The sequence below is a fragment of the Micromys minutus genome (assembly GCF_963924665.1).
Source record: "Micromys minutus genome assembly, chromosome: 2".
NCBI classification, from domain to species: Eukaryota; Metazoa; Chordata; class Mammalia; order Rodentia; family Muridae; genus Micromys; species Micromys minutus.
The window spans coordinates 86,140,002-86,378,451 of NC_137971.1; the positions used below are offsets into that span (position 1 = coordinate 86,140,002).

At 42.5% G+C, this 238,450-nt stretch overlaps 4 protein-coding genes and 3 pseudogenes across 9 annotated transcripts; 2 read left to right on the top strand and 5 right to left on the bottom strand.

Annotated features, from left to right (window-relative positions):
• Positions 1 to 6,952: 6,952 nt before the first annotated feature.
• SWAP70 (switching B cell complex subunit SWAP70) lies at positions 6,953 to 63,159 on the bottom strand. The gene is made up of 12 exons (XM_080912018.1): positions 63,035 to 63,159; positions 43,524 to 43,664; positions 33,948 to 34,121; positions 26,692 to 26,919; positions 25,197 to 25,343; positions 23,257 to 23,365; positions 19,736 to 19,917; positions 16,896 to 17,003; positions 15,601 to 15,767; positions 10,782 to 10,980; positions 9,542 to 9,638; positions 6,953 to 9,025 (listed from the first exon to the last, which is right to left on the bottom strand). Exons 1-12 carry the CDS (start codon positions 63,131 to 63,133, stop codon positions 8,919 to 8,921), a joined length of 1,758 nt encoding a protein of 585 aa, XP_080768144.1. The 5' UTR covers positions 63,134 to 63,159; the 3' UTR covers positions 6,953 to 8,918.
• Positions 63,160 to 66,570: 3,411 nt separating this feature from the next.
• LOC308416900 (large ribosomal subunit protein eL30-like) lies at positions 66,571 to 66,908 on the bottom strand (annotated as a pseudogene). Its single transcript has one exon. The product of its transcript is annotated as a large ribosomal subunit protein eL30-like (transcript).
• A 32,735-nt stretch (positions 66,909 to 99,643) lies between these two features.
• LOC308416727 (selenoprotein K-like) lies at positions 99,644 to 99,925 on the top strand (annotated as a pseudogene). The gene has a single exon. The product of its transcript is annotated as a selenoprotein K-like (transcript).
• A 20,882-nt stretch (positions 99,926 to 120,807) lies between these two features.
• On the bottom strand, positions 120,808 to 139,053 carry WEE1 (WEE1 G2 checkpoint kinase). Its single transcript, XM_080910868.1, has 11 exons — positions 137,972 to 139,053; positions 136,043 to 136,248; positions 135,078 to 135,138; positions 134,798 to 134,970; positions 133,963 to 134,084; positions 130,446 to 130,592; positions 128,528 to 128,623; positions 127,640 to 127,725; positions 123,917 to 124,087; positions 123,569 to 123,714; positions 120,808 to 122,103 (listed from the first exon to the last, which is right to left on the bottom strand). Exons 1-11 carry the CDS (start codon positions 138,536 to 138,538, stop codon positions 121,947 to 121,949), a joined length of 1,932 nt encoding a protein of 643 aa, XP_080766994.1. The 5' UTR covers positions 138,539 to 139,053; the 3' UTR covers positions 120,808 to 121,946.
• A 16,331-nt stretch (positions 139,054 to 155,384) lies between these two features.
• LOC308416702 (ribosomal protein eL22-like 1) lies at positions 155,385 to 155,728 on the top strand (annotated as a pseudogene). The gene has a single exon. The product of its transcript is annotated as a ribosomal protein eL22-like 1 (transcript).
• A 6,468-nt stretch (positions 155,729 to 162,196) lies between these two features.
• ZNF143 (zinc finger protein 143) lies at positions 162,197 to 191,882 on the bottom strand. 3 transcript variants are annotated; one of them, XM_080912831.1, is made up of 16 exons: positions 191,806 to 191,882; positions 186,348 to 186,467; positions 185,962 to 186,054; positions 185,081 to 185,164; positions 184,428 to 184,508; positions 182,633 to 182,829; positions 181,202 to 181,276; positions 179,777 to 179,896; positions 177,207 to 177,282; positions 176,334 to 176,459; positions 174,502 to 174,681; positions 171,472 to 171,699; positions 168,590 to 168,738; positions 165,257 to 165,418; positions 164,056 to 164,202; positions 162,197 to 163,197 (listed from the first exon to the last, which is right to left on the bottom strand). In XM_080912831.1, the coding sequence occupies exons 2-16, from the start codon at positions 186,457 to 186,459 to the stop codon at positions 163,114 to 163,116; spliced, it is 1,914 nt and encodes a 637-aa protein (XP_080768957.1). In that variant the 5' UTR covers positions 186,460 to 186,467; positions 191,806 to 191,882; the 3' UTR covers positions 162,197 to 163,113. The 3 variants fall into 3 exon arrangements, with proteins under 3 accessions (XP_080768957.1, XP_080768956.1, XP_080768958.1); XM_080912830.1 differs by having other exon boundaries at positions 184,428 to 184,511; XM_080912832.1 differs by lacking the exon at positions 174,502 to 174,681 and having other exon boundaries at positions 184,428 to 184,511.
• Positions 191,883 to 197,013: 5,131 nt separating this feature from the next.
• On the bottom strand, positions 197,014 to 234,264 carry IPO7 (importin 7). Its single transcript, XM_080911148.1, has 25 exons — positions 233,898 to 234,264; positions 225,508 to 225,589; positions 223,460 to 223,613; positions 221,987 to 222,145; positions 217,228 to 217,384; positions 215,315 to 215,404; positions 214,280 to 214,374; positions 214,082 to 214,166; positions 211,656 to 211,790; positions 210,885 to 210,984; positions 209,513 to 209,589; positions 209,242 to 209,358; positions 208,158 to 208,247; positions 207,534 to 207,699; positions 207,207 to 207,367; positions 206,266 to 206,394; positions 205,572 to 205,638; positions 205,368 to 205,493; positions 204,797 to 204,894; positions 203,825 to 203,920; positions 203,229 to 203,449; positions 202,931 to 203,136; positions 201,421 to 201,627; positions 199,422 to 199,538; positions 197,014 to 198,881 (listed from the first exon to the last, which is right to left on the bottom strand). The coding sequence occupies exons 1-25, from the start codon at positions 233,979 to 233,981 to the stop codon at positions 198,784 to 198,786; spliced, it is 3,117 nt and encodes a 1,038-aa protein (XP_080767274.1). The 5' UTR covers positions 233,982 to 234,264; the 3' UTR covers positions 197,014 to 198,783.
• Between the last annotated feature and the right edge of the window lie 4,186 nt (positions 234,265 to 238,450).

A 238,450-nucleotide genomic window follows, 5' to 3' on the forward strand; every position in this document is an offset into this window, starting at 1 on the left:
GAAAGAAAAAGAAAAGAAAGGAAGGAAAGAAAGAAAAGGAAGACAGAAGCCTGCTTCTAGTACCCAGGCATGGCGGTACTGCCTGTCAGCCCAGCATGTGGGGAGGCTGAGACAAAGGATTGGCCACGGCCAGCTTGAGCTACACAGAGAGACACTGTATCTCAAAAATAAATCTCTTTTTAAAAGAAAGACAGTTTACTGTGCCTTTCGTAGAGTACGGGAACTTTATGGCCTGGCATGGTAGGGCAGGGTGGTTCCAGTACTTGCAAGGTAGAGACTGAAGGGTTAAGAGTTCAAAGCCAGCCTTGGCTACATAAAACCTTGTCTGAAGGAAGTGGGGGTGAGCCGTGTATAGGTACAAACAGATACACAAACACACTGGGTATAAGCCCTCTGGGAGGGGTGACCGAGAGTGTCTGAGATGCTGGTGCCATGCCAAGGACACATGGGAGAGGAGAGCACAAAGCTGAGGGCTCAAAGCTCCCGACTTCCCTTGTCTTCATCTCCACCAGGCAAGCCTGCCATTGGCAGACTAGCCCTCATGTTCCCGGCTGTCCCCTTTCCCTCCTGGTCCTTTGATTCCTTGCACTGAAAACAGTCTTGACTTAAACAGCTTCCTTCTACCTTTCTGCCTACCCATCTCTCTATCTCTCTCTTAATCCGGTCTTGTTTGAAATCAGATGGCTCGTTAGTCCACCCATAAGAGCTGGCCCGTCATCCTCGGTACCCATCCCAGTTGGGGTTTCTATTGCTGTGATGAAACACCATTACCATAACAACGTGGAAAGGAAAGGGTTTACTTGGCTTACACTTCCACATCCCTGTTCATCATCAAAGGAAGTAAAACAGAAAGTCAGACAGAGCAGGAACCTGGAGGCAGGAGCTGATGCAGAGGCCATGGTACAGTGCTGCTCACTGGCTTGTTCCCACCTGTTTCCTTAGATCCAAGACCATAAACCCAGGGATGGCACCGCCCACAATGGGCGGGGCCCTCTCCCATCAATCACTAATTAAGAAAATGCCCCACAGGCTTGCCTACAGCCTGCTCTTATGGAGGCGTTGTCTCAACTGAGGCTCCCTCCTCTCTGATGACTAAGCTAGTGTCGACTTGACATAAAATTAGGCAGCACCTTGTCCATAGGGACAGCCTTTCGAAACACCCAGGTAGGGTGGACCCAGGAAAGATGGTTTGAGCACCAGGGGAGGCATCTAAACTGCTTGCTCACCACTGGGAAGCCGCAGGAAGCTTTTCCAACAGAAAAGGCTGAATCAGATCTTTATCTTAGAAAAAATGCCTCACAGCTGTGGGCAGAGACCAGAAGGAACAGGTCTAAAGACAGGAAGGCCAACTCCAGTAATAATACTGCAACTGCCCAATTGAGTCAAGGCATTGGGGTAGGGGGTGGGGGGAACATCAAAGACAGAGGTTTCTACCCAGTCCCAGTAGGTGCATCTTTAAAACATGCCACACCTAAGGCCCAGAGAACAGAAAGATTGTAGGAGCCAGAGGACCAGAGTTTGCTGTGAGATCCTGTTTCCTAATCATGTCGCATGCTACACCCATAAAGTCTCACAAACGTGGCTACCTAAACATAAGCTGAATGAGGGCATCTACCATAGACATGTCAAAGTGGGCGGAGGAACCCTCCATAGAGAACTACAGGCAACTAAGGAATGCTAAAAGTCTTCCTCTAACACCAAACCGTCGGGCCTGAAAACACACATACAAGTAACATACAGACTGAGCGGGTTACACACACACACACACACACACACACACACACACACACACGTAATAACAATTAATGGTGAAAAAAGGAAGCCATGAATTGAAAGAGAGCAGAAGGGTTATTTGGGAGTGTTTTCAGGGAGGAAAGAGAAGGGGGAAATGATGTAATTACATTATAATCTCAAAAATAAAAGAAATAATAAAAAAAGAAAGATTCCAGAAACAAAGGAGTGGCCCTGGGAGCAAGCCCAGGCCAGAGGGCTGTCCCTGCCAGATGATGGACAGCCCAGCAGGGGGTCTGGGTTATGCAATCAGCAGGCAGGCCCCTCCCTGCCCCAAGGAGTGCCAGCCCAGAAGCTCTTTGTACCTATCTGCTTCACCCCTGTCCCACAGTGCCAGGTGCCAAGCTAGTGGCAGTGACAGCCCCAGCCCCACAGCTCAAGCCTGGCTAAGGGAACCTGGGCCTCTGTTCATTTTCTCCAAGTCCGCAGAGGCTGGGCCTTGGGCCCAGTGAAGTCACTGCCTGGGAAACATCCCTGGCTCCCTGCCCACCCATGAAAGCTATATTTGGAACAAGACAACTCCCTGCAAGACACAGAGCATTGGACCCACCCTGAGGAGCTGCCCTGACCAATTTTACCAAGCAGGGGGGTTGTCACCAGTCTCTTCACTTGCCTGTCCGAACGGCAAATGAATTCTGCTCACCCGTTCGTTCAACAAGTATTTTTGACACCACCCCTCCCCCACCAGTACAAAGAAGCTGGTACTTTACTCACATCCATACATAGGCAGATCAGACTCTCAGAGTTGGCTGGCACTGGTGACTCACAGTCAGGTGCACCCTGTCTCCACATACCTGTGTACACATGCGAGCCAGCACGTGCTCCCCAAGGAGTGACAGTGACTCAGCTGCAGAAGGCATCTGGGTACCTGTGTGGATGTGTCTATGGGCACAGCCCTGAGTACAGGCTCTTGTTCCCCGGGGGTTGTGACTCAAACTACACATGATGACCCCGGAGCCCACAGGCCAGCTGTGTCTTTTCAGCTTCCACCAACTTGCCAAGCTAAATAGACCGTGTTGGGTGCAAATATTCCCTCAGTGTGTGCCTGGAATACTGTGAGGCCAAGTGACCTTGGGAGGCCAGAAGGAGGTAGAAGTTCTTATCCAACGACAGTAGCCATGAATCCCTACCTCGGCCCGGCTCCTAATGCCCTCAACCTCTTTGCTGAAGCTTCCGGAAACCTCAGAGGTAACACTGTACTGACCAGCCTCGAGAGTCACACACACTGGGACCCAGGCACTAGAGATGTGCCCTACAAGTTGGCAGTAGCAATGTTCCTGCCCTATCCACCCAGTCTCTCTGCTGCAGACTTTCAGCAAGCCGAGACTGAGACCCTGGGGCTGACCTCTGGGCTTCTCCACAGGCAGCTGCCCCATCTTCACCTCTTTGCTCCATCTGTCCCTGGCTGTCTCTGTCCTTATCTGTCCCCAGTCTATCTTTGTCTCTTCTCCCCGTCAGGCTGTCTACCACAGAGGCCTCACTAGAGCCGAGGTGCTGACAGAGAGGGGGTGTGGGGTGGACACTCAGTGTCCCTTTTCCAGCCTTATCAAGAAAACTGAAGCCATTGCTCAGGGGGCTCAGGCTGGAATTTCGCCCTAGATGACCTTCCTGGGTTTGGGACCTCCACAGAGACAGCCCGGGTCAGGGAGTCAGGAAACAGGCCCCTTCTCACTGGCTGCTGACCCTCCACCCTTCACCCTCCCCCATCCCCAAGGCGCCTCCAGCCAGAACTCCAAGCTTGCTGGCTTGCTCCCAGAAGGCATTGTAAAGAACGGCTAAACCAAAAGCTGTGGTGACCACACTGGACAAGGATGCAATTCAGGGTCTCCTCAGCTCCCCAGGGAAAGTATGAGGAGCCCCAGGGACAGAGAGGCCATACAACCCCCACCCTATAGGACTGCCTGCATCATGGGAGTGGTGGGGACCCTCTGGCATAGAGGACCCCTCATTTGGGCTTTCTGGCCCCTGACTCCTTGGGGTGACTGCCTACCTTCCTGAGCCCAACTTTTCACATCTCTAAAATAGGTAAATCGTGTCAACGCTATGGGTTGGGAAGACTTGGTGAAATTAAGTGGGGGTCTGGCTCCCGGCAGTGCTCAGAGTTGGGGTTGTCACTGATGGGATCCTGGGCAGCAGATCACAGGCATCGGTCTTAACCCGCGGACGCGGTGCATGGCTGCCCCCTGGCGGCCGTCCGTCCAGAAGCACAAGCGCAGCATCCGTTTTGAGGTTCCAGATCCAACAGGCCTCCCTCCTAAATCCTTACTGACTGTCGCAGAAGGTGTCACACCCGCTTTTCCATTTCCCACGCTGGGTATCGCATCTCCTTGTGATAGTAAAAAGCTACAGAACTGTTTGTTAGGAGAAAGAGTTCAAACGAGCCTGCCCATCAAAAGAGTCCGGGAAGTCTCAAAGGCATGTGGGGTGCTTTCCACTTAGTATCTGCTTTCATGAGGATTCCGGGGAGAAATGGAGACTAGACGCTAGGCTTGGCTTTCTCCGACATCGGGGCAGAATGGGGTAGATGCCGTTTCCACAGCCAGAGCTAAGGTTTGGCCCCCACTCCGGGGTCTACTCAAGCTCAGACGGCGCCTGCAAACATCCAGGGCATGTTTGTGGACCAGGCATTTATACGCTATGCTGGAAAAGCTGCCTGCTTCTGGCTCACCTTTGGGGGCTTCTCAGCTTGGTTCTGAGGGTCTTGGTGACACAGTTGCTGAAACAATGTCGGGGTGCCACTCAGCAGCAGGAGCTAGTCAACCCCGAAGACAGAGCATCTCTGACCATGGCATAAAACTCAGTGGCCACCCAAGAAGTCACAGGTGCAGGAGCAGAGATGTGGATTTTTGGGGACCTGCTAGGATATAGCAATCCCAGCCCCTAGAGATCCCCCTTGAACACCCTCAATTAGCGGGTAAGGAGGTAGATGACAGGAACTAGGTATTTCTGGGACTGTTTGGTTCATTCCTCCTTGGACACCCAAGAAGTTGCACACCTGTCTGTGGAGACACAAAAAGCATCTAAGATGTTTCCCCAATTCTCCAGAAGCCTTGCATGAGCAACTTAGTACAGACACCTGCCAGACAGTCAGCAGAAATTCCCACCACGTGGCCTGGCCTCGCTCAGATGGAAAGTCCCTCTCCACATGACTTCCCCTTACAGCATTATGGGATGTGGCGAGTGTCTCCACCAGCCTTTAGGGGGCAGATGGCCATCTTGTGTTCCAGGGGTGACACGCTGGGGACATCATCTGCACAATGTCATTCTGAGGGTAGACAGCCTGAGTCTAACCCTTTTAGTTGACACAGTGAGCTGGAACTGTCACCAGCAGATCCAGGCAACCCCCTTAGAGCCTTGGGAGTTGGGGGCTCAGCTTGATTGCAGGTGGGTTTTGATGTAACTGCAGAAAAGAACGTTGCCCATTAGCTACTCCAGCCCACGGTGATGAGTGGAGCCCATGGCCATCTGAGAATGTCCCCTGTCAAGTTGGGGCAGCTGTGCCAGCAGTTGCCCAGAGTAGCTTCTCTGCAGTGAATTAAGTAAGAGTGCTTCTCTTAGTAGCAGCTAAGGCAGAGACTCCTAACTCCTCAGAGTGCTGAGAGCAAGATCAGCCCTAACTGGAACATCTGTATCAAGCCCGTCCCATAGCCCAGGGAACATCAAGGCAGAACAAATGCAGGAGTTGAGGATAGGGAGGTTCACCATGGAATGCTGCGCTCTTGACCAGACACAACCACTGTGCTCAGGAAATCTCGGTGGCCATTACCTGAGCATGATCAAACCAACAAGGTCAGTCAACATTCCAAAAGGCAGCGCCCACTGGACTCGGCTACAAAAATTAAAGAAAAAAGGCTTCCACGTCTCGGGTAGTGGGCATGTTTGTGGTGGACACTCTATTCCAACCCTGGAATGTTCTCCCTGGTACAAAACGTGATCTGGGAGCTCAGGACAGCCTAACTTCCACTGGACAGACTTTGAAGGTGAACAGAGGGGGCAGCTGGCCTGAAACCAGTCTGTGATAGACCCTGTCCCTGGGGTGCCCCTGGCTGAAGAGCAGAGGGGAAACACAGTGAGGCCCACTGATGCCACCTTCAGAAACCTGGTGTGTTTGGGGGAGAACTGGGGTGAAATGGGATTTCAAGTGGGGAGGTGGGATCTGGCAGGATGAGGGTAGCTACTCTAAATCTCTCTGGCCCTCTCAACTGCCACACAGGAGGCAGACATAAAGAGAAAGGCCCGCATTCCTGTGGGTGCACAGCCTAACAGACTGTTTCTGCTGTAGACAAAACTGGACAGGGAGGCTGAGTCTAGACTAGGGTTGGAATTGAGTGTCCACCACAAATGCACCCACTACCCAAGACCAGTGACTCGGAAACCGCAGAAGGGTCAATGGGGCCTAACAGGAATTAACAGCACTCCCCTCCAAGCAGGGGTGATTCGAGGCACCCACTACAGCCAAAACACTACTTCCAGTTATGAGAACCACAAACGTTTCCAGACACTACCAAGCATCCCCTCAGGAACAAGTGTCGTTATTTGAGAGCATTGCAAAAAGACTAGCTTGACAAATACCCACCTCTCCCTGCCCTCCTCCATGAGGGAAGACCGGCCTGCCAATAGTCAGGCCAGAACAAGGGACTACTTCGTCCACTGTAAGAGTTTTAATCTTGGTAACCATGTAAAGCCAAATAGAAAACCACAATGTTTATTCTAGTGAAAAAAAAATTGAGAAAACAGACAAGAGGTAACAGCAACGGTGAAAAGAAGTGGGTTCTGTAGGTTCCTGAGCTGACACATCCACCAAGGCTTCCCACAGCTGTGACTCACACACCCAACATGAGGTCACAGCTAACTTCTCGAGGTCTTAACTCCCAAAACCAGTGTTTTCAGGAGTGTCCCTAAACCATGTCCTCATGACTGTATGAAAATGAAAATTAGCAAACACACGCAGGCACGTACACACACGCGCACACACACACACATTTTACTCCATTTTATTAAACCAGTTTAAAATGTATGATATTCTGGTATGTTTGTTACTGAGTCTATTGTACTAAAAAATAGAAACCAAAATTCCCATAGAAAACATTTTAATATCTTAGAAAAATTAGCAAAAAAAATAAGAAAGTAGAACATATTACATTCTACGTGTAGATAAGAATACTTTAAAATTATAAATATTTTGTTCATTCTCAATATAGTAGATCCCAAGACATTTTCAAATGCTTTTCATTCATAATTCCTGAAAATAATCTCATCTCTAGTTGGAGGAAAGGGCTGATTACAATGAACACACAGACAGACACTCTTCAAGCTTCCTGTAGTCATTAGAGATGAGGCAGGGGTCTATAGGCACTTAGCTGAAACCACCTTGAGGACCAGGAGACCCACAAGCATCATCAGAGCATCCGCCCAAACGGGAGTCCCACAGTTCACATCTGTGCAGTCTTCTTGTCCGCTGTGTGAAAAGGACTTTCACTTCCCAGCCACAGTGCTACTGAAGCCGGTGTGGCAGCCGTAACAAGCACTAGACTGCAGACGCCTCCTGCAGAGTCGACACAGTACCACAGGAGGGGGTGTGCGGTTTCCAGGCTCGCAGGCCAGACAAGGGGGGCATGGCAGCTGCGGGCCCTGCTTCTGGCTGTGCTTTAAGATGGTCCAGGTTTAAGGAGGGGTGCCCTGCCAGCCCGCACCCGGCAGTCCCTTTACCCCGGTCTCCCCTGAACCCCAAGGCCCCTGCTTCTGTACATTTCATACTGGTCAGTACTCTTGCAGTTTTTTTCCTCTTCTCTCCAGGGACACTGAGGTCCCTAGGAGACATCATCAAGCCGCAGGAGAGACCCTGATCCCCTTGGTCTGATCCCCAACAGCACTGACAAGGAAACGTGGTGAGAATGGACAGGCCCAAGCCTACACCCAAGTTATCTGCTAACTCAGAAGGTTCATGACGGTGACACTGTGCCTACAAAGCTAAATGTGTGAAGGCGGCTATAAATGTCAAATAAAATTACTTTTACTAAGCACCCAAAAATCTTAAGAAAAATTGATAAGACTTCCATTGGCAAATGTTTTCCAGTCATAAAAGGTGGAGATGAATGGAGTCCTAGCCAGTCCTTATGTAGATGCCAGGAACACTGGAATCTATCTCTAGACCTGCACATGTCTAGAATGGCCCCCCTTCTGTTCTGAGGCAACGCTGGACCAGGGCCCTTGGGGTTTCCTGCTACTAAATCCCACCTTTTCTTAACACATAGCTCAGCTTCCTGTCTGTAATGTAAAGCATCTTAGCTGTCTATGGAGTTACTGCTGGTTATAGATTCCAACTAGTGTGGTAAGGCTTACTTTCATAAACTACTCTGTCTCAGACCAGATTATAGCTAAAAACATTCCTCAAAAAAGACCATAGAAACCATGACCTGTGTCGCCCTTGGAGGAGGGAAAAGCAGAGACACAGTCCTAGAGAAAACCGGGAGGCTTGCCATCATCCTATGACACTTTACATCTAGCCAGCCCACATTCTGTCCACTTCCACTGTGCCCATGTAACCTCCCAAACTATCCTGTCACCACTGAGGTCGACAGACAGAACACCCAAGGAACTGAGTCGAGACACTGGGCCAGGATCTGTTTTGCTTTGAGCTGAGGGAAAGAAAATGCAATGAAGCATGCCAAGGGTGTGATGGTCAGGGAGGGAAGTATCTTAGCTGATGCTGGAAGGCATCACCAACCAGATCCCACCCACAAGGGCAGTGACGGGTGACGTGTCCATCAGAGCACCACCAGCAAAGGCTTGCCATGTCACCTGACAAGAAAAGGCAAGCAGACAGCCAATCAGCAGAGGGAATGTGCTGCCTGAGGAGACAGCTGACCTCCAAGGAGGGGCTGAGACCAGGGGCTGCAAGGGCTGCAGAAGGCAACAGTGAAGGTGGCCCCAGCTACACCCATGCCTACGATCTTGCCCAGGAGAGCGGAGACATCACTAGAAGGTAAATATGGCGTCCTCAGAACATGGACCCTTCTGGAGTCCCGAGGAAAGACTAGAAGCAGCAAAGCCAGTGTTCTTGTCCCAGACACAAAGCTCTTGACTCCTCACTGATGTGACTGACTGGGTAGCTGCTGGGACTGTTGTCACTCTGTGGTTTTCTTCTCTTTCCAGCTCTTCTCTCTCTCCTCAAGTTCTGCCTGTGTGAATGCTGCAGGTCCCCAGTTGGTGATCAGGTGAGGGTTCTTGGAACCTAAGCGACAAACATGCTTTCAGTGCAGGCAAGCTGGTTCCCTCCACACCTGTTAGCCCATCAGAGAAAACCAGTGCACCCAGGGACCATGCACTCAGGGACGATGTACGCTGGGACAATGCATGCAGGGAGGTCACTTGGGGTCACGACTAAAGAGGACAAGCTTCTTAAAAGACATTCACAGAAGCATCTTGGCTTCATTCAGAATGACTCTCCTCCCAGCTCCCTGTAGGAGCCCTGGGATTGCAAATGTACATTTCTCCATCTAGGTATTGCTAAGGGTTCCGAGGACTTGAACTTAAGCAGTCAGGCCAACATAGTGCTTTAACCCTTGAGCCATCTCAAGGATGAGCTCTTTGCAGTACAGGTGGCTGCCCCTACCCCCAGTTTTATGTGGTGCTATGTATAGAAGCAAGGGCTTTGTGCCCCTGAGAAAGTTACTGCTATTTGTCTGTCTAAATAAATTCAATCACATAAATACAAAAAAAAGGGTAATTTTATATATAAAACTGTTACCTGGTTCTATCAATCGTATTAATCCCTCATGATGGGCCACTTTGTCCTTCCAGCTCTTGGTCATATTTGTTGCCATCTCTAGCTTCTTTTTGACTCCCTAGGACAAAAGTGGCAGTTTAAGAACCAAACACCATGGACTGGCACCTACCGTATACCCGTGGATTCCCTCATGGAATGACCAGAAGCACTGTAAGGAGGAGGAGCTATCATTACCCACTGCACATTAGCAGAAACTCAGGCTCGGAGAGCTAAGGCACCTGCCCGAGGTGAAGGAAGCTGGAGGCCGAGCCATCTGACCCCAGGTTCTTCTCAGGCCCACATGTCAGCTTTCTGCCTCTGCCCCAACCTGTCTTGTTGCTAGCTCAGGTCTCTCACGACAGCTGCCAGTCCTAGTTTCAGTATTAACAGGTTTTGAAGGACAGGAGAAGGAAGGGCTGTTCTCTCTGCTGACACACACTAGGACAGCCACAGCCACAGTGGCTTGAACGAGTGCCCCTAGAGGCTCATATATTTGAATGCTTGGCCCTCAGTTGGTGGAGTTATTTGGGAAGAATTAGCTCCTCCTTGTTGGAGGAGCTGTGTCACTGAGGGTGGACTCTGAGGTTCCAAAAGACTGAAGCCATTCCAGTGTTTCTCTCCCTGTGCTCTCAGATGTGGGTGCTCAGCTGTCCCTGCCTCTGCCTTCACTCCCCCAACATGGACTCTAACCACAGAAACTATAAGTCCACTTGAACACTTTTTTTTATATATGTTGCTTTGGTCACAGTGTTTTGTCACAGCAACAGAACCTCACTGGTTTTGAGGAAGTAGCTTCTCGGTGACTTCCTCTGGTCTCAAATGTCAGCCACCTCTCTGCCACCATGGGCCCCTCCAATGAGGTCTGAGTGAGAGGCTGGGAGCAAGTGACCTCCCTGGGTGCCCTGCCATAGGGCGGGGCAATGGGTACTGCCTACACTTGCTATCCCTATGTTCTCGGCGTCCATTCTGCAGCGTGGGGACCCTGTCACAGGGTGTAACTGTATGTCCCCACTCAGACTCCTGCATGCTCCCTGAGTGGACAGACACCTCATTCTCTGTAGAAAGCAAAATAAAGCTTCTTCTCTTTTCTAAGCAAGATTCTGCCAAGTGAATGCTGGAGTTGGTATACGCTGGTTTCTGCAGGGTTAGGTACAGAGCCCCACCCCTACCCCAGCTGATCTAAGGTGCCAGTTACTGGTGTGTCAGGGCTAAGTCCAGCCACCTCATACTGCTCCAGGGCCTGCTTCCGCTCCAACTCCAGCTGTTCCAGCTGTGCCATGGCTTCCTGCAGAGCCTGCTCCTTCATGACACGCTGTTGTTCCAGCTCTTGCTTCTCTGCCTCTGTTGTCTGAATGGCCTGCTGCTGTGCCAGGTGCCACTTTTCCAGCTCTGCCCTCTTAGAAGACTCTTCCTCCAGTAACCTATGACACAGAGGACACTTGGGGTCACACACTGCCGGGGACCCTCACCAAGATAGGCAAGCATTTCAGAGAGGACAACTTCTCAGTCATCTAAGGCCACCCATCTTTAAAGGAAACTGGGAGCCAAGCAGTGTCTCTATCACAAAGCCTGCGAGCAGCCCCCATGTCCTGCTCTAAGTGTCCTCAGTCTTACATGAAGGAAAAGAAACTGCCTAGCATTTAGGCAATGGCAAGTGTATACCAAGAACTGAGTGAGCCAAGTGTGCTTTCTCCACTGTTTCTCAGAGTGCACCTGAGTGAAATCAGTCGTCACATCTGATGAAGTAAGGCCCATAGCTTAAGTCATCCACCTGCCAAGTGGCAGAGCCAAGCTCTACAACCTGCCCGTTGCTACAGCATTAAAACACTTATTCTATTACCAACAACCTGGGAGATACCAGTTCCTCGGCACAGATGAAGTAATGTGTCCACAAGTGTGGACTTCAGAGGTCACAATGGACTTCAATGCAGTTGTGTGATGCCAAAGTGTTAGCCACAATAACAAGCCGGCTTGGATTAGCCAACAGCACTTGTGTTTAAATAAATAAATCAATATACAGCTCAAGCCTGCACTCAGATGCAGACAGTGTGGTCAAATGCCAACCATGGTCAAGGCACAAGTCTAACAAAGCCACACAAAGACGTATGGCAGAGCAGCCACTGCCACCTGCAGCATCTGCTCTCTCCGGCAGCAGTGAGGAAAGAGGCAAGGACCACACCATCCCTTCCAGACTCCAAATCCCGCTGGAGACACACTGAGCCCAGCGCCGCAGGCAGGCCCGACATGACTCCCCATTCCATTGTGCGTCTATGTTCTTCCCCAGTGCTCTTCACAGACAGTGCGTGAGAGTGCTGAAGAACAGCGAGGGTAGGCCTTCGGGGGTCTTGTTGGAGGTGGAGCCCCATCTCCTTATAGACTCTACCATAAGGAATTGGCCACCTACCCTTGGCAGCAGAGCACAGTGGAACAAAAACTGAGCTTGGCAAAGCAATTGTCCCCCTGAACTCTGCCTCAAGAGCAGCTGGCACAGAACCAGAGACAATGGGTAATTTCTCTTACTGGTGGCAGGGGCAATGGTAGTGCTGACACTCAGTACCTGCGTCTGTGGCATCCTCCAGGCCCACCCCTCTTGGTTCCTGCCACTGTTCAAGGCTAGGCCACCTGCCCTCCACGGAACTGGAGAACTATTTAAGAACCTTCCCATAAATCATCTTTGCCTTCCCTCATCCAAGTTGGTTTCTGTGGTTTGCAAACTGACCTCTGACTAAAGACTTCAGCACTTCCACCCTTCCTGTGCCTAGGCTTCCTCCTTTATAGAGAAAAATAAGCCAAATACAAGCACAAGCCTGTCATCCAAGCCACCCAGGAGGCTGAGGCAAGAGAGTCAGTCATGGCCTGGACCCTAGCCCTCCGCAAGAGCAGCAAGTGCTCCTGGAGGTTGAGCCATCCCTGGTCCCTCTACTTGTTTTTCTGATGTTCTCTTGGCCTAGTTATCATTCAACATCTTTCTTCATTCTGTACATGGTGTATCTTCCCCATCAATGAATGAGATAAAAAAAAAACAGAAAGCTACATGTGGATATGTGAAACACCATATCTGCTACACCTAACTTCATCCTCACAGTCCTGAAACCAGCAATTATGGATAAAAAGCTAAAAGTTTAACATAATGAAATACTACTTTAAATTCAAGTACCATGGGAATGAAGTACCCGCACCTCATGTAAGAACCCAGGCCCTGGCCGCCTTCAAACACATGAAAAGCATCCCGGCAGCTGGCAGAGAGGCAGCAGCGCGCACGACCATATAAGGTACAACGTGGACCCTTTCCCTGGGCCTGGGATGTAGCTCAGGTGGGAGAGTACTTGTCCATCTTGTACAAAGCTCTGGGTTCAATAGGCAGTGACAGCTGTGGTACACATCTGTAACCAGCACTCTGGAGCTGGAGGCATGAAGATCAGGAGTTCAAGGTCATCCTCGGCTATGAAGGATTTTCCTCCTGAGGATAGCCGTTCTCAAAAGTGATAATAAGCTGGGCAGTAGTGGTACATGCCTTTACCCCATCAGATCGGGTGGACCTGGTCTACACAGCAAGTTCCAGGACAGTCAAGACAACACAGAAAAACCGTGTCTTGAAAAGCCAAAAATAAAAAAAGCAATAACTATCCTGACACTTACCGACTCAGCATGAGCTGGGAAAGCAGACACAAGTAAAACTTAAAACTTGGTTGTCTGGTTGCACTTCTGAGATGGGTCTTATGTTGGCCTCAAACTTGCAGTAATCCTCCTGCCTCTGTCTCCTGAATGCTGAAATTATAGACATGCACTATATCTGACTCAAATCTAAACCTCGAAGTTATAATGAGCTAGCTCATGAGTTAGTTTCCAGAACTTTCCAATAAAATGCTAAAAGTTTTCTCTGAATCTCCTATCAGAAAATCTTCAAAATTATACATCAATAGCCAAACTTCGAGCTCGACATGACAGTGCATGCCTTTAGTCCTAGCACTGAGGAGGCAGAAGCAGGTGGATCTCTGAATTTGGACCTGCCTGGTCTACGGAACAAGTTCCAGGCCATCTGGGGCCAAATGGTGAGATTCTGTCTTAAAAATAAAAATCAACTTTAGTTTGGTGACATGCAAATTTACAGCTCTATAAGGCCTTCAGCCGACCCTTCTTCTAGCCCATTTCCATTCCTTTGTGTCACAGAGTGCAGGCTCTGTAAGCCTCACCTTATTTCCTGTTCCTTTCGAGGAGACTGCTCCTTTCACATGCCCTGCCTTCCCAGCCTACAGACTCAGAAGTAAACCCCTTTCCCTGAGTTGCTTTTATGATTATAAAGGCAAAAGAAGTCACCATTGCAGAAAGCATCACTTACCCTACACATAAACTTGAGTTACCTGGTCTTCTGAGACTTAAAATCTCTGCTTGGTTACATCCACTTTCCCTCAAGACTGCTGAAACACAGCACGCCTTTCCTACAGACTCTGTGCATGAGACTAATCTATAAACTCCCAGCAAGAATAAATCTGTGGCTCAAAACATGTCTAGTGTCACTCTGAGTGCCACTCTCTGGAAGTGACATGGGATTTGCACCTTCTCCTGAATGACCTGCTAAAGCCACTGTCAACAGCACCATTGGCAGCTCCAAGTAGCTGGCTAGGGCAGAGGGTACCCTGTGCAGTGGCTTCTTTCCTCCCACCTCATGTGGACTCCATGCATTGGACCTAAGCTGCCAGGTTATGCAGCAAGCAGCTTTACCCCGAGTCATTGTAATGGCCCCAAATTGGTTTTTTAAATGATACATTTGATGTCTTTGGGTGTGGCTGCGGTGTACCTGTGGAGATCAGACAGGCTGGTTCTCTCCTTCTACCATGTGGATCTCGGGGATCAAACTCGGGTCATGAAGCTTGCTTGACCTTTGCCCGCTGAGCCACCTCACCAGTCCCTCCACTTTTGGCAAAGTATACAACTACAGGAGACCCCATTTCCAGTTTGTTTTTCATTTTTAATATTTTACAATTATCGTCATGGCAATGATGTGATGTGTGCTATGGCATGTGGAGGTCAGAGGGCAACCCTGTGAGTCAGTTCCCTCCTTCCGCCTCTTCCAGGGGCATCAGGCTTGCACGGTGTCAAGGATCTTTCACCTGCTAAGCCATCAGGTCCTTTCCTTTTGTTCCCAGGTTCACACAGCATCCTTTGCTTCTCTACATGAGGACTAGCAGCTACACAAATTCTACCAGCTCACCTCACATGGGGCGGGTGCTACAGTTCAAGGCCCAGGTACATCTGCACTGCCTCCCACAAGGCATCAGGAAGAAGTAAACGGGACAATGAGTGAAACCAGGACAGCTCCCCGTCCCTCTGTCATCCTCCCTAATGTTACAAAGACCCAAAGCAGGGGCTGGAGAGATGGCTCAGTGGTTAGCACAGGCTGCTCTTCCAGGGGACCTGGGTTCAATTCCCAGCACCCATATGGCAGCTCACACCTGCCTGTAACACTAGTTCCTTCTAATACCTTCACACGGATGTACATGCACTAAAAAAAAAAAAAAGAAAACATTTCAAACAGAAACTTTTCTCTGAGAATCTAAGTATCATGAATTGTAAACTGAAGTTTAAAAGTTTGGGGGTGGGGGAGATCTAGCTTCAAAACTTTAAAAACTTGGATTACATGTAATAGCTATTGAAGAAAAAATGCCAATCCCACACTACCAAACAGAGAGTACATATTCCCTTCCAATCTACCAAAGCTCTGCTGCAGCCTGGCCCAAGGTAGTCCAGCCTCTGCAGCAAGGACCACTCAGGCCAGACTCAAATTTCCACCAAAGCTGATCTGGCTGATAGACATTCTGGAATAGAAGGAAAGGCATCCCAGCTAACGTGGCCACCAGGCTGTTCGCAGTACAAGGCCCTAACACTCCCAAGCAAACGTTTCTGTACCCCAGGATCAGAAGAAACAGCCCTGCCAGCCCAGTGTTCAGGGTCTCCCAGGCTAGACAACACATGGGCTCAGGTTCCCTTTCTAATAGGGCTGAGCAAGCAAAGCCCACAGGGAGCTGCGAACCGATCTGCACCTGGCCTGAAGCTTGCGCACAGTCTCCTCGTCCTGCCGGGCCTGCCTCTCGTCCTCAAGTGCCTCCTGTAGCTTTAGGTACATGTCTTCCAGCTCCCGGACTCGCTGCAGATACTGCTCCAGTTCCGAGGACTTCTGGGCAACCTGCTCCTCCATCTGCTGTCTGATCTAGAGATGAGAGGTGTTGCTTAAATCGGGGTGACTTCAGCCACGCGCAAGGCTCCCGCCGCACCTCTGCCTTTCAGCTAAGCAGACACAGCATCGCACAAAAGTCCAAGAACATATACTGCAACCCCAACGCTGCACTCCACTGTGTGTGCTGTCCTTTCTACTCGACATTTTTATTCAAGTCAAGACAAAAGTGTAATTTCTCTTTAAACTGTTTTTTATTTTAAAGCCAAAAACCTTCTCAAATCTTAAGAAAGAGCGAGCCTTTGCCCAGGCAGTGCAGCTGGTGAGCTGCAGGTCCTATTGCCTCTGCTTCCTTCCCCATCCCTGGGACACCAGTATACTTACCATGGCGTCCCCCTGGATTTAATCCCTGTTTTAGAAATGTAAAGACAGGACTGGGGTACAGCTTACTGGCAGAGTGTTTACTTCACATGTGTGAGTCGAGGGTTCAATGCCCAGTACCCTGACACACATACTGTCACACGCTAGTGTATTTCTCTGCAGTTTATGAATTATGTCACTAGCATTAGCTCCCTGTATTCTTGCGAAGGTCCTAAGAGCTCAGAGTGACTGTGCAGGGAGCATACACCAATCACAACCACACAAGTGCTCAGAGAGAGAGGGAGGGCAGCTGGGCATCAGATCCGTCAATGCGCCTTCCTGAACACACACAGGAATCTTGCCTCTAAGCAGCAAGTGACTAGTGGCAACAGCAGACGGCGCTCAGGCACAGGGCTCAGCACAGCAACAGTCCGCGAGAGAGGGGTGCTTCAGTAACCAGCAGCTCCAAAGCAACCGGAGCTCACTTTGCTCATTATGGAGGAGAAATGCTGTGGGTTGGGGCGTACTCTCTCACAGCTACTCACTGTCCATACCACAAACCTTTTGAGAATGAAAAGGATCCTGGCTGCCCCAGGATGACAGGGACACCTCAAAGCAAACGAGGACATGTAACCATACTAAGTGCTTATCACCCCACTGCATACAACTCTGCTTTAGTGGTGTAGAAAACAAGGATAATTCACAAACAAGCGCACAGCTCCCGAATAGCCTCCAGAAGGCACAGCAAAGCCAGGATGAGGTGGCAGCCGGGCCTTCCTGAGCTGATGCAGGTCTCAGACTTACCAGCTTCTCCCTCTCCAGCTCTGTGCTGAACCTGGTCTGTAGCTCGACCTGAGTCTGCAGGCGTTTCTTTTCCTCATCTGCGGCACGAGATGCTGCTTCCTCCAGTTTCTAATCAATAATCAATCAATCAATCGATCGATCAGAAACCCATGCCCAGAAAATCAAAATTGTTACAGTGGAAGAGAAAGTTAAGCATATAACAAAACTATACACTCATAAAATAAAAGCTGTGAGACACACTGGAATTCCATCCAGTCTGCCCAGTCAGCATATAAAACAAATCAGGCATGAATGACTTGATTCTAACACTGTACACAGATACTCTGAGGCCATTGAATCTAACCATTTACAACTATGTATAGCTCACACAGTCTAACCTAGTTCAGTGCTGTCTCCTACCACACTACCCCTTATATCTGTTACCAGAGCTCAGCTTCCAGGTAGGTGGCACAGGGGGCTTCCTCCACCTCCACCCATCCTCAACCTTCTCCAAGAACAACTGGTTTAAGCTTGCAGACTATCCTAGCGTATGTCCATCTAGGAAAACTTTGGAGCTGGGGCAGTAGCTGTGCAGTAGAATGTGTACCAGCATGCACAAGGCCCCAAAGTTGATCCCATCCACCCTCAAAGAACAAAAAGCAAAACACAAACAAACAGCAAAACAGCAACAAAAGAGAAATCAACTGGATCTTAGAACACAAAAAGACTGAGGCATCTCAGGCACTCCCTCCCCTCCTCCAAGAAGAAAGTGCCACTCCTGGCAGAAGAAAGCAGGGACAAGGGCGCCCCTGTCCTTTGCTCACAGCCCAGGACACAGTAAGGGAGGAGCAGTTGCAGCTTTCATGAAGCTTCGCAGTGTGGGGTCAAGGGGCCCTGGCAGGCAGAGAAGACAGGTCTGATCACCCTGGTTTCAACTCACAGGGGGAGAAGGGAAGAGAGGTGACAGCAAGCTGTGCCCTTTGCTTGGTAGCAGAAGCTCGAAAAGCAGGACTGTGGATGGCTCTAAGTCTGCACTGCTATCTTCACGAAAGCTCATGAAACTTGCAATCCTCCTGCTTCAGCCTCCATCATACAACCAGCCTTCCAGGTAAGTTTTGCTCAAGGAGAAAAACAGGCTCCACAGCCCTTACCAAACAGAACTTTGTTATGTGAGGTGTACAAACAAGATCTGGGCAGTGATTAGGAGTAGCCCCACTAAGAAGCAAGCCAACCAGATTAGTTGAGCCTGACAGAAGCAGGAAGGTATGGCTAGTCAGAGCCCTCTTTAAGACTGGCCTTGAGAGAACATGGGCTTGCTGTCCTGAGGAGCAGACTGAAGGCCTCACAGGTCCAGGAAATGGTCCAGCCAAGTCACTAAATAAATAACCACACAATGACAAGCTTCGGGTAGGAGTGTCAGGATCAGAATCCATAATTCCCACACCACCTTATCTTCTAAAAACATCCAGTTTTCAACTAAAAAAAAACTATGAGAAACAGGAAAGTGTATCCCCTACGTGGGAAAACAGTCAACAAGCACTTCCTTTGAAGCAGCCCAGGAGGCGCATCTAACAAAGCCATTAAAGTAAAATATACTATAAAGAAGGAAAGGAAGTCATATTAACGACATAATGGAAGGAATAGCAACATCTCATCAAATGGAGAAAGCATATCAATAAAGAGGCTAATTTAAAAGAATCAAATGGGAGACTGCTGAACTCTAATGTTCAAGAACTGACTGAAAAGTCCTCTAGAGGGCTGGGTAGAGCAAGAGAGGACAGTAGGCACAGCTTCAGGAGACCAGGCGAGGTACATGCCTATATTCCTGAACTTGGAAGCTGGAAACAGGAAGATCAAGACGTTCAAGGCCTAAGTAGAGAGCTGAAGGCCAGCCTGGGCTACAAGATCTTATTTCAAAAAATAATCAACTAGAGGGGCTCAACCATCTACTTGGACTACGAAAAGACTTGCGGTAAAGAGATACACAGAATTACATAGTGAGAAGGACAGAAAGACAAGAAAACAAACAGCTTCAGAGAATCCGGGCACTCTTACACAGAATATTCTGTTCAACAACATATGCAACAGGTAAGAGGGGAAGAAAAATATTTAAAGGGATACATTGAAAAATTTCCCGACATGATGGAAAACCTTGGTCCACATTCTATACATACTAAACAGGTAAAAATCAAAGGCAGTGCCAAACATGGTGGCCTCACCCTTAATCCCAGGCAGAGGACAAGCAGATCTCTGAGTTAGAGGCCAACCTGGTCTATGCGGCAAGGTTTGGGCCAGCCAGACCGCATATTGAGGGCCTGCCTTAAAAACAAGGACAGCGGCAGTAAAACCACAAAAAGACGGCAAAACATAAGGACCCCCAGCAAACACCACAGCGAGTTAGTTCCCTCAGAAACACTGGACTAGCGATAGACAAATACAGTTCATGAGCTGAAATACGCCATGCCTGGCTGCAGCAGGTACCTACCGAGCCGCCTGCAGCCAAGTGAGCCCAGGAGAGTGGCTCTTCCATCAGCCCAGCCTTCCTACCTACAGATTTGGCTCGGCATCTACTTCTCAGTCCTACTTCTTTGTGTGTCAGAGCTATCAGAGCACGTGTGAACGCATAACCATGGTTCAAGTCCAAGCCCTTTAGCACCAACTCTACGAGGGACAGCTCAGAGCTTTACCCTTAGAAACACAGCTTGCTAGACCCGGGGCTGAACGCTTCCTGAAACCTCAGCTCACCAAACTGCTCCTGACGTAATGTGCAGGGAGCAAAGCTCCTGGAGCTGTGTGTGCAGCGTGGGTGCTGATCGGACAGTGTTTCTCTTGCTGCTTCCCTTGCTCTGTCCTACGCCTACCTTCCTCACACTCTCCAGCTCCTGCTGCTTGTTTTCATTGGCAGCCTGCAGTTCCTTCATCTGCCGCTCCAGCTCCTCCTGCTCTGCCAGCAGCTTCCTTCGGAGCTCTTTCCGACGCTGGCGGGCTTCCTTGTGTGGTGGGGGGCTGCCCAGCTTCAACAGATGGATGGTAGAATGGATGGCTACAAGGAAAAGGAGAAAGCAGAGCAGTTAGTCTGTATATCTAAACGTGGATAATATATAACACCAGATGGGTGGGGAGGCTGCCAGTGAGCAATGGCTCAGCCTGAGTGACACATGAGAAAGATGTGCATTAAAGCGTTTCTAAGTCCATGTCCACAGCCGTACACCTGTGCTTACAGACACTTCACTGGAAACACACTACAGGGTGGGCAGGCAGGCACTCGTGCACTTGCGCACTCATGGTCTCTCTCTCTCACGCTCCCCCCCCCCCCCACACACACTTTTTTTTTTTTTTTTTAAGACAGAGCTTCACTAGATATCCCTGTTTGGTCTGTCCTCAAACTCACAGCAACCCTGATGTCTTTGGTTACCACGTGCTGATACCACACACCTGACCCTTTCCTACACCCCAAAAAGCTAAATAAGACAGGCAAGATGACTCCACATGTAAAGACACTATCTGTGTGAGCCTGGATCAGTTAAATCCTTGGGAACTGTACATGAGACATGGAATGTATGCCCATACATACACATCATGAGTATACATACACATAACTAATTTTTTAAGTTTATTTGTTTATTATATATAAGTACACTGTTATCTGTCTTCAGACACGCCAGAAGAGGGCATCAGATCCCATTACAGATGGTTGTGAGCCACCATATAGTTGCTGGGAATTGAACTCAGGACCTCTGGAAGTACAGTCAGTGCTCTTAACCTCTGAGCCATCTCTCTAGCCCAACAACAGTTTTTAAAAGCCAAATAAAATTAAGACACACTAAGGGCAGAGAATCAAAGTTCTTAGCACCTGATGGGCAGTTTATTACACTGATTCTACCCTCAGCTAAGTCTATGAAACCACTTCCCTCCCTATATGAAAATACATTATCAGGGTAGTCACCATTTACTGAAAAATCTACATACAGCATAGCACACAAAGGACTTTATAAGACATTACATTTCATATAAAATCTCATTTCTGTTTTTTTTTATTTATCTTATGTATATGAGATTTGCCTGCATGTATGTATGTGTGCCATATGTGTATCTGATCCTTGAGAAGGTCGAGCGAGAGAGGTTGTCAGATTCCCTGAATCCGGAGTTAAGAATAGTTGTGAACCATCAAGTAGGTACGGAACATCGAACCCTGGTCCTTTAGAGGAGCAGTCGGTGCTCTTAATCACTAAACTATCTCTCTAGCCCCTTTTCTGATTTGTCAAAACAGGATTTGACTCTAACTGAAATCGACCTGAAACCTATTATGTAGTACAGACTGGCTTTGAACCAACAGCTGCCTCCTGGGTGGTGGGGTCACAGGCATGATCTACCGCACCTGGCTCTTGGTATTTTCAACCACTTAAATTTAATTTCTTGGTTAACTAATACCTATTGTTCAAATTCAAGAAGCATGAACGGACATTCAGGAAAAGTTTCTGCCCACTCTTATCCACCAAGCTCTGGGGTTCCGTCCATTAGCAACCGAAGCTAACAGGTTCTTGTGTTCCTTCTGAGAGACTTTAAGAAAATAAATAAGGTTACACCATCCACTTCCTTTAAAATGCTAACACCATGCTCTCTCAAGTTATTAGTGTCTTGAGTTACAAAACCACTCCAGAAATTCCTTTTAGTCTTGTGCATGACCAAAACCTCAACATTCGTAACACTTTTCATTTGCTTAAAGGAAAATTTCACTCTTTCAAGAGTTAGGGCTGTAAGACCTAAAATAGAGTTTTATCCCCACAAAGTCAGAATGCAAACAAATTGGCCAAATTGTTTTTTTTTTTTAATTTTTAAAAAGGGAACTTTGGCTTATTTTGTTTTCTTTCACATGTGGCAATAGCCACGACATAAGGAAGCAAACTGTGCCATTGTCTTGGGCAAGGTGTGAAAACACAAAGTTGGAGCACTCACAGTGTGGTGTGGAGTGGTGTGGAGTGGTGTGGTGTGGTGTGGTGTGGAGTGGTGTGGAGTGGTGTGGAGTGGAGTGGAGTGGTGTGGAGTGGTGTGGTGTGGTGTGGAGTGGTGTGGAGTGGTGTGGTGTGGAGTGGTGTGGTGTGGAGTGGTGTGGTGTGGAGTGGTGTGGTGTGGTGTGGAGTGGTGTGGAGTGGAGTGGTGTGGAGTGGAGTGGAGTGGAGTGGTGTGGTGTGGAGTGGTGTGGTGTGGTGTGGAGTGGTGTGGAGTGGTGTGAAGTGGTGTGGAGCGGAGTGGTGTGGTGTGGTGTGGAGTGGTGTGGAGTGGTGTGGAGTGGTGTGGAGTGGAGTGGTGTGGTGTGGTGTGGAGTGGTGTGGAGTGGAGTGGTGTGGTATGGAGTGGTGTGGAGTGGTGTGGAGTGGTGTGGAGTGGAGTGGTGTGGAGTGGAGTGGAGTGGTGTGGTATGGAGTGGTGTGGAGTGGAGTGGTGTGGAGTGGAGTGGTGTGGAGTGGAGTGGTGTGGTGTGGTGTGGAGTGGTGTGGAGTGGAGTGGAGTGGTGTGGTGTGGAGTGGTGTGGAGTGGTGTGGAGTGGTGTGGAGTGGTGTGGAGTGGAGTGGTGTGGTGTGGAGTGGAGTGGTGTGGAGTGGTGTGGAGTGGTGTGGAGTGGAGTGGTGTGGTGTGGAGTGGTGTGGAGTGGTGTGAAGTGGTGTGGAGCGGAGTGGTGTGGTGTGGAGTGGTGTGGTGTGGAGTGGTGTGGAGTGGTGTGGAGTGGTGTGGAGTGGTGTGGTGTGGTGTGGAGTGGTGTGGAGTGGAGTGGTGTGGTATGGAGTGGTGTGGAGTGGTGTGGAGTGGTGTGGAGTGGAGTGGTGTGGTGTGGAGTGGAGTGGAGTGGTGTGGAGTGGTGTGGAGTGGAGTGGTGTGGAGTGGAGTGGTGTGGTGTGGTGTGGTGTGGAGTGGTGTGGAGTGGAGTGGAGTGGTGTGGTGTGGAGTGGTGTGGAGTGGTGTGGAGTGGTGTGGAGTGGTGTGGAGTGGAGTGGAGTGGTGTGGTACTGTGTGGAGTGGTGTGGAGTGGTGTGGTGTGGTGTGGTGTGGAGTGGTGTGGTGTGGAGTGGAGTGGTGTGGTGTGGTACTGTGTGGAGTGGTGTGGAGTGGTGTGGAGTGGTGTGGTGTGGAGTGGTGTGGTGTGGAGTGGAGTGGTGTGGAGTGGAGTGGTGTGGAGTGGTGTGGAGTGGTGTGGAGTGGTGTGGTGTGGTGTGGAGTGGAGTGGAGTGGTGTGGCAGGGTCTGAAGGAGCACAGGCTGGCTTGGTACTCCATGTAGAGAGCTCCTGCTCCCCCTGTGTCTTCCTACCAGGTGCTGGGATTAGAAGCCTATACCCATGACCATCTTCTGCTCCTTGCTGTGGAAAATAATAAAAAATGTCCTACCCTGAATCCATTCTTGTTTCTTCTTCTTATCCGAGGCACTGATTTCAAAGGTCTTATCAAAGCATTTTATTAGAAAAAGACATTTCTTTCCATCTTTGTCAGGCAGAGACTAAAACAGAAACCACGATTAGTTCTTTAAAATTTTATTCTTTTTTTGTTTGTTTGTTTGTGTTAGAGTATTTAAAAAGCAGGTGAAGGGAGAGAAAAGGAAGAAAGAGATTTGGTCTGACCTTAGGTGGGACCGTGTTTATTCACGGCAAGGTGGCATCTTTGTCACCCACATATGTGGATGCCAAAATGTCCAGAGAAAGATGGGATGTAGCCTCATAAATGGGTGAAAACGGCTTCCATAGTCCTCAAGGAAGCCTGAAGGTGTAGTTCATCAGCAAGAAACTACCATTTTGTTTATGGAGACAGAGTCTCACAGCGTAGACTAGGAGGATCTTGATCTAACAGCCCCTCAGCCCCAGCCTCCTAAATACCGAGATTACAGGTATGTGTCACACCACACCTGACTGAGATGGCACATCTACACAAGACAAACCACAACACCCAGTGAGGTCAAGAGGACCCCAAGCTCTTGCATTCTAGCAATTGAGTGTGCCCCCTGTGAACCCTAGAAGGAACACCCACATAACTGTTACAGGAGTCCACTGACTGCTATGGCTTTTCTTACCCTGAGGTGTTACTGCTGGTGCCCTGTAGTTCTTGACCTCTATCTTTATGAGTAAAATGGCATAGCTTATGGAAATCCTGTAGATCTCAGTTTACCTGAGCATGAGCAAACCACAAAGTACTAATATAGCTTTATACCATTTCTATAGTTTGAGTGCAAATTCCCATCCAACAATACTGAGACACTAGTGGTGGCTAAGATACAAATCAAATCTAAAAAACAAAAAGTAAATATTTTCAGGCAACGCCTTGCCATATAGCCCTGGTTCAGCAGAGCAGACAATCCTCCAGCCTCCTGATTACTGAATCGTGTCACCCTGCCCCTAAATTGTATGCTCTTGAGGACTTTATATCCTTCCAGAATTAACAACTATAAAATGCATCACTCAAGGCAGGTGTGGAGGCTCACACCTGTAATCTTAGTACTGTGTAGAAAGAGTTCAAGGCTATAGCAAGTTTAAAGCCACTCAGACTAGATGAGAGCCCATCCTCATAAATAACCAATCCTGTCTTTAAAAAATGAAGTGTGGTAGCACGTGCCTGTAATCCCTAGACCAGGGGTAGAAGAGGAACAAGGTAAGGAATTCAAGGCCGTCCTTGACTACATAGTGATTTCAAGCTACACGAGACCCTATCTAACCAAAATGATCAATTTTCTTCTATTTGTTTTATTTAAAAAGCTCCAGATCTTTAGTCTATTAATAATTTCTAATATCATCTCACAGCATTCTTTTGCCTTTTTATTGACTTGATTTTACTCAGTAATTCCATAAACACAAATCTCTCAGATTTAATCCTTATACTTTATTCACAAGCATAAGACAGAATTTATATCAGCCACACATTTTGTCAGCTGTCTTTAATTTTGGTTTTAGGAGACTATATTTTGAAAATGTTCACTTTGGGGATTATCTGAAGGTTTAGTCTGTAAGAGTAGAGCTGGGAAAAACCATGAACAGCATGGGGCAGCAGAGGGCAGCCTAGGGCAGCCTGGGGCAGCATGGGGCAGCATGGGGCAGCCTGGGGCAGCAGAGGGCAGTAGAGGGCAGCAGAGGGCAGCAGAGGGCAGCAGAGGGCAGCCTGGGGCAGCAGAGGGCAACTGGGGCAGCATGGGGCAGCCTGGGGCAGCATGGGGCAGCATGGGGCAGCAGAGGGCAGTAGAGGGCAGCAGAGGGCAGCCTGGGGCAGCCTGGGGCAGCAGAGGGCAGCATGGGGCAGCAGAGGGCAGCAGAGGACAAGCATGCAGAGAGGCCACACCCACTCACCTCCACACAGCAGTTCTCATCCAACAGGATGTCTCCTTTCTTATCTTTCAGATCCTCGCTCACATAGTAGGTAATTATGTTGGGCTTTAATACAAACCAGCGCTCAGTCCAGTTTTTCCGTTTGTGCCCTTTCTTCATCATGTAACCCTATGACAGATTAAACCAAATGGAACATGTGTGTTTTATGTGTAACAGCTGGCAATCCTTTGTCTTATTTACTCGATTATCTGACACCTGGTTCAAAATATACAAATGTCAATGGTTCTCACCTGTGTGGACAATGGACCGCAGTCTCTGAGAATCTGTGATCCAGAGACATGATCCCCAGTGAAATCCACACGACCACACACAAAGGTTTACATGTAAAGTTAGACATTTCAGAGTCTCTGCAAGTAACATACAGATAACAGAACCTTTGGTATTAATAAATAGTGAATTTCCCTACATTGCCTTACCTTTTAAGACATTTATTGAAATATTTATAGGTAAAGAGAAATGTTTGGGATGCACAGCAAAAGGACATAAAGGTAAGTGATATAAGTTAAGCCTTAACTAATGCTTACTGTCGGAAAAAAGAACAAGGACATTAATAGTCACCTACTGAACAAAGAAAGGGCTAAGTATGGAAAACTGAAAGCAGGTTGTTTAATATAATAGTGCAAGATGTTTGAAAGGCCAGCCTCGTCTATACAGTGAGTTCCAGGCCAGCAAGAGCTAGGATGAGATCTTGCCTCAAGTCAGACAGATGTTCTATTTAGTAAGTGTTTAGTTTCCTATATGTATACCAGACACTGTTGGGTGCTGAGGGAAAAAATAGTTGTTAAGATAAATACAACTTGACTATATGAAAGTACCACTTTCTAAGTTCTAGTTCTATAAAAATATGGGAAAATCATGAAGTATTTCTTTTTAAATATAGAAAAATTTTAAGTAAAGCTCACCAAAATCATACACTCCGGACATAATCACTGAATACACGCTGGTGAGCATGCTTCTAGACATGTCTACACATGTGTCATGTTACAAGAGCAGGAGTTACACAAGAGCGCACTGTCCTATGGCCTGTTGTTTCTACTGAACAATAAATACACCATGGGCATCTTTCCACAATTGTGGGTAGAGGATTACATGTGTCATAAGGGTACTTTTTAAAAATCATTTGGAAACTTGATTGAACAGTCCCTTCAAAACTCGTAACTTCTCAATTCTTAACTGTACTTCAAAACTGTGACAGTAAATCTTTAAAACAAGAGCCTAGACTAGAGATATAGCTCAACTGTGAAGCACTTGTCTAGAATAGATAATACCTTGGTTTTAATCCTCAATATCCTAGCAGGGTGGAGAAAATCCTGAAAGTCTAATAAACAAAATAGACAACTTTACTTCTGTTGTAAATCATTAAAGAGCATACATGACTTGTGGAGAGGGAAGGAAGCTATTTGGTTTCTAACATCAGATTCTAAAGATGAGGGAGAGAGTGTCAGGGCCCTCTTACCTGTTTCAATACGTCTAAAATAAGCTCATTGAAGACCTCATTAATGGCCATAGACACTGTCTGGCGATCCATGCCCTTGCTAAACTGTCCGTTTCCAATTAGCTCAATAAGTTCCCAGGCAGAAAGGCCGTCCTTACTGTCATCAAAGTTTATTTTGTAATGTTCAAATTGTTCTTGTTGCCAACCTCCTCCCATAGCTTCTGTAAGTTTCTTAAGCAGGTATTCAATCTGTACAGAAAAAAAAAATTAATTATTTCCTTTTAAAATTTGTCTTTTTTTTTTTTTTTTTCGAGGAAATTGTGTTGGGGTTTTAGTAATTTCTCTAAGTAGCCCTGGCTATCCTAGAACTTGCTGTGTAGACCAGGCTGGCCTTGAACACAGAGGTCCCCACCCTTGACTCCTAAGTGCTGGGATTAAAGGCATTCTCCACCATCACCTAGCTAATTCTTTCCTATTCTTAACACGGGTATTCATTTTTGTTATTCACACTACTGGGTTTAATTCACAACATAGTCTCTATTCTTCCAAAAATTACTTCTTTTAAAAAAAGAAAAGAAACCTCTCTTTGCTAGGGAGAGATGTACCCATGAAAAACACCAATGGTTGCTCTCTGCTGGCGTAGTATGTGAATCAAACTCAACAGCCCACACTTGTATGTATATGCAGCTAAGGGAAGCTACAAATACACCACACACAAACAAATTACTGTCACCTAATTACTCTCTTTGGGTAAATACTTTAATATACCAAGAATATTATCATTTCTTCCTTCTGTTTTGATTTGTTTGTTTATACTGAGACAAGGTCTCATATCGTCCAAACTGAACCAAACTTACTATATGTCACCACCCAGCTCTGCACACGAATCTCACTAAACATTAATGTTAAATCAAATAAACATCTCAAATGCACAACTTATCTCCTTATTCACAGATTCGTGTGTAAACCAGTTACCTCTTTCCTGTTGTCTCCATCCACCAAAACATTGACAGTGTTGTAAATATGACTAGACTCCCAGTCTGAACCAGAAAGCCAGTATTTTTGTAATGGAATGAAAATATTCTAGTTCAATCACAATAGCACCAGATACAGTTTTATAAGGTTTCTGAGTACATATATTTGTTTGTGCTGAGTCAGGTTATAAAATGCTTATCTTCCTATAATGTTGAAATGGGAAAAATAAATATTTAGCTGGGTGTCATGACATACTTAATCACAGCATTGGGAGACTAAGGTTATGTCAGGCCAGTCGGGGCTACATAGTGAAACTGTGTCTCAAAAAAAATTTTTTTTAATTAAAATAAAAAAAGAAAGAATAATAATAAATACAAATTAAAAACCACAGGAAAAAGAAAGACTGTTGTTCCAGATGGTTCACAAATGTGAACCTCCTCCACCCACTTGCTTCAAGCCTCACACGTGACATTTCACCCTCTCTGCAGGCCACACTGTGTTCCCTCACACCGCTCCAGCCAACCCTACAACAGGCGCTGCATTCCCTACATCCTCTCCTGTGCCACTGCACTCAGTATACTGTGTTCCCTTTTCTAATGCCCATTTGCTTCTCCACCCTTTCCTGGATTCTTCACAGGTTCTCCATCTATCTTTGAATTCCCAGAGCTCAGCAGGAGGACCTCAAGTACAGCAGGACTCAGCTGACACCTAAAATGAACAAGCTAGGATCCAATCTCACCGTCTGTGAAATGGGGATAATAACACACATCACAGAGAGGAAAGAAGACATAAGAAAACAGTCGGTACAAAGCCACCCAGCAGCCACATATTGATGTCACTTCCCCTCCATACTGGGTGACATATTACACAATCACTTAAAATTACACTTGAGAAAACATTCACCAAGTATGAAGGCAAAGTTAAGCTGACCCATGGTTTTACCTGCATAAACAGAAAATGCAGACCTTTTGGCAAACGTTTGTCAAAAACACAGAAAACACTTAGCTACAAATAAGACTTGGGGACTAGAGAGATGGCTCAGCAGTTAAGAGCACCAACTGCTCTTCCAGAGGTCCTGAGTTCAAATCCCAGCAACCACATGGTGGCTCACAGCCATCTGTAATGGGATCTGATGCCCTCTTCTGGTGTGTCTGAAGACCACTACAGTGTACTCATATACATTTAATAAATAAATCTTTTTAAAAAAACAGATAAGACGGGGTTCATCTTTCTTTTTTATTCTTTGTATTCCCATTAATGTAATTATAATGCTGTTTGGGAAATAATAAAGTGCAATAAGAAATGAAAAGAAATTCCATTTACTAAGTACCACAAGTTCAAAACCATCACAAGTTTAGCGACAGAAGCTCCTTTGGGATGAACATTAACTGAGGCCTTGAAGCAGCAGCATGAGCAGTGACAGCAAATGCTCTGCATAGAAGAGAAGCACACTCGGGCCCTTCTCTCCTCTTGAAGAGGTGTCGCTTACTGCCTAGCCTCTCTTACTTTTAAGAGGGTGAAGGGCAGTAACAGATGATGGGAAAGAGAAAAAAAAAAATAAAGGGAAAGATGATTAAAGTCAAGATGAGACTAAAAACAAAACATGTATTTGTATACAAATATATGAACACAAAAACCTTTTGATCTTGATGGCAGGAAGATCAAAACCATCCTCAGCTAAATAAGAGAATTCAAGGCCAGCCTGAGCTACATGAGTATTTACCCTGCATTCAGGTAATAAAAGATAGATAAGCAGCTGTCCAAAATGGTATTAACATACATAGACATTCTAATTCTCTAAGGGTGCCCAAAACAAGGCACTGGGCTGCTGATTGTGACTTAGCTCATCAAGGAAATACTACGAGGAAGCACACGTGTGTGGCCATGTATGTGCATAGGATGAAGGACTACAGTGGGTTTTATAGGATGCTGTTGCCATGACATCTGCACAAGTCAGAAGACAGCCTTTGCTTACCCACCACGGTGAGGCCAAGCCCCTTCTAGCTCCAGGTGACCTTTGGTTTGCAACTCAGATTCTCAATTCAATTCTCAAAGCAGCTTCCCAAGTTCTTCTGGAACCTTCCTATAATGGTATCTCTCAAGCCCTGGGAGGCTGACTTTCAGCCCCAGCACCAACAAGCTATTGCTCCCAGTGACTGTGTCTTTCCTGTTGACTTGGGACACATTCATATACACTATAACCAAGGAGCAGAGGACCTTTTAACTGTGCTGGCCAAATAGACACATTCTCACTCTACTATTCAAGTAAAGTAAACAATGAGTCCCGTGTGTGCCAGGGTTGCTTTACAGAGGAGCCTGTACCAACTCTAAGGCTCACTCAGTTCAGGAAGCAGCCTGCTTCCTCCTTCCCAGCAGATTTCACTAAAAATAACAAAGAAGAAACTTCAAGCTGAATGTGATTTTTCTAGGTCTTTGGCTTGAATTTTTATTCTGTCCAATGTTTTCTCTGTCATTAAAGGAGAAACCTACAATTTGCCTCACCTAAGATCTCTTTAAAACTATTTCAAGTTTGAGTTTTCACTGTAGCAAGGCAGTTCTTCCAAGTAAGTGTGTGGCAGACACATCCTGTTTTGTTCTTGGTTCTATGGAAAATGACACTAGTAAAAACTATACTTTATGCTTTACAGGCTTACAGTTCCAGGAATATCACCAGAAAAAAAATGTGGAACCAACTCAAAGGGGTTCACCATCTCTCTACATATGTGCCTACAGAAACACCTTGACTTTACCATATAATTTAAACATTTATTTAACATTTTTGACATTCATTCTGGGTGATGGAAAACATAGTCAAATGAATACTGTAGATGCATTATTCACACAACTGCTGCTGTTGGACAATACTGGCTGAAGCAGAGGAAAAAAAACTTAAATTCTTTGTGTATGATACAGCATATGTCTGATCTCATTGCTTAGGGTTGGAAACAGAAGAAAAGCCACAAGTTTGAGGCCAACCTGGGCTTCACTGTGAAACCATGTCTCAAAAAACAAAATGAGTAACAACAAAAACTGTAAACTTAAAACACAAGTGACCATTATGATAGATGAATTACTAGAAATATAAAAATTATATAGGAGTGGCAGATCAGGAGCACACCTTTAACCCAACCCTCAGGAGGCAGAGGTAGGTGGATCTCTATGAGTTCAAGGCCAGCCAGGAAGAGAGGTCCTGTCTCAAACAAACAAAAGATAAATACATTCTATTTAGGCTTTATGTGATGAGCAGTAAGCTTCTCATAGGTCCATAAGACACTCTGAACTTGTAACACTTTAAAATTCCCAACAAACAAGTAAAACCCACAAAGACATTGCATTTAAGATTTCTTTAAATGTGTGTTTTTATGTTACATTTTCTAAAACTGTATTTCAAAAACAGTTCAAATATATTAGTTTTTATGTTGTTAAATATTTAGAAAGGCAACAAAATTTAATAGGCTCTAATTTCCACAACCTAGTGTGACCCTGAGGTTGCAGTGCTTGGTCAAAGGGCGGATGACTTGCTGAAGTTCATCGTGCCAAGGCCATGGTTAAACCTCAAGAGGCTGACTCAGCAACTGAAGCAATTTCATATTAATCTGCTCCAGTGAGCTCTTATCCACCTCACAGGAATGCTCCTGCCCACAGAAGGATAATCTATAAGGCTAACTCTATTTCTACTTGTTACTAGAAACAGACTTTATCATGTAACTCAGGCAGGCCTCAATCTCTGATCCTCCCACCTCAACCCTCCCTGGTGCTGGAACTACAGCACATGTTCCTAATTCTGAGAAGAATTCTCCATCTCACGAGAAGGCACTCAAGGATGCAAAGCACAGAGTAAGACTACACAAGACATGACAAGGAACACTGTACCAAAGAGTAAGTGACATGTTTGGAGGAGGCCAGAGTGCTCATGTCAGTCTGCAATGATAACGGTAAACATTCAGAAGTCCAGGCTGGGTTCTGGGCTGCAACAAAGACAGCATCAGGCCCATCAAGGCCCACGTGGATCCTGTTGTTCCTCTGGATTATCAAAAAGCTGACCAAAGTAGTGACTCGGTGATAACAAAGCCCCCAAATCAAGAAAGCACTTCTAGTGTCTACAATAAAGTAAGCACGAATCCTTGCTGCTTAATTGTTAATTCTGGAAGGAAGACAAAGTGGCTTTGCAGGTCCACCATGGATAGTAACAGAAGAATCTAAAATGTCAAGGATAAGAGACCCATCCACTTCTAGTTCCAACATACATAGAAACTTGGAATTCTGAGTGTGGCTGCAAAATATCTTCAAAGACCATACTGAAGGCCAGGCATGGTGGCATGCACCTTTAGACCCAGCACTCAGGAAGGCAGAGGCAGGCAGATCTCTGTGAGTTTGAGCCAGCCTGGTCTACACAGTCAGTTCCAAAATAGCCAGGGCTCTGTAGAGAGACCCTGTCTCCAGAAGAGCCCATGTTAGAAACCTTACATGAAGCTGGAGAGATGGTCAGAAACTAAGACCACTGCCCACACCCACCTGGTGGCACACAACTTTCCATAACTCCAGTCCAAGGAAATCCAATACCCTCTTCTGACCTTTAAGGCCACCAGCACATATGGCGCACAGACATATATGCGAACAAAACACCGATACACATTAATAGTAGTAGTAGTAGAAGCAGCAGCAACAGCAGCAGCTGGAGGAGGAATAAATTCTTTTCTAAGGAAAACAGTATGTGCATAGCCCTGAGCAAAGCCATGTCTGTTAAAGGCCTTTCAGGCCACCATTACCCATTCTGGATTATGCTGGGCAGTGCTCTAGAATGTTGCCTTTCATGTCCCCTTTAACTGTCATATACACTTAACACTTAGACATGGTCATATTTAACATCAAGACAGTGTTCCCACTACCATAGAGAAACTTGCCTTTCCCTTGCTCCCAAGGGCTATTGTTAATCCAGAGGCCCCTTCTTACCACTATCTGATTTTTCTGCAATTATATTCTCATAATGCCGCCTCTTATCTCACAGCTTACTCAGTCGGTTCTGCTTCCTTTACCAAATCTACTTCCTCCCGCTGCTATAGAAACAGCCCCAAGGTTTTCCTTGGCCCTTACAACTCCTACTATGGTCACTTCCTCCCTGCCCTAACCCACTCCTGTGGTTTCCCCATGTCTCCCTCTAGCCCTGGCTTCTCACAAGCTCTAGCAGTGTATTTCCACAAGGACATTCTACCTACAACACTAAACTTGCCACACCCATTATCACAACCCATTTGGTGCATGTATCACATGTTCAGGCACTGCATCAAGTGTCTCACATACATCAACTTTTTTAGCCTCACAGGGTACATTGTAGAAAACAGCTGCTATCTCCATTCTAAAGGTGGGGAGACATGGATTGGAAGGTTACTTCATTACTCTGTGAAGTGGTAAAGTAGGGTTTCAAAGACTGCACTTTATAGAAAACACAGTGCTACCTCTAGATGCCCAGGATTGAAATGTGCCTGTACTCCCAATCACCAGGCACTATCAACATGAGTAGACAGGGAACAAGAGGATGGAAATTTTATCTGCTAGTTATGATCTTATCTAGTGCAGACCAGTTAACTGTGTTCTACAGGACTCAGACCCAAAAGTTCAGCCACAGGACTCAATAACATCATAATCACAATTTCATGAATGTAGCTGCCTCATATAGGAAATTGTCATCTTGGCTCAGAAAGACCTATGTCTGGTCAAACCTCTCCTGCATGTCTGGTTTCCAGAAAACTGCATAGGAACCTTACTCCTAATCCCCGAGGACCTCACCAGGGACATTCAGGGACAATAACACAGAACAAAATTACCAGAGGTGCTCTCCTTTGCTTTGAGCAGTCTAGAAAAAGGCATCATCATAGACTTTGAAACTTGAAACTAGAAAATCAGTACCTACTCCTAACACAGCAAGAGAACAGTACTCTGTATCCCACATATTTCCCACAAAGCATCAGCCAGTTCTTCCACAAGTAGACAATTATGTTGTCCCTTGTCCTGAACAAATATTCTTTAGATACCAAGAGGATAGATTTATCTGCAACTACAGCAGTTCCAAGAGGAAGGCTCTCACTGTCCCTGCAAATCTCCAAAGGAAATTTTTTAAAATGTCCCCCAAATCCCTAAGTTGAGCTTTTCTGGATTCAACCTGTTTACCTCTGATCAAAAATCAAAGCAACAAAAAAAAAAAAAAAAGCAAAAACAAATATCAACACTGAATCAACACAAATTTTGCAGGCCAGGTCCTCTAGTGCTCAGACATCTAAAAAGTACCCAAGGCCACACCTTACCTCTTCTGGAACAATTATTAATGGATACTTGTCCTCTGACAAAAAGTTGAAAACGACCCACACTTTAAATGCATCATCTTCTGTAATGAGTAGTGGACTCTTTGTGAGGTTTTTCTTGACACAGAGTGTCCAACACATTCTATTGAATTCAATCTTGTCAAAGTTGTCTTGAACCTAAAAAGGAAAGAGGAAAACTCACAAGCCAGTCCAAAATAAAGCCCCCCCCTCTTTCACTCACTCACTCACTCTCTTTCTCTTTCTCTTTCTCTCTCTCTCTCTCTCTCTCTCTCTCTCTCTCTCTCTCTCTCTCTCTCTCTCACACACACACACACACACACGTAATAAAACAAGACAGGCCTCACTCAAGCGCTCTACTAACCAACAGTCACACCCCACGTGTCTGCTCCTGATACCAACGCTGTCAGTAGCTCAGCTAATAATTGTACTCTGCCTCCGTCCTTGACACTAACCAAGCACAGATTTCTGCCAGAGCTGAGAAAGAAGCACTGTAGGTCACATTCTGATATCTTTTTTACCCCATTTTTATTTATACTGGCAAAGATGAAACCTTGATACAGGAAAACTGCTTAACTGCAATTCTGAGACAGCTGGACCCTCACTCCTGACCCTAACACTCTAAGAGTCAAGTACTGTGCTAGGAAATAAAAGGTGAAGTTGAAGAACTTGATCTATGCGCTTACATAGCTTATCAGAGAAGACATATGAAAGTGGACAGTTGTAATATTAGTATGTAATCAATAGCTTCTCATTCCTCAACAAGAAAAATACATACCATAAGTATTACTTTCCAGAGACAGATACCCACTCAATACTAGCCTGTCTCTCCAAGGAACATAAATACAATTATAATATGGTGTGACAATTATTGTAACCAGAAGTCCACAGGAATGTTGAGTAGCTAATCCAATCTGAATGTGGAGCTATTGATATTTGAGCTGAGGTGTGGCTCAGTGGTGGAATGCTTATGTAACATGTTCAAGGCCTGGGTTTGATCCCCCTACTAAAAAAAAAAAAGTCAAACCAATCTACAATGGGATAAAGCTTGTTCCAGACTGTAGAATAAAATGTCAGAACATCCAGAGATGGCAGCATTCATGGCCAGTTGAAAATATACATGGGTGGATAAATGTAAATGGGAGACTACATGCTGGAAGGTGGTCTTAGAATCCACCTTGTATTCATTTAAACAAAAAGGAAGTTTATTAGGAAAACAATGAATTAACCTCACAGATCCAACATAAGTGAGAAAAAAGAGGCAATGCACCTGTGCCAGTACCAAAGTACAGTAGGAGTCAGAACTTCAGTCCAAGTCAGTCAGAGGAATAGACTAGTGGGGACCCCACAGCCAGTGCAACATGAGACAGCTCCACTGCTGTCCTGGGGCCTCTATGCCACTCATGACAGTGGGTCCCCCCTGAGCCTGGGGCACATTTTCATGTTTTCATGTTCAGGTGTCATGGAGCAGGAAAAATAGTCACCTATACTTTTCTGTATCTCCACTGAGACAGGTCTTGCTCCCCACCAAGAACCTGGGAAATGTCTCACATTGCAGTTCAAAGCCAGCTGACCAAACCTGGCAAATGTGCACGGAAGGAGAGTTCATGGTAAGGAGTCGGGACTTTATCTGTACTGACAGCTGAAGGCTCAGTGGTCTTCATTTTTAAAGTCATAGTCTGTGACAATATGGAAGAGCTAGAGAGCAGGACGACAAGAGCAAAGCATGTTTTATTCATCTTTGGAGAAGCGCTCTGTGTTGTGTCTAATGTGAAGACCCTGCTGGCCTCATGGAGATGCTTCCCTTGATCTTTAACCAGAGTCTGTGGTTGGCAAGCCGGCCTTTGAGAAGCAGAGACGTTCTCTGTATTGTCTTTACCCCACCACTTCCCATGTTCACCACGTAATCAAGTGCCCCTGCTTGACTTGTTTATTTATTTAGCCCACATACCACTTACTGAAGACTTACTTATATGTGAAGGTCAGGAGATATCTTTCAGGAGTCAGTTTTTTCTTTCTACCACATGGATCCTGAGAACAAACTCAGGTTGCCAGACTTGGTGGCACAAGTCATCGACATCCCCAAAGGAACAAAACCCTGAGCACTGTGAACATTAGACAGGCATTTGAACTTATAAAACCAATACATCACCTCTAGCCCTCACTTAGACTAACTTCATATTAATTTTAAGATTTGAACAACATCCCTGCTTTATAGATCAGGAAATAGATTCAGAAAACAGTGAGGTGCTTTTACTCAAGCTTACATGATTGGTTCACATCAGAACTAAGGCTTAAAGGCCAACTCTTTCCACTCTGTCAGAGATAAAGTCCCTGTGTGACACAGGTTATCTGTGCAGAACTACTTCTAACAGCCAGCACCGGGAAACAAAGCACTAAGTGATAGGCCACATGGAAAGGACATGTGTACAAAAGCGTGAATTCCTGCTTTGAGGAACAAAAAGTGATTCCCTGTGTGTGATAACTCACAGGATTCCCCCAGGGAGTGGCTTGATAATGTAAGTGAACAGAGGTCAAATCACAAAGGGCTTTCGATTTTAATAAATAGTACACGGGCTAGTTTAGTACTTTGTAGAAAAGAGAGCATTTGAAGTAGACTTTAAAGTACGTTGAAGGCCAGCTAGATTTCTCAGTGGGTAGGCACGTGCTGCTAAGCCTCACGATGTGAGTTTGGTACCAGGATGCCACTCAGTGGAAACAGAGAACTGACCACTGAGTGGTCCTCAGTCTGTCTGTCACAGATACATTATGGCAAGTGATGTGCACACACACTAAATAAATGTTTTGTCTATTTTTTAAAATCAGGGGCATTGATGAAGACAAGGAAAGGCATCCAAGAGCAGGAGAGGAAATGGCTGGAGCAAAGGTACAGGGGCACTTGGGCTGATCAGCATGAAGATGGCAGCTCAAACACCACCAGAGTAAGCAGAAGTCAAATTTATGCTATGTCCAAGCACAAGAAAAAACAAAGTTTTTTAAAGATAGGACAAGGCTCTGTTTGTGGAGAGCACACTAAACACATTGACATGTTGTGTAGGGGTTTTCAGGAGGTAGAAGGAAGGTGCACAAAACAAGGGAGAAGGGAGGTATTCTGCTGTGGGTATCTTTGAGTTGATATTCTAGAAATACAAATATCCAAAAACAAAGAAGGGGAAAGCAAGCCACAAGAGGTAAACTGGTGAGACAGCAGACAATGGTCCCATGATGGCCACAGACAGAGGATGAAAAGCAAAGATAAGTGGAACCAGAGAAAGAACTTCAAGTTGGGCACAACACACCTGTAATCGCAGCACTTGGGAGGTAGAGGCAGGAGGATCAACAGGTCAATATCATCCTCTACTTGGTGAGTTCAAGACCATCCTGGGTTAAGAACAAAACCATACTGGAAGCGAGATGAGTGTAGTGATATACACCTGCAATCCCAGCAGCTGGGAGGCTTATGCAGAAGAAAAAGAATGAATTTGAGGCCCACATGGAATGCAGGGTGAAGCTGCAGGAAAAATAAGAATAGTGCCATCACATCCAATAGTGTAAACTGAAAGCCTTTCCTCTAAGAGGAGGAATAAGGCAAGGGCATCCACCTGGTTACTTCTTGACATAACATTAGATGTACTAGCCAAAGCAGTAGGGCAAGGAAAACGAGTAAAAAGCACAGAGACTGGAAAGGAACAAGCCAAGGAAGTCTCTGAGTGTGGACGGTGTCCCCTTTTGTGCTGTTGCTAAAACTGAGAAATGGCACAGCTACTGAGAAAAGTGGTACAGACGTTCCTCAAAAATTAAAAACGAAACTACCACATGATCCAGCAATCTCATTATTGGGTAAATATCCAAAAGAACTGGAAACAGGACCTTGAACAGATTCTGTACCTGCACATCCACTGCAGCACTGTTAAACAACAGTCAAGAAGAAATATTCAGAATAGGCAAACCCATGAAGCAGAAAGTAGGTTACTAGTTCACTGGGGACTGGGAAAAGGGAGAACTGAGAATGATATAAACTAGAGGATTCCTCTGAGGGATGATGGGACAGTGACTGTCCTGACAACTACTACGTTGTATACTTTAAGATGGTAAATGTGAGCTAAGCACAGTGGTGCAGAGTAGCACTCACAGGCTAAAGCAAGCAGACGGCTGCAAGTTAAAGGCCAACGTGGGCTGCATGGCAGATACACAGAGCCCAGCCAGAGCTACATGGCAAGATATTATCTCAGAAAAACAAAAGCAAAACTGGGTATCACGGCACATGTCTTTTATCAGAACATTTGTGAAGCAGGGACAGGCTGATTTGTGTGAGTTCACAGACAGCCTGGACTATATAACAAGGTCTGGGCTAACCAGTAAAATCTTGTTTTTTTAAAAACAACAACAACAAAGGTAGGGAGTAGGGACTGAGAAGATGGTTCAGTGGGTGGAGTGTCACACAAGCATAAGGCCCAGAGTTCGAGTCCCCTGAAATTAGCATAAAGCTGGGCGTAGTCATGTGACTATAAATCACAGCACCCTTATATACAGAGAGATGAGAGGCAAAGACATTCATAAGGGAGTTAGCCTAGCAGTGGATAAAGAACAAAGAGATCCTTACTCAAGAAAAGTGGAAAGCAAGAACCCATAGCCCTTCACTCACTCACACACACACACACACACACACACACACACACACACACACACACACACACACACTCAAGAGATCAGTTTGAGCTGTGATGATGTCCAGCATGTCAGAACAACAGAACATGTTTTATATGGTGTGAATTATAACATAATGAAAAAAAATCATATAATGAACCATAAAACCAGAGCAAAGGTGTGAAGCTAGGAAAACACAGAAGGATAAGGGAAGGCTCTGACTGGTCACACACATTTCTACCTGCAAATTCCTCCCTGAATCCAAGCTCTTCATTATTCTAGCCCAGTGGCTCTCGACCTTCCAAATGCAGTGACCCTTCAATGCAGCTCCTCATGTTGTGCTGGCCCCAACCTTACAATTGTTTTGTTGCTACTTTATAACTATAATTTCGCTGTTATAAGTTGTATGTAAACATCTGATATGCAGGATATCTGATGTGGGACCCCAAATGGGTCACAGCCCACAGGTTGAGAACTGCTGCTCTAGTTCAAACCAAAACAAACAACAAACAAACCTCAAATCCTTTCCAATATAGGGCCATGTTGTATTCACATCTGAGTCCCCAGTGTCTAGTACACAGGGTTCATTTGAAGTATGGTGCTTCATGCCTGTAATACCAGAACAGCACTCGTAAGACTGATGCAGGAGGACTGCCATGAATTCAACTTCAGTGTCAACCTAGGCTACAGGATGAGTCAGGCCTGCCTGGGCTCCAGGTTTTTTGTTTTCTTGTTTTTAGAGGTAAGCGTTTACCAGGTGTCAGTCCCTGTACTCAAACTGGACAGCGGTGAGTGTACATTCCAGAGGCTGAGCCAGATCCCAACACCACTGTCAAACAGAGAAGCGGAGAATGCTGTGAACTTCCAGTTCACTCGGAAAGGATCACTACCTAGGAAGTGAGGAGAGGATGAACAAGACTGGCTGTATTCTGAAGTGAAAGCCTGACGAGGGAAGCAGCAAGAGCCTCAGCAATTAAGAGGAACAGAGAAAAGGCCGGAACAGTCACATTGAAGCACAGACCAAAGGTCCACCAATTGATGAAGGTGTGAGCAAACCATGGTATGACTGAGAGGATGAGGAGAGGGAACTGAAGGGAGGAATCTTTCTTTTAAGAACGCTTGCTGCTCTTGCTTCTTGCTAGGAACCCAAATTTAGTCCCCAGTACCCACGTCAGGTGGCTCATTGTTGGTAACACCAAGGCTAAGGTTAGTCTGATCCCTCTGCTGGACTACAAGGGCACTGAAAGCACATGCACGTAGAAATACAGGCACATGTGTGAATGCACACACACACACACAGCTTTTTTAATTTTAAGAATATGTTTCTGACATAAGAATGGAAACAAGAGAAGCAAGCAAGGCAACAGATACAAAAGCTGGACATGGAGAGATTCATTCATAATGAATGGCAAAAACAGGAAATGCAGAGTATAGACTAGTGCTTGCCTAGAACTGTGGGGGGAGATATTATGAATGCTAGTTAAATGAGATTTTTTTTTGGAAGACAATAACCAAAATGTTCTAAAATTGATTATAGTGGTGGTTATACAAAACCAGCCATACTAAAAACCACCAAACTGTAAGGTTAAATAGGAAAACTGCATGGAATGTGAATTTTCTGCCAACAACTTTGCTATATTTAAACATATCATTTCTTTAAACCACACTGCTTTTGCATTTACTAACCACAGTATTTAGAAGCATAAAGTCACTGGTGGCTCTCATCATGAAATGCCTTTTTCACTCAAAAGGGCACCGCCTTCAGTGAGGCACGGTGATGAGTGCCTATGACCACAACCCTAGAGGTGCAGGACAATCAGGAGTGTAGGGTCATCCTGGACAACTGAGTAAGTCTGAGGTCAGACTGGGCTACACAAACTGTTTCAAACTACTTCCTCTCCCTCCAAAAAGAAAGGATTTATAAATATGATGAAAGGTAATTTAGTCATTGTGGTAAATTAAAACTACTTAATTTTCAGGCTGGAGAAATGCCTAAGCAGGAAGTAGAAGCAGGTGGATCTCTGTGAATTTTAGGCCAGCCTGGTCTACAGAGCAAGTTCCAGGACAGTCAGGGCTACACAGAGAAATCTTGTCTCCGAAAATAATAATAACTGATCAATGTCTTTAATTATTCACCATCAAGTAATCCAAGTATAATGTTTTCAAAGAGAAGGAAGATGAGGAAGAGTAGGAAAGGAAAAAGAAGACCTAAAAAACTAACAAAACAAAAAAAAAAAAAAATACAAAGTTAATACCCAGGCAAAATATTTGGTATATAACAAAGAACCAGCTAACCATCCGAAGTCTCAGAAAAACAAAGTAGATTCTGTCAGTGTGACTAACGTCAGGAATGTCTATCTGGCAGTAAATGCAGTTGTCAAATACGAAAGCTCCTTTTCAGAAAGCAGGTTTCAATGTAATGCATTCCAGGGCCAGATTATTCAGAATAAAACTCCCGGGCAATAGCAGAAAATGTAGAGAAAATGACCTATAGACAGAAAGAAACAGTAAGAGAATCTACCTAAAGCACCTGAGACAACTGGATGGGAGCAGAGGTAGTCTGAGATTATTAGAAAGGTTTCAAAGTAACACCACCCCTGCCTTCAATCATCATGGCCCCTATGAAGAAAATAATAATAGCAGTAGTAGTAATAATAATTCTAAAATAATTGAAAAAGAGGATTTAGTCTTTAAAAGTACAGTTAAAAGAACACTACTGGGAGGAGTTAAATGATTTAGGTTCAAATTCTGTTTACAGGCCAGCAAACAAGCCTGAAAACTGAATTCAATCACTGGAGCCCACACAGTGGAAGAAGCTGACTTCTACAAGCTGACCTCTAACCTCCACAAGTATACCCTCTTTGACTTCAGACAGACAATAAAAAATAAATGTAAATTTAAAAGTTGTTATAATCTATTTGCCGCTTATTGACTAAGCTACTTCTGCTCACAGGGTTACCACTGAGATCCAGCAAAGTCACATGAACTAGAATGTACATCTGGTATGGTCAACAGTTCCCAGTTTCACTGCATAAGGAACAGCAATCCTCCTATCATTCCTCACTACTGGCTTTTTTTCTCCTCAAACCATATTTCAAAACAAGATGCTAATCTTTGCTGACTTGCCCCCACTGCATGGAAATCCTGCCGCTTTCCTCGGATGGCAGGGTGGTGTGTCAGCTTCCACTCCAGGTGGCCAGGCATCGAGGAACAGGGCACACTATTCTATGACATCCTCACTGGCCACATGACAAAGCTCTGCTCCAAATGTTGGGGTTTCTCAATTCTGCTATCTGTTGGAGAGTGTTTACTCCTCAGTTGTAGGACTTTAAAGTACCAGACTATGAGAGTGTTTCAGAACTTAAAATGCAAATCTAAAAATATACTACACCAAGGGGAACAAAATACAGTATTAGAGCACAGAATGTCAGAAGATGAGGCCAGTGGACCATGCCTCTGCCACTGACTCAGCCCACGCTAATCCTGGTGCTGGAAAACAAAGCAATTTCCAGACTTCTGAGAATTCCATGGTATGTCTCATAACATCTTAATAACACAAATAATTTCCTTACTGCCTATAATTTCTGTTCATTTTGATTTTAGAAATAGGGCCTCTGTAGTCCAGGCTGGCTTTGAAATTACCCTGTAGCTGAGGGTGACCTTGAATTCCTCATCTTCCTACATCTACCTCACAAATAATAGAATTATAGGCATTTTACAGCCACACAGAAGTACTATCTATAATTTTTAAGATTATGTCTGGACATGGTGGTACATATATATCTTTAATGCCAGCACTCTAAGAGGCAGAGACAGGTGGATGACTGTGAGTTTGAGACCAGCCTGATCTACCTACATAGCAAGTTTTAGGACAGCTAAGCTACATAGAGGGACCTTGTCTCAAAAAAAAAGCTTTTGCTATAGAGAGTTGTTCAAACATACCTTAGGGCATGCAACCCTTTAATACAGATAGTTCCACACACTATAGTGACCCCACACATACACCATAAAATTCTTTGTTGCTACTTTATATCTATAATTCTGCTACTCTTATGAATCATAATGTAAATATATGATATGCAGGATACCTATTATGGGACCTCTAAGGGATCATGACCCGCAGGTTGAAAACCACTGCCTTAGGGTGTGGCTGTGACACCACTCCCATAGAGGATTAATTTAGGAGAGATGGTCCATCCTGATGTAGGTGGTACCATTCCTCTGGCTTTAGAATTAGGCTTAGTAAAAAGGGAAAAAAGAGGAGAAAATGGCCCTCTAATCTGCTTCCCAGTCTGGTCTGCCCAGATGTGAGTGAGCAGCTTCCTCCCACTACTGCCACAGCCACTAGCCCCTCCTACTGCTAACCTTCCCCATCAGGTCGTGATGAACTATGCCACATTAAACCAGGAGCCACCTTAGAATAAGTCTACGATGCAGTTGGCTGTGTGGTATCTACCCAGTAACAATAATCACCCCCTCAACTAATCCCGTCTGACTCCACACACTCATTCTCTGACAACCACTGCCAGCACCGAAGAGCCCTGGTTTCCGGGATACATAAAGCACCCTGAGAGAAGATGGACACAGAGTAACACAAACACATTTTTAATTTCAAAGAAGGAACCAACCTGGTGATATCAGATGGAAAGAAGCCTCAGCCTTCTTCCTATCTCCTGAGGCCTCAGCACTCAGCTTCTGTTTTGTTTTTCGAGACAGGGTTTCTCTGTGTAGTGTCTGGCTGTTCTGAAATCCAGAGATACACCTACCTCTGCCAGAGTTCTGGCACTACCATCGTGTCTGGCTTCATATCTAGCTTCTTAATGTGCTCACCAATAAGGGCTGCCTTGACCCACTTGATTCACAAAAGCAAAAAAAGGGGGGGGGGGTTGTAGGTGAGAAGGGTTAGCATCATACCTTTTCCAAAATGAACTTGTTTAAATACGGCATGTATCCCTGATTGGAGACAGGCCCCTCATCGTCATCCCTAAAGTGCTCCTCAAGGGCAACAGGGTCGTGTGGAACCTTCAGCACCGTGCACAGGTTATGGGAAAGGACCTAAGGAAGGAAAAATAATAATGTAAAGACACCCTCTTACTACCATGTAACACTTAGCCATGTGAGCACAACATACTGTAAAAGTGAAAGAAGACGGTAAGATCTACCAAACACAGGGTGTGACTAAGGGTTTTCCATTCCTCTTTTCCAAGATGCGCTTCACTTTAATCAAGCTTCTATACTACCTGCTCACTATGAACCAGGCTGCACGATGGTCTGAGGACAAATACTCCCTGTCGATTTTTATTAATTAGTCCACATTAAGGAGGAAAGGGGAGCAGGCACAATAAAATACATTCAAAATTAAACTCTCCACTTGTCAAGCAGCTCGGGCATGAGAATTTGTTTACAAAAACTAGCAAATGTTGTAAAGCCTTTTAGAGAAGGTACTTGACCTAGACAAGACAGCTGCTCTGGACTCAGCATTTCCCATTTATTAGAAAGAACCATAGTAATATATAAATACATCAAATATTAATTTTTAATCTTTAAGTGTACTAATATGTCTAAATTGACTTTAGGTAAGTTTGGCATCAGCATAAAGACACAAGACAGTCATAGCACATCTATAATCCCAGCACTTAGCCCTTGAGAAGTTCCAACAGAAGAGTGTGAGTTCGTAGTCAGACAGGGCAACAAGTTTCAGGCCAGACTGGCACATACATCTCTAGTCTCAAAACCAAAAAGGATAGTTATTCACAGATACACAAGAAAAGAAAGGCTAGGAGCTGGAGATACACCACAGTGATAGAATGCTTGCCTAGTGTGAGGAGGCCCTGGATTACATCCGAGGGGGAGGGGGAGGGGGGAAAGGGAGGAGAACTATTATGCCAGAGCACACACAGGAAGGACTGTTGCTGTGGTACAGTAACCCAAGTGCACACTTAAGCACTCAATCAGTAAACTCAGCTGTTCAAGGTTTAAATTAAATTAAAACTGAGCAACTCCCATTTCTCGTAAACACTCTGAACAGGTCACATTACAAAGACAAGGCTGTGGTAGCTACTCTTCCACATTCTATGAACATGGTTGTGCACTTCAGTCCTTTAGTACCAGAGAAAGGTGGATTTTGAGTTCAAGGTCACCCAGGACTATGCAAGGGAGGGAGCCACATTCATCTACATAGGCATCTTCAATTTCATTAAGGAAGTCAACTTCTGTATTCACCTATTTCAGTTAGGATTTTTTTTTAAGATAAAAAGTTTTAATCTATAAAAAGAATATTTGCATATCTCCTTTCTATACTGGTTTTGTTTCTCAAAGCTTCATCTGTGTGGAGATCCTCTGTACACGCTCTATCAATTTTAAGGAAGTCAATTTACTAATCATAAGTGCAGAATGCAGACTTTTACCAGCCTCACAAAGCAGGCTGTGTGGCTGTGCTCCTCAGACCCTATACTTGGCCAGTGGAGCCTCTAAGAACACGGTAGAAATGTCATGAAACCTTGCACACCATAGTCAGCAAAATCCTAAATATATTATTTCTTCAATCTACCAAGAATATCCTAAATTACCCCAAAGAGGTTTTGTAAGGATTGATTTCAAGGCTGTAAAGTGCTTAAAAATGACAAACAAAAGTTCTCATATCAGGCTCAAAGGCCATCCAAACATAAAAGTCATTAGGGACTTTACCAAGTAAAAATCCCCAATCACTGGTTAAATTATAGCATGTCTATAAAAGTTTAAAATCATGATGAAGCTCTCTGTGTACTGATAGGGAAATAACTCCAGGATAAACTACATTTTTAAAGGGTATATGATATTCAAGTGTCACAAGATAAATGAAAAGGGAAGAAAAATAAATTCCTAAGGAATACACAAGAAACAATTAACAGTGAGGGAAAGGATTTGGTTGATGGGAGGCCAGGGACAGAAGACAGGACTCACACAGCTCCTTAAAAAAAAAGTCATTTGCTTTTGTTATCTGGTTTATTGTTTCCTGTTCTTCGACTTGAACCCAAGGCTTTATACATGGTTAGGCAAGCACTCTACCTCTAACTACACCCTACTCTACACCTCTCCTTTTGCAAAGTGCAAAAAAAAAGAAGAAGGGGATGGGGGAGAAAGAGAGAGAAAGATCATGCATGGCCTTGGAGATGGTGCTCCATTGGCCTCCACATCTGCGCGCGTGCGCACACATGCACGCACACACACACACAAAAGCACATATACACTTTATCTAAAATTTCTTTTCAAAAGAAAAATTTCTGATGCCCAAAATATAAGCTGGTAAAGCCAGTTGGCAGCACTCACTTTTAATCCCAGAACTCAGGAGGCAGAGAAGGACTTAAGAATCTCCATAAGTTCCAGGCCAGCCTGGTCAACAGAATAAATTCCAAGACAGTCAGGGATACACAGAGAAACCATGTCTTGATTAAAAAGGGGCTGGGGAGAAGGAGATGGGTAAGTTTCATAAACCTCCACAGCAACCTAGGCCTTTTAGAGCAGATCCACATCATTCACTTTAGATCCTGCAAGGAAAGTAGCTACCTTTACAGATGAAGATGCTCATGTGCAGGTTAGAAAATATGCCCCAAAATCAATCTTTCATGTCAGGAACTGGAATTAGAACCCAAGCTGCACTCTCGGGATTCTTTCGTTGTTGTACCACCTTCCCTCGGCTGGTAGACTGACTGCCTTGCCTAGGAAATGGTCACCAAAGACACGTGTGCAGGCTGTGTCTAGGCTGCAAGGATGGGTAGTGCTCCCTTAGTCGTTCTCAGAACCAGTCTTGTGTAGAAACCCTCTTCTCTCAGCACAGGCCTATGAGGAAACCACTACCAGAAGCATTAGCCCTTTCTCCACATGAGAAAGCAGAAAAACAGATCAAACAAAAGCAATCAAAAGCAAAAAAGACTACAAGTCCCTAATTTGTAAAAGGATTGCCATGAGCTGCTCCTATTAGAGTCTTTACAAGTTGCTTGAAAAGCTGAACTTGTCCCTACTTCAAATGCCTGCTCCCCCAAAGGCCATTCTTTTAGCACCCACATGATTGCTAAGCAACTCTGCTCCCAGTCCTCTGGTCTAAAGAATAAATCATTGTTACACAAGAAAATATCCACATCCATGCCAGAAACTCATCTCTCTACGCCCTTCATGGCAGCCTGCTGCTGGCCCGTAGGGACTCTCTGCTCTGACACTGATTCCCTGTTCGGGTGGCTGCTGTGCGCGCGCGCGCGCGCGCACACACACACACACACACACACAGGAGGGAGGACTACTGAATGTTCACCCTCCCAAAGATGTAGAGATTCTAAAGGGTTCTTTGAAATGTGCCCGAGTCACACTCCGCTTCCCTTTACAGGATGTACGCAATAGGCAAGATTCAACACTGAGAAAAGGGGGTGGAGACCTCTATTCCAAACACTTGCCCGAAATGGCACAATTACAGAACTGTAATTCATGAGGGATCTTTTTTAAAACATGAAAATTCCTGTCTGACTTATAAAGTTTCAAGCTAATGGCAAGTTACCAAAAAATTCTTCCTAACAAAGAGTCAGAATGACCAATTTCCTACCTCGACTATGCCCTGCCTTAAAGGCATTGTCTACTAAAAGTTCTGTCCACTTTCCACATGGAGTCATTTTCCTTTCTGCCAACAGTCTTTCCTCCTGCTTTTACCTGCTGTGTCTTACCCGCTTCTTTTAAATTATCTTCATTCTACTTAGCCTCAAAAAAACAAACAAACAAACAAAAAAAAAAAAACCCCAAAAAACAAAAAAACCACCTTAGTCCAATCCAAGTATAAACAATTACCATCCTAGATACCTTTGCCAAATAAATTTCCAGGGGCTACTTACATTGTCTGAAGGTCACTAACAGCTTACAGAATTAGAAGCCAGTGAAACACCCGAACTACACACACAAGTCTTCCCACAGGCCATCTCACTTTACCTTTCCTGCCTCGGTTTCTCCTGTGACTTTGCACAAACACCACAAACCCAGCCAAGCAAGTTCACTCACCAGATCTCAGGCAAACCCTGCAGCTCCCCTTCCCTGAGTGAGGTTCCTAAATCCCCAAACAAAAGTCTCTCCTCAAGCTGGGTGCCCCAAGACACCTATAATTCTTGCACTACACTGCTCCATAAGCTCTGGTCACACAAACTCAGATATTCTGAGAGCAGAGCCACCATCTTACCTCACTGCGAACCCACAGTACATGCTGACCAATATCCACAAAGCTTTCAGTAGCAGAGTAAGTTCTTTCTAAAATGCGTCTTAATAGTAAAGCTCTTAATATTTTAATAATATAATCATTTTAAAGTCCACTCTTTCTGTTTTGGTTTGATTTGTGTTTGAGTCTGGGTCTTGCTGTGCAGACCTTGAACTCCTGGCAATCCTGCTGCCTCGTCTCTTAAGTGCTGGTATTAAGAGGTGTAAGCCACCTCATTCAGCTTTCTAATTCTTTATATCATAGACAAGAAAGACTACGGCCCAAGACTTGACCTAAGTCACCCAGTGATGAGCAACAAAGAAGGGAGTAGAACCCAAGTCTCCCAACTGTCCCTCAGTGATGACCTAGACTAGAAACAGGCCTTCAACCCACCGCCCCCTTCAGCACAGGTCATTCATTCTTCATAAGTTTGAGGAAATAATTCACCAGCACCCTGCTTACCAGGGCACTACACAGCAGTTATTCCACCCCCAGTGCCAGTGGGATCTCAGACCCCTACCTGAGGTTGAGGAAGAAAGCTCTGCTTGCTACTGTCTTCTCTGTGCTGGAGAATGACAAGGATGGAGCTAAGGGAGGACCCTAACCCAGAGAGACAGAGTAAGGCAAGGTGTAAACTATGAATGTACCACAGGATCTCACAGTAAACTAAAAAAGCCTTTCATTTTTTGGTAAATTAATCAACTTCCCCCAGGAACTTACCAGAAAACACTAGTAAATTTCATCTCGTAAGTTTTAAAATTTCCCTTCCAGAAAAAAAGATACCCAAGCAAACAAAAAGGTCAATGCCACAACATCCAAACCACTCTTAGAAATAAAAAATAGAAATAGAAACATATAATAGGAAAATGAGCAAAAAAACATGGATAGAAGGCTGATAAAGAAGACTAAAATATAAGAAGTTCAGTTCAACAGGACAACTGAAGCCTAAAGTATGTGGGATTTTTGGTATGTCTTACCATCTCTCCACATTTTAAATTTTTTATTACATTATTTAATGTATGTGTTGGGGTGGAGACAGGGGCAGAGGGTATGCATGTCACAGCACACATGGAAGTTTCACCATGTGGGTCCCAGAGATCGAACCAGATGTCAGGCTTGACCGCATCCTCACTGTCTCATCGTATTCCTCTCTGCATTTTACCATTTACTGAGGGAAGGGGAAGCACATGTGTACCACGGTGGAAGTATAGGGGTCAGAAGTTCTCTCCTTTCCATCCTGTGTTTTCCAGGGAGCATTCCAAGGACTGAAACAAAGTCATCAGTACTGGCAGCAAGCGTCTCCCTCCGCCCACCGCGTATTTCACCAGCCCTCATCTGTCTGCATTTAAGAGAATTTTTAAACATGGTGTGTTTGGCTAGCAGTTTTACAAGGAAACTCCACTGACAGAGTTGTAGCTGAGTGTGGTGTGGCATGCCGCTTTAACCCCAGCACTCAGAAGACAGAGGCCCTGCATGTCTGAGCTCCAGGCCACCCAGGGCCACCTGGCGAGACCCTGACTCAAAAAGAAGCCCTAAACTATAAACTATATATAATACGTAGAGATCATCCTCTGAATTGCTTCTTGTTTTGTTGTTTGTTGTTTTTGGACAGGTTATTGTTGCTGTTCTTATTCTTGTTGGGTTTTTGGACAGTTGGTTTGTTTTTTCTTTTGTTTTTGAGACAAGGTCTTTTTTTAAAGCCCAGGCTTGCCAAGGATGAGTATGAACTCCTGATCCTTCTACCTCTACCACCAAATACTGTGATTACAGGACTGTGCTTGCCACCATACCCAGCCACGTTCCTTAGTTCTGTATGTTCTACAAAGATTAACTTCTACCCTATTCTTTACTTGAAAAAATTGAATCAGTAACAAAAAAATGATAGGAAAAGATACCTAACCTTACTAATATAAATAAATAAGCTGCCTTTTTACTGAGTAACACTGATACTTGAGCAACTACCATAGCATCTACTGCTTATAGACTCAGTGCTGGAGAAAGCAGAGCCACTCTCCTGACTACAGCATGACCGACAGGTGGGAATAGACGATTATTTGAACAGGGACAACATAGAAGTGACCTATGCACTGTAGCATGTTTGGCAATGTGTTTGAAGGAAAACAAAAACATCTAAAAATTCTATGAATGAAAAACAGTAATATAAAACATAACACATTAACACTATGAAACAGTTCAAAAGTGTTACTGAAAGGTAATCCCAACACAACGCTATAAAGGGAGATCACAAAAGCACATGAAATATGATCCTACTCACATCAAAGCATATACGTTTGTCTCAAATTACACACACACACATACACTCATGCACACACACCTGCATATCAGCACACACATATGTATTCAAGAATAGGAGTATTAAGAAAGATAATCACTGAAGCCAGACACGGCAGTGTACACCTGTAATCTGGCACTGAGGAGGCTGAAAAAGAAGGACTGCCAAGAGTTTAAGATCAGTCTTGATCCCATAATGAACTCCAGGTTAAAGAGTGACTTCCTGTTTCAAAGAAAGAATCATCAGTGAAAACAAAATTCCAATAAGCTTCTTGTCTGTCTGTGATTTGCACCCCTGTACACACTCCTTATGTGCAAATCCCCCCCCCCCCAAAAATAAAGTCCTTCACGAGAGATGTAGCCAACAAACATTGGTAAATCAAGAACACTTGACATTTTTCAGATTTTTTTTCTTTTCTTCTCCACCATCCTTACACATCTGTGCACCTTCTATCGTACTATCCTTCCAGAAAGAACTTTAAGTGCAACCTCTCCTGCAGATAGTGTCTGGGGTTTTTAGTTACTGACGGTGCTGGAGCTAAGAGATAGTGTCTGCCTTGCATGCTTGATGCCCAGGGTTGACCTGCATGGGAGTGAGAGAGACCTCAGATAGAGACTTCTAATGAAAGGACAAACTGAGGACTGAGCATGGAAAGGTCTGTTGTAGGCAAGAGTTGTGTAGTGCCCTCTTCTCCAAGAAATATAAGTATCTAAAACCATACTGTCCAGTCAACCAATGACCAAGATCTCAAGTCTAAGGTTTACTCTGCTGTCTTCTGTCCTGGCCTCCTGCCTCCGTGTGGTGCCTACAATACGACTTTTGTCCCTACCAGCCTCCCAGCTAATCTATGCAGAGACACATTCCAACAGCTCCCAAAAATGCATGAAACTGCAAACAGTATCAGATCCCAAAAATACCGTATTTTCCTCATATATCAATGATAAAATTCAATTTACGAATTAAACGAAGCAAAATATTAACAATGACTTAGATGGTGATGATGGTGATGATGGTGGTGATGATGGTGATGATGATGATGATGATGATGATGATAAAATGAACAACTAGAGCAACACTATAATAACCTATTTAAAAATCGTAAACTGTTTATTTCTCGAATTTCCCACTTGATATTTTGGGCTCACAAGTAACAGAAGCAATAGAAAGAAAAAAGCAATGATAAGGGACAGGAAAGGGAGAAGCAGAGATGAAGAGATGGCTCAGTGGTTAAGAGCACTGACTGCTCTTCCAGAGATCCTAAGTTCAATTCCCAGCAACCACATGGTGGTTCACAACCATCTGTAATGGGATCTGATGCCCTCTTCTGGTGTGTCTGAAGACAGCTACAATGTACTCACACACGTAACATAAATAAATAAATCTTGGGAGGAAAAAAAAAAGGAAAGGGAAAAGTATCCTGTGTCTTAATCTTCCCATTTAACAGAAAATACAGAAGTAGAGGGCTGGAGAGATGGCTCCCTGGCTAAGACCCTTGATGCCAAGCTTCACAACCTTAGTTCCATCCCAGAACCCACACGGTGGAAAAACCACCTCCTGCAACTTGTGCTCCAACCTCCACATGCATGCCAATACATGCACATATCATATCCCCTCCACTCACAAAATAAATAAATGAAAATGAAACGAACGGAAATTTTCCCAAAGTTGCCTACGTAAAAAGAACCTTAGAATTTTAATTCAGTCCAATCTACCAAAGTCTATCGCCGAAATTCACGACAGATGCCAACTGCTGTCTCTCAACTCTAGTATAAGAGCTATCTCACTGAGCACGTATCTTCCTATGGTTAGAAAGAACTGCTGGGGCTGTACTCCTTGAGGGTAGACTGTAGCCCTCCTTTTACAATTCAGTGAAATAAAATCTCTACAATCAATGAGAACTGTCTTGGTTTGATTAGTGGTGGTGTTTTGATTTTTTGCATAGTGGGGGTGGGGGATAGGAGGTCTAGAACCAAGAGCCTCCTGTATACCAGACAAATACTCTACCACTAGGCCATACTTGCTCTAGCTCCAGAATAGCTTTTTTTTTCTATCTAGTGTCATTTCTGGCTGGTCCACTATCCACACATTTATCAGTCTTCTAATTCAAAGCAAAGGTGACAAAGCTAATTATTCCTAAAAAGACAAAAGATACAGAAGGCCTAGAAATGTTGCATCTTTCTTCTTCCTGAGAGAAAGGTGGCATATGTGAAGTTCCTAACCAATGCTTTCTCTCTCAGCTGCTGAGAGCTGCAGTATCAAGCAGACTTGTAATACAGAAAGGACTGAAAAAGTGACAGAACTCAGCCCAGTGAGAGCATCCTGTGAACCCCGAGTTTGAGGTGAGGCTGGGCAAAACAGTGAGAACCCCATTTCAGGAAGAAAAAAATTAGGCAGGATGGCTTAATACTATAATCCCAATACTGGGAGGCTGAAGAAAGGGGGTCACCTTGAGTTTTAAGCCAGTGTGAGGTACACAGTAAGCTCCAGGCCACTGTGGACTCTGTCCAGACAAAGAGATGTATGTATGCTAAGACACAGGTTGCATTTCTGTTGTGAGAGGGAGATATGAAAGAGAGAGATCGGCTGCTCTGATCTACGACTTACCACTGACAGGGGGAAGGTTCTGCACACCCTCAGCTGAACAGGAATGGGAAACACCTATCCAGAGGAAGGAAACGTAGAAAGCAGGTGATTCTAGCTTTGTTACTGTGTCCCTGTAAAACTGTGGTGAGACTCAAAAGAAACAGGAAGTGAAGTTCAAGAAGGTTGTAAACTCCAAGGGTTTTGTGTTGTTGTGGAACTCTGTAGACTAGGCTGGCCTTGAACTCACAGAGACCCACCTGCCTCTGCCTCCAAAGTGCTGTGATTAAAGGCATGTGCCACCAACTGCCCTGTAAACTCTTGAGTTTTAAGGCCAGAAATGTTGGGTTAAAGTGGACAGACAACACCAAAAATAGTGCCCTGAAATCCAAGTACCATCTTTAGTAAGACAAGAGTTTACTTTTTTAAGATTTATTTTTGGTCTACAGATCAAGTTCCAGGACAGCCAGGGCTACAAAGAGAAATCCTGTCTCAAAACAGAACAAAAAATAGAAACAAAGATTTATTGTACGTGCATCAGGGTTTTACACCATGTATGTGCCTGGTGCCCATAGAGACAAAGGGAGCATCAGATCCTCCCTCTTTCACCCCCCAATGTATTTTTTAAGCACCAAATTTCCAAGTTATCATACTGAAAATTTTCTAGCAAAGAATGGAAAATAGAAATAACTCATAATTCACTCCTACCTACTTTAAAACTTGGAAATATCTGATGCTCTTTTTACATAAAAGCTATCCTTACTCTTCTGTTTTGGTAAAATATTAAAACCATTTTCAGAGACTGTTTTCTCTGAGGCATCGTCTCACTGTGTAATCCACAGCAGGCTGTCTCATGTTCAGGCCTGTCTCAAGCCTGTGGAGTCCTGCAGTTACAAGCAGGGACCTCCACCATGCTGCCTCACGATTCCAATCCCCCAACCTTGCTTCTTAAAATTAGAATGTCTGGTTGCCAACATAAAGAGACTTTACCTCCATGGCTAGCAGAGACAGCCAACAGTTTAGAGACTCAGTGCTATTCGTGTCAAGAACATGAGCAGTAATCACGGCTCTGGGTGCTAAGTGTCACACAAAGTAAGGCCTTTACTGCCATTTCCTCCCTTCGTGTTTTCAACTGATTACTCTTGCCTGCCTCAATTACTTTAACAATCCATGTTAAAACTTCGCTAGATGCCTGCATGAGAACAGAACACAAGGTATTACATGCAAACCAGTACCATGGTTTAGAATTAAAAAAATTGATTAAAAAAAATTCTTTAAGCCTAATGGTTCAGTTAACCTCTTGGAAGGGCTAACAAGATGCGTTTATTTGAGTTTGAGGCCAGCCTGAGCTACAGAATGAGAATCTATTGGGGAGAATATAAATGAGTATCTATCATTGAGAAATAAGATGCAAACTTCCCATACTGACCCTCTAAACATGATTTGTATTTAAATCTTCACTATAGTTATAAGCTCCTCAACTTCAAAAACGTACCAAAAGAAAGTTTCTAAAAACAACAGGATCTGAACAGGGCCAGAACACTTATTTTAAGACCCTTCCAGCACTAATGTGTAATTCACACTGAAGCCATAATTACAAACTCAACTTTATAATAGAGGTTGCAAAAATATCACTAGAGTTTGCTATATTTAAGAGAAAAACACTCACTGTATAACGGTAAGAGTATTAAATTAAAGTACATCGTGCTCTGGAAGGAGCATATCGGCAGAGAACTAGTGTGGGCTGGGAGAGACTTTTCATGCCATAAATGCCATCTTTTTAGTCTTATGAATTTAATACCATGAGTATATATGAACTATAACAGTTCCTCTTAAATAGTTAATAACCTAATTTATTATGTTGACATTACATATAAAATCCTTAGCAAGAAACAGCCAATGAAATGCTAAATAATGTGATGATAATTTTTAAATAACCACAAAATAAAGGACAATCAAAGCCCAAAAAATGGCATTTGCTGCCAATCCTGACTAGTTGAGTTTGATCCCTGAGACCCACATCTAAAAGGAAAGAGCCATGTCTCCCAAGTTGGCCTCTGACCTGTGTGTGCACACTGTGACATGCTTACACCTCACCTAAATGGACAAACAAAATGTAATAGAATAATCATTTCCTCTATTTCAAATAATACACCCAAACTTACTTCCAGTATGACTGCTGCAAACTTACACATGACCTAAAAGTAAAGTCTGTTTCAAGTGGCAGAATACTAAGGTCTCCTAAACTATGAAATATACATGCAATTGTCTCTCATTTAAAATAATAATAATAATAATGGTACTGGGAGGCAGAGGCAGGTAAGCTACAGGCCAGCCAAAGCTATATACTGAGACCCTGTGTCAAAAACTAAAACATGAGCCCCACAGTACTCAGTAGTAGGAGGCAAGCCTGCTCTACAGAGTGAGTCCAAAGACAGCCAAAAAATACAGAGAAACTATGTCTCAAAAACAAAAGGCAAAACAAACAAATAAACAAAAACCATGAAATAAATAGAAACAATAATAAAAGCTGGGCATGGTGATGGGTGCTCATAATCCCAGGGCTGGGAAGCTGACACAAGTGGGCCCTAGCTCCAGCCAGTCCATCCTGGGGATCCCCAGAGCAGCAAGGGATTGTGTCTGAAAAAACAAGTAGATCTCACTAAGAAATAAAAGCCAAGTCCTCTGGCCTTCACATGAAGGCACCCATGTACAACTGCACATATTCTCTCTCTCTCTCTCTCTCTCTCTCTCTCTCTCTCTCTCTCTCTCTCTCTCACACACACACACACACACACACACACACACACACACACACACACACACGCTCATTCTCTTTGTTCCTCACATACACACCCATAAATACATACATATATACATAGATATATACATAAATACATAGATAAGAAATAAAATTAGACAAGAGACTAAGAAGTTGGCTCAGGGAGTAAAGGATTTGCTGGCTAACTATGAGAACCAAAGTTCAGATTTCCAGACCCGAATAAGAGCCTGATGCAGTAACTTGTGCACTCTAACCCCAGCACCCCGACAGGAGATGGAATGTAGCTGGTCTTTTCTACTTTGTGGGTTCTTCTTTTTCCCACCCTTCAACCTCCCAGTTTCACTCCATCACTAAATAGAAGAGAAAGAAGGAGGGAAGGGAAGGAGGGAGGCAGAGAGGGAGGGAGAGAGAGAGAGAGAGAGAGAGGGAGAGGGAGAGGGAGAGGAAGAGAGAGAGACAGAGACAGAGACAGAGAGACAGAGAGAAGAAAGGAACGAGAGAGCAGACAACCAACCTCCCTAAACAACCAACAACCCACTCCAACTCTCAGAACCCTAGCATCTATGTACCCTCTGAAAAGTTCCCAGAATTCCAAGTGCAATTCACAGCATCACAGAAACTATCTGCAGCTGACAAAACCACACTTCTGCTAAGGAATAGGGCAAATCATAGTAAGATGCTGTGACACTTCGAAGCAGCCTCACTTCCTATATCTGGGGTTAAAATGAAAACATAATATTCTGTGTTTTTTAAAGAGAGCAAAATTCCAAAATTCTCAAAAAAATGTCACAATGGAAGGCAGGACTGCAGTGTCCAGGCCGACTACTTTGCTATATGTCACAATGAGCAAGACTGTTCCCAACAAGGTGGAAGGCTAAGTCTGACCCCAGAAATAAGAACAAAAAAACCGAAATCAAACCAAACTAAGAGAAAACATTATTAAAAAAGATATCCAAACTTCAATTCTACCATATTTATTCAGAGTCTTATAAAGTCCTTTCCTACAAGAAAAAGTGCCAGTCTTCTAAAAGTGACAATCTTCTAATGGTGCTCAGAAAACACAAGAGCATTGCATCCAAGATGAATGATGTAATCAATTTGTTCTAAGAAAGGAGTATTCTTGAAAACAAGCTTGAAAGTTTCTTTCCTGTTAGTTTAATGGGATCTACTCCCACTGGTGAGCACATCTACCCAATTAGAAAAGGCTGAATTTAGTAGCCAGGAGTGGTAATGCTTTCCTGTAATCCCAGCCTTTGGGATGTGGAGGTAGCAGGATCTGGTCAAGGGTAACCTTGGCTACATGAGTCCTTATCAGAAAAATAAAACAGAGGTGAGAAGTAGACTAGAGAGATATCTCAGTGGCTGAGATTGAAACTCCTCGGGCTGGAGAGATGGCTCCGTGGTTAAGAGCACTGTCTGCCCTTCCAGAGGTCCTGAGTTCAAATCCCAGAAACCACATGGTGGCTCACAACCATCTGTAATGAGATCTGATGCCCTCTTCTGGTGTGTCTGAGCTACAGTGTACTCATATAATAAAATAAATCTTTTTAAAAAAATTAAAAAAAAGATTGAAACTGCTCTTGCAGAGAACCCAAGTTCAGTTCCCAGCAGACACATCAGGTGACTTGAAACCAGCTGTACTCCAGCACTGTGGGATCTGATGCCTCATGTCTCCATGGGAACCTAAACTCCTGTGCACATAACTCTCTCTCACACATACCACATACCTAAAAATCTTTTTTAAATTTCACAATTTAAAAATATTTTTTTATTTTATGTATATGAACATTTTTGCCTGATGTATGTTTGTATAGCAAGTGCCTGTCTGGTACCGAAAAGGACGTCAGAAACCCTGGAACTGGAATTAAAAATGGCTGTGAGCCACATACCAGAGTATAAGCTGGTGCTGTACAAGAACAAGTGTAGTCAGGTGTCGAGGGATGCACACCTTTAACCCAGCCCTCAAGAGGCAAAGGCAGGCAAATCTCTTTGAGTCTGAGGACAGTGTAGTCTACACAGTGAGTCCTAGGACAACCAGAGCCACATAGGTTGAGGTTCAGGGGACTGGGGGCAGGGGGACGACACACAAGGAACAACAAGTGCTCTTACAGAGCTATTTCTACAGCAATGTGATCTAAATTTTTTTAAAAGAAACTGAACATAATCTCTTAAGTGTCCCTGTGTATTCTAACCTATGAAACAGAGTAACACCAAGTCTATATTAGAATAAAAGAATGAGTTGCCTTTTAACAATATATTATAAATTGGGCTAATGGAGCTAACGGTTTCTACAGAGGGCAGAAATGGTTCCCTTCTTTGTGAGGAGGAGGGGACTTTTGAAAACTTTCAGGAAAACCACTGACCAGCAGTGACCTTATACCCACTTGTTTTAACAAGGAAGCATCCCTGTGACAATGCTGAACTGCCCCTATCAAAACTCTGCAAGTCATGCATGGTTTATACAACATGTTCCATGTCTTAATATTTATTTGCTTGTTTTCACGTGTAGATGTGTGTGCCTGAATGCATGTATGTGTGCCGTGTATATGCAGAAACCCCTGAGATCAAAAGAAAGTACTGGATCCCTAGAGCTGGAATTGCAAATGGCTGAGCAGCAGTGCCTGCTCTTTAACCACTGAGCCATCTCTCTACCCCCATATATTTTTATTTTACTGACAAGTCCAGTGAAAGTCTGTATTTGTAACACTGAGTTACATCATTAATTTTTTTCTTTGGATTTTAAGTTTCAAACTGAGTATCTTCTGTTCAGTATTTCTACTGTCTTTGTGGTTCCGTCTTTACCACAATACATGATGTCATGTACGCCCACCACTGCATGTATGTAGATTGTCAGCGGGCTTTGCAGGAATCAATTCTCTCCTTCCACCACAGGGGTCCCAGGAAGCAAGTGCCCTTACCAGCTCACAGGCCCTTCTGAGTTTTAAACAGTCTGCTCTGTAGCTTTGGTACACTTTACAACCAAGATTATCTCGTACTTGTACTAATCCTACTGCCTCAGATTCTCAAGTGTTGGGATTACAAGTGTAAACTCCCATTTCGTGCTAGACTTTTCAAGACAGGGCAATTATCTGAACAATATAGTCTATATGAGCAGGAGGCAGAGAGAAGGAGCAAACAGGCATTTTCTAATAATGTCATCCTCTTAATTACATTTTATTTTAAAAAATAAATTTTAAATAAATTCAAACTCTTTGAAAGCAAAGACTTGTATTTCTTTTTCTCCCAATCTCAAAGCTCTATCTCCTGCACTGGGCACCATGCCCAACACATAAAGCATCCATTCTGTATTTACCAAATGTATCCATCTGTGCCAAAGGTATAAAGGTAGGCCCGATGGTTCAGCAGTATGACCTGAAGACATGAGCTCTATCCCCACCGTGAACTGAGAGAACAGACTCCTGAAAGTTATTCTCTGAACACTACAGACATACCAGGGCCTGCATACTTCTGATTTCACATACAACCATACACACACACACACAATAATAATAAGTTTTAAAAAGTTTTAGTTATGAAGGTGAGCTGGAGAGATGGCTCGGCAGTTAAGAGCATATACTAATCTTGCAATAGACCAGGGTTTGGTTCCCAGCACCCACTTACGACATCACCCCAATTCCAGGGGATTCGATGTCTCTGGCCTTCTTAGACATATGCACATACCCACACAAAGACATAAACATACACATAATTAAAAAAAAAAAAAAAATAGGGGCTGGTGTTTCGGTAAATAAAGAGCACTGGCTTCCAGAGGTCCTGGGTTCAATTCCCAGCAACCACATGGTGGCTCACAACCATCTGTAATGGGATCTGATGCCCTCTTCTGGTGTGTCTGAGGACAGCGACAGTGTACTCATATACATAACTTTAAAAATAGCCCATCAAAATGGCTCAGTGGGTAAAGGCATTTGTACCAAGTCTGACCTAAGTTCAATCTCCTGAGTCCACAGGGTAAAAGGAGGAAACTGACTCACTTCCACATGCATGTCACAGCACACACATGCTCATATGATTGTGCACACACAAAAATATACACTATAAATAAAATAATTAATGAATATAAACAAATAAAAAGCCAAGCCAAGCATTTGAGGCCATTCTACAGAGTGAGTTCCAGAACAACCAGGGCTACACAAAGAAACCCTGTCTCAGGAAAATAAATAAATAAACTAAATGTAGTTTCCATCTGCAATCTCAGCACCTGAAAGGGAAAGACAGAAAGACTGCTTAAGTTTAAAGCCTACCTGATCTACACAGCAAGTTCTAACCCATGCAGGGATACACAGAAAGATTCTGTCTGTAAAATATATATGGAAGTATATCTCAGTGGTAAAGAGCTTACTTAGAATGTTGCAAGTCCTGGGTTCAATTTCCAATTTTCAATGGGGGTGGCTGGGTGTAAAGTGTTTGGGGACCTGAATTCAATCCCTAGATCTCTGTGAAAATACCCAACATGGTGGTGTGTGCTAATAATTTGAACACTGGGAAGGTGAAGCCAGGAAGATTTCCTGGGGCTCAGCAGCCAACCAGTCAGCTAATTGGTAAGCTCAAGCCAATGAAAGACCTTGTCTGGGGGAGGTACATGGTATTCCTCAGAATGGCAACTGAGGTTATTCTCTGTCTCATGAACCCATGTGCATCCACACATACAAGAACACATGCATACACAGATACTTATACTTCTTTTAAGTAAAAATAGGACTAGAGGTATAGCTTAGGAAGATTGTTCGCCTAGTATGCTGGGTTCCATCCCCAATATAGTCAAGAAAAAAACAGCCTAAAACTACTAACCTTTTATTAAATTAGCATGGTGCAAGGTACCCTATACACAAATCAATATATAAGTTCCAAAACACTACTTTCCCCAATGAAATGGAGTCAGACACCAAGAAAAATTTAAATTTAAATATTTTCAGTTCCAAAAACACTGTCAAGATGTACACACTGAATTAATCCAGTCTATCATGTTGGCCCAGGAGAGATCAGATTCAACTTCCCAGATATGCTACCAACATGTGGTTGAAAACTATGAGCTGAGAGTTTACACTTCCAGTCTAGCTTGCTGCCAATAATGCTCTAAGGAGGCCAGCAAGATGGCTCAGCCGCTAAAAGGTGCTTGCTGCCAAGTCTGATGACTTGAGTTTGACCTGGGAATCCATACAATGAAAGGACAAAACTGACTCTTGAATGTTATCTTCCGGTCTCCATATCTACACTGAGACAGGGCAACCACAGATGTATCTCTCTCTCTCTCTCTCTCTCTCTCTCTCTCTCACACACACACACACACACACACACTCACACACACACACACACACACACGTTCTCTAAGACTAACAGAGGTTTAAAAAAAAAATCCCCCAGGTTCTTTCCCTCAAATTTTTAATGGAGTGCAATGAAAGTAACAGAATGCTATGTCACCAATTTGAAGGGGTAGGGGGACAAAGATTAAAAAACACTGGCTTTAAAATGTGAAAATCTTGCTAAACATGGTGTCACAGTCTTTCATCCCAGAACTAGGGAGGCAAAAAGAAGTGTATTTCTGTGAGTTCTAGGCTAGCCTGGTCTACATAGTGAGGTCCAAGACAGCCAGGGCTATAGATAGAGATCCTGTCTCAAAATAAATGAGTAGAGAGAGTTGGGGGGGGGGGCACAGCCAGGCATTATCTTGGTTCTAAACTAGCTACTGCTTACACGGTAACTTGAGACAAATCACATCTCTGAAACTTAAACAAAATTATTGAAATAATACATATTTTGTAAGTATTAACAAATTTTTAAATAATACATATTTGTAAAATAGTAACAAAATTGAGGGGTACCCTGGGACTATCTGGAGGAAAGATGAGCTATTTCCTAAAGTTCTTTAAAAGTTAGAATTGAATGGATGATGTTTTTCAGTGTATGTAGAGTAATAAGCATGATAATTACAACATAAAGCAGGGAAGATAATAGATCTTACATAGCATAAGGTTTCTACATTCCCCTTAAAGTGGCAAAATAGTAATTCTAAGTACACAGAGGAAAAAAAGAAAGAAAGAAAACATAAGTCAATCATAAAATGGTAACCCAAAAGCTATCAGTATCAATCATTGCATTAAACGTAAATGGCCTAAATACTGGAAGACACGTCAGAATGGTTAAAAGAAAACCTGGCTACACACTATCTAAAACGTATAAGAGGTAAAAGTAAAAGCAAAATCGCACAGCTCTATTCAGAATCACAAATAAACTAGAAATAGCAAATCTTCAGGAGTGAAGGATTAACTGTGGCACACCTGTGAGATGCAATAGCCTGGCGATTGATAACAATGCACACAGGATAGGTTAATGTCTAAGGCATTCATCTGAGTAAAGGAAGCCAGTTTCAGAAGATCCCATTCCTATCACACTAGAAAAAGGAAGACTAGAACAGATCAGTGGTCACCACCTATTGGAGATGGGGCAGTATGACAAAGCTCTGTGGGACGGAACTGATGAAATCCTAGTTAGTGATAGTGACTTCCTACATGCGCTAAAGCTCACTGAACTGTACACCAGAAAAACCTATGATTAACTTTAAAACATATTTTTAAATTAGGAGCGTCCGTGTGAAAATGTGTGTGCTGCTGCTCACAGATGCGAGGCATCCCCTGGAGCTGGAGTTAGAGGCTACCCTGTAGCATGTGAGCTAACCCCACGTGGGTGCTGGGAACGGAACTCTGGACTTCTGGAAGAGCAGTCGCCCTTAACCACTGAGCATCCATCTCTCCAAAACCCCATACATTACTTTTTTTTTTTTAAGTAAAAGTATCTGGCTAATTTCCATCGGTCCTTCCAGACTATGATTTAATGAATAAGGTCAAAAGGAAAACAAGTGAGAACGCCAGATCCTGCTAGCATAAAAGTCACTACTGAAAAGAACTTCCTCATTTACTGCACAAAATATACAAAGCAAACCCAAACTTCGGAAATTTCTTCTCAGAAGAGGCTAAGCAAACCAGTGATTCAGATCCAAAATCTGTATGTTTTTAAACATGCCTGTTGAATGGCTCCTCTTGTCTGTTTCTATATTTCAGGCTTTTCAAGACGCTGCCAATTTCTCCTGGCTGAGTGCCACTTTGGGGTTTACTCAACTTACAAGTATCCCTTTATGCGTACCTCATACTCTCGGGTCTTTGGGCAGCCCTAAGGAGGACTCTGCATAAGCAATGGCCTTTGCAAGGAGCCGGCAAGACGCGGGGCCGCTCCGCACGCGCTCTCACTAGCCCCAAAGTCTACCGACGCGGAGGTGAGGAGGCTCTGCTCGGCGTCCGGGAGGCGAGCCTGGGGCTCCCGGGCCCCCCTACATCCCGTCGCCCGGAGACGCTCCGCAGGTCCCGCGGCGCCTCTTGGAGCGCACCTCGGCCGTCGCGGGGGCCGCTGGAGCGCGCCCGCCCCCGCGCACCCCCGGGAGGCCTGAAGGAAGAGTGAGGACCGCCGCCCCGCCGCATTCCCAACCAGCCCTCCCGGCGGACACCGCCGCGGGTCCAGTGCCCTACGGGAAGCGCCGGCAGGGGGCTCACCTTGAGTTGAGACTTGGAGACCTTGCCGCTGCGGTCCAGGTCGAGCGCGGTGAAGGCGTGCCAGATGGCTTTGAGCAGATCGTCTTTCAAGCCCCCCATGGCCGCGGCCGCGCTGCCCCAGCGGACCTCGTCAGTCCGGTCGGCCCCTCCGCGCCTCTGCCTCCAGCAGTAGCTCCACAGACGACGCTGCCCGCCGTGCGGTCACCTGACCGCTGCAGACCCCGCCCTCCAGAGGACACGCCCCCTCTGGTCCCGCCTCCTCCATCTCACCAGCCAGCGCCTGGAATACCCTCAATCCACTAACCCGTAGGTAAACACCAAGCTAAGTGCTTGTGGTGGGTTTCCGCACCAACTCGGGTCATTTTCCAAGCTCGCATGCGCTTCCAAAGAAAAGTCCACCATCCCGAAGAACAGGCAAGATTGAAGTGATCAGCCTCTGCGGCCTCAGCAGGAGTCTCGCTGTTATTAAAGAAGCCTTGGTTGAGTCCTGGGATGGAGTCACCGTCTCAAGAGGCCAGACAAGACGCCGAAAAATGACCAGGCAGAGCCTAGAATGCTCGGTCCCAAATCAGGAAGGATGAAGGAGACAGAAACAAAAATGAAAACTGAGAAGGCGATTCGTGCACTTTGCAAATGTGCAGTGATGGTCCTTTGCAGTGGCCTCTGGGGGCACAGCAACAAGTTTTAAGAAGAGTTAAGAAGTCAATGATGGGCTGATAAGATAGCTCCACAGATAAAAGCCCTTGATGCCAAACCTAACGACTTTAGGTTCCATCTCCTAAACCCACATAGTGGAATGAGAACTGCAAGTCGTCTCCCGACTTGGACTGCATGCCCACACACCCACACGGAGTAAATAAATGTGTAAGAAGAAGTTGATACACCCAACAACATTTTCTTTCTAACCCCAGTCCTTGAGAATGAGTTCACATCTTAGGAAGAGCTTCACGGAGGTGAGGTTGTTGTCGCTGGTGGATTGTGCCAGCATGAATAGAAATCATGCAAATCACTCCATCTATTTTACTAATGGGAATGGTTGGCCCACTTAAAAGAACCAATCTAGACCGAGAGAATGGCTAAAAGAAAAAGGAATGGGGATTTTAGGTTGGATAGATGGTTGTTTAGTTTATTTGCTAATATTACAAATAAGAACCACCACACCCTGTTCCTAAATTTTTAAATCCAGCCCTGAGTGTCATTCACTGTCACTTACTCAATGTCTTACTAATTTCTCGAGTCCATCCTATGTCCATCCTATGTAACTGGGAATGAAGCCATTAAATGAAGATCAATAGGCATGAGTCATTTTGGGATCAGTTGGGAAGACGTCTGGTTACTACACAGGTGAGGGCAGAATCTTGGTTTTCCCATTCATTCATCTATGAATAAATATGAAGTTTCATTTCCTTGCCTGTAAAATGGAATGGAGTACTATTATTCTTCTGGAGTACTATTAGATAACATGATATTTTAAGGATTAACATGATAAAATAACACGAGGCTTAAATGAAAAGCCAAGGTGGCACACACTGTCACAATATGGGCTCCTATAAAGGGATTTGTCCTATGGCAATTTAGCCAAACTATAATTTAGTTCCCTAAAATTCCACAAGCCCCTTCCCCTTTTTGACACAGTATTTCACTGTGTAGCTTAGCTAGGGGCGGAACTTCCTGTATGGACAAGGACCTGGCTGGTCTCCTACTCATCACCCTTTTGCCTGCCTCTGGAGTGGTAAAATTAAAAGTATACACCACCCCACCGGAAATTTTTTTTCTTTGTGTGCGTGTGCTTTGTGTGTACAGGTGTCTGAGGAGGCCGTAAGAGGGTATCATATATCCCGGAAGCTGCAGCTATAGGCAGTTGTGAGCTGTCATCATGGTACTGGGAACCGAACTCAGATCAACTACAAGAACAGTACACGCTCTTAACCACTGAGCCACCTGACCAGGCCTCGCATGGAGCACATTTTAAGTTCTAGCACTCAGGAGACTGAAACAAGATCATCATCAAATTCAGGGATAGCTGGAGCGACATCGTGAGTTCAGGGGCTGTCTGAGCTGTACAGAAAGACCCTACCTCAGTCAAGCCTCTTGAGTGCATTGGGGTCCTTGAACTTCTTTTTGGTCTCCCCTTTGGTGGGGATGTAGGTTTTCATTTCTCTTTCATAACAAACCTTGTCAGCCTTTGCCCTATCTTCAAATTCCCCCTTTTCTTTAGCAGACATGGTCTTCCACCTCTCTGAGCACTTCTTGGAGAACTCCGAGAAGTTGACAGAAGCATCTGGGTTCTTCTTGTGCTCCTCCCGGCAGGTTTGCATGAAGAATGAATATGAGGACATTTTGCTTCCCGGCTTCTTAGGATCTCCTTTGCCCGTATTTAGCTGATTTTCCTCCTCGAGGCACAGAGTCGCCCAGTGCCTGTCTGGCTCTGGATTTTCCCAGTGCCATCTCTATGGAGCTCAATAAACTGCCTATGCCACTTATTTTAATCTACTTTCTGCCATGTGGCTAGTTACCTGTGCTCAGGTACCAAGCACTAGACTACTCACATCTTCCCAGGGAATGCCTGACTCTACCCCAGAATTCTTTCTACCTCCCAGAGGTCCCACCTTCTTTTCTACCCTTTCCTACAGGCTGTAGGTTTCTTAATTGACAGGTTATGTGTCCATACAACACACAAGACAGTCTCTCTACAGGGTTGAAAGAAGAAAGTAAGGAAAAGAAAGAATAAAGCTGGTATTAGTGTCAGCCCCAAAATTCACATACTGAAGTCCTAACCCCCAATACTTCAGAATAAGATCACATTTGTGAGATAGGGTCCTTTGAGAGATAATTCCGATCCAATATGATTGGTGTCCTCATAAAAAAGCCAAATTTGAGCACAAACATGCACATGGGGAGAGCACGGTGCCAACAAGAAGGCAGGCATCAGAGTCCTGCATGCTAAGGGATGCTTAGGAGTACGAGCAAACAGCCAGCAGCTGATAGAAGACATGGAACAGTCTTCCTCTCAGTCTTTAGATAGAGCCAAGCCTGCCAACAACTTCCCATCACCCACACCCACCATCACTACCCATTCCATTCCCCCCCAGGCCCCACCTTTTTCTTCCAACACCCAAATATAAATCCCTCTTGCTTAATGCTGCCACTGTGGCTTAAAGTACTCATCCTGGGATATTTTGTTACAATGCTTCTAGAAGCAAACTAATACAGTTGTATTAAAGATGACTCCTGTTACATAGTGACAGAAAGCTCAGCAGCACTGTTGCCTGAAGTTACAAAAGTTAAAATGGAGGCTGTCCAGATGGCTCCGTGGGTAAAAGCATTTGCCATCAAGGGTTTAATCAGAGTTTGAATCACATGCTGAAAGGAAAGAATCAACTCCAGAAAGTTGTCCTCTGTTGGTCCAAATATTTACCATGGTATATGTGTGCCCACACACACACATACTAGTGTACACACATGCACCAAATAAATAAATGTAATTTTTTTTCCAAAAGGAGCTCTGGCAAAGTTTTATTAAAGGAAAACTTTGTTTACTTCTCAGCAGTCTGCTCTGGCTTCTAATATCAGAGTCACCTGGGGCGATGACAGCCAGAGTGCACACTGTAGTATTTCCCACACGTTGTGCCCAATTCAGTATTATTGTCACTGTAGTGATGACACCTGTTTTAGCCAACATGGCATAGTATTCTATCTCAGATTTCCTCAAAGCTGGGCAGTTGTTGACGAGGACAACCAACTTCACTTTGCCTCGTCTGATCATCTTCAGAGTCTGTTTGTACCCCAGCACATACTTTCCACTTTTCATAACAAGCTGGAGCCTGGAGTTGATCGACTCCAGAGACATTTTCATCCTCTTTGCGGCCACCATCTTCTTGCCTTATGTGAGGGACAACCCCCAACCAAGATCGGCTGCCAAAATGGGTGCCTACAAAAAGGCATAAATGTAATTTTTTAAAGTTTAAAAATAGAAAGGAAACTGGAAAGTGTTGTCACACACCTTTAACCTGGGCATTGGGGAGAAAGATCCCTGTGAGTTTGGGCCAACCTGGGCTACAAAGCTAGTTCCAAGATAACCAAGACTACCCAAAGAAATTCTATCTTGAAAAAACTAATTTAATTAATTAAATAATTAATTAATTCGATAATTATTAAGGTTAATTTTAATTAATTAAGTTTATTGGTTTGTGTATGGTTTATAATAACTTAGTTTATTATATAATTAAGTAATATTCAATGGGTGGTTGATTGAATAATTAATAAAATTAATTATTTAATTGATTGATTAGATCAAACAGAATATGCTAATTTAAAAATATTTTCAGAGGATTTGAACACAGACATGTACCCTGTATGAATGGACAGTGCTAGGCATAGACTATATCCCTGTGACTTATTGACCAGGAAGACCCAGTGTACCTTCTCCACAAACAAAATAGACTATGACTATTACTCTTGGTTGCCCACTAGAAGTCGACTGCAAAATCCTATTACTGTAGCTCTGTTGCTGCAGAACAGAAATCAAGCTGGAACTAATCTGAAAGTTTCCTCCCTGTTCATTGACTTCATAGTGCCAGCAGGTATGCAGGCTTCTGGGGAACAAAGCCACCGGGATAGTACTTAGCAGCAAACCTTGCATCTTAGTTTTATTGCTTTGAAAAGACACCATGACCAAGACAACTTATAGAAGAAAGAACTTTACTCAAGGCTTGCTTGCAGTTTGTAAGGGTTAGTTCATGATCTTCACAGCAGGAAACATGGTGGCAAACAGTCAGGCATGGCTTTGGAGGAGCAGCTGAGAGCTCACATCTGATCTGTAAGTTGCAGACAAAGATGGAGCCTGGTATGGGTTTTGAAATCTCCAAGCTCACCTCCAGTGACACACCTCCTCCAACAAGATCACACCTCCTAATCCTTCCCAAACAGTTCCACTAACAAGGGGCCAAACATTTGAACATATGAACCTATGAGGGCCATTCTTATTCAGAACACCACACCCTGTATTCTCCAATACTGACCTGTCAGGTAAGAGAATGGTCTTGTAGGTTCAGTGAGAGGCCTTGCCTCAGTACACAAAGTGGAGAATGATCACAAAAGGCAGCTGACATCAACTTCTGGCCTTCACGTGTGTGCAAACACACACACACACACACACACACACACACACACACCCCACATACACATGAAAAAGAAGAAGCCAAGAACTTGCCAGTTCAGAAACAAAGCTGCCTCTAATCCTTAGTCTTTGCCAGCAAAAGACAAAAGCCTCCCCAAGGAGGAAATGGTCAAATACTAAAGACTAGATGTGCTGGCACATTTCACAGAAAGCACAGCCTCTGGGTAAAAATAGTCTGATTTTTCTCAACACAGGGAACAGCTCTAAGACTAAAGAGCACCCTCCTAATTAGAAAACAAAGCTCCGAGGAACCTGAAGTTTCATCTCAGAACTCCAACTCCAAATCCAAGAAAGAGAAAAGAATGTGTTTTTAGAGACTTTATGGTGTGGCTTCTTGTCTGATAGAGTGAACCTCGACACTATTACTTGAAAACTCACTGAGGAACTTTTGGTTTTGTGTTTGTCTTAAAGTTTATTAATTTCATTTTATGTGCAAGGGTGTTTTGTGGGCATGTATGTATGTCCATCACGTGCCCAAAGATATCAGAATAGGGTGTTGAATCCTGTAGCAGTAATGGGCTAAACAGCTTTATGCTCCGTGGGTCGCACTCCCAGCCACCTGCCAGAGCCCTCTGGATTCACAAATGAAAGGCACATACACAAACACACACGTGCGCGTCAGTTAATTTTTGACATGCTGTAACTGGCTCAAAGGTTGGATGCTCCTAAACCTTCCCCTGCTAGCGAACGCTGCCTTCCTGTACTCCTGAGACTCCCAAACCTTCCCCTGCTACCCCAATTGGGGAAGTGGCTAACGACCACTTATCCAAATTCTTACATGGCTGGTTAGCTTTCTCTCCTGCAGCTCTTACGTCCCATTCTTCTCCCCCAATCATAGTGATCTCCTCTCTTCCTTTCTCCTAGTGCTAGCCCTCGAAAATCTAAAAGTCCATCTTAGTCTACCTGCCCAGCCATTGGCTCCTTATTGACCAATCAAAAAACATCTGGACCTTCAGCATTTGGATAGCAGATTCCCGATGTTGGGGGCTGGATTAATTCAAAGCATTGGAACCAATCCCCAACAGAACCCTCTGGAACTGGAGTTATAGTTGGTTAACACCATGTGGAGGCTTGGAACCGAACCTAGTTCCTCTAGCTACTAAAGCAGCAAACTCTCTTAACCACTGAGCCATCTCTCCAGCCCCTTTCATTGTGCTTTTAAGTTACTTTTATTGGTAAAAGCACCATCAGTTTGGACTGAAAACAACAGGGATTTTACTCAAAAAAAAAAAAAAAAGTCCCAGGGTACCCATACCCAGTATACAATGAGGAGGGTGGGCAGGCTGAGAAAGCAACAGGTTTGCAAACACAGACTATCTCCTCAGAAAATATCTTCTTAGCTATTCTTCATGTCTAAAGGTGGTGTCAACGGACCAAAGAACATAACCAAGAATCTCCTGTAACAAGACTGGGCATTAATCAAAGACCTAGAGTCTGGACGAGTTTCAGAATATGTACGGACAAATGACTACTGTATGTCTCATGTCCTTTTCTTCTCCTTCCTGTTTTGAATGGAATTGTTTAATGTTATTTGGTTCTTATATCACCACTGCATATCTGTCAGTGTTCAAAAACAGGCTTTGCTGCTTATCCTTAGAAAAATCTACTTTTTAATATTTGTAATTATGTTATGTGGGGAGGGGGCTCATGCACGTATGTGCAAGTGACCGTGGAAGCCAGCGGTCTGGATTCCTTAGAGCTAGAGTTGCAGGCAGTGTGAGCCACTCCAGTGTGAGCTCTTTACAGCTGAACCACTCTCCAGCCCCTAGAAAGACCTGTTAATGGGGCTAGTGAGATGTCTCAACAGGTAAAAGCTTGACACCTGAGCTCCATTCCAGGATCCGTATGGTGGAAGGAGAGAACCAAGCCCTGGAGGTTATCCTCCAACCTCCACGTGGTGCTGTGGCCCACTTGTGACCACCAACATAAATGGTCAAGTGCACACACTAAATAAACACAATACAAGGTCTATTTAAAACAATAGCCTTTGGCTAGCAACCGAGAACTTTGATTTGTCGACTGCATTAGTGATTTTTCTCCTTGTTGCTTCCAACACCAGTCTGCCTTTTTTGCTTCCTGGTAAATGTTCCCTCCTGCTCCTGCTGCTGCTTCTGCTGCTGCTGCTGCTGCTGCTGCTGCTGCTGCTGCTGCTGCTCCTGCTCCTGCTGCTCCTGCTGCTGCTGCTCCTGATGCTCCTGCTGCTGCTGCTGCTGCTGCTGCTGCTGCTGCTGCTGCTGCTGCTGCTGCTGCTGCTCCTGCTGCTCCTGCTGCTGCTGCTCCTGCTGCTCCTGCTGCTCCTGCTGCTCCTGCTGCTGCTGCTCCTGCTGCTCCTGCTGCTGCTGTTGCTGCTGCTGCTCCTTCCCCTTCCTGCCATAATAGACTATAAACCACAAACCAACATAAATCCTTCCTGCATTAAGTTACTTCTTGTTGGTTATTTGGCTTCAGCAATCAACATATCCATATCTCTCAGAACTCTCACTCTGGGCTGTTCCTCTCAGGATCATGTTGCCATGATATAAGAAGCTAAGTCATATAGAAAGGCTCTGTGGAGGGAAGGGATAGAAGCCTATCCCCATGTTTCAGCCACACTAGCCCAGACATCACGTGTGTGAAGATGTCTAGGAAGCCCCAGACACAACAACTGCTGGTAGGCAAGCTCTCCCTGCCATCTCTGGCTCTCTGAGCCAACCCAGGTAATCCTCAGACTCTGGGAAGCAAAGACAGTCACCGCATGCTACTGTGCCCAGTCCTCTGAGTTGCTGGATGATGACTGGGTTTTGCCACTGTTTGGGGTTGGGTGATTAAATTGCATTAGATAAAACTTCTAGGTCATAAAACTAATCTTTGTGAGAGAGGTCATTTGTGCTTTTACAACAGACCAGTTGGTATACACACACACACACACACACACACACACACACACACACTGTCGCTGTCCTCAGACACACCAGAAGAAGGTGTCAGATCCCATTACAGATAGTTGTGAGCCACCGTGTGGTTGCTGGGATTTGAACTCAGAACCTCTGGAAGAGCAGTCAGTGCTCCTAACCACTGAGCCATCTCTCCAGCCTCCCACACCCCCCCCCCCATTGATTTCTATGTTATCTTAGGGCCAGGCCAATCCTGACTCCCAAGGCATTATGTCTACCCCAGGTATTCTCCCTAGACCCCTGTCTTGAGCATTGCTTCTAAGTCAACAAGATCCCATCTGACAAATGAAGCCACGTGAACTTTGTAAAGAGCTTCAGTGTAAGCACATCTTAACCTTTGTTGTACTCACAGGGCTGAGTTGTAACCTGAAAACTTTTTTCCAAAATTGTGGTCTGCTTAAATATGTCAAAAATACACAAGCTGATGTCAGACTCTCAAAGTATTGGCCCAACGCTCGGTACCAAAAAATTGTGTGGAACTGGGTTTTGTTCTTGTCCTTTTGAGGAAAAGGAACTTGAGTCCTCTGAAGAGCAGCCAGTGCCCTTAACCACTGAGATATCTTTCCAGCACCACACCTGGTCTTTATCTTTGAGGTAAGGCATCCCTCTGTCCCCAAACTTACAGGTTCAAATGACCCTTCTCCTTCAGCCTCTAAAGTAATGAATCCACAAACACCTTCCATTGCACCTAACTTTGAATTTTGGTAGCAATAAGAAGGTGAAGATAAGATCTCATTAACCCAGACTGACGTAAAGCTTCCTATGTAGCCAAAGATGACCCCAAACTCTTGATCTAACTGCCTTCATCTCCCAAGAATTAGGATCACAAGCATGGGACACCAAGCTGCAAGTGAAATATTTCTAAGTTAGCTTTTAGGTTTCGCTCTTGGTTTCATTTGTTTGTTTGTTTTGTTTTGTTTTTAGGGTTCTTGAGTATCCAAGGCTGACCTCAAACTCACTTTGTATAAGAGGATGACCTTCTGCTTCCACTTGTGTGAACACTGGGGTTATAGTCATCACCATGCAGGGCTCAAGCACCGCTGAGGATGGAGCCCAGCGCTTACTGCATGATAGGCGATCATTCTACCAACTGAGCGACATCCTTGGCCTGAGTTAGTTTTGTCTGCACGGTCTTTGGTCTTGTACTCAGGACTAGCTTAGTTTTTTTAAGTGTCACAGATAAGTAGTATTCCCCCTCCTAGGTCCCCATTCCCTGTAATTCTGTCTTTCCTGTTACCTGCTAGAGTGTCAGGGTTGATAAGACAGTCTACACATGAGCACGGTGGTCTATTGGAGACAAGGAATCGATCATGAGTTTGAATAGCAAAGAATGAGCCACAGTTACCTGGGCCATAGACGGGAGCCGAGACTTCTAAGCAGAAAAGCCATCTGAAAAGAGGAGAGGCAGTGTGACCAGACAGGGAAGATGAGCACAAGGGAGGTGGGGATAAAATGGGGGGACTGACATCAAATCTTAATAAGCTAGGAGCACCAGGCCCCTTGTTAGTATTATAGAATGCTTGTCTCCCCCTAAAGGCCTGAAATACCCTGTAATCAGTGGCCACAATCTGGCAACCGGAAACAGAAATGCTGAGTGTCTATGACAGGAGTTGGCAGGTGTCGACTGACACCCTGTCCCTGACACTGGGAACCTCAACTGATAACACCCTCATCCTGCCATGAACCGGAAACTTTCCCGGGGAGGCCAGGAGACTTCTGGTCCTAGAGGAAGGTTCACAGCCCTTCTCAGGATTTAGAATAAGCCTCAAGAAACTCTGCCAGCCCCCATGCTCAACTGGTGGGATATCCTCTCTGCCTTGTAGGGTTATTTTATGGTGATGGATGAATAAGATAGTAACGGCTGGGCCATTGAGATGGCTCAGTGGGTAAAGAGCCTGCTCCCAAGCCTGATGACCAGAGTTCAACTCCTGAATCTCGAGTGGTAGAAGGGGACACACAACTCCCAAAGATGTTCTCTGACCTGCAAATGCAGCCACAGCACAAACACATTTAAAATATAATTTTTTCATAAAGGTAACAGCTGCCATCCAGATGGTGGAGTATATCTGTAATCCCAGCACTCAGGAAGCCAAAGCAAGGGGATTGAGCCTCCAAGGCCAATGTGGGCGATCTAGATATAGATAGTCCTTTCCTCAAAACTAACAGCTGTGAAAGCAAAGGCACTGTCTATGTGGAAGGGGCCAGACTGAGAGGAGAGAGAAGGCACTAAGATAGAGGGGTCTGTTCTCTTCGGTTTGTAGGTTGTAGATTTTTGTTGCTGTGATTGTTTTTGTTTGCTGTTGTTGTTGCTGCTGTTGTTTGCTCATTTGGTATTTTGAAACAGGGTCTTTGATAACCCTGACTAGCTATTACTCATAGCCCAGGGTGACCTCAGGCTTTTAGTGATCCTCCTGCCTCAGTCTCCCAAGTCTGGAGTATACTCCCAAGTTCTGATAGCAAATACACAGCTCCTATAGCAAGTACACAAGTTTCTACAACAAGAACTCATGCCTTGGGGTTGGCTGTTTCATTCAAGATGGAGAAGTGTCTAAATCACGCCTATAAATAACGGGAAAGTGAAAGTGAAGCAGGACAGACCACCAAAGACCTGGGAGTCACCTGGTGCTGTATGCTAAGTTCCAGTGTAACGGCCTTCCCGAAACCAAGGTCAGGTGTGCATTGCCAGAAGGAAGAAAACGCACGCCAGCTCAGTTCCCTGAGGACAGAAGGAAGGACAGTCAGCAAAAGCTTATCAGAGGTGAGGGCTGAGCTTTGAGAGTTTGTAAAAGGTCACGTATGGCCGCAGAGAAGAAGGAAGGACATTCAGTATGAGGGACCAAGTTGCGTGTGCAGAGGTATGGGAGAAGAAACTGCAACAAAAAGTGTGAAAGCTGAAAGAGAGGGATGCAGAACAGAACAGTATTCAGACTGAGGGGTGTTTGGTTGGTTGGTTGGCTGGCTGTTTTTGGTTTTGCAGGCAGAATGACATTTTCAGCAGATGCTCAGTCTATACCCAGGCAAACCTACAACAAACATCTTACCTAATGGTGTAAAAATGAAAACTTTTTCTGTAAGGTCAGGGCCAAGGCAAGGTTACCTGCTGCCTTAGTTAGGGTTTTACTGCTGTGAACAGACACCATGACCAAAGCAACTCTTATAAGGATAATATTTAATTGAGGCTACTTACAGGTTCAGAGATTTGGTCCATTGTCATCAAGGTAGAAACATGGCAGCATCCAGGCAGGCATGGTGCAGGACGAGCTGAGAGTTCTACATCTTCATCTGAAGGCTGCTAGCAAAATACTGACCTCCAGGCAGCTAGGATGATGTTCTTAGAGCCCACACCCACAGTGACACACCTACTCCAACAAGACCACACCTCCCAACAGTGCCACTCCCTGAGCCAAGCATATTCAAACCATAACATCTGCCACTGTCACTTCTACTCTGGATAGTAGTAGACAACAATAATGCAGTCAAAACTTACTTAGAGGGACTGAAGAAATATCTTAGTGGTTAAGAAAACTTGTTGCCAAGTACCCAGGTTCAGGTCCCAGCACCCACATAGTGGCTTATAATCATAAGGAACTCCAATTTCAAGAGAACTGATACCCTCTTCTGACATCCATGGGCACCAGGAATGTATGTGGGATTCATAACATATATGAAGACAAAGCATTCATAGACATAAAAAAATAACTCAGAGAGGGTGAGGAAGTAGCTCAGTAGGTAGAGTAGCATGCAGAAAGCCCTGGGTTTCAACCCATCACTGCCCTAACCCAGCAAGGTGAAATATGCCTGTAATGCTGGTCTCTTCACATAGGGAAGCAGAAAGATCCAAAATTTGAGGTCCTACTCAGATACTCAGTGAGTTTGAGGTCAACCTGGGATACATGAGACCCTGTCTCAAGAAAAAACAAAAGCAAAGGAGAAAAAAAAAAAAAACTAATGTATGCCAAGGACGAGCCTTGTCTTAGTCTGGGGTGGGGAAGTACTAAGGAAGGGGTATTTGGCAGCAGCAGAAGAAGTTACAAGTCAGTGATGGGGTGCAAGCTGACAGCTCTGTAGTCTGCTTAAGATGGCCCTCTAGACAACTCTCTGATGGTGATAGCTCTTGCTTGAGACAGCTCTGTGCTCTTGATAGATTTCTAGATAACTCTTGGGTTTTCCCACCGAAGTCAGAAAACCTACTAGAAAAAAAATCTTGGGTCTTCTAATCAAAGTCAGAAAACTCACCAGACAAATCCCAAAAGAACTGCAATAGCTCTCTAGACAGCTCATCTCTTGAAAAACAAAGTTCAGTCTTTTATTTACATTTCAATTCAATTATTTACACAAATTCCCTTTTGATTATCCCACAAATCAGCTTTTTCTGACCTAAGCCCCTTAATTAAAGACAGGAAAGTACATTTTTTAACATAGCAAATTAGTTCAGATATCTGCCTGCCTTTGTAAGCACAAACAATAAACTAGCTGAGTGGGATCCCATCCTGATACCACCACTCCCTAAATCTTTTTATCTCCTTCCCTAATATCTTTCTGACATGCTGGCTCATTAGTGCAGCTGCCCCTGTTCCTTTAGGTCTGTGAAGCCCTTCACAAATTTATATCATATCCATATATGTTCCACAGTTGAAATTTTCTGTTTATATATTCTTGAACTCTTGTGTTCAGAGTTCTTTCCCATAGCCCTAAGGACCATCCTGAAGGTCACAGCATTACTATTTTGCTGAGGAACACTTTCTTGCCTCCCAGACTCATGCTATTTCTAATTATCATGGAGTCATTAACATGGAGTCATTGACAGGGAGGACATTACCCCAAAGGAGGAACATAAAGTAAAATATATACATTTTTACACAAACAAGCCTTCTGCCTATAACAAGCATCAACACTTATGAAGGCTCATGCTCTGATGGGATGGGAACTATGACACACTGTTCCTTCTGCAGCGATGCAGGATCCAGACTCAGCAAATTTAGAAGCTAAGCAATGAATGGTAGCACATGTCTTAAATCCCAGCATTCAGGAAATAGAGGCAGAAGATCTCTGTGAGCTCAAGGTCAGTGTGGTTTACAGAACTAGTTCCAGGACAGCCAGGGCTACACAAAGAAATCCTGTCTTTAATAACCCAAAAAAATTAATTTAGAAATATGTTTGGTGGCACATGCCTGTCATCCCAGTACTTGGGAGGTGGAGGCAGGAATCTCACACATACACACACACACACACAATGGAAATAAATTACAGAAATCTAATTTTAAAAAATTTTGTATCATGCAGGCAATGTGGGCACAAACATTTAATCCTAGCACTGGGGAGACAGAAATAGGTGGATCTTTAGGGGTTCAAGGCTAGCCTGGTCTACAGAGTAAGTTCCAAGACAACCAAGGGTACATAGTGAAACCCTATCTCAAAAACAAAACAAACATTTTATCAAAACAAAGCATCAGGACCAGTAAAATTTAAGGGTACAGCTCAGGAAGCCTGAGGAACCCAAGTTCAGTCTTACTATAGACATGGCCAAAGGAGAGAATTGACTCCTGCAAATTGTGTTTGGGTACTTACACTGTGGCACGCACAACCTACATACAAAATAAATCAATGAATATTTTTTAAAGTCAGCATCAGGCCTGGAAAGTTGGCTCTGTGGCTAAGAGTACTTCCTGCTCTTGCTGAGGACCTGAATTCAGTTCCCAGCACAGAGCTCACAGCTGCTCCTGATTCTGGGCCCAGCGGTTCTAATGCCCTCTTCTGGCCTCCACAGGTTCCCTTCCTTACACAGATGTACACACAGAGAGAAATAAAATCAACTGATTTTTTTTTAAGGCAACATCAGCTGGATGTGGTCTACAAAGCAAGTTTAGTTAGTGATACCCTATGACAAAAACAAACAGAAGGTCCACATCAACATAAGTCTGTAAGTTTCACATCGCTGATAATATTCACAATATGTTTTTACATTCCATAAATCTCAAGAACAGAAAAACTAAACAGCTCAATTCAAAGATCCAAAGGGCACAGGTAGGGATTTCTCCATTAACATGCAAAATCATACTAATTCTTAGGAAATGACTTTTGGAAACTGGGTCACATCCCTTATACCATTAGGTTGCTAACTAGCAGAAGAGGGAAAGAAAACAGAAAGTAAAAATGCTTCAGGAGAAACTTTTGTTAAGAGTATAAAATGGTACAGACACTTTGGAGAACTGTATGCTGGTTCCTCAAAAAGTTAAAAATAGACTGCCATCACCTAGCAAGTCTACTTCTGTAGACAAGCCCAAAAGAATTGAAAATAGGGCCATTTACACACACACACACATTAGAAAAAAAATTAAATGAATTAAAAGCAAGATATAGTTTTGTAAACTCATATTTTTTATTCTATTTTAATCATGTTGGCATATACTCAGGTGAGTTTAGGTGCCTGAGCAGTCAGAGGTATCCGGGTCCCCTGGAGCCGTGGTGACAAAGTGACTCAAAGCTGCCCAACATGAAAGCTAAAAACTGAACTTGGACTCTCTGCAAGAGCAGTGTATGTTCTTAACCACTGAACCACGTCTCAAGCCCTTTATTTGTTTATTGGAGACAGAATCTCATTATATAACCAAGGCTAGTCTTGAACTCACTTTGTGGCCCAGGTTGGCCTGGAATTCACGACATTCCTCCTGCCTCTGGATTCCTGGGATGATAAGCATATGCTAACACACCCATTTCTTTGTTATTCGCAGAAATCGAGAGAAAAAAGCAGCCTAAGTTTACATCAGTTCATGAATGGAAAAGTACAGTTTGATCTATGCACACCCTGGAGTACATTCAGTGAGTCAAGTGCAGTGATCGAAGAGGGTAAACTGTATCCATTTTACTACAGAAAGTGATACCGGGAGTAAAGGAAGCCATGAAGGCCTCAAATGGAGTACCAGACATGAGGAAGGGAGTAGAGTATAAACCAGAGGTACAGAAATCAGGAGAGCAGACCACATACCGCAGAGGGTGGAGGCAGAGCCTGAGGAAGCACCTGTGGTCAGAGGCAAGGGTGTGGCATGAGGGCTTATGGGTAAGGCCAGCTCAGGTATGACGTTCATGTGGATGAGTGAGTGAGATCAGCCAGAGAAAGTGGACAGATGAGACAAGAGTTGTAGGGAAGAATCACAGGAAACACCAGATCACAAGGTATGGCTTAAAGAACCCCAGCAGATTTTAGAGAGTTCCAGGCCAGCCTGGTCTACATAGTGACTTCCAAGCAGCCAGGGATATGTAGTCTCAAAAGAAAAAAATTTTTAAAGAAAGGACAAATCAAAAACCATGAAAGAGACTAAGAAAAGGTAGCCAAAAAAAATCCAAAGTTTTCCTAACCACTAGCACCCTGACCCCACACTCCCTTCAAACTGTCAGGTTGTTTGCTTGCTATTGTTGTTGGCTTGGGTTTTCGATTGTTTTTTTTCTTTTCCTTTGAGACAGGGTCTGTTATGTAGCCCTTTTTATCTTTTAATCTATTGGAAGAGCCACACCAGGAAGCAGGCTGTGCAGTCAGCCTTCTGTGTGCAGGGCATCTAACTGACTTGTCACTGTTACCACACCCTCTTTCTGCTGTTCTTTATGTGGCCATCAGGATTATTCAGTGTTTCCTGTCTTTGCTTCAGCTCCTGGGTTTTGTTTGTTTGTTTGTTGTTATTGTTTGTTTTTGTTTTTGTTGGTTTTCTTGTTTTGTTTTGTTTTGTTTTTGAGATAGCTCTCCAGCTTAGTCCCAGGCTTCATAAAACACTCTCTTCTCTAAGAAGTTGAATGTGCCCTTCAGAACTCATTCTAAAGAGTGGGGATGTCATATAGCTGGTATAGTGCTCAGCTAGAGTTAGAAAAAGCCTGGGTTTGACTCCCCAGTGCCATTTACACCAGGTATGGTGGGACATGCCTGTTGTCCTGATACCCTGGAGGTGAAGGTAGGGGGCCACTCTGAACTGTAAGTTTGAGGCCAGCCTGGGCAACATAAGAACCTGTCCCCAAAACAAAACAAAACCATGCTGTGTTGAAATGTTCCCAATCAGACTGCCAGTGAGGTTTGTAGAGGCTAGACCGTACTTTGTGCCAAAGCAGCAGACCTTTGCTGTCTGTTCAGCCCTGTCCAGTCTGTGGAGAGGGGAGGGTTGGAAGATATTGGTTATGAAGTTAAAAGGGCTAGGAAAGCTCAGGAACTTGAGTAACAGGGCAATAGTCAACCTCAATTCCTTTGTTCCTGTTGCTATTGCTTTTTGATTTGTGGTTTTCCTAAATACTATGTAACCCAGGCACCAGCCTTGAAGACCTCACTGTGTAGCCCAGGCTTGTCTCAAAACTGCATCCTCTTGTGTCTGTCTTCCAAGCGGGTATTGGAGCATGCCACTGCGCCTCTCTTTGATTTATTTTGTTTAATTCTTGGTTTGAGTTTTTCCCCCCAAAGATTAATTGATTGATTGGTCGGTTGATTGATTGATTGATTTAATATATGTGAGTCCATTGTCAATGTCTTCAGACACACCAGAAGAAGGTATCAGATCCTATTACAGATGGTTGTGAGCTACCATATGGTTACTGGGATTTGGATTCAAGACTTCTGGAAGAACAATCAGTGCTCTTAACCACTGAGCCATCTCTCCAGCCCCTGGATTGGGGGGGTTTGTGTTGTTCTTTTGTTGGCTTGTTTGTTAGACAGGCTCTTGCTGTGTTGCTCTGGCTGATCTAGAACTCATTATAAACCAGGGTAGCCTCAAATTTACCGCAATCCTTTTTCTCTGCCTTCTGTAATACTGGTTACAGGTGTGACCCACCGCACCCTGCTTAGATAATTTTTTTCTTAGCACCCTTTTCACAGTTCACTAGCCCTACCTGACTTTCCCTTCCTCCAGTCTATGCCTCAAACAGCCTTCATTTCTTTCTTTTCTCCTCTCTGCCCCATGGGTTATTTTGTCGTTTTTGTTTGTGGGGTTTGGTGCTGTTGAGGTCAAGTCTTCCTAGCTTCAGACCTTCGGTCTTCCTTTCTCAGCATTCCAAGTGCTGGGGTTTTTGGTGTGAACCACCACAGCTGGCTTCAAAGCCCTTGGTATTCCACCACTGCTTGCTTCTTTCAAGGTAGCGTGTGAAATCCAGCTGGTGGGTGGTCAAGTCAACTTAGGGGTAAGGGCTAGCAGTAGAATTCGGTGTCTGGTAATGCGTACTTTTTCTTCTTTTATTTTAAAGATTTTTTATTGTTTTTAATTACATGTATGTATGTGTTCACATGAGTGTGTATACACAAGTACAGGTGTCTGCAGCAGCCAGAATCATTGGTTCTCCTGGAGCTTGTTTTACTTACAAGAGGCTGTGAGTCTTCCAATGTGGGTGCCCAGCATGGTTGCTGGGAATGAACTCAGGTCCTCTGGAAGAGCAGTGTGTGCTATTAGCCACTGAACCATCTCTCCTGCCCCTACTTTTTCTTTTAAAGCTACTGGTTTGCATTAAAAGTTCATTTTTACCTAGTTCTATTATTTTGGGTCTAATATAAAATTGTAATTTCTACTGAATGCTTCCTTAGCTTTAACCCTTCCTCAAATCTATTATGGTGACCTCTTCTTCTTCAGTGTTCGGATTTGAGTCACAAGTGACATTCAAGAACAACCTCACTGATGCAAATTTGTTTGCATTCATTTTTGGTCCAAAATAAACTGAGTCTTCAACTGTAAGACTCATTTTCCATCTGCTGCACCTGTCTATACCCTGACTATTTATTAATGATCTGTGTTATACACCAATGTAAAGTCTTTTTTGGAAGGCCCTATTTAAGTATGAAATAAATGAACAGCTTAATATTCAAATCAGACTTGATCAAGAAACTGATAAAGCACACATTCATCTTGAATTATTATTGTGTCAAGACTATTAAGTATGAACATATATAAGAGTCTGCCAAGTGACTGGGGGGACCTCTCGTACCAGCCAAGAAGCTACACTAATAGATTTGAGGAAGGGTTAAAACTAAAAAGGCATACTGTGAGATTGCTTACAGTTTTATATTAGAACTGAAATAATAGAGTTGGACAAAAATGAAGTTTTAATGCAAATCAGTGGCTTTGAAAGAAAGTGCACAAAGCCCTAAATGTGGGCTTCAAGGCTGTGCACAACCCAAGCAAGGTTCACACTGAGAGACTGAGGCAAGAGAATTTAAAAAAAAAAAAAAAAAAAAAACGTAGCCATGGAAAGCTAGAGAGATGGCTCAGTGGCAAAGAGCTCTGGCTCACACAGAAGACCTAGCTTGAACTCCCAGCTCCCATATGGAACTCATAACCCTCTGTGATGTCATTTCCAGGAGACCCAGGACCTTCTCTGACCTCCTCAGGTACCAGGCACATACATAGTACACATACATGCAGGCCAAACACTTATACACATACAAATAACATAAATAGGTCTTGTAAAAACATTTTTAAGCCTGCCATGCATTTAGGCAGCGTCCAGAAATGCACTAATACAGAAGACGAGAAAGCCAGATATGGTTGAGCAAGCTTATAATTCCAGCATACTGGAGGCCATGCAAAAGTGTGAAACTGAAGCCAGCCTGGCCTTACAGTACAGACCCTTTCCAGAGAGAGAGAGAGAGAGAGAGAGAGAGAGAGAGAGAGAGAGAGAGAGAGAATGGGAGGAAGAGAAAAAGAAAAAAGCCAACCTAATTAGGGAGTTAAATGGAATTAAAAACAGAGAGGGAAACTGGCCAGGTAATGTAGTGACAATTTTGAAATTAAAAAAAAATAAAATAAAATAAAAATACTATAAGATCATGTTTTTATTTCAATCCCTGATGTGAGGATATGAGGCCACTTTGAACTAACCATAGCAGCTGACTATGATTTGCCTCGTGCTCTAGGAGAGGCACGGTTTTGCCAGCCACAGATAGTTTCTGCAATTGTGTGACATTTGGAATTCTGGGAACTTTTCAGAGGGTATTGTAATACTAGGGCCCCAAGAGGCAGTTTGTGAGTTGTTAGTGGGTTGTTGGGAGGTTGTTGGTAGTTGGCTGGTAGTTGGTTGGTTGTGGTTTGTTAAGTAGTTGTGCACAAAGAAGAAACAACAAGAAGAGATTAGATATTCTGACTTCAAAGATCAACTTGCCCCAAAGAACTCAATGTCCATAATCAGCAGGAAGTAGTCTAACTATAATGTTGCTCCTTTCCAGCTCCTGACTTCATTCAGGGAATGCTTTCCTTTCCCCTCTATCCCTTTTTCTCTTCTCTAGTGATACAAGGTGAATGGGGGGGGGGGGGGAATAAAGGCAGGAAAAAGAAGAACCCATAAAGACCGATGACAAGGTAAGGCGTACAGATCAGGTAAAACTAAAGGATTATTTGGAGTGATAGAAAAGGGGGAATTTTTCAATTAAAAATAGAGAAAAATGCTAGGTGGTTGTGATACACACCTTGTACACCTGTAACCCCAACACTCTGGAGGCAGAGGCAGGTGGATCTCTGTTTGAGGCAGGCTGGTCCACAGAGTAAGTTCCATAACAGTCAGGGCTACACACAGAGAAACTCTATCTAAAAAACAAATACATGATTAAGGGCCTGGAGAGATGATGCAGTGGTTAAGAGCACAGATTGCTCTTCTTGAGGACCCAGGTTCAATCCCAGTACCCACATGGCAATTTGCCTGTCTGTAACTCCAGTCCTTGGGCATCCAACACCCTCATGCAAACATATACGCACCAAAACACTAGTGCACATGAGATAAAAATAAATACAAATGTAAAAATTTTTTAAATAATTAGTAAAACATACATGTTTAGGAGACTCTTAAAGCAGCACAGCCTAACACTGCTGGCAGGTCAGGCAAAGTGAATGTAAGGGGGCCTAGCCTTCACAGGGCATATGACTCCATTGTGTGAAATGCCTAGAGTCAGATCCACACAGACAGAAAACACACTAGTTGTTACCTGGGGGGAGGGAAACATGGAGAGTGACAGCCAACATGGGCTATGGGTTGATGAAAACATTCTAAAACTGTGGAGGAGGAGGAGCCCACGTTGCTTTTCCAGAGAACTCCAATGCAACTTCCAACACCCATATCAGGTGACTCACAACTACCAACTACTGCAGTGCAGTTCCAAGATAGCTGGTGCCTGTGGTCTCCCAGATCACCGTGAACACAGACATACACACATATACACATAAATAAAATCTTTAAAAACATACGATAATGAACCCACTCAACAAGAAGGTCTTGGAAACCTAGATAACTACTCAGTACCAGTGACATCATGGTTATTGGAGGAGGACCTACAGCCAATGCTTTACTAAACCAGCATCATCCCTAACAACAATCTAAGCATTTATCCTTATACCAACAGAAGAGTGTAGTATCCGCCCCTCACCAAGGAAACTTCTCTTTGTAACAGACCAAAATCAATACAGAAAAAGCACAACCAATCAAAATGCAGAGTTGTGGAGTCCAGTCCCAATAGATGCATCTACAAAACATTCCCACCCTAAAGGCATGGGGAACACTTCAGAAGAGAGATCAGAATGATCGTAAGAGCCAGAGGAGCCAAGATTTTGTTATGAGATTGTGTTCCTAATAATATCAGATGCCACACCCATTAACTGAACAAGGACACCATCAATGGACATGCCAACATGGGTAAGGACAATCCCATGTGTAGGCCTCAACCCTACACAAAAAACTATAGGCAAGTGAATAAAGCCGGGAGCAGGAGAGGTGGTCCTCTCCAGGAAAAAGCACTCAGATGGTTTTTCAGTGTCAAATGGTCAGCCCTGAAAACATACATATAAGTAACATAATACTGAGCAGGTCATATTTAGAAATATGTATGTATCATATATATATATATATATATATATATATATATATATATATATATATACATTCAATTAATGAGAAAAGAGGTCATAAAATTGAAAGAGTAAAAAAAGCTATATGAGAGAGTTTGGAGGGAGAAAGGAGAAGACAATTAAATTAGTCTCAAAAATAATTTTTTTTAATGTAGAAAAAACTGTTGGGCAGCAGTAGCATATGCCTTTAATCCCAGTACTGGGGAGCAAAGGCAGGCATATCTCTGAGTTTGGAGCCAGCTTGGTCTATAGAGCAAGTTCCAGGACAGTCAGGGCTATAAAGAGAAACAGTTTCTTGGGGCGGGGGGGGGGGGGATAGATAGCAGGAGGAACTTGTCAGAATTCAGAGCTCCCTCCTCACCTTGCGGATTGTGAAACTATAGAGCAGGTTGCAGATGAGGAAATGGAGGTCATAGTCACACAGGACTTTTGGCAGGAAGGCAGATGTCTGGAGCGATGGTCAGATGTTATCACTATAAGGCAGGGGGAGGCAAGCACGTGCTGTGTCTGCTCCAGTCTGCCCATCACCTCCACTCATAACCTGCTCCCCATCTAAGTCCCTCACATTATAGGACTTTCAAATCCGAGAGGCAGGGCCCTGAATTCATCGTCTGAATGGCTGTGAGCCCATAAGATCAAAGCTCTACACCTATTCACATGGAAGACTGAAATGGATTTGGTTAATAATCTGGTAATCTTTGCTTTTCTGTACGACCCAGCCTCACCAGAATCTCCTTATCCTGAGCTTTCTCAGTCAGTAGAACCCATCCTCATCAAAGGCTCTCCACGGACTTTGCAAACGTTTTTGCTATTTTGCTTATTACAAACCCTTCCTCCTATTCATGTGGAAGAGACTACAGGTGCTTCTTGAAGGAGTTCATTGTAGTCATGTCTCAGGCTTTGTTGTGATAGTTGTCAAAAAAGAAATATTTTTTTCCAAAGTTTTACTGTTTAAATATGTTTTTTTTTAAAAGTCCAAGTGGTGGCGACACATGGCTTTAGTCCCAGCACTTCAGATCTAAGCAGGTTTGAGACCAGCCTAGACTACAGAGTGAATTCCAGGACACCTAGGGCTGTTACACAGAGAAAACAAAGTGCTCCAAGAAGCTTGACCCAGCACTAGCTAACTAAGTCACACTGAACTGAGTTTTCCTTCTTGCCTCTCAGTTCGTTGCTTGGCCATCAGTAGAACTTGCTGGGAGAAACCCCACAAGATGGTCTCACTGTGTAGCCCGGACTAAATTGAAACTCGCTTATAGAGATCCTACGAGCCTTGAGCTAATGGCAATCCTCCTGTCTCTGCCTCCTAAGTACTGGAAATAACAGATGCCTATCTTTCCATGTTCGTATGGAGATTTATTTGAGAAACATAAAGAACAGACCATTGCATGGGTTATTTTACACATTAAAAGGAGCAATAATTGCTGGGTGGTGGTGGCTCATACCTTTAATCCCGACCTCTGAGAGGCAGAGACAGACAAATCTCTGTGAGTTCAAGATCATCCTAGTCTACAGAGCTAGTTCTAGAACAGCCAAGACTACACAAAAAAGTCCTGTCTAGAAAACAAACAAAAAATTGGAGATAGTAATATGTGTACTTTTGCCAACATAAACACCTGGATTTACAATGACTACACAGGTAATTTGATTACAAGCAAATTATGTTCCTAGAAAAATAGATCAAAACTTGAAATGCAGGCCAGGCATGGTGACAAATGCCTTTAATCCCAACACTAGGGAGGCAGGCAGAGACAGGTAGATTTCTGTGAGTTCAAAGCCAACCTGATCTACATAGGGAGTTCCAGGATAGCCAGGGCTTTTTTGAGACACTATCTCAAAACACAAGTATTTTAAAAATACAATGCCTACTGTGATAAGTTATTTCTCCAATGGTGAAATGAGCCAATTCAAGCCCGATTCAATCATATTAAACGCAGATTTATTGGAAAGCTGTTCTTGGGTGAGTTCACTGGCCCCAAGGATGGAAAGAGGCAGGGGAGGAGGAAGAGAAAGAGAGAAAGGGTACACACAAAGAGAGAGAGAAAAGGAGTAGAAAAGAAAAAGAGGAGACACCAAAATGAATGGATTATATAGGGAGGAGCCTCTGACAGAAAGGTAGCTCAACCCCAGGGTTGGAAAGTTCTAGGTTGGGGGCAGGGTGTGGAACACAGGGACTGAGGGATGCTGGGAGAACCTGGAGGCCAGGTCAGCTTTGATAAGTAAGATGCACCTCAGTCCCTAGTTCTGGGGTCTGAAACTAAACATAATGCATATCTCTAAAGCTGGAAAGTATGTGGTACACAAATGAAACCCTGTGACAAACACCCAAGTCTGTAGACAAGATGGATAATGAAAACAGGTGGGTAGCCATCCAAAGTCTTTCACAAACAGATATGCAGAAAGGACATTGTTCGCTTACTGAGGAAGGGTGGACATTTTTGCGCATATGCACACAATGCTCACAAACAAATGCAGCATTCTGAGAACATGCCTTCACTGAATCAAAACTGTGCGCGGTGTGTTAGAACACTCTCAAGTCTTCACACGACCTGTGTCTAAGCTTGGTGCCCTTAGAGGCCAGGAGATCCCCCAAAGATTAGATTTACGAAATTATAGACTGTTTGAACGGCCATGTGGGTGCTATGAAGAGCAGCCTGTGCTGTGAACTGAGTCATCTCTCCAGCCCCCCCGCAGGCAGGTCTTGCCTTCCACCTTGAGGTCTCTTACTGCTTCTGCTGAAGAACAGGGTTCCAGGCTGGTTGGCCTATAGCTTCCAGCCAGTTCTCTGGTCTTAGTCTTCCATCTTGCCAGGGGAGCACTGGGGTTATCGATCTATGCCACTGCATCTGGTTTTTTACCTGAGTTCTGGGACTGAGCAGCTTTGTCCTGGTGAAGCATCTTGCCAGCCTAACATAACCATTTGTAATTGTTGGCTCGTAGAATTTTATCATTCTGCATATCAGGATTTTAACCATTTGAGATTTTCAGACTTTAAAGATTTTGATCTTTGGGAATTTCAACATTTGGGAAATCCTCACAGAAACACAGTACAATCAATTACTTATCCCCATTTTACAATGACTGGAATTGAACTTTCACTCAATTTTCAAGTTCAGCTTGAAGTACACTCTGTTCACAGAAGGAAGAGCTAGGATTCGAACCCATGTCTGACCCCTCCACAGGCCAGGGCTCATAAGAAGGTTGTGGCACAGAGCCTCTGTATCTTCCAGGGGGAAGCATGACTCAGAGAGGTTTTGAGGGTTCCAAGAAGCCAGTAATGGGATGGAGTGCCCTTGGGGAATTGCAAGCTGGGCAGAACCTTCCAGAAATGAGTGTGGAATGAGGCTGAGACAGCAGGGAACAGGAAATACCTTTAAAGCAACACCCAGAGCTGCCAAGAGTCAGACCTGAGCTGCTGTATACCCAGCTCAGATTTTCCTCTGGTGGCCCAGGGCCTGCTCACAATGGTGTGGGTCACTCTCATTTCCCTCCCCCACCCTAGCAACTGTCTGTGTTGTACAGGAGCTGAAGCATTGTTTCCAACAAACTCTGCAGTTTAATTAGATGCTTATGTCCTTCCTCAGGATACCAGCATCATGAAACTTCCTTCTACTTAGAAGAAAGAAAGAAAAAAGGAAGGAAGGAAGAAGAGAAAGACAGAAACAGAGAGAGACAGAGGGGGGAAGTGAGTGTTTTCGTGGCAGCTCACACCTTTAATTCTAGCACTTGAAGGCAGAGACAAACAGATCTGTTTGAGTTTGAGGCCAGCCTGGTCTACAAATGGAGTTCTATAATAGCCAAGGCCACAAAGAAACCCCATTTCAAATACACACATACACGTGCACACCAAAACTGACAACCTGACTTCAGTTCCTGGTACCCACATGGCAGAGAGAACTGACTCCCCACAGATTGTTCTCTGACTTCTACACATGTAATGTGTGTGGCCTTCCATGCCCACATACACACATGGACATACATATATGTAAGGAAGTAAAATAGAAAGATAATTTCTATTTTAAAAATAGATTTTTTAAAAGTATTATTTAAGGCCGATCATGGTGGCACATACTTTAATCCCAAAGATTAAAATTCCCAAAGATCAATTTGGGAAGCAGAGTCAGGTAGATATCTGATTTTAAGGCTATCCTGATCTACATAGTGAGTTCCAAGCCCACAGGAGCTACGCGGTGAGATTCTATACTTTTAAATATACTTTTTTAAAAGACTACATAAATATAATCAACACTAACAGACCTGACAGATTATATTTATATATTTTTGCATATTCCTATCATAATAATAATTAAAGAAAAAGAGATTGTGAGTCTTAGAGGGAATGGGGAAAGAATGGAAGGAAGAAAGGCAAAGGAGAAACAATGTAATTATATTTCAATTTAAAATAAAATGAAGCCAGCATGGTGGCCCAGGCCTTTAGTCTCAGCTCTCCAGAGACAGAGGCAGGCAGATCTCTCTTAATTCAAATCCAACCTGGTTTACCTAATGAGTTCCAGGCCAGCCAGGGCTACATAGCAAGACCCTATCTCAAACAAACAAATAAACCCCATGAGGCTAGCCTGAGCTATACTGACAGTCAGGGCTACAAAGAGAAACCCTGTCTCTGAAAATAAATAAATAAATAAATAAATAAATAAGTAAAATTTAAAAATAAATGTTGCTATATTTAAAATATATATTTAAAAATAAAAGTCAGAAGCATAAGCCAATGTGTCCCCACCAGTAGATGGGTGTCAGAGAATTCACAAGATCTGGTGGTCCAGCTGGCTTAGTGGCTGCAACAGACACTGTCTCAAACAAGATGGAACCAACACTTGAGATTATCCTCTGACTCTACATTCAGGTCAAGGATCAGGAGCCTGTCTTCCCTCTCTCCATCTTACACATAGATACACATATCATACTCACACACACAAACACACAAGTATATATATCATACACACAGACACACACACAGGCATACATTACACATAGACACACAAGTTAGGGAGCATTGAGAAAGACCCACATGCACATGCATAAAACAAAAGGTAACTTGAAACCTAGTGGGTTGACATAGTATAAATTAAGTCACATGACTTGCCTTCCTCCCTCCCTGCCCCCTTTTTCTTCTTTTCAGGCCTGGGATCCCAGACCATAGAACTTGCTAGGTATAGGCAAGGGCACTACCACAAAGCCACATCCCCAGCCTTTCTACCTAACACTTAAATAAGCAAAAAAAAAAAAAAAAAAAAAAAAAAAAAAAAAATTCCATAAACCAAAATTAACCAGACCTCTAAGGGATAGGGACTATTTTAAAATGATCTGAGCTTTTTACTATTATCAGAGAACTTAATTCACAAACTCCAGTGATTGCAGTTCTTGCAGCCTTCATGATGTTCAGTTAGAGAGGAGGACAACAGAAACAAGGCTGAGCCAGCCATGGTGACACTTGCCTCTTATCCCAGGCCCTGGGAAGGCTTAGGCATGGGGATTGTACATTTGAGACCAACCTGAGCTACACGGCAAGATCCTTTCTTAAAAAACAAAGCCGCAGAAATCCGAGGCTGGGCTTGACAAGTTTCATTAAGACAGATCTGATTCCCTTAAGCTTAAAACTCTCTGGAAAGTTGACCTCTAACAGGAGGGGAAGCCACAGACCTGTGCTGCTGGGCGAATAACAAAGGAAATTAAGTCATTCAGGCTGTGCCTTAAACGGCCAGGAAGAGGAAAATAAACTAAAGAGCAAATAAACAAACAACCCAAAAGTCTTTTCAGCCCGATGGCACCCTTAGGAAATGTTAAAGTTTAACCGACTTTCTGAGACTTTGGCCTCCGGATTAACAGAACTCTGGGGGAATATTTACATGTGAAATCATTGGGCACCTTCTATTTTCTAGGGGCGGAGTTAGAAGTGGTGGTAGCATCCAAAAGGTGACTTGGTATAGAACCTGCTCTCTAGCTGCTTGGGGTGATGTAGGGGACACAAGACACACAAATGACATGACTCTGTAGAAGAGGGAGAGGTATACAGGCTGGAGCTGCTGTCCCTTAAGAAAAAGCTACGACTTCCTAACCAAGAGAACTGTATCTACCTCTGGGTGGAGTCTGGATTTTACCCATTCAGCTACACTGGCTGGCCAGTGAGTTCTAGGGGTCTCCCTGTCTCTGCCACCACCCAGGCTTTTAAGTGCTTTGCTGGGGTTCCCATGTGAGGTCCTGGGCACATTTCCAGGTACACCATCTTCCCCAGCCCCAGAGTAAGACCGCCCGAAGTCAGTCTTCTTGACAACTCTCACTGAAGAAACTCCATCTGAGGCAGGATAGGAAGAAAAGCAAGGAAAAGTCTGGGAGGCAAAAAGGCCCTTCATCTAGGGATCTAGTTTCTCTTTCCTCTAGCAGAATCTGGATATTTCACCACTGACAAAGGCCTACGAAAACCATGTGCATTTTCCTAGAGACACCTATAATAGAGAGATCAAAGAGAATGAATAAGCCGTGATCACTTAGGCCCAACGATCTAGAAACAATTTTTATTCGTTTTCTCTTTCTTAAATTTTACGCCCCCCCCCCCCTACAACGTTGTATATCAAAAGAAATTGTTAACCTTTTAAACCTTGATGGAAGTTATTGTGACCATGGGGTTGAAATACAGCCACTATGAAGATATCTACAGGTTTAAAAAGCCCCGTCCCACACCTGGGTGTTTCTCATCTTTCCTGGGTGCCTCTTTTCTTTAATGCCTCAAATCTAAACCATAAGGTCTTTAGATAGAAATTGTTGCCAAGCAGTTGTGGCACATGCTTAATCCCAGCACTTGGGAGGCAGAGGCAGGTGGATCTCTGAGTTTGAGGTCAGCCTGGTCTACAGAGTGAGTTCCAGGACAGCCAGGGCTACACAGAGAAACCCTGTCTTGAAAAGGGGGTAGGGGGAAGAAAGCCAGAGATGAGAAACAGGGCCTACCAAACAGAAAGCTCAGGTCTACATGAATTTGAACGTGTAATGTGTCTGCAGAATAGGCAAGAAAAAAAAAACTGAGTACAGTCAGGTGTGGCGGGCCACACCGTAAACCCAGCCTCAGATACATGGCAAGTTTAAGGCCAGCCTAGGGTAGGGTGTATGGGACACTGACTCAAACAGGGCCAGCCAGATACCTCAGCTGGTAAAGTTCTTGCCACTCCAGCCTGATGACCTGAGTTCCGTCCCTGACCCCATGTAAATGTGGAAGGAAAGAATCAACTCCACAAAGTTGTCCTAGGAGATCCACACTCTATCCACAGTGCATGGGCACACACACACACACACACACACACACACACACACACACTTTACTAATTAAAAAACAGCCAGAAAACAGAAAGTCCAGAAGAAACTCAGATACATGATTGCTAAAACATTATTTATGATACTATCAAGGTAGCTCCATAGATAAGGGTACCTTGTGCTTCCAAGTCTGCCGACCCACATAGCAGAAGCACAATAAATAGATAGATAGATAATTAAATGTAAAAGCTTATTTATGCTAGAGAACAGAAGGACTCAGGAGACAGAGGCAGGTAGAACTCTTTAAGGACAGCCTGGTCTACAGAGCTAGTTTTAGGACAGCCAGGGCTACACAAAGAAAGCCTGTCTCAGAAAACAAAACTAAGATTGATAATACTCATCCATGCATACACATGAAATAAAAATTAAAATAACTAGACATGGTTAAACATACCATAATCTCAGCTTTCGAGAGATGAAGGGCATAGTATCAGAGGTGGGAAGTCATCCTCAGCTGACAGTGAGGTAGGTCAAGGCTATTTTCAAAAAGCAAAAGAATTAATAAATCAAGTAAATTAAAAATAATAGCAGAAAAGTCAGGTGTGTCAAAAGCCAAGAATAAATCAAGTGAGATTAGGAGGAAGAGCAGTCCGGACCCCTTGGATTGGCAGCCATCAGATCATCAATGAACTTGCCTTTGGTGGTTTCAACAGCACGTGGAGGAAAGAGGTCAGGTGCGAGCGGTTGACCTCAGTACAAGGAAGTGAGCTTAGGAATCTTTAAAGAAAACCTTGCGTATACACCTAGCCATGACATTTAAAATACAAAGATGACTTTTTAAAAAAGACATCACCAATCTGACAAATCCCCAGGAACCAGACATATATAGAAGGCTTGTGTGGGGGAAGGTGAAGCTGATGTCTCAAGCTTGAAGATCTCCAAGGATGAGATGTGGTCGCTAGTGAGAGCACTTGGAAGATGGAGATAGGGGATCAGGATTCAAGGTCAGCCCTGCCCTGACAGTATGAGGCCAGCCTACTCGGCATGAAACCATCTTGAAAAATAGACAGGCAGGTCAACAGGCTGGAGAGATGAGATGGTTGTGTAGTTAACAGTACTTTCTGCTCTTCCAGAGCAAGAGAACCCAGCACCCACATCAGGAGGCTCACCGCCTCCTCAGGTACCCACCCACGCACATGAATAAAGAAACAGGAGGGGGCTGGATAGATGGCTCAATGTATGTACAACTCATTAAGAGGTCTGGAGTTCCATCTGGTGTCCTCTTCTGGTGTGTTTGAAGACAGCGACAGTGTACTCATATAAATAAAACAAATGCATCTTTTTTTAAAGATTTATTTTATTTATATGAGTACACTGTCGCTGTCTTCAGATATAGAAAAGGGTACCTGATCCCATTACAGATGGTTGAGAGCCACCACGTGGTTGCTGGGAATTGAACTCAGGACCTCTGGGAGAGCGGTCAGTGCTCTTAACCACTGAACCATCCCTCCAGCCCCTAATGCTCTTTTCTATACTCCACTAGCATTTACACTTACATGTACACACACCCACATGTATACTTAAAAACAAGCTCAAAATTAATTAAATAAGAAAATGGTAAAATAAGGATTTTTAAGTGGGGATAAATGGCCGCCAGGCTGCAGACTGTGGCTCAATCAGCTCTAAAGAGGTGAGATTCCACACACCGAGCTGTCTGCTGCTCCCAGACTAGATCCACCATCTGGCACACATATCCTTGATGTGAAGCCAGGGGGCCTGTCGAACAACAGCAAGGAAAGCTGGGCCCAAATCAGACAACACAGAAAGGTCCTTAGCAGTGAGAAAGATTTGACCTTCACATCAGATGGGAAATTTTCCCAAGTTTCCTCGGGAAGTTTGTAAAAGGGTATGGAAAGCTTTAAATTGAGTGATGCTGCAGACACTCCGAAATGAATGCACACTTTCCACATCAGAATGAAATTATCAAGCAAAAATAAGCAGAAATGAAACAAGATGAGGAAGAACCAATTAGAAATCCTTGAAGTAGAAAAATAACCTAGCTGAAACTCAACTTACCGCGGAAACACTCTAGACCGAACACAGTAAATAGGTTCTCCAGCGAAAACCACCGGGGCTGGAGTCTAACAGTAATACAAGGAAAGCTGGTCTGGGGTGACAACTCAGCGGGGAAAGGGCTCGCCGTATAAGCATGAGGATGCCGAGTTCGGATCCAGAGCATCCTCGTAAAGGGCTGGACAAGACGCATGTTTATAAACGCAGGGTTAGAAACAAGAGGATCCCTAGGGCTTCGTGGCCCGCTAGTCTCTCTGAACTGGGCGATAAGACGCCCTCTCTCAATAAGAAGCACTAAGGAGGGCTTTGGAAGATGGCCCAGCAGGTAAAGGGGCTTGCGGGGGAGGGGGGCCTGGCCACACCGGAAGTCAAGTCTTAATGTAAAAGTCTGGATGTGGGGGCATGTATCTGTAATCCCAGCATTCCTGGTGTGGCAGGTGAATCAGGCCAAGCTTGTGGATCACCTGGGGTACAGTGAAGCAAAAAAAAGAGTCCCTCACACCCAGACAGTGGTGCACACCTTTATCCCAGCACTTACGAGGCAGAGGCAGAGGGTTTGAGGACAGCCAGGGCTACACAGAGAAACCCTGTCTCAAATAAATAAATAAATAAATAAATAAATAAATAAGACGCTGCTTCAACAAGGTAGAAGAGGAGAACCATTCACAAAGGTTGTCCTCTGGTCTCTATTCAAGTACACCTACATTTATACTCAGCACAAAAAGTAACTTAATTTTGTATATAGCCCTAGCTGTCCTGAAACTCTAGATCAGGCTGGCTTCAAACTCACAGAGATCTGCCTGATTCTGCCTCCTAGGTGTTGGGATTAAAGGTATGTGCCACCACCAGGCCAAAAAGAATATTTTTTAAGGTGGTGGGCAGGTAAGATGGCTCAGCAGATCAAGGAGCTTTGCCTCCAAGGTGGATCACTTGTATGCTGAGAACCCACAAAGCAGGAGAAAGTGACTCTTACAGGTTGTGCCCTGACATTCATATTTGTGCTGTGGCACAGACATACACATGCTAATTAATTAGTTAGTTAATTAATTCATGTACAAAATATGTTAAGGCAGACAGACATGTTTTAAATATGTTAAATATGCCAGAGGAAGACATCTGACATTGAGCTCTGGTCTTCACACAGAAGCACACATGTATATATGAACATGCACATACACAAATACCACACACATATACACAAAGTATCAAAATAAAAACATAATTAGGTTGGAATGGAGGATGGGTCTGAAAAGAGTTGGGAGAGCATCGTGGAGTAAATACAATAAAAATACATTCTATGCATGTATGAAATTATCAATAAACTAATAAAGGTGCCTTTTTTTTTTTTTTTAATTTAAAGATAGGGTCTAACTATACAGTCCTGGGTAGCCAGAAACTCATGTGTTAACCAGTCTGGTCTGGAACTTACAGAGATCCTCCTGACTCTGCCTCCCAAGTGCAGGAATTAAAGACATGAGCCACAATGCCTGACCAATATATTATTTATAATATATAATTATATGTATATACATATATATCATTTTAATTCTAGGGCTGGAGAGGCGGCTCAGAGTAAAAGGGTGAGTTTACATACACAAGTTTGCTACAGCATTATAAGGCCCAAACAACGGTAATTCCAGCCTCAAGGGACCCAGTGCCTCCTCCAGGGACCTTGAGCACACAGGTGAGCACAGTCTGGGACACACAGGCACTCGTGCAGACACATAACATACAAATAAATAAAAACAAAAACAATCTTAGGCTGGTGAAACGTCACTAAGCTTGACAACCTAATTTTAATCCCCAGGACCAACCCTCACATGCAGGCCTTGAAGAATACATATTCGGAGGGCGTACACACACACATATACACACACACACACACACACACACACACACACACACACACGCACGCAAATCAATTATATTAATAAATTTCTTAAAGATTTATTTATTTCTTTTCTGTATGTGAGTACACTGTAGTTGTCTTCAGACACACCAGAAGAGGGCGTCAGATCCCATTACAGATGGCTGTGAGCCAAGGCTGGCCCTGAAGTCCTGCCTCCATCTCTGAGCCGCCACACCTGACTCTTCCTTATGCATTCTGCACACTGTTGGCTACGTAGCATGTATCACTAGCTGTTCTTGTCATATTTAAGACTGGGGGGCACTGGGGGGGAGTGCACAAGGTGGTGTGGTGCAGTCCCAGTGGAAGTTCAGGGTCATAGGGAGCTCAGGGCTAGACCTGGAGATATGAAACTATGTTTAAAAACAAAAGCAAAAAGTGCCCCGCAGCGTTGGTACACTCCTTTAAGCTCAGCACTAGGGAGGCAGAGGGTGGTGAGTTTGAGGTCAGCCTGGTCTACAGAGTGAGATTCAGGACAGCTAGGGCTACACACACAGAAACCCTGTCTCAGAAGAAGGAAAAAAAAAAAAAAAAAAAAACAGGGAGGCTAGAGAAATGGCTCAGCAGTTAAAAGTAATGGCTGCTTGTGCAGGAACTGGGGGTCAGTTCCCTACACCCACACCAAAGCCCTCTGCCCTCCTCTGCCCTCCCAGGCACTGCATGCTTACATAAGCAAAACACTCATACACACAACAAAATAAAATCAGAGGAAGGGGTGTGGGGGCTAAGGGTGTGTGGCCTAGCTGTTAAGAGCACTTCCATGCTCCCAGAAGACCGGCATTCAGTTCCCAGCATGTACACGTCAGGTGACTCACAAGTGTCTGGGACTCCAGCTTCAGGAAATCTGACCCACTCTTGCGCATGAAATTAAAAATAACAACAAAGAACAAGAGTTTTTGTCCACAAACTTCATTTAAGGAGAGACCTCAGGACACTATTCAACAAACAGCAAGAATCTGACTTCGAGTTCTAGCGATCCCGCCTCTGTCTCCTCAGCATTAAGGGAAAGGCATTTACTACTATACCCTGGGACAGTGGCTCTCAACCTTCCTACTGCTTTGACCCTTTAACACGATTCCTCATGTCATGGTGACCCTCAACCATAAATTATTTCCCTGTTGCTACTTCACAACTATAATTTTGCTACTGTCATGAATCATAATGTAAATATCTGTGTTTTCCCATGGTTTTAGGTGACCCACAAAGGGATGGAAACACAGGTTGAGAACCATTGCCCCGGGGACTTGGTTTTTTATTAAGTTTATTGACTTTTTTTTTTTTTTTTACTATGTATAAGTACACTGTGTAGCTGTCTTCAGACACACCAGAAGAAGGCATCAGGTCTCATTACAGATGGTTGTGAGCCACCATGTAGTTGCTGGGAATTGAACTCAGGACCTCTAGAAGAGCAGTCATTGCTCTTAACCACTGAGCCATCTCTCCAGCCCAGGGGCTTGTTTAATATACCAGATTGTTGTGGGACTCACTCAGCAGCCCAGGCTAGCCCTGAACTTCAGGCCCTTGCTTTGCAGGAGCATGCCTTTGTTAGTTTTTGACTAACAAAGTGTCTTAGTCTACGTAGGCTGACCTCAACCTCCCAAATGCTAGGATTACAGGAGTGAGCCACCAAGCCCCAAGGCACACTTTACTTAGAAGAGAAATAAAGATCTAGAAACATAGCAAATGGAAAGCGAGCCGTGAATGGGAGACGGAATGGTGTCTGGGAGAGCGTTTAGTGCTAGGTGAAGGCCAAAGTTCCAGGTCTAGAGAACCCCCAGGTCAGCCCGGGGACTAGGAAGGGATCGAAGGGGCCTAAAAGGTGAGAGAACAGTAGGATGCTGAGCACAGTTGGGAAGTAGTGCTGGCCGGAGAGGTCTGCCATTCCTGTTAGAGGGAAGAGCAGCAGGCAGCAGGACAAAGAGGGGGCACCAGTCTCCTGGCCTCTAGCTCCCCCTGAAGTGTAGGAGGTGAGGTTATCTACTCAGACGGGCTGGATGACAGGAGAAGAGGGGACAAATGGAGTTAACTATAACAATGAGGAAGAATTTCATCATGGCTCCCTTAGGTTGAAAATGAAAGACTCGGCTGGGTTTCCCTCCAGCAGCACTCAAAGTCACAGTCAAAGATGCCTGAGGACCAGAGTGACTTTAATGCCTGTTTTGTTTGTTTGTTGAGATAAGGTCTCACTATGATGGCCAGGTTGAAATGACCTTGAACTCACCATGTCATGGATTTCAGGCCTACACCATCCCACCCAGCTTGGCATTTTGTTTTCAAAAAAATTATACTGTAAGAGGCTGAAGATATGGCCCAGTGAATAACACCTACTTGCAATACAAATGTGAGGACCAAGAGTTCAGATCCCCAAACAGCGCTTATGTAAGAATCAAGCTGGGGCTGGAGAGATGGCTCAGTGGTTAAGAGCACTGACTGCTCTTCCAGAGGTCTTGAGTTCAATTCCCAGCAACCACATGGTGGCTCACAACCATCTCTAATGGGATCTGATGCCCTCTTCTGGTGTGTCTGAGGACAGTGACAGTGTACTCACATACATAAAATAAATATTTAAAAAAAGAGTCAAGCTGGTGCAGCTGGCCTGAAATCTCATCACTCCAGTGTAAGCTAGCTAGACTAAACAAATCTGCATACTCCTGGTTCAGAAAGAGACCTTGCCTCAAAATATAAGGTGGAGCTGGGTATGATGGCATATGCCTTTAGTGACGGAACTCAGGAGGCAGATGAATGTGCATCTTTGTGAGTTCAAGGCCAGTCTAGACTACAGAGTGAGTTTCAAGCCAACCATTTTTCTTATGTTCTCAATTCTTCTTGAGTATATCGGAATAGAGAAAATACCTTTAAATTAGCGTTGGCTAGTCCACATTAGCCTCGGTACTAGATGGGTGAAGGAGTTTAAATGAGTAAAAATTAAATTTTCAAGAAAATAACCCTCAAAACTAGATTGTTACCTGATAAATTTGTTTTGAGACAAGGTCTCACTCTAGTGTTAACTGGCCTGGAACTTGATATTTAGACCAGGCTAGCCTCAGGCTTATAGAGTTCTACCGGCCCTTTCCTCTTGAGTGCTGGGATGAAAAGTATATGAAACCACACTAAGTAAGCTAATGAATTATTAAAATAAATTATTAAAAAAATAATTGCAGTGTTTTGTTGTTTGTTTTACTGTACTGGGAATTAAGCCCAGGGCCATGACCAGGCACAGTGGCATGTGCATATAATCCTAGCACCTGACAGAAACAGAGGGCTCAGGGACAGCCTGAGCTACATATCAAATCTGAGGCCAGTTTGGGCTTCACAGAAAGACCCAGTCTGCATACACCTGTAATTTGAACACTGAGGAAGCTGATGGGGGCAGATGGGGAGTTTCATGCTGACCTGAGCTACACAGTGAGTTCATACCTAGCCTGTACATTTTATTAAGACCATGTCTCCAAAAACAGATTCTGAAGTAGCCAGAGTTGGGGCCTAAGGTCACAGGATACGTGAGCCTGCTTCTAGGCCCAGCCTGTAAGCCTAAGCAATGTGATGACTCCACATACCCACACTCAGCCCCACCCTAGAGTTTCCTCTAAGGCCTGGAGGCCAGTGAAGTCTGTGCAGGCCAGACAGGGCTTCTGGGTCTCTGCCCTTAATTCATTTGCTGTCTTAGTCCATTTTCTGTCCCTGCAATGCAATATTTAGGATCAGATAAATTATAGAGATGAGAGAATCACTTGGCTCAGTTTTAGAGATTGGGAAGTGCCTGAGCATGAGGCCAACATCTGCTTGGCATCTGGTGAGGGCCATCTTGCCGAACCAACACGGTGGAAAGCATCACATGACACTGTGAGAAAGAGCAAACATCCTAGCTCAGTCACCACGTACAAACCCACTGACAGCTGAACAGTGGTGGCACATGCTTTTAATCCCAGGACAGCCAAGGCTATGCAGAGAAACCCTGTCACACACACACACACACACACACACACACACACACACATGAGCACACACACACACACACACACACACACACACACACACATGAGCACACACATCATGTGGATCGAGCTACCACTGCTGATTCCTGTAAACTAAACTACTAATTTCTTGACAACACAGATTGGATTTGCTCCAAAGAATAATTTCTAAACAGGTCCACTTCCCCCCATATCTTAATAACCTTTTCTCCCCACTACCTCTGGTAGGTGGTGCCTAAAAGAGAGGTTAAAACATTTAAAAACCATATTTTTTTTAAAAAGCTATAAAAAATGTAAAACAAAATTGTCTTTGAACAGGTGAGTGGAACATCAAGCAGGAGGCTGGATAAAGAGTGGGAGAGAGAGGCGAGGTACAGCAACAACAGGGGGTCTGTTCTTCTCTGTCCCCAGGAAGCCGGCAACTGGAGAGAAGATGGTTTGCATCTCGAGTGGTCAAGGGTTGGACAGCCAGAATCTGTTCCCATGGAGATTGTCTTTCATAACAGATTTCTTCTGGGGAAGAGTAGAATTTGTGGTTTTTCTTTTTCTTTTTCAAAACTCCACTTCAACAAGATGTGAGGAAAAGAAGAGGCTACAGGAGCCCCTCTGATTCCAGATATGATGATGAAAGAGGGCCACCAGGAAACCCTCCAGGAAGAAGGGGTCAATCAGTCACCTTCATGGCCCCAGTCCTCCTCCAATGGCTGGTGGATGAGGAAGGTAAATGTCTGCTCTGAGAAGCAGACTAGACATACACACAAATAGAAGGAAGCCATCAAGAGGTGGAGAGCGGCTCATGCAGGGAAGGTGTTGTGTGCCCAAACAAGGATGGCTCTGTGTCCTCACAGATGAATGAGGTCATGCTGGGAACTCCCTCTGCAGGATCTGGCCTGACTGACATGCAGTTCTATAAAGGTGCATGTTTGTCTCCTTATCTTCTTTGTATAGTTTACTAAAATATTAACGTAGATTTAAGATGTAAATGTTTTTCAGTTGTAAAACTTGGTTCTTCATCTTTATATGATTATATCCAAAATCTTTGATCTGGAAGAAATAAAGGCCATGTATAAAGGAAACCAAAAAAGAGTGTGGTAAGAGGCCTGGTTAGGCCCCTGACATCGCAGGCTTTAAAATAGCCATCTTTTTCATGGATATCTCTGAAGTCTATGAGTATTCATGGCTTCTGTGCCCCAGTAACCAAACAACCAGCCGGAGACAAAGTGCTCAGATCTTGGCTCTATGGGGGACGTTTCAGATCCAAACTATAACAGCACCTCCCTTTAAACTACAGACACTGAAATCCAAACACCTGCTTGACTGAGCCGTCCAACAGCTATCCTCAGTGTACCTGTCTAAAACTGAACTTATATAACTCCCCATCTCTCTCCACAAAACACAATATACCAAAAATCACAACTCTAAACAAATAAACGCAACAGTAATTCCACAATAACCAAATTGATTCTGGTTTTGGTTTAATTTTGTTTGTTGAAGACAGGATTTCTCTATGAGTCCTTGCTGTCCTGGAACTTACTCTGATTCTTCTTTTTTCTTTTTTTTTAAAATTTTTTTAAGATTTTTAAATTTTATTTTTATTTAATTGTTTTTTTTTTTTTTTTTCAAGACTGGGTTTCTCTGTGTAGCCTTGGCAGTGTAGACTGGCCTTGAACTCAGAGATCCTCCTGCCTCTGGCTCCCAAGTGCTGAAATTAAAAGCCTGGGCCATCACCACTCTGCAAAATTTTATTTTTAATTGTGTGTGTGTGTTTGCACGCATGTGCATGCATGAGTACAGATGCCTATAGGGGCTAGAAGGGGGCACTGAATCCTGGTGTTAGAGTCTGGGTGAGTTTAAGCCACCCAACATGGTTACTAGAAACCAAACTTGGGTCCTCAACAAGAACATTGTGTGCTCTTATCTCCTGAGCCATCACTGAAGGAAGGCTCCCCCGTTACCTAAACTGACTCCTTTAAGAGTATAGTATAAAATATATTAAATCAGGGTCTTGTGTAGCCCAGGCTAGCTACAAAATTACTATATAACAGAAGGAGGTTAGCCTTGAACTTCTCATCTGAATTTGCCTCCATTTCCCAAGAGCTGAGATCATAGGCCTGTACTAGACACCATGACACCAGCTGCTGCAAATCCTTTCCTGGCCCCTGGCTACCAAAGGCCTCATCTCTCTCTGCTCAGATCCTTTTCTCCTGCTCTGGTCCACTTCACTCCTGTCACACTGATCTCTTCCGTCTGTTCAATTCCTGCCACAGGGCCTTTTCCTTGTCGAGAAGGCACTTTCTGGGATTTTAAAAGCGTTACTCTTACACTTCCTGTCTTCATTCCAATGTCACTTTATCAAACAGCCTTCTCAACTATTGTGCACACTGAGTAAGTCCAATCACCATCCCGCAGTCCCCACAGTAACTAAGACTCTGTCTTATCCGAGTCAATACTCTTGAAGCAATTACTGGCACGTAGCTGATGTTCGTTAGATAGCTGCTAAAGGGATGAATGCAACAATGTGGCTTCTGTAGCAAAGTCATCGCATCACCAGAAAATAAATGGCCTAAGAAAAGAAGAGGTCACTGTGTAAAACTTCTGAACATAATTTCATGACAAACACACACACAATGTACATCGAAAGGAAATGATGAAGTATGCTACACGGTGGAACAGTACACAGCTATTTAAAACACTAATTCTGAGGCTGGAGTGGGGCTGGGTGAGAGAGGAGCTGGAAGGTCTAGGCTCAAGTGCAAGCACACGTAAACCGCATGCAATGGCTTCACCCCTGCAATCCTGGCACTGAGGGAAGGCGGGAGGATCAGAAGACATTTGAAGTCATTTGTCTGTTCAGAGTTTGAGGCCATCAGGGGATGAGACTCAGTCTTAAAATAAATAAGTAGCTAGAGATGGTGCCACAAGCCTTTGGTTCCAGCACTAGGGAGGCAGAAGCCGGTGGATCTCTGCAAATGTGAAGCCAGGGAGATTTTGTTTCAAAAACAAGTAAACCAACCCAGTGATTACAGAGACAGAGAAAATGGAGACTGTGATGGCGGCTCAGTGGGTAGGGTGCTTACTGTGCAGACGTGAGGATTCCAGTTCAGATCCCCAGGGACTCACAGAAAAAGCTGGGTATGGGAACAGGCTTGTAACCCCAGGACTAGGGGAGCTCAGAGAGGGGTAGGTGCTGGGGACTCCCTGGCCAGCCAGTCTAGCCAAAACTGCAAGCTCCAGATCCAGTAAGAGACTTTGTCTTTAAATAAATAAATAAATAAATAAATAAATAAACAAATAAACAAATTTTAAAAAGGTAGAGACTGTAAAAATGTCTGTTATGTCCCACTATAATATAGCAGTGCAAGGTATGCATTCATAGGAAAACCTATGTTAGAAACAAGGCTGTTGGGGCTGGAGACACGGCTCCGTGATTCAGAGCGTTTGCTGAGCTTGCAGAGGACCCAGGTTCCATACCCAGCAACTCCGTGGTTGCTCACACTCATCTGTAACTCCAATTCCAGAGCATCCCACGCTCTCTTCTGGTCTCCATGGGCACCATGCATACAGGCGGCGGTGCACTTACATACATGAAGGCAAAACATAAAATAAAAATCAACAAAACCTAAAGTAAAAAAAGAAACAAAGTGATTGGTGGTAAACTTATAAAAGGAACCCAGTACCTCTTTTCTTCATGATTAGAACAACCCGTGCTCTCTCTTTCTTTTTCGGTACCAAACAAATGACACATTTCAATCCCCCAGGTACTCTGAGGAAAATCCCAGCCCGTTGAAGTCAGCACCCAAGTTTCCCCAGGGACTCCCATGTGAGGAGGTGAGGAAGGGTAGTGAGCAGAACATGTGCAAAAGAACTGTCCGCGCACTCGAGACTGCGTGAGTGAGTGAGGCATGGCGCCTTCGCATGACTAACGCAGGGGAAAACCCACCAGAGGGTCATTTCTATTTAAATGCTAAAAATGCAGAAGTACATCTACTCGGGCCTAACATAGCTTTAAAAGGAAACAACTGAGCCCCTGGAGTTTTCCTGGTGCAGATGGGGGCCCTCTGTAAGGGAAAAGAGTGAAGCCCAGGTTTTAGAGACTTTGCATGACTCCGTGTGGAGTGACCCGGCAACATTCCAGGCCTGGGGCAGGGGCTCCTTCTCTGCAGAGTTCTGAATGTATAACATTGATTTTTATTTCCTTTCATTTGCTATTTATTTGTTTGGAAGCAAGGTCTCAAAGTGGCTGTGTAACCAAAGAAGACCTTGAATTTTGGATCTTTCTGTATCTCTCTCTCCCTTATAGACATGAGCCACTATACTTGGGTCGTGTATTATGGCCATACGTTCCTAGGCCAGCACTGATTCAAGACTCTTTTTCTTCAGAGTCTTACTCTGTAGCTCTGTCTGGCCTGGAACCCACGGGGATCCATTTGCTGGCCTCTGCCTCCATAGTGCTGGGGTTAAAGGAAGGGTTTTGTCCAGCCTTCATTTCTTTCTTCTAAGATTTATTTTTATGTTTAACCTATGTGTGTCTACCCTAAGACTGGAAGAAAGCCTTGAATCCTATGGAGCTGGATTTACAGACAGTTGTGAAGTGGGTGCTAGGAACGAAACTCAGGTCCTCTGGAAGAACAGTAAATACTCTTAATCACTCAACCATTTGTCCAAGCCCTATACTCACAAACTAAACTTACGAACTCTTTGGGAATCAGAAAAACTACCGGACGTCTTTCCAAAAATACTGGGCATGTGCCGAAAAAGTTGAAACAGCTCTCCCAGTTTCATGAGCAACCCTGGATCCTAAGCATTCTACCTGAGTCAACCGCCAGGCTAAGGACCCCTCGAAGGCTTGAATGAATATAACATCTTACAACGCATGCTGTTTTTCAAGCCTGTTTACAGACGGTGATAAATAAACAAACAATCAAATCAAATAGGACTTCATTGGAAAGAAATACTGCCTTCAAAGACTAGTTGCCTGTGTTTACTACAGAGATAATGTACCTGGACAGGGGTAAGAAAGGTGATTAGTGAGTCCTTTAGTCCAACAAGGTCCTGGAGTTCTAAGGCTTCAGGGCCAGAGGGACAGACATCGGTACTATGAGGGGGTTGTTCTGAAACAGGATCTACTGTTTCGCTATGTAGCAGAGGCTGGTCTTGACCGCTTATTTCGTTTTTCCCAAACGCTGCAGGCACAGCAAAGCTTACCTGTCTCTAAATTGTGGTCTTGGATGGATTATGACTGGGTTTTCCCGACGTGGGTTGTCAGGGCATGATCAAACAAACCCAAGCCACAGGTGCAGCCCCTGGAGCCTCAGGGGCGAGCCTGCGTAATGTCCTGTCCGTGAGCGCCCTCGGCTGGGAACGCTTGGTCCCGCTACAGGACTGCGGCTGCGCACCACCGGGTGCCCCAGACCCCTGGGGAGTGCAGATTGCCTAATCTCAGCTTCTACGCACTGAGCTCTCCAAAGTTGTTCTCCGTGCCTTCCCTTTCCTGACACCCTCTGCATCACATTGTGACTTTGACCGCCAAACCGTACTCTAGGTTCCCAAGGCTAGTGCTTGTACGACTGGTAGAAACATCGGCTCACCAGTTGAATGTGTGAAGCACTGTTTCTCACCGCGGAACTGAGTGTTTTCATTATAATTCCTGGGCAGGAAAGGATGCGGGCACGTCCGGGCAAAGAGAAAATGGGGACCCGGGTGGCGGGGAAAGGGGCAGCGCCCACAGTTTAGCTCCACACGGCGATTACGCAGCGTTCTGTGCCGGGTACTCGATTTAGCAGGGCCAGCCCATCCTGCAACAAGACAAAGCCAAGTCCATTCCGTGCTGGGGAGACCTGGCAGCAGGGAAGCTAGACTTGAGCAAAAGGGCGCGTGGTAAAGTGTTGGTTAGGGGTGGGGCCCTGGCCTAGCGAGCCTGAGGCTCTCTCTGGGTTCCAGAACATACCAGAACAGGATATGAGAGCCACGTGGTGGCTTTTGTTCCGTCTTTCCAGTACCACGGACGGGCGCCAGCAGGGGGCGAGATGGTCCTTTTAAACACGCTCGACTGGGGTTAAAAATAGAAGCTGAGTTCAACTGAAAAGCATGAGACCGAGCAAACGTAGAGAAACTTGATCAGGCCGATATGAAGTAACATTTCCAAATACGGCAGTAAGGAGGGTTGGCTCTCCTAGAAGCGCTGCTCCAGGAAGTGAATGAAAACTTTCGGGGAGTGGGGGGTGGGAGGGTGTTTCGTTCCATATCATACATCAAATGAACTCTCAGGGGTTAAAATGGTAAACAGTTTAAAAAGACAAAGGTACACAATATCAGAGTAAAAGTTGTATCTGCGGATAAATATTGGAATTCTCCAGCTTTGAACTAACAAAACACTACAAAGAAATTCAAAACAATGCACACTAAACAGAGCTTTAAAAAGTGATAATAATAGCTTGAGAAAAGTGTCTCCACCAGAATTCAAGCCAGCCGTCTTGAGCGGCACAGGAAATTGCCTAAGGGGATGGGCGATAATGCTTATCTGGTGTAGGTCCGCAGCACACCGAACAAACAAAACCCTACTGCCATTCATCGTCTGTGGACACTTTCTTTATGTGAAACAGCGTTTCACTATGTAGCCCTGGCTGGCCTGGAACTTACCATGGAGACCAGATGGCCTAGAACTCAGGCGACCCCACCGTCTGTAATATAGAGGGCTGAGAGGAAAGTCAGAGGCTGTGAGATGAGACATGCTACCAGAATCTGCTTAGGCGGGATGCAGGGGTGATTGGTTAGATGCTATCTGAGCTAAGAGACAGGAAATGAGCCACAGGTCTACTTCAGCCTGAGGGAAGAGTAGAGACAGAAAGAGCTATATATTATATAGTTATGTATAATAATATTCCTGAGGTGAGAGCATCCATGGATTCTATCTGAACTGAGCATACAAAAATACTTTGAAAAACAATCATAAGAACATTAGGCTAAATTGACCTAGTCAACTATCTAATTTTATCTTAATGAACCTAATATAAACAACCTCAGAAGCAGGTGAATTTGCACAAATATCACTTCACCCAATCCTCTTCCGAGAGCTAGAGTCAGCCAGACACAACATATTAAGATTGCACCCTTTTTTCAAAAAGATTTACTTATTATATATAAGTGCACTGTAGCTGTCTTCAGACACACCAGAAGAGGCCATCAGATCTCATTACAGACCATGTGGTTGCTGGGATTTGAACTCAGGACCTCTGGAAGAGCAATCAGTGCTCTTAACCACTGAGTCTTCTTCTCTCCAGCCTAAGATTTCACCCTTAACAAGGGCAGTAATGGCACATGCCTTTTATCTTAGCACTTAGAAGGTAGAGGCAGACAGATCTCTAAATTCAAGGCCAGTCTGGTCTTGTCTCAAAAAAAAACAAGATTTCATATTTGATATGCTCAAATATTTTCTAGATATGAATTAAAATACTATCATAGTTCAGGGGGAAAAGGAGTCATTAAAACAAGAGTCATAAAGCATTGAGTGATTTTAATTATTTGTATATGTGTTTGCACGAGCTTGCATGCATGTGAGTATAATATCTAAAGAGGCCAGAAGAGGGCTCCATATATCCTGGAGCTGGAATTCCAAGCAGTTCGGAGCTGCCCAACAACCTAAATCCAATCCCCATGAGACCCACTTCAACAAGTTGTCCTCTGACCTCCAAACACATGCCGTGGCACAGATGACACATGCCATGGCACACATGACACATGCCATGGCACACATGACACATGCCATGGCACACATGACACATGCCATTGCAATGCACCCTTCACTGCACTCCACATCTCTCACACAAGAAAAAGATAGATGGAAGGAATTGGAAACATTTAAATGTCTAAAAAACTCACCACTGTTCTCCAGTTGCTGTTCCTGAAACACATACATACAAGGACATACATGCATATATACATGGGGGTGTGTCTGACAGCAAATCAATCATTTTCTCCAGTTATTTTAACACTTCTCTTCTTAAAATGGAAAGCACAAAGCCCACACCTGTAGCCATAGCATAGGGAAAGTGGTGAGGTGGAGACAGGCAGAAGGATTAGGAGTTCAAGGCCAGCCTGAGCTACATGAGACTGTCTCAACTCTCTCTCTCTCTCTCTCTCTCTCTCTCTCTCTCTCTCATGAAAACATGCTCACAAACACATTCACATGTCACATATGCATACATACATGCTCACACACCACACACATACACTAAGCAAAAATGTTGAGACAAACTGTGTATCTGCTGCATGTTCTGTTTCTCAGAAGAACTCTAATCCAGGCTGTGTCTTCTCATGGACAGAAGTGGGTTTGTTTTTTCAGGCCATGTGTCCTCTCTCTGTGGGTGCTTTTTCTCACCACACACTCCCTTTCCCCTATCAACGCTCTGAACATTGCCATTCTCAGGACTCTGTCTTGGATGTATTTGTCATGTTAAAAATCCCTCTCAGATCATATTGCACCCAACAATTCCCCAAATGCCTGTGATACCCAAATCCAAGGCCTTACAAGGCTGATTTTCCCAAAATCCCTAGTGAACTTAAACTTGAAATGAACAAACCTGAATTTTCTAAAATGGAGATATAGCTCAGCCTCAGAGAGCTTGCCTGGACCACCCAAAGCCATGAATTTCATCTGTAGCATTGGGAGAAAGACAAACAGAGCTAGGGGCTTGGGATGTAACTCTGGGTGGAGTGCTAGCCTAGCATCAAAGCTCTGGGTTTGGTCCCCAGCACTGCATAAAGGAAAAGATGTCACCTGCCTGCAAATGGTACTTTAATAAAGTTTTTTAAAATGAAGTTCTCAATCTCACCCTTGGCTGCATAATCAAGTGCAAATCCAGCCTCAGCTTTGACTTCAGAGACAGATTAGCAAAATGGAGCTTCCTGTCCTCTAACCCAAATTCTCCTTTCTCTTCGTTCAGACAGGCTGTCACTTGTCACATAGCAAGGTATAATTAAGACCAACAGATGTTTCCTCTCCTGGGTGGAAGAGGAAGCGTGAACAGCGTTCATTAGGAACAGTTTTAGGTGTGGTGATCGGTCGCGAATGTCCGTTTTGTCAGCAAGCTGCCGAATGTAAGAACACTTTCCTGTTTTCCCTTTAAAGTCCTAAGGTGCTCAAGTACTGTGAACTGTGGATGACTTCAGCAGGAAGTGCTGGACCTCCTCCAGCTGCCTGCCTCGGGCTGACAGGAGTCACTGAGGTCACATGTTTAGAAATGGGTATTGCCTTGCTATACTACTGAGCTGTCTGGTAAGACAGTCTGAGTCATGTGTGAAGTTCAGGACAGATGTCTGTCCTCTAAAGACACTCCAGGAATTTCCTTGGTGGGCTTCCCTCTCCCCGGTGGTCTATCTCAGACAGACACCAGTTCTTACATAAATGGATTGTGAGTGTCCAGGGAAGGAAGGTGCTGACAAAGAAATTTCAAAGTTGAATAGTAAGACAATAGTCCCCACCACCAAAGCTCCTCACGGGCCTGATGACAGGGAGGGATACAGAATAATCTGACTCTTGGAATGGATGAAGCTCCGGCAACCTTAACAGAAACCACTTGATTGACATTTGTACTAAAGGAATGAGAGACAGCCCCTAAGTGTGGGCTGTGGACAGATACTGGATGGAGTGTCTGATTCTCTAGTTCTCTCTGCAGGAACCCTCAGGGCTGCCAAGAGGCAGCAGCACCCCCCCCCCACCCTTCTGGACCCCACCTTTATTTGCAGAAAGGGATCTTCTCTGGCCTGGTCTGTTTCGGGAGCAGAGATTCCATGCCACCTGTCATGAGTTCTGAGGAGTCTTCTTGGTCAAGTGCCTGCCATTGGCCCTGGACTAGTCAGTTATGCTATGGGGACATGGTCACATGAAGGGGTGGGGGAGAAGGGGGAGAGAGACAGAGTCAGAGAGACGAGGAGAGAGATAGACAGAGACAGGGATGGAGAGATGTCTCAGAGGTTAAGAGCACTGACTGCTCTTCCAGAGGTCCTGAGTTCAAATCCTAGCAACACATGATGGCTCACAACCATCTTTAATGGGATCTGATGCCCTCTTCTGGTGTGTCTGAAAACAGATACAGTGCACTCATATATAATAAATAAATAAATCTTTAAAAAAAAGACAGAGACAGACTCACAGATAGGAGGGAGGGGGAGGGAGAAAGAAAAAGAGGGAGGGAGGGAAGAATGGAGAGAGAGAGAGAGAGAGAGAGAGAGAGAGAGAGAGAGAGGGAGGGAGGGAGGGAGGGAGAAAGAGAGAGAGAGAGACTTTACTAATACATATTTAGTCCCCTTGAAAGCCACTCATTGGGCTGGAGATATGGCTCAGTGGTTGAGAGCACTAACTGTTCTTCCAGAGGTCCTGAGTTCAATTCCCAGTAACCACATGGTGGCTCACAACCATCTGTAATGAGATCTGATGTCCTCTTCTAGTGTGTCTGAAGACAGATACAATGTACTCATATACATAAAATAAATAAATAAATCTCAAAATAATTAAAAAGGAAGAAAGCCATTCATTGTCTGCCCCTAAGTCTGACCCAATCGTGTGACTATTCGAATCTTAAAAATGTATTCTCAGCTACACACTGGCTTCCACCAGTTCAAAAGCTAAGAATGGCACCACAGATTCCTGCCTAATGTTTCCACCACTGCAGTGTGTGTGCGTGTGCATGCTTGTGCGTGTGTGTGCATTTGTGTGTGTGTGTGTATGTGCATGTGGGTGTTTTACTCAAATGTATATCTTGGAGCCCAGAAGAAGGCATTAGATCCCCTGAATCTAGAGTTACAGAGGATGCTGAGCTTCCATGTGAGTGCTAGGAATTAAATCTGGACCTCGGAGGAGGCCAGTGTTTTTAACTGCCAAGGAACCTCTCCAGTGCCTCCACCAATATACTTTAATGCTGTCTTAACTTAGGGCTGGGGCTATAACTCAGTTGGCAGAGTGCTTGACCCTGCGGTCAATCTTAACCACTACATAGATGGGGAATGGTTTTATATACCTATAACCCCATGTCTCAGAAAACCAACTCCTACAAAATGACCTTTGAATCCCACGTGTGTTCTGTGGCATGTACTTGAACATACAAATTAAATAAATAAAATGTAAAGCGTTTTTATCGTTGAGATATTTTTATTGTGACTCTGGTCACTCTGGAACTCACTATATAAACCAGGCTGGCCTCAAATTCACAGAGGTCTGCCTGCCTCGGCCTCCCCAGTGCTGTGGTTAAAGTCTGCCACCATGCCCAGTGAATTAGGACAAAAGAGATGGTTCAGTGGTTAAGAGCATTTGTTGTTCTTGCAGAAGACCCTGGTCTGAGTCCCAGCATCCACAAGGTGACTCACAGCACTCTGCACAGGGGATGTGAACTCTACTTCTGGCCTCCAAAACCACTGCATGCACTTGCACACATAGGCACGCACATACACACATACACATAAAATAAAAATACGCAATCTTTTGTTGATGTTGTTTTTGAGGCAGGGTTTTTCTGGGTTGCCCTGGCTGTCTTGTAACTCACTCTGTAGACCATGCTGACCTCAAACTCAGAGATCTGTCTGCCTCTGCTTCCAGAATGCTGAAATTAAAAGCATCCCCTGCCACCACCATGATCTAGCAAGTAAATCTTCAAAAGAATAAAACAACTATAAACAGATCTACCATATGGCCTGCTGTGCCACAGTTTTCAAACTCTGTGCTGACAGAGCACAGAGGCTTGCTGGTTGTGTTTGCAGCAACAATGTTAAGAGCTAAGCCATCAGCATGCCACCAGCATAGGCATCCAGTAACAGAGGAACAGATGAAGAAAATGGTACACAGACACAAAGGAATTTTTAAAAATGTTACTGAAAAAAAAAGATTATGTCATTTCAGGGGAAATAAATGCAAGAAGCAATATGAAGTAAATTAATATACTTTATGCAGTTTCTACATTTTTTTATTTTAAAGATTAAAGGGACTTTTGAGGGAAGAGGTGGCAAGGGGACTGGCAGCCATGTGTTCAGTGTACAGAATATATGAATGAATCTGTCCTTATGCACTGGAGTACCATGTGCAATAAGCATACACTAGATTTTTCTTTAATTTTTTTAGACAAGGTCTCATGTAGCAGAGGCTATTCTAGAATGACCTTGAACACCCTGTATTTCTGCCTCCACTTCCCAAATTCTGGGATTATAGATGTGGGACGTCATAGGAAATGACAATCTAAAAATAAAATGGCTGGGTGTAGTAGCAGACAACTTTAGTCTGAGCACTCAGGAGGCAGAGGCAGGAGGATCTCTGTTAGTTCTAAGCCACCCTTGTCTACATACAAAACTCTAGGGCAGTCAGGGTACATAGAGAGATCTTGTATCCACCCACTCTATCACGCACACAGACACACACACAGACACACACACAGACACACAGACACAGACACACGAGAGAGAGAGAGAGAGAGAGAGAGAGAGAGAGAGAGAGAGAGAGATGGAGAGGGAAAGGAGAGAGGGGGAGAGGGAGAGGAGGAGAGGGGGTTGGGAGGGAGCAAAGGGAAGGAGGGGGAGGAGGGAGGGGAGAGAAGGCAGAGGCCCAATGTTGTACTGGGAGCACATGCCTCTCTGTGGAGCTCTGAGGACTTCACAGTGAATCAGCTAATCTCTAGGCCGAAGGCTGGTATGTGATTCAGCTGCAGTGAGCTCCCTGGAAATGAATGTGGGGTTGACAGGTCACCTTCTGGGCTGCCTTTGTTCTCCACCCCAAATGCCATTGCTTTTGTGCCCTCAAGGGGGTCTGAGTAGAGGCCAAAGAAGGCAAATAAAAGTCAAGAGCAACATAAGGTCTGGAAAACAAGCATCTTGCCTCCTCCAAACAGTGAAGGAAGGAGTCACCGTGGGGTACTGGTTAGTCATCAGTTGGTCCTACAGGGCAGAGGACTGAGATAACTGGTTCCCTAGCACTAGCAGTGTGTGAACACTTTGTCAAAGGCTTTGTAAATGTTATATTTAATTCTTTTTTTAATAGCCTCAGCTTGTCTCTTCTTTCTTTCTTTCTTTTCTTCCTTTTTTTCTTTCAAAACAAAGACTTTCCTCGTGCTGTCCAAGAACTCAACAAATAGACCAGGCTGCCCTCAAACTCCTAAAGAGCCACCTGATCAGATCTGCCTCCAGAGTGCTAGGATTACAGATGTGTACCATCAGGCTGGAGAGGTGGCTCAGTGGTTAAGAGCACTGACTGCCCTTCCATAGGTCCCAAGTTCAATTCCCAGCAACTGCATGGTGGCTCACAACCATCTGCAGTGGGGACCCAATGCCCTCTTCTGGTGTGTCTGAAGATAGCAACAGTATATTCATATACATAAAATAAATAAATCATTTAAAAATATTTATTTTATGTATGTGAGTACTCTGTAGCTGTCTTCAGAAACACCACAAGGCATAGAATCCCAATACAATTTATTTATTGCAGAGTTGAAAGCCCAGAATGGAAAACGCGAGGCCAGCAGAGTGAGTGAAAGTGTCCTTAGCAATAATGGTGACTTGTACATTAATGGGTTTGTTTATTCCACACATGCTGAACTCTCACCCCTAAAGTCCTAAGGCTCACTCACCCTGACACTCGTAGAAAGCCGATCCTCTTGGCAAGGCCCTTCCTCACCTTTCAAGACTGAGAGGGAATGTCAGGCACATTCACCTCAGTGTGTGTACTTGCTGAGCACACAGGGAACGTGGAGGAGATACCTTGTTCATATTATTCTTATTTTGCAGTGTTTTTGAGACAGGAGCTGATGTATCCTAGGCTGGCCTTGAACCCACTCTCCTGCCTATCTTTAAGATCTAGGATTCAGTGTGCCGCAGTAAAATCATATGTAAGTTTGCTTGCTGGTTTTTTTTCTGATCAATTATATACTGATTGGGCCCCAGTCCTTAGTAGGCCTTGAGACCTTGACACAACCAAATCCATGATGGAAGTGCCGTCCATCCAGAGTAAAACTTAGCAAGTAGACAGCACCACCTGCCGAAAGCAAAACAAACACCTAGTCCATCAAAGTCCATAGTTCTGAGGAAATCTCAACATGTACTAACCTTGTTTTTTGGCTTCTGCTTCTAGCTAATTCTAGTTCCTGTTAATTGAAGTATATCAACCCAGAATGTGGTTTTTGTTGTTGTTGCTGTTGTTGGTTTGGTTTGTTGGTTTTGTGTGTGTGTGTGTGTGTGTGTGTGCTTAAATAAAGCTCACCTTGAGAAAGGTTCAGTGCTACACTGGGATCCAAAACACTCAGTATAGTTGTTTACCAGCCTGCTAATAATGACTTTCTATTGGTTTAAACCCATGTATGAGCAGCCTTTTCTGGTTGAATACCTCACAACAGTGTGAATTTTCCTAAGTTATAAAAGCTCCTTTAAGGGTAGGGGTAGAGAAATGGTCCAGCAGACACATCCTGATCTTATAAAGGGCTTGAGTTCAGTTCCCAGCCCCTATGGAGGGCATTTCACACACTCAAGTACAGATACCCAAATGCACACACACACACACACACACACACACACACACATTTAAAAAATTTTAAATATCTCTGTACTCAGAAACTAATGCAGATCTCAGTCCTCATCACAAAAGCATCTTTGTGCAGTAGACAGTATACACACAGAGCTCATAACTGGTCAAAGTGCAGTTGTTCTGTGGAGGTGCCCAGCCAAAAGTGGAAGATCCATGTTAGGCTCAGAAAATGTCAGAAAGAAGTGGGTGCAGAAAAAATTTAAGAGCTAGAGGCCAAAGAGAACTGGGACAAAACAGTGTCTTCTGACTGACAGGACCATTGCCCACTCGGTTAAATTCACAGAAGCTTCAGGTGCCTGCAAGACATCAAGCCAGCCAACATTCCGGCACGGATGGGAGGGGGTACATGAGGCCTCACTACTAGCTGAAGATCTTTGGGAGTGGGGTTGTTGAAGCAGGGTTTTCTCTATGCATCCCTGGCTGTCCTGGAATTTGCTCTGTAAAGCAGGCTGGCTTTGAACTAAGATCTGCCTGCCTTTGTCTCCAGAGTGCTGGGACTAAATGCATGTACCACCATGTCTATCTCGAAGCTGAAGAGCTATTGACAGGTGATAACTTCTCAATCAGAGTCAGTTTTCTTCAACAGTGTGGCAATTGATACATTGGCTACATGAGATGACACCACACCCGTGTTCATATGGTTAGAACTAATTGAACCCAATGGATTAAAAGAGAGAGAAAGAAAAAGAGAATATGAAGTTGGAGAGGAACATGGCAGGGTAGATCCAGGAAGATCTGGAGGTAGATGCGGGAGTAAACTAAAAAAAAAAAAAAAAAAAAAAATGTCGGGGGATAGAGAGAGATGGTTCACAGGTTAAGAGCACTGACTGCTCTTCCAGAGGTCCTGAGTTCAATTCCCAGCAACCACATGGTGACTCACAGCCATATGTAAAGGGATCTGATGCCTTCTACTGGTGTGTCTGAAGACAGCTACAGTGTACTTATATACCTAAAATAAATAATTCTTTTTTAAAAAGTCATATACATGTATGAAATATTCAAAAAAGAACATCAAAGACCTTTGGAAAAGTCATATGAAACTCTACTGTAAAAGCTTCCAAACATACACATACAAACACACACACATTTTGGTGGGATTGGAGGAGAAGAATAATATTCCTAGACACAAAAGAATATCAAATAATGACTTTGTACCAAACCAGCTGGTCAGTGCCAGGAATGTATTAACTGAGTTGTTGGCTAATGAGATCCCACAGACCTCCAAACATTATAGGCTACTGCCGTTGTTTTTGGTTACCCTCCAGAATGTGATGACAAGACCCTATTGCTGAAGACAGCATAGTTAGTCATAGAACATGGAGAAATCAGGCTGGTTCTGACCTGGAAACTCCATCACTACTGATCAGCTTTCATAGTGCTGTGTGTGTTACTAGAGAAGACAAGTGAGCATCAGTCTTACCCAGTTGTGAATATTGTGAGTCACAATCATGTCTGTCCTACGATGTATGGACTGGTGCAATAATGACACGAATGTTATGCGACTAACCAGTCACTTTCTAATTGAATTTAAGGCCTGCTCGAAAGACAGAACCCATGTCTGATACCATTATCAGGGTCAAGAACACATGACTACATAAGTCAGAGGACTTGAGGAAAATGAGCTATTATTCTGCTAAATGTACATAATAGTAAACCAGCTCCTTAAGACTTATCATTACATTCTCAGCCTTCATCAGAAAAGCTTGTTTTTTGCAGTAGATGGTAACCATCACAGAGACCCACAACTGGTCATTGTGAACAGGCTAAGAGACTGCAGAGTGCTCATCACTAAATGGGACATCTATATCTCATCCTTCCCTCCAAGGCTCCGGGATCATTTAGGAAGAATGTGGGGGAGGAGACTGTAAGAGCCAGAAACAGTAGATGACCACAACAAGATGACCAAACATAACCAGACAGCTGCAAATATGAACTCACAGTGGTTATAACAATATACAGAATCCCCATCCAGACAAAACCCCAGCATGGAGAATGTGCATGCTCAGCCTCACTTTCAACTGAGGAACTGTTGGCAATAAATAGATGTTGGGAGAGTTGGTTTTAATGTAAAAAATTTATTGTATGTGTATGTGTGTCTCTATTTGAGTATGAACATAAGTACAGATGAATCCTCTTAGAGCTGTACAGTCCATGAGCCACCAAACATGGGTGCGGGGAAATGAACTCAGATCCTCTAGTGAGTGCTTTTAATTACTGAGTCATCTTTTCAGCCCTGACTCAGTCCGTTTTCTTTAAGAGTGTGGCCGCCGGTATATTGACCATGCCCTAGTGGATGGGTCTACAACCAGGAGTTATGTGAGACAAAAATTGGTCATAATGGGTTTTTTTTAAAAAAAAAAAAAAAAAACAAAAACAAAAAAAAAACAAAAACACAAACAAAAACAACCCAGGTAGTGGTGGTGGTACACACCTTTAATCTCAGCAGTCAGGGCAATGGTGAGATGGTTCAATGGTTAAGACAGTTGACTATTCTTCCTAGAGGTCCTGAATTCAATTCCAGCAACCACATGGTGGCTCACAACCATCTGTAATGGAATCTGATGCCCTCTTTAGTTTAAAATAAATAAATCTTTTTTTTAAAAAAAATGATCAAGATGCATTGTGGAATTCTTAGAGTTACAATTTAAAAACAAACAAACAAAAAAACAAACAAAAAACTCCTTTAAAGAGATGAGATGGGTGTATCCAGGGAAATTTCCACACCCTGTCCCCCCCCCCCCCCCCCGTTGAGAAAGGTGGCAGAGGAACTGTGCAGCATCCCTTCCTACAGCGTTGCTTCCAGGAGCACCTTCCTCTGTCCCTGTGGTGGCTTCTTCCGTTGATGGCACAATTCCAGCTGCAGAGAGGGCTTCGAGTTGGGATTCCTCTCTGACTTCCCAGTTCGTTTTCCACAGGGATTCCCCGTTCTGGTCATGCTCACAGGACTTGCTTTGACTTGTGCTGAGTGCTTCAACCCAACAGTCTGTCTGAACCCTGACACTACAGCTGTGTAACTTAGACATCCATCTTATCTCTTGTGGATCAGAGCGTGACTTTTGTCTAGGATGGTGACTTGTCATTGAGTTCTTATGAGGAAGGCACTTGTCAAACACTACATGGTAGCGTTGAGGGTCACACTAGATCCCCCTCTAGGTCCTCTCCTTAGCTATGCTTCTTGAAGATGTGGACCTGCCTCTATATTGCTAGCTTCTCTTTACACACAGCCTACTGCCCGCAGTGTTGGCTCATCAAAGATCTAATAAACTTTAGATACTTTCGTGGACCTTTGGGTCATTTTGAATCCTCTTTATATTAATCAATTTCTCCAACTTTTGTGGTCTGCAATGCTAATGGGAAGAATTCCCAAATTGTTCCTTCATTATTAACATCCACACATCCAGAGAAAGCACAGCGATATCGAAGTTGAAATTCTCTCTACTTATTTAGTTTCTATTCCTAATTGGTTTGAACCTCCATGTTTATTTTTTAAATGTATATGTGTGTGTGTTTTCCTGCTTGTCTATGTATATGTGCCCAATGAGGCCAATAGGGGGCATCAGAGGCCCTGGAGCGCTACTTAACAGGTTATCAGCTACCCAATGTTGCGCTGGGAACCAAACTTGAGTCCCCTTAACTGCTGAGCCATCTCTCCAGCCTTTTTGCCTTCACAAAAGTGACCCCTTCGTGGAAATCATCCAGTTATTGTACCCTGAACCCATTTCATGCCATAAGAATGTCAGCAGTCAAATACTTGGTCTTTGAAATATTTATTAGCTATACAAAACTAAACAATATGAATTCTGCTTCTTCAAGGTAATTTTCTTTGTAGGCTGGAATGGCTGAGGTCTCCCAGACTTTTAGCTTAATGAAGTTTTGACAGATCATGTCATCTTTTCCTGGTAAATCTTCCTAGAGCATATACAGTCATTTCTCCTTACTCCACAGACCTTTGAACTGCATTGAAAATTAGGAACATCTGCCACAAAAAAAAAAAAAAAAAAAAAAAAAAAAGAAAAGAAAAAAAGAAAAGAAAAAAAAAAAAGAAAAGAAAAGAAAGAAAAGAATAAAAGAAGTTCAAAGATGTTCAGATGAGTACTTCTCCAAAGTTTCTTCAAAACGTTAAATGTTGGAAGAGGGACAGTTCCAATTATGTCCTCATCTTCCATTTATTTGTTTTTAAAATAGAAATGGGCTGTTTTTAAGAAACTTCTAACAATTCTACTAGGTTCGAGAGGAAAGACCCACTCTGTAAATCATTTCAATGGTGCTAGTCCCAGGCTTCACTTAAGATCATCACAACATCCAAAACCTTTCTCATGACTCCTCTTCCGAAATGGCTTTTAACTATGTCACAAATTGCTTGAAAACGTCTCACACAGGCCAGGTGAAGATGGCAGCACACACCTTTGATCCCAGCACTTGGGAGGCAGAGGCAGTTGAGAGGCAGTCTAGTTTACAGAGTGAGTTCCAGGACAGCCAGGGCTACAGGGAAACCCTGTCTGAGAAAAAAAAGAAAAAAGAAAAAGCAAGTTCACAAGTAGGTTAGAGATTAAGAACACATGTTGTGTTTAGAGGACTCAAATTCGGTTCCCAACACTACACCCACATAAGGTGTCTCATCTGTAACCCCAGTGCCCAGATATCTTATACCCTTGTTGCTACCTCAGATCCTTCACTTATTTATGCAGACACAAGCACATTAAAACTGTTAATTAATTTTAGTTTTAGTTTAGGGTGGGTTTGGTTGGTTTTTTTTTTTTGTTTGTTTTGTTTTGTTTTTTCTTTTAAGGATATAATGTATTTCTGTTGCACAGAAGCAAGAAGAAAGTCAGATCCCTGGGCACTAGAGTTAGAGGCAGTTGTGAGCTGATATGAATTAAACTCAGGTCCTCTGCAAATGCAGTAAAAGATCTTAACCACTGGGACATCTCCTGATACCCCTGATAGTTAGGTCCACACCGTGTGTGTGTGTGTGTGTGTGTGTGTCTGAGTGTAGGTGTTTTTGCTCACACACATGTTGCAATGAGACAACTTGAGCTGTCATTTCTTTGGTAACATTGACCATGATTTTGAAGATGGAAGTTTCTCACTGGCCAGCAAGCCCCAAGAACACATCACTATGCTTGGCTTTTTTGAGAGTTCTGGGATTGAACTCAGGTTTTTGATCCAGCCTGGACACTGTTAATTCCATAATTTTTTTACCTCTGGAACAAAGTATATTAAAAAAAAAATCAAAGCTTGAAAATTGTTCTTGGGGCTTGTTTGGTGGTTAAGAGTGCTCACTGCCAAGTCTGGAGACCTGAGAACAATTTCCAGGACCCACATGATGGAGGAAGCATGCTGACTTCTGCAGGCAGCACTCTGACCTACACAGGCACAAACATCATAGTACCTGAGCACCTCCCCCATCCCACAAAATAAATGTATCAAAAAGTTTAAAGACATTAGTTCAAAACTAAAGGGGTACAGTTAATAACTTAGCATCATTTTTTTTCTGGTACGCATTTTATCCCTAGTCCCTAGTAAACAAATATTATTTTCCCCCAAGTCAGGGTTTCTCTGTCACCATGGCCATCCTGGATCTTGCTTGCTCTGTAGACCAGGCTGGTGTCGAACTCACATAGATCCACCTGCCTCTGCCTCCCCAGTGCTGTACTTAAAGGCATGCACCACCACTCCTCCTGGCTAACAAAATTAAAAAAAAAAAATAATAATTCCCCCAATTTTTAGGGGGCTGGAAACATGAGTCACTAGTTAAGAATATTTATTGCTCATGCAAAGGGCTTGGGTTTGATTCCCAGCACTACCCACGGTAGTTCACAACCATCTGTAACAAATTCCACAGTATCTGATACCCTCTTCTAGTTTCCACAGTAATCAAGCATTCACATGATACAAATATATACATGCAATCAAACTAATCATACAAATTTATCAATGAGTGTTTTGCTTCCCCATATCTACACGATGTGTGCACATGGTGGCCAGAGATCAGAAGAGGGCATTAGATGTCATGGATCTGGAGTTACAGAAAACTGTGAGCTGCCATGTGGGTTCAAAGAAATGAACCCCAGTTCTCTGCAAGAGCAAAAGTGCTCCTAACTGCTGAGTAATCTCTCCTAGCACTTAATCATTTTTAAAATTACATTTATCTATTTATTTGTGTGTATGCCTGTGATGGTTTGTATATGCTTGGCTCAGGGAGAAGCACTGTTGGGAGGTGTGACCTTGTTGGAGCAGGTGTGTCACCGTGGGTGTGGGCTCTAAGACCCTCATCCTAGCTGCCTGAAAGTCAGCATTCTGCTAGCAGCCTTCAGATGAAGATGCAGAACTCTCCGCTCCTCCTGCACCATGCCTGCCTGGACGTTGCCATGTTCCTGCTTTGATGATAATGGACTGAACCTCTGAACCCATAAGCCAGCCCCAATTAAATGTTGTCATTTGTAAGAGTTGCCTTGGTCATGGGGTCTGTTCACAGCAGTAAAACCCTAAGACGTATTTAAAAGTAAATTGGGTTGGATGTTTAGAGGAGTGCTTGGCCCTGGGTTGTGTTTTGCACAAACAAATGTACACACAAGTCAGTCTCTTAACACTATAATAAGCTTTTCTGTGACTCAAACTAGTTAGAAAGCTATGAGTTGCATATTTTATCCACTTAACCTGAACCTTTAAATTTACACCTCATTTCTAGTGTCATGTGTATGATCATGTGATATGCTTAAAAATTATTTGTATTGATAAAAACAAAACTTTCATGAGATCAAGCTATAACGTGTACTAAAGCACATCATTAAAGTTCCATATTGCATCAGACTAGGTACTGGAGTTCTAAGTCCAGCACTGGGATTTAGAGGAGGCAGCCAGGTTTCAGGCCACCCCAGACTATAAGGTGAGAACCTATGTCAAAGAGCCAGCAACCAAGAGGAAGTGCACTCTGCCCCTAGCAAGTTATATACACTAATCCACATTCTATAATGAGCAGTGAGGTGATATAAAGTAGAAAACAGGCACAGTGAAGATTTAGACAATTAAGGTAAGCACAGAATGACTTTTAATACACCAGTCAATGTTAAGACACAAGTCAAACAGACAAGTGCAAATGTGTTTCAGACCGAAGTTAATAGGAAAACAAATGAGACATTCCCCCCCACTTTTGGAGGGCAAAATCGACTAGCCAAACATTGTTAGTCAAATGGCTAATCACAGGTAAATTGTATTTTGTGAAAAACTTGAAATAGTCAGAAGTCATTCTGGTATTTTAAACAGCTATGTACAGTATTACCAAGATCAGTTTATATACACACATATTGAAGAGAAACTGGGCAAAACATTTAAAAATAGGCTAACCATACAACCAAGTACAAGACTTGACAGGAGGAAGGAAACATGTTTTTAAAGTCAGAGGACATTATAAGAAAAATGTACAAAACCAGTAATAATTATACTACATTAATACAGCATTCAAACAGGGAGGGGCAGGTGCACATTTTAATGCACTAGCTTCGAAGTCCAAAGAAGAGGCAAAGCTGCTTTTCATGAAGAGCAGCCACATATTTCACATAATTGTTTTGAAAGAAAGCCTATTAACAACAATGATTGTTTAATGCTAGTTTTACAGCAAGAGGAAACTAAAATAGCAGCAAATTCACAAGGCAAGGCTTCCACAGAATGACCATCCCATGGCGCACATGATGCCTAAAGTGCTCCCAGTTGGATATACAAGTATAATTCACAATAGAAAAAGGAACGTAAGAGTGACACAGGTACATTGGAGGCTGAGTGGTACTGAGTCTCTGAGCATCTCCCTTTTGAAGAGAATGTTTGCAGTAAAGCCCTTTGAGTCCTTTCTGCAGTCCTAACAAGGACAGACACCTTCCATCACTCGGCAACAGTGAATGAGAAGCAGCACACCACCTCAGTGGCTCACCCACAGAGGCTGGAGCAGCCAACAGTGACTGACATCCCACAAGAGACAGACGGGAAGATGAGACAAAAGCCCGATAGAGCCAAGTCAGAAAATAGCTCTCAACTGTAATTCACAAGTATAAAAGGCATTTTAGGAAAAGTGATACCAATGGGCAAAGTAACTGCAAAGTGGATTCTAGCAGTGATTTCAACCTAGCTTCCTCTTGTCAGTTTTTTTTTGTTTTCGAGTGGGAAGGGGCTGGGAAATGTGAGCAGTTCAGTATATAGTAAGGCTGACAGAACGGTTCATTTTCTTTCCAATAAGTCGAGAAGTTCTATTACTCTGGGTGGTGGATCTAGTGGCCATCCGATCTGTGAAGAGCGCCCGTTCCTCAGCTGCAACTTTGGCTGCCATTTGGGCTTTCTTGAGTTCTCTACAAAAATAAAAAGAGGAAGTAAGACTTTAATTTACCCACTGCATTAATTCTATGGAAAGAGTCTAAGAGGCCAAATACAAACTGAAATGTTGTACTGGCTAGTTTTATATCAATTTGACACAAACTAGAGTCAGAGAGGAGGAAGCCTCAATTGAGAAAATGCCTCTACAAGGTCAGGCTGCAGGGAAACCTATTTCTTAACTAGTGATTGGAGTAGGAAGAGCCAACCCATTGGGACTGACGATTATGGGATACACGGTAAGGTATATGACTGACACACCTGGGGATGGTAAGATTCATCAGTGAGAACACCTGCCATCCAGCCTGATAATCTGAGTGTGGTGGCCAGAATTCATACCATAAGATCAAAACATGGCATGTGCACAAACACACACAAAAATAAATGAAGTGTAATTAAAAAAAATAAAAATAGGAATGAGAAGATAGCTTAGTGGGTAAAAAAGTGCATGTTGCACAAGTATGAGGACCCCCCTCCAAACACCCATGAAGAAAGCAGGGTGGGGTTGAGGACTTAGCTCAGTAGTAGAGCCATACATATGGTCTTCAGCTATGAGGGTGAGATGCAGTATGGGTGTAGCAGCACATGCCTGTAATCTTGGAGTTGGGAAGCAGACAGGAAATCCTGAGGGCTTTCTCAGACAGCCAATCTAGCTGAACTGGCAAGCTCCAGGCTCAATGAGAGACCCTATCTAGAAAATTAAGATTGGTATTGTGGTGCACACGTTTGACCACAGAACCAAAGGAGGCAGATCTCTGAGGCCAGCCTACAGAGAATCCTTGTCTTGAAGAAAAACAAAACAAAAAAAAAAAAAAAAAAAAAAAAAAAAAAAATACAAAAAAAACAATTTTTTTGAATTCTGTATAGATGTATACACATGCATACCACACATACAAATAAACGTTTTTGATCAACTTTATCTTTGTAACCAGCTTTCGGAAACTGCCAAGTCCCTCAGATCAAATATAAGAATCCTTTGAGATAGTAAGCAAGGATACTTGTCACACAAGTCTACAGACTAAATTTAATCCCTAGAGAAGCCGAGGTGAAAGTAGAAGGAGAAAATAGGCTTCTAAACGTTGTAGTCTGACCTCCCACAATAAATACACGCTATAGGGAAACAATTTTGGTGAGACTCTTGAGAGAAATGTTACAGACTGATTTAGGTTCTACCATGATTTAGAGCTTAGAAATAATGACAACATGTAAGCAAACACATTTTTAAATATTCTTATCAAGTCTCCATGCCCAGTGTTTTACAAGTGGGCTGGGGAATCCAGTCTCAGGTCCTAATGTGATAAACCTTACCTGAGTCACTACCTCACTTGGCTCTCACACAAAATTACAAAGTTTGACAAAACCCTAAATGATCTCTAAAAATCTGAGAATCAATGAAAAGGGTAGAGTAAAAACAACAATAACAATAATAATGACCCTCCTTACTTCTGCAAAAGAGAATTTTTGAATTTTTCAGCATTCAATTCTATTCGTAACTGCTCTGCGCTCTTTCTAGATGCAGACAGCAACACTGAATGCTTCACCAGCACCATTGCTGAAGGCCTTCTCTCTGGATCAGGATGAATCATAACCTAAAAAAACAAAAGCAAAATACTTAGAGTCACCACATGTGATGGGACACACCTTTAATCCCGGCACTCTGGAGTTCCCAGAAAATCCAGAGCTACTTAGAGAACCTGTCTCAAAAAAACCAACAACAACAACAAAACAAACAAAACCTACTTAGTAAAATGCCGAGGTGTTAATAAAGCACTTCCCAAGTGTAGCACTCACTTTGAGCAAGTCTGTCAACTCCTGGGAAAGCACTTGTGGAATCCGAGGTAACCGACCCTGCCTGATTTCATGCCACTGGTCTCCATTTCTGGGAAGGGGTTCAGCACCAGCAGCACATATGACTGTGAGAGCAAGAGCAAAAATATCTGCTTTCGGTAGATGGTTATAGTTCTGTAAAATTTAAAGAGAAAAAAAAAGTTAAGGTAATAACCAAAATAATAGACTGCACACCATGATGATCTCTTAAAAAAAAAAATCAAACTTTTGAATGCCATATTTAACATCTATTCAGAAAATAAGCTGCTAAATGTAGAAAGATGATGAAACTACAAATAGTATACGGGGGTGGGGGTGGGGGGTCTGGGTTACGACATTTACTAGTTCTATCCATCTGCCTGCAATGTGGAGCACTTTTGGTGCTGCTTCAAGGATATTGGCAAGAATTTGACATTGGGCTAGGACCAGAGTAAGCTTAAGATCTTGGTCATCTTGATCATGGGACCTTTGTTTGTGCTTTGACTTAGGACTGATCTTACTCTTTGCATGTACCTATAATGGTATAAAAGCAGACTGAAAAAAAGGTAAAAACCCTCCTTAACACATGCTGGGGGTCATACTATATTGTCTTTAATCCTCCCTCAAAAACCAACTGAGTTTGAATTGGCTTGGTCCCTGCAAAATTCATGATATCCTCATTTTTTAATAGTGAAGAGTATTCTACTGTGCAAATGAACCACATTTTCTATATCCATCCTTTGCTTGAGGAACATCTGGGTTGTTTCTAGCTTCTGGCTATTACAAATAAGCATGCTATGTTCATACTGGAGTGCTATGAGCACGTGTCCTTGTGGTGTTGTGGACATCTTTTGGGTATTTGCCCAGGAGTACTATAGCTGTCTTCAATTTTCTGAGGAACCACCAGTGATTTCCAGAGTGATTGCACCAGTATGCAATCCACCAGCAATGGAGGGTGAGTGTTCCTCTTTCTCCACATCCTCGCCAGCATGTATTGTCACTTTAGTTTTTGATCTTAACAATTCTGATTGGTATAAGGTGGAATCTCAGGGTCGCTTTCATTTCCATTTCCCTGATTACTAAGGATGTTGAACATTTAAGTGTTTCTCTACCATTTGAGATTTCTCTGTTGAGAATTCTGTTTAGCTATGTACCCATTTTATAATTGGGTTATTTTGGTTTTTGGAGTCTAACTTGAGTATATTTTGTATATTTTGGATAGTATTAGTCCTCTAATGGATGTAAGGTTGTCTTAGTGTTTTACTGCTTGCTGTAAAGGCAACTTGTTTAATTGGGGCTAGCTTACAGATTCATAGGTTCAGTCCATTATGATCAGGGTGGAAGTAGCTATGGTAAAGGCAGAGCTGAGAGTTCTACATCTTCATCTGAAGGCTGCTAGGAGAAGACATGGTTAGGAGGGGCTTAAAGCCCATGACCACAGTGACACTCTTCCTCCAACAAGGACACACATTCAAATAATGCCACTCCCTAGGCCAACCATATTCAAACTACCACATTCTACTCCCTGGCCCCATAGGCTTGTTCAAACACGTAAGTCTATGTGGGCCATACCTAGACATAGCACAATAAAAAATACATTTAGATCAACTTCCAAAGTCCCCATAATCTAAAGCAGTCTCAACAATGTTAAAAGTCCAAAGTTCAAAGTCTCTTCTAAGATCCAATCACTTAATTGTAATCCCCAAAGCAAAACAGGAAACCAGATGGGCAAACTCCAAACTCTGCATTGTCATGTCTGATATCAAGTAGTCTTCAGATCACTCCTTTCTCATCTTTGTTAATTGCAACAAAGTTCTTTCTCCTGGGTTGGTCCCATTCCCTCTTAGCAGCTTTCATCAGCAGGTATCCAACAGCTCTGGCATCTTGAACATCTTGGAGTCGTCAAGGCAACTTCAACATTACAACTTTTTGTTCCAGTGTCTGAGATCCACACATGATCTTCTGGGCTCCAAAAGCCTTGCATCACTTCTCCAGCTCTGCCCTTTGTCGAACTCTGATCGACACACTCCACTACTGCTGGTGGTGGTTAGCCCATGGTTCAGGCATCTACAATATATGCTGGAGTCTTCAACTGCAGCTAGGCTTCACCAATAGCGTCTCATAGGCTCTCTTCCTGGTGCCAAGCCTCAAATCCTTTGTATGATCCCTTCCATCCTGGGCCATCAACTATAATTGAGGCTGCACCTTCATCAATGGTCTTGCATGGCTTCTCAGCGGCTCTTCATACCTTCAAAACCAGTACTACCTGGGTGACTCTTACACATTACTAAGTACAGCTGCAGCATGAGGTACAACCTTGGCTGTCTCTGGAACGCAGCTTCTTTGTGTTCTCAGAAAATACTTCCCAAAAGATTTCACCTCAGTAATGCTGGTCTCTCCTTAATCACCAACAAATTCTTAGCTCCAGTTAACCAGCTTTAATTGCACGCCTGGACCTATACTTAGCTGGGTGGGATCTTGCCTCAAAGTCCCACTTCCTTAATCTGCTATCTTCTAGAACATAGGATTCAGCTCTTTTCCTCTTCCTGGTGCCCCTTTAATACTTAAACCATCTATTTTCTATTTTTCCTTTCTCAACTTGCTTCTTTTCATTAAAGACTCTTTACAAGAGTGAGTGCAACCACACAACAGAATTTATACCAGGCTGTTTTGAGACCTTCCTTTTCAAAGAAATTTAAGTCTTTTCACCTTAGCCTTAGGCAGATCTTTTGGACAATGAAAAGAAACAGCCACATACTTCACCAAAACACCACAAAAACAGTTTCTATGCCACATACTGAAATTCTTCTCCACTGAAACCTCTTGGGCCAGGTCTGTACAGTTCAAATCACTCTCAGCAACAAGGTCTTCCATATTACTACTAGCATAGCCCATTAGGCCCTACTTAAAGCATTCCATATGAAGAACTTGGAAGGGGAAACTGTAAAAGAGGGCAACATTTGGAAATGTAAATAAAATAATCCAATAATAAAAAATGGATCTACAAATAGATGCTGTTTATCAGTTGCCTATGACATATACTCAGGAGCAAGTTTCAAGGCTTTGGAGATGCATACGCAAACAATATAACTGCAGAAGTAACAAGCATCACACATGCATGCATTCAATAAGGCAGACCAGTGTGCATGGACATAAGAGCAAGGAGCCTACATTAGACTTTATGTGATAAACATTATAATTACCTTTAATTTCCATAGTAAGTACAGCATTTCCCATTGTTCCCTATGTCTACATGATTATTCTTATAAGAAAAAACTTCTGGAACTAAAAATTCTAGGTCAATGGAAATGTGATTTACTTCTTTATGTGCACTGGTTCTGTACAAGAGTGCAAGATCCTCTGGAACTAAAGCTACAGTCAATTGTGAGTTGCCACGTGGATGCTGGGAATTGAACTGGGGTTCTCTGGAAGAGCAGCCAGTACTCTTAACTACTGAACCATCTCTCCAGCTAAAAATGTGATTTTGAAATATCAATATAGTGACAATTTGGTCTCTAGAAAGGCTAGAAGTTCTTTGAAGTTCCACTGGTAGTGAAAGGAACAACTTGCAATGCCATGAGAATCCCTCACAGATAGTTTAGATTTTCTATTTTTAGTATACTACTTACTTAATTTTCAACATATTAGAATCTAGCCTTCTGTCAACTGTACAAGGCAAATACTATAATCCAAGGAGGAAGAAATTACCTCTTGTAAAACTTCATTTGCTAGAAAACGACTATCACCTTCTTCAACTTGTGGACTAGAGATTCTTGTTACGTGCCCAAGATCACCTGGCGGTATTAGAAAAGTACAGTAGCTCAGTTAGTAGACAGCTTAACTAACATGCACAAAGCCCTGACTTTATATCTATTATAAGCATATGTAAACTAACCTTGGCAATACATGCCTATAATCCTAGGATTCAAGGTAGAGACAGAATTCTCAGCTTTTTGGGCTACACAACAAGCTCAAGGAAGCAGAGCTGGAATACTTGTATACCTAGGATATAAACAGGGTCTACAGAGATGATAGCTCACAGACAAAAGCACTTGATGTTCTTGCTAAGGACCAAAGCTCCATTCCCAGCATCCACACAGTAGCTCACAACTACTTGTTACTTAGTGCCTGGGGATCTGATGCTTCTCCTGGCCTCTTTGGGCACCAAGTATCCAGTGGTGCACTCACATGAGACTAACACTCAAAAGGTATTATGAAAATGTCTCAATGGATAAAATGTTTGCCTCACAAAAAAAGGACCAAAGTTCATATGCCCAGATCCAATGTAAAAATCAAGACAGGAACACATGTCTGCAAACCCAGAATATCATCAAGATGGGAGCTATAGACAAAAAAAAAAAAAAAAAAAGATCCCAGGGGTCCACAGGCTGTCTACCCTGGTATAGCAGTGCACAGCAAACAAAAGACCCCACCTTGAAACAAGCATATGAGAACACTTAAGCCTGTCCCTAACATCCACACATGCTGTGGCAATCTTTCCCACCGTGCCCACACTACACCTATGTACATGCCCACCCCTCATCAACAACCCTTCTTAATTTTAAGTTATCATAATAGTTAACAAAATAATTTTACCTATTTTAAACATAACTTTGTTGGATATCCAGTCATCTTCATCTCCTTCCTCGGAGACAGCATTTGGGATTAAGGTTCGAGATATAAAAATATTACCTGTTGAATAAATAAATATATTTAACAAACAAAGCAGAAGTGGAAATTTCAAGTTCTTTGAAAAGTTATGTCAAATGGTGTTTTGCTGGAGCACACAAGTAAACGGATGTCTTGCTAAAGAAAACACGTGAGAGAATGTTTTCCTGAAGTAGACACACTTAGAAGAACTTGTGATGAAGGAGCATAAATATGACTCCTCAGACAGCGGGAGACTTTGACCCTGATAACACCTGTGTATTGGTTTGTTGTTGAACTCAACTTGTGGTAACATTGCCATTGAGAGAAACACCTTTAATTCCAAGCATGAAGGTAAAGTTACTTTGTAGAAGGAAACACCCATGTTTGAAAGTGATGTTTAATTGTGTGGCAGACAGAGTGTCAAATCAGAGAAAGATTCGAACAGAATAGGATCTGTTCAAATCTCCAAAAAGCTATTTAGGAGAACAGTGCAGAGAGGAGCGAGAGAGAAAGCAGTTTTACTGGGACAGTCTTACTGAGACAGTTTGCAGAAAAACAAGCTAGACACAAATGAACACAGAATAAGCCAGAGAATGAGTACAAGACAGAAGATTGCCAAAGTTAGTATGAGGCGAAGCAGAGCAATTCAGGAGATGCCAAGAGAGACGCAAGCTTGAATCAGTCAGCTTAGAGAAGAGTTTGAGTCAGAACAGCTGAGTTGAACAAACTAACCAGATAACAAAAAGAACTAGGAGGCCTGGAAAGATGGCTTAGCAGTTAAGAGCACTAACTGCTCTTCCAGAGGTCCTGAGTTCAATTCCCAGCAACCACATGGTGGCTCACAACCATCTGTAATGGGATCTGATGCTCTTTTCTGGTGTGTCTGAAAGAGAGCTACACAGTGTACTCATATAAATAAATCTTACCCCCCCCCCAAAAAAAAACAAAAACAAAAAAACCCAACTAGGAAGGGGTGAGCTTATTCAGCATCAAGTGTCAAGTCTCAGAGGCCAAAACATTCTAAGCCAGATAAGATTGTACAGAGGCTAGAAGCTTCCAGGACTAGACCTAGGATAGCAGACAGAAGCAGTAAAATAAGTTACTTTTAAGGTTGTACTAGAACATACTTTGCTGCTCTGTAGACCAGGCTGGCCTCATATTTACAGATTCACCTGCTTCTGCCTCCTGAGCGCTAGAATTAAGAGAGTGTACCACCACACCCAGGTAGTTAGCTTTGTTATGTTGGTGGTTGGTTTTGTTTTTAAATAAGAAATGCACCTCGCCTGCTATTATTAGTCTGAATTCATTAACCTTTCTAACTTTAGGAAGCATAAGGAAGGCAGAAACTAAAAATACAAGAAAGCAATCAGTTAAACACAGAAGCTTATCTATAGGATTAAATCTACCATTTTTAAGAAGTAGAGGGGCTGGAGAAATGGCTCAGCAGTTAAGAGCACTCACTGGCTGTTCTTGCAGAGGACCAGAATTCAATTCCCATGACCCATATGGTAGCTCAGACCTGCCTGTAACTCCAGTTTCAGGGCTTCTGACATCCTCACACAGCCATATATGCAAGCAAAACACCAGTGAACATAAAATATTAAAGAAAAAGTAGCAAGAGAAAACCTGTGCTATAACCAGATGTACAGCATGATCCTGAAACAGATGCCAATGTAAACAGACCAACTATGAAAGACTTGGGCCAGTGTTGGGGTTGTTTAGTACTCCCGTCATAAAACACTAATAAGTAATCAATGAAAAGCAGTACTACTCTTTCACGATGCTTTCACATTGTTAAAATCAAGTACTTCATTTCCTATATCCAGGTCCCAAACAACACGGCTAAAGCACCTGTAATACTTACTAGGTTTTATATCCATGTGAACCAAAGACATTGAATGTATGTATCTTAAGCCCCGGCCAACTTGCAAAAGGAGATCCTTCAGCTCTACTTCAGTGAAGTAGCTCATGACTCTGTAGTTCTCACTTATAGCATCAGCTAAACTCCCACCTAATAGAGACAGAAAAATTAAACATTTCAGTTTTTCTTCTTTCTATACTGAACTGCAATTCTGAACCCAGACAATGATATTTAATAGAATCTCTCGCTTCAACTTTTATTTATTGTTTTAGTATGAAATATATGTGCAATTATAGAGAATACAATTTAAATGCTAGGCCTGGTGATAAAGTACATACTCCCAGCTTTTGGGAGACTAAGTTAGGAAGACCACAAGTTTAAGCCCAGCTTAGGTTACAAAATAAGTTTAAGGTTAGCTAGCCCAGACAACTTACTAAGTAAGACAGTCTCAAAATTTAAGGGCAGGATGCAATGCTGGCTGAGCATGTATAGATCCTAGGTTCAATTCTCAGCACTGGGGGAAAACACAATTTAAATTTTCTTTTAACTCAACCTCAGCAACCAACTTTTGTTCATTTTCTCAGAATTGTCAGTTTCTTTTTCTGAGGGGGTAGGGCCGGGTAGGCTTGAATGTACATTTCTTAAGTGAAATGGGGGAACTCCTAAGAGTGGATCAAGAGCCAAGTCATTTTACACAAATTTTAATCCCAGCACTTTGGAGGGAGAGACTAGCAGTTCGTTATCTGTGAGTTCAAGGCCAGCCCAGTCTACATAGCAAGTTATAGACCAGATAGAGCTACAAAGCACAATCCAGTCTCTAGATAAGAAACTGATTTAAACCACAAAAGGGTGAAAGTTTTTAATCACCCACATCACTTATTGATCTACAACTATTAGATTGTTATTTGTGAAACAAACAAACAAAAAAAACCCCTTACATTTCTTTTTTCTGGAAATAGGGTCTCTATGTAGCCCTGGTTGGTTACAAACTCAAGAGTACTGAAATTAAAGAGTATACCCCATCTGTCTCTTTTTAAAAGATAGATTTATACTTTTATAAGTATTGATGACTTATGTTCATGTTCAGGTGAACGCTCATTATGTGTGCACATCTGGAAGTAGAAAAGGATGTGGGTGTCTCTCCACCCATTTCTTTGTCTCTCCTAAAACCCAGGATTCATTCATATTTTCTCTGCTTTGCTGCAAACCAGAAGCCCAGGCATATTCAGGAAGTCCACCTTATTGTAGAGATCTGAAATGTGTACTCTAGTGCCTGTTATTGCCAGCAAGCACTCTTAACTACTGAGCCATCTCCATGGCCTCCTAAACCATACATTTCTCTAATCTTTATGGAAACAATTTAAAAATAAAAACAATCTGTTATGTATTAAAAAGGTACATTTAGTCAGAATGTAGTGGTATGTGCCTTTAATCCTAGTGATTAGAAGGTAGAACAAGTGGATCTCTGTAGCTGTCTACAGAGAAAGTTCCAGGGCTACCACAGAGAAACCCTGTCTTGAAAAACAAAAAACAAAAGAGTAGCTTGTAATTCTAGCAGATTCCTATACAAATCAGGATTCAGATCTTCTGGTAAAGGTTTAATAAAAAAGGAAGGTGAAAGACTTGTGAAAAGCTATACAAAGCTGACCTTTATTTTCCTGTTTTGTTTAAATTGAGGTAAGGGAGCATATAGACAATTTGAAAAAAACATAACTTACTGCAAGTGGTTAGAATAGATTTGGCCCTCATAAGACTCATGTGTTTGAATGCTTGGCCCACTGGAAGTGACACTATTAGGAGGTGTCCTTGTTGAAGGAAATGTGTAACTGTGGGGGTGGGCTTTGAGGTCCTATGCTCAAGCTCTGCCCAATTCGAGAGACCCTCCTCCTGGCTGCCAGTAGAAGACAGTCTCCTGCTGCCACCTTTGGATCAAGATGTAGAATTCTTGGCTCTTCCAGCACCAAGTCTGCCTGGATGTTGCCATGCTTCCAACCAAGATGATAATAGACTGAACCTCTGAAACTGTAAGCCAGGCCCAATGAACTGTTTTCTTTCACCATCACTTGGTCATGGTGTCCCTTCACAGCAAAAACCTTAAGGCACTTACTTAATGTAAGTATTAATGAATTATAGCAGTAAATTAGACTGGACAGATGGTGAGAATGAAGCAAGAGTTCAGAATATCTTCAAGAAATGGCTAAATTTAGATGGACTCTGTACTTTTTTATGAGCAGCTAACATCAATGTCAGAAGCACACCAAATGAGAAACCTAAATACAAGTAAGTATTCATTGAAAACATCATCATTATGATTTAAATGTGTTTCCCAAAGTCAATTGCTAAAAACTGGGTCCAAATAAAAGATAAACAGGGCTGTACCTTCAAGAATGGTTTATGTTAAATTAAATCTGGTCTAGTGGCACAAACCTGGAAAATTTGAGATAAAATATAAGATCAAGTCTTAGAGCTGGAGAGATGGCTTAGTGGGTTAAGAGCACTGACTACTCTTCCAGAGGTCCTGGGTTCAATTCCCAGCAACCACATCATAGTGACTCACAACTATCTTGTAATGAGATCTGGTGTTCTCTGCTGTAGTGCCTGAAGACAGCAACAGTGTACTCATAAACATCAACAAAAAAAAAAAAAAAAAAAAAAAAAAAAAAAAAAAAAATCAAGTCTTGCCAACCCTGGGTAACTGCTTAGTAAAAGCAATCACAAAACAAAATATTACACACACACACAAACACACCCGTGGTAGGGCACTTGAGAGCATTCAAAAGGCTCTCAGTCCAATTCCTAGTACCACAAAGGAAAAGATTATTAACATGAGATTTGCCATGGAAACTATAGAGTTCCATCCAGGACCACACAGTAAAACCTACACTCCACATGGAAAAATACAGCATGACTGACCATCTCAGATGCTGATACCACGTTCTTAGACTTTCTAACCTCCAAAACAGATCAAATGAATTTATTATAATTGCCAATCTCTTGGCATCCTTGTACAACTAAAGGTAAAAATAAGACAATCGTTCTTGTGTGCCCACCCATAAACTATTCTATGTGCTAGGGAATACCAAAGTATACACAGCAAGGCAACCAGTATACAGTCTTCTCAAGAAGCTCAGTATTGAATGAAAGGCATATAAACAAAATAACAGGTTCTACTACTGAGGCATGAAGATGTCACAGAAGGAACAAAGCTTCCAACTCAAAATTCATGTTGCCAGGGCTATCTAGTAAATCTCTATCTTAAGAACACCGGTTCAATTCCCAGCCATCTTAAAAATGTATGCAACTCCAATTTCAGAGAATCAGACATCCTCAAACACCAGTGCACATAATTTTTTTTTTTTTAATTTTAAAAGCACATGCGCACACACATGCAAAGAGGGAGCCAGGGATGTATCCTAACACATGAGGAAATGCCCCTCTCCCCGGGGTTGGGGGGAAAGAACCTAAGACTGTAATAAATATTCCCGTGGTGCTTATTATGAATGATGATGAGATCACTTACCATTACAGTATTCGTTCTGTATAAGCATATGGTCATCTTCTGCCCAGGCAGAGAAATAGCGAACCACATGGGGATGCTGTCCAAGCACAGCATGAGCATATACTTCTCTCAAAGCATTCTGCCTAGAAGAACCATGTGAATAAGATGCTAAGTCATTTCTACTCAGGAGTAACCAATTTATCTGAAGCACCATAAAGTAAACCCAGCCTTTTAAAACTATCACTATGCTAAAAGGTGACTACTTAAAAGAACTAAGAATTATACACAAACTGGCATGGTGGCACACACTTTAACCCTAACAAGAGAATGGGGATTCAAAATCATCAGTACACAGTGAGCTCACCCAGGCTAGTCTGAGCTACATAAAACCATTAGGGTACTGGAGAGTTAGTTGGCTTACAAGTTAAGAGCAATGGACTTCCAGAGGTCCTGAGTTCAACTCCCATCAACTACATGGTGGCTCACAACCATCTGTAATGGGATCTGATGCCCTGTTCTGGTGTGTCTGAAGACAGCTACAGTGTACTTATATACATAAAATAAACCTTTAACAAAAATAAATAGGGGCTGGAGAGATGACTCAGTGGTTAAGAGCACTAACTGTACTTTCAAAGGTCCTAAGTTCAATTCCCAGCAACCACGTGGTGGCTCAAAACCATCTGTAATGGTGTCCTCTTCTGGTGTGTCTGAAGATAGTAACAGTGTACTCAAATAAATGAAAATTTTAAAAAGCTTAAAACAAAATAAAAGCATTAGGAGTTTGGTTACCTAAAACTATACTATTTATTAATAACAAAGGGGATAGAAAACAAAAGAAAAAATGTTTAATACATACTCATCAACAGAGCCAGCCAATGGCTTTTTTGACCGTTTAATGGCATAAATGCATCCATCTAGCCTCTTCACACATTTAAATACAGAACCAAATTCTCCAGAACCAATTTTCTCCAGCTCATGAAATTCAGTTGTATATCGTGACTTCATATTGCTTTCAGTAATTGTAATTCTCTGTAAAAGGATATTCATGTATAATACAAAGATATGAAACTTGAAAATATCATTCTACCTTAGCATGCAGACATATAATGACTTTTTTAAATAATAAAGTTATTTACTTTGGCAGGTCTTGTTTCATCTTCAAACTCATAATCACTGGCTTCCATGTCTTCAGAGGAACTGGAAAAAAAAAAAATGTGGGTTTTACCAAAACATCAACTTGAGACTAAAAACCTTACCTACTAACTATAGAGTGAAACACATTTTTGATGGGTACAAACAAAAGAGAAAGCATTTCATTTTGTAACCCTAAAATTTGACTCAAATGATGAAAAACAAAAAAAGTCCCTACTGAGATAAGCTCACTAAGTAGATTGCCGTCACACAGACAGAAATTAAAGCATTAGACATGAAATCTCTGGACATCGAGACAACAGTGGCTCTCAATATCATATACGCACATCACAATGCTTAACAGTAACACAATTAGTTATGAAATAACGAAATAACTATGGTTGAGGGGTCACCATAACAAGAGAACTGTATTAAAGGGTCAAATCATTAGGAAGGTTGAGAAACACTGGTGCAGAAGATAAAGGCTCTAGCTACTGCTTGACACCTGAACACAGTGAAAGGAGAACCAAACTCCTAAAAGTTAACCCCCACATGTGTGAACCTCGGACACAAAATAAATGTAGTAACCACTCTCACATTAGTTGACACCATAAATATGGCAAGAAATCTAAACTTTAAAAAAAATTGTATATAAGCGTTTTGTGGACACGAAAGTCATACGCATGCCTTGTGCCTGAAGAGGTCAGAAGGGTCAATGGATCCCCTGGATGGAACTAGAGTTACAGCCATTTATGAGTTGCTACATGAGTGCTGAGAACTAAACCCCAAGAACAGCAAGAGCTCAACACCTAAGCCACCTCTTCAGTCATAGAAATCACGGTTTCCTATTCTTTTCCCATCTCAGACCACTTCTTTCCCACCGCTGATTATTGTCTCCTGAGAGCTAAATGCTAGTTAATACAAGGAAAACCTACACCTTAGGTGTACAGAGAAACGGAATTATACTTACTCATTAAAATATGCTCTCTTCCTCCCACGACACTGTTCTGAGGAATGAAGCAATACAGGATCCGGAGTAAAGGGGTTAATATTCACTTGAGGAGTTTGCCGTGTGTCAAATTCTCTTTTTCCTGATTCTTCTGTGTCCATGAATAGAGAACAACCCCGGAGTTTAACAGAACTAGAATTGATAACTCGAGCTTTGGAAAGCAAACTCTAGGAAAGGGAAATACAATTCTTAGGATCTAGTCTTCTGGATAGTCTTCTCAATATAACCTCCAACTTGCCTTTTTTTTTTTTTTTTTAAGATTTATTTATTTATTATATGTAGGTACACTGTAGCTGTCCTCAGACACACCAGAAGAGGGCATTAGATCTTATTACAGATGGCTGTGAGCCACCATGTGGTTGCTGGGATTTTGAACTCAGGACCTCTGGAAGAGCAGTCATTGCTCTAACCACTGAGCCATCTCTCCAGCCCCCAACTTGCCTTTCTAAGTGGCTAAATGTGTGGATGAAACTCTGTACTAGAACCCATGCAGGGAGAGGTTCTGTTACCCGACTTCGGAAAAGAACAGGGGAGGGAGCAACACACACGCCTTAGTCATACTCCAAGTAAAATAAACAGTGGCTGACTTAGGGGTCAGGTTGAATACAAACTACTTAGGTGTAAAAGAAAGTAAAAACCGGTACTTAATCCTAAAAAGGAAGTGACTTAACTACAAAAAAGTTCCTATCAGTGGCTAGAAATTAAGAGGCTCTTTTAACATTCTAAAAATAAAAACAATCTCTCATTTAAAAAAAAAAAAAATTCCCTTGCCCACCTCTAGTAGGCTTTTGAAGGCTACTTCGTTGGACTCCTCCCCTTACTAAGGGGGATGGTGCCTTGGGCCTGTCAGCCTATAAAATAGCAAAGCACAAAAACACCTGTATACTCGAGATTTATGACTAAGGTTGAATGGAAATCAATGACTAGACTCCCTTTAAAAGGTTTATTTCGAGGGGCATGGTAGCGTGCCCTCAGTTCCAGCACTTGGTAGGCAGAAGCAGGAGGATCTCGAGTTCCAGGCCTGCCTAATCTACAAAGTGGGTTCCAGAACAACCAAGGTTGTTACAGAGAAACCTTGTCTCAAAAAAGAGGAGCTTATTTCAAGTGTTAAACTTACAGGTGTCTTTATTTGGGGAATTGTCTACTTTTAATTTTTTTGTGACTTCTCAAGCATTATCAATGACAGTATGCATTTCACGGGCTATTCCGGGCGGGTTCCGAATACACACTTCTTTAAGACTTACTAGTTTTGACACATAAGCCAACAAAACCACAGGGGAAACCTCAGAATAAACACAAAGCTTCCCTAACTAAATACCGAAAGCCAATCAAAAGCCACCTGGAATGTTTATGATGAGTTCACGACTGTAAACGCAGAGACAACTCCCAAAACGAAGCGCAGAATCTCTAATGCCATATAACACGGAACCAGAAGGAGTTGGAATAAAACCTTTAATAAACCTAACTCCTTCTATCCGTGCCCCCAAAATTACAGGCCCGAACACCGGGTTTAACAGGCAGCATATGGCTCCGAGTGTCAGGTGGCCAGCAGCGATCCGGCATCCCAGCACACCGCGCCACCGGGGCCAAACACACAACCACCTGGACAGAGGGAACCAGGCCCTTTGTAAAGCGGCGGAGTTACAGACCAGGCCCATTGTTCAGTTACATAATCTCAACCGACAACTTCTGGGCAGAGCCAGAATAAGGGGGCTGCCAACTTTTTTTTTTCCCCTGAATGGCAGCGCAGGGCAGCGAGCGGGGTGCGGCGGGGCGGTTATGTAACCGAACCCCGGCAGTGGCGCGCAAGGCTGCAGCGCGGCGGCCTTTTTTTTTTTTTTTTTTTTTTTTTAAAGGCCCCGGAGCGGGCTTCTCCGCCCCCTCCATTACCTTGGGAGTGTGCGGCGTGTCGAATAGGCGCAGCTTACGGAAGGTCTTATGCGGAGGGGTGCTCGGGTAGTCGGGCTGCGGCGAACAGGGGTCCTCCATGGCCTGCGGAGCCCCGCAGTCCCGCGGGGAGGCATCCCCGGGGCCGCCGCAGCGCACGGGCGAGAACGAGCTGCCCAGAAAGTAGGCGGTCGCTGGTGACTTGACGGGCGACGACGAGCCGAAACCCTCTTCTTCCCAAGAGTCGCCCTCGGCGCCTCCACCCGCCGCTTGCGCGCCCCCGCCGCCCCGCAGCAGCAAGTCCTCCTCCAACTCTCCCGGGCTGCTGGGCTCCGCGCCGGGCGAGCGGCGGCGGCGCTCGGCCTCGGCTGGGCTGCGTGCAGAGGGCAGCGGCGAATCGGGCTCCTGGAAGGCCGAGTCCTCCCCGGTACTGTGGCCACTGCCTTCCTCCTCCTCCTCCTCTTCCTCCTCACAGTCGCTGCCTGGAGAGAAGATAAGCTTCTGCCGCAAGCTGCAGGCGGCTGCGGCGCGGCGGGTGGGCGGCGGCTGCTGTCGGCTCAGGAAGCTCATTTCCCGGCTGCAGTCACGGCGGAGCACCGGAGAACAGAGGACGGGCGAGCACAGGCTGGCGGTGTCCAGGTCGCCGCTGGCCCAGGGGGCGGGTCCGCCACGTGCGATCGGGAGCGCCGGGCTGAGGCTGCAGCGGGCGGCAGTGGCGGCAGCGGCGGCGACTCCGAGGCCCGCCAAGCTCCCGACGCGGCGACGGTGACGGCCACGGCGCGATATGTCCAGCGGAGACTGGTTTGTCCAGCGCTGGCCCAAGTCTCCGCAAGTTCGCGTTCCTCCGCTTCCCGCGACCGTTAACCACGTGAGGGCCCAGCCCACCAATCCCCGCCCAGCCCCGGTTTGAAAAAACAGGGAGAGCGCGACGTAGCCCTCGGGGGAGGAACGGGCTACGCGATTTTGGCGGGAACTCGCTGGCTCCGCCCCACAGCCTAGGCGCGCCGCCAGTCCTGGGCGGGTCGCGGCGTCGAGAGCCAATCAGTAGGACTCGATGGCACAGAACCCCGCCCAGAGTCTCGGTGTAGCCCACCGGAGCCTGACGGGAGCCGCCCTTCAAGGAGGGGTGTGAGGAGCGCGTCTACTGCCGAGTGCTGGGCGTGGGTCAGCCTCCCTGTCGCCGAGTTCCGAGGCATCCGGGCACCGTGAAGCCTTTGGGGATGCCTAGAAGCCTGGCCCAGCCCCACGTTCTGATGCCCGACCCCTGGGGCGTTCTGGGCGTGGCTGCGGTCAGTCACGTTCCAGAGTGGCGGTCTGTGCCGGAAACAGTGACCCAGCTCTGGACCTTGCGGTGCGCGGAACTAAGATAACGAGCTGCTGGACTAGGACGCTGGCTAAAGGAGTGTCCTCTGAGGTGTCCTCTCCAGTCCTGTGTCCCTCACAGCCAGACTCACCCGTGGTAATTGGTCCTGCCACGAGCCCGAATGCCCACCCTCGTAGTGTTTATGTTTATTTTCTTAACACGTGAGAATGTGGTGACCAAACTGATTGGTCCCAGGGAAAAAAACAAACAAAACCGAAGTGTTACAGGTGAGTGCTGGCGCGCACACCTGTGATCGCAACAGTCTGGAAACGAAGGCAGGAGGAACAGAAGTTGTTCGAAACCCCTTTGCTGTGTAATGGTCCTGTCTCATAATATCCAGGAAAAATAGTTTCCACAACCTTACGAACTGTAATTTAATCTGTTTACATTACGAGTGTGTTCCTATTTTGTATGCTATGACCAATCAATTCTTGTTATTTTGGAGCTCTTGGTTTTTTAGCATTCTTTGCTGGAGTGGGAATTGCTGAGGCCAGTCTGTCATACAAAAATGTAATTTTCTTTTTCACTAGGAAATTAGAACCTACTTTTGGGGAACTGAAACTATCCGTAGAAAACTGGATATTTCTTAATGTAGATTCACATCATCTGGGTAATAGCTGTTTATAACTTTTCTGTTTTATTTGTTGTAGTTAAGAGTATTAATGTGTATGTGTTTATAACCTTATATGCATTTTTTTAACACTTCAGAAGCTTAAAAGTCAAACTGATTTTTGTTTTTGAGACCTGGCTTTGCAATGAAGCACAGATTATTTGAACCACCTCCAGAGTGATGGGACTATAGATCTGTCACCTGCCAGGCCAGGCTGATTGGCCACTAATGGAGATCCATCTAACTTGGAAGTTCTGACATTACTATTAGATTGGGATTGATCAGGGTGACCTGAAAATAAGAAAGATTGAGCTCAACAGAAGCAAATTGTCCTTTAGTTAGAACAATAAGACCAGCAGTCTCTCCAGTAGAGAGACAGGAAACTTCTGGGGGTGGAAGTTTCCATATGCAAATCTGTTCTACTTAAATTGTCTCAAAAGTGTAAATAAACAAGGTTGCTATGGAGATCTTCTTGTGGGCAAATTTTATCAGCTTGTCAACTCTTCTATCTGGAGTTTTTCAGTTTATCTGAGGCTTTTTTTTTTAAAGCCCTTCAATTACAAGTGTGAGTCACAGGTCCAGCTTGCTAGCTAAATTAAAATTATTGTTATTGCCAGGCTGGGCAGCACACACTTTTAATCCCAGCACTCAGGAGATGAGGCAAGCAGAAACTACCAAGTCCAGCTGAAACTACCAAGTAAGACCCTATCTCAAAAATAAATGATTGTTAGTATTTATGTATATGCTACCATGCAAGTGTGCTATGTTATATATGTGAAGGTCATTAACCTTTACTTGAATCCCATTAATCAAACTCAGGTTGCGGGCTTGCAAAGGCCTTCACTTTCTGAGCCATCTGCCAGCCTGGTCAAGCTGAATTTTTAATCAAAGTCTATTTTAGTACCTAAAAACATGATGTGAAGGATTAACTGAGATTCCAGTTGGTCCTTCCAAGTAACCACAACTGTCTAAATGTGTCTTTTCATATGCTAACCCAAACTGTAATTAAGTTGAGTTGGTTGTGATAGTAGATGTTTATCAGTGGATTACAGTTTACATCACACCTGGCTCACACACTTGCTTTTAATTTTGTGTAGGATAAGAGCTTTACACTTGTCTATTTCCCAGAAAGGTGTTGTCTGAAATACCATGGCCAGAGCCCTGGAGGGCTATCTATCACCTTTTCATACCTCCTTTCTCCACCCTTGTTTATGGACAGTTGACATTTTATTTTACAGGACATATAAATAAAAGTAAGTTTAGAAAACTTCTTTAATTTATCTATAATATGAGGTAAATCTTAAATTGTGCTTTTTAGGTAAAGGGGAACATTCAAACCTCTTTAGGTACCTGTCCCCAATTAAATGTTTCTGAGCCCCTCCTTTGTAGGAATTCCCTTTACAGCCAGCAAGATGGCTCAGATGGTAAATACAGGACAAAAGCACCTGCCACGAAGCCTGACAGCCTGAGTTGTTTGATCCCCAGGATCCATGTACTGAGAGAGAACCAGCTCCCACAAGATGTCCTTATCTCCCAACACATAAGTTATGTGAGATTTTCTCTCTCACTCACTCACTCACACACACACAGAGCCCTTAATTAAGTTAGTGTCTGATGGTTTGTTTTCTTGTTCCGGGTAAATTCGCCTATTTAAGATTTTGAACAGAAGGTTACTGCTGTGCTCAATGAAAGCTTCTAAACGGATATAATACTTTTTTCCCTGCATGGTCTTTTTCCTCCTTCTCTAAAATAATAAAATTTTAAATGGTTCAGAAGTCTCCCAAATCTACCTTTCATTCCCAGCCCAATTTTCTGGAGCTGAACAGTGTTGATAGTGTTTGTTTTGATTTTTATCTCATACTTTGCCACCTGCCTACCTCCCTAGACTGGGAGGTCTTCAAAGTAAGGCTGGGGGGACCAAAGGACAGTGGAAGAACTCTTAGTCTATAGACCTATGAATCTGAAATCCTGCCACCTAGGTAGTCAGGAAGAATGGGAGCGGTCAGTTCCCAAACCTTGTGTAGTATTGTAGTATAAAAGTTAAAAAAAAAAAAAAAAAAAAAAAAAAAAAAGACCTGCTGGCCTGCATAAAGGTATGTGCAGCCAGGCCTGATGATCTGAGTTCTCTTCCCAGAGCCCACAAGATGGAAGGAAAAAACCAACTTCCAGAACATGTCCTCTTTGCTCACAAGACTCAGCTGGGCCATGGTGGTGCATGCCTTTAGTCCCAGCATTCTGGAGGCTCTGAGTTTGAGAACATCTTGGTCTACAGAAAGAGTTTTAGGACAGCCAGGGCTACACAGAGAAACCCTGTCACAAAACAACTCAGTGGCTCCTACCTATCTATAATTTTAGCACCTTGCAGACTGACACAGGAGAAGATCCTTGAACATGCAATGGCATCCTGGGCTAAGAGGGAGAACCTGTGCAAAGAAGCCAAACCTTAGAATAGGGATGTTGCTCAGTTGGTAGAACTCTGGCTTAACCTGTGTGAAGCTTTGGGTTCAATCCCTGAATCAGAGAAATTGAGAGCACATCAAGAATGGGAGACCATGGGCTGGACAGATGGCTCAGTGGTTAAGAGCACTGACTGCTCTTCCAGAGGTCCTGAGTTCAATTCCCAGCAACCACACGGAGGCTCACAACCATCTGTAATGGGGATCTGATGCCCTCTTCTGGTGTGTCTGAAGACAGCTACAGTGTACTCACATACACAAAATAAATCTTGAAAAAAAAATTGTCGAAACAGTGCCCAGCAGCAGTTAAACTGACATATAATGTGTTCTTATATAGATTATAAAATGCTCTTATCAGCAGGGATACTGCTCAGTGGTAGAACACTCACCTAGCATCATTTGTGATTGTGAGGTGACCTCCAATCTCTCTCTCTCTCTCTCTCTCACACACACACACACACAGAGAGAGAGAGAGAGAGAGAGAGAGAGAGAGAGAGAGAGAGAGAGAGAGAGAGTCTGTTAAAACCTGTGTGTGACTTCCTGATGGACTGCTGAGTGTTTATTTTGATCACTATCTGTTCTCTCCCACCCTGGGGGGGGGAACCAAGTTCTGTATCTACAGTTCCATTGACTTTAATCCTGGGAACGTTTTAAAGGAAAACCTAGTAGTGATCTTTGTGACTAAGATACCCAGGCTCTACTCCCTCCAGCTAAGCACAGGGCATGTTTTGCTTTAATTTCAGCAACATCCTAACTGAAACAATCCTGATTTTTTAAATTTCATGCTCCTCCAAGTACAGCACAAAATGTACTAAACAGAAAGGTTCCACCCACTTGCCCCAGGCTAGAGAAGTCAAATCTCTAGTTCTTTCCCCACCCGTTTGTTCCTGACTGTATTGTTGCTTGGCAACTTCTGCAGACTCACACTCTGGGTACTGTTAGCTAAGGGACCAAGAAGAAAAAAAGAATTTAACAGTAGAGAAGAATGACTTAGCAAATAAAAGCCTTGAATGCTCCTACTGGCTCATTCACCTTCCTAGTCAGCAAAAGAGGACCCTCTGCAGTACTTTAAACACACAACAGCTCCAGTGCTGCCTCTGTTCTCATTAACACGAGCTCTGCCATCCAAAGTTCTTCACAACTAGGAACTGTTATTTTCTCCGTGATGTAATCAGAAGAATGTTTCATGAGAGGGGCTTTCCAAAAAGGCAGTCTTTTCTAGTTTGTGTTTAAGCCCTGGAGAAAAAGTTCACCTCTGATAGATTTCTGGGGTTTTTTGTTCCTCTTTTAAAGCTTCCCTTAGGGGGTTGGAGAGATGGCTCAGTGTGCAAAAAAGAAAAAAACAAACAAACAAACAAACAAAAAAAAAAAAACATGAAGAAGAATCTATCAGTATAGGGCCAGCAAGATAACTAGTGAAGGTGCTTACTACCAAACCTGGTGATGTGAGTTCAATTCCTAGTACCTACTGGATGGAAGGAGAGAACTAATTCCTACAAGTTGTCATCTGACCTCTACACATGCACCTTGGCTTGTGCACTCCCACACACATACAAATAAATAATAACAAAAACTTTAATAAGATTTTTAAAACTTCATTAGTCAAAACTCAGAATTACAGAGACAAATGTGCTAGAGCTAAAGAGATGGGTCAGTGGTCAAGAACACTGGCTGCTTTTCCAAAGGGTCTGGTATTTCCTAGTACCCACAAGGAAGCTCACAACTCTTCATAACTCCAGTTTCTGGGGATATGACACCCTATCTGGCCTCCATGGATACCAGGTGTGCATGTGGTTTACAGACATATGTACAGGCAAAACAAAGCAAAAAACCCACCCATACTCATAAAGTAAGATAATAATTTTAAAAAGATAAAGTTGGGGTTAGAGAGAGCTCAGTAGCTAAGAGCACTGGCTGCTCTTTCGGAGGTTGAGTTCCATTCCCAGCACCCAGAGTGTCTCACAAAAGTCTGTAATGGGAACTGATGCCCTCTTATGTCATGCAGGCACCCATGCAGACAGAGCACTCATATGTATAAATATTCTTTTAAAAACGTGCTAAATAACTTGGCTCTCAACGTCCACTTTCTTATCATCTCTGTACCTTTCGTCTTCTGCCATTGTTCCCTCTACCCCAAGGAAACTTTCATCACATCAGCTCTAACTGCTACCAACTGCCACAGGCAGGGCCAAGAATCCAAACCTCGGGCTAGAACAAGGCCAACCCTAGAGAGCTCCTGGTTGATTTTTCAGGTAACAGGAGATTTTTCTCACTTGTCACTGCCCTCACACTCCCTGCTGAGTGTGGTTAGCAGCTCACAGTGCACTGAAACTAATTCTTCTAAGGCTATTCAACAGGTGAAATGTGACACTAGCAATTATCCTCTGCAAGAGACATTCCAAAAGTGCTATGTGTGCTTTGACTAGAGCAATGGCAATGGCGCTTGAGAACAATGACTTAAAGTCACTCAGATAGAGCATGTGACTCCTGATGTCCTCCCACCAAGAGTTACTTAACATTCACAGGCAGTTGAGTTGTGTAGGCACAGCCAGTTGAGAACTGAAGTAGCATGCTTATAATATGAACCGGAAAAGTCTGAGGAAAAGGGGGAAGCTTGAAATTTAATATGAATTAGTATTTCTTGTCATGTCTAGGAAGTTTGTAGAGAGTATTGATGTCCGCTTAATCTGTCTAATGTTTGAATAAGGTAGGCCAAGGGCAGATATCAATATATCCTTTAGATATAAATATATTACTTGTCTATGGATTCTATACAAAAGGTTTCAGGATCTAAGAGTCTCCTTCAGTAATTGCTTAGGGTCTGAAAGCAGGAGAGAGACAGCAGGAGAGTATGACAAGGGGTATATACAAAACCGTGGAAGTAGAGGTCAGTGAGATGACTCAGTGGGTAAAGGTACTTGTCCCACAACCCTAGTGGGCTGGGTGTGAGCCTATGAACCCAGATAAAAGTGGAAAGGGAGAACTGACTCTACAGAATTATTGTTTGATCTATATACACCCACATGCGCACAAACAACATCTTAGGGTTTCCATTGCTGTGAAGAGACACCATGACTAAGGCAACTCTTAGAAGGGACAACATTTAACTGGGGCTGGCTTCTAGTTTCAGAGGTTTAGTCTGTTCTCACCATAGCAGGAAGTATGGCAGCGTGCAGAAAGCTGGAGAAGGAGCTGAGAGTTCTGCATCTTGGTCAGAAGGGAGCCAGGAGAAGACTATCTTCAGGCAGCTAGGAGGCTGGTCCCTTCCCCCACGCATCGAAGCCAGAAGCACTGCTCTGGCTGCCTCACCTGCTTGGGTCCTAGCCGGTCTACAAAACCATGCGTGCGCCTGGCCCTAGCTCTGCAGACTAGCCATTCCTCAGGCTTGCCTGCGTGCTCAGTGTCACGGGCCTGGTCTCTAGCATAACACAAGTTACTTAAGATTTTCATTCCTATCCTGTCTTGATAATGATTTCTTGCTACTATCATTAAACTGTGGTGTGCTCTATTCAGATATAACCAATCGATATAGCCCTCACTCTTGTGAGAAGTGTGGTAATTACTAATATATTAATATATTTAAGTTTATGAAAGACAAAAATCTCCTAAAGCCTTTAACAGTTGACCCCACACGGTCTCTGAAGACATGAACACAGCTTCAAGAAGCTGCCTGGATTGTGACATGATAACCACCGAGAAATACAGTGGACGAAACTGGATATCCTCAGAGTCAAACGATTCATCTAAACCAAGGTAAGTCATTTCTCATGTCACACGGATCCATTCCACAGAAAAAAGTCAGACTGACTCTGCCCCAAGTTTCCATGAGGACCAACCACAAAGACCACAGGGAACTGTTGGCTAGTAGACTGTCACTGCTAGATTATAATTTACTCCCCAGATTTTCTGACGACATTGACAGATAAGGTAATTCTCCCAACTAGTTCAGATGTAAGCTTTCATAGATGTAATCAGTTACTTTCCTTCCTAAACTGGATTTTCATTGATTAAATGCCTCATATTTCCTCTTCTCACTAAACATTCCGCTATGCAATCCAACTATATAATCACAAATTCTTGTTCTTTCTGCTCCACAAAAAGCTTATTTTTTTTTAAAAAAAGAACTTTATATTACTAACTCCTGTTACTTCTTTTGTAAACTTATAATCTACAGAAAACCCACTCAGATCTACCTCTTATAGAATAAGTAGACTCCACCCAGATATGTACATCTGCCTAAAGTTCCCACTTCCTATTATAGACAGTGGGATTCTTCTGGGTTTCAAATGTACACCTAAGAAATCTTTTTTCTTCCAAACATATTTAATCTCTGCCTAAAATAAATAAATGTGTGTGTTTTATATGGGGTGTGTGTGTGTGTTTCAACATCTTTTCAAGTCCAGGCACTTACTGCATCTAGGACAGCTCCAGAGACGTGACCTCCTTTCGCAGACACTTCACTGCACCTGTTCCTTCTGACCTACCCTCAGATGGTTCCACAGACCCTGAACAAGGAAACAGCCAACTGGACAAACAAACCCATCCCCACTTTTCTAGGTTCCCTAGAGACATGTGGCCCAAAGCACGCATGAAGTAGTCAGAGATCACAACGACCCTATTCCTGCTCCAGCATCGCCTCTACTTTTCCTTTTTTCATTAAACCAAAATGGGGAAATGTTAGCATTCTGTCTAAGCTCTGCCCCAGTTACCTAACAACAGCCAGGTCAGCCTGACACTATAAAATGAGCTGTTAGTCTCCTCCTCTCTCTCTTGCTTTTGCCTTTTGCTCCCACTCTCTCCCCATGCTCATAGCCGGCCTCTACTCCTCTACTTCTCTATCTCTCTCTGTCTTAGGGTTTTATTGCTGTGAACAGATACCATGACCAAGGCAAGTCTCATAAGGACAACATTTAATTGGGGATGGCTTACAGGTTCAGAGGTTCAGTCTAGTGTCATCAAGGTGAGAACATGGCAGCATCCAGGCAGGCATGGTGCAGGAGAAGCTAAGAGTTGTACATCCTCAGCCATCGGAAGCCAGGAACAGACTGAGCATCCTCAGGCTGCTAGGAGGAGTGTCTCTAAGCCCATCCCCAGAGTGACACACTTCCTCCAACAAGGCCACACCTTCTACTAGTGCCACTCCCTGGGCCAAGCATATGCAAACCATCACACATACACACACTCTCTCTCTGTCCCTACTATCCTCTTAATTCCCCTTTCCATGCCCTGAATTAACTCTATTCTAATATCATCGTCATCATGTAGCTGGTCCCTGGGGCAGGGGGGGAGGATGCTTCAACATGGGTCTGCCAGAGGCACTCCCTTCCCCCATACCTCAGCACACCTATAGAACATATTCCTCCTCTCTTTATCTTTTTATAAACACATCAGTAATACCATTTGTACTGCCTGAAGTTCTGCCCACTGTGAGGATTTCCCCTCACCAGTATCTTTCAGATTGTTCCATAAAGAGGTTATGATGTTATAGCTGTCTACTTCTGGATGGTGCCTGCATAAAGTGCAGAACCATCAGCAAACCAGGTCCTAGTCTTCTCTTCCCGAGTCAACCAATCATAGGAAACACCCCGTGAGGCTACAGGGCCATGCTTGGCAGCAAACAGCATTGTAACAGGAGTAGAAACCATAGGCATTTGAGCAACTTCTTCATGTAACCTGCTTATGCTTTTAGGACCTGCTCCACAAGCATTCATGTATACTACACATAGACAGACATATACAAAATATATACATTTGGTGGATGGGGCTGAGCCTCAAATGACATATGTATTCATTTGGATGGATAAACAGGACAGAGCCTCCCCCCAAACCAAACCACCACCTTATTTCTTTTTCTTGTGAGATGTAAAACCATGCCAGGAAGTTTGGTAAGGTAGAGCAGGTCGAGACCCAGAGAAGCTGTGGGCACACACCTGAGGCTTAGGTGACTCTAAGCTCCTTGCCAGACTCATGACTTGGAACATGTACCCTGCTTCATATAAAAGAAACCTGTCCTATGATCATGTAGGCCAAAAACAGAGTTTTCCATGGTATTAAGGTACCTAGAGGCTCAGAGAGCTTAACCAGTAAGATTCCCTTCCCAGACATTCCTTCCTGCAAGAGTTATTTCATCTCAGGCCCACCCTGAGAAGTGGGGTATGGTTTTACACATTCATTTTCTGCCATGACAATAAACTGTTTAGAACCACAGACTATTTCTTTTCATCAAGATCTACCACAGGGAACAATGAAGAAGGACTTTACTTACATTGCAACAGCCTAACCTCCTATAGAAGTCCTCTCTGTGCTCCCAGCCACAACTGCCATCAAACCTGCATGTATTCATCCTCGCTGGGACAAGCCAGAGCTCCCCTTCCCTACATCCTCCCTTCCCCCGCCCCTGACTGTTTTCTGCTCTTCTGTGACTCCCAGGGGTGCCTGTATGTCCAAGAGTCAGAGAACCCCACAACTTGGCCTCATTGCAGGCCCAGGAACCCCCCCCCCCCAAACCAGCTCCAGCTTTTCCACACCCAAGACTGAGCTCTCAGGTGCTTCTGGACAGCCCAGCACCGCTCTGTAACTCCCCGTGTTCTGCCTCTCCAGGCAGCCCTGCCCTGTGACAGGGCAGATGGACCTGCACTTTCTCTGGCCTTTTGATAGACAAAAGTTCACAGACAATTACCTCATATATAGAATGTTACACGAAAGGGGAATTTCAGGAAGGTATTAACAAACTCAAAGCAGTGTTTCATACTGGAAGCTCGTTTTTAAGTTCAAAGCAATAGTTTTTACATGCCCTTGCCTTATCATACTGCACAACCTGTGGCATTTCCTTGGACCTGAATGTTTTTGCTTGAAAATAAATATGTCCCAAGCCTGTAACTCTTTTTCAGTGTAATTTAAAAAGCTCATAGTATTTCTTTCTGGTTTTTAAAGATCTATTTATTCCTTATATATAAGTATACCATAGCTGTCTTCAGACATATCAGATCTCATTACAGATGGTTGTGAGCCACCATGTGGTTGCTGGGATTTGAACTCAGGACCTCTGGAAGATCAGTCAGTGTTTTTAACCACTGAGCCATCTCTCCAGCCCTGCTCATAGTATTTCTTATTATGCAGCCATTACTTACTTTTTATGAGAAGTGGGCACATTCTATTGCTTCTAATTTTATTACAACTAAAATCATTTCTTAAAACTTTCTTTTTAATCAAATCAGGAATTCTATAAAATCATTAACATTAATTTATCCAAATAGCACTAATTTATGAAAGTTCATCTTCCTGTTGATCTACAAGACATTTGCCCAATAGGGTGGGCTGATGCTCAGGAATTGTTAAGACTATGGAATAGTGATAAAAGACACATATCATTAGCATTAAGGAATCCTGGAATGAGGTTTCTTGGGGCTTTTCAGAACTCAACCATCAAAGACCACACAAAAAAATGGTGGGGAATTATTAGCCCTAGCCTTTCCTAGATGATTCCTGACACCACACCACAGGACTTCTAAGAATTTCACTGAGGTAGACTGTATTAGTCAGGGTTTTCTAGAGTCACAGGATATGGGTAGTATCTATATAGTAAGGTATTTGTTGATGACTTACTTACTGTCTGTAGTCCAACTCCCCAACAATGGTCGGCAGCAGCTGTGAGTGGCAGTCCAAGGATCTAAGAGTGGCTCAGTCCCACAAGGCAAGCAGGAGAATCTTTCTTCTTCCAATGTGCTTACATAGGTCTTCAGCAGAAGGGGTGTCCCAGATTAAAGGTGTGTGCCACCACGCCTGGATCTAGGACTTGCTTTGTCCCAGATGACCTTGAACTCAGAGATCTCCTAGCCCAAGTCTCCTGGGAATCGTAGCCTCTATGTCTCAAGAGCTCTATGCCAAGAGACAGAGAATCAAGATCCTTTCTAACTACATTATGACACAGAGCAAAAGAATTGAGGGAAAACTGTAAGTGTATACTGCTGGCCTTGTCAACTAAAAGCAAATTGCTTCTGGTAGTCCTTAGGGACAGGTACTGAGCAAAAGGCATTTGTTAGATCAATAGCTGTATACCAGGTACCAGGAGATGTGTTACTTTGCTCAAGTAAGAAAACTCCGTCTGTTACATCAGCTGCAATGGGATTTACTACCTGATTTAGTTTTCGATAGTCAACTGTCATTTTCCATGACCCGTCTGTCTTCTGAACTCACTGGCCAGATAGGAGAGTTAGCAGGAGGTGTGGTGTGAACCACCACCCATGCACCTTTTTCTTTTTAAAATTTATTTATTTACTTTATGTATAGAAGCACACTGTAGCTGTCTTCAGACACACCAGAAGAAGGCATTAGATCTCAAGTGCTCTACACTTCTAGGCTCATGGTAGCAATTTTGTAACACCCCCTGACCCCCACCGACCCCCACCCCCACCCTGCTCCTTGAGCTGGGAATGTATAGTGCAGTGAAGAGTGTGTGGCTGGTCTGTACAAAACTCAGGATTCGAACATTCTTCACAGAGACATAAAGGCCTGCTTTTTTTATTTTTAAGTAAAAAGATCACAGAAATGTCCTAAACAAAGAATCCTGAGCCCCAAACAGAAGAGCAGCCAGTAGAAAAGCAGATGATTGAGTAATTGCCTGTTCTTGGGATTTGTGACACATACAGGAAATGATCTGGGTGACCACCAGGAGTGACAAGGACAACTTGTGTTGGCTGGTCACACTGTAATGAACTAATCAGGCTTTGTTGAAGCTGGAGCAGTTCATAAGTAGTGACTTCTTCAGTGAGTCAGAAACCTTGTTAGGTAGGGGGAGGGGAGGGGAAGCTGCCTCCAGGCCTCCCCTCATCCCATGCTGGTTTCTAGCAGCAACTGAACAGTGTTTGGCTTTTGTTATTGGGGCCTGGTGAGTCAGCTTTAAAGTTCTGTAAAGGGCCCTGCTTCAGCTCAGCGAGGATCAAGATGAGCTCTCGCTGCAGCTAGCAGGGAAAGAGAACACAGCTCGGTGACATGATCAGGCAGTTGAAGTCTAGATGCCTACACAGAGGAAAACAAATGCCACTTCCCAAGTGCAACAAACAAGTCCCCTTCTGACTGCGTGTCATGTTTAAACATCGTGGGTAGCCTACCAAACTCCAGGCTGCCTTGACACAGGCCAGAACAGGAGACACATCCCACATGCTACAGGAAGTGTTGCTTTGGAGAAGCCGGGGGCAGAACAGTCTAGGGGCAGCTACAGGAAAAGCTGTCTTCGGATCACCTTACATATGTGTGCTTTAGCATGATGTTCCCACACATGCAAAAATAAATAAATAAAAGTAAACTTAGTATTAAAATGTTTTATTGAAAAATATTTTTGTACAATAGTTTTGTTTGTTTGTTTGCTAGACAGGGTTATACTGTGTAACCCTGACCATCCTGGAACTCCCTCTGTAGACCAGGCTAATCTTGAAATCACAGGGATCTACCTGCCTCTGCCTCCCAAGTGCTAGGATCAAAGGCGTGCCCCACCGCTGCCACCACCAGGGCCACCTAGCATAATTTGTTAAAAATGTTTTTAAAGATTGTTTTAGTGATTTCTGAGATAATGTATTATTTGAACAAGAGCCCTTATTGAAACATTTCTGGAGATTTGCAAAACACAAACAGTACATACAAAAGTATGTCTACTGGTGCCTTATTAGTTCCTTTAGTAAACCCATACTAAGATTCCTCCACAGGCCAGACAGCCTTTGGATATTGGGAACACTGAAGCAACCCACTACTAAGTCCTTTCGTGACTTTTTTTTTTTTTTCTTTTTTGAGAGAAAGGTTTGTGACAGGGTCTGCCTATTTAGCCCAGGCTGGCCTCTTGCCTCTCAGCCTTCTGAGTACTGGGATTGCAGGTGTGTATCTTAAGGCATCTGACTCCAGCTTCTGCCTCTGCTAGCAAAGCATTTCCTGCTGTCTCCTTTAAGGACTGTGTGCTAACATGCACCTACCTGGAAAGCCCGGCGCCACCTCCCTGTCTCCCAGTTACATCTTCAAAGGCTTTTTTTGCCATATAAAAGAAGAATAAAAGCTCTGGGAGTTATGCCCGGACAGCACTGAGAGCATACCTCTAGTCAAGTCTTATAGGTAGCATTTCCGGGCTTCACTGAGAGCATACCTCTAGTCAAGTCTTATAGGTAGCATTTCCGGGCTTTCCAGAGCCACCAGTCCTGGACCATTCCACACTGTCCTGCTGGAGCACTGGGCAGCTGGGTTCACACAGTTTATGTGCACAGCTCTCTTTTAAGCTGTTTCCAAATTATCTTTGCATGATGATTTTTCTCTTGGTGAGGTGTCCTATATCCATAGGACACATAGTAGGAACACAGTTTGGTCAAAGGCCTGTGTACTCAAAACTCATTTACACACACACACTCCAGCCCACGCTACAGTGTAAGAGTCTATATCAAAACAAACAAACATCCAAACAAACGAACAAGCAAAAGATCCAAAAGGGCTACAGAGATGGCTTATCAGGACCACTGACTGCACTTCCAGAGGACATTAGTTTGGTTCCCAGCACATGACAGCTGACAACCATCTTTAAACACTTCCAGGGATCTGACATCTTCTTCTGGCTTCTATAGGTCCAAGACACATACATGGTGCACAGAGATACATGCAGAACACTCGGACACCTAAGAGAATGTTAAATAACCCCCCCAGACAAAAACACCAAAAGACAAACAAAAACACACCATTTTTATTTATTTTTCTATCATGTATTGGCCTCTCATGCATAAGACTCTTATTTGATAACCTAGGCAGCAGGGGCAATGGATGAAGCTGAAGAGAAGGCTCAATGGTTAGAGTGCATGTTCCTCCTGCAGGGAACCTGAGTTCCTGACTCCTGACTCACAAGCATCTACAGACCCAGCTCTAACGTATCTAACACCTCCTTCTGGCCTCCACAAACACTAACCCACACAGGACATTTAGTCACCCCGACAAACACACACACACACACACACACACACACACACACACACACACAATGTTAAAAAATAAATCTGTAAGGAGAGCAATATAAAAAAAGTAGAGATGACTCAGTGGTTAAGAGCACTGACTGCTCTTCCAGAGGTTCTGAGTTCAAATCTCAGCAACCACATGGTAGCTCACAACCATTTGTAATAAGATCTGATGCCCTCTTCTGGTGTGTCTGAGGACAGCTACAATGTACTAACATAAATAAATAAATAAATCTTTTTTTTTTTTTTTTTTTTTAAAGTAGCAACTAGTATCATAGTATTAAAATCTTCTGAAGGTATCCAGGCTTGGTACCACACTTGAGAGGTAGAGGCAGATAATCTCTGTGTCTTTGAGGTCAGCCAGAGAGACAAAGTAAGACCCTGTTTCAAAAACAAAACAAAAATTTTGAAAGCTGTTATAGGGATGGAGAATTCAGGGATCAACAAAAGAAAGATAAATCTGTAGGTCTAAGATACCAGCTACCAGGCTGAGCTTTAATAACAGCAGAAAGAATTCGTTCTTTTTGGGATTCTACCAGGATAACCTTAGACACATTTTAGCAAACTGAGGTCCAGGGGAGGTGATCAAGGGCAAAATCCATCTTTAGGAACTAGGCCATAGCCCACTAATAGATCCAAGGGCAAGGCAGCAAAGAGGACATTTATTTCAAAGATTCCTGTCCATGAATATGGAATAAAGACATTTTTATATAGTGTCATTCATCTGTAGTCCCTGAACTCAAAAAGCTGAGGCAGGAGGATCCAAAATTTGAGGCAGCTGAGGCTATCTAGCTCTCGAGACGACCTGGTGGTAATGTGTCTGCTTCCAAGCCTGAGGACTTGAATCTGATCCCTAGGACCCCCCGGACCAATGGCTGCAAGTTGGCTGAAGTGCACCACCATGGGGCTGTGTCCTACATTCATTTTCACCCAGCTTAATGAAAATTAAAATGCAATGAGGCTGGAGAAGTGACCCCGCAGTTAAGAGCACTGGGCTGCTCTTACAGAGAACACAGCTTGGACTCCTAGCTTTCACATGGTGGACGACAACTGCCCATAACTCCAGACCTCTGCAGGCACCAGGCTTACAAGAGCTGCGCAGACATACGTATAACCGAAACACTCATACACCTAAAAATAAAATAAATCTGAAAAAATACTTGAAGCAAATGAAAATGTAAACATAAGAGAATTATGACTTATTAAAACAAACAAACAAATAAACAAACACCCAGCCAGGCCTGTGGAAATGGTCTGGTAAGGACACTTTCTGCACAAAGCATTAATTAGGACTTCAGTTTAGATAACACGTAAAAGGGAAAAACAACTGGGTGGGTGTGGCCATAATTCCAGCATTACGGAAATTTGGAGAGAGTGGTTGAAGAGACCGAGGGGTTTGTTGGCCTGGTGTCCTAAGTTTGATTCCCCAGGAAGTCCTATAAAGACAGAAATAATTCTCTTTTGTTTTTTGTTTTTGAGACTGGGGTTTCTTTGTGTGGCCCTGGCTGTCCTGCGCACCAAGTTGACCAGGCTGGCCTCCAACCCTGGGTGGTTTTGTGCTCTGTGTATTCAAATGCTGATTACTGTGCCAAGAGATCTGATTGCTTTGTCAAACACCTTCCTGTCTCAAGGTTGTGTAAAAATCGTTTTCCAAAGTCACTGGATGTTTACTAAAGAGCTCATCAGCCAGTGGCAGAAGAGGAGGAGGCGGGCCTTCTAATCTCAAAAAAAAAAAAAAAAAAAAAAAAAAAGGATCTCTGGTCGACTTGGGGGGGGCAGGAAAGAGGAGGGGCCGAGGGAGAGGGAGGGGCAGAGGGAGAGGGAGGGCCGAGGGAGAGGGAGGGGCCGAGGGAGAGGGAGGGGCCGAGGGAGAGGGAGGGGCCGAGGGAGAGGGAGGGGCCGAGGGAGAGGGAGGGGCAGAGGGAGAGGGAGGGGCCGAGGGAGAGCAGAGAGACGCACCATGAGAGTCATTGTGACTGATGGGCTCTTCCCCTGACTGCTGCTCAACATGGCGCCACAGAAAAACAAGAAGCCTAAGAAGTCAACCTGGAGGCTTCATATGGATCTTACTCATCCTGTAGAAGATGGAATTTTTGATTCTGGAAATTTTGAACAGTTTCTACGGGAGAAGGTTAAAGTCAACGGAAAAACTGGAAATCTTGGGAATGTTGTTCACATTGAACACCCGAAGAATAAAATCACAGTTGTTTCTGAGAAGCGGATCTCAAGAAGGTATTTGAAATATCTTACCAAGAAGTACCTTGGGAAGAATAATCTCCGTGATTGGAGACTTACGAGCTTCGCTATTTCCAGATTAGTCAAGATGAAGATGGTTCAGAGTCTGAGGACTGATTGGCCTTTGCTTTTAATAAAATGGAAGTATGCTAAAGAAACCTAAAATTGGACTTTATGAGTAAATAAAAGTCATTTTACTCTACAAAGAAACAAACGAAGAAGACCGATGGGGCTAACTAGAGCCAGCCAGAAGGACTAACATGGCAGGTAACGGGGCTCTCGGCTGGGTTGTAGGCCACTTATCGATTAGAATAGATGAGAACTCTGCCCAGCTATAGTGCAAGAAGCTCTTTAATAAACATACCAGGTCTTCAGGTCATTATTTCAGAGCAAGGACGGGTGTAGAAAAAGGCCCGCACTTTTACAGACGCTCAATCTACTGGCTTATCTGCACATTCATAGATGTGGCACAGGCACACACATATACACCGCGCCCGCGTGCACGCATGCGCACACACGCAAACATCTTAAAAGAACGTGTAGACTGCGCAGGGCGTGTCTTTGATCCCAGCTTTCAGGAAGTAGCGGCAGGCAGGTTTCTGTGAGTTCAAGGCCAGCCTGGTCTACATAGCCAGCATAGACATATTCATGTCTACATACAGAGACACTGTCTAAAAATAAAAAATAAAAAACATTGATTCCTATTGCTGCAACAGAATAGTACAGAGCAGACCACTTATAGAGTCGGACATTGTAACAAACACTTATAATCTTATGTTTGAAGGCAAGTAGGAGGGTGGGTGCCAGCCTTAGCTAAAGGAGGCTATTTTTTAACAAATTATTGAGCACAGCCTGGTTTCTATAACCAGTTTTAGGCCAGCAAGAGCTATATAGTGAGATACTGTTTCAAAGAAAAGTCTCAGTCTTAGAGACTAGGATGTGCAGTTACTTTCTAAAGATCTCATCTCTTTTACTTTAAAACCAGCAAACAAAACCAGAAAAGAAAATCCAAACACGACCCTCTTACTCTGTAGTCCAGGCTGGCCTCAAAGTCGTTAGCTATCATTAGCTATCTTCCTGCCTCGGCTTCCTGAGCGCTGGGATTACCAGAATGAGCTGTCACTGCCCGTCTATCCTTTAGTTTTATCAGACCACAGTTTCCCAAAAAAGATACTTTTTTTTTTGTTGTTATTTTTAATTGTCTAGATGCCTGAAGTGCGGGGGAGGTGGGTGGGGGTGGTGGGGTCTTGGGAAGCCCTGGAGCTGGAGTCTGTGAGCCACCTGACCAGTGGTAGGAACCGAACCCAGATCCTGTGAAAGAGCCGCTTGTGTTCTGAACCGCAGAACAGTATCTTCAGGCCCCAGATTCAGTGCTTGAACCTTCAGAGGGCAGAAGGGAAGTTTCTTTGGCTCTTACAAAGGTTAGACAGACTCTGTGCCTGCCATGGGCAAGCCAGAAAATGCCGTGTTCAGCAGAGGGGCTGTAGAGGACTGTGCGCCTCCAGCATCACAAGAGCAAAGCCCATCTATCCAGGAGGAAAAAGTCCTGTGTGTGTGTGTGTGTCCCCGCCCCCCCCCCCCCCCCCCCCCCCCCCCCCCCCCGTTGCTGTTGATGCTTTCTGATTAAAGAACGACCCAAGTTTCAGGATGTTAGAAAAGTCTCAAGGAAGAGGGAAACCTGTTTGGGCAGTTTTTCCCGTTGAGCTCAGCCCTCCAAGGGCCCTAAGGGCACAAAAGTTTTTTTTTTCAAGGACAAAAGTTTTCTATTTTAAAAGACAGGCAACCCCCAGGGCACTGAGATTTTAACTCGCTCCTTTTCCCCTAAAAACTGTCTGCAACCCCACTTCGACCACTTCCGGCGTCCTTCTTTAGTGCATTGGGGCTCTGGATGCCGTGTTGTGAGTGTCTGGGAGTCCTGGGTTCCTGAAGTAAACCTCTAAGAGGTGAGACCAACCAGGGACAAATGCGGAGATTGAATCTAGGGCAGTGGTTCTCAAGTTTTGCACTGCTGCGACCCTTTGATTACAGTTCCTCTTATTCTTGTGACCTCTCCCAGTTACAGAATTATTTTTGTTGCTATTCCATAGATGTGATCTTTCCACCGTTATGAACGGAAACATACATACTTTTGGAGATGGGCGGTTGTTAGGGGTCGCGACCCGTAGGTTGAGAACTACGGATCGGAGTCTTCATTCCTGGTAGTTCCCGTAGGCAAGCGCCTCCACTGTGCCACTGAAGTCTATAGCCAGCTTTGAGATGACTTTCCAGACAGGTCTTATGTTGGTTTCTTTTTTGTTTTTGTTTTCTTCACTTGAAAGCAGAAACTAATTTAGCAAGGCTTCTGTTCTCATTACGAGGTTAGAGTAGAGGTGACCAACTGGAGGTCAACTGTACAATCTCTAAGGAAGTCCACTGAGATGGCTCAGTGTGCAAAGGCATCTGAAGAGAACCAACACCTGCAGATTACCTTCTTCTGACTCCCACATGAATGCACACAATTGTGTACACACACACAGACCCCATGACAAAAAGGTTTAAAAAGGGGGGGAGTTAAAAAAACAAATAAAGATGAATAGGTACGTTAAACGAGAGAAGACACAAGGAGGAACATACATTTCCAAAACACAGGTTCACATCTATAGCAGGAAGAGAAGAGCTAAGACAAGATTGTCCTAGAAAGGCATCATCAGTGTGGCTGAGGCCAGGATAAAAACACGAGTCCCCTTTGTCAAAAAAGAAGATTAAAAAAAAAAAAAAAGCAAACAAGTGTGGTATGATTTATCTACAGGAGTCAGATTCATAAAAACAGAGTATGGTTGCCAAGTACCAGTGGCTGGGAAGTGGGGGATGGGAATGTGGAAGAGCCCTAAACTTCAGTCTGCTGTGGCAGAGGCACACACGGAAGGAAAGAAGGTACTTAATCCCAGCTAGAGAGATGGCTCAGGGGAAGAGGAAGAGGGGATCCTGCTTTTGCAGACAATCTGAGTTGGATTCCCAGTACTCACATCAGATGGCTAACAACTGCCTGAGTAATTTCAGCTCCAAGGAATCTGACGAATCTCACTCCTAGGAGGCCTGCATTATGTATGCACATAACATATACAAACAAGTTTTTAAAGATAATTTATATAGATCATAATATATATTTAAAGATTTTATATATTTTTTATTATATATATATATATATATATAGAGAGAGAGAGAGAGAGAGAGAGAGAGGGAGAGAGAGAGCTTCTTCGTTGTAGTTGTAGTCCTGGCTGTCCTGGAACTCTGTAGACCATACTAGTTCTGAACTTGAAGATCTACCTAGCTCTACCTCCCCTTTTCACGGTGGCTAGTGGGGACTTTGACATGCTTTGACCGTGTCTAACCTGTCCCTAATACAAATGTATACCGGTTTCCTGTTCAGCCTAAACTACTAGACATATCAAGCTCTATTTCCCTTAGTCCTCCAGGAAATAAGAATAGCCTTTTATTATCTTCCTTAGTGTTTCAGGAAAACAAATGCCTTTGTATTCCAAACTTAAATTGCAAGGTTAGCATAGAAAGGCTCTTGGCTGTTTCCTTTGCCTTTGTTCATAATAGACAGCTCATTATTCAGGGTCACTTGGTATCTTCCCCACATCTGGCAGGACTGTATGATGTAACTCTTAGGAGACAAACAAAAAGATGTGTAAGCGAACCTCTAACAGATCCAAGTAGAATAAAGTATGCCTGAGACCTACCACAGACCGAACTTTATAGCTTAATCACATTAACAGGCAATTCGGTTTGGTACATTCTGTCATGATTTTAATTTAGATTCAACTCTTTAAGAAAATTGGTAAATTGGTTGTGTTGCTTTATGATAGGACTTACAGGAAAAGGAACCAATAATTAAAAAAACAAAAAACCGTAATGGCACTGTAGGCAGTCCATGCCTTTAATCCAAAGGAGGCAGAGTAAGGGACCTCTTTGGGTCTGAAGGCCAGCTTAAAAGCCAGCCAGGGCTACATAGTGAAACCCATCTCAAAAAAAAAAAAAAAAAGTAGGAGAAAGGAAGGAGAGTGTGGGCTGGATGCTCACTGGTTAAGAAAATGCTCTTCTGCCTATTCTTTCAGAGGCCCTTGTTCAGTTCCCAGCAACACTCTAGTGCCTCAAAACCCTCGGTAACTCTCCCAAACCCAGTGTCTTCTCCTGGTACCAGGCACATGTTTCTTACCCACTGAGCCATTTCTAGAGCCCACCGTGTTCCTTAGCAGCAACTAAAAGAGAATCCAATCATTTCGAACCATTTACCTACCCTAGGCCTGGTCTCCAGGGAGGCTCCTTAAACCATCCCTAGACTGAGGCCTTTAAGATTCCCGTGGTATCGTTACAGGTTTGTCTACATCACCTTTGACATGTATGCCTGCCTCCCACCACTGAGGACCTTCCGATGAACCTACAACTGACATTTCCTCACTTCTGACCCAGAGGGAGGGATCCTCCCTCCTCCAACACTCTTACTCAGCACTGACCTAGCTCTACAAAATGACCTTTGTCCTCTGCAGTGATGTGACCTTGCTAATCTGTGTGGAGAGGGTAGGTGCCGCTCTGTGGTGATAGAAATAAGCTAAGTGCTAAACTAATCTCAACAAGACTGCTTGGCCTCTGCTCAAGAGTAAGGCCCTTGCTGCCTCCAACCAGGATCAAAAGGAGTTACTCTTTAACAAGGCGTGGCTGCAGTCTGTCCCTAGGGCATCCTGACACTACTGGAGAAGAAGCCACTCTTGAATGAGCAGGCTCAGAGTATCTGGAGTTTGACCCCTCATGACCTTTGCTGCAATGCACGGTTTGGCCGTCTCCCGGAAGAAACAATTCATACTGCAAATCTCATGCATCAGCAAAATAATGAGATTCTGCCCAGTCATCCATCTCAAAGAACTGAACAACTCTGAGCCCCATGACTTGGAAACACTGCCTGACTTGCCACATGGACATCCATCCCCTCCCAGCCATAAGGGAAAAAAGAAAAAGATGTAAGAACTCCAAAAGGTGGGGTAAAGAGATGGCTCAGTTATTAGTATGTTCTAGAAGACCCGAGGTCAGTTCCTAACACCAGGCAACCCACAATTGTAGCTGCAGGGGATCCAATTTCTCCTAGGGCAAACATTATACTCATGTGCACAAACTCACACTCAGGCACACACATAATGCTTTTTTTCTTGAGGCAGGGTTACCCTTGGCTGTCCTGGACTTTCTTTGTAGACCTAGCCCTCTGAGCTTTGAGGCTTGTGGAAATCATGTGGAGCACAAACTGTAGCCAACGGTTCCTCCTCTTTGTAAATTAACTAACGAGGGGATGGAGAGATGGCTCAGCAAGAACACTGGCTGCTCTTTGGGAGAACCTGGGTTCAATTCCCAGCACCCACATGGTGAACTCCAGTTGAAGGAAAAGAATGCCATCTTCTGGCCTCCATGGGCACCAGGCACATCTACAGTACATAGACACACGTGCAGGCAACACATACATTAAAAAAAAATCACAAAATTGTGTGCGTATGTGCTTGTGTCTTTGTCCGTTTGGGTGACTGGGGTCAGGTTATGGGTTTCATAGCAAGCACTTTTACCCTCTGGGTTGGGTTGTAACAAGTTTGTTGGAGGCCTCAGCCCTGCCTGGATCTTACCACACAGGCATCAGGCTGTGTCATTTGTCACCATGTACCTTCGGAGGGTTTATTCTTGGGTGAACTGCTTCCTGCTGCTTCTGTCAGACACACAGCACTTTGAAGGAACATGCTACCTTGTTAGTAAACACTAGATGGCTTGGGAACAAAGGACAGCAACCCACGTCCCATTCTCTCTGGTGTAAGTAGGTCTTTTTATCTTTATTAAATCTGGATAACAGGGCTTATCAGCACTGTTCAGTGCAGCCGGCAGAAGGCTTACCAGGGAGTGAAGTGCCCCGGAATCCGACTATAGGTGGATATAAAGGCTCAGAGAGGCCTGCAGTTTGGGTTTCTGCACTGGGAGGTATAAATTCATGTGTGCCTGTAGCAGCGGCTCTGCCAGAGATCTCTGCCTGCCTGCCTCCCACGTGCTGAAATCAACAGCGTCAGCCACCATTGCCCAGATAAATCTTTTTAAAAAGCCTTTGGACTCTTGCTATTAGCAAACGGAAGCTATCAAACAAGTCATGGTGATATCCTCTGCTCCAGGATGCTGAGGTATAGTATAAAACCCACACCGGACATGGAGACAAACACCTTAGCTGTCCAATCTTGGCCTCCTTGCCTTTTATACCTGCCAAGCCGGGGTAAGTAGGAGACAATAAACCTTACATTTTCACGAGACTGTTGAATACACAGTGATATATAATAATAGAGCAGTGCTTGTTCTGTGCCTACATAGGACATACTCTTGGCCCATGTGTACAGGGTTATGTTGTTACATTGTGGATCCCTGTGCAACATTCCCCAACACCAGATCAATTTAATGAAACAAACAAAAAGTATTGTTTTAAAAACTGCTGTATTCAAAGTCAATAATAAACTTTAAGGTAAATAAGCTTTAAAACAAAAGCTCAGGAGCAAAATAAATAATTTACACAACTCACTAACCCAGTTTTTTGGAGTAAATCCATTCTCAGCCATAGAACTATAAGCCTAGGCCAGACCCGTGGGAAACTCATAGTTGATTATCATAAAAAACAGTAGCAAAAAATCAGAAGGCTGAAGAGAATCTTTAACAACCCAAACAATGGATATTCTTTGTTTTTGATAAAGTATTTACTCGGTAGCTCAGATTAGCCTGGAATTCATTACATAGCCCAGGCCAGACTCAAATTTATGTCCTCCTGCCTCAGGTCTTCAATGCTGGGATTACAGGCACAAGCTATCATTCCCAGCTTCAAACACTGGATTAAATGTTTTAATTTAAAATAACCAAACTTCGTAATTTTATACATAATCCAATGTAATGCTAAGATAGTCAGCGTTTTAGCTTGAAGTTCTATGACAGGGATGGGACACTATAAATGAAGTCTTTGAACCCTGAAATACAAATAAAAATGGGTGTGTAGGACAAAAAATCCAGACATTAACTGGAGGGACATCTGAAGGCTTGCATCCTTTATTTTCTGTGATGGCTTTGGAGTTATGATTGTTTCACATGTTGAACCTTCAGCACATTAGATACAGCTGTTTTTTTTCACAGTAAGTTAAAAGCTCATCTTGACTGTGTTAAGACCTCGACGGTCTTACGGGTGGATCTCACACGTCTGTCATGTGATCAAGAGTAGCATGAAGAACTGCCGCAGGGCCCTCATTTCATTCTTCCTTGTACACAATGAATCACGTTGGAAATTTATTCCAGGGGCTATGTACACAAAAGTGTCAAGAAGAAAATGTTCTCTACTCTTGCATAAAAATGTGTCCAGTGCTTCAGGAAGGGAACTGCTCTGCCAGGCCGGGCTTCAGGGATTCTGCCGCCAGAGATGAAAGGCTCCTTCCTCCTGTTTTATTGCTCTGTGGTTCTGAGTATTAATCATCCAACCCTGGCGTCTCTCCTTGTTGGATCCTAGATGCTATTCTGATAGCTTCTTCTAGAGATGGCTGCTCTCCAAGCTGAAACCAGAACACGCACATCAAACATTAATAATATATTCTCTACTGGGAATTAGGGTCTTCCCCAGCAAATTTTCTTTGTTTTTTTAACACGCCTCCTTTTTAGTGAGGCTATGTGGGTACTCTGTTTACAGAAGGTTCCTCCAAGGAGTAGTAGCTTCCTTGTGCTCCAAAGAAACCTGTCTCATTAGACTCCAACTTGACAGTGAGAATGGCTGTCTGGGTATAGAAAAAGACACATGTCTAACAATTTTTTTAAAAGATTTATATTTTTTTTATTATAAGTACACTGTGAGCCACCATGTGGTTACTGGGATTTGAACTCAGGACCTTTCAGTGCTCTTAACCACTGAGCCATCTCTCCAGCCCAATTTTTTTTTCTTTTGCTATAAATTCTCCAAGAATATGCAAAGCAAAAGTGGTAAAGAACAATGTTAATTTATGTTTTGAGTAAGGTCTCGTACAACTTAGGCAAATGACCTTCAACTTCTGGTCTTTCTGCCTTCACTTCTTGAGTGTTCAGATTACAGGCCTGATTCACCAGACCTGGCTTCTGTGGTGCTGGGGGTAGAGCTACACCCCAGCCCAGGTTGGTGGTTTGTTTTGTCTGAGGAAGGGCCTCTCTACGTAGCCCTGTCATCCTGGAACTCACTGAGATCACCCTGCCTCTGCATCCTGAGTGGGGGTTAAAGGTGCATGCCACTCCGACCCTGCTTCTGGTCCTTTTGAGATCACCTCTGTTATAGCAATTGTCTTACATTTACTACACTAAGTTAAGCACACGGTATAAATACAGAGCAGCTACAGGTAAGACCCAGAGTGGTCAGCACTGCTGCTGCTCACCTGGTCTGTACTCACCTGAACTGCAATCTGGGTGCCATTGGATGTTGCCACTAAGGTCAGAGGTCTGGTCTCTGTAGTTACTAGATGATGGCCGTGTTGTTGGTGCCCCATTTCTGAAGAGGCCGTATGGAATGCTGCCAGGTCTTGAGCTACAATTGCAACCTTAAGTGAAGCAAAATGAACAAAACACACAGGAATAACTGTATCTGTAACTCAGAGGTTAAAGTGTTGCAAAGGGCATATGCACTGTCTGGGTTGTACTCTCATCTGGGGAAGTTAAGGCTCAGAGAGAAGGGACTTAACTACAATCACAAAGCCAATGGCAAAACAGTTACAAGATAGATCTGCTGTGTCTAACTCTAGGAGACGAGGCCCTCTCTAAGTAGATGCTGAGGAAGTTACAGTCCCCACCTTAGACTCATGGGTCTCTGTAGTATCTCCTGAAACCTGCAACTACACAGGTTAACGCAGCTGCAATTACAGCCTGTGCACTACTTGTGTACCAGGTGGTAAAGGGGCCCGAAGAGGGCATCAGAACCCTGGAACCCAAGTTACAGATGGTTATTAGTTGTCGTGGTTGCTGGGACTTGAACCAGGTCCCTTGGAACAACAGGCAGTGTTCTTAACCACTGAGCCATCTCTCCAGCCCCCTCCCCCCATGGTGGTTTTGTTTATTTGCTTGTTTGCTTTTTAAACAAGAACTCACTGTGTATCCCTGGCTGGCCTGGAAAATTTCTTTGTACACCAGGTTAGTCTCAAACTCAAGAGATCTGCTTCCCTCTGCCTCCCAAGTGCTAGGACTAAAGGCATAACACCTGTATGCCTAGCTATATGTGTGTGTGTTGAATTTATTTTTAATATGTTTGTGTGGTTCGCTTGGAGGCCTCCTGGATCACAGGCAATAAGTAGTAAGTTGCCTAATGTAAGTGCTAGGGACTAAATTTGGGTCCTCTGGAACAGGGCAAGCACTCCCAACCACTAAGCTGCCTCTCCTGGTCCTCATTTCATCCTACTGTGAACTTTATGGTGCTGATGTAACTATAACTCTTACTTACGGATGGAGAAAAAATAACACCAAGGACTAATTAGCTAAAGAAGTTATAAAACTGGAGGTCAGCCTGAAGTTCACATGTCTAAATAAGAATGTACAGCCTAGCTTCTGAGCAAGTCTTGACATCGATAAATGTGTTGACTAACAGCAAACAAAAGCAATTACCTGCTGCCCTTCTGTGCCCTCGGCGGTGACCATAGCAACAGAGTGTGTTCCTGCTGAGGAGATGACTGCATCATGAGTGGGGACTGTGATGGGTGTGCCATCCTGTGTTACCATGGTGATAGTGTTGCCAATGGCCTGCATGTCAGCTTGAGAGATGTTGACCTGCAAATACAGTGCATTTTACAAACCAGTCAATACGTTTTGTTACATTTGTCAATCCTAACTAAGGACGGAGCCTAATCCTCAGATAAGCTTCCTCTGTTGGAACAAATAAATTTGCAATGGAATATAATCTTTTATTCATCAGACAAGTCTACATTTAGTTGGTTGTTGTATTTGTGTTTTAGAAAAGGTCTGTTTCCCATACTGGCCTGGAACAGTGTAGTAATCCTCCTGCCTCAGTTTCCTGCTTACTCAGGATACAGCTGTCAGCCACTAATCCCCCACTTCTGCTGTAATCTTGTATCTTCACTGGTGTACTGGCTGGTTTTGTGTGTCAACTTGACACAAGCTGGAGTTATCACAGAGAAAGGAGCCTCCCTTGAGGAAATGCCTCCATGAGATCCAGTCGTAAGGCATTTTCTCAACTAGGGGAGGGCCCAGCCCATTGTGGGTGGTGCCATCCCTGGGCTGGTAGACCTGGGTTCTGTAAGAAAGCAAGCTGAGCAAGCCAGGGGAAGCAAGCCAGTAAGTGACATCCCTCCATGGCCTCTGCATCAGCTCCTGCTTCCTGACTTCCTCTGGTGATGAACATGGATATGGAAGTGTAAGCTGAGTAAACCCTTCCCCAGCTCCCTTCTCGGTCATGATGCTTGTGCAGGAAGAAGCCTAAGTCTTCCCCAGCCTTCTCTACCTTGGCACCTCGCACTCTCCCCTTGCTAAAATCTGTTCCCCATGTTCCAGATTTCCTATGTGTACATCACCTTTCAACTTATTTGCACACTTTTAAAACCTACCTTCTATAATACTATCACCTCAACTCTGCAGCTGACATGCCACCCACTACTGTCTCAAAAAACTGAGGGGGGTGGGTGAGAATTCCAGGCCAGCCTGAACTGCATGAAGTCCTGTTTTAAAAAGAAAAGTTGGGCTGGAGAGATGGCTCACTGAATGATCTTCCAGGTCCTGAGTTTAAATCCCAGCAACCACATGGTGGTTCACAAACATCTGTAATAGTATCTGATGCCCTCTTCTGGTGTGTCTGAAGACAGCTACTGTGTACTCATATACATAAAATAAATAAATCTAAAAATTTTTTTCTTTTTAAAGAAAAATTATGAAAAAAAAGGTAGAGTGTGGTCACACACCTGCAACCTCAGATCCTGTGAAGTGACACAGGAGGATTTCTGTAAGTTCAAGTCCTGGTTTACACATTAGTCTAGGCCTGAATGGTTACATAGAGACCTTGTGTCCAAACCACCAAACCAAACCAAACCAAATTCCAATATAAAATAAAAAGCAAAAAGTACACAGACTCTAGGGGGTAGGAAGACGGTCCCCAGGGAAGACAGAAAACAGGAGGCTGGAGACACTCCCATAGCCCACGTGCCTCTTTTTGCCTTTTCACCAAAACTAAAACAACTAGCAAATGCTCCAAAATCACATGGACCTTGAGGTCTTTGCTCTCAGAGAACAGCCATTCCACTGCTCTTCCTCAGAGAAAACCAAGATTCTTATCGAATCAACTGGACTCGAAGCCAGCTAAACACCTATGGTTTCTAGTAAGGAGGACTGCCCCCATGTGTGAATTTTATAGACGTTCCCATAGCTTATTTCCCAGGACGATGTCATCATGCCCTCATTACCTCAGGCACGGCTCTGCTGATTTCTCATCCTCACTTCTGGACTTATCAGCTGCCAAGTCCCAGCCCTTTCCTGCTTCAGCTGGACCATTACCTGTTTGTTTGAGACAAGGTCTCACCTTATAGACCAGGCTGGACCGGAACTCACTGAGATTTGCCTGCCTCAGGAGTGCTGGGACTAAAATCACTCAGCACCACACCAAGCCAGACCCATTACTTAAGAATATTTGTTTTATTTATGTATTTGAGCATTTTGTCTATACATACATGTCTGCACATCAGAAGAGGACATCACATTCTATCATAGGCTGTTATAAGCCACCATGTGAGTTCGGGAATTGAACTTAGGATCCTGTTAGAGCAGCCAGTGCTTTAACTACTGTGCTTTCTCTCCAGCCTAGATACAGTTCACAATCTCCTAGGGGTTGTTCTTTGTCACTTCACCTTTGCGCCACAGCAGCTAACACCATTTGGATTCTATAGATGTATGGGATGTAAAACCATGCCAGGAAGTTTGGTAAGGTAGAGCAGGTGTCCAGAGACTCAGTGGCCACATACCTGAGACTTAGGTGACTCCCAGTTCCCTGTCACACTCCTGACTTGAAACACGTGCTATGCTTCTCACATAAGAGAGGTGTGACCTGTAGTCATGTAGGCCCAAAGCAGAGTTCTCCAAGCTAATGAGGTACCTACAGGCCTGGAGGGTTTAGCCAGTAAGCTTCCCTTCCCAGACATTCCCCCTGCAAAAGGTATTTAATCTCAGACCCACTCTGAGAAGGGTGTGTGTGTGTGTGTGTGTGTGTGTGTGTGTGTGTGTGTGTGTGTGTTTGTGTGGTTTTATGCATTTATTTTCCACCATGACAATAAACTGTTTAGAACCATGATCTGCTTTGGGAAGCCATAAAGAAGGCCTTCTACAGAGCTGCAGCCTAATAATCTATAGAAGGTCTCTGCCCTCACAACCACAACTACCACCAAACCAGCAGCTGCCGAGCCCAGAACTATCCGTGGCATGGGATAGGCACAGTCAAACTCCACAAGTTCCGCATTCCCAAGGGGCCAAGCCTCATGGCAGAGCAGATGAGGAACTACAACTCTACATGGATGGAATTATCCTCTACTATTGCTACTTCAGACAGTTCTTTCAGCAGACCATGGGAGATCTGTGGGAGATCTACTCGGCTGAGAGCAGCAGTTTTCAACCTGTGGGTTGTGACCCACAGGGGCCGAGTGACTTCATAGGGGTCGCCTAAGACTATTAGAAAACACAGATATTTATATTACAATTTAAAACAGTAGAAAATTTCACTTGTGAAGTAGTGATGAAAATAACATTATGCTTGGGGTCACCACAGCATGAGGACCTGGATTAAAGGGTGGCAGCATTTGGAAGGTGAGAGGCACTGGCTGGAGGCTTGAGTCAGACATCATGCTTTGCTGCTCAAAGGTTTTCTCCACGAGGACCCAGCCTGTATCTCAATCCCAGGTGCAGAAAAATAGTTCATTTCCTTGGCCGTTGTAAGATACTTACATGTTGAGTTCCATCCTGTGATATGAGTGTAACTTGTTGACTCAACCCAGACTGGGTGACTGTGGCTACTTGTGTAGAAACAATGTCCTCTCCTTCTACACCTGTCACATATGTGATCTGGGACCCTTTAAGGACATCATCACCTTGACCTGTTTAAAATAAATGAATGTTTTACTTGACCAACCAACCAACCAACCTATTGAGACAACATTGGAGATTTTAAATATTAAACAGAAAACAGGACTGAGAGCTGGGCATGGTAGTGGGTGCCTGTCATTCTAGCAGGTGGGAAGTGGAAGTAGTTCAAAGGCAGCCTTGCTACACAGGGAGTCCAATCAAGGCCTATCCAGGTTGTACAAAACCTTGTCTCAAAAAACAAAACCAAACGAAAGAAAGCAAAACCCTGTTTCTATATTCTATATTTCTATATTCTATATTTCTATATTCTGAAAATAGTTCCAGAACTTTTTAAAATCTGCCAAAACAAATCAAACCCAGCCCTATCCATCAACTGAGATGTGATGCCATGCATCACATACAGGGGCACAGAGGAAAGACATACACAGAAAGAGTTGCCCTCATGGCAGGGCAGGTCTATGTCAAGCTCCTGAAGTCACTTGAGACTCAGGAAAGTAATAAAAGAGTCTATAAACATTAACCACAAAACCAGAATGGCTTGTATACACAATCTACCAACCTACTCAATCACACACGTGACTGACAGCAATCTTAGTTCACAATGGCATCACTGTGTAAAGACTATGCAATGGCTATGCAATGCAAAGGCTACCGGGCTGCGGTTAATCATCTACTGAGCGAGCAGGAACTCCATCCAGTGCAGGTTTCAGCAGCAGAACTATTAGAGCGGGTGACTGACCGGGAAGATCACTTGACCTCTCTTCTCTCAACCTGGCCAGCTCCTGTGGCACAAGGACGAAAGGGAAACTTCCCCTCTTCAAAGAAAACCTTAATACTGTATGTACTAAATCTAAGAATTAGTATATGAAGGATTTCAGTGTCATATCTGGCAACAACCACTGAGATGTAATGTTCTTACCTTTTCTTTTTACCGTTTAGTTTTTTAAAAAGATTTATTTAGGGGGCTGAAGAGATGGCTCAGAGGTTAAGAGTACTGACTGCTCTTCCAGAGGTCCTGAGTTCAAGTCCCAGCAACCACATGGTGGCTCACAACCATCTGTAATGAGATCCATTGTTCTCTTATGGTGTGTCTGAAGACAGCTACAGTGTACTCACATACATAAAATAAATATTTTTATAAAAAAAAAAGAAAAGAAAATATTTATTTTTATTATTTATATTAGTACTCTGTTGCTGTCTTCAGACACACCAGAAGGCATTGGGCTCCCATTACAGATGGTTGTGTGCGCCACCATGTGGTTGCTGGGAATTGAACTCAGGTTCTTTGGTGGCACAGTCAGTGCTCTTAACCTCTGAGCCATCTCTCCAGCCCTTTTTACAGTTTTTTATACACCATTATGCTCAAAAGTTACAAACCCAGGGATCACATCAGAGAAAGCACAAATCTGTATTATTTTTTTGAAAAGTAATCATAGTTGGGTTTTTTATTTTGTTTGTTTTTTTCCAGAGTTTCTCATTGTAGCCTTGGCTGTCCTGCTTCTGCCTCATAAATGCTAGAATGAAGGCATATACTACTACTGCCTGGCCAATCATAGCTTTTCAATATATATTCTATTCTAGGATATTTTGTAGAATAGAAAATTTTTAGCCTGAGATAACATATAAGGAGACTAAAGAAGCCTGAAAGACATGCTGTGCAGTGTCGTATAAATTACAGTTGACATTATTAAAGCCTCTTTCCCCATGTGTACGTGTGACGTGCATGCATGTGCATGCAGAGGCTGGGAGCTGACACACACACTGTTCATATAGGCAGGGTCTCTCAACTGAACCCAGAGCTCACTGATATAGCTAGTCTAGCCAGCATGCCCAGGGAGACCATCTCTGAATTCTAACACTGGAATTATTGGTGAAATCCCACAGGAATTGTGTGGAACGTGGGGATCCTACCTCTGGTTCTCACACTTGCTGCTTGCACAGCACTTTAACAATGGTGTCATCTCCTAGTCCCCAAAGCCTTTTTTTCCTAATTAAAAGGATATATCTTTGTTTCTTTGTTAGCAACTTTCAAGTATAAAGTATGTTCTTATTAACCTGTAATCAACAAGCTGTAGTCTTCAGGACTTAGGCCTCCCCGTGAAAACGAAAGCTCCTACACTTTACCAAGATGCAATGGCTCATGCCTATAAGCCCATTTTGGGAGGTCGTACCAGGAAGACTATTTCCAAATTCAAGGCTAACCTGGGCTAAGACTCTGCTCAAGGGTGGTGAAAGAAAGATGAATTTTGTATACCCCTGGGTGTGAGATTGCTTAGAGGGTTTTGGCTAGAGAGCAGTCTTGCACTGGATCCATTTGAGCAGGTGGTACTTCTTTATAAACAACTTTTATTTTTATTTTAAATATTTCTGAACATTTCATTCGGGTGCTGAGGATGAGAAAAGAGGCCTTGGCTTTTCCAGGCAGAACTGGCCAGGCTCTCTCCAGAGTCTCCAACTTGCTTTCCCTTGTGCCAAACCTCCCTTCTCTCTCCAAGTCCCCTTCTTCCCCCAGGCATTCCTTCTTTGCCTGTCACCCCATCCATCTCCATCATCTTTCCAAGAACATAACATTTCTTCAGGAGGCTTTCTCTGTTCTCCCAGAAGATACTAAGTTCTCCCTCATCCACAACTCAGAGGACCCGAGAGAACCGGGTTGGTACAAATGATTATAGATAATCATACAAATGATTATGCCCATAGCTGATTTTCAAATGAAAAACAGATATAACTGTTAAAGCACTCACCTGGGGGAGGCTCAAAGAAGGCTTCCTGCTCCTCCTCAATGGGCTCTGTGTCATTGTGGGCTGTTCGTTTGTGCATGGCCAGAGTGGAGATCTGTTTGTATGTCTTCCCACAGTGGTTACAGTTGTATGGTTTAGAGTGAGTGTGAACAACATGATGTTTATACAAACTGGAATATTCTGTAAACCGTTTGTCACACCCAGGAACTGTACAGACATATGGCTTTTCTCCTAAATAAAGAACACACACAAAAAGGTCAGTTTTTAAATAGGTAGAAAAAGTTACCCCACAGCTGAAGAATGGGACTTCTAAAAATAAACAGGCAAATCATCTGTCAATATAACTCAGTGACAGAGCACTTGCTTAGCACCCATTCCCTAGCACAGGGGAGTGTGTGTGAGGTGTTCCTTTTCATCCTAAGATGAAATAGCACATAAGAAAAATTCCTTATGGTTTTAACTTGGCTCAAAAGTAGGCTGAGTAGCTGGAGAGATGGTTCAGTGGTTAAGGGTGCTTGCTTCTTTTCAGAGGACCAGAGTTCATTTCTAGAAGACCTAATACTGTTTTCTGGTTTACATAATCACTATACTCCTGTGCATACCCTCTCCCTCATATACATAATTAAAAAACAGTATCTTTGTGGGGTATGTAACATACAACCATAATTCTAGTACTTGGGAGGCAGAGGCAGTTGGATCTCTGTGAGTTCAAGGGTATCGTGGTTCACAGAGTGTGCTCCAAACCAGTATAGATTACAGTGTGATCAAATACATGTGACATCAGGTCTGACTCCATCTAGTACTGAACCTGAAATGCACTGATTTGACCAGGCTGACTGACCTCCTGTTATTGCCTCTCCAAAGATAGGAAAACAGGCACATTTTGCTGTGCCCAGATTTACATGGAAGCTTGTGTGGTAAGTGTTTCTCAAGTGGGCGGCTCTGTAGCCCATCAGTGTATCTGAAACTGTAGTGATTAACTAATGCTTTCAGTTTTGGGCTAGGTCTCAGGAAGAGTTACAAACTAGTATTTAACTCTCTTTGTAAATTAAAAAAAAATTATGTGTACTCGTGTCTTTGTGTAGGTATGTGTGCAGGTGCCTAAGAAGCCAAAAGAGGGCATCATATCCCCTGAGTTTAGTTACAGGCAGTTGTGAGCCACTTGATATGATGTGTGAGTGCTGGGAACCGAACTCAGGTCCTCTGCAGGAACAGTACTTGCTCTTGACAGCTGAACACTCTTCAGCCCTTTTAAAATAAAAAACAGTAACAAAGGTGTAGATTTTCCTGAAATTGTTTGTATTTTAATGTTAATTCCACTTCCCCAAGAATGGCTGCCTAGTCATGTGACTCCAACTGAACCTTCCCATTTTAATTAGTAAAATAAAGGGAAGCCAGTGACTGGGCAGGGCAAGGGAGGTGGAGAGGACAGAGATCTGAGGAGGTCAGAGGACTAGGAGAGGTCATGGCAAGACAGAGGTTCCCAAGGACCAGCTACACCCAGCTGATATTGATTGGTGTTAAATAGCTATGAACATCAAGGATTTTATAGGTCTAATATCTCATATAGAAGGGCAGTTTGTATCTTTGTCTATTTGATATAATCTTGTGTAGAGGGTTTGTGGATTGAGAGTTGGATATATAAACCTGTATGAAAGCTATGGGGCTGTAGAGTTATATTTATGTGGGATTTTGGGGGTAGAGAAACACCCCAGGACGGAGGCAGAGAACAGGCAGTAGAAAACTGCCAGGGAAGAGAGTTGCGTGGACAAGTTGAACTGTGGAGGCGGCTCAGACTGGGCGCCAGAGGTGCACACGGCTCCGTATCAGGGTCGGGCCCGATAGAGAGATAAACCATTTTTTACTTTTTAATATTTACTTCAACACAAAGGTTTTTGTTTGTTTGAAACAGTTTTTCTATGTAGCTTTGGCTGTCATAGAACAGAGACCAGGCTGGCCTCCAGAGATTCTCTAACCTCCTCCTCCTGAACACTGGCATTAAAAGTATGGGGCACCACACCCAGCTACATTATTAATGTATGTGTATGGGTGTTTACCTTACACATAGGTCCATGTACCAATTGTCTGCAGTGCCCAAAGAGACTAGAAAAGGGAATCATTTTCTGTGGAAGTGGAATTACTGATGGTTTTAGCCTCCATGTGGGTGCTGGGAACCAAGTCTGGGTCTTCTGAAAGAGCAGCTTTTAACTACTAAGGCATCTCTCTAGCCCTTTTTGTAACTTTTAAAAAATTATGTTTATTTACTGGTGTGTGTGTGTGTGTGTGTGTGTGTGTGTGTGTATGAGCTGCCTTGTCTGGCTTTAATGGGAGAGGAAGCACCTAGTCTTACAGAGATTTGAAGTGCCAGGGTGGGAGGGATATGGAAAGAGGAGGCCCTACCTGTTCAGAGGAGGGGGAAGGACTGTGGGAGAGGGGCAGTGATCAGGGTGCAAAGTGAATAAGTAAAAAATAAAAAAATTAATTAAAATTTATATAAAAACTTATTTTGAAGGGTAGCAGAGGCAGATTGGATGAAGGCAAATGGATAGCAGGTGATTTTTTTTTTTTTTTTTGAAACAGGGTTTCTCTTTGTAGGCCTGGCTGTCCTAGAACTCAAATATACACCTGCCTCTGCCTCCCAAGATGTGTGGTGCCACCACTGTCTGAGGCAGGTTATTTTCTAAACAGGAAAATGGCTGTCAATTACAACTTGGAATTATCAGCCCAACTGCTATCTAGGCTGCATCAAAACCCACCACTAGGTGGCACGAGACAGTAAAAAGGGATCACTCACTGTCTTTTTTTTCTTTATGTAGTTCTGGGATCAAAAAGTGACCCTTACTCATAAATGCACTGAGGCAGTTACACACCCGCCTGCAGCTCTGCCTTCCCAGTGCTGGGTAAAGGCCTGCGCATCACAGGTTAGCTCATCAATAAAGTGTGAAGCTGCTTAACCTCTTCTCATCATGTGAGCTGGGAGGAAGAGAACAGCTGAAGCACTGAAAGACAGGGCAAGATACCGGCAGTCATTACCTGTGTGTATCCTCACATGGTTTTTATAATTAGTTGCGCTGGCAAATGCCCTTCCACATCCTGGTTCTGTGCAGTAATAAGGTCTTTCTCCTGTGTGTGTCCTAATGTGCACTTTTCTGATATTTGATGTTGTAAAGGACCGACCGCAGCCTTCAATAGGACACTTAAAGGGTCTTTCTCCTAAAGATACAAAAGGGCACACATTAAACAGTGTGAAAAGAATGAGACACAGAGATGGAAATGCCACTTGGCTCTGTCAAATGCCTTATCACAGGGTCTCACCCCGTCTGCAGCCTACTGGCTGCCCTGAGTTTCCCTTCTAAGCACTGCTGTGTTTCTGGAGAGAGCATCTTCTACTCAAAACTTGGCGTTCAACACTCATCAGTGGCTGTGACTTTCCAAGACAGAATCATCAAGTGGGCATATAAAAAACTGAGCTGAGAAATGCACATACCAAAATGTCAGAGGAACGATAAAAGTAAAACAGGAATAGAACTAAGGTTCAACAAGATGGCTTAGTGGGTATAAATGCTTGCTGCCAAGCCAACCCGACTGAGTTGGATACCTGGAACCTGAAAGTTAGAAGTGAAGAATCAACTCCAGAAAAACTGTTCTTAACCCCATCATGTGCCACGGTGCACACATATGCACACACATATGAAAATAAGTGTAGTACAATTTTATTTTTAAAAAGCTTATTTCCTATTTTATATATTTTATAATACCACAAAGAAAAAGAGTATCTGGGGCCAGTGAAATAGCTTAGTGGCTTAAAGCCCTTGTCACCAACTCTACTAACAGCTTGAGGTGTATCCCTGGGTGATGTCCTCACACAGTGTAGTGTGTGAGCCCATAATAAGATACAATAAAAAAGAATTTGCTGTATCTTTAGTCTGTGACCCCCACAGAACACAGTAGATCAAGCTGGCCTCTAACTCACAGAGATCTGCCTGCTTCTTAGTCCAAGTGTTTTGATTATTATATCTGACCTCAGACATTTTCTTTACCAGCAGAAGAGGGATCCTGTACCTTAGGGCCTGTTCTCAATATTGCTATGCAAATGTGTAGTCCTAGGATAATAATCTTGTTGCTCAGGTAATCTCTGAGAGGGTTGGTGATCTCGGACTATTGTGCATGTTTCTGAGGCTTCACCTTGGAAAGAAGTTTATACACAAAAACAGAAAATTGGATGGAATTTTAGGAATTTAAGATAAGGCTCTGATAATGACTCCTTTAGCCTTTTTCAGAGACTCCATCCTTTCCCTCAGATTAAGAATTCCTGGCCTGGGGGCTGGAGAGATGGCCCAGTGGTTAAGAGCACTGACTGCTCCTCCAGAGGTCCTGAGTTCAAATCCCGGCAACCACATGGTGGCTCACAGCCATCTGTAATGAGATCTGATGCCCTCTTCTGGTGTGTCTGAAGACAGCTACAGTGTACTTATATATAATAAATAAATCTTTAAAAAAAAATTTCTGGCCTAAGGCTGGAGAGATGGCTCAGGGGATAAGAGCACTGACTGCTCTTCCAGAGGACCCTGGTTTAATTCCCAGCACCCACAGGGCAGCTAAGAACTATCTGTAACTTTGGTTCTAGGGTACTGATACCCTCACACCAACGCACATAAAATAAAATAAAATTAATTATAAAAATAATATAAAATAAGAACATTCCTGGCCTAGCCTGATAGTACTAGTCTGTAATCCCAGAAATGGAAGGGCTGATACAAAGGATCCCAAATCCAAGGTCAGCCAGGCTGGGACATGGGACCCATGAACCACAAAGTAAAGAAGGTAACTGCTTGTCTAATTAGGGCACTCCTTTGTACTGGTACCTGTATGGGTTCTGATGTGCTTCTGCAGATCTCCTGAAGTTTTGAAAGATTTTGTACAATTATCCTCTGAACACCGATATGGCTTTTCTCCAGTATGAGTTCTGAAATGACTTTTTAATCCATAACCTTTAAGAAAATTAAAAAGAAAATGTATCCATGCAATACTCCTCTAAACATGTTTTTGGAGATTAACCTATGGAAACATAAAGTAAGTAGGGAGAATAAAACACTAGGAAGATATAAGAGGGTGACTATTAAGAATATATGAGGCAAGCTAGGTGTGGCAGCTGCTGTCTGTACTCCCAGTATATGGAAGGCTGAGACAGAGGGACTGTCATCGATTTGAGACATGAGACCAGCATGGAATGCAGTATGAGACACTGCCTCAAAAAAACGAACTGAACAAAAATACCCAGTAGTAAAAGGGTGGGTCTTCAGAGATAGCTCCGTGGTTAGAGCTCTTGCTCTTCCAGAAGACCTGGGTTGGTAATACAGAAAGGGGTCCAGAGCAAGCAGGACAGAAGGCAGGTAATAAGAGACTGAAGGAGCTGCTGGCTGGCTCAGCAGTTCCAAGTCTCCAGGACATGGGTTTGGGTTTGGTTCCCAGTACCTACAGCAGGTGGCTCACAACTGCTTCTAACTCCAGTTCCAAGGGATCTAATTACCTCTTTGGGCTTATGAGGGCACCTGCACATATATGGTGCACATAAACTCATGCAGGCACATATACATACAAATAAAAAAATACAAGGCTAAAAACCTGATCATGTGCTTTTTTTTTTGCACACAGAAAATGGAAGTGCTCAGTTCCTGCCTCTGGCTTCCTCTGGGCAATCTCACAGGAACTAAGAAGTAGAGAAAATTTGTTTTTACCTGTTGCAAATGCTTTTCCACAGCCTGAATGCTCACACTGATAAGGCCGGTCTCCTGTGTGCGAGCGCTCATGGACCTGTCAGAAAACACAAGCACAACTGTTTCCTTTACATGCTCTATAAATAGGATGTTCAAGATAAATCTACTTTTCTCCTCTACTAGTAAATGGTTTCATTTTTCCCCTCCTTTTTCCTTCACCATACTGGGGATTGAATGAGATGCAGTAACTATTACTGAGCTATATCACTAGTCCTGTTGTATATTTTAAAATAAGAGAAAAGGCAACTTTTCTACAGAAACTACCGGACAATAAAATAAGGAACAGGATCTTCTGAGTGCTTTCAGAGTAGTCACAGGAGCTCCTAGGACACATGCAAAATGACAGTGAGGAAGGGAGCATGGGGACAGGCTTCTCAAAGTGAACTATGGCATGCTTGAAAGCCACACATCTGAAACATGGCTACACTATACCTACAGGAGTGGCTTTAGGCACTTGCTTTTCTCTGTCTCTCCCTGTCTGTCTATCTACCTACCTACCTATCTGAGCTGGAGTCTCATGTATCATGGGCTGGTTTTGTAGTGAAAATTACCTTAATCTTCTAGGATATCTACCTCCATGCCTGGAGCATGGATTAAGGGCAAAGGTCACCGTGACCAGTTTATGTGCTGCTAGATAGTGAGGCCAGGACCAGGCAAGCACTCTACTGAGTGAGTGACATCCCCAGCCTGAGATAACTTGTTTTTAAAATTAATTTATTTTTATTTTATGTGCATTGGTGTTTTGCCTTCACGTATGCCTGTATATAATGGTGTCAGATCTTGCAGTTCTAGACAGTTTGTGAGATGCCATGTAGATGCTGGAAATTAACCTGGATCTGCTGGAAGAACAGTTGTGAGACATAAAACCATGCCAGGAAGTTTGGTAAGATAGTGCAGCTTGAGACCTGGAGACTTGGTGGGCACCTGAGACTTAGATGACTCTCAGCTCCCTGTCACACTCCTGACTTGAAACACGTGCCATGCTTCTCACATAAGAGAGGTGTGACAGAGGCCCAAAGCAGAGTTCTCTCTGCTAATGAGGTACCTAGAGGCCTGGAGGGTTTAGCCAGTAAGCTTCCCTTCCCAGACATTGCCCCTGCAAAAAGTATTTAATCTCAGGCCTACCCTGAGAAGAAGGTGGGTGGTATGGTTTTATGCATTCATTTTCCATAACGACAATAAACTGTTTAGAACCATGGACTGTCTCTCTTTTCACCAAGATTCGGGGTGGGGAGCCATGATGAAGGCCTTTGCCCACAAGCCACAGCCTAATCTGTAGAAGGCGCCTCTCTGTGCTCCTAGCCACAACCACCACCAAGCCTCCATCCACCAAGCCAAGGACTATCATCTCTACTGGGACAAGCCGGAGCGGCCCCCCCCCCCCCACTTCCCGGGCCCTGGATTCAATGTTGTTCCCAACTTTCTGGCCCTTGACTTTGGTCTCTCCTTTCCTGTGACTCCCAACAGAGCCTGGATGCCCAAGGTAGCAGGTTGGGGACCCGGATCCAGCTCCAGCTTTTCCACAGCCCCAGCCTGTGCCTCAGCCCTCCCTACAGCCCCGCACCTGCCTGGGCAGCGAGAGTAATCACAGTCAAATCCTTGAGGTCCACTTCCCTAATGGCTGGTCTTACTCTGCGGCAGAGCTGACTCCGGCCTACAGCCCTACAAACAGCCAGTGTTCTCAATCACTAAACCATCTCTCCAGCCCAGAGGCGACCAGTTTTATAGATAAGGGAAAATGAGATACCAAGAGATAAGTCCACATGCTTAAATCACATTGATAAATACAGGACCTTTGCTCTAAGGCCACTGTTTCAAATATACTTCCTGACAGAAGGTAAGTTACTCAGTAAATCTGCACTAATTGTTAAAAGTCATGGCATATTCTATTGTGTTTTGTTGCAATTAAATAAAAATATTAAGGCTGGGTGTAGTAGCATATACCTTAAAAACACCCCCTTCAATGTATAAAAATATCGATGGGTATAGTGGCATAAACCTATAACCACAGAAAGTAAGAGGTAGAAAAGGGAGCATCCAAATCTAAGCTACTCAGTGAGTTTAAGACTAGTCTGAACTACACAGTGAGATGCTGCCTCACAAAACCAAAAGCTGACCAGGCAGGTGGTGGTAGTACACACCTTTAATCCCAGCACTTATGAGGCAGAGTTCAAAGCCAGCCTGACCTTCAGAGTGAGTGCCAGGACAGCCAGGGTGATAAAGAGAAACCCTATCTCAAAAAACCAAACAAACAAACAAACAAAAAAGGTGTGTTCCATAAGTAAAGTGTACTAACTATTAAATCTAATACAGACTATCTCTAGGGAATATGCTGGAATTTGGAATACAGATATAAAGCATCAAGGTCTTAGAGAACGGACAGCTTTTGAGTTTGTCCAGGCTCTTGTGTATGTTAGTGTGAGTGTGTGTCAGTATATTTCAAATGGGAGTGAACAGGATGTCTAAGCTCAATCATGCAAGCAGTTAGTGTCTGCCAGTGTGCTTGTGAGTCCTACACTTCTCTCCTATACCTTAAGGTGATGAGCTGTCGTATAGAGCTTTCCACAGCCGTCATATTTACACCGAAACGCCTTTTCTCCACTCTGCTGAGATTTAGGAGTTACTCTCGTAGCATGTCCTTGCAAGACAATCTGGAAAAAAAACAAAACAAGACTTAAGGTACTCATACAAAATTCAACAAATGAAAAACATTTTTAAAGTCTAATTTATTCTATGAATGTGAATACACTGTCGTCAGACACACCAGATCCCATTACAGATGGTAGAGAGCCACCATGTGGTTGCTGGGATTTGAACTCAGGAACTCTGGAAGAACAGACAGTGTTCTTAACCACTGAACCATGAAATTACTATTTTCACAATAAAAAAGACAAAACTGTATCACGAGCTGTAACTCACAACATCCTGATGCTAAGAGTCTAGGACTTCAAGTTAGGAAGATTCTCTCTGTTCTAAGGCTCAAAAAGTCAGTGCTCTGAAAGACTGCAGTTTGACCTCACAGATCTATTGCCACCCAGGAAACCTCTAGTACCCATGTCTGTGCCACGGCACATGCCTGAAATGCCAGTCCTTAGGAGGCTAAGGCAGGAGTGTCATGAGCTTAAAGCCAGGCTGAGCTCTTCAGTAAGAGTCTACCTGAGACATCTAAGATTAACAGAATTTCCATTGTACATTGCTATTTCCTGATATACTCAAGGAATATAATAGTTACACTATATATATAAAGATATATATATATAAAGATATATATATATATATATATATATATATATTTATCCATCTCAATAGTTACACTTTTTAAAAAAAGGAAACGGAACCTTAAGCTAACTTTAAATGTATTTTTAATTTCAAAGACCACAGCAGAGAAGGCGTCAGGTCAACTGATTCCCCGTGACAGGACCCATGTGATCTGAGTCTACGCTTTTATTCAACTGAGGGCCATTTTTATGGATCAATAGCATAAAAACTCAAACCACACTTCCCCTAAGGTCTTTGAAGATTACTACCTATTTTAGAAGCTATAACACCAACGGTTGGATCTTGCCTAGGTTCAATACTTAGTACTGCCAACAAAACAAATCAAACACCAGAAATTTCTAAAACCATAAAAGTTGCAAATGGATTTACAGAAAGATGGCTGAGAGGTTAAGACATGTTGCTGTCTCCCAGAGGACCCAGTTTGATTCCTAGCACCATGGCAGACAATTCATAACCACCTTTAACCCAACTACAAGGCGTATGCATCGCTTGCCTCTGGCGTCCTCGGATGCCAGCACTCACTGCACATACACACCCAGACATCCAGGCATGCACACATGCACACATGCACTTGCACATACATAATTTAAAAATTAAAAAGCAAAACACCTTTAAACAAACAAACAAACAAAATCTAGCTTTACCTGCATTAAAGAAACAGGACCCGGTTTACATACCTGCATTTTTTTCTCTTGTTCACTCTCTCCAATCATTCCTGTGCTTGTCACACCTTCACTACCATCGATGGACACCTGAAGTAATACAAGAAGACTGTACAAGGTCTCATTGTTTATTTGCAGTGCTGGGGACTGAACCTAAGACCTATGTATTATCATAGTGCTGGGAACTGAACTGAAGGCCCATGTATTATAGACAAGCACTAATACTGAACCATACTATAGGGTCTCCCAGTCAGGACATATATGTGAGACAGGACCTCAGGTCCTGAACTCACTACAGTCCCAGCCGACCCTAAATTCCTGCTCTTTCTGCCTCCACATCCATGATGCTGAGGTTACAGACACATCTCCAAGTCCACCTCCCCACCCACACTTCTAATTATATGAGAGGTCTACTTTTAGGGCAGAGTAAAAAAGAAAACTCAAGAGTTCTCCCTACTGCTCTCTCCCTTTTGGGATGAGATTTTACTGTGTGCTCCAAGTGGAGTCCTGAACTCCTAGCCTAGAGAGACCTTCTCTTAGCTTCCTAAGCAGTTGGGAGAGGCATGCACCCTCATGATTACCTCAAAAACTAGTGGTTTTTACATAAAATTCAAGGTTTTCCTTCACTTTTTTCTAATCTCTAATTTAGCTTGTTTGCGCTTCTCTCATGTCCTTGATGGAGCGCATCCTTGACTGTCTTTCTGTGAATTATCAACTGTTTATTTTTTAAAGTTTATGGGTATCTTGCCTTCACGTACGTCAGCGTACCTAAAGCACTGCAGTGCCTGGTATGCAGTGCCCAGAGTTTGGGCGACTGTGACTCACCACGTGGGTTCCAGGAGTCAAACCCAAGTCCTAAGCAAGAGCAACAAGTGTTCTCTTTTCATGAACTTGGAGACCTGCCTGCCTCTGCCGCCCAAGTGCTGGGATGAAAGGTGTGCTCAACCTCCACCACTGGGCACACGTGTTCTTAACTGAGCCATTCTCTGCATTTCTTTAATTGTTGTTGAGACAGTTAAATATAGCCCAATATAAAGACAAAATATAGCCCACATCTGGCTTTAAACCTTAGATCGTAAGTTGGAATTATACGTGTGCTCTACATTCCTGGCATTCAGTTATCTGAAAACAAACACGGAATTCTTCATTATTGACCGACTCAGCATTGATTTTTAAATCGCTAGCTGCTGCGATGGCTGCTGCCTCCACCTCTTATTTTTCGTTTTTATTAGTTTTGCTTTTGAGCCAGGGTCTTATTTATCCCAGGGTGGCCTTCAACTTATTATGTACCCAATGATGACGATGAACTGCTAACCTTCCTGCTCCACTTCCTAAACAATTTGTGCAGTGCCAGTGCTGACTTCAGAGCTTCGAGCACAGTAAACACTGTCAGCTGAGATATACCTCCAGTCCAGAGGTTGGTACTGAGGTTGCCAAGTGCCATACCTTTGCTGCATACTGCTCCAAAGCACTAATGGTATCTGGGTCAATTGTGGCATCTCCAGTGTGCAGCCCTGCCACCGTGCCGTCAGCCTGAATTGCCAAGATGGTGTCAGACTGCGGAACCTGCACTGCATGGTGGATATAAGCTGTTGTGCCATCTTCCAGCTGAACGGCCTGAAGTGAGCTCTGGTCATAACTATCTGAGGGGAAGGAAGAGAGAAGCGTTATATTAAAAGCATGTTATCCACAGACCCTCTCGGCCTTCCCTTAGAGCCAGTTGCCAATCCACAGAACTACTTTCTACCATGAACCTACAGTGACCAACCACAACAGGCTGGGATGCAGGTGATTTTATTGTCCTTCCTGCCCCTGATTCTGATCTCTCAAAACTTAGTCTTCCTTCTAACAGACTGCAAACAGGAGCCCCTCCTCCATCCTATCTTTACTTCCTAGGGACTCTGTCTTTTGGCACTCACCCTAGCCCCCAAAGCTCTTTTCAATGGCCTGTCTCCTATTTCCCCCCTAGACCATCCCCCATTCCTTGGTGTAACTGGCCCAAAGAGTACTAGTACTGCAGAAGTTCTCTCTACCAGGAGCCCCACAGAACCACATCTGCACAGAACTCAGAGGACAATAGTAACCAAAGAATGGAGCACCACCCAACAAAGACAAGACCAGTATCTAACCCAAAAAACATCCCAATATCATAACTCCAGATGCCTAGATCCAGGACAAAAATGTAAACATAGATAAGCCAGTAACCTAATTGCAATAGACTGTGAGAAATGCAATTAAGCTGAGGCATAAGACAAAGACTTAAAGATAACAATTTTGAATATGTTCATGGACCTTAAAGAAGATATGAAAACAAATGTCTTAAGACAATGAAAACAAAAATAGCCAAATAAAATAATGAGAACCATTTAAGGGCATGAAAATACAAATAGAATATATTTTTAATAAAAATCTTTTAATAAAGTCATAGAGCCAGGCAGTACACATTTAATCCTGGCACTTGGGAAGCAGAAGCAGGTGAATCCCTTGTGTTCAAGCCAGCCTAGCCTGTAGAGCTAGTTCCAGGACGGCCAGAGCGACACAAAGAAACCCTGTCTCAAAAAAGAAAAAACACCATCCCCTGCTTCCCCTCTCACCCCCCCCCAAAAAAAACCCAAACAAGGATCCATCTTTCTACTGAACCCAATAAACACAATTCACCATCAAAGGCAGATATCTTCTCAGGGTAAAGGGAAAGAAAGATGGTGCCTGTAAACTAAGGTGTGTTGATACTCATTATGGAGGGAAGCTATCTTTAAAGTTATAGTGATCTTCCTGTTGCTGCCTCCAAATCCACGAATTACAGGTCTACGCCCCCATACCTAGAATTGACTACATGTCTTATATTGATTTAATCTGTACAAAAATAGTGTGAGTCAGAATTTACCACCTTTAGTATATAGACAGGAACCTGAGGTCTGAGACATTAAAGTGACTTTCCTTAGAAACATTAAAAAAAAAAAAGCCTCCACATTTAACCTAAAGAATAACACACTCATTTTTAGTACAAATAGAGAAACCATAATTTAGACTCATGCTAGTTCCTGGTATTCAAACACTACCTAGCTCCAGAGTTTGTGCTGGTTGTTGTGTTAAGCTGTTCCTGGACAGCTCAAACTGCCACAGAATCTCCTTACATGATGTCCCAACCTGTTGCCTGGTGCTTCAACCACATAAAGACAGTTCTTCCTTTCCCACACCCTAGCTCCTCCTCGTGTTATTTACATTCACAAGGCCATTGTACCTTTCGAGGTGTGGTGGATAAATGCAGTGGTTCCATCTTCTAGCTGCACTGCTTGCCCATCCTCCAGCCGCAAACTGTCTCCTGCTCGAGAGCAATGCTTACATTTAGATCCCTCACTTCAGTGCGTTCCAGTTAACTCACACAGCAGCGACAGAGTCCTTAACACACACATCTATTTTAAGAGTCATGGGACACTTAAGTAATCTCAGGGAGGTTGCTTTGATAAAGTAGTTCAAGGGAAAGGGAATTGCAAGACTTGTTTTAGGAACATATGCCAGGGATGAGGAGAGTTAAAGCAGGAAGGGAGAACAAAACGAGTGGAGGGAGACAGTCGCCGTTCCTTAGCCCTGCTGTTTACTAACCTCCTGAGCTCAGCCCAGCAGTGTCTCTTCCATTTTCTTTGGAGGAGTCTCAGGTAAGTTTAATGCTCTCTTTAGCATCTATTGACTTGTCTTTACAGAGGAAGACCAGAAATCAGAGCAAGTTTATGTAGTAAGAACCACCTGAGGTAGTTTGACTCTCTGAGATCGGGGAATCAGTTTCTTGTGTTGTTGTTAAACAAATGGTCTCACTGTACAGCCCTGGCTAGCTTGAACGGACCAGGATTAAAGGCATGTGCCGCCATGACTGGCTGCTGTGTCTTAAATACTTACTACTTTTAGGTATAGGAACGTGTTGAACGTAGGCAGCAGAGCCATCTTCCAGCTGAATGACCTGCCCATCAATCAGTCTTCCGTCTGGAACAAAACATCGAGGCCAATAACTTAGCAGCAAAAAATCTAAAACCTTATACAATTTCAAAATGATATCAACTATAAAAACATACACTACGTAAGCTCATGTTCATCTTGCTTCTTCCCTCAATGTTCTGAGGCAATTCAATATCACATCCAGTGATCCTACAGAAAGCAGAAAATCCTCCCTCAGCCATCCTTCCTCCCTCCAATGTTCAATCAGATAAATTCAAGAGGAAGAGTGGCTCATCACAGTACGCTACATGCATTGAACCTGTGAACCTCTCAGAACCACTTAGTACCCATGACCTGGAACATGAAAGCTGAACACACAAATCAGTCAATGTATGTGAGTCCAGCAGACATTCTCAGTCCTGGGAGCTATATCTACCTCTGTCTACATATCTACAGACATGGATGTCAGTTTTCCATATAAGAAGAAGTTTTAGAACGAGACTATTTCTTGAAGCAAACTAAACAATTCAGAGACAATGCTATTTTAAGAAAACCAATAAAACAAAACAAAACAAAAAAAAAGCAAATATCTTCTTCACATGCTTTGTAGACATTGAACCACAATGGACAGTAAAAAGCAACAACTGTCTTACCCCCTCCCTTTCCGTCCCACAGTATCTTCCAGCCATTTCAAAGGGCAGTCCAAAATTATCACAGCAAAACTTAAGTTAAAACAACTTCAGGAATCACACACAACACAGCAGTTTTAGGAGAATGAAATGAAGTCTAGCTGGCAAGGGTTCCGAGTCACTGTCAGTAACCAGTTGGCCACACGACACACTAACCTTTCGAGTTATGCTGTATGTAAGCAGTAGAGCCGTCTGCAAGGGTTACAGCTTGTAAACTCACACCTTCCATATTTTCTAAGTTGTCACCATCTGTGATAAAACAGAGTTAGATACCTATACATATGCATGTTAATGACTTTAAATTCTTTTCTATAAAATGAAAACTAGGGGAAAAGCAAGTTGTTTAATTCTTAAGACGCTCAAGTAGATTCTTTAAAAAAAAATTACCTAGTCAAATTGAAAACAACAGAAAATGGGAGGGATCTGGATCTCATCAAGACAACACTAGATGCATGTGTGGGAGTCTTTTTATAAAGTAACAGCCACCACCACCACCATCTTTAATTGAAGCCTCCATGATTCTTTCAAGCAAGATGGCTTACCTGCCACGGTTACCGCCTCTGTCAGGCACAGGGTAACATGTTGAGCCTCCATTCCTCCTCCAGGAAATTCTGTAATCCCCTGAGAATCCCGATTTATTTGCGCTAACAACATTTTCTACCCTGAAGAGAAATATGAACACTTGAGGAGAAATGAAGCACATGAAATACAAGCTGAGTACGTATGATAGTTCAGCAGGTGAAGGCATTTACTTTCAAGTCTGAAGGCCTGAGTTTCATCCCCAGAATTCCCTTAGTAGAAAGAACTCACTCCTGCAATTCATTCATAGGTAAAAGTGAGCTGACTAAATACACTTCCATAGTTTATATATGCCTGGCCAGGGAGTAGCACTATTAGGAGGTGTGGCCCTGTTGGAGTAGGTGTGTCACAGGGTGTGGGATTTAAGACCCTCATCCACCCTGCCTGGAAGGGAATATTCTGCTAGCAACCTTCAGATGAAGACAGGGATCTCTCCGCTCCTCCTGCACCATGCCTGCCTAGACAGTGCCATGCTCCCACCTTGATGATGATGGACTTCTGAACCTGTAAGCCAGCCCCAATTAAATGTCCTTTATAAGACTTGCCTTGGTCATGGTGTCTGTTCATGGGAGTAAAACCCTAACTAAAACATACACAAATATAAAATCTTGGCCTTTAATCCCAGAATTTAGAAGGCAGAGGCAGGCAGATCTTTGTGAGTTTGAGGCCAGCCTGGTCTACACAGAAAAAACCTGTCTCACCAAAAAAAAAAAAAAAAAAAAAAAAAAAAAAACTTTAAAAACCATCTTTTATTTTTCATTGGTTCTTGCTATAATTACTGCAGTAACCTTTCTGTTCATTCAGCTACTCCCTCATCCTTCTGCTCCACCTTCCTTCCTTTCTACCTTTCTTTCTTTGAGACAAGTATCTCTCTCTATACAGCTATGACTGTTCTGAAATTCACTTTGTAGACCAGGCTGGCATTGAATTCACAGAATCTGCCTGCCTCTACTCCCTAGTGTGGGATTAAAGAAGTGTGACATGGTGCCCAGCATTGTTGTTTAGTCCTGGGCACTCAACACGATAGATAAACTCTTTTCCTTATCAGCCATTTAGCATTTTTCTTATTATGTACTAGGCACATACTGTTTTCTCATTTAAAATAATCATTTAGGATCTGTGATGGCTTACTGGATGCCTGCCATCAAAGCAGACAACTTGAGTTTAATTCCTGGGACCCATATGGTAGCAGAAGAGAACCAATTCCCGTGACCTTTCCACAAGTGCAATGACATGTCTCACACACACTCTCTGTCTCAGAATGATTAAATAGGATTTTAACAGTGCACATTTTTACAGCTATTAAATATGCTGTAAGGATTTAAGTAGACAGTCCAGGCTGCCCTTGACTACATAAAGTCCTTCCTCCTGACTCCCAAGAGCTGAGACATATATTCCCGGCTGCATTACGCCCCCCCCCCACCTTAACATTTATTTATTATAGTTAAGTGCACTGCAGCTGTCTTCAGACACACCAGAAGAGAACATCAGATCCCATTACAGATGGTCCATGCTGGTCTTGAACTTGTTATATAGCCAAGAATGACCTTGACTGAAGTTGAGGTTCTTCTGCCTCAACTTCTTCAGTGCTAGGATGTCAAGATGAAGCACCACAGGTTAACTCACCGGTAGGTGAAACCAGGGCCTTCTGCATGCTAGGCAAATACTCTATCAACTCATGGTGGGAGGGAGGGGAAGCTTTTTAAATAGTCTGTAAAAACAGTCTACGGGTTGGGAACTTAGCCCTGTAGTAGATCAAGCTCTGAAACAAAACAAAACACCATTCTAGTTTAAGTTCCTCTAAAGAAAAGGAAAAACTCAGGATGCTTCCAATGAAATCTTAGAAATGAACATGGCCACTCCATGCCCTACGTTCCCCTTCACACTGTTTGCAGAAGTAACCCCAATTCAGAAATAGTTCCATCTGGCTCCTCTGTAATTTCATCTCTACTGTTTTTCTTAGATTCTTACCTTTGGCAACCTATTCAAAAGTATGTGCATACAATGTGGACGTATGTAAACCCACAGCTAACTGCCACATGCATGCTATCATAGAAACAGAGAAGAAATCGTCTTTGTTGTACATTTAATTCTTACTAGTATTGTTGTTTTGGTTCCCATGCCCCTTATGTAGGAGCTGCAGGAGAGAAGGCTCCCGCACACTACCTGACTGCTTTAACACCAGCATCTCCAGCGATCCTTATTTTTAAGAAACTCATTTCAGGGTCAGATGAAATTGAAAACGGAACCTTAAAGTACAGTGTGGAAGTAAAAAAAAAAAAAAAAAATCACACCATAACCGCACAACTTGTACTAATTATTAAAAAGATGAGGACCAGAGGGAAGGCTCAGTCATTAAGAGTACGTACCACCCTTGCAAAGGACCCCAGTTGTCCCAGCATCCAAGGCAGGCAACTCACAACTACTTGTAATTTTAACTCCAAAGGATCTGATGCCTCTGGTCTCATGGACATTACTCATATGCAGACCCATCAACAAACACATAATTAAAGTAATATTTTTTTTTTAAGACACAGTCTCACTATGTAACCTTGGCTGGCCGGAACAAGAGATCTGTCTCCCTCTGCCTCTCAAGTATTGGAATTAAAGATGTGCACCATCATGTCATCAATAAAATAAACACAAAGATGCTCCACCATATGGTTCTTAATGTTTATTAAGCACTCCCTGAGGGCTTGTGAGGTCCCTGCAAATGGGAAGGAGAGAGACTGTCTCAGCTGTCCTCTGAGTCCTGCACAGGCGAGTGTGTGCCCACCTCCAAGTAAATACATATAATGAAAATCTTTAAAGCACTTGCTTAAGTGCACAATTCAATGAAGACTGTGTGCAATAGCAAAAAAGAAAAAAGATCAACATGTAAAAACCCATCAAGAAGGCATTAAATTTCCTGCCCACAAATGAAGTGTGAAGACACTAAAAAAACTGATGCTCAGAACACAGCTCCATTCCACAGTTCCTGACTACTACCACCTGCAAGACCCTGGCTTTGACCTCCAGCCAGCATTAAAAAGAGACATCTACAAAAAATGGTGAGAAATATGTCCAAAATGTGTAGTGAAGGAAAAAAAAAAAAAGCAAATGGCTTAAGAGTATTTCTGGTATAATTACACTCAGGTATTTAAAACTGTATGTAATAACAAAGCAAGCATGTCATATAAATCCAAATGGTATGCCTCCTGGAACAGGAAGGACAGAGATAATTGTAAAGAGACTAGATTTTCAATATCCTATCCTATATGCTACAGGGATCCAATATAGCATGAGTGCTGTACCACGGAGCTATAGCCAAGCCTAACACTTATTCCAATACCTGGGTCCCACATGGTAGGAGAAACTGACTTTTGAAACTTGTTCTTTGACACAGAACACACAAACTTACTCTCCCTTCCCCCTCTCTCACACACATGCACATGTGCGTAGACATACTTTTAAATAGGGAGAGGATACAAACAAACATTTCTACAAAGACAGTCAACAAACAAATGGACAACAAATGATGAATTTCACTAGCAATCGGTGAAATGCACAAAGAAACCCACAAGACACACCACCACCTCACAGTCATAGGATGTCTATAACACAGAATGCCAGTGTGTGTGGTGGAACCCAGACGGTGAGGCACAGCCTGACTACATAACACAGAACAAAAACCAGTAAGAAATGTCTAGAAGAAGGCTGCACATAATCCCAACACATGGGAAGCAGAGGCAAGAGGAGCTCAGTGAGTTCAAGGCCAGCTTGGTCTACAAAGCAGGGCAGCTAGGTCAAGTATTTATAGTTTTTTTCATTATGAGACAAGGTAGCCCCTGACTTGAAACCCCATCTGTTCATCTGCCTGCTTCCAGAGTGCTGGGATTAAAGGCCTATTAAAGGCATGTACCACCTCCATATGCTAATTTTATTTTTCCCTTTCCTGAGACAAGCTCCAATGTGGTGGGCTGGCCTGGAACTAAGTATATAACCAAAAGTGACTCTGAACTCCTGATCGATCTTCGTGTCTCTACTCCCAAGGGTTAAGACTACAGGTATGCAGACTATGAGCGAATCTGCAGTTTTAAGGGCTGAATTTAAGGCAGGTAAGCATTCCACCACTTGCTACATCAACTTGCTCTTCACTGGGATAGGGCCTCATGTCTAGGTAACCCAGACAGGCCTTGAATGTATAACTTCTATTTTTGCCTTCATAGTTGAGATTTCAAAGTTGAACTATCAGATTTAGTTTGAATTATTTGAATTTGAAGATGTGTGAAATCAAAAAAGCTGTTATCCACATACTTATTTCGAGATCAGGAACTCAGTGTGTAGCTAGCTGTAAATATGTAACTTGAACTCTTGCCTCACATTCTCTGAATGCTGGGAAAGACACAGCCACCATGCCCAGATAAAACAAATGAAAATAAAGGGGAAGAGAGAATTTGTAGTCAACTAATTTCCAAATATTCAAAATGTCAGGGTAAGATTTATGCTTCTATTGATGTTTTGTGATCTTTACACTTTACAATGAATTTAACATATACTTAGAACGAAATGTTAAAATGTTACACTTTTTTTTTTTTGCCGACTAGAGCAGAACGCATCTTTCCTAGTAAAATTAAGAACCAAACTAAACACAATCTGAAACTTGCAATTTCTCACATATCCAACGGGTTATGCCAGCTGATTTGGTATTTCCAAAGCGAAGGCAAAGCTTGATTCAAACAAATAGATGGGCACTGGTATTCATTTATACTTATTAAAACTTTGTTTAATGAAGGGGAGAAAAGTTAAAAGAGTGAACGGAAAGTCCCACTATAAAACATTCCAAGAGACTATTTTTGAATATTCGATGTTAGGCCTCACAGACTTTTGAAGGAAGATTGTGGAAAACGAATAAATGTGCCTACGATCAGCATAGGAAGAAACCCCGGGGGCGATGTGCAGGCGGTGTCCCCAGCCGCAGGGCCCGCGCCCCTGTTGGGGCCTGCTGTGAACCGAGGCCCGGAGGCCCAGCCCGACAAGCTTCGCCACCGAGCGAGCGCCAAGGGACTCGTTCCGCGCGAAGGTCAGGTCGAGAGCAGAGCCGCCGGGCTCCCGAGAGCTCCACCCTCCCCTCTTGCTCTCCCTCCCCTCAGCGGCCCCCAAAGGGGACAGGCGGGGCGCTGCGTGAAGGGGGTGGGGGTGGGGTGGCGTCTTCAGAGAGAAAAGCTCCGCCGCCCTAGAGTGGCGGGCTCGGGTTATTAATAAACTCCACTTCTGCCCGAGCTCCGCTACGAAGACGGCCGTAGCATCAACTAGGCCTAAGGACAGGCATGAGCAGCTGGAGGTAGAGCCCCGGCCCAAGTGGGCCCGCGCCGCCGCGCTGAGGGCGGCGGCCGGGCGGAGAATAATGCACACTGGGTAAAAACACATTTATATACGAACCTCCGAGAAAATTTTCCAACAATTCCTTCGTCCGACCACCATGCACCAGGACAGGAAACAGCCGCCCGGCCCCCAGGCCCCGCAACCCGCATAGCAATTCCGAGTCCCGCCCCTAGCCTCCATTGGGCTGTCATTACGTCACTCACTGAAAGACTCTTGCTCTCGATTGGTCTAAATTTAGCTGACGGGTAGGAAACCGCCACTAATCACTCCCACTTCTCCTGCGTCACCGTAGTTTGGGCTTTCTACCCGCGCCTGACTGGCTGGCGCCAGGTACAGAATCAAAACTTCTGTGCCTGACTGGTTGGCAGAACTGCTCATCCCGGACCACTCCGCCCCACTGACGGGTGAATTATGCCGATTCTGGGGCCCCAGCGGGAGGCGCCATTTTGTAGAGAGGGAGGGAGGTTCATTCTTTTGATTGCCCGGGAGGGAAATAGGGTGATGGGCGCCATTTTCCCTGCAGGACCGATGTGTAGGCTGTGGAACTCCCGGTGGGCCTGCCGGAGCGCGTGTCGGAGGCCGGATGGCCTTTGCCTTGCTATTGCCGAATGTTACTTCACTGGAAGGGAAGATAAAGGCAGGAGTAGGGCAGCACGAGGGGCTCACGAGCTCCCTGGGGGCTCTTGGAGTCGGCTGAGGCCTTCGCTTTGGGGCTGTGTCCCTAGCGCTGCGGATGCCGAAGAGTGGTTCGGAACCTGCCTCTTGCCCTTCCGTGATCTCGGGAAACAGCCATACCATGGGAAGTTGAGTTTTCTGCTCCTGCTGAAATTCTGGCAGAGGCGAGCTTCCGCTGGGAGGCAAAACGAATACTCTAGTGTCCGTGGACTTGTGGGTGTTAAGTTGATTTCGAGCAACTAGGCATTACCCCGTTCCTTTGCATGTGCTTTCCCTGTCTTGACGAACTGGAGGATGAAGAAAGCATCTGTTGGGTTCTTTAACCTTTTGAGATAATAGTTGTGGCGTGTGTGGTATATTTTTTGGTCCTCTCGGCCCAACGCTTATTTAGACCATTTCAAGCGAGTCGTTTCAGAGATAAGCGTGCAGTTAAATAGGGTTGCCAGGTGTATGTTCCAATAGGATAGGGAGACTGACCCGCAGTAGCAGTCACTTGCATTTCAGACGGTGATGTCATAGATAAAATAAGTCTAAAAATGTGAAAAACAGTCAGGAGAAACTTGAGTTTGTAATGCAATCTATTCGGAACGTACAATAAGTACTCTTTCACTCGTCTGGTCTGAGACTTAATTTTGCACTGTAGTCCTGGAGGCTATGAACTTGGCGGGAGATCAATTAAGTTTCCAGAGTACTAAGAGTGCTGTATAGTCTATGCTACATCAGGCCCAATAAACTAGTTTTTAATTGTTAATCTAATCTGGCACTCAAATGCCATTTGAAGGGTAACAGGATTTAGAACGTACTTTCTCGTTGCTTCTGAGATGTGGCTGTTTGGCTTCATATTTGCTATGTGTAGAGGGGGATCGATAACACGATTTTGAACTAATCCACAACACCCTTCAATGATTAGTATGTCACCACTACTTTGTTTTAATACTCTTGAACCTGATGGCCAGTAATGGGGGAACAAGAAATAATTTAGGATGGTCCTTGAGAAAAATAAGGTATGATACTAGATTTAAAAAGAAAATAAAAATTTATTTCATACTTCAGTGCTCAATCTGCATATATGGCTGCATGCCAGAAAAGAGCATCAGATTGCATTATAAATAGTCCATCAATCTAATTGCTGGGTATTAACCTCAGCATCTCTGGAACCAAGCCATTTCTTTAGCCCCAGACTGCATTTTATAATCAAAATGTTTAAAACATATTTTAGGAAGTTTAGTAAATCCTATACTCCAAGCTACTCTGACGAAACTGTTAGTGTGATTCTACAGTAAGCATTTTAAAATCACAAATGTCTACAATTCTTTGCAAGCATGAGCATGTGATGCTGAGCATTCTGACATGCTAGGCATATCTGTGTTTAAAATCGTCTTATACTGGTGGTTTGGGTGGTGCTAAACCAAGAACCCTCCATTAGAGTTATTTTTAGGTACCAGCCCATAAGATTCCTGACTTACCAGTATTTTCTTGGTTGCTTTTCAGAGCTAACTTGAACCCAGCCTTATGAAAGCTAGGCAAGCACTCTTGCTACTAGGCTTACAATTAAAGCATTAACATTCTTTGGCCGCAACTACTACCTCTATACTGGGATTACTAAATTATGTTGGTTTTTTAATTATAAGAGTACTCTGTAGCTGTCTTCAAACACATCAGAAGAGGGCAGTGGATGGATCGAATTACAGATGCTTATTACAGAGCCACCATGTGGTTGCTGGGAATTGAACTCAGAACCTTTGAAAGAACAGTCAGTGCTTTAACTGTTCTCCAGCCAGCCCTGTTTGAGAAAAGGCTTTTCTGGTATGTAGCCCTGGCTATCCTAGAATACATTCTATAGACCAGGCTGGCTCCTCAGGGATTTAACTACCTCTGAAGTGATGGAACTAAAGGCATGTGCCACCACCACTACCAGGTCTCAATGTTCAAGGTTTTTTTTTTCTTTTCCTTTTTTGGGGGTTGAACATTTTGATCCTTCTTGAGTGCACAAACTGAATAAATCTGTCAATTCCTGGTAGGCATCAAAAGAAGTAGTTAAGATTCTGTCTAGTACATTTAGATCAACTTGGAATACACTTGTGACAGGATGTAGCACTACTAGAAGCTGTGGCCTTGAGTAGCTGTTACTGGGTGGACTGAACCCTTCAACCTAGCTCCCTGGAAGCCAGTATTCTTGTAATAGCTTTCAGATGAAGCTCTCAGCTCCTACTGCATGGGCCTGCCTGGCTGTTGCTAGTCCCTACCTTTATAATAGACTAAACCTATTAGCCAGCCCCAATGAAATGTCTTGAGAGTTGCCTTGGTTGTGATTTATCATAGTCTTAAAACTAGGATATTGCTGTGATAAGCTTGACCATACTTTTGGAATAACGTGGCTTTGAGGACTTTGAATTTGGATACTTCAAATGGGGCTTAATGGGCCATCCTAATAGCAGATTTGAAGACTTGGTTGCTGAGTGTAATTTCAACTGTGCAGACCTGGCCCAAGAAGTTTCAGAGATTTCATTATGTGTCAGTTTTTAAATGGTACTTTGGTGAAGAATGTGGATACTTTTTGCCCAGGTCTGAAGAGTCACCTAAGGCTAAGATGAAGACTCAGATTATCTAATTGCATTGAGAAAGGAAGTTTCAGAAATGCCCATCATACACTTTGCTCTCTGGTTAAGTCTCATAAGAACATTTTAAACAAGCATATAAGCTGAGAAAGGAAAAACATAATAGTTCAGGCATTAAAGGGGTGCTAGGAAGTGAAATGGAACGACTATTTATGAATGTTGATTAAGGGAGGCAAGATCCTACCCAGCTACAGTTAGGTCTAGGCTGGTGGCACACACCTTTGATCCTAGGAGATAAAACCAAGCAGGTCTGTGAGTTCAAGGCTAGCTGGGAGATGAAAAGCAGTAGGTGAATAAAAGCTTAAATCCAGGCATGGTTGTACACCCCTTTAATCTCAGTAGACAGGTATGAAGATCTCCCAGTAAGTCAATGTGCTGAGCAAGACCTAGGACAGCCAAGCCTAGACAATTGGAGAGGCGCCAGAAGACATAAAGCTAGTGATAATGCAATACCATGTTTCAGCTCTAGCAAGTAGCAGCTTCAGCCATGTGGTTCCAGCTGGAGCCAAGAAATTGATGGTGATTCAGAAGAGACTAAATCACTGAGGTGAAATCTGGGAAGTGTTTTCTGAGAGCTGTCTACAGAGATTGCCACAGTTGTATGCAGCTGTACTTGGTCATGTATAAGTCACTCAAGTTAGAGCCAGAGGACATCTGCTAAGGAAAGCTGACAGGAATGGAACAAGCTCAGGAGGAAAAGAGTTGAAATCTGAAGAATGCATTGAAAGCAGACACTATTCTCTGAGGCCCAGGTTCAGTTCTCACCACAGTGGCTCATGGTTAACCATCTAACTTGAATTACTGAAGATCAAATTACTCCTGGATCTTTTGGGCACCAGGCACAGACATTATATGTATAGCCAAAACACCCAAAAAAATTTAAAAAATCTGAGGCGGAAGAAATGGCTTAGTGGTTAAGAGGGCAAATTGTTCTTTTTGAGGACTGGAGTTTGGCTCCTGGCACCTACTTCAGGCAGCTCCCAATTGTCTGGAACTTTAGCTTCAGAGATGACACTGTCGACCTATGGTACGCAGGTACACATACTGACACACATACATATAAATGATGTGTGGGTACCTGTGACAGTACCAACATGTCTCAAAAGAGCACCCAATCCCAAGAATAGAGGGACGGCTCTATATATTATAGAGGACCTGGGTTCAGTTTGTAGTACCCGCATCCTTACAACCATCCTTAATATCAATGTAAGGGTTGATCCAATGCCTTCTACTTGCACAGCATTCACTACAAATTGGTATGTTGGTCAGCTCTGTTCTATATTCTGGTTGCATTCAAACCTAAAAATACCATATTTATACTCTACTAATAGCATACTGTGAGAAAAGGGGAAAGTAGCAATTAAGGTGGCTAAATTAAAATTTAAAGCCTACATTAAAATTATAGTAATGGGGTTAAGGGCACACTGGCTGCTTTTCCAGAGAACCCACATTCACTTCTCAGCACCACAGGCAGTCTTATCAGCACCTGTAACTCCAGTTCCACCCGATCTGACAGCCTCCTCTGGGCAGTGAATACACCTGGGAGGCAATACCTACACATAAAATGTAAATTTTACTCGAAATATACTTTTGCAGGGCATGGAGACATAGACCTCCAATCCTTTATTAGGGAGGAATTAAGTTCAAGGCCAGCCTTGTCTACATAGTTCCAGGAAGCAAGGGCTACATGGCATCTTCTAGAAACTTAAAAGGGGAAAAAAAACCATAAAACATTAGGTATATCTACTAAATAAAATTATGTGTTCTAACATCAAATTAAAAATATATTACCTCTGTAAATGAGAATTCACTGTGTATAAAACTAAATCACTTTGAGATAGGGTTTCCTAAGTAACAATGTGAAAATTGTATTAATTTAAATATTAGTGCAGTCTGAAAATAGACTAGGTACAGAAATGTAAAGAAAGACGATGATAATGGTAATAATATTCTCCCCTCTACACACAATGAATATAAATAACTACTCCATTTTTATTGTATTGATTTTATAGAATAGTGACATTCCCTTAAGCAACTAGGGTATACACTTGGTGTCTTAACTGTGAGACAGGAGTAGAAGCACACACAATTAACAGTTTGTACCCACACATTGAGACATTGCTTTCTTTTTGTCAACATTTTAGTATTAAATTCAGAAACACTTTGATTCCTTCAGAGTCAAGACAGAAAAGCAAACAGTGCCAATATCAGTGGCTTAAGTATTGGTACACAAGAAAAACACAACACCAAAAGGGTTTTCTTAATTATGCATTTTAAATATCAATATGTGCATTTCATTTGTACAATTATAAATTTGGTTTTAGACAACAGTATGTAGTAGTTTTGAATCCACTGAGATGTTGCTTTCAATTTGAAATATTGTGTATACATGTATATAAAAAATAATCCAATGTATGACTCATCTGACAGATGTTTAGATCAATAAAGTCTTTGAACATGCATTTAGGAAGAGGGGAGAAGCCCACCCTGCTACCCTGTTGTTGCTGGCTTATTTCTGCAGTGGTATCAATAGTGGTTTTTAGAGGGAACCATGTGCCTTCAGTCTTATCAGAGTTATGATATGATACTGTAATCAAGATGGGAAAAGAAATGAGGAATGGGGAATGGGCAAGTATTTATCTTAAATACATTTTGCACTCTATCTGGTACAAGATAAAAACAGGTTCATGGGGATAGGTATTCATTAGGAATAAATTGCAATCAGATCAAGACATAATTGCCAAATTAAGTTCTTTTAATAGATTGCATATATAGATGTTTAGCCATACTCTACGATCAACTCGTTAAGAGTAGAATTTTATATCCAATTTACATGCTTCCAATATCACCTCTGTTTGTTACATAAGGTCTTGTTTCCAAATGTCCACTTGTACACTGAGAGCTTTAAGGAACGAAAAAGGACACAGAGGGAGTTGCCATTTTTAGCAGCAATGAAACATCACTAACCCTTTTTACATACCGAATTCAAGTCACTACCAGAGGTGAGTGCACCACAAAGTCACCAGATACAAAATTGCTAGTTCATTTTTAAATTAATAATTAAACCTGAAATTACCCCTCCCCCACCCCATTACATCCCTTTTTATAAACAGCAAACAGTTTTGCTTTTATACATAGGCTAGCAGGCTTGTTTCAATATGAAAGTGCTAATTCATTTACAGATTTTAAAATCAGTTATGTAGTGCTACAATAAATGTCCAATCTACATAGGAACAATCTGGTGAATGAAAATGATAAAGACCGAATAAGGCTATCAGATTACCTTATCTTATTTACATATAAAGGATACCCAATGGTAAGGAAGAGACAGAAATAGGACAAATACTTAGAGGTGTAAAAATTACATCTACCTTTGAACTTTATACTGTAAATGAGACATTTTAAATAGTCCTGTAGCCCATGCCTATTTTTTTTCCTCAGAAAAAGAAAAGCTGCCTTCATGACATTCCCCTCATTTCAGATTTCCACAGTGTCTCTTGAAGCTTCAGAGTCAGGATCTTACTTTCTTCAAAAAATAAAGAAAATAGCCCCCCAAGTTAACCCCTCCCCAAATCCCTCTAGTTTCTCGTCCAGTGCCAGGTTACATGATCAGCTCCCACCTCCTGGGGTTTCTGTCCTTCTATTGATCAGTTAGTACATAACATGAACCAGTTCTGGAACCACTACTAGGAGGAACACAAGCTCTTCACTACACTCACACAGCAGGAAAGAAAATGGAAACTCAATTCATCCCTGGTGCCGGGCCTCCAAAATTGAAAGAACTTGGCACAACTGGAGCACTGAATTTGTATCCACCATGCTTTTCAATCATTTTGGATTCTAGAAAAGAAAAAGAAGAAGGGGGGGGGGGTGTTGAAACATGATGGTCATCTGATCAAAAAGAACTGACAATACATTTACAAGGAGACTTTAACCTATTAATAGACACATATACTACATAAGTTGTATATACAGAGTTCTCAGAACTCATCAAACAAAGGAATACATCCAATGAGTGAAAAACATAAAATTCATTAGAATGCTATGCTTGGTCCTTGTTTTACTATGACTATTCAAATGGCAGATTGGATATTAACACTCCTGGAAAACAATCAGACTGCATACTGTATAATGATAAATTTTTAAATGCATACTGAAATGTTTAAAATTCCTATAATTCTAATATATTTATAAGAAAATTGTTAAGTCCAAAATTTAGATCTTCAACAGCATCTCTATTATAACAAACATTTTTACTAAGCTTTTTATACTATCTGTAATCTAACATACAACAATTTAGTGTTTATACCTCAAGCCCACATTCCTTTAGTAATGTTAAATCCCTTCAAATAATATAAGTTCTATAAGTCACTAACATACCATGGGCTGCTCTTCTTTGATCAGCCAGAGTTGCTATGTCCTGTAACTGTTTTCTTTGTTCTTCATTAAGACCATGAGTCAAAGCTTGATACCATACAGGATTACGATTTTGAATAGCTGTGGGGTTGGGGGAGGGGAGAAGAATGAGGAAAAAAAATTAGATAAATAATGAGAGTCTAATCAGAACCCCACCCCCCCCAAAAGCAATAAACTTGATAGACAACAGAATCAAAGTTAACCTAGTTCCTGTAAAAGAGATTAAATGGGCCTTACAAATAAACGTATTTTCATGCTTCACTAATTTACATCCTGGAATGAAGGTGTAACTTGATGGATGATGTTATCTTAGCAGGGGAGATACCTGAATACAATCCTCAGGTACCAAATAATCCACATAAACCTAAGTGTGTAAGAACGCTGACTTTGCAGTTCAAGATTAAAGTATAATGACCACAAATTTTTATTCGATAGGCCAAGTCATTTTAATGTATATAAAAATGTGTCCAAATTGTCATAAAAATGAAAACATCATATGGCTCAAAGCATCTGCAAGTCCAGTGAGAATCTAATTCACACATACATGTGTGCACCCAATAGAAACACATATAATTCAGAACAAAAAAAAAAAAAAAAACAAAACAAAAACAAAAACAAAAAAAAACTAAAGAAAAACTAAAAATTTGTAGGCCAGAAATGTGCACACAGTAATTTAAGCAGCTGGTTGTCTAGCATGAAGCTCTGGGGATTTGGTCTCCTGTGCTACATAAATCATGCGTTTTGTGATTCTGTAATTCCAGAACTTCAGAAAAAGAGACATGCAAATCAGAAGTTGATTCTCAGCAAGATAATCAGCAGGATAACAAACTAGGCCAAGGCTGAAATATAGGAGATCCTATCTCAAAAAAGGGAAGAGGGGATAGAAAGAAAGAAGATGGGAAAAGAGAAAGAAAAAGAAGATTCCAGAATACAAGAGAAATATGTCAGTACAAATATGCTCTTTGACTTATATGTATACTCAATGTAATACTAATAAAAATTTCATTAAAATAATCTAAACTGCTGGGGGGGGGGACCGATGGTGGCACCCGCCTTTTAATCCCAACGCTAGGGAAGCAACAGCAGGAAAATAAGCAATGAGTTCTACGACAGCCAGAAATATGTAAAAAGACACTGCCTCAATAAACCATACCAACCCATTAGAAAGAAAGGTAGAAAAAAAAAGATTCTGAACTGTTTCATGAATATGGTATGTGGGTTTGTTTTAAAGGGAGAAGGGAACTGACATGTAAGCACATGATCTTGTTTCACTATTACTAGATCTCTGGACAGACCCTGTAACTGACATTTATTTATAATGTCAGGAAACAGTAACAATGTGTGCAAGTAGTCTCATAATCAATTAATTCTTGATGCTATAAAAAAACAAACAAACAAAAAAACCCCAAAACAAACAAACAAAACTACCTATGCTTTTGTAGATTTGTACCAAACTATCACCAAAGTTCACGTGGTGACTCTTGGTTGTAATCTACACTACGGTAGATAAAAGGAAAAGCACCACAGGTTCAAGGCCATCCTGAATTACATTACAAAAAGATGTGTCACAACTCCAGGATCAGGAGATTCAATGGTCACACCCTGCATTCACAATATACATCCCAACCACATAGATGGGGTGCAACCAAATATTGCAAATCAAACAATCAGGATTTTAACTATAAGTTTTGAAATACACTATTTTCTTATAATGTACATCTTTCTAGTTGTAACATAAATGTAATAGGATAAAGAAGCTGAACATGGTGGTACATGTGAGAGGCATCTTGGTCTACATAGGAATTTCCAATTTCCAAAAATAGAAGGAAAGATGTCCCTAAATGTCAAAAGAAACCAATACTTTTTCTATCGATTTGCTTCACTTCTTGTCTAAGGAACAGACACACACACAAAAAGAGATTTTGTCCAGTTAAATGGCTCCCCATATAAGAAATGGACTTACTTTGAAATATAGCTTTAAAGATTTGATACTCATCAACAGGGTTGTCTTCATCATCAATGATTGTGGAATAGCCTTCTAGAGCAGTCTCCTCCGCATCATCTTCTTCCCAATCTTCATCATCTCCATCTTCCCCAGCTTGTTTAGCCAGGATCTCCAAATATTCCTGCCCATCTTCATCAATATCATCTTCATCACTCCCTAGTTCTTCTGCCAATTAAGTTGTTTATGACAATGAAATGTACTGTTACTCAGCAAAGTGACGTTTAATTCAACATTCTTAGTAAATTACAAATTTTGAAGTATTTGAAAGAACAGTTCCAGGAAATAGTATATAAATTACATATCCAGCAATGAAAGAAATTCTCACATGTGTCCATGAACCCTAACTATTCAACTGACAATACAGTAAGTAATAAAGCTTTATTGGTTTATATATCCAATCTCAGGACAGGACTCCCTAGAGAACCTGCCTGGAAAATACAAAAGAGAAAAAACAAAACAAAACAAAAAATAAAAAAAGAGAGAGAACTGGGTATTTGGTTACAATTACTGGTATCAAATCTAATAAATTTATACTGGTAGCCTACAGTCTCTTACAAGTTAAGTATTCTGTCCAATTTCTAATAACCTTAATTTTAGTTTTTATGTGTAAGTGCACCATATATGTATACTGCCTGTGCAGGTCTGAATCACAGTAGATATGATCTTCTTGCTTCTACCTTTAGAGTGAAGCTATGTGGTGCTGGGATGAAATTCAGGCTTTGTGCATTTCAAGAGAGCACTCTAGCAACTAGATATAGAACACCCCAGCTCATCTTCCCAATTTTGTTTTGCTTTGAGAGGGCTTCCTTTGAGTCCCTGTAGTCCTGTAATTTGCTCTGTAGACCACACTGGCCCCTATCAGTCTGCCTCTGCCTCCTGAGTGCTAGGAGTAAATGTGTGTACCAACATTGGCTTTTCTGAAATTCTTAAGGGAACTCTTTCTCCTAAATAAACTCAGGGGACTGGAGAGATGGCTCAGCAGTTAAGAGCACTGACTGCTCTTCCAGAGATCCTGAGTTCAAATGCTGGCGACCACATGGTAAGTCACAACCATCTGTAATGAAATCTGATGCCCTCTTCTGGTGTATCTGAAAACAGCTATAGTGTAGTTATATAATAAATACATAAATCTAAAAAAAAAAAAAAAAAAAAAAAAAAAAAAAAGAGAGAGAGAGAGACCCTGTCTAAATAAAATCAGGGTTTCCAATCAATTTACTACAATATAGCTAAGTTTAATGTCTTCTGTCAGAAGGACAGAACATGGTCTCAGTATTTTGCTTAGGCTGGCCTTAAATGAGAGAACATAAGAACTGCCTTAGATTATCAGGCAATGAGATAAGGGAGTATTGGCCACAATACCTGGTTCCCTATGAATGAATTGGAAAGCATTTGGCTACTAGCCTGCAACAGAGAATTCTTTGGTGTTTCTAAGCAGACACGCTATTTCAGAATAGCATAAATCCCTTACCAGTTTCATCATCATCTTCAGCATCATCATCATCATCACTATCATTCTCATGTTCTGCATGGCAGGCATATGCTCTTTTTAATCCATTAAATAAAAGGATAAATGCTGGCAAAATCTGTCCTGAAACCTGATTCAAAACCTGTGGTATTTGTTCCATATCAATAAGAGCACACAGGCCAAGAACACACATCTTCCTGTCATGAAGCCTGAAACAGGAAACAAAAATGATAATTTCATTTTTATCTATTTTATAATTTAGGCAAAATCTCTCATGAAATTACAATTTATTTTTACTTACCCCAGAAAACAGTCAACGTCATTAAGCCATTGTGTGATAAAATGATTTGTAACAGGTTCAACATTATTTGGGAAGCGAAGATTTTCTAAGGTATTAAGCAGTAAGTGTGGATTATAATATAATGCTGCAATTGCAACCTGCAAGCACATTGTCCGGAGTTCACTTGTTTTAACCTCCCTCGTCAGTCTCTCTAAAGCTGCTTCCACGAATAATGGAATACACTGTAAAGAGAGATTACAAAATCTTACAAGATTTCAATTACATCCTACCTAGCTTAAGCTATAATCTTACTCATTACTTCAATTGAACCTGTCTCCTTAGATGACTAGCATTTGTAATTCAATCCTGGATTTAGAGTAGTAATAAGTGGCTGGTAATGCAATTACTGAATTAACTTATCAAAACTCGTTAAGCAAGGCTAATTTACACACAACAAAATATGTATTAATCAAATTGTTATTTTACGTAACAAATATTTAACAAAACTTCATTCAGGTTATAATGATACATATAATACACCCGTTCCCATCAAAAATTTAAAAGTACAACAAAGACCAATATGTTGAAGCCTCAAACAGAAAATGAGTCTCACTTACCTGATCAATGCCCCGGCCTTTGCACTGTAGAATGATGACCTCTAATAATTTTGCTGCATGGCATTCAGCATCTTCTCCTGCAACTCCAGTAAGAACCTTATCAACACAGAATATAAATTGTGAAAAAATGTTCAACCAGAGAAACAAAACGATGAATTTACATTTCAAATGTACAGAAATATGTGATTTAAATTCATTATAAAGAGGATAGATGCCATTTCGGTTAAAATGTACCTTTCTAGCAACCTAGTTTGTTATATATATAAATTCTTATTCTGACTCTAACAAATATTAAAGCACATCTCCCCAAGTATGATAGATAGTACATGCTTGCAATCAAAGTGCTAAGCTGAGGCAGGACGATGTCTACCAATTATAATACACAAAGTATAAAATAAAAAGCCAAATGGGAGAGTATCTTAGTTCCTTCTTTTGAGGTTTTTTTCTTTGCTTGAAGACTGGGTTTCACCATTTAACTCTGGCTAGTCTGAAACTTGCTACATAGACCAGGTAGGGCTCTACGTCACAGTGCTAGAATTAAGGTATGTGTCACCATACTCAGCCAAACCCTTGCATTCCCCTTTCCCGAACCTCTCTAAGGTCTTATCTTAAAACAAAAAAGCAATCAGGAAAAAAAAAAAAAACAAAAAAAAAAAACAAAAAACTCAAGTTATAATCTATCTATTCAGAATCTTCTAATTCCTTGGCAAGTGCTCTAACATTGAATTGTTATTTCTAACCCCTAACACTATTTTTTGGTTTCATTTCAATTTTTGGTTAAGATATCAAACTTATACCACATGATGACTTTGACTCTTAATCCTCCTGCTTTAACCCACAACCATGAATAATTCTCTGAAATGTTTAAAGCCTTTAATTGTCTGATCCCGGTGGCTGTGTTCAACAAAATTAAGAAATGTATGTGTCTTTATCATTTTATAACAAACCTCTGGCATTATAAAATGGGCCTACCTTTTTACACATGCTGTATATCATCTCAAGATACTTGGTATCAGACAGAAGTGTGTCTGTATCAACTGTTACATAGTTATGTAGAAGAGGCATCATGTCTACAGTAGGAAAAAAAAGAATCAATTATACATCATTTATCTTCTGTGTATCCCCTCTACTCTCAATGGCCGAAGCCAATCTTTAATTGATTAGGTACCAAGGATGACTTTGAACTTCTGATACACTTGCCTCCAAATAATATATGTAGACAACATCACATCAGGCTCATACATTTTTATAATAAAATATTGTCATTTTTTTCTTAAAAATTTTCCTTACCAAAAGGACAAATGACAGTATGCCTCTAATATATACATGTATACTTATTTATAAAGAAAATATGGAATGTGTTTTTAAAAAGCAAACTATCAAAAATCTCAACAGATCAGCAGTTAATATGCATTTCGTCCTTGGCTATTAATTGTTATTATCTAAAGTAAACAAGACAGCAGTGTGCACCCGATATTCAAATTATAAGCTAAGTCTAATCACAATGGGTGGCAGAGGAAAAGTAACACTGATTTCACTTTACCTGTAAAGTAATCAAAGCCATCTTGTTGAAATACTTCAAATACAAGAGGCAGTAATTGCCACATCTGTGGAGACACTTGTTGACATGTCAAACTGTGTGCCAAAGAAAAGATTTCTTCATAAAATTCTAGAAGAGAATAGCCAAATTGTTATAAAGTGCTTATTCATCCCAAATAATATAAAATAGTAAAATCAGGTGTAATACCTAAGACATGCTGTTGTAAAACGGTCCCAATGACTTGTAAGCAGATTCCCTCAAGCTGCTGGGTTATCTAAAAGAGAAGAACTGGTAAGGAATTCTAACTAAGATCACATTTTTGTTTAAAACAAACAACACCATTGAATCTGTTCTGAAACAGCACACATAACCATTACAAGGAGAAAAACAAGGAACCACTTACTTATATAACATAATGGGAAATCAGTATGACAAATACTCTGTGCAACACACATATAAGTAAGATCAGTACAGAATAAAATAGAAAGTTACTACAGTTGATTATACGGAAATTGTCTGAAAGGAGACAGTATTCCTCCCAATACCAGTAACTAGGTAATTTCCATTTCTTGTCCTTTGATTTCTAAAAGTGTCTCTTATAATGTAGCATTGAGTTCCCTGGAGCTGACTACGTAGACCAAACTAAACTGAAACTCAGAGATTCTCCTATTTCTGTCATGGTTAAATACTCCAATTACTGACACCAAATTCATTACAGTGGAAGCAAGGTTAAAGTTATCTCTAGCCAAGTACTGTGTAGTCATGAGGCCAGGATGTGAAGCTGAAAGAAGCACATAAAACTAGCAATTGCCATATACACATAGATACAAGAATCAAAGCAGATGGACAGTTTTATAAAACGTAAGATGTTTTTACTTTTCTATACTTGTTTAGTTTTTACCTCTTTGTGATCTTCAACCACACTCAGAAGTGTGTCAATTGTATTTAGAATTCCCATAGCAGTAACTGCCTTGTCATCACTTCCCTCCTCATCTGGCCCAGTCTGGATTACTTGGTTAAATGTCATTGCCTAGAATCATGAGAATGAAACGTATTCAATGTTTTGTTCTTAAGACTGCTGTTTGGGGAGACACATCCCACATACACCCACCCATAGAGTAGGAGATAGGATGTATGTCCCAGGCCGACTTCAAACATACTACTTGCAACACACAGACAACATACTGCTGAGATTACAAGTACACAACACCCTGAGCATGACCTTAGATTTTCATTAATGAAATGTCCAGTTGGGAGCAAAACCATGTCTCTAATTTATTTGATTATGCCTAAACAGGAATAGACTGACCAAGCTGATTTGAATTTTTCATAAATTTTATTTAATGCATGAGTGCTTTGCTTTCAATAATCTCAGCTCAACACTTCTATGCCTAGTGCCTGTTGACATAAACCCGAAGAGGGCATCAGATGATCTTGAAAGAACTGGGACTGCTCACAATTCTCAGCCTACATGTTAAGTGATGGGAGTAAAACCCAGGTTCATTGGGAGAACACACATCAGTCTTAACCACTGAACTACCTTACTCACCAGTTTTGCCATTTGTAATTTTATCAACTATTCAGGAAAACAAAAGATACTGAACCTAAACAGCCTGCCCTGTGGACAGCATCAAGATATTTGGACTTTTTCTGCCTCACTCTATAGGGAGGCATGTGAAAAATAAACAAGATAACTATTAGTCAAGTGGTTTATACTATATAGAACATAGTAAGTTCCATGGAATATTTGCTTTTAGGGAAATCAAGTCACTTTTGACATACTATAGGTATGAAACAGAAAACTAAACATCTTTGCAATAATGATGGATTCAAACAACATACCAGATGTTGTGTCATTTCTACAGCAATAGGAGTAACTTCTTCACTATATTCACAGATCATTTTTTGAATTACATTTGTAAGATCATCATTTTCTGTTTCTCTTATAATATGAAGAAGAGCCTGCATTACAGGTCTGATGAATGGCGTGATGTATTCTTTAGCTGAAAGACATGTGGGGGGCGGAGAAGAGGAACGTTATTATAGGGGTAACTAATAAACTGGGTACATAACAGCAAAAACAAAGGTATAGTCAATACATTAAGCTAATTTCTGGAATTCAATTTAACAATTGTGTGTAAAGGTGTGTGTGACACACAGACCACTTACCTTTTTCTTGATTGCTGATCAAGACTTGTAGTGCAATGGCAGCTTCCACTTTCACAGGCATTTCTCGATCGTCAATCAGACACCTTCTTGTCAGCTCTAAAGCTGTTTGGAGGTTTTGATCACTTTTGAACTTGACTTCACAAAAATAGTGGAGAACCCAGCAAGCCTTTACAAAGAGAGAGGAAGTATATATATATATATATATATATATATGTGTGTGTGTGTGTGTGTGTGTGTGTGTGTGTGTGTGTGTGTGTGTGTGTGTGTGTGTCTGATTCTGAAGATACTACAAATAGATTTCCAACTAAGCTCTTTCCAAATGTTTGTCTGGGAATTTGGAGGCTGGCCAGTGGGAGATGTGTTCAAACACACACACTAGACCAGTACTATGATCCCAAGTTATTCTTTGGCTGCACACTTTTGTGTGGATAACAAGATCTGAATGCAAAACACAGACAGAAATTGCTACCAGACATAGATGATAACTATGCACACAGCACTATAGCAGCCAGATCAAGGCTTACAGAAAAAGAAGTCTTAATTTTTTTCAAACCCGAGTTTTAATTTTCAGTCATTCCTTACAAAACATAAAAATATATCAAATAATACAACATTAATACTTACTCTTGCTCTCATGTATCCTAGCTCACTGCTGAAGAGAGGAAATACATGATTTTGCAACATGTATTCCATTTGATCTTTGTAGATCTTTTTCTGTGAATATAAAAATAAAATAAAAAGATAAGAGTTCTAAACATAATTGTCAAGTTCAAATACACATGACAATGTTAAAAGCAACTTTAATAGTGACACTAACTGATACTCATCCCTTAAATCTCATGTTGTCTAACACAACATTTTTATAGTCTTATTTTTCTTTGAAACAGGGCCTTAACAGAAATACAAGAGGCTCTTGCTGCCTCATTACCAACGCAAGGATGAATCTCACCTCTGATCCCCAGAGTTCCAGCAATTAGACGCTTTAGAATTCTATAATTAGAAAGCAATCAGCCCAATTTTCAATAGAGTATTGTCTAGTTAGATACTTAAGGTAGCTGAAGTGATAGTATACTTGGTAAAATAAATTCAGTAAAAGCATTAAGACTTGAGTTTGGACAGCAACATCTAAAAAGTTGGGAACAGTAGCTAATAATCCTCACACACAGGAGGTGGAGCTGATCTCCAGGAGCCATTAAGACTTTTGGTTGATTGGTCTGTCTGTCTGTCTCTGTCTCTCTTCTCTCTCTCTCTCTCTCTCTCTCTCTCTCTCTCTCTCTCTCTCTCTCTCTCTCTCTCTCTCTCTCAAACACACACAGAGGAAAGAAATACAATTTAATTCTAACTCCAAAGAAATGGCTAACAGCACATTTCTGGTGTCAATGTGAGTCATACAACTCAAGAGAAAAATGCCACATTACATTAAAAAAATGCTTTAGGCATAAAAATACTTCTAGTTTGGTAGCTCACATATACATTGCTTTTCCATATAACCTGTGTTCAGATCCGATAACCCACACCAGCACTTTACAACAGCCTGTAACTCTTCTGGTTTCTACATATGTGTTACATTTACACACATGATAATATGTATGAATAAATATTAATATGAGTAAACATGAGCTTATGCAACATATTATTATATATATATAAAATATAAATATATACATTTCTTTCTTTATCAGTCACTCACTCAAACACAAAGGAATACCTTCAGAAGTATTTCGGCTAAAGAGCCAATCATATGCAAGGCTCCATCTTTTTTACGTGGATCAGCATTAGGTTCAGTAAGAATCTGGTAACAAAATCCCATAGTCTTTTGCAGTACCTGAAAAAGGAAAATAATAAAATAACCCACAATTCTTGATAAATAAGACTAATAAAAACAAAAAACCCCAAAACAACAACAAAAAAAACCATTAAAAAGTAAAACTGAAGAAATTTAAAATAATAAAGCAAATATTATCTACTTCATAACTCACCTCTTTCCTTTTACTACAGGCCGTAAACAAAAGTGTTTGAGCAGCAGTAGTAGGAGAAATAAAATCTTCAAACACATCTAGAGAACAAATACAGAGAAAAAGACAATTTTTGCTTTGTTTTACCACAGGGTTAAACTTCTCTTCCTCTTGTCTTTAACACAATTGTGAGAATTATACACATGGCATATGGTGCCTGGTTTACTAATTTTCTTTGCAAAATATTTCCTATCCCATAATCTGCAAATTATATGCTAGAAAAATCAATGCCCTTGAATCAGATATAATGGTGCATTCCTGTAATTTCAGTATAAGCTGAAGCACCAGAATCTTAAATTCAAGGTTATTAGCCTCTGTATTAAAAACCCACACCAACTATATTTAATGGGATTAGGGTGTACTCGTATTCTCTATGGTAGTAAGCTTGCATGGCATGCACAATGTCCTATGTCTGATCCCCACCATTGATAGATAAAAGCAAAATATTTAAATACTTTAAATCTTCCCAAGTGTGAAAAAACTTGATCAAGGCTTACATCTAAAATCATTTTCAAAGACAAATTCAGAGAGCTCAGCTACCTTACAATTTACCAAATTGTGGTTTGTTATTTTCCCTGAGATGGGCTCTTACTAGGACTCCCTGGCTAATAATGCTGAACTCAACTGATCTTACCATTGGAGCTTCTTAAGTAGCCAGGACCCAAAACACTCAGATTCTATTTTCTATTAACGTTAAAAGTTTATTTACCAATGTTTAATATTATTATTTATACAAAACACTACTAGAAAATTTTTGATCTAACTACTCACTACTTTCCATAATCTTAAACTAAAATACTTTGTTTCTAAACGTGGAAATTAAGTATTTCCTTTAAAAATCCTTCCTTCTAGTTAACCAGGCAGTGGTGGTGCATTAATACCAACACTCGGAATGCAGAGGCAGGTAGATCTCTGCAAGTTCAAGGCAAACCTGATCAACAAAGTAAGTTCCAGGACAGTTGGGGCTGTTAGAGGAATTCTTGTGTGCTAGGTAAACCTTTGGGTAGATGAGGACCAAAAAGCAAAGGAAAGTAAAACAAACCAACCACAAGGTTTTTCTTTTCATTTCACTTGTTTATGTGCGTATAGCAGGAAGGTATATACCATAGCAGTCTATGGTAGTGGTCAACCTCTCTCCTTCTCTGAGTCCTCAGGTCATTAGGCTTGACAGCAAGAACCTTACTGACCCTGTTTTGTTTTGTGACAAAGTCTTACTCAGCTCATCCTATCCTCAGATTTGTTTACATAGATGAATATAAGCTTGTATTTTCTTCCCTAGTCTTGAGACTGTAGGCCTATACCATCGTACAGACAGCAACAAGGTGGACTTTCTTACCAAACTTCATGCGTATATATTCATAAGGATCTTCTTGCCAGAGTTCCTCATCAGCATCTGTATAGCACATCAATGGAAAAATAACATCTTGGATAATGCCCTGCAATTTAAAAGTTAAGAAAGTAACAGCCTTCAGCTTTCAAATTTATCCTGTCCAATCTACATTAAATAGCAAAGGAAAAAACATATATATGAAATTTAATAGCAATCTCCCAAATTTTATTTAAGGCATTGTCAGCCTAACTCCTAAGCTATCCATCCAATTGTAACAAACATGTACTAAGACATACTCGTACATAGGTAGCATTTATGCTGAAAGCATTTACTATAAACTTTGTGCAACCGGAGTGTTGTTATATAGTACCAAGGCCCCAAGTTCAATGTCTAGTGCATACGAGTAAAAAACAAGGAAAAGAAAAGCAAATCCTAGAACTCTAAAACCTAGTAAATTACCAAAATAAATGTTAAGACAATTATGTGAGAAACAGTCTGAGGAAGCAGTCTCCTGCACAACCTAATCCAATGGTCAACGCTTAAATATTGCCTTAATGACTGAAATTTAGAAGAAAATGTAGCTAAATTAATATTCATAAAATATCTTTCAATATTTCAAAGTGTTCTCTTATGTTGTACTATCCAACCAAACAAATTAAAGAAGTAAAGAATTCAACAAATTTTCTACCTCTATGGCAATAACTTTATTTCTATTACAACTAACAAAACCACACAAACCAATAAAGAAAACGAACATTGCAGAAAGAAAATTATTACTTGTATATGAGGCTTCAGGTTCTTCCATGTAAGAGCATGAGAAACTCCTTGATTAATATAATTTAATGTCTGCTGTAAAACTCTAGGAGCCATATATTGTTTCTCCTTGTACTGATATAACACTTTCAATAAAACCTTTGGGAAAAAAAGAACCAAAAAGTTAAATCTAAAACAAAATTCAGATAAATTTAACACTATAAACTGGTAAAAACATAAATAGACATCACCACAAAATCAAAAACACATTTAAAAAGACACTTAAAACCTTTTCTGAATAAATGTTTTCAAGGCATTCAAAATAATTTTATTTTTTAAAGATTTTCTTTATATTAGGTATACGAGTGCTGCAGATGCATTCAGACACACAAGAGGGAATCAAATTTCATTACAGATGGTTGTGAGCCACCATACAGTTGCTGGGAATTGAACTCAGGACCTCGGGAATAGAAGTCAGTCCTCTTAACCACTGAGTCGTCTCTCCAGCCCCTCATGCAAAATATTTTAAATACAGTAAAAGAGTAAACCAAAGAAAGGCTGTATCAAAGGTCTTGTTCCAGCTAAGTAACTGAGACAACCCCTGTGCTACCCACAACACACCAATCCTCACTACTCAAATAGCACTATGCTTGATTTCCTTTCTCAGAAGTCTTACAAGGCTTGTCATTGACTAGCTTTAATCAACAATTCTAGTTCTATGTGATACTTCAGAATGCTGAATTACAAACTAAAGACTCACTTAGAGGCTCTACTAGTTATAGATTAACACTATTGCAAGAAATAAGTAAATAAATAAAGACAAGATGATGTCTTTTCCTTATTTCATTTATTCACAGTTCCACTATGTACCACTCTCAGGCCTGGATATTACAATATTGTGTAGAGGTAAAGGAGTGGTTCCATGTGTATCATATACAAAGATATATATACTTACAAATATAGCCCTTCAAAAAAGGGCAGAATCTGACGATATGATCAGTGGTTATGAATACTAGCTGCTCTTCCAGAGGATCTAGGTTCAATTCCCAGTACCCACATGACAGCTCACAACCATAATAACTCTAGTTCCAGGAGATCTGATACTCTCATACAAACATACATGCAAGCAAACCACTAATAAATATTAAACAAGCAAAAGCATACAAACAAAAAGCTGAACTGTCTACAACAGAAAAAAAAGGTTGTATTTACCCACCAATTTCATTTTATCTCTCATATTTGTCTTTGACTTGAAAGCCACAAGGACAAAACACTCTACACTGCCCTGACTCTAGAAAACTGGGATCTCTAGAAAACGGTCATGATGAGGCTGTCGGTTTCTGTCATACAAAATGCCTTCAATTATAATACTTTCTTCCCTTTCTCCTCTTCACTGGCCACCATTAGGTAAATGCATTCATTCAAACTTGCCAACAAGGCAAGATTTGAGTTCTCAAAAACATTTTTGAAATTAGGATTAGAGTCAGACACTGTGACATGCACTTTTACTCCCAGTACTCAAGAGAAAAGGAGGTGAATCTCTATGAACGTGAAGCCAGTTTGGAATATATAGTTAAGTTCCAAGTCCGCCTGAACTACATAGTGATAACGCCCTATAAAACAAAACAAAAACCGAGTTTAGCGGTGTATTCTTTTAAATGTATCCCTTGGGAAGCAAAGGTATACTGGTTCTGAGTTTGAAGCTAGCCTGTTCTACCAACTGAGCTCCAGGACAGATAAACCCTTTCTTGAAACAGAAAAAAACCATCCACCTACCCCCACCCACACACAAACACATCAACTAAACCACCAAAAATGGAACCGGAGAGGACAATAGTCATTAAGGGCAACAAGTCCTTTTCCAGAGGACCTGGTCTTGATTTCTAGAACTCACATGTTGGTGCACTATTATTGCTAGTCTATATGGCAGTGGTTCTCAACCTTCCTAGTGCAATTAGTTACTAAGGTTGTATGAACCCCAACCATGAAAGTATTGTTGTTATTTCATAATTGTAATTTTGTTGTTATAAATCATAATGTAAATAACTGATATGCAGGATATGATATATAACCACTGTGAAAGGGTTGTCTGACTCCTCAAAGGTGCTGCAACCCACAGGTTGAATGCTGCTGCTCTAAGTGCACATGACATGCTCAAGTGGTATACATACAAAATGGTATGCATGCAAAATACCCATTTTTTTTTTTTTTAACTATGGAATAGACTTTATTCAAGTCATGGGGAAGTTAAGAGGGTAGGTAGTAGAGGCAGAGAGAGAGAGAGAAATAGGAGTAGAGGCCGGCCATGAGCACATGTAGAAATGGGGGGGGGGTTGGGGGGGAGAACGGGAAGAGGAGGGGTAAGGATAAGAGATTAGGAGCAACATAAAAATTTTTAAATAAATGTTACGCTTACTTAACTTACTGTATTTATGCAATGTTATACTTACTTGCTGGACACCAACAGCAAAGGCCTTCAGAAAGACTTCAGCAAACTCATTATACTCTTTAGAAACATTCCCAGGGCTTCCATATCTATATGAACATGAATGTGACTATTATTTCCTTATAATACTATATATTTCCATTCATAATAGCAAAAGCAGGAAAAAATAAACTCAAATTACCATGTATGGACAAGAGCATACCTTTCAAAAAGTCTTGCTAAAATATGTAAGGCCCACTTCTTACATTTCCACCAGGGTAATTCTGGTCTATCATCTTCTTCAACTTGAAGTGTTTCCTTTAAAAAGACATTTATGTAATAATATTGAGACATTATACTCTAGAAAGAACTCCATCAAGTAAGAATGTGCTATCATAAAAACAAAGAACCTAAAGTATGAGTAACTTTATTAAAAGTTTAAAAATCATTAAAAGAATAAGCTGATTTCTACTTAACACATTCAGGATATTTTTAAGTTAACAGAGAATGTAGAACTAATAAAACCTTCATACACTGCCACTGAGAAAAATGCCAAATCAGGTAAGTCACTTTGGACTATCAGTTCTATCATCAATGTCTGTCCTCACTAGAGTGAAAGTATGTAACAGAACATACCCACGCATAACTACTAAAGATGTTTCTACTCGGTGTATAAGTTACCGCATATTTAATAACCTCCTTATTCCCTTCCTGATAAAGTAAGATTAGTAGAAATATCATGGCAACTATAGATAATCACCATTTAAGTGTTAAGAAAAATACTACTGAATAGCTATAAATGTAACACACAACAAATTGCATGTGTAAAATCGGTTAAGTTCTTTGGCGTAGAAATTATTTATCAGGGCAGGAGAGATAGTGGTTAAGAGCATAATGATTCCTAATGGTATATAATGTCCTCCATGGCACGAGGCATGTTTGCGGTACACAGGCACACATGCAAATATAACTCCTTACATATAAAATTAAAAAATAATTTTAAAGATAATAAGAATTATATCAACAGTTTGGGTTTTTGAGTTGAGACAATCACAAATGTGGTAAACCAGAAAATGGAATTCTTCTGTTCATGGCCATCTGACAAGATTATCAGGTCACAATTTAGTAGTAGTTAAAAAGGAAAATAAAGGGAGTTAGCATGAAATACAAAAAGCAACTAATTTTTCTGAAATAACTCTTTGAACACATACCAAAAAAGAGCAGGGGGTGGGAAACAGACAAACATTTTGGAACTTACATTAGGTACATCCCTATTCACAACAGTCTTCAAAATTTCCACCCATTCAGTCAGGTTCTGTTGGTTTATCAGCTCCAGGGGTAGTGTATACTAATTAAAAAACAAAATTAGTATTTTTTAAGTCCTACAATACCTAAAGTAAAGATAATTAACTCACTCAACCTCCATTTACACTGAACATAAGACTGATTTCTTTAGTGAACATTGGCAAACACTAAGGACAGCCTCACTTTACTTAGCTTATACTGGTATCACATCTTATCTCCAAGATTCTAGCAGCACCTTTGTGTCAACTTAAATCCACAAGCTGGGCACTGGTGGTGCATGCCTTTAATCCCAGCACTCAAGAGACTGAGGCAGGTGGATCTGAGTTCCAGGACAGCCTGGTCCACAGAGCTAGTTCCGGGACAGCCAGAACTATGAAGAACTGCAGTGTAAATAAATAAAATGAAATGAAATAAAATATTAATGTCTCTGGATTCTTTATAGCAGAAGAAAAGAAACAAATGCCTAGATTAAGCTTTTATAATCTGTTTACTTTCCTTTTTCTGTTTTTATAAAGCATGTATATACATTCATTCATCCACTCATTTATTTTTAGTGCTAGAAAAAACACCTTGGGCCTTAGTTATATCAGGTAAATACTGTTAACACCATTTTTTCCAGTCTTGTTTTCCGTTTTTAAAGAGAGGAATTGCTTAATAAATTGTAATAAATCTTTACTCGGCATCTGGAAATATAAACTATGCAATTTAGAATTTTTGTTAATTTTGAGATAGGGTCTCATGATGTAGTTAGTAATGGTGCCCAGAAACTTGGTATGTATACAAAGAAAGCCTCAAACTGTGGCAAGCCTTCTGCCTTTCCCACTCAAATTGCTGGAATTAGAGGGCACCCACTTACATAAAGTGGTAGTATACTTTGGTATCATGACTGTCCAGTCTGTGTATATCTGTCTATCAAGTTTGTCTGTGTGATTGTGAGTGTTTATTCAGAGAGAATAGAGGATACATGTGATTTCAAAGAAATCCCAAGATACTACTTAGCTGTTAGATGGACTCTTTCCTAGACAGGTATATCCACAGTTTCAGTTACTCCTTAGGCTGAAAAAGGGAGATCAAGACTAGCCTGGCCTACATAGTAAAACCTCCATTTTGAAAATAAAAAATTAGTCAAGCTGGACAGCTAAGGAACTAATAATTGCCATTTATAATGTCAGATTTATTAGGATTGCTTATCTGTGGGAAGCATGCTTATTTAGGCTTTTGATCTGCAATACTGGCAACATATCCTTTCTTAAGAGACAGTTCAGTTCCTCAGTATGTAACATAAGCTGGCCCTCACATGCACTCCTGAGTCTATCTACTGGAATGGTGGTATCTAAGAATATTCAGGTTTTTTTCTGAGACAAGGTCTTCTGCAATGCTATCCAGACAAAACTATAATACACCATGCAGCACAGGCTAGCTTCAAACTCATGATTCTCCTGTCTCACCACCTGGGAGTAAGATTAGAGGTATACACCACCAGTTAGACTGTCAAATGTAATCATTAACATAAATGCTACAAATTTTCTTTTAATGTGGTAAATGATAAGCAGTCTTTACATGTATATGCATACATGCTCCTTATATATAATACAGATACAATAGTACATGTCTCTGACTTCAGCACTCAGTACACACACAGCTCTAGGAGAACTAAAGCACTTCAGGGCAGCATAGCAGAGAATAAAAAATTAGTGTGGAAGGAAAATTTTCCCTTGCTGGAGCTGGGTCAATGGTGGCACATGCCTTTTATCCTAGCACCTGGGAGATAGAAATAGGAGGATCCCTATGTTTGAGGATACCCTGGTCTACAGAGTAAGTTCCAGGATTACAGAGAAATGCTGTCTAGAAAACAGAACAAAATACCTGAACAAGAGCATAGAAGATTTTGAATATCTGCTTTTGGATGAGGACGGACTGGTCAGATTGATCAGAAAGCAGCTGGATGAAACGATCCTTCAGAACTGGCAGGAAGTGCTGCATGGCTGCCACTAACGGACTTCGCTCTTCTGGTTTCTTGTATCTACGGGTAGGAATACAAACTAATTCTGTAAGAAGAATGTATACACACAATGTATATACTTCCATAACTGATACACACACATACACACACAAACCTGTCTGCTTTTAAGAGTCCTAGCAACAGTCTCTAATCAAACTGGGTACACTGCTGTGGAAAAGTAACAAAAAACCATCCCCAGCATCTGAAAGATAATTTAAAAGATTAAGGTAGGTGCCTACTTCCAGCATATACATACTGAAACAGAAACAATACAAAGACAGCTAGCTGGCAGAGCTCCTGTTTGAGGAAAACAAACTTGTGAAGCATTCCATATTCAGGGTGGGAGATGGAGACAGGTTTTCTTTAAAAGTTGGGTTCCTAGGCTGAATGTGACAGTGCACACCTTTAATCCCAGCACTGGGAGGTAAATATCCCATTCTAGGCCAGTGGTAGCTACAAAATGAGACTCCCTTTCCCCACCACAACCTTTTCTTTCCTTCCTTAGTTCAGATTTTCAAGAAAGGTTTGTCGGTGTATACTTGTCCATCCTAGGGCTCACTTTCTAGACCAGGCTAGCTGGCCTCAAAAATCAAAGATCCATCTGCCTCTGCCTCATAAAGGCTGGGATTAAAGCTGAATGCCACCACACCTGACAAAGACCCCGACTTTAAATAAAAATAAATAAAATAAAAAGATTTCTCAGTCAGGCATGGTAGTACACATCAATATTCCCAGAATAACAGGCCAAGGCAAAAGACATTACAGTCAACACATCATGATCAGATCTCGATTCATTTATCTTACAGAGTTTAATGATAACCAAAGTAAACTGTCAAGAATCAAAACAAAATACTAGGAAGACTGAAGAGAGTTTAGTCCATAAAAATTCTTGCTCTGCAAGTAAAGCACAAAGACCTGGGTTCATCCTGTTAAAAATCCAGGTGCAAATCTACACATCAGCAGTTAAAAGCATTTTACTGCTTTTGCCAAAGACTAAGGTTCAATCCCCAACACCCACATGGTAACTCACAACTGACTATAACTCCAGTTCCAGGGGATCTGATGCTTTCTTCTGACTTCTGTAGGCTCCTGCACATGTGTTCCACAAGCATACACCAGGCATGCACATACCCATAAAAATATGTTTTAAAAAAATCTAGGTACAAAACATGCATATAATCCTAAATGGCAAGGCCTCAAAATAGTTCAGCAAATAAAGGTGCTGTGATAACCTAAGATCAATTTCTGGAATACACATGGTATAAAATTAACTAACTTCTACAAGCTGTATGATCTACACATGCACACTGTGGTATGCACATACTAAGGGAAAAAAAGTTATAAAAACAGACAAAAAGTTCTGGCTGGTGACATGGCTCAGCAGGTAAAAATGTGTACTATTTTCACAGAAATATACAAATTTGATTCCCAGCATGTCAACTTACAACTGCCTATAACTCTAACCCCAGAGGATCTAAAGATCACTGGCTTCCTAAAAGTACCCACAGACACACAATTAAAAATAAATGGATACTTAAAAAAATAGAAAAAGAAAAGGTATAATAAATGCAAAATACCAGATGTCATTCTCTGGCCTCTACACAAAGAAGTTAAATATAGAGAAGAAATATCCAGTCTAATAAGCAACATAGCTATTATTTTAAATATTTTAATAGGGAAGAAATTATACCCATCATGCATTATTAAATGATTATCATGGGCTGGTGAGATGGCTCAGCAATTAGAAACATCTGCTGTGCAGGCATAAAGATGGAGTTCCATCCCCAAAAACCCATTGTGAGAGGAAAGAACAAACTACTGAAAGTTGTCCTGACATCCACAAGCATTTCGTAATTCACACATGCTCCCCAACATACACATGCATACCACACACATATTTAGAAAGACTATCATATGCCAAGTCGGTAAACAGTTATAAGGTATAAAAGAAATGTATATGATGAGGGCTGGCAACACAGTTCAGCGTATGTTAAGAGACTGTTGCAAAGAGGATTTGGATTTTTTTCAGCAGATGTACACCCTACATCTGGGGGTCAAATACCTCACACTGAGGTACTCAAATGCACTCCTGACACCAACATACCTCACTAATCACACTGAATATTAGGTTAGGAATTGGTTAGCAAGCTAGTGGCAATTAAAATAATTTATGGTACAAAATATATTATTATACTGTGAGTGACCCAAGAGATTCTGAATGTGTGACATTAATAAAAAGACTACACCCAGGCAAAGACAGGCAGATTTCTGTAATAAATTAAATTATATAAAACATAAAGCTGACTACCACAAGTTTCCAGTAGTATACCAAACTAATGAACCACACTCATAGGTCTCCATTAAATTAGAATTAAATTAAAAAAAAATTTTGCCCTTTTTTTTGAGACAGTTTCTGTGTCTACTCCGAGCTATACTCAAGCTCAGAGAGGTCTGTCTGCCTCTGTTACCTAAGTACTGGGATTAGAGGTCCGCACTATCATACTTGGCTTAATTCTTTTGTTCTAAAGTAAAGCAAGTGGTTTTTCAGTATCAAAAACTCCTACCTCACCAGCAAAACAAGTTTTTTGTCCAACATACATATGGACCCAACTGTGATGCTCAATAGCATATAAACTAAGTGTGGTGATATCCAGAACCTGAGTTTAGAGGCAAGGGAACCCGAAAATCAAATTCACCCTCAACTATGTAGGATATTTAAGGTCAGCTCTGTCTCAATTTATGAAACCAAAACTATCACCTTAGCATCTCACCAGGGGTTACCTGAACTCTTAACATTTCACAAGACTGGCTGTACCCCTAAAATCTACCCAAGAACTACATGTCCCATTAGGCACTCCCTTTTCTACTAGCTCATGCTCATGGCTCTCCACTCTTTTCTCATTTGATCATATTATTCAATAAGGTGTGATACTACTTCCTCATCAAATGTTCTCTTTGATCTTCTACAAACATTTCCTGAGGATATATGATGCTAAAGGCCAAAGTCCGCTTTCCTCATGAATATTCTTAGAATTCCCACAGACCTATGTAAATACCTCGTGCTCAATAAACACGATGTGAAAATAATCTGTAATTCCTATATTGTAGCCTCCTCCGTAACACACTAAAAAAAAAAAAAAATTCCTCGTGTTCTTTCCTGCTAAGGTTCTAAGAGAGATTCCAATCCTCTTAATGACATTGCCAACTTGTTATTCTCCTGGCTTTAGTCACTCACTTACCAGAACTACAACTGGCACTCTGATAGAAGTTGGAGCAACAGCTGGAACATTCCTTAGCAGGAAGATGGGTAGCTGGTGGGGACACAAGAAAACACCAGTACCAAGGATGTAAATGGTGTGTTTTCATGCCTACTCAGAACAGTACAGTTCTCTGAAAAGGGATTCCAAAATGGTGCAGTTCCAGAACTAGAGGACTAAAGGTGGCATCTATCCAGTTCTTAGGAATGGAGGTCAGGTCATCAATACTATACTATAATTCTTCCTTATAATTTTTCCACACCATACTTTCATATGCCTACCAATTTCCCTGCTTTGACCACATGCTTAAATAAAAGATCCCTCACTATTTGGCTTACTTCTCTTTAAAACACAAACTATTTTCTTTTTAATTTATGTGTATCAATGTTTTACCTGCATGTTGTATGTCCTGCATACCACTTGTATACCTGCCACTGCCAAAACAAAGACTTAGGATTTCCTCAGACTGGAGTTACAGGTGGTTGTGAGCCACAAGGCTGCTGGGAATCAAACCCAGAGCTAAGATTATTTTTTGGTCTAAAATCTTTCTTTTAAACAGAATTTATGGGCTGGAGAGATTGCTTAGCAGTTAAGAGTGCTGACTACTCTTCCAGGTCCTGAGTTCAATTCCCAGCAACCACATAGTGGCTCTGTGAACCACCATCTGTAATGGGACCCATTGTCCCCGCTTCTGGTGTATCTGAAGACAGCTACAGTATACTCAAATAAATAAAATTTTAAAAATATTTATTTGAACTATAATTAATTCAAAAAGAAGAAATTATGTAGATTAATATTTATACACTTAACTCTTGGCAGGGCAGATGCAGGAACTTATAGAAACATGAATTAGGAACTCACAGAAAAGGTGCTCAATGCTCAATGCACTCCAATCATCTTCAAACAAGCGCATGCATACTCACAAATCTAAGCCTGTTACCAGTACCTACCGAGAGGCCCTAATCTTAGAGACATTTTTTAAAATAAGAGACTTTGATTTTAACAAAACACTGAAGACAGTGGGAACAAACAGTTTCTTAGTAGCGCTGACAGAAACAATGTCAGAATAAGAATATCCTGAGTCTATGTGAGAGCTCAGAAGGTAGGTGTCCCTGCCAGATGTCTGAGTTGAGCATGGTGCAGGTGGACAGATGTTCCCAGCTTGTCTTCTGGCCTCCATATGTGCACTTAACTACTTACAAACATATGCATACACACAAAATTAATAAGTGAGAAGAAAGATTCAGAATAAGAATCCTACTTCAATATTAAATTGACACATAGCACACTAATTTTCTTATACTGAATGCAATTTTCTATATTTGCACAACTCAAAATTTTAACTGGAATTAGAAGGGACACTTACTCATAATTTTTCACAAGCTGATAAAGGCAAAGAAGAATTCCCAGCCAGCAAGCACTGTTATCCGACTGAAGATAAAAGCCAATCTTGTCCACAATGGCAGTCCAGCGGCTTGGGTAGTCATGTTTGATGATATGATGAATGCATGTAGTAAGCTGTACCCTGAAAGTCAAAGTTCAACAGTAAGGAAGAGAATATTTAACTACATAACTCTTGACGAACGCTAACAAAATGTGTTGTTCCAACAAAATTTAATTTCAAATGATCCTTCAGGTAATTGAATGCACATAAAATGCACATAATTCAACACAATTCATTCAGCAACAACTACCTCTTCCTACCAATTTAAAAGAAACCCAATAACCCAAACAAGCCTGATGGCACATGCATATAATAGGCAAGTAGAACCTGTATGTGATGCCAGTCTGAGGTATACAAGACCCTAATCTCAAAAGCCTTTTTAGATTTCACTGTTGGAAATATCATTACAAATATCTGTATAGTCAAATACTGTGGCTCGTACTTCTCAGGAAGTTTAAGAGTTCAAGGCTAGCCTGGACTACCAGGTTAACCAGATCTACTAACAAAACCCTTTTCAAAAAAAAAAAAAAAAAAACCTAAAGTTCAGAGATAGGAAGGGCACTGAATCTTGCTGGCTAGCCAATGTTGTCAAATCAATGAGCTCCAAGTTCACTGAGAATCCCTATCTCAAAAAGTAGGTAAGAAACAATTCAAAACATCAGGCTCTGCCTTGTCCACACAAAAAATAAATTTATATGGTTCTATAAGTGTGCCAGCCAAACACACCATTGATCCATGCACTTGAATTCACCGCCAGCCTGATAATACATTCTAATAAGAGTACTTCCCTTATTAGAAGTGAGCAGGCCTTATTTCAATGCCTGCTCTGAAGAGCATCCTCTAATTTTTCTTTCCCTGTACAGGAATAAAATTTAAAAATTGAGGCACCATATGACAGACAAGTACCCCCTACTACTGAGCTATAACCCTCAGTACTTGCCTTTTTGAGACAGGTTTTTTTCTGCTGGTCATAAACTAACCATCATCCCAGCCCTGCCTCTGACATGCTGGATGACAGCCATGGGCCATGTCAACAGCCATGCACCACTCGGGCTCTACCATATTTTGTTTTTCTTTCATCCAATTGTGCTATGCTATACAACTTTTATATAAAAATTTTTTGTTTGGGCATTACAAACATAGTACAATGTATATTCTACAACATGTACTATAATTTTATGTTATAAAAATAGCAGGTTGAATGTCTTTAATCCCTGCACTCAATAGGCAGAGGTAGGTGGCTCTCCAAGTTCAAGGCCAGCCTGCTCTACAAAGACTGTCTCCAAATATTTTAAAATAAAATTTTAAAAATGGTTGTATGTTCTGGAAAAAAAATTTGAAGAGACAAGCACAAAACACATACCTGCAACAATTGATAAATTTAAATAAACATACCTAATAAGCTCAGGTGAGTGGATAATGGCCTCTACGATATTCTCTCGAATGCAATGTCGGTCTTCTTCTGGAATAGTATATGGGGAGATGTCTCCTGGTGTGGCTTCTCGGTCAGGCCAATATTGTGTTATCATATTTTTCAAATAAATAACACCTAAAACAGACCACCCACAAAGTAATTTTACTGTAAAAACAAAGAATACAATCCTTTTGGGGAATATCAACATTAGGAAGATATTCTTTTCTAAGTAAACTAATAACCAATTATTTTAAATCAATAATCAAAACTAAGCTGCAGATATTTACCCACAAAATCATTAAATATATATCCAAGGAGAACCCAGTAAATAAACAATATATTCCAAAATTATCTTTTAAATGAACTCCCCAAGGATCAAACCATATAAGTACAGTTCCTACAACTTATAACATGAATGTGACAAAATGTTTTATTGTAGAAAAATAGCCATAGTATACTATAGTATATAAGGGTTCTCAGTGTCTAAATCCAGTATTTCTATCACATAGCACTTCAAAAATCAGATCACAGTCTGCCGGCCACTATACTGCTACCTTTGCACATTGCTGCCTAACAAGCTGGTGACACAACTATGATCTAGATCACTAACAAAGCTTCTTAGTCAGCCATCTGGGGAATGTGGGTTACAAATGTATAACATGAAATTGACTCCTACATTCTGTGGGAGACTAGCTTTCTGGCTGATAAATTCAACCTGAAGTCCTATACCCATTTAAACAAAGGAACTGTATCTTAAGAATTTAATTAATACTTAGCAGTATTTTTTAAAGGAATTACATCTAATAAGACATGGAATTGACATTTTTAGATGTTCACTACTACTGAATTAACTTATCTCCTTGAAACATAGCAAGAGCAAAATTAAAACCTGACAGTGCTATTTCTAGATATTTTTCATTATATTGAACACAGAATTGAATGAATACTTGACTTCGTAGTGTCAGTTTTTATTATGACAAGACATAAAATAACTAAAAACTACAGGGCAAGTTTATCAGGATTCAGTGTACGCCAAACACGCAGATGCAAGAACTGCATGCGATGCATTAAAATTTCAATTTTTCCAAGAATGTCATTTTAAGATTAATGATTATTTTAAACTTATATTAAGTTCATAGGTGGATGGTTAGTTGGCCTGTCTATTCATTCATCTAGTACAGTGGTGGAGATAAAACATACTAAAATATGCTCTACCACTGAAGTACATTGGAGTGCCAATTCCATAATTTAATTGCTTCCATTTTATAAATGCTAAAATAATTCTCCAGCATAATTTCATCTTCCAATATATAAAATCAAGAGTATAATCTGTTTTTAAAAAAAAAAAAAAACAAAACCAACCATGTTCTTACATGTCAAGCACTTTCGTTCTAGTTAAAATTTGGGAATTTAAGACTACATAAGCTTTCTTTGAAGTGGAGTTACAGGCAAAATAAAATCTTTGCACAGATTAAGCACTGGCTCTTTTTTTAGAGCACTGGTTCAATTCCCAGTACCCACATGATAGCTCACAACCATCTTAATCCTGCTCAAGAGAATGTAATGCCCTTTACTGGCCTCCACAGAAATACATACTCATAAACCTTTTGAAAAATAAAACAAGTATTCAATTTCCCCTTTATAGATGGAAAACTGGCTCAGCAGTTAAGACCACCATGCTGCTCCATAGGACTTGGGTTGGATTACCAGCACCCACAACAGCAGCTCACAACTCTAAGTCCAGGTCCAGAACTAATACCCTGTTAGCCTGAGGGCAACGGGCACACTGTGCACAGATATATATGCATTTAACCCATACATGTAAAAATCATAGTGAATAAATCTCAAATTTTTTTCATTTAAACCCTACCACTAAATATCAAGATACTTGCTGTTGCTATAAACACCAAAAGTAAATGGATTCTTACAGAAGAAAATTACTCAAGGGCCACCTCAAGATTCTTCTGCTATTTTACAAACATACCTTTCAATCAGTATTTCACTCAAGAAAATAATTCAAGAAACTTGCCTGCCTGTCTCACAGGTAAGTCCAGTTGTTCTGACATAGTAATCTGGAGCAGTGTTGAAACAAAATTCAGAGACTTGTGTGCCTATAAACAAGTAAACAAAAAGACTTTGTAAGTTTCTGCAGACAAACATACTTTTATTTATTTAAACACATCTTGAACTCACTATTTTCCTTCCTTAGCCTTCTCAGCACTGAAATTACTCCAGTATAGTGTTTATAAAAACTGGCTCCTTGGAAAGATTGTATTGTGCTGAGTCCAGTAGCTAACATCTTTAATTTCAGCTCTTAAGGAAGCTGAGGCAGGAAGCTAGACTCAGAAAAATCTCAAAAACCAGATACAGCTCAGTGGGCCTGGTGCTTACATAGCATACACAAAAACCTGGGTTTGATCCCTAGCACCTCAAAAATCAGGTGCTGTGGTGCATATCTGCAATTCCTGAACTCAGGTGGAGGCAAGAAAATGAGCAGTTTGAGTGTTACAATCATTTTTTAACCTCAGTTTCAGGCAATCACAAGCCTCTTCTGGTCCCCAAGAACATTGCACACATGTGGTGCACTCATACACATAAAATAAAGACAATTTTAAAAAATTGGAGCTGGTGCGATGGCTCAGGTTAGGATCACTGGCTGCTCTTCCAGAGAACGGTGTTCAATTATTAGCACCTACATGGAGACTCACAATCATGTTCCTCCAATCCAGGGGATCCAACTCTGGCCTCCCCAGGCATCAGACAAACAAGTGGTGGACAGACATACATACAAAACAATCATGCACATAAAAAATAATTTTTAAAAATGTATTTAAAAAAAGAATTATGAACTGCCAATGGTACACACCTTTAATCCCAGGACTCTGTAGACAGAGGCATTGGAAACCTACTCAGAAAAGCCCTATCTCAAAAAACAAACAAAAAAACCCCAAACAAAAAACCAAAAAAAAAAAAAAAAAAAAAAAAAAAAAGAGAGAGAATTATGAAAGCTTAACTATGAAGTCATAACAACAATGGCCTTCCCACTGCACCCATTTTGCTTTCATCAAGATGCACATAAATATGTACATACTTTCCAACTAAGACGGTTTGTTTTAGAAATTACTTAAAAGCCCAAAAGGCTCACTTTAGAACCATAACTAAGATGATCCTGATGGAAAATTAACAGACTATCCACTTACTACAATCAACAGATTTGTCCTACAGAGGCCAAAAAGGGGCATGTAATTCCTTGAAAGATCAGCCATTGCTCTTAATCACTAAGCCATCTTTCCAATCTGTTTTCAATCAATTTTTAAACTACTCTGTAGCATTGGTTTAGCCTCCTTACAAAGACAGGATTACAAATACTAATATAGTATTATCTTTTAGATCTTTACAATGCTGTCACTAAGTTCTGGTCTCATAGACAAAATATTCAGGGAGTTTCTCCCTTCCAAATTCTAAGGAAGGTGCTGTATGGTAAAGCATAGGTAGAGCCAGAGGACTAGGAATTCTATTCTCAGCCACACAGCCATTTCAAAAGTAACCTAGAATACTTTTGTTGATGGAATGCATCTGTTATTCTACCACGTGGGATACTGAGACAGGAGGATCACTTCAAACTCAAGGTCAGCCCGGGATTCATGCAGAAGACCCTGTTTCAAGCAAACAGTTTTCGAACCACAATTCTGGTCTCTCAAATATATACCAAAGATCCTGATGTTTAAATTTCTAGACAACCCATATTGTCCAACAAATGGATCATCATTTTGCCTCTTTTCAAATCCATTTCTTGTTTGTTTTGTTTTTTTGACCACAGGTTTCACTGTATAAACTTGGCTGGCTTGAACTCAAGAGATGCTCCAGTATCTATCTGCCTCCCAAGTACTGTCTTAAATAAACATTTTAAGTCCTTCACTATTGTTTTCTTGGAAGGGAAAAATACTAGAACTGAACCTAGGACCTCACATATTCCAGCCCCCTTTAAATAATAAAACAACAACAAAATCAGGTATCCCGCTCCAGGGTCTAGCCCAGTAAATGGATGGAACTCGAACCAGAAACACAAACACTGCATTTTCTCTTTAATTTGAGGCTATTTCCAAATCTTCAAATGTGAGTACATATTCTGGAGTAATTGTTGAAACTAGAAAAGTACAAAGGGACCATTATTTGGGGAGGAAGTAATAGAATTAACAGTGTACAAAGGATATAATCTGGAAAATGGGAAAAGGACTATAGTTAGGGAATAGGGAGGAAAAAGAGGGTAAAAACAGTAAAAATTTCTAAAAAGACACAAGGGATCATATAATTAACTACCTTTAAAGAACCTGTAATAAAATATAGTTTAAGACCAAATTCTTTTATCTGGGCTTGCCCCAGAAGCCAAGACCATCCAACAAAGCCCCCAACACAAGGCATGAGAAACCCCACCCTTTTCAGGATTTCTCTTTGTAGCAGGTTCTCTCCTGTCCTGGAAGACACCATACAAGTGACCAACAGTCCTACCCAGGTCTGATGCCCATTAAGTACTACAATGACAAGCATGGCAAGATAGCCCTAGGGGTATAATAATGGCACATATATCTTGGCAGTAACCAATGACTCTCAAATTGGACTTAAGATCCTCTAGACAAGAAAATCACTCCTGTACTGAAAACCTAGCTAAATACCCAGGACTAGTAAAGTCATGGATAATGGAGAAGAATCTATAAACACTGCTTTACTAAAACACAACCCCCAAATACATTCTAAATGTCTTTATTTCCACAAATAAGTCCTTACACTTCCAAGAAACTTCCTGTTTTTGGAAGATAAAGACCATTACAAGAAAAAAAAATTGTGGAGCCCAGACCCAATGGGTACATCTACAAAATACCCACACCTAAGACTCAGGTTTCATTGTGGAAGAGGGCAGAAAAAGTATAAAAGCCTGAAGACTAAATTTTGCTATGACAGGATTGTGTCTTCTAGGAGTATCAGAAGCTACAACCACAAGTCTGAGCAGCACAACTGCGTGAACACAAACTGAACAAGAGCAAAAGATCAAGAAGCCTCACCTTTACATAAAGAATTATAGGCAATAAAGGAATGCTGAGTCTATCCAATACAAAGTGGTTAGCCCTGACAACATACATACCAATAGCATTAAACAGACAGTAGACTGCATTCATGTGCTTAGAAATGTATGCATATACATGCATGTAACCAAAGTGAAAAACAAAAGGCCCTAAATTAGTCTAAAAGAGAGCAAGGGGCAGGGGGCAATATGTGAAGGTTTAAAGTGAGAAAGGTCAGGAAATGACATTTATAATCTCAAAAACATATTTAAAAAAAAAGAACAAACATTAGATAAGGTTTGTATTTTCTGGGGTAGCTGGGCAAAAAGATCAGCTCAAGACTATCCTTAACTACATATCATATTTGAAGCCAGCCTGAACTACATGAAACCGTTTCTAAAAAAATTAAAAGTACAAATAAACATCATAGTAATGAAAATAACTGCTTGTGGCAATCATCCCAGAACTCAGTTTGAAAAGCAAAATAAAGATATTTATTAATACCAAATTGACTTACCTTCTCAGATAAAACAGCCTGAACCAACAGACTAAAATCTGCCCTTGCAATCCAAAATGTATTTGCCATATAGGCACTCAAGATTCCCTCTTAAGCACTGTTATTGTGTTCTGTAAGCTAATATTGATGTTAATTCTCACAAATTGTCTTCTAATACTACACAGATGCTGTGGAACACACACACACACACACACACACACACACAGATAAATAAGACACTAAACAAAAATATAAGTTTTCTCCTAATCTAAAAAAGATACATCAATTAGTCTCTAAAATATGGCATTCAAATAACACTTTAGCTAACAAATTTATTTATTTTCTGAGACAGAATTTTACTTTTTAATCCAGGCGGACCAGGAACTCTTTAACTTACTACAAAACCTCCTTTCTCAGGATCCCAGGTGTTGAACTGCCATGCCTAACCAAAAATCTATTTTAAGGGTTAAAAAATTAGTTCTCTACTTGCCTAGCAAATGTTAAGTCCCTGGGTTCTGGCCTCAGATCTGGGGGAAAAAATTAATGTTCTAGATGGCTCAGGTTAGGAACACTGGCTATTCTTCCAGAGGACCCTGGGATTCAACTCCCAACACCTACACTGTAGCTCACAACAATTTTAATTCCAGTTCTACAGGATGTATGCTGTTTTCCTGGTCTTGAAGGATATCAGACACATACTTGTGGTACAGACATACATACATACTGCCAAAACACCCATACATATCTTTTTTTTAAGTGTTCTTTAAAGAAATGTGTTTGTTAGGTTTCTGTTACATGTATCTGATTGTTCCGCCTGCATGTACGTGTGCCTTATCTCCCATTGCCTGAGGTCAGAGGAGGGTGTCAGATCTCCTGAGAAACAAATCTGGATCCTCTGGAAGAGCAACATGGGTCTTAATTATTAAGCCATCTTGCCAGCACAAATGACTGCTCTAAGCACTTCTATTTAGGTTTTTGTATTTCCTGTGTCTACTATGTGTCAATCACTATATGCTTATACGTCAATTGTCAATTTTCCTATCCATATAATGCCACCTCATAGTGACTTCAGTATCCAAAGAAGCATTTCAGTTAAAGGTAGAGAACTAAGGTAGAAGTAGACAGAGGCAGGAAACAAACTCTAGGATTCATCAACTTGTACATTAGGTAACATATACGTTCAAGTAACTTAGAGGACTTACTGATGCCATTTCCCTAAGTTTTTATTTACACCACTTCCTTGAACGACACAACATAATGGCAGACACTATTTAATTACACATAAGAAAACCAGCACTCAGCAAGTTTCACAGAATGTAGATGGAAAAATTTTAGAAGGCTGGAGAGATGGCTCAGTGGTTAAGAGTACTGACTGTTCTTCCTGAGGTCCTGAGTTCAATTCCCAGCAATGACAAGGTGGCTCATATCGATCTAGATGATACCCTCTTTGGTGAGTCTGAAAACAGCTTCAGTGTACTCATGTAAATAAAATAAATAATCTTTAAAAAAATTAGAGAAAATTTCATCTACACTGATATAGACTTTACAGAGCATTTACAATAAACTGGACATTATAAAGATTTAAAGTACAGGGGTCTAATGATACAGTAAACAGGCTAACACTAATACGTAACTATCCCATCTTACACAAGAGACTTAACCACTGTTGATATCCGTGGCAAGATATATTACTTCATTGAGAACTGTATTTTAAAATTTTTGTGTTCATGTATGTATGTATTTGCGTAAATGTAGACATCAGCATATTATTATGTTGACAACTTGCTAAATTTGGTTCTCCACCACACAGGCCATTTGAAAATACTATCTAGGCTGAGCATAGTGGTGTGATACCTGTAATCCCAGCAAGTCAGAGGCAAGCTTAGATGATTTAAGAAACCATGTCTCAAAGAGAAAAAAGGGAAAGAAAAAAAAAAAAAAAAAAACATACCCCAACCCATCATTAGTTTCTTAGTCTAATGTCATTTTTAACATAAGTTATATGATATAAAAGAAAAAAGAAACCCAAGTATTCTTTAAGTAGACATGATGATATTCATGAGAGCTTTATAAAACAAAGGAAGGAGATAGAAATGTAGTCATAAAATGAAAACTATCTATGATAAGGAGATGTTTGAAAAGATAAATGAAGGACCTAGTCAGGGAGATACTTGAAGGAAGAATTCCAAACAGAATCCAGAGCTGAGCACATAACAGTCTGAGTGCTGTTATATTTTCAAACTGAAAACTTTGCAAAGCTGGGCATGGTGGCACATGCCTTTAGTGCCAGGCAGAAGCAAGTATATTTTTTGTATTCAGGGTTAGCCAGACTGACAGAGCAAATTCTAGGCTAGCCAGGAATTTAGACTTAAGCACCCTCCCTCAAAAAAATTAATTAAAAAATAAAACTGCTGAAAGTTATCTCCAGTTTTTAGCCAATGATTACCTCACTTAGTTAAGGGAGTCATTCAAATGTCAAATATCTTTTAACATGCTGAGCAATATTTAATGTCTAAGGAATAAAATCAGCTTTAGTGAATGAAAGTGTGAACCTTACCACACTGAATGCAAAAGCCTCTCAAAGTAAGATGTTCTTTTCTCATTCTTCAAACTTATCTGATTTGTTTCCTAAGTCAGAGTAAACATTCTAAAAGTTACCTTAGGAAGATTACCTACAATCTAAATGCAGTAACTAAAAAAGCATACAAAGAACTAGAAATTACAGAAATGCCAGCCAAACAATACATTTTCTTTGGCAGGAAAGATTATCAGTGTTCACTGTTACATTGTGTTCTAGAATAGCAGATCAATGGCTGAGTCAAAGACTTTTATTAATATTTTGATTATTCCTTTATCTTTTAAAACAATTTGTCAATATTTTTTCAAGTCTCTATTATACTAGTGTCATAAGTAGACATGTAAAACTGGATGTGCTGGTACATTGACTAGGAAGGCTGAGGCAGAAAGATTACCCAGGAATTTGAGACTAGCTTGGGTTAAAGGGTAAAACCCTGTCTGAAAAACAAAACAAAAAACTAGAAAGGCAGTAACTGTTCACAGAATTTCACATTTGAAAAAAAATCCTGATTTTTATGCAAAAAAAAAAAAAAAAATCACTTCTTTTAAGGAACAATTTTAAGAGTCCCATGTATTTATGACAGAAATACCTAAGACAGGTTTTCTAGACTTATTTTGAGAGCCAAGGTCTCACTCTGAAGCCCAGCTGGCCTGAAACTCCTGAGCAATCAATCCTCCTGCCTCAACATCCCAAGTGCTGGGATTATAGGTGTAAACCACCACATGAGGCTTGGTTTTACTACAGGTATTCATATTCCATAGCAAAATAATATTCATTATAAGGAAGATCCATCTAAACAGAACAATTGACCCATTAACTTCTTGTTTGATTTAATAACATTTTAAAGGGACCCTGTTTCACCTTACCATTTTACATCCCAGAGTAAGCTCTTGCTTAGGTGACTTTGGGTCTAAAAATTTTAGTATGCTATAATCCTTTAAGCCTGGTCTCATTTACATACAAATGACTTACCTTTTCATTTTGAAATAATTTCATTTATTTGAACTGTGGGTGGTCTTGGAGACTGTAAATTCCTTGAGGGCAGGGATAACTTTACAGCATAGTAAACTTTAGATTCTCAATTAATAATCTCCATGATGTTTCCGCTAAGTCAATGCTTTAAGATTTATTTAAGCAAGGGTTTCTTTTTGCGTTAAAAAATTTTTATACATTCTGTGTGTGTAAAACATGTTTACATGTTTTAGTATATGTGTATATACATATAGCATATACATATGTTTATATACACACACGTATAACACACACACACACAAACCAAAACAGAGACTCAGTAGTAAACCAAGATCTGTAGAGGTTACAGAGGCCTTTTTATAAACCTCTTAAATTTTTACGAATATATAAAATAGCAAAGTTCAGAAACAAAGAACGATGATGAAATCGGTACAATGGAATATCCATGTAGCATTACTGTTTTCCAAGGGGGCACTGCCCAAAACACGTAGAAGAGAAACCAACTCTCACAAATTTAGCATATGAAAGCTCTACAAACGACTTAGACAATCTCACTTGACCATCACAGCAACCCTGTGGCCTAATTTCCCGGATGAGTACAACTCAGGATCCGGAGGTTACCAGACTTGCCCAAGGTCACTCACTCCAGAATCAGTGAGTCTGATATATATACCTAGAAGGTCGCACTCTATCTGACCCTTTCCACTACATCATCCCACCTCCCAACCGTGGTACTATGACAGTACCAGAGCGAGGATCGCACTGTGTAACCCACACTGGCCCAGCCTACCAGATCTGAAATCTGTCCCCAGCAGCTCGCCGGCGAGAAAAAAGTTGTACCGGACAGGCAGGTCACTGATACGCCCAGAGTCGAGACAAGGCTGACAGGCGCAGCCCTCAGTGAACTAGCTAGCCTTCCAGGAACCCCGGCCGACCCGGAGTCGGTAAGACTAGTCTGGGACAAATCTTGCACCCTCCCAGTTTTTCTCGCCCCCTCCCGAGAGCAAGGAACAAGCTGGGAGAGAGCCAGAGGGCGGCGGGCCACCGGAGCCGGCCATGTGTCCAGACCGTCACGCCCGCCTAACACAGCCGGCTCCTGACGCTCAGACCCAAGCCAGAGGCCCACTAAGAAGCCGACGGAGAGGCGGCCTGGACGCCGCGTCCCCACAGCGGAGCCCAGCACGACGGGCAGATCTCCGCCCAACCCCTCCAAATGGGTTCGTCAGCGACGTACACCGCGTCCCCAACCAGGCCTGGAAGGCTTGGCCTGCCGGTCCACCAGCCCGCAGCAGCCGCTAGCCGGCCGTCCTTACTTCATTGAGCTGGCGCTCTGCGGCCTCGCGCAGGGCTGGGTCCATGGTGCCCCGTAGGGCCTCGATGATGGTGTTGGGATCCATCGCCGCGCGGTCAGTCAAACCCGGGACACCGGTGCTACTGAAGCAGAAATAGCGCCACTCACTGCGCACATGGACCGGCCGCGCTCCGCAGCGGCAACCGGCGCGAAAGGAAAGAGAAGCGCCAAGGCCCCGGATAGAACCTTCTCGCCTCGGCGTGGAGGCGGGAGATGCTCCGGCCACTTCCTGTCAGCGCTCCCGCGAAGCACCTTGGGAAATGTAGTCCGCAAACGCAGACACGAACCACGTGGCTGCCTCCCACAGAATAGTGTACTGAAAAAGAAAACGTTCAAACGCCACAAAGAGAAAAGTAAAATACTTACAGAACTTTATATGAATATATATATAGAGAATGAATATATAGAGAATCTCAAACAATGTGTGATGCAATACGTTGTTACTAACTGTGTAATTAAAAGAAACTTGTTTTTTGAGACAGGCTTGTAATGTAGACCAAGCCGACTTGAACTTATTTCAATACCACTGCCTCAGCCTCCCAGATGAACTTTCCAACAATGATTTGATATGGACTTCTAAATGCCATAAAAACTGCTCCATTTTGATTTACTAATCTCATTTGTGAGACTCTATCCTAAGAAAAATGTGATACAACAGATTGAATGTGTGAATGCTGTCAATTTAAATAGATGTAACTACAATAAATATACTAAAGTTGTGTCTTATTAATGAGTGTTTAAATCTCAGCTAGATCATTATATAACTTATTTCTAAATTCAGAATAAATGCATAATGTTCGTGAAAACTCCCCTTCCTAAATATGGGTATTTAAACCTCTACTTCAGAGGTTCTCATCCTGTGAATTGTGACCCTGTTGGGGTCAAATGACCCTTTCACAAATGTTGGATATCACTTATCCTCTGCATATGAGATATTTACATTACAATTCATAAAAGTAGCAAAATTGCAGTCATAAAGTAGCAATGAAGATGCTACTCTTATGGTTGGGAATCATAAGTAACTATATTGAAGGGTTGCAGCAACAGAAAATATTGAGAAACACTGACATACATCTCAAATCATTTTTTGGTTAGAAATCAAATCAATTTTCAATTAAAATCTAACTGAGCTTCAGGCAGGCCTGAACTACACTATTTGAACCTGCCTCAGAAAAGGAGCAATAGGGGGCTGTAGAAATGACTCAGTGTGGGATGGAGAGATGGCTCAGTGGGTAAGAGCACTGACTGCTCTTCCAGAGGTCCTGAGTTCAATTCCCAGCAACCACACGGAGGCTCACAACCTAATGGGATCTGGTGCCCTTTTCTGTCTGGCCTTCAGGCAGAATACTTACTATATATATGATAAATAAAAGAAATGACTCAGTGCTTAGGACTTTATATTCTTAAAGAAGGCAGGAATTCAGTTCTTCATGTAGCATATACTGTCCTTAAATTTGTAACCCTGCTCCACCTTCAAGTGCTGGGATTATGAGAGTGTACTACCATACTAGATTATAAATTTAAATTACTCATGGAGTAAGAATGTTTTGATTTTCTGCTTTAAATTGCAGCACTAGAGAAGCAGAGGTAATCAGATCTCTGTGAGTTTAAGAACAAGATGCATATCAAGATCCAGGACTGCCAGCCTGCATGCCCAGTCTCAAAAAACAAACAAACAAACAAAAAAGACCACATACTGCATTTACTTCTTATGGTTCTAATGTGCTAGTGGCTAACATGCTGTTTTCTCCCTTCTCAGATTATTCCTTTTATCCCCCTTGCAATTTTCTTGCTCCATCTGGTATTTGGTTTCTGTTAATGGTGTTCATTCTTTTATAGTTTTGTTATTGTTTCCAGACAGGGTCCTTTCAAGTTACTCAGGCTGGTTCAAATTCATTATGTAACATGGCTGGCCTCAAACCAGTGATCCTCCTGCCTCCAGCTCCTAACTATTGAGAAGGTCAGGTAATTATTACTTACATATTGGATATTGTACATGTTACATGGCTGAGTGAGTTTGCCTTATCTCTTTATGAATATGATGCATTGTGCAAATAAGTAGTTGGATTGTTTACAGTTCAGTGAAAAAATACTTCCAGGTTTGGTTTCATGGTTTTGGTTTGGTTTGGTTTGGTTTTGTGGGAGGGGGTTGTTTTTTTCTTTTTTTTTTTTTTTTTTTTTTTTGCAGGGGGTGGCGTTGTTTGGTTTGCTTTGGTTTGGTTGTTTTGTTGTGCTCTTAATTTTTAAAGAGGGTTTTCACATAGCCTAGACTGACCCTATACCTATCAGTACTGATGAATGACCTTGAAAGTTCAGCCTTTATCTTCGGAGTGCTGGGTTTACAGGTGAATACCATTATGTATTTACATATGTATTAGAATGAGAAGTGGTCACTTTAGTCTTAGGCATTTGAACACTTGGCCCCCAAGTGGCAAGCTGGTGGCAGTGTTTGGGGAGGTTTATGAAGTGCAACCTTGCTGAAGAAAGTATGTCACTGGAGACAGGGGTGGGCATGGTGGGGGATGAGGAGATGGGGTTTGTGGGGGTTGTTTAGAGTAAAAAGCCTACCGACCTGTAGTCTTGGTGTTGGCTTGGTGCTCTGGAGTTTGGAGATGTGAGTAGCTTCCTTCTAGCTACCATGCCCCGAACTCTGCTATGAACTCATCCCTCAAAAATCAGCAGCCAAAACAAATGAGTCCTTACTTAAGTAGCCCTCTTTCCAGTCTTTCATTACATTGTAACTAATACAGTCACAATCAATTTATTTGATTCTGGGGATCAAAGTTTCTGCCTGCTAAACAAGCACTCCACCAAACTCTACCAACTAAACTACATCCCCAGCCCATAAGTCTTTGTTTTTTTTTTGTTTGTTTGTTTTTTTAAAGAACAAACAAATGTATATGGAGCTGGAGTGAGGAGCAGGTGCAGGCACATGAGTGCAAGTTCCCTCCGAATCCAGAAGGTGTTGGGAGTTCCTGCAGTGGGAATCACAGGCAGTGGTCAACCACCTGACATAAGTGCTGGGGTTCTCTGAAGGGGCAGTACACACTCTTAACCACTGAGCCCTCTTCCTAGCCCTCTTTATTATCTATTTATTATCTGTCTGTCTGTCTGTCTGGGATCTTGTGATGTCTAGTCTTATGTCAACTTGACACAAACCAGAGTTATCTGAAAGGAGGAAGCCTCAGTTGAGAAAATGCCTCCATCAGATTCAGCTGTAAGTGTGGAGAGCTCTTGGTGCTGCTTCAAGGATATTGGCAAAAATTTGACATTGGGCTAGGACCAGAGTAAGCTCAAGATCTTGATCATCTTGATGAGTCCCTGAATACTATGGGACCTTTGTTTGTGCTTTGTTTGTTCTTTGACTACTTTGTTTATACCTTAGAACTGGCCATGTTCTTTGCTGTGCTTAGAATGATATAAAAGCAGAGTGGGGGAAATTAAACCCACTTCAGCACTTGTTGGAGTCACACTATAATGTTGTCTGAAGGCAACCTATATAAAGGACATGGAAAAGGGAAATTTTCTCTTTGCTTGATTGCTATTGCTGGTAAATTCATCCTTTTGCTGGTATTAGAGCCTACTTCTTTGGGATTCCAGCACGTACTGAAGACCAGCTGAGACATGTAACCTCATGGGCATAACAATTACTGGATTCTTGGACCTCCCAGACAGCCGTTGTTGGACTAGATGGACCATAGCCTGCAAGGTACTTTGATAAATATCCTCCTCTCCCTTCCTCTGTCAAAGAAGGGATGAATTCATTCTAGAAGTTCTGTTCCTCTAGAGAACCCTGACTAATAATATACTTACCTTGTATCCAAGCTATTGGTTTAACCTGGCTTAAGAGAACAATGTAACAACCAACCTTACTTGTCATGATTTCCCATGTAATCAGTTTTTACAACCTAAGCTAATGAGTGGCTTGAAATCTTTAGTTACATACTCTTCCATGTCTCTGACCTAGTTAATGCATGTGTAGCATTAGCCGAAAGCAGAAAATGCAGAAGCTGAAAGAAACTCTCTAAAATCGAACACAAAGTTTGAAAGCAACTATTTATGGGTATTAGTTAATAAACAATGTTGTTAATTCTCCAGTTGGAATTAGTTGGGGCCAATGACTTAATCCCTTGTAAATCTCTGCTACATTTTTCTGTAAAGTATTCCATTCCTTCCCCAGCAATGCTTACCAGGCTATACAATAGTTACAGGGACACTACTCACAGACTGGGACACACACAGTAGGGCAGACACAGAGACAGGAACAAAAGGATTCACAAGGCAGCCTTCAAGCAAGCGAAGATTCAGACTCATAAAACAGGCAGACAGAGGATAAAAGACACAGGGAGCATGAAGTAGAGAATTCAAATCTTCAAAGGAAAACACTGATTTCTTCCCTTAATGTGACACCAATTCATAATTGGTAACTTAGAGTTAATCACTAATGCATTATAATTCTTAAAGCCAAGGGTAATGTTGAACTTCTGATTCTCGTTGCCTCCATTTCTCAAGTAC

Bases quoted from the DNA above. Each gene is read 5' to 3' on its own strand.
- SWAP70 (XM_080912018.1), bottom strand. From the start codon at position 63,133: ATGGGGGGCTTGAAAGACGATCTGCTCAAAGCCATCTGGCACGCCTTC. The intron at 19,918-23,256 runs GTAGGACATTTT...TTTTCCTTGTAG, and splicing joins GAAACAAGAATGGATTCAGG to CCATCCATTCTACCATCCAT. The intron at 10,981-15,600 runs GTGCAGATCGGT...TCTGTGTCATAG, and splicing joins GTGCGCAAGCTTCAGGCCAG to GTTACTGGAGGAAGAGTCTT.
- WEE1 (XM_080910868.1), bottom strand. From the start codon at position 138,538: ATGAGCTTCCTGAGCCGACAGCAGCCGCCGCCCACCCGCCGCGCCGCA. The intron at 134,085-134,797 runs GTATGTATTAAA...TGGTTCTTCTAG, and splicing joins TTGGCTGGCTCTGTTGATGA to GCAGAATGCTTTGAGAGAAG. The intron at 123,715-123,916 runs GTGAGTGCTACA...TTGTTTTTTTAG, and splicing joins AGTTGACAGACTTGCTCAAA to GTTATGATTCATCCTGATCC.
- ZNF143 (XM_080912830.1), bottom strand. From the start codon at position 186,459: ATGTTGTTAGCGCAAATAAATCGGGATTCTCAGGGGATTACAGAATTT. The intron at 181,277-182,632 runs GTATGGCACTTG...GTATTACTTCAG, and splicing joins TGGAGCAGTATGCAGCAAAG to GTGTCCATCGATGGTAGTGA. The intron at 164,203-165,256 runs GTAATTGCTTTT...GCTTCACTTAAG, and splicing joins AGGGCACAGAAGGGCAGCAG to GTTGCAATTGTAGCTCAAGA.
- IPO7 (XM_080911148.1), bottom strand. From the start codon at position 233,981: ATGGATCCCAACACCATCATCGAGGCCCTACGGGGCACCATGGACCCA. The intron at 214,167-214,279 runs GTATGCTCTTGT...ATGTTCATATAG, and splicing joins TTAGCAAGACTTTTTGAAAG to ATATGGAAGCCCTGGGAATG. The intron at 211,791-214,081 runs GTAAGTATAACA...TTTTTCCCAAAG, and splicing joins TTGCTGTTGGTGTCCAGCAA to GTTTTATTGAAAGTGTTATA.